Source organism: Amyelois transitella, chromosome 16 (assembly GCF_032362555.1).
Source record: "Amyelois transitella isolate CPQ chromosome 16, ilAmyTran1.1, whole genome shotgun sequence".
In the NCBI taxonomy this organism is placed as follows: Eukaryota; Metazoa; Arthropoda; class Insecta; order Lepidoptera; family Pyralidae; genus Amyelois; species Amyelois transitella.
The window spans coordinates 8,834,223-9,122,580 of NC_083519.1; the positions used below are offsets into that span (position 1 = coordinate 8,834,223).

At 35.8% G+C, this 288,358-nt stretch overlaps 15 protein-coding genes and 1 non-coding gene across 44 annotated transcripts; 6 read left to right on the forward strand and 10 right to left on the reverse strand.

Moving 5' to 3' along the window:
* Positions 1-15,120: 15,120 nt before the first annotated feature.
* On the forward strand, positions 15,121-15,192 carry Trnaa-cgc (transfer RNA alanine (anticodon CGC)). The gene has a single exon. It is a non-coding gene; the product is annotated as a tRNA-Ala (tRNA).
* A 34,578-nt stretch (positions 15,193-49,770) lies between these two features.
* LOC106129763 (beta-ureidopropionase-like) lies at positions 49,771-51,078 on the reverse strand. The gene has a single exon (XM_060948487.1). The coding sequence runs from the start codon at positions 51,016-51,018 to the stop codon at positions 49,843-49,845; it is 1,176 nt and encodes a 391-aa protein (XP_060804470.1). The 5' UTR covers positions 51,019-51,078; the 3' UTR covers positions 49,771-49,842.
* Positions 51,079-52,990: 1,912 nt separating this feature from the next.
* On the forward strand, positions 52,991-54,322 carry LOC106129762 (beta-ureidopropionase-like). Its single transcript, XM_060948488.1, has one exon. The coding sequence runs from the start codon at positions 53,173-53,175 to the stop codon at positions 54,292-54,294; it is 1,122 nt and encodes a 373-aa protein (XP_060804471.1). The 5' UTR covers positions 52,991-53,172; the 3' UTR covers positions 54,295-54,322.
* A 430-nt stretch (positions 54,323-54,752) lies between these two features.
* On the forward strand, positions 54,753-57,112 carry LOC106129621 (proteasome subunit beta type-3). The gene is made up of 5 exons (XM_013328223.2): positions 54,753-54,892; positions 55,153-55,358; positions 55,577-55,745; positions 56,155-56,283; positions 56,960-57,112. Exons 1-5 carry the CDS (start codon positions 54,890-54,892, stop codon positions 57,068-57,070), a joined length of 618 nt encoding a protein of 205 aa, XP_013183677.1. The 5' UTR covers positions 54,753-54,889; the 3' UTR covers positions 57,071-57,112.
* A 347-nt stretch (positions 57,113-57,459) lies between these two features.
* On the reverse strand, positions 57,460-77,761 carry LOC106129713 (phosphatidylinositol 5-phosphate 4-kinase type-2 alpha). 3 transcript variants are annotated; one of them, XM_060948416.1, is made up of 10 exons: positions 77,425-77,761; positions 75,668-75,765; positions 72,329-72,439; positions 69,764-69,902; positions 68,856-68,986; positions 68,264-68,432; positions 67,598-67,764; positions 66,128-66,311; positions 65,218-65,332; positions 57,460-60,050 (listed from the first exon to the last, which is right to left on the reverse strand). In XM_060948416.1, exons 1-10 carry the CDS (start codon positions 77,551-77,553, stop codon positions 60,031-60,033), a joined length of 1,263 nt encoding a protein of 420 aa, XP_060804399.1. In that variant the 5' UTR covers positions 77,554-77,761; the 3' UTR covers positions 57,460-60,030. The 3 variants fall into 3 exon arrangements, with proteins under 3 accessions (XP_060804399.1, XP_060804398.1, XP_060804400.1); XM_060948415.1 differs by having other exon boundaries at positions 66,128-66,314; XM_060948417.1 differs by lacking the exon at positions 57,460-60,050 and having other exon boundaries at positions 64,969-65,332; positions 66,128-66,314.
* A 690-nt stretch (positions 77,762-78,451) lies between these two features.
* LOC106139382 (very-long-chain (3R)-3-hydroxyacyl-CoA dehydratase) lies at positions 78,452-94,787 on the forward strand. 2 transcript variants are annotated; one of them, XM_060948473.1, is made up of 6 exons: positions 78,452-78,860; positions 80,291-80,419; positions 83,496-83,619; positions 84,621-84,826; positions 85,788-85,927; positions 87,100-88,097. In XM_060948473.1, the coding sequence occupies exons 1-6, from the start codon at positions 78,666-78,668 to the stop codon at positions 87,416-87,418; spliced, it is 1,113 nt and encodes a 370-aa protein (XP_060804456.1). In that variant the 5' UTR covers positions 78,452-78,665; the 3' UTR covers positions 87,419-88,097. The 2 variants fall into 2 exon arrangements, with proteins under 2 accessions (XP_060804456.1, XP_060804455.1); XM_060948472.1 differs by lacking the exon at positions 87,100-88,097 and adding an exon at positions 92,835-94,787 and having other exon boundaries at positions 78,453-78,860.
* Positions 94,788-95,405: 618 nt separating this feature from the next.
* LOC106140500 (NADH dehydrogenase [ubiquinone] 1 alpha subcomplex subunit 13) lies at positions 95,406-96,808 on the reverse strand. Its single transcript, XM_060948476.1, has 3 exons — positions 96,645-96,808; positions 96,192-96,412; positions 95,406-95,867 (listed from the first exon to the last, which is right to left on the reverse strand). Exons 1-3 carry the CDS (start codon positions 96,745-96,747, stop codon positions 95,730-95,732), a joined length of 462 nt encoding a protein of 153 aa, XP_060804459.1. The 5' UTR covers positions 96,748-96,808; the 3' UTR covers positions 95,406-95,729.
* A 93-nt stretch (positions 96,809-96,901) lies between these two features.
* On the forward strand, positions 96,902-97,998 carry LOC106140501 (uncharacterized). Its single transcript, XM_013342098.2, has 4 exons — positions 96,902-97,242; positions 97,328-97,497; positions 97,581-97,661; positions 97,884-97,998. The coding sequence occupies exons 1-4, from the start codon at positions 96,990-96,992 to the stop codon at positions 97,965-97,967; spliced, it is 588 nt and encodes a 195-aa protein (XP_013197552.2). The 5' UTR covers positions 96,902-96,989; the 3' UTR covers positions 97,968-97,998.
* A 541-nt stretch (positions 97,999-98,539) lies between these two features.
* Positions 98,540-100,414, reverse strand: LOC106140497 (V-type proton ATPase subunit D-like). The gene is made up of 5 exons (XM_060948682.1): positions 100,130-100,414; positions 99,758-99,996; positions 99,509-99,590; positions 99,150-99,271; positions 98,540-98,711 (listed from the first exon to the last, which is right to left on the reverse strand). The coding sequence occupies exons 1-5, from the start codon at positions 100,394-100,396 to the stop codon at positions 98,540-98,542; spliced, it is 882 nt and encodes a 293-aa protein (XP_060804665.1). The 5' UTR covers positions 100,397-100,414.
* Positions 100,415-100,694: 280 nt separating this feature from the next.
* On the reverse strand, positions 100,695-109,664 carry LOC106140502 (protein lingerer-like). 2 transcript variants are annotated; one of them, XM_060948512.1, is made up of 8 exons: positions 109,475-109,664; positions 108,464-109,396; positions 108,063-108,164; positions 107,273-107,344; positions 106,698-106,807; positions 106,096-106,151; positions 102,588-102,663; positions 100,695-102,266 (listed from the first exon to the last, which is right to left on the reverse strand). In XM_060948512.1, the coding sequence occupies exons 1-8, from the start codon at positions 109,565-109,567 to the stop codon at positions 100,865-100,867; spliced, it is 2,844 nt and encodes a 947-aa protein (XP_060804495.1). In that variant the 5' UTR covers positions 109,568-109,664; the 3' UTR covers positions 100,695-100,864. The 2 variants fall into 2 exon arrangements, with proteins under 2 accessions (XP_060804495.1, XP_060804496.1); XM_060948513.1 differs by lacking the exon at positions 107,273-107,344.
* A 7,712-nt stretch (positions 109,665-117,376) lies between these two features.
* Positions 117,377-139,632, reverse strand: LOC106141145 (OTU domain-containing protein 7B). Of its 2 annotated transcripts, XM_060948558.1 has the most exons (10): positions 139,467-139,632; positions 131,983-132,036; positions 125,857-125,985; positions 124,627-124,777; positions 121,272-121,522; positions 120,817-121,061; positions 120,298-120,503; positions 119,445-119,690; positions 118,996-119,193; positions 117,377-118,378 (listed from the first exon to the last, which is right to left on the reverse strand). In XM_060948558.1, exons 2-10 carry the CDS (start codon positions 132,023-132,025, stop codon positions 118,087-118,089), a joined length of 1,761 nt encoding a protein of 586 aa, XP_060804541.1. In that variant the 5' UTR covers positions 132,026-132,036; positions 139,467-139,632; the 3' UTR covers positions 117,377-118,086. The 2 variants fall into 2 exon arrangements, with proteins under 2 accessions (XP_060804541.1, XP_060804542.1); XM_060948559.1 differs by lacking the exon at positions 131,983-132,036.
* A 1,208-nt stretch (positions 139,633-140,840) lies between these two features.
* On the forward strand, positions 140,841-188,377 carry LOC106129107 (tumor necrosis factor, alpha-induced protein 8-like protein 2 A). Its single transcript, XM_060948549.1, has 6 exons — positions 140,841-141,140; positions 153,347-153,413; positions 180,518-180,651; positions 181,233-181,391; positions 182,048-182,145; positions 182,417-188,377. The coding sequence occupies exons 2-6, from the start codon at positions 153,401-153,403 to the stop codon at positions 182,586-182,588; spliced, it is 576 nt and encodes a 191-aa protein (XP_060804532.1). The 5' UTR covers positions 140,841-141,140; positions 153,347-153,400; the 3' UTR covers positions 182,589-188,377.
* A 4,850-nt stretch (positions 188,378-193,227) lies between these two features.
* LOC106129079 (synaptotagmin-4) lies at positions 193,228-227,081 on the reverse strand. The gene is made up of 10 exons (XM_060948474.1): positions 226,899-227,081; positions 213,531-213,656; positions 210,539-210,708; positions 209,749-209,903; positions 202,840-202,974; positions 202,309-202,422; positions 201,786-201,897; positions 198,198-198,325; positions 194,316-194,508; positions 193,228-193,344 (listed from the first exon to the last, which is right to left on the reverse strand). The coding sequence occupies exons 1-10, from the start codon at positions 226,948-226,950 to the stop codon at positions 193,228-193,230; spliced, it is 1,302 nt and encodes a 433-aa protein (XP_060804457.1). The 5' UTR covers positions 226,951-227,081.
* Positions 227,082-228,148: 1,067 nt separating this feature from the next.
* Positions 228,149-240,216, reverse strand: LOC106129102 (tropomyosin-1). Its single transcript, XM_013327567.2, has 7 exons — positions 240,071-240,216; positions 234,156-234,321; positions 233,136-233,395; positions 232,615-232,732; positions 231,855-231,956; positions 231,530-231,707; positions 228,149-228,721 (listed from the first exon to the last, which is right to left on the reverse strand). The coding sequence occupies exons 2-7, from the start codon at positions 234,267-234,269 to the stop codon at positions 228,639-228,641; spliced, it is 855 nt and encodes a 284-aa protein (XP_013183021.1). The 5' UTR covers positions 234,270-234,321; positions 240,071-240,216; the 3' UTR covers positions 228,149-228,638.
* Positions 240,217-244,473: 4,257 nt separating this feature from the next.
* Positions 244,474-275,006, reverse strand: LOC106129084 (tropomyosin-2). 24 transcript variants are annotated; one of them, XM_013327537.2, is made up of 10 exons: positions 274,906-275,006; positions 268,784-268,933; positions 266,915-267,040; positions 258,076-258,209; positions 255,459-255,576; positions 254,667-254,737; positions 252,113-252,188; positions 251,732-251,794; positions 249,589-249,658; positions 244,474-244,774 (listed from the first exon to the last, which is right to left on the reverse strand). In XM_013327537.2, the coding sequence occupies exons 2-10, from the start codon at positions 268,895-268,897 to the stop codon at positions 244,689-244,691; spliced, it is 858 nt and encodes a 285-aa protein (XP_013182991.1). In that variant the 5' UTR covers positions 268,898-268,933; positions 274,906-275,006; the 3' UTR covers positions 244,474-244,688. The 24 variants fall into 24 exon arrangements, with proteins under 24 accessions (XP_013182991.1, XP_060804505.1, XP_013182990.1 ...); XM_060948522.1 differs by lacking the exons at positions 251,732-251,794; positions 254,667-254,737; positions 255,459-255,576 and adding exons at positions 251,234-251,296; positions 253,402-253,472; positions 256,810-256,927; XM_013327536.2 differs by lacking the exons at positions 254,667-254,737; positions 255,459-255,576 and adding exons at positions 253,402-253,472; positions 256,810-256,927.
* A 6,968-nt stretch (positions 275,007-281,974) lies between these two features.
* On the reverse strand, positions 281,975-286,449 carry LOC106129083 (mortality factor 4-like protein 1). Its single transcript, XM_013327526.2, has 6 exons — positions 286,354-286,449; positions 286,128-286,245; positions 285,699-285,811; positions 285,120-285,200; positions 284,141-284,231; positions 281,975-283,087 (listed from the first exon to the last, which is right to left on the reverse strand). The coding sequence occupies exons 1-6, from the start codon at positions 286,379-286,381 to the stop codon at positions 282,514-282,516; spliced, it is 1,005 nt and encodes a 334-aa protein (XP_013182980.1). The 5' UTR covers positions 286,382-286,449; the 3' UTR covers positions 281,975-282,513.
* Between the last annotated feature and the right edge of the window lie 1,909 nt (positions 286,450-288,358).

Here is a 288,358-nt window from a genome sequence, read left to right on the forward strand (position 1 = left end):
GGCCAAGAGTATCCGAAAGCGAAGATTTATGAATGTTGATGAAGCGAAAGAAGTATGCAGGGATCGTGGCAAATGGAAAAATTTAGTCTCTGCCTAACACTCCGGGAAAGGCGTTATTTACGTAAGTATGTTACATATATACGCTACCGGGGAGCGAGTGATATTGTGTAAAAAAAGAGTGACAAAAAATGCCCGTAACGGTTCCAACCCTTAAAAATCCACCAAGTTAGTCCGTTGACAACATCCATCTCAATCAATTCTCGCCTCCCTGAGGAGCAACCCTTTCGTCCCCGGAGGTCCAACCCTCCCTTAACCCAATTAATAAGAGGGTAGTATTACTCATGCCCGTATGAACCGCAAAAATGTAGATTGAAATGGTAATTCTGATTCAATAATAAAAACTTGACGAATATACATATTTATTACCACAGGGCGAAGAGCCCGGATTCCAGAGGGCGTGATCTGAAAACTCTTATTATTTTATTGTGACTTTATCTATATGTAAAACTTAGGCTTCCGATGAAGCCTAGTGTTTATGTTATGGTACGAGGCAAGGCTAATGTGTCCGTGCATCTTCAGCACAAAGCTATATGCTATATTCCCATTTTTGATTACCTTTTTACTTTTTGACTTACTTTTTACAGACCTGATTCCATCAAAATCACCTCAACAATAATGGTAGGTTATCGATCAAAATAGTCTGTTCTTAAGACAACAGATAGACAAAAAATAATCCAATGTTACAACACCCCTCTTTTAGCGCTCCGGTTGTTAAAACAGTCGCGTTCATTTAAAAACGGGCATAATTCAAAAATACAAGCAAAATATGCTAATAAACTTTTGCATTTCTGAAATCTCAATGAGACCCAATTAAACCATATTTCGGATAGACAACCTTATCTTTTGAACTTACCTGCTTTTCATGGATTTCCCTCAAACTTCACACAAAAACCGTTACGCGAACCTTTTGAAAATGAACTCTATTTTAGTGTTATAACGTCGAAAATGTTAATTTGTAATACAGATGTAAGGTACTGAATTTCCATGTCAGCGAACCCTCCTTGGGCTATATTAATAAGGAGTATTAAGATTAAAATGATATTAAATTTTGATATTGTGTTGTGTTGGGATTATTCTCAAGGAAATTTTAATATAGGCTTCTTTTGCTTTTGAGTTAGGCGCTTTATACCCGGCGGCCGGGGTGGTTATGCTTATACCAAGATTATATACTATAGTATACTTTTTAGTAGGTATACTATATGATAGAATCCTATTATTAAGCCTAACAGCTGAACGTGACATGTCAGTCTTTCAAGACTGCTGGCCTTGTCTACCCCGCAAGGGATGTAGACGTGATTATATGGATGAATGTATACTACATGATATTGATTGACAAACTTTGGTACCTATTAAATGATTCAGAAAATCATTTTAGGGCGTCGGTGGCTGAACGCTTAAAGTAACCAAATAAACCGCAAAGCAAGCAGCCATATATTAGCAGGTAACTGAAAGTTTCATTGTTCTTCTTCCTCCTGGCTTTAGTCCCTGTTGCATCCTCACCACTCTGGCGAGGAGCCTGGGGTATGCCTTTGACCATAGATCCTCGATTGGGTTAGTCACCGTAAGAGCACCGGTTAGTATTCAAAGTAATGTATGTATAAAAGTTTGAATACTAACCGGTGCTTTTATTTATATATTTAATTTTATTAGTTTGAATTTAAGCTTGAAATTTCCCCAGAAAACCCCCTTTTCAACGTTTCAAACAGAAAGTTTCCGAGACTAGCCATACATACAAACAGAGCAAAATAGGGGGGACTTTATCACATGTAATCATTTCATCTAAAGTCGATATATTTATAAAAAATATAACACGGCAGTTTTGACGCTGAGAGTAAAATTGAAAATTAACTTTTGCTCTTACAATATCAAAATTCCTCTCACAAAATGTGGTCCGGTCTCACAAACAGCGGATAACAAGCTGAAACTCTTGGCTGCATACTTTGAATAATTAATTCGAAGGGTCACTGTCCCTCAATCATCAGTAATCAAGTCCTATTGAGACGCTTTTTATCGTTTCACGCTTGACTCTTGCAGTCGGTTTAGACAGTAGGGAAATATATTTAATGTGATTTTTGTCATACAGTTTTAGATTTACCTTAGTATAGTAATTGTGGAAGCTACTTTGATAGCAAAGAAAAAACATAGTAAGTGCCAGTTCTACTTACCTTACTACCTCCTTCTTGATTAAGACAATGAAGGAAAGGTTTCTAAACTTTGACGGCCTCTGTGGCGCAGCGGTAGTACGCTTGTCTGTGACACCGGAGGTCCCGGGTTCGAATCCCGGCCAGGGCATGATGAGAAAAGAACTTTTTCTGATTGGCCTGGGTCTTGGATGATTATCTGTATAAGTATTTATTATAAAATATAGTATCGTTGAGTTAGTATCTCGTAACACAAGTCTCGAACTTACTTCGAGGCTAACTCAATCTGTGTAATTTGTCCCGTATATATTTAAAAATAAATTAAACTATATAAACATTTCTTACGTTTGTAACATTTTCAAAGAAATAGTAGAATAAAAAATATCATTGTTATCATTTTGTAATCATATTTTTTCTATAAGTAGTTTTAGTTTGTAATCATTAGGTTATTAAGATATTGTATCACTTTTAGGTTATGAATTATTGGTCTCCTAAAAAATATGATTGTAAATGTCAATTAAGGAAAATGCTTTTAAACTTAAGAGGTTTCTTCTTTTAGACGACTGTCTTGTAAATATTTGACAACTTTTAAAATGTCCGATATCCGAATCCCATTAAGTCATCCGATTTATTAAACTTGGCCTTCGGATCTTATGACTATTATCTCTGTCTACCCTTTTCCACCTGCCTACCTCTACATCACCATAACAAAATCGCATTGTGTTAAAACTAGTATAAGACTCAGTTATCACACTTACGACATTACTCTTTTTCGAATTCAAAACCTGGGACCTCTAACTGACAAGTCCGACAGTTAACAACTTATCCACAATGGTTCTAGACTTGTCCATCCCTCATGACCAGAAATAGGTACGGGAACTGTGCGTTAATTAAAACAGAAAAAGCAATTTGATGGATCGCGGTACTAATTGATGGGTTTTGTATGTCCAAATATTTAATTACGTTAACTTTTTGTCCTTCCCACTTAATTGATATATGGGCCCTTGGATACACGCCACGGTTTTGTCCCTCACGGGGCAGACAGAGCTGCAGAGCTAACAGTGGTCACAAACTTAAGGAACCCGTGGATCGTTTGTGCAAGTATATACTTATAACTCCTTAACAATTTTATTATTTTCTCTCCTCTTAAATTTTCCTACCAAGTTTGAATAGTAAAGTTTTTGATCTCTGAGTCGCACCACAAGAAAGATAAATGATTCTTAAGAGATGACATACATACACATATGTCATCTCTTTAGTCATCACGTCCCTATAACTTGCGGGGTAGACAGAGCCAATAGTGAAAAGGCTGATAGGCCATGTTCAACTGTTTGGCTTTATGATAGAATTGATATTCAAAGAGATGACACGGCACATAAATACCTCAACCATAATTATTAGCTTAATTAATCTTCTTTTAAATATATTTATAGTATCACTACCTAAATCCCAATTCCATCATTAAGCCAGTCAGCAAGGCTTTTGAGATTTTTTGGTCAATTCTGTCGTCTACTTAATTTATTATTTTTTAGGCGATGGGCTAGCAACCTGTCACTATTTGAATCTCAATTCTATCAATAAGCCAAATAGCTGAACGTGGCCATTCAGTCCTTTCAGGACTGTTGGCTCTGTCTACCCCGCAAGGGATATAGACGTGAACATATGTATGTATGTATGTACTTTATTTATTGCTATGAATATTTTATAAAAGCCAATAAATCAATATAGGCCAATGAAATCTCCCCCTTCATCCATCTGTGGTCTGATTGAAGGTGGTTTGTCATTAAGAGCCCATCGGAGCACAATGGCGCTACAAACTCACACTTTGAACTCTAATCGCGGGGAAAACTTTTTTCGCGAGCACTCCCGTTAAGGACACCAGTTTAGATGCTATATCTATCACAGAAAATAAATATAAAACACTTGGAAATATAAATAAAAAAAACTTTTGGAAATGGATATTACTTGGGTCAGCTCATGAAATAATAATACTTGCTGCGTTGTTCCCAGCACCAATAAAAAGATCATTCTCTTTCCCATGGATGTCGTAAAAGGCAACTAAGGGGAGGCTTATAAACTTGAGATTCTTCTTTTAGGCAATGGGCTACAAACCTGTCAATATTTGAATCTCAATTCTATCATCAAGCCGAAAAGCTGAACGTGGCTTATCAGTCTCTTCAAATCTGTTGGCTCTGTCTACCCCGTAAGGGATATAAACGTGACTATATGTATGTATGTAGTACTTTCCTTAAAAAATATTTAATTAAGAGGAATCTTATAAGGTAAAACGTCTTCGTGCTATACTAAGTGATTTTTTATCGTGTGTGTGTCTGGTCACTTTGCCAACACTGGTGTCAGATTTATCAGGCCGCCAAATGCATACAACATGGCGTTATGTCTGCAAACAACTGATATCAGCCAGGATCTTCCGCAGCTCTATGAGTGACGTTATGGTAACATATTCTATCAACGAACAGCCAAATGTGCCGTGTGGTTTCCTGCACCAATAGTATGCCGTGTGGTTCCCGGCGCCAATAGAAAAAGAAGAAAGAATAGGACCACTCCATCTCTTTCCCCGTGGATATCGTAAAAAGCGACTAAGGGATAGGCTACCAACCTGTCACTATTTGAATCTCAATTCTATCATTAAGCCAAACAGCTGCGGGTGGCCTATCTTTTTTTAAGACTGTTGGCTCTGTCTACCCCACAAGGGATATAGACGTGATTATATGAATGTATGTATGTTACAGCCAAATCTGTGTAATCCACTGAAAGTATTTTGGCAAAAAATATTTTTTTTATGCGAGTATTGTTACTATTTTTGATAAGGCACCTTCATCAATCAGATAATTAAAATTACTTAAAGCTATCTTCATTTAAAAAAAAAAACATTTATACAAGATGTTCTTAATCACTATCATCATCACTGCTCTTTTCATAAAGCCCCCTTATTTTTTCTGTTTGTATGTATGTGCTAATCTCAGAGAGTTATGGACATATTTTGTTCTTGTTTGAAATTTAAGAAAGAGGGTTTTCTGAAAAAGGTGTGTTTCTACAAATGCTACCCGTGCGAAGCCGAGACGAATCGCTAGTGCTACTATAAATTGCAACCGAATTTACAAAAAAAAAAAGTTAATTTGTAAGTCAGTCTATTAGAGACTGTTGGCTCTGTCTACCCCGCAAGGGATATAGACGTGACCATATGTATGTAATTTGAAAAGCTTGACTACGTTTAGTACGTATTTTTTTATTAAATACTGATACCATTTTCCTTACCGCGACTACCCCAATTGCGCGGTGGTTAAAACAAAGGGCCCGATGTTTTTGTTCGACAAGACGTGTTTCGCGGAGGGTAATGAAAAACACGCGACGCCACTCAATACTCCTCTTATTGTTTCGATATGAATTTAAATTGCTGGTTTGGAAGAAAACAAACAAAAAAAATTCCAGCTATATAGTCTCAATAGACGTCCGCGGCTCCGCCCAGGTATGACAAAAAAATCGCCGTAATTCCCGTTCCCGCGGGAATTTCAGAAAATCCTCTCTTAGTACACCACTAGACTACATAAAGTGCCTACTCGCCAAATTTCAAGTTTCTAGAGCCAGCGGTTTAAGCTGCGCTTTGCTATGTCAGCCAGTAATTCACTTTCTTCTTTTTTTTAAGAAGATTTCAACAGCCAGCATCCACGGCAATTTAAGTCTAAAACAAGGAATAATCACAACTATGACCGCCCTTAACTTTAGAGGAGGAGTAGGCAAAGAATATTTACCACAAACCCTGCTTACTCCTTTTGCTTTTTCTATATTCATCTATCATTAGTCATTACAAAACCGTTGCTTTAGGGTACTCTTGACCTGACCTGTACCAGGTTAGCCTGAATATTAAATAAAATCTTCTTCTTCTTGCTTCTAGCGGTACCATACCGGTTACATCTTCATCTCTCTAGAGAAGAGCCCAGGGTGCGCATATTTCACCATGATCTAGGCTTGGGTGAGTCAGGTAATCAAAAAAATGTTTTACGCAATAAAGGCTAGATTTTACTTAATCGTTAAGGGCACTCTTGACCAGACCTTTGGTGAAATGATTTTTGTCCAGGTTAGAAGTAACGGTTGAACCAAACCCCGAAGACAATGCCAGCATCACTTTGGACAATGAACGCGATGTTGCTGTATATCACAATATCGCAGCAATGTTGGGAACAATGGAGCAGCCGGCCGGCGCTTGCGCAGAACTCTCACCAAACAATCTTGGTACGTGGCTGTATTACAATTTGATGAAATTTTTGCAAATCCGTTAGTTTCTTATAAACGGATATACATACATACATTCATACATACGGTCACGTCTATATCCCTTGTGGTGTAGACAGAGCCAACAGTCTTGAAAAGACTAATAGACCACGTTTAGCTATTCGGCTTAGTGATAGAATTGTGATTCAAATAGTGACAGGTTGCTAGCCCATCGCCTAAAAAAGAATCCCGAGTTTGTAAGCCTATCCCTTAGTCGCCTTTTACGACATCCATGGGAAAGAGATGGAGTGGTCTTATTCTTTTTTGTATTGGTTCCGGGAACCACACCGCCATTCAGTCTTTTCAAGACTGTTGGCTCTGTCTACCCCGCAAGGGATTTAGGCGTGACCATATGTATGTATGTATGTTCATCTTGTTCATCGCTATATAATAAAACTACATGTTGGTAAAATTACCTAAATTTTTACACCTTATCAAGTATCTAGAATAGTTAAGCCTCTACACGTTGCAAACTCTTAAATACCAAGTTATAATGTAACTTACAATGTACTGTGGTCAATATTAACTGTTTCAAAAGGACAACATACCACCTCCAACATTCAAATTCCCACGACCCTGGACAATTGAAAGACACAAAAATCTCCAAAATATTGCCGAATCTACCACACAAACATGCTATAGCAGAACTTATCAATATATCTTATCACTAGAGTATTAAGACTCAAAATTTAATGCCAGAGCGTTTAACAGCTTTCTTGTAAGATTGTCAAATACAAAAGCCTTTTGAAAACCCGGTAGTCTAAACACATGCTTAGTATCTTTTATTTCAAAGTCGGGGGTCAATCTTTTGGTTCGCCGCAAGATTTATAGATATTGTTTTGGGTGAATGAATTGTATTGATTCCATGTTAGCTAAATACTTTTAAAGTACCTACCGTGAGAATTATGTAAACTGGTTTTGATCCTGCAAAGGTGCTTTTGCTAAAATGATTTTGGAATGCCAATAAAATTGGTGGAGTACAAAGGTAAAATATTTAATCTTTATATTTGAGGTCAAATTCATATAAGTATACAGATAATCACGTCTTTATCACTTACGAGGTAGACAGATACAACAGTCTCGCAAAGACTGAAAGGCAACGTTTAATTGTATGGCTTAGTTACAGCTTGTTAGCCGCCTAAAAGAAAATCCTAAGATCAAATTCAATCTAATAATAGATAGAAGTGCTCTTTAATGAAAGGGTTAAACAAAATGTACTGTAATTAAAAAAATAGCAGGTTTTTGTATAACCATAGGCGGTCTGAAGAACCAACACACATGTAGGTACATTATTTTTTTTTAATTTAGCTTTCTCTCAGGATTGTCATCGATCATATTTACACAAAATGAAAAAAAAAAAAACAAATGATGAACCCTGAAACAAGGTGAACTACCCAACAAAGCACTCCAACCTCCTGTCTTTAAGCCTCACTCCTCTCCATCTCAGTTAGGTTTCGCACGAAGTGACTTCCTTCTACTCGTAAAATACCTTACCCATATTGGTACAGATACATGTTTCATTGCTATAAACACGCTATATGTGTATGTTACATTTTTTTTTTTTTTATAAATGACATATTACGTGTGTAAGTACATTAAAAGTAACAAAACGAGCAACACATCTCTCCGCTAGTCTATAACTGCAATACGTTATGCATATGAGATGCAATCTGAATGTATGAATAATTCAGTGATTCGAATCACACGCCACAATTAAACAGGGCCAAACAGGAATCAATTGGAGACGGGCATCGATGTATTTACATATAGGGGAGACAGTAATAGGAATTAACTAGCCATATAGTGTCATAGTACTCCGTATCTTTCACACGGATGTCGTGGAAGACGACTAAGGTTAACGGCTACAAAACTTGGGATTCGTCTTGTAGGCGATGGGGCAGCAACCTATTTGAATTTCAATTCATTCATTTAGCTGAACGTGGCTTTTCTGTCTTTTCAAGAATGTTAGCTCTGTCTACCCCGCAAGAAATAAAGGCGTATGTATGTATGTTTATCAAGCAAACATTAACTTCTTACATTTACTCTTCATCTCGAAAAATTGAACCCGTTTTATGTTATAACCTAACAAAATTAAGATACCACCAGAATCCACAAAGTATTATTGTCAAAATCACAACGCGGAAGAGTTTTATCAGGCAAATGCAAATCGTGTCTTTCCCTTTGAGAATTGTCGACCCCATTGTTTATTTTCTTAGTAGATTAGGCCGCTACAAAAGATACTGAGAGCCATTTGTATTGAAAATGATATACTACTCATCCGTGCGTAAGAGTACACGTATGCATTTTTCCATAACATTCCTGACGTAGAAAGTTACAAAACATGTCTTATTTTCACAAAAATAGATCAGATTTTCCTATAAAAATTGTTACTATGATGGAAATTTGACTGGTGAATAGAAAACGAAGCCACAAACGACTAAAAGAGAATAATATATCGCGGAAAAGTGGACCCGGGGTGCAATAAAATATCAATTCTTCAACCCCGCATAGTTTTACAAATGTCACCGTTATGGCGTTCGCGATTCAAGGGGCTGCTTTAGCGTTTTTTAAGTCGCCCAACTGATTTCTTGTTATTTTTGCAAATGTTCAGTTTTACCCTACTACGCTGAAAGAGTTGTTTAATACAAAATTTTCGATGATTTTTCGGTTTTAACAGCGGTTTTGTTGGAAACAATTGTTTGGTTTGTAGGATACAAATAATAAATTGGCGAACGATTAAGTCAAAAGTTACCTTAAACTTACTTACCTTAAACCATCGAGCTTGCATAAAGGGACATTAAAATTTTCATATCTTGATATACTTATGTTTGTTTTATTTTGTAATCATTGTTCAGTGTGATGCACCACCAAAAAATTGGGTTCTTACATACTTTACATAAAATATAAATAATTTATCTATCAATGCGCAGTCAATGTGCAGTTTTCGCTGCCTAACGCGCAGTTAAATTCCCGCATCCAAATGTAATAACATAAGCAAATAAGCATTCGCCAAGCTTTTAATCTATCTATCATGACAGCAAATATTTACTAATATTTTAGGTTTGAAGAACAGATCTTGCTCATAAAACGATCCACTGGAACTCAAAACAATTAACAATCTTGTAAGAAATGGTATTTCCCATCGGTCACCCGATCACGGCCAATAAAATTGGACTCGAACCCACGACTGCTATAAATCAAGTCGGCCACGCTAATGCCGTGGTTACAGCGAATTTCACGGTTCAAATACATGGTTAATTCGCCCGAAATTGCTTCTTGGGTGTCGGAAATAATATTTTAAAATCGTAACTAGTATATTTATGGTAGCAAGCATATAAATTCTATACCTACATACAATATTCCTCTTTCTACTTGCCACGATCTCTGCATACTTCCTTTACATAGTAGGAATATTACATACATACATACATATGGTCACGTCTATATCCCTTGCGGGGTAGACAGAGCCAACAGTCTTGAAATGACTGATAGGCCACGTTCAGCTGTTTGGCTTTATGATGGAATTGAGATTCAAATAGTGACAGGTTGCTAGCCCATCGCCTAAAAGAAGAATCCCAAGTAATTATATAAGCCTATCCCTTAGTCGCCTTTTACGACAACCATGGGAACGAGATGGAGTGGTCCTGTTCTTTGTTTTTATTTGTGCCGGGAACCACACGGCACTTTATTGTTTACTTTCAATGGGAACCAAATCATAGCCAACTAAGCCGCGGAACCTGTACCTTAACATTTCACCCGAGAGCATTCACCCTTGACCCCTAACTGCTGTTGGTCATCTCGAGACGTCTTCCGTCTTCCTCGCACTCGTTGTAAACCGTATAAGTGAATACTCTTCTGCTAGCGGTGCACGATCCCATCGGGCGTGTGGATCCGGGTGTCCTCAGAATTGCACTCGGCTGCTCGGTTCGAAAATAGAGGATATTTTTTTTTAAATAAGATTTTATGTTGAAATTCTAATTGGATAATATTTGTTTAAGATTCTTAAAATAAATAAGTAGGTAGTCCAATCAAAAGATTTAATCATATTTTTCCAATAAATTATTTAATAGCTTTATTTTCTGAAATATCCATGTATAATTTTTCTATAATGTTCCAATAACCCTACTATTAAAAAAACCGTGCGTGTTTTGTTACCGTCTCAGTTTAAATACTCCGTCCGTGGTTATAAAATTACCCATCAATAAAACACTTTAATTCCTAAAATTAAAACGAAAGAATAAAAGCGCTAGAAATAAATCATCATGAATAAAATACCCTTTACTTTCTTGCACATAAAATTAAAACATTAACTTATCCTAAACTTATGCTAAAGCGGACTTAGCGCATCACGCAATCTCTTCAACCTCATATTACCTAACAGACAAAATCACCCACACGCAACTTCCTAAATCCTTTAAGTATAAGTACTTTTTTTTATTCACTCAGATTGCAAGAAAGTGAGAGTTTTTTTTTAATATTTTTTTTTCTTACTCCCCGACTTTTGTACCGGGTTATAATCGAAACTGGAAGACTGCGGGCATTACTGGCCGCAGCACACGGCACATAGACGAGTTTATTTTTACATGCGCGTTCAGGAAATAAAGGAAGCATCCATACTTACTACCTCTAGAATATTATACATACATAAATATAATCACGTCTATTACCCTTGCGGGGTAGACAGAGCCAACAGTCTTGAAAAGACTGATAGGCCACGTTCAGCTATTTGGCTTTAAGATACTACTCTGTCAAGAAAGTAGCAGGAAATGATCATTATAATACACAAACTGTTTGTTATTCATCCAAATTTATTTTATCACCTTCAAAATATGCTCCTTTAGAAACGATACACTTACGCCAACGAATAATCCAATCATCAAAACATTTTTTAAACGCTGTTTCCGGAATTGAGGTCAGTTCTCGCCGCGAATTCTCTTTTATGTCTTCTACCGATTGAAAACGGGTGCCACGAAGTGGTAATTTGAGTTTAGGAAAAAGAAAAAAGTCGGCTGGAGCCATATCTGGTGAATATGGTGGTTGCTCGATGGTATTTGTTGAGTGTTTGGTTAAAAATTCGTTCACAATGATGGCCTTGTGCGAAGGTGCATTATCATGGTGCAAAATCCAAGAATTTTCTTTCCACAAATCTGGCCTTTTTCGTCGGATTTGCTCTCTTAAACGCCGCATAACACTCAAATAATATTCCTTATTTACGGTTTGACCTTCCGGCAAGAATTCCGAGTGCACAACACCGCGATAGTCAAAGAAAACAGTCAACATGACTTTGACTTTTGAACGACTTTGGCGTGGTTTTTTCGGTTTCGGTTCAGTTGGAAGGCGCCACTCCGAAGCTTGTTGACTAGTTTGCATGTCAAACTCGTAAACCCACGTCTCGTCACCAGTAACAATGCGTTTCATGAATGTTGGGTCGGAATTGACTCGTTCTAGCATGTCCTCAGCGACTCTCATGCGATTGAGTTTTTGAAAAAAATTCAGGTCTTTTGGGACTAGCCGAGCGGCAACATGTTTCATACCCAAATTATTAGTTAAAATGGTACGGATCGACTCGTGAGATACAGAAAGTTCGGTGGCTATCTCTCTCAAAGTTGAATGAGGATTTTCAGTCACTATTTCCTTCACTTTTGCGATGTTAACTTCAGTTGCAGACGTTGATGGCCTACCAGAGCGAGGCAAATCTTCCATCACATCTCGACCGCTTTTGAACGCTTTGTACCACTCATAAGCACGAGTTTTTGATAAAGTCGATTCACCGTAAGCCTTCTGTAACATTTTCAGTGACTCCGAACACGATATTCCATTGGCAATGCAAAATTTAAGACAAACTCTTTGTTCGATGTTTTTATCCATTATGAAATTAGCAATACACACTAGATATGATATAACTAAAAATAGCACTGTATTTAATGTAAACAACAGATGCAACTCAAACTCCGCGCCAAAATGGAAAACAGTTGTGCCAATCTAACAACAACAAAAAAAACAAAAATTTGAATTTGGAACCATAAATAAATAATCCATTCCCGATACTTTTCTGACTGAATGTAGAATTAAGGTTCAAATAGTGACAGGTTGCTAGCCCATCGCCTAAAAGAAGAATCCCAAGTTTATAAGCCTATCCCTTAGTTGCCTATTACGACATCCATGGGAGAGAGATGGAGTGGTCTTATTCTTTTTTCTATTGGTGCCGGGAACCACACGACATATGATATTATCTATCTATCTATCTGTATATATTATAAATGCGAAAGTTTGTGAGTATGTCAGTATGGATGTTTGTTACTCTTTCACGCAAAATCTACTGAACCAATTACAGTGAAATTTAGTATGTAGGTAGCTGAAGACCCAGAATAACACATAGGCATTTTTATACCGGAGTTCCCGCGGGATTGATTGTTACGTTATGATAGGGTTTTAAAGCGGACGAAGTCACGGGCGGCCTCTAGTTATATACATACATATGTATATTCATACATATTAGTCTTCTTCCTCCTGGCTTTAGTCCCGGTTGCATCCTCACCACTCTGGAGAGGAGCAAGGGATATGTATGTATTTGACCTTGGATCGTAGATTGGGTGAGTTAGGTCTTTACACAAAGCGACTCCCATCAGACCTTTGTGACCTTGCAGGGGAACCTAACCCGTATTGGAAAGTAAAACATAAGCCAATTAGTTTGAATTGTATCAAATTGCAAACAAGCTAGAAAGCTAAAGAAAGACTTGAAATATATGTGACAAAATATACCGATAGATAAAACATAAAATTAATTTAAAAAAAACCGTATTGGATCGTTCATGCTTACACATCTAGTTGCTTAAATTTTTTGTTTTGGTGCCGGCACCAATACAAAAAAGAAAAGAACCCAACTCTTTTCCATGGATGTCATAAAAGGCGACTAAAGGATAAACTTACAAACTTGGGATTCTTTTTTAGGCGATGGGCTAGCAACCTGTCACTATTTGAATCTCAATTCTATCATAGAGTCTCACAGCTAAACGTGGCCAGTCAGTCTTTTAAGATTGCTGGCTCTGCCTACCACGCATGGGATAAAGACATGATCTTATGACAGAATGAAAATTACAAATAAAGTGACCACATTGCGTGGGCCGGTGGGACATCGCAATTATAGTATTACAGCGCGTCTGCAAGGGTTGGCGAGGGTGCGCGGCTGACAAAGGGGGTGTAATGATTTTTATGTGATTTTTACGCAACACCGCGCGACGCAAGGAAGTGCTTATTACGCCGCCAATGTAATTACGGTGGTTTTTTTTTAAACATTTATTATTCGTTTTGTGCGACGATTGAGGTTTTCATTTGTGAGAAATTTTTGTTTGTTTTAGATATAAGGTTAGGTTTGAAGTGATAGTAATTAGAGGTTGTTCCTGGCACCATTGAAAAAAGAATAGGACCACTCCATCTCCCATCGATGTCGTAAAAGGCGACTGAGGGTTAGGCTTACAGGCTTGGGATTCTTCTTGTAGGCGATGGGTGTCACTATTTGAATCTCAATTCTATCATTAAGCCGTGTAGCTGAACGTGGCCTATCAGACTTTTTATGATTGTTGGCCCTGTTTTACCCCTCAAGGGATGTGGTTATGATTATATGTATGTATTGAAGTGATTATAAAGTATATTTATAAGAAAGACAGAAGGACGGTCTGTTTGGCATAGTTGACATTTGCACAGTTCCCGAATGTCTGAATGGTCTTTGCTTCACTCTGATTCTATGTAATCTTAAAGGTTATGTCTGACTCTGTGGACAAAATCGGTGCAGCAGAATTTGAGTTGAATACAAAAAAAAATCTCTCCTCTTCTTTATTGAAGAATCGAATAATTCCGTTTCAATAGATAAACCAGCAAATTTGGATATCTGTTGAAATTTTAAGGAAAGTATCAATTTCTTTCTCTTCATAAATATCCAAATAATCGGTCCTAAAACGGTTCTACAACATTCCAATCATTATAATGACTCAATTGAGCAATAATGAATAAATTAGCCTATCACCCACGCAATATTTAACTTAAATATTTACGCACAAGTCAATAGTTTCAAACAACGCACAGATTAATATTTTCACTAGTTAATTAAAACTGAACAACTGACAAAACATACGCCACTGATAACACAGTTAAATCTGTTTTTAATAAAACCCTATTGATGTCGCGGTTCGTTACAACGCCATCTATCGGATTACATTGGCACTATGAAAAGTTGTCGCGTCCGAATAATAACAACTTTATTGACACTCTCTTATTTTAAACAATATGAACGTATTTTTTTAAGTTACAGTTCTTAGAGAATTATTTTTTAAAATGCTTAAAATATTCAACAAAAATTGTTTTATTAATGACAAAAAATCTGCACTAATTAATTAAAATTAACTAAGTGTAGGAAATTAATAGTTTTTTTTTTTCAAGAATCGGATATGTATTTAAATTACATACATATTTACTTATAATTTTTTTTCAATATTAAAAAAAGTAATTAAATAAATTGATAATTACCTAAGTCTAAAAAATCTTAATTTTTTTTTATTTCATTCTTACATTATGTTACATCATAAATATTAATATGCGAAATAGTCTCAATAATTTCGCCAGACTCGCCACCGGGGGTATAACTCAGTGGTAGAGTGTCTGCTTCGCATGCTGAAAGTCCTGGGTTCAAATCCCAGTACCTCCACGTTCTATAACTCTTTTTGATTCCAATGCTAATTATTATTTAATTGCGATCACCAACCAACTAATTTTTAATAGAACAAATTGAATATGGATTTCTAGTTCACACATTTTTCACTACAAATATGTATAGGTATTATTATCAATATAAAATCAGGTATTATTGCTATTATCTTTATTAATACCTACCAAATTAATAATTATTTTTAATGAGTTATACCTAAAATGAAAAAATCAGATAAGAAAAATAAAAGGCTTTATATTCAGAAATTTCCTTTTTTAAATAATAGTTGATTATTTGAGTTGTATACAAAGCACGGAATGACGCACCGGTAACGGTAAACAGCCGGGCGCGCTTCACTGCTCTGTGATTTACGCTAATATCATTGTTATAACAATAAATAATCAGCAGACCGTATTATCAGTAACAGTGGCACGTGGCACTAAATAAAATATTACATTTTAATTTTGAAATTATTCTTTTTCCTCAGTTAAGACTGGCCGTCCACCTGGTTAGTTTAAGCGTTAGTTAATAAAATATTTTGAAGAATCGTCATGTCCGCTGATGTGTTCGTCTGTCTGTCCGGATCATAAATTTAGATACACCATTAAATATTGACATGAATATAGGTATCAACATAAAAAAAATCAGAAAAAATATTTTCATGACGATGAATTTTTTACTAACTAATCCGAAAATATGGAGTTAGCCGTTCCGCCGCCGTCTAAAGGGCTTTGAAAATTTTCGTGAGTAGTAATAGACGGATTTATATAGGTGTGTATATAGGTGGTCGTTTGAGCTATTAAAAAAAAGAAAATACAAAAAAAAACCGAGAAATAAAATAAACAGCATGCAGCATGTTAATAGCTGAAAACTTCCTAAGCATACCAAAACTAGTATATGTATATGGAAAAAGCTTTCATTAACCTTTCCCAAATGGAATCACGATCAATAGGCTCAAACGACTCAGTCCATAGTCCAAAGGGCGCACAGTCTGCGTATTTCGGTCGCGATGAAGACCTGATTTGTTATTCCATTTGGACTGGCATTTCGGTGGCCACGGCTATGAACTATGCATTTGCTGTGGCTATACGACATAGATATATAAACTACAGAAGGACATTATTACATTTTAAGTATATGTACTCCTCCGAAACAGCTTGACCGATTCTCATGAAATTTTGTGAGCAAAATCGGCCAAGATCTATTTTTCATACCCACAAAATGCAAAACAACGTTTTCCGGGACAGCTAGTATACCTATAAAATAGTACTTCTGTGGAGAAAAAGGAAATAAATTTTCTAATTGTATAAAAAAAATAATATGATTATTTGAAGTCTTTAATGGTTGTCGGCCAATAGCCAATTTCAGTTGACAAAATTCAGGGGTCCTATGTGATTTCATAACTTGAGTAAAATGAAATATGATTTATAAAGGTGGACACATAATTGAAGAAAAACGTATGTATGTGCGTAAAGAAATAAATATACTGTCCTAACTCAGGGGCACATGAGATTATATGCAATGCAATTTTTAGAACTCTTATGTAAGCCGATTTCATTTATACTTGTTTCTTTTTTTTTTTTCTTTTATTTATTCAAAGTTAGATTCCAAAAATCCTTAATGTAGAAATATCTATATTTATTTATTAATTCCGCAGCGAAATGCGTTACATTGTGGATATGCCTTACCATTTCTCAGTTAATAAATTCTATGTTACAATTACCGTCATGTTTTAAATGTAATATTTAGAGAAATGAGTTGAGGTTTTTATTTTAGTAGTTCCGTTCTAAGGAAGTTTGGTAAAAACTGACATGACGGTTTGAACATTTCTAGCTGAGATACTCCTTCTACAACGAAGTCCTTTAACTCTATGGCACCCTAATAGGGTTTACCTTTACAACCACCTGCCAAAGATTCTCGACCTTTAGAATATTTGAGGTATCAATTAATTGTTTCGTTAGAATTTTTTACTTTTTCCACTGACGTTGCGTTGATATTTACTGCTGTGAAAATTTCGAGTAAAAATGTACATATATGCTATTCTATAAGCTTTTGTTATTCAAGAAAGTTAGTCTATCACTGTGCAAACTTAAAACAGTTTTTAAGTTTATTCATTACAAGTAAAGAAAAAAGTACAAATCTTTTCTCTCATCATCAATGGATAAGTAAGACTACATTAGGAGAATAACACGAGTCGTAAGTATTTGTAACTTTTCTGTGAAGAGATCCTGAAATGAACAGGTAATTAAGTCAAGTTTTGGTTTTTACACGGAAACTATTCCTGTGTGATTTTGGCAATGTAAGCGGTAGTCTACAACGGATCATGGTTACACATCAAGCCTAAAATCAATAATAATCAGTAACGTGACTTATAACAAAGTTTAATGCGATTACTAATATAAATATAATCCTTTCTTTAATTTTTAATAAGAGTGTGATCAGACAAGGGACTATTCATTTCTTCAATATTTTTTTCACTGTACTATAAAGGTGTGTTCACACTTGACAGCATCGCACGACGCCTCGGTCGGGTTCGGAAATTGCGCGCCGAGTCAATTTCCATCGCGCAATCCGTGCGGAAATCTCGCTCCTATCTGCGCGCACCTTTCGTCTTTTGTGTGGACGCTCGAACGCCTCGCCACAAAATGGAATTCTTTTTTTGAATTTCCGTAGGTATATTTCAAAAAATGAATTTATTAAAATCCATTGGTTAATATATTAACTCCCGACGAAAAAGAGGCGTGTTGTTAACTCTGTATTTCTTCCTACGGTACGTATGAACTTAAATAGGTATTTGCCATATTAGAACTGAACTTCATTAGGTGGTTGGTTCAGAAATTTCTAAGATATGAGGAGATAAATTTACAGAGCAAATTTACTTACTTAGGTAAAATGGAAGATTAATAAAATATTTTTTTAAATTTAAAACTAGCGAGGCGATCTAAGTTCTTATATATATTGTTGTTTGTCCTTAGAATGTTTTTCTTATAAGTATAAATTGTTTTAGTTAATATAATAATTAAATAGCGGAAATACATCTGAATGTGATTTATCTCGAAAAGTTAATGCGAATGTCGGTCTTAAGCCTTATAAACGTCATTATTAAGACATTCAAGATTATTTCTTCGTCATCCTAAATAAAAAAAAAAGATGAAAAACAGTGCGAAACGTCACCGAGGCTGTCACTATTTCGCTCCTTAGACTATTTCGATAGCTGTCAATGAGTCTATATGGAGGGGACAAATTGCGGGGGCCCGGGGGAAATCTCGGCTTATTAGCTGTCAATCATACCGGTCCCACGTGATTTTCGTTATTTTTAACCCCCAAAGTCAAAAGTGGTACTATGTTGGCGGTTATAGAGGAGAGCCTCAGTAATCGAACTGTTAAAGTTACGTCTATATCCCTTGCGGGGTAGACAGAGCCAGCAGTCTTGAAGTGACTGATAGGCCACGTACAGCTGTTTGGCTTCATTTTGAGATTGAAGTAGAGACTGGTAGCTAACCCATCGCTTAAAAGAAGAATCCCAAGTTTATAAGGCTATCCCTTAGCCGCCTTTTACGACGGTGGAGTGGTCCTATTCTATTTTCTATTAGTGCGTTAGGCGTTTAATTGAATACCGAAATACTTTATATCCAAACGAGGCGATTTAACATTTTGTACTACAATATTGTTAAGGAGCGTGTTCACAGACGGACAATTTCAAACTTTGAAAAATAAATTTAAAAAAAAAAAAATTTATTATTTTTGAAAGATTTAAATTTGGAATGTGGGTTCCACAATAATAATTGATCTGAGTATTTACTGATAAAGGATTTTCAGAAATGTAAGAGTTTGTAAGGATGTGTGTTTGTTACACTTACATGCATAAACTTCTGAACGGATTTTCATGAAACTCGCAGTAAATTAGCTTAGTATAAGTTAAAAATAATAGAGATTTAAGGCGGACAAAGTCGCAGGTGACAGCTAATATAGATAAGTTTAAAACACGTTGTAGATTCATAGCCTAGCTCTAAGTAAGATCCGTTATGAACAAAGCAACAAACGCGAGGTGACTCCGACGAGTTTATAAATATAAACGAATAGCGGTTATCTGCCGCGTAAAATATTAATGATCATCCCCATTAGTTGGAGAGCTTTTTACATTGACTACGGATGAGCAAAGATTGGTAGGTACTGGATGTGGCATGTAAAGTAATAAAACGAAAATATAAACATTGTTAATATATACATACATACATACATATAGTCACGTCTATATCCCTTGCGGGGTAGACAGAGCCAACAGTCTTGAAAAGACTGAATGGCCACGTTCAGCTATTTGGCTAAATGAAAGAATAGAATTGAGATTCAAATAGTGACAGGTTGCTAGCCCATCGCTTAAAAAAGAATCCCAAGTTTGTAAGCCTATCCCTTAGTCGCCTTTTATGACTTCCATGGGAAAAAGATGGAGTGGTTCTATTCTTTTTTGTATTGGTGCCAGGAACCACACGGCACAATGTTGTTTATATATTATAATTTTAAAATGCAATAGCTACATCGTTGCACTAAATCCCGTATCGACCTCTCGGTCAAGAAGTTTAAATGCTCCCAGAGCCATATTATTATCCGATGAGTCGCTTGGAAAAGGTAATACATTTATAGCTTGTTTTGGAGACGAGAATTACATTCGTATGAGGCGCGACAGACTAAATAATCTAATATAATTGTAATATTCATTTTGTTTAAAACGTAAAATATTTTTAATATTGGCATGATAATAACTTATGTATTAACTTAAGACAAATCAATAAGAAATCCTTTAAGAAGAGACTAAATAGATTAACCGACTCGGTATTAAATGGATCTCACAACTTTTTACGGTAGAAAAATTGAGCTACGAGACTTGGTTTTTTTTACAGGATGTTTTTGATGGCAAAACTACTACCGTTTCCAAAGGGCATGTGTAGAAGAAGCGGCGGAACAAACTAAACTGCAGCATTTTCACCGGACGTCAAATTAGGTATTGTCTTAAACGTCAGTTATTCGTTTGACTTTTTACTTTGTTTTTTTAATTTTTTATAATATCTGACATATAAATGCAGCGTTACATCCGTGTTTGCTATCTTCTTAACACTAATCATAAGGCAGGCGATTGGGTAAAAGGCAATAAATCTACTGGGCCTCCACAATAACTTATTGCGCACTTCAGTGTATAAGCACCCTAATTAGGGGTGCACAAAAATTAACCATAGCATAGCTGTAGCAAGTAGTGAATGTTCAATTTTAAGAAATTACTGGTTAAAGTGTAAGATATTTAATGAGATAAAAGATAAGTTTAAAAAAATCAAGTTTTAGGTTGAGAATGAAGATCTATGTATAATTAATAGAATTTTAGTCTGCGCCGCGTGATTCACGACACAAATTTAAAAAAAAATTATGGGACCACTCCTTCTCTTTCCCGTGGATGTCGTGAAAGGCGACTAGGGGATGGGCTTATAAACTTGGGATTCTTCTTTTAAGCGATGGCCTGGCAACCTGTCACTGTTTGAATCTCAATTCTATCATCAAGTCAAAAAGCTGAGCGTGGTCAATCAGTCTTTTCAAGTCAGTTGGCTCTGTCTAGCCCGTGACTATACGACTATACGAAACGTTCAAGACTTATTTAGTTCATCAATAAGGATTTCCTGGAGCAGTATCATATACTTGTCGTAATTATGATTTTTCCACCTGACATTAATATTAAGGTTATATCCTCACCTCTCTGGAGAGAAACCAGGATTAAGCAAATCTTGCCCAAGTCGACTCCCGTCTGAACTCCATCACTTTTACGAGAGAACCTAATGCGTTTAGGATCACGGTGTAAGACTATACGAATGTACCTTTTCCCTGAGTCTTCTTTTACAAAATCCATGGCATGTCCAATTTGCACTCCATCGAGTGATCCTATTCTAAAGCTAGGATGAGGGAGAAGGTACTAAATACTGCTAATTTAGCGAAGAAGGTTTTCGTTGTTCAAGTTGCCATTTCCAATAATAATGACAATGAAAATTCTATCAAATGTCTAATGTCATTTTGTGCCGAATGTATTTGAGTATTTTATATACGTTTATTTTGTAAACTATATACTATTGAAATGTAATGAAACTGGTCACTTTATTAATATTATTCGTGCATAAAATATATGCTGATGACGAAGAGAACATTAATGTCGGTACAGTGTTGTTCACGCCAGATGACCTCAAAAAAGACGGTTGGAGTGTAACTAATGTAGAACTATTGAGAGCTAGAAGGTATTTCCAATATGTTTTGCCTCCCCCTTCTTTAATAGACCCTTCAATAGATGAATTCGCTGATGCAATACTTAATTATTTTACCGAAGCCGTTGATAACGTCTCAAAAGAAAATTTGGACCCATTATCAACAGGAATCTTAACTGCAGCGATATCCGATGTCATCGGAGGCTACATGAAAGCATTTGTCATTCCAGTCGCCAAATATGGTTACTACGGTGGAACGGTAACTAAAGACGATGCTCAAAAGATTTACCAGTTTTACGATGATGTCAAAGAGTTTTTAAAAACTGATGGAGCCACATGGAGAAACTTTGATGGAAATTTTCAGAAACCTTTAAAGATTATTGGCCAACCACCAACTGACAGGGTTAGAGCCGCAAGGGATTCTTGCAGCCAATTAACTTTTTACGAGGAAACTCCTTCAGGGTACACAATACCATTACCGACGATAAACTTCGATAGACAACCTCCCCTCATGTTTGTGCCTGTGAAAGGTAATTCAATAGTAAGTCTCAACTCGCCTAGCTCAGCAAATACCTTACTTGATTATTATCAATCCGCAAAAGAATGTCTCAAAAGTAAGAGTCCGAGAAACGAAGAAGAGTTCGACAATAGATTTCGACGTTGGTTAACTAATGAGGTCTTGACTCATCTGGATAATGACGGTCAGTTGTTTTATGCCTTGGGTGGTATATTATCATTAGCCAATAGTTACAAGGATTTGAACCAAGTACTAACTTTTCCTATACAGACTCACTATGTTACACATAAACCTTACCTTCACATAATATTTGGATCTAAAAAGATAATGGTTTTAACTATTATACTTTTTCTGGAAATGATTTGGTGTATACCAGCATTATGTTACATGTGCTATTCAAGAAGAAGAAAGAACAAGAAGTCTAATGAGGTGGTTTTTGTTGTTGACCCTAGAAAAGCAAACCATAAAAAATTTTCAAGCAGTTCTACCAATAAATCTCCAAGTACCTTATCAACATCAGGGACAAGCTTTTATATGGACGTTTATAAGAAAAGGTATAAAAACAAAAAAGGACATCAAAGTTTAAATCTAATCACCAAAAATGATATAGCGCAAACGACAGACATACCAAAATGTTCTAGAGCTACCGCAAATGCAAATTTTTATTCCAAATCGTGTTCAACGGAATCATTTGCTACGAGCAATAAATTTACAATAGCACCGAAACGGTCCTCTTTGAAAAATACTACAACACAAATTTTTGTTTCTAATTCTTCACATCAAAATAATGCTAAAGTGAATATTAACCAAGATATAAGTAATTCGAATAATTTACAACATGTCACTAGTCCTGTGACACCAGAACTATCCACAAATGAATTAATGTGTAAACCTAATGATGATGTGAAATTTGTAAGTAAATCTGCTGATGTTACAAAAATACAGATAGAATCTGATTTTAAACATGTGAGAAGTAATAGAAATAGAAGAAAATCTTCCAATAATATGGCAACCAATTCTATTCAATGTAAATCCAACAATATACAACGAGAGTCTAGAAATCGAGAAGAAATTATAAATAAGCTTTCTGAACAGGATCATTGTATTATAAATATTCAAAATGAAGAGGGATTAGATTCAAAACCCAATATTAAAGAAAATTATACCCGTCAGAGAGACCAGACAACGATACCTGACAATAATTTACAAAGATATTACGACGACCCTATGAACTTGCCCAAATGTTCACCAAATTCGAGGATAATTTGTGAATGTAGTCTATTTCACCAGGGAAAATTAAAACAAGGTCCGATAATTCATAACATATTCAAAGATACAGATAATATAACAACACAATATAAGTCTGATAATGAAGAACAAATATTCAAAAATGACGTACCCATTATACAACAACAAAATTCAGTGGATATCTCTGCGATTACCTTTAAATCTAATGATGCGTCAATGATTATTTCCAAACTTGACTCCAAATCAAAAACTCTTCAAAAAGATACAAACGAATTGGTTCAATTAATAAAAAGGACCCATTTATCAAAACTATCTACTGTAACGCCTAATAATGAAAAATGTCAATGCCTTCCCTGTATGAATTTATCAGAAGAAGAGACTTGTGCAACGATTACTTTGATAGCAAGCGATGACGCAAACAGAAAAAATAGACAAATTGAAAACCTAGGCACCGAGATTCGACCAGCATTCAAAGCATCTAACAAACTAACAAAGACTCATTTGACACGTCATGTCCCACTATCGTCATTTACTGGGAACGATAAGAAAATATTGAAGAAAGACACAAAAAAACTAAAAGGCAAAACGGATCCAAATAAAAAGCCTTTAAAAAATGACAAACCTATTATAGGTGTTACAATTGAAAAGCCACATACAGCTATATCCATAGATATATCAACAGGTAAGCATAAAGCAAGTAGAATACCTACAAGAATCGTAGGCAATATAGAAAGATTTAATCAAAATGTTAGAGAATTCAATCTACGAACATTTGAAGCTCCTATTGGAAGCAAAATTCCTTTGCCGGTAAGAAAGACAACAGATGATATTGTTTTTAGAAATACTAGAAACAAGACCACGACGCCAGATCCTAGATTAAATGTATCTTTATAGTGTAGTTGTGTAGATTATTGATAATATATGTTCTAAGTTCTAAATTATCTGCTTATTTATAGTTTATTTTCTTGATTGCTAAGTTTACGAGGTCTACATCTTATGCTTTTCTGCCTCGCCTTAAGAAGGACTTTGAAAATCTCAGCGCTACGCCGTTATTTTTTCACTAAATATCTATTTTTTTTTTTTTTTGTTATGTTAAATGGAATTATTAAATACAAAAATTACACAGATTGAGCTAACTCTAAAGTAAACTCGCGACTTGCATTAGAAATACGAAACTCAACTTATCGTAATAAACAATAAATACGTACTTATATTAAACACTGACCGAAACTCGAACCCAAAGCATGGATTAACTAAAAAAGCGCTATACCTACCTAATGAAATATCATCCAAATAACTCAAAACCTTGCGGCGACCGCTTGACAAAGCCCAAAATACAGGCACTCAATTTGCTAAGTGCGCGTAATGACAGATTACCAGACCAGCACCTGAGCTAGCCAGGGCCGGACCGAAATATATGGTCCGGGACAGGGGCGGACTATAAATTCGTCAGGGCGATTAAGGGGGTTGCTTTTCGTGGATTATTTATTTATGTACTAAAGGAAGCCCGCAGCGAATCTCACGTTAAACTGAAATTTAATTATAGTTCTTATAGCAATTAAAAGTAGCCTATGTCCTTTTCCAAGGTCTAAACTTTATTGTATCAAGTTTTATCCCACACTTGGTAAACTGTGGAGAAAAAGCAAACAAACTCACTGTTGCATTTATAATACAAGAATGTATATGGATACTACTTTGATGCTACTTTCAAACGCTTTTCACTTGACTAAATGATCTGTTTTAATTACTCACTAATTCATTTAGAAATGATATTTCAATAATAAACAAATAGTTTATTTGAGTGCCACAGGTTCAAATCCTACCTAGGCCTATGTACCAACGACTCGAGTTATGTACATTAGTGTTAATGCTAACCGATGCTCTTACGGTGAGGGAACACAACGTGAAGGAACCCGCACATTCGGGCAAGTGAATGTATAAATGAGTAAAGTTTCCCTGCAATGATTGCGGAGATCAGACGGGAATCGCGTCGTGTAAAAAGCTGACTCACCCAATCCGAGGTCATGGTTGTAAAGACTCCTCTTTAAAAGGCCAAAAAGAAGAAGAACTCGACTCCTGTATAACAACCTGACATGATCACCACTAGTCCAAAGGGCCCTATTTTATGAGAGGTACTTTCTCAATCTGCAAGGGCTGTCTAAATCTATTATAGCCAATTATAGTGGCTAACTTTAGGCAAGAATAATGGTGAGGGGCAACCGTCCAGCAATAAATACCGAATGTTGCGGGATTACACCCAATTGGGAGGGATAATCCTCTATTGACACCGGATTAAAGAGAAAATTAGCTGTTTGGTGAATTTCGGTGAGATTGAAGACGTGTGGCATTTATGGGTGATGAGTAGTTATGGTATTTATCATTTAAGATATAATTAAAAAGTCAGATCTAATACTTATAAATGTCAATATGCATTCAATAAGTATAAAATTGTACTGCGTTGTTAAATCCTTGCAGGATACAAGCCTTTTACATTAAAATGTCATGTTTACTAATGCCTTTATGATTTTTTAAACTAAGTATGAGATCATAGTGTTTGAAGGGCATTAACTATTACAGCGGGACTTTTTTTAGGTAACGTTGTACTGAAGAATAGTGTTATCATAACAGTATCTTAAATAATCTTACACAATAGTATTGAAATTGTTGCTGGTATTGAAAGATAACAAAACTCTGTCTATCCCGTATAGCACTTGGACATGATGTGTATAGCAGTGTATTTGAGAGAATTATCGCAACAACGTTCTTTTGAAATAAGCAGAACTTAAGTAATTTTGTTTCTTGTGTTTATCATTCTCGATGTTTTTTGTGTAAGTACATAAATAAGTAAATAAATAAAGAAACGTTCTCATATAAAGTACAAAATCCCAAAATTAACTTCCTCAAATTAAATCAACATAAATAAAGTACAATACTTCAGCTCAGATTTATGGGGTAACTCTCTGGCTTGGACATCCCGGGATTAGCCCCTAATCCCTCGAATCCCGCCAATGAATGGGACAACTGGACACGAACGTTTCAGCATATGTTGTAATTTTCCCGACCGACCTCTGAATTAGGTGGGGTTCGAAAAATAGGTCTTAGGTCATTGCATACAATTGGATTCAATCCATGCATAGTATATATATTTCCTTTAATGCATCGTTAAAGAAGTTTTTTCAGCCTCATTATCATTTATGCCTAAAACAAAAAAAAATCCAAGAATCTTATAGCGCGAACTTCATTCTAAAAATTAAGTCATCATTTTAATTTCATCATTATCTTCCTAAAGTTTCAGTGAGAGAGAAGTGGACTCTGGGTAGTAACCTTTTACCAGGATCTAAACAACGTAAAAGTCGATTAAATACACGTAACAACTCGTCAGTCGTCTGTCAACAGGAGAATCCCACCCAGACTACAATCATTTGGCAGTTTCAATAAATCAAAGTGCCTCTTAGAATAGAATATAGTTAGTGCCGTGTGGTTCCCGACACCAATACAAAAAAAAAATAGGACCACTCCATCTATTTCACATGGATGTCGTAAAAGGCGATTAAGGGATAGGGTTACAAACTTGGGATTCTTTTTTAGGCGATGGGCTAGCAACCTGTCACTATTTGAATCTGTCTATCCCGCAAGGGATATAGAGGTGACCATATGTATGTAGAATAGAGTTATTTTTAAAATTGGATACAAGGTATCACTTATTGACGTCACATCACTTAAATCAAATTATAACTACTACCGCTTCCAAAGCGCATGTGTAAAAGAAGCGGCGGAACAAACTACACTGCAGCAACAACTACCTCTATCCTAATTCTAAAAGAAGAAGTGTAAAGTGTCCATGAACCACACGGCAATCATTCCACGATTCGAGTTCTTAACTCTTCTTTTGCAGATAACAAAATGAATTTATGAAGTCGCTATCTGAAAGCAAGAAAAACTTAATAAAGTTGTCGACAAGCCGGCGACTTGTAAACGTATAATTTAAACAATCTCCCAAACCCCTGTTTGCGAAACCAAGATTTTCCTGATATCCATTTGTAACCCCTTATCTCGGTAACAAGGGTGCTCAAACTGTAAAGCGTGGAAATGAAATGGTTTTAGAAAATAGCAATGTTTGAATTAAATGTTTTGCATAAGTGATCTAATGATAAAATAAATACAAAAAAAAAATAAGTAAAATTTTTGGATTGTACACCAAATAATGAGCTATTTTTTGTTGTTGTTAATTTTGCAGCATGAGTAAACTACATACATACATAAAATCACGTCTATGTCCCTGGCGGGGTAGACAGAGCCAATGGTCTTGGAAAGACTGATAGGTCACGTCCCGTTTCCGCAATTTTATGGTTCAAAGCCCATCATAAAACTGATGTTCATTCAATCTTTCGTATAATGACGTTTATATCCCTGGCGGGGTAGATAGAGTCCGCAGTCTTGAAAGACTGATAGGCAACTTTCAGCTGTTAAGCTTAATGATAGAATTGAGATTCAAATAGTGACAGGTTGTTTCCATTTTTATAATGCTTTAAAACGCTGAATTATTAACAAAAAATCTAAGTAAAATACTAATTAAAATACTAAACGCAGTTCATAACCAATGCAAGTATTTTATAAAACTGTATCATAAAATGACAAATCTCAATTCTATCATTGTGCCATGTAGCTGAGCGTGGCCTATCAGTCTATTTGAAACTGTTGGCTCTGTCTACACATATATAGATAGACAAGATTATACCTATGTATATATGTAAAATGCCAAAGTTTGAGAACCAGTGGACGACAAGCCAAGACAACGCCATAAAACTTACAGCGACAAGGTGGGAATCGGGGGTGAGAGTCCCACAATTCCCTAATTGAGCCAGATAGGTGAGTTTGTAATTAAAGGAGAGTAACGAGGTCCCGCGGGACGCCGACAGATGGCGTTGTACGGAGATAACTTTAAATTTGTGCGGAAACTCTTCGCTTCCGTTGAATGGGAAATTTTATCCATTTGTTACATTTTGGTATAAATCGCCGAAACTCGCGACGTGCTGTGATGGATTCGTTTTAGGTATTTAGAAATACATATGTGGCAATTCTATCTTAAAGCCAAATAGCTGAACGTGGCCTATCAGTCTTTTCAAGACTGTTGGCTCTGTCTACCCCGTAAGGGATATAGACGTGATTATATGAATGAATGAATGAATGAATGTGGCGACGTCACTAATGTCACACACCAATTGTCAGTAGTCGCGAAGAAATTGACGCGCTCAGCCAATAGCAGCGTAGAATCTAAATCGCGATAACAAAGATTTCATTGATTGGAACATAAATAACAACTTCAGGCACAACATCGTCGGAACCGCGGCATAACACCTAGCCTGGCGGAAGATTTTATAAACTATCATAACAGTAGTAAAAGTTTGAAATTGGAATAACATTAAATAGTATGTTAAGTACAAGTGTACTTAACAGTAAACTATTGCATAATCAGATATCCCTATATAACTAAACGTTATTGAATTTAGGCAAACATCGCACCCGAAACGTAATAAGAAGGCAAACATCTTACCACAGACTAAATAATCACAATACGCAAACACGCCCGATCTTATTCAATCATTGGACGATGTCAACCAACTAAATACAGAGTTTTACTAACAACTCCACTATACGTTGACCCCTGTAATAATATTAACTCCCAAGAGGGCAGGGCTCTCGTTAAACTTGGCGATGACAAATTACACATAGGGTTTAAACAAATTAATCATGGCTCCAATTTCGGGAAACAATGCGGGGTGAGGCGCCGCGGAATGATAGGATTTCGTTATTGCCTCCGTGAAATGTTGTTATTAATTGTATGTTTGTTTTGTAGTGTAAACAAGTAATTCGTAGTAGGAATAAACGTATCGCGTCTTCACGCCTTATGGGGAAGACAGAGTCAACAGTCACAAAACTAATGTCAAGTAAAGCTAAATGGCGTATAGAATTGAGATTTTAGGGATATTGACAGGTCGGCGGGATCCACCTAAAAAGATTTTATTTAAACTTCAAAAAAAAAGGATTTATCCATAATTTCCCATGAATATCGTAAAAGCCAACTTAGGGAATAGGCACATACAACTAGAGCAGTTTTCACCATGAGCCAATATGGGTTAGATCCCCCGGTTTATGTATGTATGTTATGCGGTTTATGTAAAGACCCGATTTAGTTTAAATTAGATTGAGGAGTTCAGGCAGGACTTACTTCGTGTGAAAACCTGAATCGCCTTAATCCAAGATCATTGACCATGCTCAATAAGCGAACCCAGGGCTCTTAAGTATTAACGCATAGAGGGCCATAAGATTCTTATGGTCAGATACCTAAGGATTTTTGAAAACTCTTATACATACGAATTAGGGTCAAAATCTAGTTCATATTCCTCTATTTGAATCTCAATTTCATCATTAAGCCATACAAGTGAACGAAGATTTTCAGTCGAGATAGTTGGCTATGTCTACCCCGTTAGGGGTAAAGATGTAATTCCAATCAAATTCCGGCCAGTTGGCTAGTCTCGTATAATAAAAATGTTACTCAACAATTTGTCTTATTCCCAACGACACACTTATTATTGCTACATCCGCTGTTTGTCACGCACTGTTATAATAATCAACTTATTTGTTTGTCGTTCTGTCGTCCAGGTATATTATCTTTTAGGCGTGAATCCCGGTTGCATCCTCACCTCTCTGGAGAGGAGCAAAAGGTGCACCTTTACTACCAAGGTCTTGGATTGGATGAGTCAGATTTTTTAAATTATTAGGTAGGTATATAAAAATAAAAAATTTGCATACGTATCCGAGCACCTTAACCGTAGGACCGACGACGCTCACAAACTTACATATACATTCACATTATTACGTCTATATCCCTTGCGGGGTAGACAGAGTCAACAGTCTCGACAGTAACGTACCTACAGTTTTTTGGCTTAATGATATAGGATTGAAATTCAAAAAGTTGCTAGCCTATCGCCTAAAAGAAGAATCCCAAATTCATAAGCATATCCCTTAGTCGCCTTTTACGACATATATACATATGGTCACGTATATATCCCTTGCGGGGTAGACAGAGCCAACAGTCTTGAAAAGACTGAATGGCCTTATTCAGCTATTTGGCTTAATGATAGAATTGAGATTCAAATAGTGACAGGTTGCTAGCCCATCGCCTAAAAGAAGAATCCAAAGCCTTTTACGACATCCATCGGAGAGGGATGAAGTGGTCCTATTCTATTAAAGTGCTTTTAACTTCATTATTTAGTATCTTAACTGTCTTTCACTAATTTGTAGTTTACACTTGTCAAAGGAAACTCATATTAATATGAGTGTGTCAGCTATCGCCTATCACATAGCGTCTCAGGATGTGCCTCATTGAGAAGACAGATGTTTGTTCAGACATATCTTGAGGCTAAATGATTCATAGAATACAATACATGTAACAACACTCGTTTAGATCACTTGGCTGTCTAACTTTTATTATGAAACTGATTCGTTATGATCTTTGCATAATGTATATATTATATAACAATAATTAAAAAAATCGTTTTGTATTGATGCATCATGTAAGTGATATACCAACGTATAACCTGCTTGATCTGTCACTATCTGACTATTTTATCATGAAGACAGCCAGCTAAAATTAATAAATAATTACTATATACGGAACAAATTACACAGATTGAGTTAGCCTCGAAGTTCGAGACTTGTGTAAAGAGTAAAGATACTAACTCAATGGTACTATATTTTATAATAAATACTTATATATATAAACATCCAAGACCAAAGCCAATCAGAAAAATGTTCTTTTCTCATCATGCCCTGTCCGGGATTCGAACCCGGGACCTCAGGTGTCACAGACAAGCGTAATACCGCTGCGCCACAGAGGCCGTCAAAAAAGAAAGTGGCCTTACAGTCTTTTCGATACTGTTCCTATAGGAGTAAAACCCTGAATTATAAATAGTTTTGAAGAAAGCGCTCAAGCTGAATAAAACAAAAACGGACTTTGATTTGTTTGTGTGTTGTGTTGTAAATTGTAAATTTACGCAAAATCAATATTTTATTCAGAAAAAAGGCCATCGGGGGCATTTTTTACGTTTTTTTTTACATTTCAATAAATTAAATTTAAATGTACTATTTTAATATTTGTCACAAAAGCTGCAAGCTACTTACTTAGTACATTAGATTTTTATTTGTAATACTTATATCTTTTTATCTTTCTTTTAACTTGGTACATTGTTTTCACTGCTGGTTAACTATTATTTCCCTCTACTCGTCTAATACTATCTCAGAAACCATTCTCTCACAATTTTCCGTCCATTATTTTGTTATTTCCCTAGTTTTAAGGATAACTGTACAAATTGTGAGAGATAAATAAACGTTTTATTATTATTTAGTACATAAGCACAATACTCCCTTGAGGCTAGCGTCCCTTTCAATGAACGGAACGGGTCGTTCTACAAAACATGCAGTTTGAATTAGCCCCAAAGTATGTACTTGTGTTGTGGGATCCTAAATCATATATATACCCTTGCACATAGGGTTATACTTCCACATAACCAGGTGGGAGGGTCAGAGGTGACCGCCCAATGGCGGCCGGAAGCCAGCGGAGCGGAAACTACTTCCGGTCTACTTTTAATTATGGAACACCCCCGAACGTGCCTTCCGCCAGGTGCGCAAACGCCCTAAATCGAAGGGTGCTCGTGATTTTTGTATGAATATTGGAAAGGGAAAATCGTGTTGTTTATATAATAATTGGAACTTCGTACGCAAATGAATAACAAAAAGTCCCATAATTTACTACTAAGGAAAAGGACTAAGGCATAGACTTAGTATATATTTTAACTTGGAATATAGGATACTTTTTCCCGAAACTTCTACGGTTGCGAAACCCAGGGGCACATCTAGTATTTAGAATAGTTTTATTTTCTTAATTTTTGTTTTTAAATCTGGCTACTACTATGCTGTTGTTAATTGTTTAACTTTTTTTTATTTTTCTTCGGTTTTCTTTTTGTATTTTTTTAAGTCATACACACATACATATAATCACGTCTATATCCCTTGCGGGGTAGACAAAGCCAACGGTCTTGAAAAGACTGATAGGCCACGTTCAGCTGTTTGGCTTAATGATGGCTTTTTAAATCATAGTTGTGGGTACCTTCCTAATAGCCAGAATTAATGCCTCTTACTTTTTTAGGTAATCGTATATGTATATCCGCCTACAATTAGTACAAATCTCCGTTTCCCCACAAAGATTTATTACTTAAAACGATAAAAACAAACAGAGACCGCTTTATAAGTTCAAAGCAACCGAAACGAGTGGCCGTGCATCATACTGATAACAAATTAGTACTGATAAGACAATGAACTTACTGTAGATAGTATTACTTTGAACTAAATATAAATGTCTTAATTATGAAAATGCATTTCGTAATAGGTTTTCAGCGAGTAAATAAATTAATTCAAGTGTTTTGTTTTTACTCAAGTACTCATTGTTTGTTTGGAATCTTCCTAAATACCTTTTAAATGATGGCGACTACTATGTATTGAAAATAATATATAGATATTTCATATACCTTCCAGCAATAATTTTACATTTTTATATAAGTACTTGAATTAAATCCGGGAGAGTGCCAACCCAACCTCTGAAGACTTAACGTGTCTGCATTCCAGAAACCTCTTGGTCTTTTTCTAGAGCAGGCAACCCCATTTCCAGCCCGAAGTACTTCACCACCAAGAAAGTATTTCACTAAAAGTACGTATTTGTTATACCTCCGTTATTTTTACTTAAATATTCATTGAATGAATGATTTATTATGCAATGAATGAGTCATAATACAGTTAGTTGTTACATTTGTTTTAAGCACTAAACATTCAGCCGTAGTTGGCATGCAAAAATATAGTCTTATATCTTATTTATTTTAATATTATTTAAATACAACGTGTGGTTCCCGGCACCAGTACAAAAAAGAATAGGACCAAACCATGTCTATCCCATGGATGTCGCAAAAAGCGACTAAGGGATAGGCTTTCAAACTTGGAATCCTTTTTTTAGGCGATGGTTTAGCAACCTGTCACTATTTGAATCTCAATTCTAACATTAAGCCAAACAGCTGATCGTGGCCTATCAGTCTTTTCAAGTCTGTTGGCTCTGTCTACCCCGCAAGGGATATAGACGTGACCATATGTATGTATGTATATTATTTAAATGTATAGGTATTTCTCTTTATATTTAGAAATAAAATAATAACTTATATTTAATTCTGTTTCTGTCTTGCTGTAACATAATATATCTGGCTATTAAACACTACGCCATGAAACCATTCCTTGCACTCACCGCATATTTCAAACAATTACGCTTTCAATCGCGGCCAATTTGGGCCGGCTACGGCAAGTCGCGGGAAATTATCAAAAATTTACCATTTTTGAAACGCCCAAAACTAAACGCCCAAAAAAATTGACCCGCCTCTGCAAATACACATTTCAACTGCTGACGTTAAAATCAGAACATTTTTCAGTAATTTGTTGACATGATTCGGTACTTTATTGTTACGTTAAGGTTGTGGTAAGGAAAACATCATGAATAATCCTACACATTAAACCTTAACAAGTTTAACTCTGTGCTATTTTTCAATCGAGATTGGTCCAGTCAGTTTTACGAGACTTTTGAAATTAATATACGTGGACGAATTACAAAAAGCTTACTTCAAAATGCGATACTTGTGTTACGAGAAGCTTACATACATACATACATAAAATCACGCCTCTTTCCCGGAGGGGTAGGCAGAGACTACCTCTTTCCACTTGCCACGATCACTGCATACTTCTTTCGCTTCGTCCACATTCATAACTCTCTTCATGCAAGCTCGACGGTTTCGGGTACTTTTGACCTGACCCTTTACCAGGACGTCCTGACGTCAAGTTTACGAGAAGCTTACTCAAAATATATTCAAAAATAAAAACTCAGGCCAGTCAGAAAAAGTTTATTTTCATTAAGCACTCTCTGAGACTGCACTGTGCCGTAGAAAATGATGATTTACCTATTATTCCTTTCAAACAAAAACGCAATTTTTTAATTTTTATGGTATGTAAGTACAGATTTATAAGTTTCAATTTTTCAGTCATACATACATATAATCACGTCTATATCCCTTGCGAGGTAGACAGAGCCAACAGTCTTGTAAAGACTGATAGGCCACGTTAAGCTGTTTGGCTTTAAGATAGAATTGAGATTCAAATAGTGCCAGGTTGCTAGCCCATCGCCTAAAAAAAAGGATCGCAATTTTATAAGCCTATCCCTTAGTCGTCTTTTACGACACCCATGGGAAAGAGATGGCGTGGTCCTATTCTTTTTTGTAATGGTGCCGGGAACCAACAAATTTATAAATTTAAATTTTTCACATGAGAAATATTGCCTAATTTCCCCACTTAGCTGCCACATCTATTCCGCCGACAGCGGTCACAGTCATAACTCAATGGACAATAGTCCGGCATTCTAATCCGGCCCCGGTCGCCTAATGAAATTCCGGGGTAGACAATGTGAACTAACAATTAGCCGCCGGACAACAGACAGATTGGCCGAAACGGCATGTAACTATTAATATGCTGCATGTAAACATGTTTGACGGCCTCTGTGCTGCAGTGATAATGTAGAATAGAATAGATTTATTTTCAAAATTGGATACAAGGTATCACTTATTGACGTCACATAACTTAAATCTAATTATAACTACTACCGCTGCCAAAGCGCATGTGTAGAGAAGCGGCGGAACAAACTACACTGCAGCATTTTCATCGGACCCAGTTCGAACCCGGGTCAGGTCTTGGATGAAAAACTCTTAAGCTTAGATTTTGTAGGCCGTCTTAAATGCCAACATCATTGGTTAAAAAACACCGTGAAATAAAATAAACCTTGAACTTCTCTCAATCTGTGTAATGTCTTCTTATTATTTAAGTACATTAAAAAAAAAACAAAATCTTACAGTCGCTGTTTTGTTTTTTTTTTGGCCAGGCATATGACTATATGCCTGGTTAAATACCACTAGCAATGATACTCTGCGTAAAAATTACTCCATTCTCCATTTTGCCAATTAAAATAAATTTTATTGTTACTGCTCAAATGAAATTGTCAACATTATCACATCTAACTGATTTTATTAATACGTAAAAATATGCAAGAGTGTGCATATTTTTATCTAGTAATAATCTTTCTTCCTCCTGGCTTTTTTAAATTTTCTTTACAGTCTTTAAAATTTAATTTTAACCTCTTCGTAAATCTTAAAGGTTAATTTATGTACAACTAACTCGCATAAAATGAGGGAAACTAATCAACCGAAATAAACATACCTATACGTTGTTATTTATATTTAAATACTTACTTAATGTTCCTACAATTACACAAACCGGAGACTTTGCTTATAAAGTTGCATGCATACCATTCACTAATTCACACTCCATAATATTACCTCATGAATTTTGAAGACGCACAATAAAATTGTTGTGATTGCTGTCGCTAATTTTCCTATTCGCCGTCTCTCTTCTACCTTCAAATATTACAAGGGAAGAGTGAGACAGTGGTAATTGCTTATTCACATTGAATCGTTTTGAGAGATTTATACACTCATTTGTAAATAATAAAGGCGCCACTCATTGTGATAGAAGTCCCATTGATAGCGACCTAACCATACCCCTGATCTGAGTAGGGCTGTTGCAATCTTTATTAACAAATTATAAATAGTATAAAATTACTTTTACATACTGTCAAGTGAGTGATTGTAGAGAACATGGTCAATGCAGCGTTGCATACCTTTCTGAGCAAATGTTGTCCAAAAAAGTTACGTCTGGTGGTGAGTGTTGGGCGTCAGTTAAGACAGGTTAATAATGAATGCATTCGCATTAAAAATATAAGTATGCATTAAAATTTTCATAAAGCCACACCCCTACACCAAGGCCAATTACTTAAGCTGCGACTACACCTGCCATTGTCCGGAACGAGCGCTAATTCTCGGCGCCCGCGATTCGAAATGAGCCTAGATGGCGCTGTATTAGCATATAATTTCTTTTGTCAACGTGGAGATGACTGTATTTAGGGCGATCCGTATGATGTTTTATTGTTACTGTTTATAATGTATTTTCCGGAATACTAACATACATTAAATACATATAAAATTACACCTTCCCGGAGAAGAAGACAGAGGTTTTATCTGTCTTCTTGCCACGATCTCTGCATACTTCTTTCGCTTTATTCACAATCATCAATTTCTGAATGAAACGTTGTTGGTACAGGGTAATCTTGACTTGATTTTTGCTAAACTGGACTTCAACAGTATACTAACTTGCATAATAGAAAATTCAATTTTAGACTACTAGTTTTTTTTTTTATATTAACGCGATAGAATGCTAAAAGCCTAGTTTCAGGCAGATTCAGTTATTGTTTTTAAACCTTTTTTATTTGGATATAGGTATGTACATACCTATATCCAAATAAAAAAGGTTTATTAACATAAAAATACTAACGCGCAAAACCCTATGTTACTTTTAATAATTCTATAATAAAACATACTAGCTGCGATACGCAAAATACTTTTTTTAAAACCAGCCAATTAAAGATATCGTCGTAACCATCAAAGCTAAGGCGCTATCCTTTGCTAACCGTTTATTAGCCAAGATAAAAAAAAAAAACTCCCCAAAAAATGTAATACGAATGCGGTAGTAAAGTCAACAGCGTCTTAAAGCGATTACTGAAGGTGTGAAGGGGAGAGTACACGTAAATCGCATTAGATATGTTAAATCTCGGCCCACGAGGGGTTTTCTGCGGTATTTTTATGCGTATCGCTTACTTTCATGATTATTGTTCGGCAGCCATTTGCATTGCACGTGGGGAGTATACTGTCGATGAAAAGTCTTGAGTCAAGATATTTTTCATTAGATTTTCACAAAAGTTTCTAAATTAGATGAGATTAATAGAAATTCTATCACACAGATTAACTGAATGTTATTATATTTATATAAAGTACTTTTAGCTGTACTTTACTTTTGCTAATTATGAAAGATGCAATGTCTTCGGAAATTCAAAAATAAAGTTCTTTTTTTAATTTAAGATATTTGGTTGAATAAAGATTGCAATGTGAAGAGCAGAAAGGTCTAAAAAAATAAAGAAACCCAAATTCACAACCAATATGTACATAAATTATAAAAGTACTCAAACTATTTTATGAATTAAAAGCAAAACAAGAAGTCCGAAAGAATTAAAAAAAAAAAGTAAAATAAGACCCACGTAAAAATAAAATCCATAAAATATCAAACAATGTCGCTCACGCTCTTCAGGTGACATTTCCATGAATTTTCCCGCCAAAAAAACTCGTCGCGGCAAGTCAACGACGCCTTACGAATGTCATCGGGTTTATTCTGTTAGTACTTGTCACTCTTCATTGTATTTCTTATTTCTTTTACTTACAACTGTCTCTTCTTTGTGATTCAGGAAATTCAAGATGTCAGGGGAGTTCTTTTATTGTGCTCTTTTCCTTATCTTAATTTGTGAAAGAATTTAAAAGCAATTTAAATTCTGAATATTCCGAAGTTAAAGGTATTGATTTAAGAGTACAATAAAATACAAATATTAATTCCATGAGCGTTACTTATTAACTAATTTATTTTGTGATTTATTTTGTGATTCTGAAAAATGTCTTAATTAAAAATTATTTACTTATGTCATACTCTTTTTATAGTCATTACCTGAAAATGTATTGCTAAAATTGAGCCAGTCAAACCAGCCCCAATCAAAGTTTCTTTTCAATGTGACTCATGCTATCTGTCCAAATAAATTTTGTATAAATAAAAAGGGAAACCATTGAACTATTTTCCATAATTCCATGTAAATTTTCAATTCCAATTTCAATTACAAATATTGTTTATTTTTTATTCTTAAAATTTTAACTGTAGGTCAATACAGGTTTATGCGTACTTTTATCAACAACAAGTCTCTTTTTACACCCCCTTCGAAGGAATCACATGGAATTTTCCTGTACAACCACCGCGATATTCACAGTCGAATGATCAATTTGTTGCTACTTCGCTACCCCATTGCGACAGACGAAAAGAAACTAGTAATAATTATCGTAAGAAACGCGATGCTAACTACACTTGTAGTAGTAGTTAACTGTACTCTTTTAGTGAACAAATAAATAAATTTAATTGCTACTTGGTCACTTCACTACATAGTACCTATAAAGCAAACTCAGTTTCCGCGTCTGTCCCTATCGTCTGTTGGTATGTATGCTTAGATCTTTAAAACTACACGAAGGTTTTTGATGCCTTTGTTTTTTAATATAATGATTCTTATAAGAGGAAGGCTTATGTGTATAAATGCCACCCGTGCGAAACCGGAGCGGGTCACTAGTAAAATGTACTATAAATCTTATTTGTAGACCTAGTGAACTGAGCCTATCCCAGTGAAGGAATTTCTTAAAATAAAAAATCGCCTACGAAAATAGCCATCGTAGCACCGCAACGTAGCGGTTCGTAGCAGTCGTAGCTGTTGCTACGCCGCCGCTCATTGACTACTGCTCATACATATAACTTGCATTTTTTTGAGTCAACAATTTACATAGTAAATATTCAATTTAATTATTGTAGGTATTATGTAGACGTACGTCATTCTCTAAGCATCAAAACTTACTAGCAGTTTAACTTCTTACTTTAATTTCACACGAAACGAAAAATTTAGTTCTTTGTTTTTTGTTGTAGCCAATAATTTTGATTCGTTATAAAGCATTATTTTGAAAACATTACTTTTTATATCAGTCGGATAAATTAAACCGCATATCCCAAATAAATTATTTAGACGAATCCATACACGTTCCCTATTTCTTGATTTTGTCGCAGGTGCATATAATTATCCCTTTGTAAAACCAACAAAGGGTTCTTTACTGGCGAAAGAGTTACTTAAACTCAAATAACTCACATTAAACCTTATGCCTTTTGACATAAAAGTTATTCTAGATTGTAATTTGAATAGACCAAACACCGCTGATTTCCAAAAACCATTAAATGAAGATCTATCGAGTCTAAAGGAATAGAAACAACACTATAAGGTGGTGATAGGTCAAGTTATGTTGGTGTTCTTTTACAGCGTTCTTAATTCAAATTTTAAGTTAATGACTGGAAGCGATGGGTCTGGCAATAATAAGATCGCGATTTATGAAGATAATCCCGCTTTGTACAAATGTTGCGACTATTAACAGCAAAATGGCAGTTTTAAGATGCGCCATTGACAACCTCGTAGTAATAATTTGAAGAGAAATAATATTCTTCCTCTTCTTCTAAATATTTAAAAAGAGGTCGACTGAACAACTGCCGTGTGGTCCCCGACACCAATCAAAGAAAAGGACCACTCCATCTCTATCCCATGGATGTCGTAAAATAAGACTAAGAGATACCTACATTTTATTCATTAATGTGATGGCGATTTCTAAATTCATTCTTAAATATAGACCTCTTTTTCTGATAACCTTGTGTCCAACTCACCCAGTCTTTTTCCTATATCATCCACATATATCCATATTCTAAAGTGCTGGAAACCACACGGCAGTTCAGTTGACCTCCATATTCTAACCCCCCAAAGCTAATTGCGCCAAAATGCCGCCAAGTCAATGCGACCACACATTTTTACTATTTTATGGAATCACGACCTTTGCGGAGTCGCTGGCGTGTCGTTTGCAAAGGTCGCGACCCTTGCAAAATGTCGTGACCTTTGGCCCAGCCCCAGGGAGAGTTAATATCATTAATGATAAGTTTATGAACAAAAGGTGTGTCTCGAAAAAACCTGAGGTACTAACTGACAAAGATTTTCCAAACGATTTTTCATATTAAGAACTATTTTTGTCCAAGGTTCTGCTGCCCTGTACTAATGCTATACCTAAAGGTCTTTGTTAGAAATTTTATTGAAACTTACCAGCAATCATTTCTATGGTTTAAAAAAATCTTAATGACATAAAATGTGTAACCTTATGTAAGTGCCGTGTGGTTGCCGGCACCAATACAAAAAAGAATAGGACCACTCCATCTCTTTCCCATGGATGTCGTAAAAGGCGACTAAGGGATAGGCTTGCAAACTTGGGATTCTTTTTCAGGCGATGGGCTAGCAACCTGTCACTATTTGAATCTCAATTCTATCATTAAGCCAAATAGCTGAACGTGGCCATTCAGTCTTTTCAAGACTGTTGGCTCTGTCTACCCCGCAAGGGATATAGACGTGACCATATGTATGTATGTATGTACCTTATGTAAATCAGTTTTATAAGAAGAAAAAACAGCCAGCGTCGGTAAAATTATAAAAAAAAAATTATAAATCATCATAATCTCAATTCTTGTAATGTTTGTAATTTCTGAAGCTAATGAATGCCCTTAGTATGTAACGTAGGTAGGTACTTGCTTGCCAACATCAAAATGTTGTTGTAAATAGATCGCAGTTCTAAATTCAAACTGTCTGTGTTTCCCGCCCTCAGATGACGTATGGCACCCATGAGGGTGATCAACCAAACACGTTCCTACCCACGCCAATATTCATTACAATTATTGCAAAACCTACTTTATCGACGTACATGTTAAGGTCTGACAATGTGTATTCACACATTTGTATCTTGACATTATGACGAATTTGCGCTGTCAAGTAGCTGCAATTATAAACGAGTGGATTCAATGGAATGAAACAATAATTTCGGTCGATTAAAGCGTGCAACCGCATCTAATGCTAAGTGATTTACGCGCGTAATGAATTATGCGTGTATGAATATAAGGTTATGTTAGAACAAAGTATAAGTATATAGTTACCAAATTCCCCATCATCTTTTTGACGTCTGTCGCGTTCCGAAGCCTGCATATGATCACAATTCATAAACTGATAAATTAGTAAATTGTTAGAAAGCAAGTCTAACCTCCCAACATCACCCTGTCATCATCATTCCTAGTTACATCGGCACCTCTTTGGCGAATGACGACAATCCCAGGTTCTTGACCTCCGGCTTGGAACATGACTTTTACTCTGGGTCAAAATGACTTACTCTTCATCGTCACATCTGACATTCACGGAATTGAAGTGGAGTGGTCCTATTTAAAATGCCGGTAAACATACGGCATTCAACACTAATTAACACCTCATTTATTAAAATCAGATGACTAGCCGACAATAGGGGAAACATAGACAATTTAAAATAAAACACTAATTTTTTAAACAAACAGAGCTTATACGAAAAAGGATGTGTTACGCTATATGATAACAATTAATTTATCAAACAATTCAAGCATCTAGATCTATGTAAGGAGTGGTAAAATACATCCTCGTAATTATTGATAAAAATTTTGAACTTAGGTAGGTAGGTATACGTTACTAAAACTTTTTTAATATTATGCAATAAGTACAAGTGCCGTGTGGTTCCCGGCACCAATACAAAAAAGAAAAGGACCACTCCATCTCTTTCCCATGGATTATATTCAAGGTTATTTAATTTTACTTTCTAATAATTCTGTATACTTACATCTGCTCTTTAGACTAATAAAAATACCCCTAGATCTTATATCCACCTTTTTGTAATATTAATTAAAAGTAAGTGAAGTTTTTTTTTAAGATAGCAAAAAATCGCACTATGGCGACTGCTTTCGACGGTTTGTGTAAAGAGGTACCTATAGTTTGAAATTTTCAATATTTTTCTTTAATAAAAAAAACAGAATTTCTAGACAACGAAAATACAAAAGAGACAATAACGATGATCGCTGTGTCATTGACCCTTGGTCGGAGAGATCCGCATCCATCATACCACATTATTGAATTACTCTCCCTAGACACGACGACACCCACCCAATTACTGGAGGCCTAATTATTGCACTTGCCCGCGAATTGAGTTTTTTAATATTTTGAAGTGTGACCAAAGTCATCAATAATAGGTATATGTACTTTTACTAATTTTATCTTTTGTAGCACAAAATATACTTAGTTGTAACAACAAACAAAAAATCAAAGAGAAAACTAGATATTTCTCGTGCTTTATATATGTATTTACACTAAAACTTAATTAAACTGCAATAAATATATTTAACAGAGGAAACTGACTGACTGTTTTTCCGCCTCAGCCCAAGCCATTTGGGTTAGATTTGAATTTGGAACATACATAGGTAGATTCCATACGTAGTCTAGGGTTGCACTAAGAGAGGATTTGCCGTAATTCACGCGGAAATAAACTTCATTTGAAGAGGCAAATATTTTCGCATCGAGTTATTTTCCATTTCGAAACTACGAATATATCACAATAGGCTGCGTACATAGTGTTTCCGTGGCTTCAATTTTTAAAACGATAAAACGTCCCTGTCGCGTGGGGTAGGTGCCATTGTGCGGCCTTCACATGGCACTAAAGGGGTTTTTCGAGTGTGCTTTTTCAATTTGCCGACGGGTAACACAGAGAAATAAGTGGACTGGGTTCGATTTAAATTTTCATATTTTTACACGTTTATTTTAAACATAATTTTAGTATAATTACGACTAAAGCTATAAATCAATTTTATCATAAAAGACTTTAAGCTAGTCAATAAAATGTAACTGACATACCAATAAGAACATAAAAACCACAGAACGTATTCTGATGAAATTTTGCATGTGCATACTTTTTATCATGATGATGATAATGTTTTTAATTTCCTTCAGAAACGAATCCTCAGAAAAAAATCTATTGCAATCTGACCAGATTTACGTACCGATATAATGTGTAACTTAGGGAGTAATAAAATATTTTTTAACAATAAGTAGTCATACATACATTATATAAATTACCGCGTACTATAAGTATATTTTGTTTTTTTTTACATGATTAATAAATGTTACGCTTTAATGTAAATATCATTGATTCTCCACTCATCTTTCTGTTCTTGGTCAAATCAAGTTCGTGTAATAGTTAAACTTTTTTGCAATGGTCTGAAAAACCACGGACAGAGTGCAGCGGAAATGAAATGGAGCATGTGTCGATGAAATCGGCTCCCAAACTATTGTCGGCAGCCCTACCGAAATCGAATGGTGGAACGGAACGACGGTTGTCAAACGTGGCGGGAATTTAGAAAAATGCCCGCCAAATTGAAAGGAACGCACCTGCGTGTCTCAAAATTAAATTTCGAACGAATTTATGTGGTAAAGAAACTGAATAGAGACAAAGTGAATGAATGTAGGTCTGAATATCAACAGATAAATTATTTCGACAGGGTTACGTAGAGATACCTAGAACTATTATGCGCTGGGCTTAAATTAGAAATTGGGGAATAATCTTATTTTGATAATATTGAGAAACTGTAAAATAATTGAAAATGCTGCAGTGCAGTTAGTTACCGCTTCTTCTGCACTGACGCTTTGGAAGCGGCAGTAAACTTAGTTTTAAATAAATTGATTTGACGTCAACCAATGTTGTCAAACCAAAGGTTATGCAATTATTAAGCGATATTAAAATACTTATCCCGTAATAGATAAAAATTTTGAATTTGAATTTGAAATACTTACTCCGATAAATCGTTTCATGATTAACATATTTTAAAAATATTTTACGGCCAAGCTGAAATTCATATAATTCAGGTCAATTTTGTAGCACGATGCTCAGTCGTTTTATCATAAACTGTTTTAAATAAGCATACTACGAGAAAAAAATATTTGTAGACCTCCTTCATACCTATCATTTTATTCCAAAATAACGGTATAATTCGATTTGTCGGTCATAAATATTTTGCATTTGTTTTCCACCACGGGTAATTAAGGCCATTACGTTTTCTTGCGAAACATGGCCGCGTTTCCGTTTCCGCTGGAGTTTTTTAATTTTTCGTTTACGGTTGGCAGTTTCATTTTTTCCTGTAATTTCTCATTAAACTTAGCTGTACGTTTGCCCCAGGGGCTGTTTTTAATTTAAATTAGTGGAAAAATGTAGACAATTATCATCATGTTGATTTATGTTTCGATCTCGCGGATTTCTAGATAAGTTTTAATTAAATTATGAATGCGAATAATTATTTCTACAAATTGCGTAGTTAAATAAGCAACAAAAATTTTTACACATACACACATATTGTCACGTCTATACCTCTTGCGGGGTAGACAGAGCCAAAAGTCTTGAAGTGACTGAAAGGCCACTTTCGGCTGTATACGGCTTTATGATGAGTACTGACATACTATTGGCAGACCAGAAATAAGTTTGTTGAAAATACTAAGTGTTTAGGAATTATAATAGATGCAAAAATACAGTTGGGTGCTCTTATTTTGATTATGATCCTACAATTGACAGATGTAGCTACAGCTAGGCTTGTTTATATCAGCTATTTTCATAGCTTGTTATCTTATGGTTTACTTTTATGGTGTAACGCGGCTGATTATAAACTATTTTTATTTTTCAGAAAAGGACGCAGGTTTAGGTCCAACAGACTCGTTAAAACAACTCTGAAAGGTAATAAATATACCTACAGTAGCGTCCCAGTAAATTTTTGATATCTATTATAATTTATGTAAGGAAATATACCCCTTTTTCCCAAAAAGTTAGTGTCACAACTGATAGAAATTTATGTATTAAACATAAATTAGTCATGCCGTATCATAGGCTTAGCAAAGTCAGTAAATCATTTATGGGGAACTGTATATCAGCGCTGGGTGGATAATATAGGATAAAGACTGGGTGAGTTGGACACAAGATTATCAGCAAAAGAGGTCTTTAATTAAAAATGGACTTGCCATCACGATAATGGAAGTGTATAAATTTTATGAAATAACTATGTAAAATATCAAAAAAATATATACATCTTCATTTATACTCCCCACATGACCATACCAATCATTCCCATTTTCTACATTTCTTTTTCTTCCACACTATTCCCGTGGAATAAAAAATGATTTTTAATGTCATTTCATATTTCGATTCCCATCTCGACACTTACGATGTGCCGCTGTGTCTACAGGGTGCTTGTGACTTCCGTCTCCCGGTGACACTTCACGCAACCCAGTTACGAAATAGGGTTGTCAACGATGCTTTTATAAACTTGAAAGTATAAGAATTTTCTTTAAAACCAACTGCATCAAAAAGCAGATTTTAAAGTACATCTTATTGTTTTAAAACAAAAATTTACGGTTAAGGAAAACATTATTTAGTCACATGTAATGTGTAAAGTAATTATGTAACCTATTTTAAAGATAATTGGGATCTCTCTTGTAGGCGATGGGCTAGCAATTTGTCACTGTTTCAATCTCAATTCATCTTAAGCCAAACAGCTGAACATGGCCTTTCTGACATTCTTTTCAAGTCTATTGACTCGTAAGGGTATAGACGTGATTATATGTCTATAGGTATACTGATTTCATTTCAATTACCTGAAATGCGAATTCTTTTAGAATAAGTAATTTTCCCAAAGGAATTCTGGGAACCGACTACACAAGAAACATGCCAAACTTCAAACCTCTCAACCAGCGGTTTGGATTATACGTTGAATATGTCAGACTGGTCTGCTTCCGCAAAATACCTACTGCTAATTGCTTTAAACTTAAAACAAAATAATATTCTAGAAAATTTTACATGTCAACCCTAAAACAAAGATATCATTATCGTAATGGATGTCACGGGCTGCACCTCAAGTGCTCTAGAAAGTAGTATACAGATACACTTCCCCTGCAACCCGATGCCTTTAAAACCACCCTTATAACCGAGTGCTAAGGCCTATACTGTCCTAGTTTGCGACACTACCGCTAGATGGAGCGACTGCCGCGAGAGCAACACATTAGCGACATCTTACGACGAAGTGAGAAAATTACACAGGAATTATAAACACTTGAGTGTCGTCGGCTTTCAACGCTCTTTCAGTTGTCCAGGCTGGATCCCTTATTTTAGTGTCTGTAGCATGACACATGCGACGCCGTTTATATCGCGCGAAAAACTATTGCTTGCTATATAATAAAAAGCGAAATAGCGATAGTTCTTCGCGCGATAAAGCGGTGTCGCGCGTGCTATTCTACGGGGCTGGTCTGAGCATACAAGTCGGAATAATATAGTACAGAGTTTTTTTTAATTTCCATACGTTTCATTAAATGCATTTGACAGATAACTAGAGGCCGCCCGCGACTTCGTCCGCGTGGTATCAATCCCGCGGGAACTCCGGGATATAAAGTAGCCTACCTATATGTTATTCTGGGTCTTCAGCTACCTACATACCAAATTTCATCGTAATCGGCTCAGTAGTTTTTGCGTGAAAAAGTAACAAACAAAAATACTGACATATCACAAACTTTCGAATTAATAATATTATTTTATTTATAGATAATAAACGAAAACATAGTGAATAAAAATAGCACTTCAATGTAACAAAATATCTATTGTATAATTTAAACTCGACTCCAGAATGGTTTATCTGGAATGCATACTTTCATCACGCCTGTCTTTCATTGAGGTAGGCAGAGACTGGATTTCCACTTACTACGATCCTTACAGTCCTCTCCCGCTTCCTCCACACTCATTACTCTTTTCATACATATTCTACGAATCTGCATGCATATCTGGAATAAACGTCAGAATGATTATCTATGAAAATATTTTAATTATTACTCGTGTCAAATACGTGAAAATATAATTATATAGACAATAATAAAAAAAAGGGTATCCTGCCTTCTCGCCGAAAATTGTTTAGCGGATTATCACTTGCCAACCAACGGTTCGCCTGATTTTCACTTTGACAACTAACGATTGTCAAATTTTTGTATGATAACGTTTCATTTGGTAGAATTATTGTTAAGCTCATTATTATAATGACAGAACACGTTTCGGGCACTTATCATTTATCAAATCCTTCACTAGGCCAGACAACTTTTAGACGAATAACGTTTCGTCTGTATAACAGTACCTTTTTCGTACATTTATATTATGATATAAAATAAACAAATTTCGACGTGCAATTTTTATTAAAGAATTACAAAAAAAAAATTAACCCTTTAAATTAGCAGCAATGCACATTAATAATTTTCATGTGAATATGAAGATTTGTGTTCAAGAATTCTGTTGATTCTTTCGTCTTTGTCTAAGTATTTTTTTTTCTTAGGTTCTTGTGGGGCACCTGTTAATATATTTTCTATTTCCCCCTCGTTGGCAACGGTTTCCTTTATTAACGTAGTTGAGGTGAAATCGAAAGAAATCGGTTAGGTTAGGTTAGAACTGCGAACCGAATCGCTTTTGTTTCACTACACAAGGCACTTGAATATTAGCTACAGTAGAAAAATAATTATGGAAAAAAAAAACAATAATATATTATTTGGTAAACAATACATTAAATTAAATGAATATTACTCTAACTGAAACGTTCGCTACTTGAAAGTTGGCCTTGTGAAAAGTGTCATTATAAAAGCCAGACCAAACGTACAGTTGGCAATAGTTAAGTTGGGAAATGAAACAAAATTAAGTGATATAGTTGGCAAATGATTATTCCGCGAAATAAAATTCTGCGAAACGTTGATTGGCAAGTGATGATCTGCCAAACGATTTTCGCCGAAAAGGCAGAGAACCAAAAAAAAGATATCTCGTGGAGAAGAGTACCTCTGCAGCATATCTGGAATAAACGTCAGAATGATTATCTATGAAAATATTTTAATTATTACTCGTGTCAAATACGTGAAAATATAATTATATAGACAATAATAAAAAAAAGATATCTCGTGGAGAAGAGTACCTACTTACAATAAAACGAAAACTTATTTACGCATACCTTATCAATTTAAAAATACTTTAAGTAACAATGTAAATTAATTTTTGTCCACTGAGGTCAGCATTGTTCGGACTTCACTATCTAAATAGTTTTGTTTTTAACAACATAACGAATTACAACATCCTTCTACAAAAATATCTTAAAATGTATTTGCCTCAGCTTTTTAATCTGATATGGTGACCCTCCAACACATTATTGTATTTATATCATTTTCTTTTATTTTTAAATTACCATGCAAAGAGATTTTTTCTATTAATTTCTCCCGTTTAATTAACACCATTTTACATAAGTGTAACAAATCTATACATACATACATATGGTCACGTCTATATCCCATGTAGGGTAGACAGAGTCAACAGTCTTGAAAAGGTACCTACCGAACACAAAAAATGTAGGTACGTGCCGTTTCAGAAACAAAACGCCGTTCCGAAACAGTGATAGTTTCACATTCATATGGTCATATATCCCTTGCGAGGTAGACAGAGCCAACAGTCTTGAAAAGACTGATCGGCCACGTTTAGTTTTTTGGCTTAATGATAGAATTGAAAGTCAAGAGTTTAACCGACAACATTCTAAATGTGGATATACCAAAAGATGAAAAAACGCTTGCCCTACTTACTGAACAGTTTGCCCGCAGACATTAGATCTGTATGTGGGACCAACGCATCAATTAAAAAAACTCTAAAAAAAATAACTTCTCAATTTCTATAGAAGTATGTAAGCTTAAAACTAAATTGTTACCTACACGTTATAGATATATAGTTTTATTTGTTGTGTTAAATTAGTAACTTTGAATGAGACTGACCGCAGTCGAACTGTGAAAACAGTTTTGCGGAATATTGTTTTAAGTTCATAATGAATATTGTGTAATAAATAAATAAAAAAAAACAAAGCCTCTGCCTACCCTATTAGGAAAGAATCATTATTATTATGTATGTGATGAAATGCTCGTGGCTGTACGTGCGACTTCTGATAAAGCTTAATTAACCGACATTTTCAAAACAATAGTTAATGAGATTCGTTTGTTCATTATCCCCTTACTGATAACACTTGATAACGATGATAACACCTCTTATGTGGTCTTATTTACGTAAACATAGAGTGCATCCGACTATTAATAGATACGTAACGATAAACTTTAATTAGATTACAGAAATCTGAAATCTTTATCTTTACCCCGCAAGGGATATAGACGTGACCATATGTATGTATGTATGTAAATCTTTATTTTTTGTTAAAGGTTATGTGATATGAGCCCTCGTGATCGTGATGACAAAAGCAATAGCAATATATACCTATGTCTACGAAATTTAAAAATCTTCATTATTATTTGACATTTCAATATATTAAATATCATATCTTTTGGTTTCACAACATTGGTTGACATCAAATAAATTACTTAAAACTAAGATTACTGTCGCTTCCAAAGCGTCAGTGCAGGAGAAGCGGTCTCCTTCTGAAATCCAAAGTATCGAAACGTCTATTGTTTTATTCAATTTTGAAGATATTGGCAAAAGCGTCGTCATATTGTACCTATAAACTTTTTAATGGCCTTTTACGTTAGATACATGTTAAAGGACTAAGACTCATGTAAGTATCTTATACCTAATGAATTAAAGAGGTACTCATTCGAAAGTTGTGAGCTGATAAAATTAATTAAATTATCGTTTGAACAACAATATGATTGCAACACAATAGATTTTTTTTTTTTTTTTTCAATGAATACACTTCTTAAATAAAGAAGTGCATTCATTGAAAAAAAAAAAAAAAAAAGCAAATGCTGAATATGAGAACAGAATAAAACCAAAAAAATAACTTCAAATAAACATTTTATTGCATTGTTACAAACATAACCATTTCTTACACTAACTTCAGTCAATTATTTCACTTCTCGCTCTCGTGCTCCCTTATTACCTGCGGCTTGTAATCCAGCTCCAAGACTTTGCTCAGACTGTTCACATACATGTCCAGACGCTGGGTCATATAGTAGCAACGGCGGTCTCTTATCTGTCTGTTCATATTCAAATCCAAAACGCCAATCAAAAGACCATCTCTCGTGCGCGACAATCCCGGACACCTTACCCCATCCGGACCACAGATGTAACTCGAACCGTAAAACAATCCCAAATCATTATGCGCCGGCTTTCCATCAGCAGACGTAAACTCATTAGGGAAATGCTCGTAACCAACCCTGTTGATGGCGGCTGTGAAGTAACAGTTGGTAATGGCAGCGTTCCTAGCCTCAATGTCCCACATGTACTCACTGCCAGCTTCTGCGGCGACGGTCGCTGACGGGTTAAAGACGATGTCTGCCCCGTTAAGGCCGAACATCAACCAATTCAAAACGTGATGGCGATCAAAGCAAATACTCACTCCGATTTTACCAAAACGCGTCTCGAAAACTGGATGACCAGTGTTCCCTTCCATATAATAGTTGGACTCGTTGAAATCACCCACTCTAGGGATATGGTTCTTCCTGTGCTTGCCGATTACGTTACCAGAGTCGCTTATAACCACAGTAGTGTTCCATAGTATCTCTGAATGCTTCTCGTCTCTCTCCAAGATGGATGAGACAATGACCATGCCGTATTTAGCAGCAAGTTCACTCAAGAACCTTGTAGTTTCGCCATTTTCGGCTGATTCGGCGAATTCGCACCACGGTTGCTTCTCCCGCGTGCAGAAGGCGAAGGGCATGTTCCATAGCTCTTGGAAACAAATGACGTTCACTCCCTCTTGGCCGGCCACATCTACGATCTTCTTGACTTTGTCTAGGATGGCTCTTTTTTGCTCATTGACTGGGCGGTCGGTGGGGATAGCAATAGAATGTTGAATGACGCCAACTTTGACGATGCGCGGTGGTCTCGTTTGCTCCGGCTTGGCTGGGAATTCGTAAGCGAGGATATCAAAGTTGGCGTCTTTGGCAGCTGCTAGAGAAGCCGGCTTCAGGGTAACTTCGCGGTGATTCTTCCTGCCATAGTAGATCCTGTTGAATTCCTCGAGGTCTCGCCCGCTAAGATTGTTGTTGATGATGGCTTCGAGGCTTTGTGTTTCGTTGTCCATGTTAAGTAACTTGCTGTTTGGCGTACGGTGAGCGACTGGTCCTCGCCCGGCGTCCGCGCCTTTAAATAGGTGTTTTATTAATGCAGCAAACGCCTGTTTATCTGTGCGGTCCGATCCTGATGACCTTCGGCCGTCGATAGCGTTTGAGACAATATGTATCTGAGAAAGAAAATATTTGAGTATTATTTATAGCACGTGAATTACGTGACAAACATAATGTACATAAGAACCCGCAGCGTTTCTGGAAACATTTCATTTGAAAATGTTATTACCGTAAATTTTATGGCTATAGTAGTTAATTGCATTTAACATGCAATTATATTATAGCCATGAAATAACGATTTGAATTTTACAGGGTCTAACGTATCGATCAATAATAAAACATACATAAAATCACACCTCTTTCCCAGAGGGATAGGCAGAGACTTCATCTTTCCACTTGCCACAACCCCTGCATCCATCTTTCTCTAATTCTAATCTTCATTCAAGCTCGTCTTTTTCGGGTACTCTTGACCTGACCTTTCGAAATGATTTCATCAAGGTACGTTCGGCTAGGCCTTACCCTACATATATTTACTTTGTCAATCTGATAAAAAAAGAAATGGTTTTTATTATGACAGACAGATCAACGTTATAACTGCATACGTCTTTCGCTTCATCCACATTGATCACATCATAATAATCCTAAATAGCCTACGGCCCTGCAAACAATTTGCCATATATACATAGGTACCTAATTACATGGACGCTATATACTCGTACTTAAATTAACATTGTTATTGATCAGCAAAGATATAATAATGTCACTTGAATATTAAACTTAATCTCAAACTATATCGTTTACATATTAATAAAACAGCAGTATTAAGATGATGTATTCAATCCAGACGGTAATGCAATTGGTTAGGTATATATATAATTTACATATTGGTTACCTTTATCAAGTTAGTACTAAACCTATATACCTCTCACCTATTTATGACCTTCTTAATAATATCTACCACGAATTAAATTATTTTTTAAAATCATTTAATCATAATTATATAATAATTTTTTAATTTTTTATTAAGTTTGATTAATTACAAATTTTACCTTCACAAAGATTTTTCGTTTCTCGTCTTACACATAGCACATTGTCTAATTCCTTCTATCTAAAAACTCAATACTTTTTTACAATTTTATTGGGGGGTAGGCAGGTATTATCTAAACATCCAAACTGAGTCAAACGAGTTATACAAGACTGTTGCCTTAACTGCGGACAACATAAAGGGCCGTTATACATGAACCTACCTTACATAGGTATACGAGTAAGCCCTGCATAATCTATCTCGTATTAAGTACTTAACTTTGATTATGCGGCTAGTAATCCTACGAGTTATTCACGGCGCCAAGATGTACAGCGGACTACACATCAACAGCATCAAAGGTTTTTACGTTAAGAATATATTTTTTAAAAAATCAACATTTCCAGTGTTTATATTGAAAATGTTGTTAATGTTGGTAATACTCTAAGTTTTAACCCTTTACGGAGTAGACAGATCCAATAGTCACACCTTGGCTTGGCTTGTATTCTTAGTTTATACGAATATATAAGATTCAATGAAAAGGTCTAATAAAAAAAACCTCGCCAAAAAAAAAACAAACAAACGTAGGTATTACCTTCCCTTTAGAACACTGCACTTAACGATTTTGAAATAATTAAGAAATATCGCGGGCAATCTTAGTACAAGTTGTTTGTTACTCGTAGGTATGTAAATGTAGATAATGTGTAAATGAACGCGTATGCGCATGTAAATAACTGGTTTCTTATTTACTTGATCAATGCATACAGACCCATAATTGCGTAATATTTCTATGTATGTAGGTAGACTTACTCGTAAGTATTTGATTGTCTTACAAGAAAATATTAGTTATAAATTACCTTAACCCTCGTGTTCTTTGTTTTTATTTCTTATTTTGAATAGTATTTGGTATATACATTTAACACATCTTTATCCCTTACGGGGTGGACAGAGACAATCTCAATTGATTAAGTATATTTGAAATATATAACTCATCAACATAATTTCGTATCTTTATTGATAACATGTTGTGTGTATTGGCTGTAACACCACTTGATATTAATATCAAGTTTTATCACTAACAGTAAACAAAATGGATCCAAACGGAGATGTCTGCTTTGACGAAATAATTAAGCAAAATTTAGGCCCTGATCAATTGAAACAGTTCAATAAAATTCATTACGGACGCGAAGACCATTGTGAACTGAAGTTGCAGGAAACAACAGTTAGTGCCAGTGATAAATATAACTTCCAAGTAGAAGGGTATTCTTTTGAAGCTGCTAAAGAGGAAATTAGGAGACCAAGGGTTGTAAAGATTGGCTTAATTCAACATTCAATTGTTTTACCCACGGATAAACCTCCGAGAGAACAACGGGAAGCTGTTTTTGATAAAATGAGAAGAATTGTAGAAATCGCCGGTACGGAGGGCGTACAAATTCTCTGCCTGGCCGAAGCATGGTCGTGTCCATTCTTTCTTTGCACTCGGGAGAAGGAACAGTGGGCTGAATTCATAGAATCACCTGAAAGCGGACCAAGCATACAGTTCTTAGCTCCTTTGGCAAAGAAATATGGTATGGTGATAATATCCCCGATATTTGAACGTGATGTCGACGGAAAAATGTGGAATACTGCCGTTGTCATTGATGTTGATGACTGTGGACAATATTTGGGTAAACATCGTAAGAATCATCTACCAAGCGTTGGTAGTTTCAGCGAAATTAACTACTACGACCCTGGCAACACCGGCCATCCGGTTTTTGAGACCAAGTACGGTAAAATTGCTATAAATATATGTTACGGGCGACACCAAGGGCTTAACTGGTTAATGTTTGGTTTGAATGGGGCTGAAATAGTTTTTAACCCTGCGGCGACTATCGCGGAATTTGGGGAGTCGTTCTGGGGCATAGAAGCTCGGAATGCGGCTGTCGCTAATTCTTATTTTACGGCTAGCATCAACAGGGTTGGGACTGAAACTTTCAAAGTACTGAAAGTTGGGGAAGAAAAGGGAGTTTCAAGAACCTATTATGGATCCAGCTACGTCACTGCACCTAACGGGTGTAGGACTCCAGGACTTTCACGGAATAAGGATGGGTTGCTAATGGCAGAGTTGGATTTAAACTTATGTCGGCAAATCAGAGATCACTGGGGGTTCGCTATGACCGCGAGACTAACCATTTATGCTAAAGAATTGAAAGAAAAAGTTGGCACGACATAATTTCTGGTGATTGGAAATAAAATGCAATTTAGACGAAGCGTGCTTTTTTATTTTAATTATCTAACATTCACCCGCGCCTTTGCCTCTGTTAAAAATACCTTATATCCTATTTTGTACTCCACACTGTAGTTATATGCAATTCAATTTCATGCAGATCGGTTCAATTGTTAAACTGTGAAGTGGTAAGTAGGTAGGTAACAAACAAACTTAATAATATAATGATGCACGTGGCACCGTGATTTTACCCTAAGGTTGCATTCGACGAAGTAGAGCATTCCATCTACATATTTCCAATTAAGCCGAAGCCCAAAAGACAAAAAGAAGCCTTTTAAAGACTTTCTACCCTTGGTAGTTTTACGGCTAGCATCAACACAGTTCTTGGGCCTTGGCCCAAGAACGTAGAAATTTAAAAATATAATTATTCTTGTGATATTTATATTATGCACTGTCATTGTCAACGTCCAGTCGGTACACCATCTGTCAAATAAACATTGCCGGATGATAGGTCATTTTTCCGTTTTCGATTTTTGCAGTGGTTTTTCAACTTAATTACAGTGATTAATTAGTCCGAAAGAATTATAATTATTATTTAATAATGGTATGATTACTCCAGTATTATTTATTGTTAAATTCATATTATTTTTATACAGTTTTGTGCTACAAGTTGGAAAGCGTCACAAACATTACAAAGCAGATTTTCTACTTTACATAAATGTTTCACTACTATACAGACACACACTAGTTTTGAAACATTTGAATAAATAGAATTATCAACTAAATTGGAAAATGCAACTTTAAGAATTTAAGACGTGTCGTATTATAAATATTAGGTATCTTCATAACCTTTTTCATTTCCAGTCTATCTTAGCGTACAATGGAGGTGCGGTGGTAGCGATGAGAGGTCAGGACTGCGTCGCCATCGCCACGGACAAGCGGTACGGTATCCAAGCCCAGACGGTGTCGACCAACTTTCCCAAGGTGTACCAGATGGGCCCTACACTGTATGTAGGACTCCCGGGCCTTGCTACAGACACCCAAACAGTATTCCAGAGATTAAAGTTCAGGTATCTACTTGCAAATTTTGTACTTATAAATTTATTTCATTATATATTGATTGATTACACTGTAAACTTTCACTATCACTGCAACATCCGAAAGAGTAAATATGAAGATCTGGTATACACATAAATTTAAGACCTTGTTGTACTCATATTATGCAAATAAAAATTTGAATTTGATCTATTGCCCAATGTAAGCTTAACTATTTCTTCTTTTAATCCAGAATGAACTTGTACGAACTGAGAGAGAACAGAGCGATGAGACCGAAAACATTCTCGGCAATGTTGTCAAACTTGCTCTATGAAAAGCGTTTCGGCCCCTACTTCATCGAGCCTGTCATTGCTGGCTTAGATCCTTATGACAACCAACCCTATGTGTGCAATATGGACCTGGTAAGTGTTGGAGTTGAAAAGGTATCTAAAGACTTAGGATCTCTCCATTACATCTTAAATTTTGGAATTCCTCTCACAAATGGTTACCTGAATACTTGCTAAATTCCAGATTTTTACAAAAAAAATTCTGAAAGAACATCTCTTGCCATCAAAAAATTAACTTAATATTATATACTGATTATTTAAAAAGAAAAAAAAGAACTTGTATTAAATTTATAAATGTAGTCCCTGTAATCAACCTTTCTACAATGAAAAGTTTTCCTATTTAAATGGTTTTTCTGTTCTAGTCTAGGCATAGATAGCATTACTAGAAAAACAGTAAGATGAAATAAAATTATTGGAATCCAATTATCATTACAGTTTTTATGAAATTTTTTTTATAACATTTAATTTTTTTTATCAATGACAGATTGGTTGCCCAAATGAGCCAGAAGACTTTGTCGTATCCGGCACCTGCTCAGAACAGCTGTATGGTATGTGTGAGGCGCTGTGGGAGCCCAACCTGAAGCCAGATGATCTGTTCGAGACCATTTCACAGGTTTACATATAACTTACTAGATTTCTCTTTAGAATGAGTATTGCGTTTGTGTGACAAATTTGTAATGTTGGATAATTTCTCTCTTTAGTTAATTTCTTTCCTCCTGGTGTTGGTTTGGGTAACATACCTTACACCTTTGAATATAATCCTGGATTGGCCTCCTTTGTACAAGAGAACTTTTGAAGGCAGGTCACAGTGACATGAACTGACTGTAACATCTTTTCTTCCTGGGTTTCCGCTATAAAGTGATTTGTATTTTAACCTACTCCATATTGAATGTGTTTTACGAAGTTTTCGCTCACCACACGAGTATCAGTTAGCAATAAAATGTACAGTACTGCTGTTCTTTAAAAGGGACGTTAGCTTCAAGGGGGTTAAGTGATTTGTAGCTTGTAGCTATATAACCAAAATACGGTAAATAATAAAGTTAAATTTATTTTATTGAAATGATTCAAGTCATTTTACATTTCAATAAAATAAATTTAACTTTATTATTGCCTAAGCCTTCACAGGCATTTATTCAAGTCATTTTAAAGTGCCTGCGAAGGCTATTTACTTGACAGCAATTTTTGACCTCAATATCTCTAAAAAATTCTATTCTCTCACAAATAAAAATAGAGTACCTAGCTTTATAGACTGTCAGCAACCATACAGCTAAATGCATTTATGTGTTCAGGCGCTAGTGAATGCGGCGGACCGCGACGCCATCTCGGGGTGGGGCGCGGTGGTCTACATCATCGAGAAAGACAAGATTACTGAGAAACACGTCAAGACGAGGATGGATTAGGTAATTGGTATCAAGTTTCATAATAAAATTTTAATAACCCACCCTTTTGTGTTTTCTTTAACCCCTTTTTTTGTTATTCCGGGATGAGTTGCGCCCTCTAAATTCTGGACATCACTCGATATATATACCTATGACCATGATCAAAAATTAAGAAGTTATAAAAAGTCGAAAAAACAGAGTCAGTCTTCCGTGACCCTCTCGGTTATTTCCTCTAATTTTTTTAAATTCATAAAAAGAATATCTGCTTATTCTTAATACTCACTGGACTACATAACTTTTTTTTTATGAAGCATCTAATTTTCTATTTGTGTAATTCCACAACAGTGTCCCAGTCAGATTGTGGAAATAAACTTAATAAGTTTATAAGGTTAACAAAAAAAACACAAGAATTAATGCAGAAACTTTATAAACCGAATATTAAAAAATTAAGTTTCAATTTTAATACACATTTTTGTCTTTACAAGATTAGGAGACTAGAGAATTAACATTTCAATCGTGTTGCTTACATTCCGAACGTCTTATATAGAATCGAAGCTATCATATTACAATAAATATATGCCCAGGGGGGCACGTGGCTTCAACCGTCACCGTTAACAAATTAATAAAACCTATTTTAACAACTACAAAATAATTATCGACCTAAACAATGGCAACACATATGACATATAATCATTTCCATGACTAACACATTGTTCAGGAATATAAGATGTGGGAAAAGAAGGTTTTAGTAGACTACGCAAGATTTTTGGTTTTACCAACACTATTTCTTGGAAATTCGTATGCTATGCGAAATCCAGATTTAGCATAATGAATTTCGGTAAATAATTACATAGTAGGTTAGGTACTTTCTTATACAACATTCTTTCCGCATTCTACAACGTGGCCTCATCACTCAAACTTTATTACTTCATTTGATGTAAAATTTTGTCTTAAACATTATTCAATACTGTCCCTTAAGAGATAGAAAGACATTTTATCACATCTGCCCTCTCTCTTACACTGCGGTTAACGTAGAGAATATAGAAAGAGAAGGAACTAAGTCTCACCTTGTCGACGTTAGTGAAACTTCATCCATGCGTTATCGTCACTCCGCCATTAGTAACGCAAGTTTTGTATGCATGTATTGACAGTTAAATCTTGCAAGTAGTCTAATAAAACAGTAGCCTTAACCCTAGCAATCCAGAGTAATGTTAGCTGTATGCAAATGACAATACATTTGAAACATTTCAATTGTAAGTCGGACAAGAAACACATTTCATTATATACCAAAGTAAAATCGATTAAATCGGACCGATAGTCTTTCACAATAGTTCTAAAAGTAAAATTAACATCTAAAAAGTATAAACAATATCTATCACAAAATCTATTCTTTCCACAAACGTTCAACATGATGGGATTGAGGGGGGGAGACCCGAAATACTGATTTTAGGGATTTTGTTTTGGGAAAACCATTAAAAATGTATGCTATTAAAAAAAATAACACGCAGATCGGACTATAAGAATATTTCTTTATAATAAATTATAATAGTGATTTCATCACTTAATATCGATGTTAAAAATTTTTTGTGTTTCACAAACTTTCCAAAATCTGGTGTATGACTGTGTATGTTTTCAATAAAGTGATGAAATCCAGCGTTGATATAATAAATATACATTAATTTCACATAATAAATCACAAGACTCCCATAACAATCCAAGTCTTAGCGGGGCTCGTCCCTGCCATAACGCACTAGATGGCGTTAGTGTTCTAGAAATCATATTTTAACCGATGTTTTCCAATCAAAAATACATAACTAAGGCTTATTAAAATCGGGCCCATATTGGGCCTCATAAAATTTTGAGACATCATTTTGCATAACTTTTTTTTGACAGTCACAGTTTCTCATACATTGACGTCCTTATGCGAAACGATGATTATGCCGACAAACGTTATGCGAAATAAAGGTTAGACTTAATGCGACCCAATATGGATGTATTTCAATCCAGTTGTATGTCGATAAATTTATCTTTGCCGATGACATTGCCTACATACAAAATTATATGAAAATGAATAAAACACGAACGCCATCTAGTAACAAACCCCTTAATTCGAAGTAGAACAATAAATAACAAAATCTTACACCGTTAGGTACTATTTTCTACGCTAGACAGAAACTAAGCGAACTAGATATAGGATATATTGGCAAAATTTATCATTTATATGGGCCGAACATCGCCCTGTACTCAACCGATTGCCCGCTTGGTTGTAAAATACTTTAACATGTAGTCGCAAATGGACCAATTCGCAAAATGTCACAAATAGTGAAATCTGCGGTAATTTAATAAATACTTAAACCAAACAAACTTCTCTTTTAACTTCTTAAGACATTCATATTTAAAAAAGAACGCCATATAAATGATTTAGTATCGCTATAGGTGAAAACTGATCTATAATTATTTGGTGATCGTTTAAAAATTAATACTTATAGAATTACCTACAAGTATTTTTTACAACCAAGCGGACTTACTGACATTATAAACATTATATTAGCATGTTATATATCAACACAGCGTCAGTCTAAAGCTATATCCACACCAAAGTCACCATTCCTGATTGAAATGGACCATTAGATATTTTTTGTACCAATTTCATATTATTTAGTAATGGATCAAAAAACATATCTGCATTTGGTGTGGACACAGCTCAAAGCCTGTTTCACAGCGCGTTCAAATATTGTACTATCAGAACTAAGTATCTGATACGAAAGGCCTGTGAAACAAGGATTTGCATGCATAAAGCTTAATATGCAATATGTCAGAAAAGGTTATAAACTTAATTAATAGAAAAAAAAATATGGAAATTACAGTCAAGATTTTTCTGTGTAAGTAGATTTTTTTTTCTTTGTCGAACATTTTGCGCATCTGACGTTTCGCGTATCGGACGTTATGCGTGCAAACCGTGAAACAAGCCGCAACAGCCATTATACAGCTTCCGCGCCACCTATCCCCACGAGATTAACATAAATATTCGTCCAATTTAACACATGAACATTCTTATTTAATGATATTCAACATTTCTTAATTTTTTTTTTGTTCCACGCTACAATTGCGGAACATTATAAAAGCTAATAACGAGTTATGAAAATTATTGCAAAGTGTGTGCTCTTAAGAGATTTTATTTATATCAGTTCATTATAATGTGACTCGATTGCGTCGACGTTACGCACAGACAAACATTCGAATAGATCGCGCTCAAGACGAAAAGAACTTCGCTGTTTGTCAAGGTATTCTTGAAAAGATATTCTAGACCACGTATCTATCAGCATGTATGTCTGTGACGGCACGCTGTGTGTAACCTGTCGCCAACTGCCCGCTACATTAAAATAATTGACACGCCTTCATAAGAATCTAAGCAAACGTACACATATGCCTGCACAAGGAGATAAAGTATAATTGAAATCAAAAACTCAGTGTGTCATTTGTATCGATTCCTTCGATCGATTCGATTGTATAGAAAACAAAGTGTATACGTTTGCGTCATTCACTTGAATTTTACAAAATCTACACAAAAAGAAAAAAAATATATACGAAAATTTCGAGACTATCGTTTGTACAAACCATTCAATTTACATGGCAATTTTCTAAATACTGTTTCGTAGTCTATATTTACAAAATGTCGTTGTAAAATAACCTTCGATTCGGTGCAGTTGGCGCAAAATCAGGCTTAAAACATTCGTCAGTGTGGGATTCGCGAGCGAAGCGACAAAAAATTACAGTATCACTACTTTTATAAGTTTCACCGACGTACCTGCATGCGCAGACGCATAACTTTTGTATGGCGCGAAAATATTTCAACCAATCAGAGCGCGCCATTTGAACACGCGAACTGAACTGTCCGCTATTATGAGCGAGATGGCAGAAGTCATTTCGTTTTTGGATTTAAGTTTAATGCACTTGTAATATGGTCTTTATTTTATTGAGTTTTCATTCGATTCGCTATTCTGCACCGTCGAATGCGACTTATAAAAATGATGGTAGTACTGTACAGTGGAATTTTTAATAACTAGCATCGCACCGTCTCCGACCTCGCAAACTTGGGTAAAATTATTACGCAACGCCGTATATTGCGTTAAAATCGACTTAATCCTACCATAATCATGGCGTTTCATATTGCCATAGATATTTTGTATTTCACGTGTGGAAAATTATCAAGAATTTATTAAAAGGTGAAAGGGAAACAAACAAACACACATTCCCATTTTTAGTACTTAAAAATTGGGATGAATAGATTTGTTTAGTATGGAAGTGTGGATTTTTTAAAGTACAAATCACACATACATATATTCCTCCAAGAACTAAGTTAGAGAACAAGACTTAAGGATAATACTTACTTTTAGGCGTAAAAAGACAAATTCTGGACCAACATTCAAATCCCAGGCCAATTATAAAATCCCACACATCTAAATAGTCCAAAATATCTACGACATATCACTTTTTTTACAATAACAACAACATTACTCGTTTCTCTTAGCCGCTTACGAGGGTTAAAACAAACCTAACGAACATACGGTTAAATCTACTACACCCTGTAAATTCCGTTTGTCTGTCTGTCACCCGGCAAGGTCTAAACATAATATTACTAATGAGTCTAGCAAAAACTAAAATGTTACAATTTATGGTATTTTTTGCAAACTCTCAATTTTTATACTCATTTTGTAGAAGAGGAAAATTATTGGCTGTTTTGAGACAAAAAATTAAATATGTATGTAAAAAAATATGATATACGAATATGTTTTTGTATTATTTGTTTACTTTTAGTGTAACTATAATAAATTTAGGAGCATTTTTTTATAAAATGATCCAAAATGTAATAAGGTAAGATACTTAAAAAGGTTACTTAATACCAAATAATTTGTTTGGTTAAAGTTTAACGTAAGAAACAGTTATGAGAAAGATGCAATGATTGAATATTAATTAACACGCATAAAATTTAAGAAATTTGCTTTTGTACAAGTTTTGGATCTAAAATCAGGTAGGTTGAAAAAATGGAAATTCAATTTTGAGGTCAAAGACCAGCAATGGTATTTCTTAAAAATAAATTGCAAACAGATTCCAGTTGCAACTGGAGCCAATTCGGATTATGTATTTTAGACCTCTTCTACAAAAATCATATTCCTCTTTTTCTTTCTTTCTTTTCTATATTATGGCTTCCACCGGACTTTCGGTGATATCATATTCCTCACTCTCTATGGGTAAATTTCAACTCTACACTCAAAATGTCTACATTATCTAGCAATTTACCTTTTATTTCCAAATTACAAATTGTGAATCGATACAGAACAAATACACTACGAATACGAAATAGTTCCCCCCAAAAACACGGCTCTCGCAGGAGCTGTCATAAAACAATGAAAAAAAAGATGAAGACGATTTATTTTTAAAAAATAACAACAGAATATAACTATGCCTTAACTTCCAGTGATTTTGCCTTTTTATTAACTTACAAAGAAAAAATACTTCTAAACGCGATTTTTAATCACTCTCATCGCCACGTGGTACGCCGGCCACCCACAAAACTTCGAGTGCAGCCGGCCATTGTAGTATTTTGATTTTGTTCGGGCAAGCCATGTGGGCGGCCGGCGCCCCACAACTTTCTCGCCAAATCACAGCCGAATTGTCTAAGAACTATTATTTTTATTACTTATTATGCACGCCATCAGTGTAATTAGGTCAGTTGGCCGCGCGCCGCCCACGTAGCCTGCAGGAAGAGAATTTCGCGCGCTTTTTTACCCCGCGCGCCGCGTTTTCAAAATGTCGGACTCGGAAAGTGATCCAGACTATCAACCATCGTATTCTTCGCAATCTGCATCATCTAGCGATGAAAGTTCGTCACATAGTGAAGAAGATGGGCGTCCAATTCAGCCGAGGGCTCCGACGCCGACGTCAAATTGGTATCAATCTGATGGATCTCGACAGAAGCAGTTCCCACTGGACATTCAACCAGGTATCAATGTTCCGAACGATTGTGATTCAGAATTGAGTATATACCGACTGTTTCTTACTGAAGACGTGATGGACCTCATGGTGAATATGACTAATTGTTATGCTAATAAAACTTTAACACTTAATCGTGTCACACGCAATATGAGGCTATCAAAATGGACAGACTGTACTCCAGAAGAAATGCTGAAATTCCTCGGCCTTCTGATTTACATGGGACTAAAGAAATTACCTAGAATTAGTGACTATTGGAGTAAAAACATTCTTTACGAAAGCAAAGTATGTCGCCAGGTGATGAGCAGAAATAGATTCGAGTTGTTGCTCAGGTGTTGGCACTTCGAAGACACCATTTTCCTTGGACCTAGTCATGCTGATCGCCTCATAAGGATAAGGCGGTTTCTGGAGCTGCTTACAAAAAATTTTCATAATGTGAAAACACCGGGTGAATATGTTACCATAGACGAAAGCATGGTAGCTTTTAGAGGACGTATATCATTTATGCAATACATTCCTGGCAAACGCCACAAATACGGAATAAAACTTTTTAAGCTGTGTGACGATGATGGTTATGCGCTCGACATCATTGTGTACGAAGGAAAAACGGCAAATAGACAGGACAGTGTAGCCACAGACGTAGTGATGAAGCTATGCCAACCTTATTTGGGAGTTGGCAGAAGTGTGGTCACAGATAACTTTTACACCAGCGTTGATCTAGCAAAAAAGCTTTTGGATAACAATACTCATCTGATTGGCACTCTTCGCAAGAATAGGAAAGGGTTGCCGAAGAAAGTTATTCAGGAAAAGTTGAAGAAGGGTGAAATGATTGCAATGGAAAATAGTGACGGAATTCTCGTTATCAAATGGAAAGACAAACGTGAAGTTTTTGCTTTGTCGACGAAGCACTCCATTGGCTTTGTTAGTTGCAAAAGCAAGAGGAATCCCAACAAGACAGTGTTGAAACCTTCCACAATTGCTGACTATAATAAACACAAGTGTTCCATCGATTTATCTGATCAATTGGCGAGTTACTCTAGTCCAGCTAGAAGAAATATTCGTTGGTTTCAGAAACTTGCTGTTGATCTACTGTTTTCTACTGCTGTCACAAATGCTTACATCACCTATAAAAAACACAAGAATCTGCACAGCAAGACTTATACCATTACAAAATTTAGGGAGAACCTCTGTCTACAGATGCTGGGAATAAAGGACTCTAATCCAGCAGAGAGCTCACTTCGGCAGCCAGAACATAAGTTCAGCAAGTCACTGCTCACAGACCACAGAAGCAGATTAGTTCGTCGTCGGTGCATTCATTGCTATGAAAAGCATAGATCCGCTGGTTTCTCAGCACTAGAAGCTAGGAATAAAACAAAAAAAGTAAACACTGTCTGTCTTAAGTGTCCGTCCCAGCCAAGCGTTTGCGCTGAATGCTATGGAGAAATTCATACGCAAATTACGAAAAGAATGTAATTTTTAGAATAAGTAACTTTTTTCATAATTTCATAACAATTTCATTACAAATTTCCATTGATATGTGCTAAAATATATAAATATGTTTTTTGATTTGCACTTAATCTTGTTTCATTTCAAGTCTTTTAGTTTTCGTAAATAAAGCTCAAATTTCGCGGTTTTTTTTTTACTCATAAGTAATTAATCGATTTTCTTGAAAAAAACACTTTGGAGATCCTTATCACGCAAGCCAAAGGCAAAAAAAATATATGAAATCGTAGGGTCGCAGCGGACCACACGGCCTGTTGGTAAAGTTTATACCGTGTCCCGCCGGCGTACCACGTGGCGTGCCTCAAAAGATGCTTAAGATAGACCATGGCTTGGAGTATAAGACAGGACGTGGGGCGCGAGCAGCCCACGTGGCCAGGTAAAGTGGAAAAATTGTTTGTTTGGTGGCGATGAGAGTGTTAAGAACCCCGTGTACTTACAGTGCGGTGCAAAAACAAAATGTTGCTGGCCGTTTAACTTGTAAATTTCAATAGTAGAATATCATAAGAAAATGTCACTGGCCGCTATCAGTACATAAACCATAAGCATAACTTTTTTCAGCCAGTACACTTGTATTTGCTGCGGCACCACACAATCGTTCCAAATTCGAATTTCCCTAGCGGCCAGCTCTCGTAAGCGCTAAGAGAAACGTCAACATTTCGACGCCTAGTTACCTTCAATGGCTTTGGCCACAAACTCTATGAACCTCTTCCCGTATTGCTCGGGATCGCATGTCGATATGCCGTCGACGTTGCTCCCGTATTTAACTGTCTTCGCCGCTTTAGCCGCCTGAAAAAAAAAGTCGAAGTAAATATGAATAGATTCTTTTCACTTTTATGTTGCTTAAAACTCTATGTATCATGGAGTTGATAAAATACGATATCTGTATTCAAAAGATGTAGACTTCAATGCCCCCAGACAAAGATTGCATTCTGCTAAACACTTACGAGAAGATTTGCAAATTTTATTCTAACAGAAACATATCAAACGGATTTTTGCCTAGAACTTCACTGTCGAGGTAAATCACTGAATACATTTCGGTAAAATAATAATTCTTACAGCTACATAATTACATTAACAAATACACCCGATAAAAAAGAAAACATTTTCAAAAATTCCGACAAATTCTGCGAGCAAGGGAAACCTACTCCTAATTTACCAATTTTTTTTTAAATATAAATAAATACAAATATTAACGGGACAAATTAAAAAAAAATTAACATAACCCCACCTGTTTCTGTTAATTACATTAACAAATACACCCGATAAAAAAGAAAACATTTTCAAAAATTTCGACAAATTCTGCAAGCAAAGGCAACCTACTCCTAATTTACCAATTTTTTTAAAATATAAATAAATACAAACAAATACGGAACAAATAAAAAAAAAAATTAACATAACCCCACCTGTTTCTGTTAATTACATTAACAAATACACCCATTGATAAAAAAGAAAACATTTCCGAAAATTCCGACAAATTCTGCAAGCAAGGTCAACCTACCTCCTCATTTACCATTTATTATAAAAAAATATATAAATACCAAACAAATACGTGACAAATTAAAAAAAAAAACACAACCCCACCTGTTTCTTAACGCCGTAATGCGTCAACACATCAATCAAGGCGACGAAGTATATCTCCCTGCGCGCGGCGCCGTCCTGGCTGGGCACGGCGTAGATGTCGAGCTCGGGCACGATGCCCGCGTAGCGCGGCGGCGAGCGGCGCGCCGGCGCGCGCGGGCTGTCCGGCGGCGTGTTGTAGCCCCATCTGCTGGGGCACATACATACATACATCCTACTTACTATTATAAAGGCGAAAGTTTGTATGGATGTTTGTTACTCTTTCACGCAAAAACTACTGAACCGATTACCATGAAATTTGGTATGTAGGTAGCTGAAGACCCAGAATAACACATAGGCTACTTTTTATCCCAGAGTTCCCGCGGGATTGATAGGGTTTCCATGCGGACGAAGTCGCGGGCGGCCTCTAGTATAAATATACTAGCGACCCGCCCCGCCTTCGCACGTCAACATCAAAATCAACAAATTTAGAAACCCTGAAAATAACACTATTTCTCCATTATTTAATAGATGTTATAATACATAAAAACCTTCCTCTTGAATCACTCTAGCTGTTACAAAAAACCGCATCAAAATCCGTTGCGTAATTTTAAAGATTTAAGCATACAGACAAACAGACTAAAATAGCGACTTTGTTTTATACTATGTAGTGATACGGTACCAATTACACTGATTGAGTTAGCCTCGAAGTAAGTTCGGAACTTGTGTTACGTGATACTGACTCAACGATACTATATTTTATTAATATAGAATCGTTGTGTAAACGTACATAAATATGTATTCAGAGTATAGGGAGGGTTTGTAGAGTTGAATAAACATACATACATATGGTCACGTATATATCGTTTGCGGGGTAGATCAGAAACAACACACTTGAAAACACTGAATGGCCACGTTCAGCTATTTGGCTTAATGATAGAATTGAGATTCAAATAGTGACAGGTTGCTTAGGGTATCTGGTGGGGGTAATATACATACAAACATACTTACATCTTCTTCTTCGTCGTTACCTTTCCCCACTTTCTACGTGGGGTCGGCACAGTATGTTAGTTTTTTCCAATTACTATGGTCACGTATATATCGTTTGCGGGGTAGACAGAGACGTACATACATAAAATCACGCCTCTTTCCCGGAGGGGTAGGCAGAGACTAGCTCTTTCCACTTGCCACGATCTCTGCATAGACAGAGACAACAGTCTTGAAAAGACTGAATGGCCACGTTCAGCTATTTGGCTTAATGATAGAATTGAGGTTTAAATAGTGACAGGTTGCTAGCCCATCGCCTAAAAGAGAAATCCCAAGTTTATAAGCCTATCCCTTAATCGCCTTTAACAACATCCGTGGGAAAGAGATGGAGTGGTCCTATTATTTTTTGTAATGGTGCCGGGAACAACACGTTTAAAAAAAAAAAAAAAAAAACAAAAAAAATTTTTACATATCTATGTATGTATACAGCCTGCGTGTCGGTGTTACCTGTCGGGCTGGTGCCGGTTGTCGGTGTCGGTGTCGCTGTCGGTGTCGTTGTCGGTGTCGCGCTCGGCGTCGCGCTGCCGGGCCGCCTCCGCCTCCAATTCGCCGCGGCCGCACTCGTGAACGCCAAGCAATAGCGAATAATCCATCAGGTGGAGTTTTGTTAGGAACTGTGGACAATTGAAGTGGATTAATTCATACTTTTAAATGTTCATGTGGCATTATTATCATGTAAATGCAAACGAGAACATACCGTATTTTTTTTGGCGTTTCGAAAAAAACACATTAATAGAGATTTTTTTTGAAAGACTCTCAAGACACTAAAGTGCTATTGTCCTATCCTCGCTTCACTCCTTCTTTCCACACTTTCCTTCATTTTCACTTCAATCGCTTCAAATCACTTCCAATTCCTGATGATTGTAGATTAAAGTTAGCCGAAAAAAGTCTAAAACCTTCGATACGCGTTTAGTATATTGCTATCCCACTCTCACACGTGCGTCAGATATGAGTGAGAGCGGAATAGCAATATCTGTATCATTATTCACGACTAGTTGGCAGAGTTTCGCAAATATATACATTAATTTCATACAGGGTAATATAACCTACCTTTGTCACGCCTCAAGGAGAGAATTTTCAAGAATATTCTAGAACAAATTCTACACAACTCACGTCCACATCAGCCGTGAGAGTCTCCAATAGTTTCTCCTTGGCCGCCTCGCCGATATCTATGCGGACGCCCTGTTTGATGAAGTCGTTGTCTTTGAGGGTAGGCAGTTCCTTCTCCAATTCCTTCTCCGACGCCTCGCGGTCCACCGTCGATCCTTTCAAGTCGTACTTCCTGGAAAAATAACGGTTTTAGTAAAAAAAAAATATATATTTACGGCGAAATAACATAGGTAGGCCGATTCAAAAACAAGTTCGAGAATTGTGTTAGGGAAGGCCAGATAATTTACATACATACACATAATCACGTCTAAAACTCTTGAGGGGTAGACAGAGCTAAACTGTAAGACTGCGTTCGGCTATACGGCTCAATGATGGAATCGTGATTCTATTAATGACAGCTTGCTAGCCCATCGCCCGAAATAGAATCCCAAGTTAATAAATACCCTTAGTCACCTTTTACGAAATCCATGGGAAAATATGGAGTGGTACAATTCTAAAGTAACTAGTTAAGTTTCATGGCGGACTTAAACATGTTTCTGATCACAACATGCCGACATACTGTTACATGCTCTTTTACATGCTGTATACAACCAACCTGTGTATGTTGAGGTGGTCTGAGAACACATTCCTGGTCGCCACAAGGTAGTGTTCAATACCGTCCACGGTCAACCGGTACATGCCGAGATATTGAGGCAGTAGTGTCTTTCCATGCCGCTCCACTATGTACTGTAACAAGATAAAATTATTAGATTTATGGGGTGGGAAGGCCTAGACGAACGTATCTTGATCAAATCAAGGACGTCCTGTCAAAGGGTCAGGTCGAGAGTACCCGAAACCGCCGAGCTTGCATGAATGTGGACGAAGCGAAGGAAGTATGCAAGTGGATAAATGTAGTCTCTGCCTACCCCTCCGGGAAAAAGACGTGATTTAATGTTATGTTATGTTATGTATGTAGGTGTGCAGCGAGAGAGAGTGAGGATTTCCATTAATTCCCGCGGGAATGTCAATAATTTCCATTCATTCACTTCACACAATGATATCTTGATAACTATTTACTGGACACACATATAACATATAACATCTCAGCTGTACATCAATGTTAAAACAAGATAAGATAGCACGTGTCAACACTGCCAGTTTATATCGAAATGGATTAGTTATCAATGAAACTGTTTATTGATTATGTAGATTGCGAATTATATCGTGATGTAAGTAGGTGTTATATTATGTGCACCTGGTGCATTCTTAATCTGACTGAAGTAATCCCAACTTGTAAATACGAAACGTGGTATCCTCATTGTATACTTTATGTAGTTACTAAAACAATATTTAAAACTAGCTGTGCCCGCGACTTCGTCAGCGTGGAAAAGTTATTTTGGGCATCATTGAAGCCCTCAAGGATGGATAATTTTCCCCGTTTTTTTGTTCACATTTTCCATTATTTCTTGACTGACTTGACTTTATAATACTCGTATTAAGTGATAAAGTGATAAATAACCTTACCGGATGGTAATGTTTGAGGAATGAATGCATCCTCTCCACCTCCTCGGAAGTCAGGGTCTTGAGGATGAACAGCCGGTCGTAGCTCTGGTAGAATTTGGCGCCGGATTTGCCGGATGATTCGTCTGGCGTCGGTTGAGATCTACGACAAAGACAGATGAATATTTATTTTATTTAAAAATGATCTACGAACACACATACCATGTAATAAAAAAATATATAATAAAATAAATATATAAGGGACAAATTACACAGATTGAGCTAGCCTCAAAGTAAGTTCGAGACTTGTGTTACGATGTACTAACTCAACGATTCATACTATATTTTATAATAAATACATATATGTATAGATAAACAACCAAGATCCAGGCCAATCAGAAAAAGTTCTTTTCTCCCTGGTGGTACCATCATACTCTGCTAGAAACTACAAGGCTCTTTTCTTAGTTATTGGTAGGTCAATGTCTGATATTAAATTTATTATCAGGCACCTGCTGTTATTAAAATAAAATCTTTGTTTATTATGTATGACTCACGGAACTTATTCACTTTACATAGAATCGACCGTGCAGATAGCATTCTAGATAAAATATTTCCTTGATAGGTGCATGTAAATAAAACTGTAACATATTTGCAGGTAAAATAAATATTTTACTTACTAAGTCCTTATAGTGAATTACATCATACATTTTATTTTACACTAGTTTTTAACCGCTGCTACGCCTCGTGCATTTATACCGCGTATTTTCGAAATACAAGTTTTCCAAAATTCCTACAGGAATTTTAGTTTTAATCTGAATGAAAAGTACCATTTGACCTTTTCCAAACTCAAAGTTATAAACGCAAAATTTTAAGAAGATTGGTTTAGTTGATAACGCGTAAAGTGACAACAAAGAAACTTTCTTAGCATTTATAATATTAGTAAGGCTTGGGATGTCACTTTTCCATAACTAGTGGATATTATTACGAAATACCATTAATGGCCTAAGGGATACAGAGCCAACAGTCTTGAAAAGACTAATAAGCCACGCTCAGCTATATGACTTAATGATAGAATTGAGATTCAAAAAGTGACAGATTGCTAGCCCATCGCCTAAAAAAAATTATTGATTCTTCTTGCTCTATGTCGTGACCTGACCCCGTAGCATGACACGCGCGACGCCATTTTAACCGCGCAAAAAGCAGTCGGTGTTTCGCTTTTACTTATGACGTGTACGTAACAGGATAGCTTATCGCGCGATAAAAATGACGTCGCGCGTGTCTTGCTAGGAGGGCTGAATGATCAGACTCAGACTGATGTGAAATACAAGGGTCTTATATCAAAGATCATAGATAATGTCGATACAGACAATTTTTAGTCTACCCAATTTGAATTGAATTGGTATTAAAGATATCTTAAGCACCATAATCAGTTCCAAAACCTTCTGAAGAGTGATTTTTTAAGACTAGGTACACAAAATGTGTTTAATATTTACTTATACCTATACTTGATACTACTTACCATAGATTGTGTTCAGTGATAAAGGTGCAAATGTCATGAGTGGCTGCTCGAAGTGCAGTCGTGTTAGTGTCATTTGATTCGGATAAATACAAATTGTCACATCATTTTACACTGATAAAAACGAGCATTGGAATTTAGAGAGGGGTGGAACTCCGACAGTAAAAAACGGATGGGAAATGGTTAAAAATACTAGTAATTTTTCCATTCTTAACCTGTTATTGTCAACTCTATAATTGGAAGGGATAAAATCCATAACAGCCAACATAAACTTATCAGTTCACAATTGGTACCTATGACATCGCATTAACATAACACACACCTATCGGTATCCGGATTTATAAGATTCATAGGGTACATTTCAAAACTCAACATAGACAAAATCCACACACACACAAAAAACCATATCTTGCACATTTCAAATCACGTCCTATAGAGTGACTAAAGCAAACGAGGGAATGGCGGCCATTAACAGCGGTGTTCGATGATGATTGCCGTGTCAGTACGAAAGGCACAACACTACATACTGTTATTCGAAAATTAAAAAAAAAAATCGTACAGCGCGTAGAAAAACTCCGCTGACCTCAACCGCTTTATAGTCAGGCCTCTTTTGACGAATTCGCTCGCGTCGTGGAATATGCTCTCTTGATGATCATTTTTCATGTTGGCAACACCAGATGGCGCTGTGGCCGATCTCCGTAGCATTCCCAATCTCTTTGTAGCCCTTGAGGATAGGTAGTTAGCCGGCTTTCTAAATCTAGGACCGGGACGGGAGGGTACCGTAGACCAATAGTGTGGGAATAAAAGTAAATATAAATAAATATATAATCATAAATAAGAAAAATACATTTCGCCTTTGGAACTAGACTCAACATTAATATACAATGAGGGGCAAAAGTTTAACTCGTGTGAGTTTGGCAAGATTTTTATAATTTTCAGTGTACACAATGTGAATCGAGTTCCACAGACAATATAGGGACCAACATAATTTGATCTGATCTCGTAGGCTACTCAGCTTTAACATAAGGGCCCTGGCATTAAAAAAAAAATTGAGTTTAAAAAAAAAAGCATACCTCGTAAGTGACTCCTTGTAATCGATGTCATCAATTCCGAACCTCTCGCGCAGGTTCCTGAAGACTAATGGACAATACTCCTTGATCTTGAAATGTGATGGCATATTTTCTCTGAAAAAAAAAGAAATGAGATTTATCGTTCAATCATTAGGTGATCGTCGATCATCGTGGAGCCGCCATCGTTCTCCAGGCTCCATCCTACCCCGGTTTTGAATTCCCTGGAGAAGAGCTTGGGGTCCACCAGACCGCGTGGTCATTGGTCAAAATCTAACCTGTAGGTATTCTGTACAAGTTTTGCCCACAGCTCCGTCTGCGTTAAACTAAAATTCCCATTATAACCCCTTATGAACGGGCCGAGGGTCTTTTGGTCTTGTCAGAATAAAAACAGAATTTTGCCTGTTCAAGATGTCTTATTGTCGTCTTGTCTTAGTGTCGATTGTCCTTTTTTCATAAGTCAGTCAGTCGGTTTTAGTCACCTAAATTGTCAAGTCAAAAAGTCTGTTTATCCATGGAGGCTGAACGGCCGCTACACCTTACCTTGGTTACTTTAAAAAGAAATGCCATAGCCATAAATTCTTCAAAATCGGTACATCGGTTTAGACGTGAAAGAATAACATTGTTTCGCATTCGTTACATAAATATTGATTTCGACCCATAATATAGTACATATAAGTTTAGGTGTCTTAAACTAAACATGTCTCATTCTTCAAGATACGAGTTTCAATTCCGCATAGCAACCGTACTACGACGCAGAGAAGGATCGCTTGATAAGGACCAATTTATCATATGATAATTTAATTGCCATTGATGCTGGCATGACTCAACAATTGCCTGACCACTGCCAAATGATTGAATGTACACTAAAGTAGAATTGCTATTAATGCTACGGAATGGACAATTTTCATCAAACTTAAATGCCCCTGTTTAGTCGCCATGGGAACGAGATGGAGTGGTCCAATTCTTTTTTATTTTGGTGCCGGGAACCACACGGGTCTAATATAAAAAAAGAATAGGATAGTTTTTCGCGCGATAAAAATGGCGTCGCACGCACGTGCCATGCTACGGACCCTGGAAGTTCTAACCCATGGGAAATTCCAGAAATAAATGTTGCTTAAATATATATTTTTCTATTTAAAGAATGAATGGAAACTATGGAAGAGAACGGCCTATACCAACGAACATTGGTAACATCGGGAATCCTGGTGAAAGGTCAGGTCACAAGAGTACCTACCCTAAACTGTATACTATCATAGACAAGACTGGATGAAGCGAAAGATGTTTCGATGTACGTACGGTGGTAAGTATAAAGATGTCTCTGCCTACCCCTCTGGAAAAAGGCCTGATTTGTCGTATTATTTGTTACAACCAAAAAATAGAAATCACGACTCTTTAATTTTGAATAATCTAATTTGTTTTTTTCTATTTAAATATTTTATACATATGAATTGAAAATACCTGCCTACCTAGTTCGTGGTATCATTTCGCTACATGCAAATTTAAAAAAAATGAAAGTAGCCACTCAAACCTGCCAAATTACCATAAATTAGTATTATTTAATTAAGGATTAAAGTAGACATTATGATTTTGCTGTAGATTTAAATTGAGAACTTTATTTCAGATTTTAAACTAAAACATAGATAATATTGCATGTATAATTAAAAAAATATACCTATAAACCTAGCTAGCACTCAATAGTAAACTAATTAAGTGTTAAGACTAGATTATTCGTAATTATTATAGCTTTGACGTCGATCCATTGTCATACTTATGCGAAGTAATTTCATTGGCTCAATAATTACAACATTTCACATATGTATACATCACGTCTTTATCCCTTACAGGGTAGACAAAGGTCAACAGTCTCGAAGGCTACTTTCAGTGGAGTGATTTATGTACTGTGGCAGGTTGCTAGCCCATTGTCTTAAAAATAAAACTCAAATGTACGGAATAGTATGTTTGGATTTACATGAAGATATATTAGTGTCAATCAATCCAGGATCCATGGTCGAGGGCGTATCCCGCGATCCTCTCCGGAATGGTGAGAATGTAACCAGGAGGAAGAAGACATGAAGATGTAGTAGAGATCCCAGATTGGTCTTATTTCATGAAGACCACACGGACGAAGCCGAGGGCACCAGCTAGTTGTCTTATAAGAATAACGATTCCTTAAAGGCTTGCATGTTGTGCTGTTAATTCAGATTAGCATCCTTGATCATTATAAACATACAGAGACCGTGAGGCTAAACAATCATTTTTATATTATGCTGATTTCTGTTTGAGTACCTACAAACATTATGCACGCAATCTTATTTTCATGATTCCATTAAATTACAATAATTTAAACTCTGTTTTATTGTTAAACTTACTGAGAAAGAGAACAATTCTTAATGAATCACTAGTGTAATTACCCATAAAATCCATACAAGGTATGATGGATACAAAGTTAATAACTACAATGGAGTTTCCATTCAGGTGAGCATTAGCTCACTTGACTTGAGTCAGAAAAGGATAAAGTTAATCCGACTCCTATTCTGCAAGAAGCCATGCCAGCATTTAAATTCGGCTGGTTGATGATACTGTCCATTTTGTGATGTCATACAACATTGTGTTCCAACTCAATCTGTGTAATTTGTCCCGTATATATTTATATATTTATATTTATATATTTATATTTATTTATATATATTTATATTGCAAACAATTGCGCTAAGGAGATGTAAGTCTACATTCATACATACAGTCAAGCCTATGTTCTCGCGGGGTAACAGAGCCGAAAGACTTGGAAAGCCCACATTCAGCTGTTCAAATAGTAACAGGTTGTTAGCCCATCGCCTTCTAGTAGAATCCCAAGTTTATTAGCCTTTCCCATAGTTGACTTTTACAACATACATGCTGCTGTCCTCAAGCTTAAAAGCAGCTACGTTAGGGCTATATAGGTAGGTTAGCCGCCTTATTGTTTACGGATGGCATCATGGGACCCCACAAATACATAAATATAATCACTCTTTATTCCCGTAGCAGAAGTCAGGTATCTTTCACTTGCTCATTACCCCTGAAAATCTAGGGGCACGGTAGTGCCCCGTCAAGTAGAGCAAAAAAAAGCGACATGGCCGTACCGTACCATTCTCCTCTCGAAGCAATTCAGGCTATTTTCGACCTTTCTTTTACTCCTTCCACATCCATCAGGGTGGAGAAACAGATCCATGGGAACTCATATTAAAAAATTCATAATTAAATGCACACCCAATTGACGGAATACCTACCGCATCTAGATTTATTTAACTGACGGTTATTTATTCAGTAATCATTACATCTAAGGTTATTGTCATAAAATCTTACTTGTTAAACAAATGATTGTCCACTTTGACCTTTGAGTAAGCTCTGAAGTCATCAGGCAGCAGCATAACTGGTATCGAGACATGACTTAGCTCATTTATCTGAAAAGTATAAAAAAGTTATTACAATTTTCTTTCTCGTTATCTTTCAAACCAGCAGCTAGTGGATTTTTAACAAAATCCTTAATTTTGGAGATAAAAACACTTTTGTATCATTTTTTTTTTCTTAGACTCACTGTGTTTTCATAGAATAAAACATTCAGGAAATTAAAAAAATAATAAAAATATTATTTATTTCCTCAGTTTACAAGTACTCAGCTAAGTTGGCATGTTACATCAATCCTTGAGGAGAGGCTAGTTCCTGAAATAGGGTCTTGCGAACCTGTGCTACAGGTAGCTAGGTTTCCCCTTGGATATAAGTTTATGCTAGAAGGAGTAGTGTCTTAAACCTAGGGAGAATTAACTAAATAGGTACCTACGTACTAAGTAAATTAGTAGGTATGTTAACTAAATATGTTAAAGTTAGCCCTCTTAGATTTTTTTATATGTATGCATGTTATACATGTTTACAGATTCTGTCTTTGATTTAGTAAAAAAAACACTCTTGACGCCTGTATTGTGGAACTCATCACACAAATTATAGGCTACCTTTAACATCCGCTAACATTAAATAACAAAGCAAGTAGCTACTTAGTTTCAAACTGCCAACTTTGTTTTTTATTTACTGCAATGTCATGGTAAATGATTGTCACTTGATATGAGTCTTTATTTTATTACTTACTTAGCAATTTATGTAAAGGCTGCTTATGGAGTGGTTAAGGTATAGAACTACTAAATGAAAAGTCTTCTTCTTCAGCATACATATTCACCCACTACTGGGCATATGACTCTCCAAAATCTTTTGACCTAGCTCATTTAAAGATTTTCAGGCCCAGGTTTTCCCAGCACGGTTTCTTGTCATCAGAACAGATGCAGTTATCAGAAAAGTGTTTGTTACACTAAGGTTTTATAAATTGAACAGACTTTTGAAAAGGAGAATATTGATATGAAGTGGTTCTCTTTTTAAAAAAGTCATTTTAATATAAAATGAACTGTTCTAGCTATATGCACATGCTCATTGTGTAATTTAATTATTGATTGTTTTGTTTTTTATTTTTTAATTAATTTCTTTTATATTGTTTTTATAAATATTAGCTTGTTCTGTGTCTTAAATTTATTTTCATGTTAGTATAAAAGGTGCACCATAAAGCTAAAAATATAGCCAATTTTTATCATATAGCATCAATGAATAATGTAGATTATGCTTCCAGTATTACACCAATTGTGCTATACATGTGTATTTTGTGCAATGAAGTTTAAATAAATAAATAAATAATTAATTATACCCTAGATTTACTTTTTTTTTAATTTTATAGCTATTTTAGCATGAAAGCATGCATGGTTTACATAAATAATAACAATTTTACGGTCTAGCTGAGTGACTAAAATGTAAATAACAGCCTACTATTTTGAAGTCAGAGCCAACATAAAAACAATAATAAATTGATAATGTGCCAACCAACCAATCCACCTCGTAACTACGGATTATTATCGAGGTAAACACAGGTAAAGCATAACAAACTAGTAACAAAGCAAATGACATAATGCGATTGCGAGAGCCCAATAATTAACGGCTCAAATCATCTCAAATCCTATTATTGCCTATTGCACCCGACTTAAGTCACCACAATTAGAATTACAAAAGTTTAAATAAATTATTACCGTATGATTTACACCCCACATAAAAACAGACAACAGAGGTTCATTTGCACGAAACAATTTCACTTTCTGATGTTTCACACGAATATGTTTCTTCTTCAATTTACTGAGACCAGTGCTAGGAACGGACATTTTGGATTTATTTACAACTTTGCCAGACACAGAACTGAATCACTAGAAATTAGTAAGCACGAATAAAAATTTAAACCATTTTTAATGCGAAGAATTCTAATTAAATCACACTAAACAAAAGAATATATTGAATTTTTTGTAGAAATTCGACACCCATCAACAGAAGAAACGACTTCTTGACAGATGAGAGATGAGACAGATCCATAGACGATATAGTTGGTGGATGTCAAAGACAATATCTCGATGTTGATGTAGAGTGCAAAGCATTTGGCTAAGACATTGTACTTATACTTCGTAGAGTGTGGAGGTGTGTAGTTATGATGAATGCAACAAGACGAGAAAAGAGCGAATCAAGCGAATAGGTGATCTATATCTCTCGTCTAGAGATAATACAGATGACCGAGTAGCGCTGATTTAGAATAGTCAGGGCTGGCGATAAATCTATAGAATAATTGAGTTTAAGAAAACATTGGAGGCTCAAAACGCACAAAAGTTATTATAGAATATATTGATGAGGTTGATATGAAGCTAAAAAGAATAGAAAAAAATTCTTTTACATATTATAATATATACATATAAACTATTGAACTGTAAACTTTGGTTCTTCATTTGCAATCATTTCTTTGCACTCCGTGTAACAAAAGCCGCCAAATCAAACACGTGTTTACTGTATAATGTCATACGGATTTATCCTGGGTCCAATGGATTCTTTTATATCATATTCGCCCTATCTAATCAAACGCTGGATTTTACGCTAGACTGGAATAACGTAAACAGTCATCAGTCCTGAGCAATTAAAAAAGTCCATGGCACTTAAAAAAACTTACTACTTATTGCCCATCACTGTCATAACATCACAACGTATTGCCTGTCATAACTGATAAACCTGTCAAGTCAACTGCAGTTAGACTAGTAGACTATAAATTTATATCTGTGTTTATTTTTGAACCTGCCTGAGCACCCAAAGAAAACCAAACAAACTTGCAAAAAAATCGACCGGCTGTCGATATAGGTTAAAGGGAAAATTCTTATTGCTGTTACATTACTAGTACGCTATATAACTGATTTGTGTTATATATTCGTTTGAATGTACCTAATACTATTTTAATACAATGGTTGTCCCAAGTCCATTCGTCTATTGGGCGCAAACTGAGGACGCAGTTTCATTGAAAATTGACTTGAAAAATGTCGATCAGCCTAATGTGAAAGTTCTCGACAGTAAAGTTATATTTTCCGCGCAAGGCATAGGAGCCAGGGGTCAAAGTCAGTATGAGTTTGCACTAGACCTGTATTCACCAGTTAAACCGGTAAGTGTTGCTTTTGTAAATTCTGTCTTGTTCTGTGCTAATCGTGAACTCGCACGTCTGCTGCAGAGGCAAACATGAATGTTATGATGATATGTTATCAAACATGAAATTGCCTATGAGTAGATGCAGATTCAATAATGGCTTTATTCTTTTGCACTCATTGACACTCTCCATTTCCCTTTTAAGTTGCTTCCGAGGTTTGTGTGTAGCTTATGCATTAAAAACATAATGTAACTGATTAATATTTGCAAATACATAAGGTACTTATAGCAGCTTCTAAATACTATGGGGCAGATTGTATAACTTGTGTCAATGTAGCATACAATGGTGGACAAAATAAGTAAATAAATGTACCCACTCAGATAACAATATCTGACATGTGCAATAGCAATGTAAAAAATAGTTGAACCACTTCATCCCATGGATGTCATAAAAGGCGACTAAGGGATAGGCTTAAAAACTTGAGATTTCTCTCTTATGAGATGAGCTAGCAAACTCACTATTTTAATCTCAATTCTATTCTCTATTAAGCCTAACATCTGAATCTGGCCTATCAGTTTTTCAAGATTGTTAGCTCTGTCTACCCTGCAAGGGATATAGAGGTAATAGTATGAATACTGAATGAATAAAATGTGCAAAGGAACAAATGATTCATCAGCATATATCATTTTAAATAAAGACAGTTTTGTGACACTCATATTCATGAATTTTAATGTTCCTTTGTTTAGCATCTTTGACCCCAACAATAATATACAGTACAGAGAAGTCTTGACGTAAACAGATCTATAAAGAGTAGGAAGGTCAAAACTATACTACTAACTTATTTTGTATAACTACTAGATATTGTCTATGCTGGAGGAACTTCCCTCTTATATGCTGCAGTGCAGTTTGTTACGGCTTCTTCTGCACTGACCGTTTGGAAGCGGCAGTAAACTTAGTTTTAAGTAATTTATTTGACATCAACCAATGTTGTGAAAAAAAAGATGACAATTATTAAGCGATATGAAGTGACCCATAATGATGAATAAAAATTTTGAATATTTATTCAACATTTTACATGGGAAAATTATTTTGGGTGATGATAATATAGAAATGATGAATTTTCCTAAATGTGGGACTCAGTTCCATTGATTTTTTTTTGTCATATGTGCACATGTTATTTATTTTTTATTTCTTTTTATATTTAAGGTAAAATCAACAGGTGACAATTGATAACATTGTCCAAATTTATATAAACTTAACACTATGATGTGGCCTGGAATCCAAAAACTTGCACACAAAGCATTATTATTGTAAACATTAAAATACACAAAATAAAAAAAATAACAAAATCTAGTGTTACCAAAACTATACTAACTACTTAGTTAAATTATTATGTATAAATGTAATTCACATATCAAAAATTTCATATTGTCACACTTAAATTTCAGAATGATGGTGATAATCAGCCGGTGGTGATGAGAGTGTTTGACAACCGCGTGGAGCTGTCGCTACAGAAGTCGAGTGGTGCGTGGTGGCCGCGACTCACTGCGCAGCCGCAGAAGCCGGCCTGGTTGAAGGTAAGCGATTAGAAGATGATTAGAGCAGTTCACATCGAGAACATGATAATTACAGAATGGTGCTGATAATCAGGATGATGGTGATGATCAGAATGATGATGATAATTTATTTATTTATTTAGGGACAGCAACAGTTTACATGATTACATTCTGAAAAATACACTTACAAAATTAAATTCAAGCATGCAACACAATTACTCGTATAGGAGAGCACAACTTTTTTAAAAATTAATTAGCAATTACCCAGTTACAACATGTGAAAAAAAAAGTACAACAAACAAAAAAAAATTATAAAATTTATGTATCATAATCAGAATGATAGTGACAATCAGTCGGCGCGACTAACTGCTCAGCCACAAAAGTCGGCTTGGTTAGAGGTAAGGTACTAAATGGTTAAAAAGCGTCATAATTGTTTTACTGACCCATAGGAGTCCGTTGTAAATAAAATTGTAAAAAAAATCCTGTTAAGTAGTGATGGAAATTCGTGTTTCTATAATAGGGATGTGGACTATTTTTGGGAAAGTGTTTAAAATCATGCATAAGTACCAAATATAACCCAAACTATTTATTATTATTTTTTTATTTTAAGTAATACCTTTAAAATAATTTATTTAAAATTCCATTTTAAATTTCGCGCTAAAACGCGGATACCTGTCAAACGGCCGCTCTGACGTCACGCGTTATAAAATATTGTCGAAGTTGTATGTAATGAATAGTTATTTCATAGTTGTGTGATAATAATACGAATTCAAAATTTTATAAATATTGTGCGGTGCCGCAGTGTAAAAGTACAACTATTAAAACACCTGAAAAACTGTTTATTCACGTTCCACGTACAAAAACGATGCTGAAAAATTGGCTTCAATTAGCCCGTCGGGATCCGGCACTTGTTACACAAAGTAAAATGTATATCTGTGAGGATCATTTTGATGTAAGTTTGATAATATTTGTTGTTACATTTACTTGTATTAAAATAATTTAACTCTTCAAGTTTTCAAAGACGAAAAAATTTCGAATTTTTAGGTTAGAAATAAAGTAAACAATGTTTCGTACTTTCATTATAGTTGCCAATGATATGGAGAATTATCCGGAATATCATTTGATGGGCACAGTATCCCAGATCAGACGGAGACGAACCGAAAACATAACAACTCGACTATTAGCAGTTAAAAGGCAAAGATTGGAATCAATAGCGGATTGTGAAAGAGAAAAAGAACAGACTCATTCTACACAAAGTATTTTCGTGGCTAAGATAATCGGACGGTAATCACGGTAATCATATGATCCAAATATCAACAAACACCATAGTATTTGACAGCGAAAATTCTTGTATTGCAACGCGTGACATCACGCATTTTGATTGGTGTTCATTGTCACGTGACTTGAGGGCGAAATATTTAATTACATTTTATTAAATAAAAAAATAATCCCTTGTTTATTGAGGAAAATATTGTGTTTTTTATTATTTTTACTATAGAAACTACCTTTTCGTGGTAAAATTTTATACTTATTTGAGTACAGTCCACATCCCTATTGAAACACGAATGAAATATAAACTTATTCAATGCCTAGTCCATTGCATACACACAGTTAAAATAACTGTTTAGTATAATTTTATTTATTACATCAATTATGATTAATAGAATAGATGCCGTGCATGCGTTACTTAGTTGCATAATAACTGAACTTGTAAAACACTATGTTAATGAGGTTGAATTACGCGTATATACTCATGAAGTGATATTTGAACATGTGTCTATTATTGAGTTGTAAAATTACATATTACGAAATATTCCTCTCTTTTTCAAATTGTTTTGGTATTAGAAACAAAGAAATTTTGTAATTGTTTTTTGTTTCGGCATATCTCCACTTTATTTATACCTCCGGGCGTTAGTCCTGGTTACATCGCCACCTTTTATGTACTGTATACTGAGATACAAGCTCTGCTCAGTTTAGGCACTAGTCTCACACAATCTTAAATATAATTTGCAACATATTGTTTACTTTGTTAATGTACATATTTATAGATTGTGGAGAAAAATAAAGATTTTATTTTTAAGAGAAACTTGGGTTGCGCCTTTACGGCCATGGTCTAGGATTAGGTGAATCAGGTTTTCACACGAAGCGAACCTAACTCGTATAAGAACGTGCTAACACATTTGTTGACAACTGAATTGTTGCCTAATTGAGCAGGTTTCCTCTCGATGTTTTCACTCACCGTAAGTATTCAAACTAATGTATGTAACATCGAAAATAGCCCTGCAGGTTGCTGAACACAAAAGCCGTAATTAAATTTTCGAGTTTGTCTGTAAATTACCTCTTAAATATATGTTTTTTAGCGGTGTATTATTTGTATTCGAACTTTGAAACTCATTTAGACTACATACTTTTTCAATTACAATTCATTTACTATCGAGACTGTCCGCATGTCTTTAAAAAATTGAGAACCATTTTAAAATAAGTATTTAATTTGCAATGAAAAAATGTGGGTGTATGTAATGGATTAAAATAATCTGTGCTTTAACATTGTGAATATGATAATGTTCTAGATAAATAATAAGTCGAAACATAACATATTGGTAAGACTCTATTTAAGGTATATTTTTAATAATATTATATAAAAGAAAACACTGACTGACTGACATCAAATCAGAAATAAATGGAATTAGCAACTTAAATTAACTGGATTATAAATGCAATTTACGGCTTAACTTTTGTACCAATTTCGATCGAATGTATAAATGTACCTAATTATATATAGCCCCCAATGGATTTCTGATCTTTAAAAAAAAATCTTACTCTTGTACTGTTAAAAGCACATATTTTTCTGTGTGTTTGTATTTTTAAACGAAACAAAGCTTCGCTAGCGCGCTATTTATGCACTCTTAACTAAATTGCAGAAAGCAAAAATATATTTTTTCTGTTCGCTCTGTGAATTAACAAAAGTTGCTTTGTATAATATTTTTGTAATACCTATATAATTTTGAAATTGTCTTTTCTATTGTCTTGTACTGTAAAAGAATAAGTTACGAAGAAAAAAAAATATGTAAGTATAGTATTAATTCTAATATTCCAGATAAACTTCGACCTTTGGAAGTCTGAGGACATGCAGGACAGCGACGAGGAGACGCGCGACATCATGAAGGATTACCCCGGCATGTACGACCAGCTCCACAAGGAGGAGCTGGGTTACAGGAGAGGTTAGCTTTTTCAGTATTACCAGCTGTACTTCTTCTTCTTCTTCTTCTTCTTCTTCTTCTTCAGCCCATATTCATCCACTGCTGGATGTAGGCCTCTAGTAATGCACGCCATTCTCCACGGTTTTGTGCTTTTCTCATCCACCTCCTTCCAGCAATCTTGACCAGATCGTCCGTACGTTTAGCTGTACTTGTGCATACATTAATAGTCACGTCTATATCCCTTACGGGGTAGACAGAGCCAACAGTCTCGAAAAGGTTGGGACTGTGACATATTCAGCTGTGTATGGCTTTATGTTGGAATTGAGATTCAAATAGTGACAGGTTGCTGACCCGTTGTCTACAAGAGGAATTCCAAGTTTATGAGCCTATCCCTTAGTCGCCTTTTACGATATACATGGGAGTGGTTATGGAGTGTTTCTATTCTAAAGTGAAGGAAACCACACAGCACACTATTAATGTACCCTGCAAAGTATTATGGTGTTACGCTTTTTCATGCTTGGTCTGCCCCTTGGTCTGCCTATGACCAGCGCCAATAAAAGAGTGGGTGAGTCAAGTAAAAATATTACATAGAGCGCTTCACCTTTACTTGTATCTTATTATCCAAATTATTTATTTGTTTATTACAGAGGAATTCAGGAAGGTTTACCTAATAGTATACAACCTGTTCCAACCGATTGGCTTTGTCTATTCACTAAGCGTGAAGGCAGTCCTTAAATTATTCTCTATGGTTATTCTAGGATACGACTCTGTCATAAACCTACCTTATCATCGTTTCGCATTCTATTTTTAAAATATATTTTTTTTCTTAATTGCAGAGGAATTCAAGAAGGTTTACCTAATACTTTACAACCATGTTCCAAACCATTGGCTTCGTCTATACACTAAGCGTGTAGGCAGTCCCTAAATTATTCTCTATGGCTACTGGGATACAACTCTGTCATAAACTTACCTTATCATCGTTTCGCATTCTATTTTTAAAATATTTTTTTTCTTAATTGCAGAGGAATTCAAGAAGGTTTACCTAATACTATACAACCTGTTCCAAACTATTGGTTTCGTGTACGTACTAAGCGTAATGTCCGTGCGTTATTCTAAACTCGGATACGACTCTGTCATAGACACGTACGAACATGTCGGCTCGGCGATGAAGTTCTTGCATCTAATGCAGATATTGGAGATTTTGCATCCGATCTTTGGGTATACGAAGGTGAGATTTTTATTTTCAAGTTAGCGACCATTATATTTTAAATTAATTATACCTGCCTGTAGGTATGTATATAATCATATTAATAAAGTTATATAGTAACACAATTTCTCTCTCTTTCTGACTCATTAAAAATCCATAGAAATAAGCTATATCTATTACCTATATTAGAGCATGAAATCCACTCTTGTAAAAAACATATAAGTGATACATGCTTCGAAATTGGTTTCCCAAATATTTTTTGCTGTGAGTAATATTATTTGTGAAGGCCACGGCTCAGCGGTAGTGCGCTTGTCTATGACACATTTCACACAGTAGGTCCCGGGTTCGAATCCCAGCCAAAGCATGATGAGAAACGTACTTTTTGCGTTTGGATCTTGGATATTTAAGATAAGTATTTAATATAGTATTGTTGAGTTAATATCTCTTAACTCAAATCTCGAACTTCAATCTGTGTTATTAGTCCCGTAGATATATTTATATTTTCATTTTGGTCTTATACACTTTGTATTTGTCTTTTTGGATGCCTTAATAGAAATACTACCGTTCAATTCTATCAAATTAAAAAGTCCCATTCCATCTCCAAAATTTTGAATTTTTATTCATTATTATGGAACATACATACATACAAACATAAAATCACGCCTCTTTCCCGGAGGGGTAGGCAGAGACTACCTCTTTCCACTTGCCACGATCTTTGCATATTTCCTTCGCTTCATCTACATTCATAACTCTCTTCATGCAAGCTCGGCGGTTTCGGGTACTTTTGACCTGACCCTTTGCCAGGACGTCCTTAATTTGATCAAGATACGTTCGTCTAGGTCTTCCCACTCCGACCGTTATCTATATAAGTATTTATTATTAAATATAGTATAGTTGAGCTAGTTCGAGCTTACTTCGAGGCTAACTAAATCTGTTTAATTTGTCCAAAATAAAAAAAATAAAAAAAAAACAATATTCGCAGGGCGGTCCGTTCGTCCCGTTCGCACAGCTGATCGGGCGGATATTCGTGCTGTTCGTGATGATAGAGTGCGAGCCTCGGATGCAGGCGAAACCTGTCGTCTTTTATCTGTTCGTGGTGTGGAGCACCATAGAAATTGTCAGGTAACACGAATTAAATGTTTTATTGTGGTACACATTATATTATAGTTCTAAAGTATCTAAATTTTTATATAATAGTATATAATTTTTCTTCATCTTTTATTAGTCTCTGCCTACCCCTCCGGGAAAGGGGCGTGATTTTATATATGTATATGTCTTTGAAACCATGTTTTACGAATATATGACCGGTTTTTTTTTTAAAGAATAACTAACGTGAGATTGTTTTAAACTTTGTGAGCCCATTTAATTCTTTTTCACTTGTCATAATATCATTCATTTATATATATACTATTATATATAATCTAATACATATATTCCATTTACTTTTTGTTGGTGATGGTCATTTCCTTCGAGGTAACTCTGATTAATGAATACTCATTGGATACGGAAAAACATTATTTGTATCACGGTAAGTACCTCATTTTTTTCCTCTTTTCTATACTAATATTATAAAACTAAAGAGTTTGTTTGTTTGTTTGAACGCGCTAATCTCAGGAACTTCTGGATCAAATTGAAAAATTATTTTTGCTTTGAATTGACCATTTATCGAGGAAGGATTTAGGCTATATAACATCACGCTGCAACTATAAGGAGCAAAGAAATAATGGAAAATGTGAAAAAAATAACGGGGAAAATTATTCATTCTTGAGGGCTTCAATGATGCCCATAATAACTATTCCACGCGGACGAAGTCGCGGACACAGCTAGTATTTAATAACTTAGTTTATTAACTCAGGTTAGTTAGTTTGTTACTTCAATCACTCCTTTTTTCTATTGAAGTAAGCGGAGATTATAAATTTTACAATTAATCAATTCAACAATATCAACTTTTTATCAACAACAGTCTCTTCATAAACTGTTTATGATTTTTATGTATTCATGTTACTCTAATGTTTCAGAAAATCGTTTATTATTGTACCTATATAGTATTGAACGAAAGATAAGGAGCTTATATGAAAAAGATAAAACATACGTTAAAAGTGACTTAGTAATTAATTTTTTCTCTTAGTACCTACCTATGATAATGTTTTGTGTAGTAGTCGTTAGTATGTTGTTTATAATATGTCATTTTCTCTGGGGTAATGAAGTAAAATTATGTATGTAATTAATTGCTAAAGAAACAGAAAATGTTCATTATTTTATCCAGCTAACATTTTACCAACTCCTAATTCCAGACATTTGTTCTACTTTACGCAACTTTTAAACAAAGAGTACCCACTTCTGACCTGGATCCGGTACACGGCCTGGATTCCCCTATACCCCATGGGGATCAGTGGAGAAGCTTACGTCATGATAACAAACATACAGCACTTTCAGGAGACGCAGATTTTCAATGTCTCAATGCCTAATGACTGGAATTTCATTTACAATATGCCCACGCATTTAAGGATACATTCATCGATTTTGGTCGGCCCTGGACTTTTGTTCCTGATGACTCACATGTATAAGATGATGAGGAAAAGGCAGAGAACGGAAGCTGCCAAGTTGAAGTGATGATTACGATGGAATGATTAATGGACTGATGAGAATTGTGTAAATGTGTAATGCTGCCCCCGTACTATGGCACGCGCGACGCCGTTTTTATCGCGCGAAAAACTAACGCTGTTTATTAATACGTGAAGTGGTACAGCGATAGCTTATACCGCGATAAAAACGGCGTCGCGCGTGCTATACTACGGCGGCAGGTGACGAAAATTATGTAGGTACAGTCAATTCTTTAAGATAATGAAATATTGGTTAGGAATATATCTTTTTGTTGATATAATTGCAAAATTAATTTATAGCTATGAAAAGCATTAAGCAAAGTGGAATAACTGATGTTATAATGAATTTCTTTTTCGCTATTAACAATAATTATTATAGAACATAATGTGTATTTTTTCAACAAAAAGACGAGTGAAGATAGATTACCATTATTTAAGTTTCTAAAAAAATTTATAAAGAAACATTACCCCAATTTTCATTCAAACCAAAACCATTGGATAACCCTCTGCAGTTGACCGCATTCATACTTTTTCATAAAAGTTAAAAAGATCTGGTATGTACTTAATTTCAGTACGTCTTTTAAGAATTGAGTTATTGTTATTTTTGTTTTGTGCAATTGATTCAAAAGCCATTAATTAAGTTGTACAATTTAATAAAGAATCTCAAAAGTGCCTTTTTATTCCATTACCAATTTCTTGGGAATGTTTGAAGCTAGTTACGTATTCGAATCAATGGAAATAGAAAAAGATTTATATTCATAATAGGATACAAGGTATCGCGGTATATTGATGATAACATAAGTATAATATAGCTTGATCTCTGTGACAGCAGGGTGAAACAAAAAAGATAGAACATTAATGTATGCATTTAACATGAAATTAAGGTACATTTATTTTTATAAGTATAAAGACTGGCGACGATGTAGTATTGCAACAATAAAAATGTAATTAGTGTGAAAAAAAAAGCAATTTACTCCTTATTGGCCTTTTTCCATCCTCCTCTTTCTAATTGTACAACAATTAGAATGAGAAGAAAAATACATAGGAAAACGGTAAACATTTTTGTCTGTTTCTAATTAATTTGAATATATAAAAAAATAATGCGGCGATGGTGTCCGCACCCCATCACGTCTCGTTCCCGGCGGGAGCGGTATGCGGTCTGCTGAAAGCCGCTTTGCGACGATGAATGTAAGAGGAGGAATGAAGGATAAGATTGAGGAAGTATGCCAGATGATGGATGAAAGACGTTTGGATGTGTTGTGCGTGAATGAAACGAAGCGGAAAGGATGCGACGCGACGCAGCACGGCCCTTACACGGCGTATTGGTCTGGAATTTCCAGTACCAGCCGAGGCTGTCAAGGGGTCGGTCTAATTCTTTCTGCACGAATGGCTGAGTGCGTGAATGAGTATGAGTGTGTCAGCCCTCGTCTTCTATGGATTAGGCTGAAAGTTGGAATCACTCGGATCTTCGTTCTAGGTGTTTATGCACCTTGGGATGTGGGTTCGAGGGGTACAACATCAGCAAAAAGCGAAAACGAGGAGTTCTGGAATAGTGTAAGAGAAGTATTGAAAGTTACCAAGCCAAATGAGAAGATTATTATGTTAGGTGATTTTAATGGATGGGTGGGTGTAAAGCGTGATGGATATGAAAAGGTGCTTGGTGCGTTTGGTGACGAAAAGGTGAATGATAATGGAAGAAGTGTATTAGAAATTTGTCTAGAGTGGGATCTTTTTGTGTCGAACTCAATGTTTCAACATAAAGAGATCCACACCTACACAAGAGTGGAAGGTATTTTAAAAAGTATGATAGACTTTGTGATTGTAGATGAAAGATTGAAGAACAAAGTGCTGGATACCCGTGCATATCGCGGTGCTGGCATTGACTCGGACCATTTACTGGTGATATCCCGGATAAGGGGTATCTTCAATCGCTGGCGGCACAGGGTAAGGGAGCAAACCAGCGCTTTGGAAAGAGTAAAAGTAGAAAATTTGCAAGATATGGATGTAGGTAAGAAGTATATTAATAGACTGAAGGATGAATTTGAAGATTTAGATGAAATGAGCGATATTGAAGATGGATGGAAGGAATTTAAAGAAAGAATTGTGAAAGTAGCTGTTGAAGTGTGTGGTGTAAGTAGAAGAAGGAAAGGAAAAAATCACAAAAATGCGTGGATGAGTAAAGATGTGCAAGAATTTGTGCGATTAAAGAAGAAAGCATGGCTGGATTTGTTAGCAGCAAAAGCTAACTTAAGAATGCAAGAGGTTATAGATGAAGATGTGAATGAAGCACGTAAGGAATATAAGAAAATGAAAGATTTGGTTAAGAAAGCTGTGATTAGAAAGAAAGAAGAGTATAAAGAGGATTTTGATAAAAGGCTATCAGAAGACTTTCAGTCAAATCTGAAAGTATTCTGGAAATCCGTAAGGTCAGCCCGAGGAAATACTATAACCAGAGAGCTGACTAGGATCAGATGCCAGGATGGTAGCGTTGTGAAAGGAGAAGAATGTGTACTAAAGATATGGAAGGACTATTTTGAAAGTTTATTTGAAAAAAAGGAAGGAAATAAGAAAGATTTCTGCTATAGCGAAGAAAAAGAGAATGAGATGGAAGGCGAAATTGAAATGTTCGAAATTGTGGAAGCACTTAAGAGTATGAAAGCGGGAAAGGCTGCTGGGTGTGATAGAGTGTCGGTCGAGATGCTTAAAGCAGGAAAAGGCGTAGTAGCTAGTCAGTTGTACTGCCTTTTCAATTTGTGTTGGAGAAGCGGCCGAGTACCAAAAGATTGGTGTAAGGCTGTTATCGTGCCACTTTACAAAGGAAAAGGGTCACAGCTGGACTGCAAAAATTATCGTGGTATAAGCCTGCTTAGCGTCGTCGGCAAATTGTATGCTAAGGTATTGATTAATAGAGTCAGGAATGAAACTGATGACAAAATATGGGATGCTCAAGCGGGATTTCGAAAGGGAATGGGATGTACTGATCAGGTCTTTTCCTTGCGGTGCATAGCCGAAAAGTTTTTGGCCAAGAGTCAAAAAGTCTATTGCACATTCGTAGATCTGGAAAAGGCCTATGACAGAGTTGAGAGGAATGAATTGTGGTCAGCACTTTCTATGCATGGGGTGAGCAGTCTCTTAATACGAGCACTGAAATCCTTATATGAGGATTCGAGTGCTTGTGTCAGGATAAACGGAGCGCACACTGAGTGGTTTAAGATTGAGAAAGGCGTTAGGCAAGGATGTGTTGCGTCACCGTGGCTGTTCAACCTATTTATGGATAGCTGTTTGACAGATTTGAAAGAGTCTAAAAGTGGATTAAGGATGAATGAGTTACTCGTCAAATGTCTGCTCTATGCCGACGATCAGGTTATACTGGCGTCATCAGCGGAGGAGTTACAGGAGATGGTAAACTGTATGCATGAAACTTTAAAAGAGAAAGGAATGAAAGTGAACGTAAGTAAAACTAAAACACTGGTTTTTGAAATGGAGAAAGAAATGACAGCATGTAATATTTTGATTGGAGGAGAAAAAGTGGAGCAAGTGAAAGAGTTTGTATATCTAGGATCAAAGTTTACATCAGATGGCAAGTATGATAGTGATATTGAAAGGAGAGTGAACGCGGGGAACATGGTGAATGGAGCTTTGCATGCCTTTATGAGCAGTCAGAAACTATCCAAAAAGGCTCGACTGGCTGTGCACAGGGGCGTGTTGGTCCCGACATTAATGTATGGGAGTGAAAGTTGGGTATGGCAAAAGAAGCATGAAAGCAGAATAAATGCAGTGGAAATGAGAGCGTTAAGGAGTATGATGGGTGTGAAATTGAGTGACAGGATAAGGAACAGCGTGATAAGGGAATGTTGTGATGTGAAAGAAGATGTAGTTACAGGAATAGAAAAGGGTATGTTAAGATGGTTCGGTCATGTGGAGAGGATGAATGAAAGCAGGTTGACTAAGCAGATATACAAGGAGAGTGTGGAGGGAAAGGTCGGAGTGGGAAGACCTAGACGAACGTATCTTGATCAAATTAAGGACGTCCTGGTAAAGGGTCGGGTCAAAAGTACCCGAAACCGCCGAGCTTGTATGAAGAGAGTTATGAATGTGGACGAAGCGAAAGAAGTATGCAGAGATCGTGGCAAGTGGAAAGAGGTAGTCTCTGCCTACCCCTCCGGGAAAGAGGCGTGATTTTATGTATGTATGTATGTATGTATAAAAAAATAAAGAAATTAGAGGTCATTTTTTCAATCAGTCAGTTTTCCAAACCCTCCTTATTCACGCAAGTAAACAAGGCGGATGTCTTATCAGCTTTTCTTTCTATAATTTCGAATAATCAATGAGATAGACAGAGATGTTAGATGAGACATGCTTCGTCAAGCTCGTGAATAAACCCCCATATTATATTTTCATGATAAACGCTTACGATGAAGATGTCGCTACTTTGACTAGTATTGCCACTTATAAAATTGTTGGAGATCAGTTTATCTTGTATTTACTAAATACGAGTAGGTAGTGTATGTATGTACCTTTGTAGAGTGCATGCACAATTCCATCAATTATAGTGTATTTATCCAACAAATATCAAAAATAAGCTTTTCATCACTGGTAACACCAGATTATTGTTCTGGCAACACAAGGATATTATTCCGGTGTTGCCAGTAATATAAAAAGCTTTCCAACAACGACCTCGAAACAACGGAACATCTCTTTTGTTTTATTTATTCATTCATAGCTAAATATGATACAAAACTGATACTATTGTACTCGTAGTACTAACGTCGTAACATGATGTAATGACGTAAATCTGCTAATTCAAATTACATGTACCTAATGCTATGTTCATGTTTTTTAATGGTAGTCGTCGCAAATCCTACTAATATTATAAATGCGAAAGTTTGTGAGTATGTCAGTATGGATTTTTGTTACTCTTTCACGCAAAAACTACTAAACCGATAACGATGAAATGTAGGTAGCTGAAGACTCTGAAGAATAACATATAGGCTTCTTTTTATACCGGAGTTCCCGCGGAATTGATTGTTAAGTTATGATAGGGTTTTCACGCGGACGAAGTCGTGGGCGGCCTCTAGTAATTCATGTACATAATAATAAAATAATAACTTACCGACGTTTGTACTTGAAAAATATTAAACGCAAATTTACTCCAATATCGTCTCTATTACCACGTCATAGAGTTCTTTGCAGTAACTTCATATTCTGTACAATATTGTTTTTTAATAAAACTCCCTTCGGATAGGTAATTGCAGCCTTAATGCCTTTTCTGGTGATGAGTACATTAATAAAATAACGCCTCTTTTCAATAGGTGTAGGCAGAGACTTTTCATTTGCCACGATTCCTGCACATTTCTTTCGCATCATCCACATTCATAACTCCTCTCATCATTCATAATAATAATCTTATTCAAATTTTCTTCCAGATACCCATACTATATATCGCAACTATACAAGAAAGAGATCTACTTGCTGACTTGGCTGCGTTACACTCTGTGGATCCCTTTGTACCCCCTGGGAATTCTGTGCGAATCTGTCATCATACTACGTAACATACCATACTTCGAGGAAACCTCCCGATTCACCATATCCTTGCCTAACGCCTGGAACTTCACATTCCATCTACCCACATATATGAGAATCCACCTTTTGTTCCTGACAATGCCGGGAATTTACTTGGTCATGAGCCACATGTACAAATTGAGAGTGAAGAAGTTGAAACCAAAGATTGTTATAAGGAAGTCAAAATAACTGTTGTGTTTAAGTTAGTAAGGATTGTCTACTAAACTGGGCTGAGTATATAACAAAATTTTTATAGGTTTCAACTCGTAAATTCTGTCTTGTTGAATGAAGTTCCGACCTAAAATTATACCAACGATCTAATGCGGTAGATGGTTACAAATGACTCATGGAAAAAAGATTTAAAGTGACTGACGCTAGCCTAATGCTTAAAAGAAGAATCCCAAGTTTACAAATTGCGCGGGAAGATTGAGGTTGATAGGTTAGGTTAGCTGCCCCAAGTCAATATAGCTGTCAGGATTCATTGCTAATATAAAATAAACTAATTAAATAAACTTAACTATTGTACAGTTGCATTTGGCCTATCAGTCTTTTCAAGATTGTCGGTTCTGTCTGTCCCGCAAAGGATATAGACGTGTATATATGTATGTAAGTATGTATTATTGTAAAAAAAAGCGTAGTAAAAAGATAATTGATATTGACATAATGTAATAAACGCATTACCAAAGTTGTTAAAACTAAATTTCTGTAAATCAAGAACATACAGACCTCAACCCCGCAAGGGATATAGACGTGACTATATGTATGTATGCAAGAATATACCAAATATTTTGACAAAAGATTTGAGAGGCTCACGCTTTTTTTTGTAAATATGTTACTGCATGCTTTTAAATGACTACTCGTACATATACACAGTAAATATACACAGTCCGGTTTAGCAGGAATTAATGTATAGATAGGTACCTAACCTATAAAAAGTTTTTAGTGTTTTTTTTTTCGGCAAATTATTGAAAAGGCAAATTGGTTGCGGGATAGTTATGGTATTGATGTCCTTATGTCCATGACACTGATAATAATTAAATTACTGTCCTTAAAAATGTTTTTGTGATAAAAATTTACGAAACCAGTGAATATCACCTCTTGTAACACATAAACCATGTATTTCTTAATTTATCATGCTGGTTTGTAAAATGACTTTAAATTTACCAATTTTATTAAGAAATTCCAAAAAAAAAAGATGATGGATATTTGATATATTTGTCAAGGCAAAATTATACCAACATTGACATAATAGGTTTGTTTGGCTCGGCTATTATTTTCATAGTAACTTAACTATTATATTTAAGGTTTTACTATTGAGTCTGATTGACCATTTCTTTTTGTAAACGGGATTAGTGGTGCAAGAAGCTATCGTTAATTTATTTTTAAGATTGTATTGAGAGGCTCAAAAATAATAAGTACAGTCAACAGTATATAATCCTACCCAAATTTACTGCAAATACGCTTCTATTACCGCGTCAGAGTTCCATGCAGGTAAGTTAATATGCGGTTGACTGTATATTCGTTGTTTTTTTCGTGTGCATTTTTTTATATTTTTGTGCATATTTTCTTTTTTTGAGACTAAATCTTTGTTCAACTTTTACCAAATATTCATATCATTTTGATATTAAAACACTTGAGCGATTTTTGAATTTGGTTCACCCATGTTTTGGTAAAATTACACATACTAATCGAATCGTATTTATGTAGAAAAATTGTGATATAATTTAATTTTTGTTATCGGCACTGAAGCAGGACTACAAAATTACTCATTTATTCTGTGGTGGAAAGTAATTCAGAAATAAAGAACTTACAATACCCTTGTTGTTTTACTAAACAAATCCACAAAACTCCATAATAAAAAAAATTGAAAATAATATACTTATTATAGATTTAAATTCAACTCTAATCAAATAAATTTCTACTGTTTAGTGAAAAAAGATGTACTACATTTACATACATACTGCTGTTTACTCCTGCAAAAAGCTTGACTGTATATATCTTTTTGTTGAAATAATTGCAAAATTAATTTATAGCTATGAAAAGCATTAAGCAAACTGGAATAACTGATGTTATGATGAATTTCTTTTTCGCTATTAACAATAATTATTATAGAACATAATGTGTATTTTTTCAACAAAGAGACGAGTGAAGATAGTTTACTACATTCATACTTTTTCATAAGTTGAGATAAAAAAATCTGATATGTACTTAATTTCAGTAGGTACGTCTTTTAAGTTTTAAAGACTGTTTAAAAAATGTGTGTATAATAAAATAAAAATTATTTATTTCCTATTATTACTAGAACCATAGTAGAGCCAAATACAGGTCTCAGATCTCAGAAGAGCTTTTATGATAGAAAAAATACTATTGTAATTTTCGGTACAACTGTTTATTCATTAGAATGGATATTTAAGGTATCCAATTAAAACGAAAAATAATAAATGTAATTGTATATTTTTATTAACTACATAAATAAGCGGGATACAACATTCTAACACCTCAAGTGACAGCAGAAATATCTTGAATACACTAGAAACTGAATTTCGCTATTAGCCCTGACACCCTGACCTTTTAATAATTTTTTCTTCTGACTACCCACAATTTTAGGTACAGGTTTATTTTAAAAAAAATATGCCTGATTTCTTGCATTTTTGCAGTTCAATAGCTTTCATTCCAGCTGTATAGAATGATGGGTAGTTAATAACAGGCACATATCACATGAGTCTTCCAGAGGGTAATCAGGATACAAAAAGAGTAATTTAAGACCACATCTTAATATCAGTCCTCTTGAACCACTCTTTGGGGTCGCTGTGAGCGTAGTACTCATGGAAGATGGGTTCCACCAGCTTATCTCTGGGGACCAGCTTGTAAACAGGTTCTCCATACCAGGTGCCCACCTGAAAGCAACATTACATATACATATGGTCACGTCTATATCCCTTGTTGGGTAGACAGAGCCAACAGTGGTTCAATGATAGAATTGAGATTCAAATAGTGACAGGTTGCTAGCCCATCGCCTAAAAAAAGAATCCCAAGTTTGTAAGCCTATTCCTTAGTCGCCTTTTACGACATCCATAAAGAGATGGAGTGGTCCTATTCTTTTTTGAACTGGTGCCGGGGACCACACGGCACGCAAAAGCAACATTAAATATTTATTCTATTGCAGAAATATTATTTTATATAATTGTTGTGACAGATGCTTGTCAAAGTTGGTATGTTACCTCCCATCCGGGAACATCCCGCATGAGTTCAGCCTCGGCATCTCTGTTCCTGCGGAGTTGCTTCAGGTATTCCCGATCTCTCTCGGCCAGGAGCATCGGGTATATAGCCATCTTGGCCGACCGCATCTCAATCTCATCGCGCTTGATTTGCTTATAGTTCAAACTGTATAAGTACAGACTGCCAAAGGTCATGCCAAGGTAGCCCGCAAACATAAAATATCCTGGAAAAAGAGATATTGAAAATTATAACATATTTTTATACCATAGGCATTTTAAGGCATGACGATTTACCACAGCATTTTATGATTATAATTACGCACTATGGCTAATAAAAAAAGCTTGAAAATAAGAACTATATATTCTTACCATCAGGAATTTATAAACAAAAGTGCAACCTAACCTTTATGGTTACATAATTAGACGTGAATTTATCGAGACCGACAATATACTTACCACTAAAGTATTTTTTTGCGGGTATTCTTTTGTAAGGAATTGGTGCATAGCCCCCCGGAGGGGGCAAGTCTTGGGTTCGCGCGACCTGGCAAACACCAGACATTTTCTCTATTTTTCGGATCTGATTGATTGACTGACACAAGATTATTTTTATATTTTGTCAATAATATTTTGACATTGACATTTTGCGTTTTGTTACATCTTTCGTTTAAGTTGAAACAAGATGTTTTTCGTTTCCATATCAACAACAAAATTGTTGTAACAACCGTTGTATAAGTAAATCAAGGTCCATGACCTGCTTTTACTATTTAGGGAAAGTTCACAAACTATTTTTATAAAAGTAAAATGGAATCCGACAAGATCGATGAAGAAGCCCAAGCAGATATACCAGAGCCTGACGATGAAGAAGAAACTCTCAAGATCCGACCATTGGAGCGAATCAAACTTCACCCAAAAGTTCCCGTAGAGCCCTCTGCATACGGTAAAGGGAAGAACTTCAGCAGACCTTGGATACTACAAGATGGCCGCGGGATTCCTGGACAAGGAAGTGAAATGCGGGACCAATACAAGATTCCTAAAAAGGCAAAACATGGCGAAGGTCCACAGAAACGTTCTAATGACTATTTATAGACCAATTATTTTTTATATACCATTTTTTGAACTCTGACTGAATGAATTCACAGGTATTCGCAAGCGCATGCTGACAAACTTCTTCTGGGAACAAATGCTGAACGAGGTGATGGAGGAGCTGGCTACTACCAAGCCGGAGGTAGACTACTGCACTGAACAGAAGGCTAACTACGTGAAGGAGAACTTCCAGCCACGAGACCTGGCTGTGACTGCTGATAAAAACGTATCTACCATATACTACCCTACCTACTTACACACCATTTTCCAACCACACGGTACCTAAAATAAAAGGCCTTCTCTTTCCAGTTGCATCTGAAATATCCTCTTTACGGTACGGGGTCCAGTGCCATCACATACTACAGTCAGACTATCCAAAAGATTGGTCCTGTAAGTATATTTCAATTTACTTAGTAAATACCAAAATAATAAACTCTTCACTTTATTCCAACTCACGCCATTTACAAATGGCTTTTAGTTAAATCTGGATGCGGAATGGATTATATAGAAATCCATTCCTAAATCTGATCTTAAAAGGACTCATTTTTAAGCGACTTTTTATCTTTTATAAAAAAAGTCTGTTTATCCACTAATTTAAGATTTTATCGGCAGGGTGAAATATTGGAGAAGTTCCGTAGATGTCAATACTTCACTAAACCGATGGAAGAAAGAATGGACGATGGTTGGGTTTTATAAAAAATATCTTTTATCTTATTTAGTGATTGTCGTAAAATAAAATTTCATTTTCAATAAATAAACTTTTATTACGGAATATGAAATAATACATTATTATATTAACCACATAGTCTGAAGGTCAAAGGCGCTCCGGACTCCTCTCCAGAGAAGTGGATTTAACTGGGACTCAAGCCAGGAGGAAAATGCAAGTCTGTAGCATTGTAAGAATAGGTACAAAAAAATTAAAAATTCAAAATTTTTTATTCATTATTATAGGATATTATTATATCGCTTAATAATTGTCGTATGGTTTAACAACTCGGTTGACGTCAAATGAATTACTTAAAAACTAAGTTTACTGCCGCTTCCAAGGCGTCAGTGCAGAAGAAGCGGTAACAAACTGCACTGCAGCATTTTCTTCAACACGTTTCTTCACGGGTACCTAGGTGAGATAGGTATTCTGTGGGGGTAGATCGGCGTGGTGCTAATCTACCAGCAAGATTATTCAGACTGACTCCCCTGCGGATGCCATAACTCATCAGTTCTAACCATAAAGAGCTATAATTACACGTAACGTGACGTCACAAGTCAAATTAAAACAGCAAATCGTCGTCGTCCCAGTTGTGGGGGTAGCAGAACGGTTGGTAATCGCCGGCTGAATCCGCGCTGGTGGACTGGGCTTCGAGACGGGCCAGCATGATGGTGGCCGGGCAAAGAGACGTCTTTCGCGATGATGATGCTGGAACAATATTAATTGAGGTGATGCTTTCCGTGGAGTCTACTCAGGTTAACTTGGAAAGAAGGTAGATGGACACTTACCGAAAATCCTTTATCGATTTGGTTAAACTTTAGTATTTAAGTATATACCTAAAGTTAGATAATTTTATTAGCCACCGTGCCGGGAGTGTGCACATGCTGTTGGCACCGTGTGGTTTTGGTGGGTTCGAAACCATGATAAACATCCGGCTTCCAGTCGGCAACAATCCGGGTAACAAATAAATCTATTAAGTGTAAAGGGGCTAAAACAGCCTACATGCATAGAAAATTCCGTCTAGATATTTAATATTTTTACAGTTTGCTGCACGTTCCTCGATAATCCTGAGTGAATCCTTGATGAAATAGCTTGTCTTCTCATTGGATTGTAACGATGCCACAGAAATACTTACCCACATAACGTAAAAATACTTAACCTGGATTTAAAACAGACCTGTGGAATCCCCAGATTCGCCTGTGTCCCGTTCCATTTGGCGCCGGAGTTTATTCAGGTATTGCGAGCGATTTTTCTTCGCTTTCACCATCTTCAGACGATGGAACTCTTCTCTCTCCTGAAGCATAAATAGTTAATTATAGATCTATAATTAATATATATATCTTGTAGTATCCAAGGTCTGCTGAAGTTCTTCTCTTTATTGCACCATAGTAAAACATCATATGTTTCCCTCAAAATTTAACTCTGCCACTGCCTAAGAACACTTTAGCTACCTATGTTGCGGAATAGGAAAGATTTTTCTGCAATTCGAAACCACTAGTCTAATCGGATGATTTTGTGCATCGTAACTTACCCTTTCATCCATTTCCACTCTGATATAACTCTCAGTGTTGCGTAACTTCGGCATAATAACCTTCTCTATGCCATTAAGCTTTCTGAAAATAAATCACGTTTATATATTTTTTAATAGGAGGAATTTTTGTTTTTGCAGATTGTAAGATATATACTTTCGTACATGGTAGGTACTTACATTCACATTCGATTTCAACCACGGCAATGTCCTGGTTAGAGAAAACTATAAAAAACTAAAGGCATCGCTTACCTAAGCGTAGATCTAAGGGACTCATCAAGCAGAATGCAAGTATTCCTCAAAGATGCAAACTTGACAAGGATCTTCAGGACTTGTCTAAAAGCTTTCTTGGCCTCGGCGGTGCGGTGACCTCCCGAAGCCAGGCCGGAGTACCTCGACGCGTCACTGAGAGTCAAATCCTCGACCGGGTAGAGAGAGACTGTTGACACCCCGGATATGTTTTCTGGGACGCGCTTGACGCGAAGATTAGCCTGGGACCATTAGGGAGAACTTATTTTGTGGAAGGTCAGATCATTTCTTTCTCATAAAAATGATGCGTTTTTTTTGTGTAAAAATCTACGGATTCTTCATAATGTACCTACTGCAATAAGCCCGTTTACATACCTGCCCTACATTCTCCAGCACCATAGCATTCGAGTCTCCATTGGTAAACTTCACAGCGGCTAGAGTCATAAAAGCTTCCTTCAGTGCATGGCCTATTAGGACCTGCGTTTTGACCATTTCGGAGGCAGCTTGCCGCCCTCGGATTCTTAGGGCTTCTGCCTTCCGCTTCAGGAGTTGGTACCCCCTGGTCACGTGCTCTTGACGGCGTTTGATCTCTCCCAACATAAAAAGGGAAGCGTTCACGGGATAGCGGTTTTCAGCATTCATTTTTGATGATTTGATTATGTTAATTTCTAGATGAGATTATTTGTATTGTGTCAGTCACTTTGATAGACGTAGATCAATGAAATAAATGGAACCTCAGAATAAAATGAAAGAGAAAGTTAAACTAGGATCTAAAGCTTTCAATCTTAATAGTATCTACGCTACTTAATTTAAATGGTTTCAAAAGTTTTAAGCGTTTTTTACAATAAATCATTATCGTAAAATATTTTCGGGAATCTTTGAGTTTATACATGCATGATCTGTACGGAAAATGTTGTGTGATTATCAATAATAAAAGACATCAATATAGAAGAATTTATTCTTATATTTAATATTATTTTTTTTACATTTTATAAATGTACTATTTAATTAAAGCAGTCTCTTCTATAACTTAATCTATATATAGTTATCACTATACTTCACACTTGGTTCATGTCACTGAATCGGGTTTATGTCAATACAGTCCATGTCTCAGCTGTCCTGCCAGTAGTTGTAGTTGCCCATTGGGGGCATGGGGGGTCCGGCCCCAGAGCTGTAAGGGGAACCCTGTGGCGACCCATATCTGGGTCTAAACCAAGGTCTACTCGTGTACTGGTACTGATTGTTGGCATACGCTGCCAAATTTTGCCCAGTCGCATTTGGGTACGGGTTTTGTGGGTTCTGACTGGGCGGGTAAGCCACATTGGGCATATTTGGGAGATTCGTTGGGTAATTCTGATTGGGTGCCGGTGTCGTTGAGGGCGAAAAATTGGATTGTGAAGCGTTCTGTGTATTCGGAGCTGGGGGGGTCCCATAGTTTTGGTTGTTTGATTGATTTGAACCATTAGTCGGGTTAGGGTTGTACGTGGCAGCTGGTTGGCTGGTAGGCGTTTGATTCACGTTGTACGCTGATTGGTTGTTTCCGTTCGATGGATAATTCTGGCTGGTCTGATTGGAAGAGGTGAATCCTGGCGCTTGCGCGGTGGCGCCATCAGCCGGAAAGTTTTGCTGCGGAGGATTTTGCACTGAAGTCGTCCCGTAGTTTTCTTGGGATGAAGTTATATAGTTAGTTTGATTGGTGGTGCCGTTAGTGTCGGTCTGCTCGGTCGTATTCGTCTGACCGTTGCCGTTATTTGGTGGAGGATTATTGCTCTGATTAGCAGGAAGGCTGTATTGGACGTTCGGGTTATTAGCTGGTACTGATAAAGTTCCAGAGTTGGGTTGCATCATGTACTGCGGAGGCATTCCCGTGTATTGGGAGGTCGGCGTTCCGAAGGAGTTTTGGACAATTTGGTGCACAGGGGGAGTTCCAGGCAATGTTTGCGTCGGGTTGGTCATAGGAGACGAAGGCGGGGCTTGTACTATCGGGATCGTGCCAGATACTGCTAAATTCTGATTAAGTTGTTGTCCAGCCAATGCGGCATTTAACTGTTGAGCCGACAACTGAGTATTCAGATTGATACCCTGCATGTACTGTGAATTCGCTGGCATGTTCACTGGCATCAAAGGAACGTTGTACTGGACTCCCCCCGGCATCCCTAATTGGTTAGGCTGCATGACGGTAACGTTTTGACCTGGTTGCAAGACTTGTTGGCCGATCAATCCGGGTGGTAATCCACTTTGGACTAAATTCGGGTGGTTTGCTGGTATCATGTAGACTTGGCTGTTTGGCTGCCCGATGACTGTTGGCATTTGGCTTATATTTAATGGGTTCTGTAGCACAGTCATGCCCTGCGGAACGGTGATCATTTGAAGGTTTTGCGCGGCGCCCTGCATCTTGTTAGTGGTGATGTCTGGTTTCTGTCCGTCTTTGGATTGGATTTGTATCGCGTTTCTATCAATCTGCCTGATGTACATTCCCGTGCCGTCTTGGGTTATACCAGATGCAGATACACTAGAACAAATAAAAAGGTGTAAGATTTTTACTCATACCTGTTTCTCTTATCGTAACGTTTTATACTATACGTATTAAGGTCGGTTTTTAAACACCTACGAATACATTGATTTAACAGGAAGAGATGAAAAGTCCAATTTTATAAATCGTCAAATAAAAATTCATAAAAATGTGAAATCAGGTCATCTGTTTAATTATGAAAATGCGGTTCATATGTTACTTCTTAAATGAAACTTACTACTGAAGGTCTAGCCTATGGCTTTACCAAAATTAAACAAAGGTAAGATATTTACTTCTTAAAGATACATTTTTTTATCTTACTTAGTCTGTTGTCCAGAAGACACGTGTATGATGGTCCCGTGAGCCGGATTGATCTTCATGCCTCCCGCGTCTCTAGCTGCAACCCAAACAATTATGTCAACTAATATTCTTTGCGTTGACAGTGGTTCTACGCGATATGCTCACTACGCGTTTGCTAGTCTACGCTCATCGCTCGGCCTCGTATTCAATAAGATATTTAATAAAAAGTTAAAAAAACTTAATAAAAAAATCATCTTTTTACACTCTTCATTGGTTTGATTAGAAAAACTATACCACTACTATTAAACTAAAAGTTCTATGGAAATGATAACAGATTGCAGATAAAGTACATTATAAAAACTATGAAGCGAAAAATGGCTTTTATGCTTGCTTTATTAATTCATCACAGTGAATACGAGACCTTATAATCGCATTTTGCACTTGATCAACGTGTCGGCATATTTCAGCTAAAATTTCAGTTTCAGATTCTGTAATAAAAGTTTAATTTATTTAGGCATGCATAATGGAAATCTGGATCTAAATTATCACATATAATGATTTTCTGTAATTTTTGAGGTGAACTGCTGAGAAGTTATGATTATACCTAGACGTGAATAAGTAGATTGTAAAAGAAAAAGTTTAGATGTCACGGAGTCTGCCTTTCTAAAATTTTAACGCCGATGCAAATCCTGACAACCTAATGGAGAAACATAAAATTAACAGATTTCTTCGCCACCTCCGCTTGAAGCTCACTTATCGCAGCAGATAACTTACAAGAAAAATTAAGAGATCCGGCAAAAAGCAGCTACGTGTAAAACAAATCCCCACTCCCAGCATCCTAGGAAACTGTACCCAGGTCTCCAACAGGTCCTCCTACAAAATGCTTTTAAAACTAATTAAGTTTAAAGTTGCTTTTCCTTGAATCGTCGAAACACCTCATCTGCCCGAACACCGCTCATTCTTCATGTCTTGTAGACCATTCGATACATTAAAAATAGTTATGTTGAATTAAATTAATTAAAATTGATGGCAGCATCAGTCAACTCCAATTTTTCTGAAACGCTAAACTTACATGCTGATGTTAAAACTCGATCAGGAACTTATGAAGGTGTTGATGACCTAAATAAATGATCTAAGATTCCAAACTATGAAAAAAGGAATATAGAGTAGGAATATCTCATTCCTCGCCCCTTGTGGATCAAGATTGCTTAACTAAACTAATTGAATTGCCAAAATATCTAATCTTAAAATTATGATCGGCACGACGTCGGACGTAGAGACTTCTCTTGTTGATTCTTGTATAGATATGTTTTGGATACTTGAAATATCTAAAAGGAGAATTAAGAAAGGAAAAAAAATATTACGCATACATTAATCTACATAATGGCTGGATGGATGGATGACTGACTGGCGAGAGCTGGATAAAGAATGCAAGAAATGGCTTCAACAATCTTCACATGCTAAGATCTAGTTCAGGTCGCTGCGTTGGTAGTAAACATTTCACAAGGTTGGTAGAGGAATGTGCAAAAGTGCAAGTATTTTTCAGAAACATTGTTCATCAAAAGCAAGATTTTTTTTTAAAGATATTGAAGGTTTTGCTAACTAACTGAAAAAAATTAACCGAGCATTAAAATATTATGACATATTGAAAACTATAAAAAACGTACGTCCTTTGGTTAAGAAAGTAAGTAATAACTGCTGATCAGTCTGTTGACGCAGATACTACTTCAGCCAAAGAGATTTTGAGACAAACAAAAGAAAAACCGCCCACATCTGCTTTGGATGAAGAATGTTTCTGTAATCTGTAAAGACACCCCGAAAAGATAAACTGTCGTGTGTTATCAAATCTGGTGTGTTAGATACCGCTGCAGCCAAGGATTTCAGAAGAACTTCGGAGCTGAAGACTGGCGGGAACTGGTAGAAGATCACAATGGCGCCATCTAGGGTAGAAACCTAAGATACGTTGTGGGTCGCAGTAGCTCGCATTATAATAGATATTTGTTTTCGCAAGTTTTATTTGCAAGTTGCTTTATACGCTAAAAACTTGGTAATATTGTTTTCATCAAAATTGTGCAAAAAATTGTTCGCCGCAGCCCATAGAAATCGAAATAATATAGATATAAAATATATCGTAAAAATATATCTGGCTCAAAAATAATCTATTATATATCTGCTCGTACGTACACCCCTACACACGTACCGATATAGAATATAATACTTACGAAATAATAAACACGCGTGCTCTAGAATATAATACGAAATAATAAGCACGCACACGCTCGAATTCTGACGATAGGGTAGGGTTAGCATCAGGGTCACTAGGGTGTGGGAAGTGTTAGTTGTTTTCGATATAAAGATGACCGTACTAATGAACATAACTCATTCATGTACGCAGGATATTGCTACGAAATTTACTTGATTTGCTTGTACCTTACAGATTTGAAATTTTTAGTACATTACAGATTTGAAATTTTTAATCCATTTACGCGTTGCGCCAAATTCAAAGTGAATTTGAAACGATTGAAAGAGGTACGCATAAACAAAATCAAATTAATTTTCTATTTAAAAAAATTTAGTATTTCTGGTGGTAAATCAATAATAGATGCTTTTCAGGCTCTTCGAATTTTGATGAAGAACATCGATCCAATCGAGAAGATCTGCATCTGTTATAAATAACATAATATGATCTGGAGAAAGCGTTTGACCGCGCACCTAGAAAGCTGTAAATCATAGTTAATCTGATTGCCTCAAATCCCATGGTTTTGCGTCGGAAGACTGTAAAAAACATGCAAATTAAATAATGGATTACGCTCAACATTCTCACTCGACGCCAAATATAAATAATTAATGATTGTTTTGTTATAACTGTCAAAAAGGCGAAACTTTAGTCAATTTATCTTAGTAATTCATACAATTTTACACATTTTGTTAAAGCGCATATTGTTTTAAAAATTGATTTTTGCATATTTAAAGTATTAAAAAGCTGGAAACAATATTTTTTCTTACTAATACTTCAAAACTACATTTACTACTAGAATTAGGCTACGCTTTGCGAATTTAAAATCTGGATCAGGTTATTGGGATCCATAAAAGTAATTCGAAAATATACCTTAGAATTAGTTTCAATAAAGCTATTTACAATACTAGTGTTTGGCTATAGGACCGAAGGTAAATAAACTAATTAAAAATGAAGTCGGTGTCTTTAAAGAACGAATTCCAAAATGATTCTAGATCAAAAATATTTTTTTTGTGTTAACAATTCTGTGTGCGTAAATCGCTTTACATCGACCTTCTTAGGTTTGTGCTGTATATGTGGCTGACTTCACATTTTTAAATACAGTATTGAATGAAAAATAGTGATGTTTGTAGAACACTGAAATAAATAACCGCTTTGAATTCTATTTACGGTACAAAACCTAAGTGGGAGCAAATATATCAGGCCGTTATGTTAGGCCGAAAAAAAAAACAATTTTAAAAATGGAATCATAAGCCACACATTCAGCCGCAGCCGCCCGCTCCGTGCCTGTACCTGTTGAGCTCCACGCCCTGCCGTCGCGCGCCGCCTTCTCCTGGCTAACATGCGACCTGCGGCATCACACGGTTTAAATAACACCTCGACGTCATGCAATAGGCGACTTTATCTGCCAAGCCTGTAGGCTTCAATTAGGCTAAACACGTTTTCGAACATTTTATATCCATTTATTTTTATTTGAAAAGTGTTTTGGCCAGTATTTTTACGTGACGATAGAGTAAATGTCTGTAGAATACTTGTATTTCAATGGTTATAAAATGTTTACATAAAAAATAGTAAATAATATTTTTGCTTTAAAAATAAGTTATTGGTCCATCATCTTCTTCAATTTAATGGTCAAACTTCGGCCAGGCTCCCGTTATCCCGGAAAATTGATTTAAGCTTCTTTTCCTGTTTGACTTTTCTTCATTAGGCTATGTTGCCCATAGTAAAGTTTGCACAAAAAAGAGTTTATTTAAACGCCAATTGCTGTAAATCAATATTTTTAGTTCATTCTGATTTGAGCAAACTTTTAATTAAAAAAGGGGAACTGCTGAGCTGTAAAAAAAAGTTTTATCATTATTGTCTTATAACTAAAGAAAATTAAAACTAAATCTTACCCGGCCGGTGCTATTGGTCGAAGTTGCAGCTGATTTGGAGTGCCGTCTGAAAGTCTTTTTTGACCTCTTTGCTCGTGACCAGTCACATTTTTAGTGGCTGTTGATGAACTCTGAAATGGAAGAACATCACAACTTTTGTTTAATATTTATGTTATATATTTGGAGGTAGAAAATTTTTCTTGATTGCATATTTATTTTTTTATATTGCGAAGCTTTCAATCGAAAATGAGAAAGCTATGTTATTTTCTTTCGATATAACAAAGAATGAACAAAATCTCTCTCAAGACATGTGATTAACATCAAGGGACATTATCTACAACATAAATATCACAATAACAATTAATTGAATGGTTAGGCAAAAGATTAACAGCATTAAAATTATAAATCATGATAAAATAATGAACGTGATGGCAACAGAATTAGCCGAATAGTAGAAAAAATGCAATAAGTGATGTGGAAAAAAAAATTGGCAAAAGACCGCAACCAACTTAAAATTCAGTTAAAGAAGCTAAATAATGCATCTAAAAAACTATGACATATATTAGTGTATGACATATTTCTTTTATAATGCTCACGGATATAATATGTGGCGAAGATGCTTGACCCGTTGATATTATATTTATCAAAGACCCACTGCTCACTATGGGCTGAGGAATTTCAATATGAATTAGAAACTTACTAGGCTAATTAAAAAAAAATTGTTTTTCTTTTCTTAGCCCTGGCTAACATGCCAGTGAAAAAAAAATATTCTACAGATAGGTTACTTAATTATTAATTCTGGCCAGTGTTAATTATTAAAAAAAATCCTACCCTCATATAAAATACTGGGCAAAAATAAGTCTTAAATTAATTATACTATATTTTTAATTTTATTCTTCACTGCTTCTTCATCCTCCTGTGTGGTTACTTCATGAACATAAGGCACAGAATATCCTATTAAGAGTGAATAGCTTTTATCAGAATTGCATCCTCTTTAGAGAGAAGCCCAGTGTCTGCTTTTGACCACAGTTTCCCCAATTAACAGGGGAACCTAACATGAATCAAAGTTGTTGCCTCCCTTAAAATTCATTATTCCTTTTTTGTCTTCAGAATAAAAATGGAGTGATCCTAAAGTTTTGAGAATTTAATAATCTTGATAAAAATCATCTGTGTTGTTATATTAATTTTACCTATTGACTATACAAACATAAAATAACACTCTTTCACACAGGCAGATTCATCTTTCCACTTATCTTGTGTAGAATTCATTAGACTCTCTTTATGCAGATTGTCAGTTCACTACACTTAAGCTGATCTTTCACCAGGACATCCTATATTTGATTGTGATACCTATGGACCGAGCACAGATATAATGTAATTAGTTACCTTCTGATTGAGCTGCATTATAGTGCCAGATGCCTGAAGCTGTTGGAATTGCGCGGCTGACAGCGGCAAAGATGTTTGTGGCAGGCCACCTGCTGGCGCTATCTGAAAAATGTCACGCAATGACAAATTATTAGTTTCAATAATATGTACAACAACTTGACTTAATGTTTATTAACTGTGGTGTATTTTTTATTTTCACATACTTTCTGCAATGTATTAAGTTAAGCTAAATATCAGAGGTTAATTTTAGTTGTACCACTAAAATAATTTACCAATAATCTCTCCATAGAAGATGTCTTAATCATTTTTATTATGTGTATGTTTTATGTTCCTTTCTGAAAACAGATATCCACCTAAAACTGTATTGAAAATCATTGTCATAGAATATTTACAATACTTACTGAAACAAACTGCTGAGGTTGCAAATTAGCCAGACCAGTCTGATTGGAAGTAAGGTCTTGTAACTGTTGGTACGGTATCAACATAGTCTGGGAGCCAGGCATGGTCCACTGCACTGTGTCGGCTCCTTGGATATACTTTATTTCTTTATCCCCTTTATCTGTACTGTACAAAATCTTTTGAGAGGCATTTGTACTTTGCGCAGCACAAACAACCGGAGTTGACGTTGCAGAACTCACTGTAGTCGTGTCCGCAGATCCTAAGCTAGCTTGCGGCAACGTAAAACCATTAGGCAATATCATAGACATAGAAGACGGCACACCACTCAATCGCAATTGGGTTACATTCACAGGCTGCATACTGGATAAATCAACTAATTGTGTCCCAAAATTCGGTTGCTGTATGCCCAATGACTGACCAAGCGGTAAAGAAGTAAAATTTGTGTTTGAAACTTGCACTCCAGGTTGTACAATTGGAATAAGCTGACCATTCTCTTGGTTTAAAACGTATTGTTGTTGCGGCAAAAGTTGTAAGACTGTTGGTTGACGGACAGTCATCAAAGGTGTGCTTGCTGGAGCTACACTGACCACAGGTGGAACAACAGATTGGGGTGTCGTCATAGTTGACTGTGGGGTTGACATTGATACTGTAGCTGCGGGCGGCGGGACAGGCAGAGGCGCCGACGCAGCCGATGTAGTTGTTAACGTAGGAGGCGGCACATTCATCGCCGGCGGGGGTCCACCGGCTTGCGCAGCAGTCCATTGCGCCAATTCAGCACGAATAGTCTCTATCAGGTTCTGCGCCAAGGAACGAGCAGCAGACAAAGCCTCAGATCTCGTATGATGCAACGCCAAATGCAAAGGTTCGAATTTATCACTTTTTAACACAGCTACCACACCAGTCTCTGACCGGATATATTCTAAATTTGTGCCATTCTGAAACATGAAGATATATGATTAATTTGTGTTAGATCTTAATAGAAATTTCGTCAAAAATCGTCGAAGAAAACTCACTGGGCCTAGAATTCGTCCTTTTATATCAAAGGCGGCTGGTGCATTATCCAAACCCAAACCTATATAAACTTTATCGATGAGACCCCCCGACATTATTTGAAGATTTATATTTATGTAAACATTAATAGATGCAACCAATTTACAAAATGCATCTTTTTTACTTTTTTTGTAACAACGCGCGTTGACATTTGTGTTTGCGTTCAGAAATTAGACGTAGGTACAATATACAAAGTATACAAAATACATGTAAAGGGTTTTTAAACGAATTAGTCTAATGGGTCTTCCTTTTCACGAACGTTGATGGCGTCTTTTTCTTCTATATATCGTTTCTTTCTGTATAATGTGCCGTGTGGTTCCCGGCACTAATATAAAAAAGGACCATTCCATCTCTTTCCCATGGATGTTGTAAAAGGCGACTAAGGGATGGGCTTATAAACTTGGGATTCTTCTTTTAGGTGACGGGCTAGCTACCTGTACACAGGGTGACATTTAAAACAACTAAACATAGACTATACCCATGCTTCTGAGCCGTTTGAGCCTTTCTTTATTTAAATTAAACGTCATCATTTTCACATTTAAAAAACTCTCAAAAACTACGTCACACGCTTTATTAAAGACCAATACTACAAAAAGAAATTAAAACTAAACATGTAAATAAATGTCTGAAAAATAAATTATTTTTCTAGTATCAAGATCAAGTAAAGTACAGAGTTGTCGAGATCGCTCAGCTGAATGAATTGTGTCGTTGACCTCTGAATCTTACGCGTCGCTTTTCCGCCGGCCGGGGTGATATGACGTATTTAGGATCGTGGATTTTGATACTTTTATTTTTTTCGTACTTTACATATTTCATATGAGCCGATATTTTTCTTTTAACGTTTTTAAATATCCTTTAGATGAGTACACTTAACAGTTAAATTTATGCAGTTGAATTAAAAGTTACCCTGTATATAAACTATATCTGAATCTCAATTCAGTCATTAAGCCAAACAGCTGAACGTGGCCTATCAGTATTTTCAAAACTGTTGGCTCTGTCTACTTCGCAAGGGATAAAGACATGATTTTATGTATTCTGTATAATCCCAAGGATAAAAAGAGTACAAGCACAATGTTATGGGTGATATTAAAAAAAAAGCTTTTAATAAAATAGGATTTAGACAATTTTTGTGAATGACCTTGCAGCAAATTAAAATACCTAAATAGGTGTTGCAGCAACTTCATGTTCTATGGTGTTGGGTTATCACTAGCGTTGAAAATTCCGAAAGAAACAAATTCCGTTTTATTAATAAAAAACATGAAATATTTCATTCTTATCTTTCTTGAAACTTTCGTAAAAAACTTTATAAATACGAGGGAATTTGAAAAAAACCGGAAAATTTCCCGCTTTTTTTAACCCTATAGTTGCTCTAGAGAACAGGATGGGTATTTTTTTTAAATGTAATATAAGGTCACCACAGTTTGCAACACCAAACAATTTCCATGATACTCTAAAGAATATGCCACAAAATAAAAATAAAACTATTTCACGCATTGCGTTTTTGTCTGTTATATTCCAAATATAAAGTTTAGGCATGCATTGACAGCTGTGCAAGTTGGTACCACAATTTATGGTTAGATTGGTACCACAATAATCTATACTAATATAATAAAGCTGAAGAGTTTGTTTGTTTGAAGGCGCTAATCTCAGGAACTACTGGTTCTATTTGCGTTGAATAGACAATTTATCGATATCGGCTTCAATGATGCCCAAAATAACTATTCCACGCGGGCACAGTTAGTTATTTATAAAAGACACTTACCACGTCTCATTATTGCGTCCATAACTTTGTATTAAAAAAAGCACATTTAAAAAAAGGTTTTTACAGCTATAGCATAGAATACTTATAATAGTAGGTACTATACGTATGTAGTTTTATTCATACGACCGATTCCCAATGCAGGAAATTTCAGGTAGGTATTTCTTTTTAATTAAAACACTCATTCTTTATAACCACATATATATTCTACAAAACGTGATATGCTGTTTCTATGAATTGTTTATAAGTTTACATATGAAAAATATAATATTCTCCATCAGTTCACACTATTAAATATTTATTTTTATAAGCAATAAGTACAAACATACATGCAGAGTAATATAGATTTAACACTTCAATTTGTCATAAAATTAACTGAAATGTAAATTTTTTTTACAAATCACTTCTACTGTTTGTAGACAGGGGAAAATATAGTGACAGTTATGTAATAATAAATTAAAAATTATTTAAAGTGGGAACTATTTAGATATAACTATATAAGTTCACATATTTGGAAAGTCTAAGTGTTCCCTAGTTTTCAGTTAATTCTCTGACAATTATTAATATTTGTCATGGTACCATGTTTGTTATTTCACAGATCTATTAAGGCTTTGTATGAATAGAGTTCGCACAAACTAAGTACCGATATTTATGGTTAGATTGGAGAATATTGAACAACATCCTAACATGATTTTATTTTATCATATCATTAAATAAATGTACTCAATTTGTGCTCTAATATACTAAGCTCATTAGTAACATCCGTAGAATTTAACTTTATAACAATACCTTATTTACATGAATTTATTAGTTAAACAAAATGTAGTAGTGATTATTTAATTAAAAAAAAATTGGTGGCGGATTAGTATTCTGTGGATAAAAATTAAAAACTATTTTTTACAAACTTAATACTTATAAAACCTTACTCTAAATCACTCGTATGCTAAATTATAGGACTAGAAGATCAAAAATATGATGTTTAGTATTTATAACGAGCAAAAAAGGACGGAGGTACTCTCCAAGCTCAAATTATCAACTTACAATAATGCAGGGCGTTATGTCTGCAAAAATACATGTACTAATACAATTTAGAACATGTTTACCAAATGTCAAAAACTATTTAGAAATTTTACATCGAAGTTTGTTTGTAGGTACACGAGATTAAAATATATTTTCTTTATAGACTCAAAGGCCAGATTGATGACGCGAAGGAATACTAAATATAACACTAGAAGAATATAGTTAAAAGTGAATTTTAAAATCACCCTGAATTCTGACATTTAATAATGATTGATGATTATTATCTAACCAGGAAGTAATTTATTAATTTTACATATTATTTTATACCTTACATTTAATTTTACTTTTATATGGTAATAATTTTTTATAAGTACACTGTAATGATGAGGTAGAGTGATGGAAAAATTAATTATTCTCTCCCATTTGATCTATAACAGCCTCATTACATTAAACAGAAAAAGATAATGGTTATACCAGTAAAAAAAATCACGAACAATAATTAAATTGTGTATTTTGTGAGGGTACATACATTTATATATATAATCACGTCTTTATCCCTTGCGGGGTAGACAGATCCAATAGTCTTGAAAAGACTGATAGGACACTTTCAGCTGTTTGGCTTAATGATGGAATTGAGATTCAAATAGTGACAGGCTGCTAGCCCATCGCCTAATAGAAGAATCCAAAGTTTTTGCTTTTAACGACATCTGTGGTAAAGAGATACAGTGTGGAGTAGCCTACAAATGGGAGAAAAGTTTGCTTACAATTTGGAAAGAAATATGCATAAATTAAAAAAATAAGAAAGATCCCAATATTAATCAACAAAAACTTTCTTAATTATAGTCATTTACGCACTATAATTTGTTACAAAAATAGGGTAAATGTTACAACGCTTACATTTCAACCCCTAGAAGTAGGTATATTTATTAAGGCGAAACCATCAACAGGACTCCCAAATTGGCTTTTGCCAAAAATTATTCCTTAGGGCCAGTTCGCGACACAAAATTAACTTTATTTTTGTATTAAGTGTTATTATAATTTATATAGCTCTATTATAATATCGCATGTGAACTGACCCGAATATCCACATCATCAATATAAATCGAATAAGAAGTTGCAGTAAAATCCGTTCAGTGGTTTTGGCTGTTGGATATCTCACAGGAATCTTTTCCATCATTTGTAACATTATAGTAAACTCGTATTGTCCAAATATTACCCCTTAGACCTGGCACTCAAGAACACATTAGTTTTATACCCTCTGAAGCAATCTTATACCTCAAAATATGCTTACGCCCTAATATTCAAATGCAAAACGCTTACAATTTTATCTCAGTAGTTTAAGGGATCTCATTCAAAGTGTTTGCAATATAATGTCTACTAGAGCCCGCCCGCGACTTCGTCCGCATGGAAATCAATCCCGCGGGAAATCCGGGATAAAAAGCCTATACATATGTTATTCTGGGTCTTCAGCTACCTACATACCAAACTTACCTACCTACAAATTTTCGCATTTATAATATTAGCAGGATTCACTTCATGAAACTCAGTTCGCTGGCATAAAATGCTTTTGAATACGAAGGCGTTAGAAGCAACTTTTGGCACTTGGTACGATAAACGTCGAAGACTTAACCGACTTATAATGCGGGCAAAATTAGTGATTGTTATGTTGCTACAATTATTACGAGTTAAATGGTTGGCAAAGGGTCGAATTGAAGGAGTTATATCTACTTAGTAAAAAAAAAGTAATAGACAGTCCCTATTTATCTAATAGTACTTCATATGATGGCTTACAATTTACAAATATTTAAGAATCGTCCCAACTTTTTTATAAAAGACTTTATAACAACGATTTTAAGCTCTAATGCTTGTCATGTTCTTAAATACAAAATTATCCATGGAAATACAAATCTTTACCCGCAATGAGAATCAAACCTAGAATCAGCCGGTGTGGCGATCAGACTTGGTAACCACTACGCCAAGAAGGTTATTATTGGAGAGTAATATTTATTATATTCCTATGGAGTTATTTTGAGAAGTTAAAAGTGAAGAGATACGTGTTAGACTATAAAATATATAACATTTGTTACATCACCATTTACTTACACTAATTCTTACATAAATATTATTTTTTCTTGAGAAAATAGCTCTTTGTAAAAATATATTATTAAGTTTCGTTATATTCGGAGTTAAGGATATCGTTATGCATTTTTAACTTAATTTTATTTATATATGGTCTTAAATATAAAAAAATAGTACGTTTCTTGTAAGTATTAACAGTTTAAATTGCCTCGTCATAAAGTTAAAATGTTAAACGTAATAATCTTGTTCAAATCGTTTCGATCTTCAATCGCTGGCGGCACAGGGTAAGGGAGCAAACCAGCGCTTTGGAAAGAGTAAAAGTAGAAAATTTGCAAGATATGGATGTAGGTAAGAAGTATATTAATAGACTGAAGGATGAATTTGAAGATTTAGAGGAAATGAGCGATATTGAAGATGGATGGAAGGAATTTAAAGAAAGAATTGTGAAAGTAGCTGTTGAAGTGTGTGGTGTAAGTAGAAGAAGGAAAGGAAAAAATCACAAAAATGCGTGGATGAGTAAAGATGTGCAAGAACTTGTGCGATTAAAGAAGAAAGCATGGCTGGATTTGTTAGCAGCAAAAGCTAACTTAAGAATGCAAGAGGTTATAGATGAAGATGTGAATGAAGCACGTAAGGAATATAAGAAAATGAAAGATTTGGTTAAGAAAGCTGTGATTAGAAAGAAAGAAGAGTATAAAGAGGATTTTGATAAAAGGCTATCAGAAGACTTTCAGTCAAATCTGAAAGTATTCTGGAAATCCGTAAGGTCAGCCCGAGGAAATACTATAACCAGAGAGCTGACTAGGATCAGATGCCAGGATGGTAGCGTTGTGAAAGGAGAAGAATGTGTACTAAAGATATGGAAGGACTATTTTGAAAGTTTATTTGAAAAAAAGGAAGGAAATAAGAAAGATTTCTGCTATAGCGAAGAAAAAGAGAATGAGATGGAAGGCGAAATTGAAATGTTCGAAATTGTGGAAGCACTTAAGAGTATGAAAGCGGGAAAGGCTGCTGGGTGTGATAGAGTGTCGGTCGAGATGCTTAAAGCAGGAAAAGGCGTAGTAGCTAGTCAGTTGTACTGCCTTTTCAATTTGTGTTGGAGAAGCGGCCGAGTACCAAAAGATTGGTGTAAGGCTGTTATCGTGCCACTTTACAAAGGAAAAGGGTCACAGCTGGACTGCAAAAATTATCGTGGTATAAGCCTGCTTAGCGTCGTCGGCAAATTGTATGCTAAGGTATTGATTAATAGAGTCAGGAATGAAACTGATGACAAAATATGGGATGCTCAAGCGGGATTTCGAAAGGGAATGGGATGTACTGATCAGGTCTTTTCCTTGCGGTGCATAGCCGAAAAGTTTTTGGCCAAGAGTCAAAAAGTCTATTGCACATTCGTAGATCTGGAAAAGGCCTATGACAGAGTTGAGAGGAATGAATTGTGGTCAGCACTTTCTATGCATGGGGTGAGCAGTCTCTTAATACGAGCACTGAAATCCTTATATGAGGATTCGAGTGCTTGTGTCAGGATAAACGGAGCGCACACTGAGTGGTTTAAGATTGAGAAAGGCGTTAGGCAAGGATGTGTTGCGTCACCGTGGCTGTTCAACCTATTTATGGATAGCTGTTTGACAGATTTGAAAGAGTCTAAAAGTGGATTAAGGATGAATGAGTTACTCGTCAAATGTCTGCTCTATGCCGACGATCAGGTTATACTGGCGTCATCAGCGGAGGAGTTACAGGAGATGGTAAACTGTATGCATGAAGCTTTAAAAGAGAAAGGAATGAAAGTGAACGTAAGTAAAACTAAAACACTGGTTTTTGAAATGGAGAAAGAAATGACAGCATGTAATATTTTGATTGGAGGAGAAAAAGTGGAGCAAGGGAAAGAGTTTGTATATCTAGGATCAAAGTTTACATCAGATGGCAAGTATGATAGTGATATTGAAAGGAGAGTGAACGCGGGGAACATGGTGAATGGAGCTTTGCATGCCTTTATGAGCAGTCAGAAACTATCCAAAAAGGCTCGACTGGCTGTGCACAGGGGCGTGTTGGTCCCGACATTAATGTATGGGAGTGAAAGTTGGGTATGGCAAAAGAAGCATGAAAGCAGAATAAATGCAGTGGAAATGAGAGCGTTAAGGAGTATGATGGGTGTGAAATTGAGTGACAGGATAAGGAACAGCGTGATAAGGGAATGTTGTGATGTGAAAGAAGATGTAGTTACAGGAATAGAAAAGGGTATGTTAAGATGGTTCGGTCATGTGGAGAGGATGAATGAAAGCAGGTTGACTAAGCAGATATACAAGGAGAGTGTGGAGGGAAAGGTCGGAGTGGGAAGACCTAGACGAACGTATCTTGATCAAATTAAGGACGTCCTGGTAAAGGGTCAGGTCAAAAGTACCCGAAACCGCCGAGCTTGTATGAAGAGAGTTATGAATGTGGACGAAGCGAAAGAAGTATGCAGAGATCGTGGCAAGTGGAAAGAGGTAGTCTCTGCCTACCCCTCCGGGAAAGAGGCGTGATTTTATGTATGTATGTATGTATGTATCGTTTCGAAAACATTGGGCATATAACTATACACAAGTACAGGCTATTTATAAATACAAATCTATTATCTTGTCATTGCTAAGTAATTTATTACAATTAATTATATTTCAATCAGCTCATGTATATTTCAAAAGATATAAATTACTTATAAAAATGATCTATAGTATAGTTTATTAATACTTACCATTTATTTTTATTTTTTTATTTATTTTATTTTTCTACTATTGTTACTTGTGATGCATGTAAATGTAAGTGCGCGAACATCCTAATGTTTTGTTCTTGCGTTTGTGTTTAGTAGGTTAGCAGCGAGCGGCTTTATACGCAACTACCGACTTATTTTTATTTTATTGAAAATATGTATTTGAATGCTCACACCAACAAATGTACATATTTACTTTAAATGTTTTCTCTGTAAGTGAAATGTAAATTTCTTTGAGAAATAAAGTTCTTTAACCACAAATAAAATTATCAAAATCCAATAATGTAATCAGATCTAACAAAACATTGTTAAGAAATTCTTAAAAAACTTAATAAAACAATAATAACAAAATAACTTACACCACACATTAGTTATGCATTAACTTTAACATACCTTAAAAACATTGGTCTTATTGACAGACATTTTAAAATTTTTTAATTAAAAAACCATCAACGTTTAGCGAGTATTTGACTTGTTTTACTTTATTAAAAAGACTATTAATATGATGCATTAACTTTTATAAAATTCGACAAAGAATAATATCTTAATTCGCGCGCATTTGTAACGGAGTGTTCATACTTTAAAGATTATTCTTAACAATTCAATGCATGAATTGTAGGAAAAAAATCTTAACATCCACCTATGAAATTCATCAACTGATAATATTTTCCAGCGGATATAGTTCGAACTTAATAATATTTATAACCTTTAACATAATAATATCTTAGATATATAAAAAACCATTTGGAAGCACTCACGCGCTATTGCCGACCGTGAACAAAGGTATAAGTTGATGCCGCGTACCGCATATTTTATTTGAAGTCTGGGTTTCTTTATTGTAACATATAAAGACACATTTTAACAAAACACTTGAGTAAGTTGGAAAGTCTGTTTCTTTTGCGTTACTAGGTTTTACAACAAAATTAAAACAAAATTTTAACAAAACACTGTTAGCTTTAAAATATGACAAAAACTTATTGTAACCTAGCGCATCTCGAACAATAATCATTATTAGCCGCGCTACCGTAATACATACACAATGGCGCCCTACAAGGTTTGGGTTCTGGCGGACGATCGTCATAGAACGTAGACTTGCTGAGGTATAGAGTGCGGTCTGCGACTCGTCCTGTGGTGGAATTCGAACCCCGGACTGCCTCGTGCGCGGATCCGCCCGCGTCTAAGTAGAACTGAGAGCGACCGGTGCCGTAACGGGGTTGGGTAGGTTGGGAGGTCTGGGATTCTTTGCGGTTCTTCTCTGCTAAGTACCTGGGGAAAATGGTTTTTTGTTTAATTATGTGACCTTTAAATTTTTATTCGAAAATCACAGACATTTTTCTCTCTTTTTTACATGTTTCCAGATGAGACTTGTACCGAGTTACTTTGTTATTCAGAGACTCTTTGAATTTGCTAAAATAAATAGTGAATTTGGAAAAGCAAATTAGGGTGTTTATTTCGGAGAAGAGCTTGACAAATTCTGAAAGGGGTTGCTTGAGTACACTGAGCTTTAGACACTTTCCGTGTTAAATATATCTTTATATACACTTCTAAAGATCCATTCCCTAGGCGTTTTTTTATCCAGGTTACATCCTCCCGGAGAAAGAGTGTTCACTTTTGTAACCCGGTATGGCTTCCATCGAACATCAAGACCATATGACCATGTTGACTTCAATGACCATCACGACTTCGTTGACCTCCGTGACTTCGCTGACTTTGTCATTTTTGAACTCAATGATCTTACCGACCATCATATCTTTGGCCTCCGTTACTTCGCTGACCTTGTAATATTTGAACTCAATGATCTTACCGACCACCACATCTTTGACCTCCGTGACCTCGTTGACCCTCATGTTTTTTCCCTAACCAACATAAATTACAAGCCTTACCCATTATAAGCCTCGTTGAGGTAATTCCTGACCATCTCCTCCTGCACCGGCGCCCGCGCCGCCAGCACTCTGCAGCACAGCACCTCAGTCGTGCTCTGGCGGAGAACCGAACCCTCTTCGGGGTTACTCTGACTGCCACTACTCTTGTGGAGCTTAGCCATTGAGCCGAAGTTCTTCTTTATTTTGCTGCTCATCGATCTGGAAACGAAACGTTTCATTACTGAACAAAGGTTTTGTTAAATCTAACGTTGTAAGTTTCCATGCTGGTGTGGTGATAAAGTAGTAACAGCGTGTCATCTCTTTCACTAACAGTGCTAATTGTAAATTAAAGTCAATGCTTAAAAAATAGAGATTTTTCTCTTAGTCTGACATTAGAAGTCTGTCACACATGACAGACACTGGCAGTTGTCTATGGCGGTCGAATGGTAAAACGAATCATTCACATTTACCTGCCAATACTCCCAAACTGTTTCGCCACAGAATTCATTTGTTTGGAACTTTTCGTTGATAACGCATCTAGTGACCGTCTCAATTCCTCCGGAGGCTGATTCTGTGACAAGCATTCAACCCGTTCCAGATCTAAATACGCGGCCAACATTGTTGATCTTTGAAATTCATCCGGAAGTAGGTTGTTTATGGTCTTCTGGTCGGGTTCGACGTCCCAGCGGAAGTCTTCGCCGGGGTCTACGTTGAATCTACAAAAATTAAGTGCGTATGTTTATCATTAATTAATTGATTATTGTAAGGCATCTCAAATGCTTTTAATGTGGGCGTGCGCTGCCTCTTTATTTTTGTTTTTATTTTGGTTGACTGGAAGAAGTCCGGATTGGGATCAGATCATTGGATTTAGAAGAATATGTACAATGGCGTGTACATATTCTTCTAAATCCAATGACTGTTTTATATTTAGTTACATTTATTTTTATGTGCAATAAAGGGTTTACAAACAAACAAACAAATTAAGAATGTTTTTGATGCATTAAATCAATATTATCGTTTCATAAGATGTGCACAAAGGCAGTGTACTTGGACATTTGGCACGGCAGCAGTACAATTTTCGCGACAAAAGTACTAGAAACCCGACTATCCAATAGTGCATAAGTTTCTTTTATAATAATGAGTACCAGTCGGGCATTTAATTGGCGGCTTGGTCTTCTAGTGACATTTGCGCGCAATGCTGCTTCGTTTCGACAAGTTCAAAAAGGAGGAACTCCACCAAATGAGAAGCTTGTTCTAGAAAAGTTAAAGCAAATCTGTCTTAAAGCGAACAAATGGTGTAATAAACTAGTATTGTGTACCGACCTGATAGGCATATGATTAGCCGTGTGGTCTTCCAATGGAACTCTAGCGCCATCTGTGGGCAGAGGCTCCGTAGGCACTAATGCCGAGAAGTGTCCAGCATCATAGGCGAGCAGGATGGGCGCCTTGCTGCACAGTTCCGGGGCGAGTTCCAGCGGTAGGTAGATACCGCCGAAAGGAATCGGCGCTATGGGGTCGCCGCGGAAGTCCTGACAATAATGTACTCATTTTAAATAGCATGAAAGAAGTCGTTATTGGTAACAGTGAAAAACCTGCACAACTAGATAATGCTTCTCATATTTCTGTATAACCAATTTTAGATACATAATGACCAGAGAAGAAAATCACCAAAGGAAACAATTAGAGTTGCATAAGCCACAACAAGTCTTGGTATCAAATCTCATTATTTTCATACATACATATTATCACGTCTTCAACCCTTGCCTGTTCCAGATAAGGAGAAGAAATCTTATCATTTAATTACCATTGACAAAAGATATAGAAGAAAGTTATCAAACTTACCCTAAGCGCTCGATCAGCAAAAACGATAACTGGCCTTCTCATTACATGTGCTAACGCGAACACGTGTAACTGTTCCAGACCAGCGTAATGCGGCGCCGCCGTGGGCTGGTGTCTCGGCCTGGGCTCGGCGGAGGCGGCTGCGACCGCATCTTGCCACTCCCTCTCCCACTCCGCTTCGGAGGGAGTGAGCCCGGCGCTCCGCAGGGAGAAACTCTCGGACCACCGCCAGCGGCGTTTGATTGCATCTTTGAAAGGGAATTTGAAATATTTTAAAGCTTCAATTCTTTAATGGAGAAACACTTGGACCACCGCCAACAAGATTTTACAGCATCTTGAATAAATGTACATTTTAAATAGAATTTCAGACCTTGGTCAAGGTGTAAAAGAGGTAGCCACGTCCTGCCACACACACATTAAACTGTACGAGTTTCAAAAAACTTAAGTCGACTACTTACTTGTAAGTTTATCTCCGCCTTCTCCCGACAAAAGCGCCTGAACCTTGGTCCTCAAAGCCAGCAATCTGTCGTGAAACCCATAGGCCGCCAAAGAAGCGGCGTGTGGAAGACAGTTTCCGTCGCCAGATGTCGCTAGAGGCAACAGTCTGGGAGCCCCGGGCACGCGCCCGTGACGCCACCAATTCAATATCCCGGCCGATTCTAGAGTTACCAATGTGGCTGTTTCTAGCAGATCTTTCTCGATGAATGTTCTGGAAACAAATACAGGATTATGACCAATATTTTGACATTATTTTTCTTTTCAGATGATCAGGTAATTAGAGCCTTATATAACTTTATTTTACTGAAAACAACAAAATGTAAATAAGCCACGTTAATATTAACGTAGCTTATTTACATTAACGTAGCTTATTTACGTTTATATGTATTTATTTTGGTATGTCTAATTAATGAAACAGCAACCTAAATTATACATTCCACTATTGTATTCTTCCACCTTTCCTCTGATTGGGTTTGGATTATGGTCCCCCAGAGACGTCACAGATATAAAACCCGGAAAAAATCCAGAACGTAAGTTACCAAAAGAATTCCCTTGCGGGTCGTGAAACCGCCGCAATAAAGAATTCAGCGCTTACAAACAAAGGGTGAACGCGGTGTGCATACTTATTGTGTTGGTTGTAGAGAGCGCGTATCAAATATTACGTCTTTATTTATCCCTTACGAGTTAGACAGGGCCAGTCACAAGACTCGCGACCGAGACGTGAATCCGTCGTTATAAAGAATTCAGCGTCTCCGTCGTTATAAAGAATTCAGCTTCACTGTCTTTTTTTAAAAATCTTGAGCGTAATCTAAATTAGATACTATATTACTATATATAAAATGTCTAAAATCGTATACATCATAAGGAGATAACAGATAAATTCCTTGTTTTATCAGTGTTACAACCGCTATATGGTAAGTGCATGAAGACATTTTTTTCTGTTGCTGCGTCAATACATCATTTTAAGATCGTATATTTTCTTTCATGATTCAACTTCTCTGATTCAATAGGTATTAAAATTTACTCTTCTTCCGCTTTAAGTCAACTTCCATCTCTTGCGCGCGCTCTAATACATATATACACGAACTCTAAGGTGCTGTGTGGTTCCCGGCACCAATACAAAAAAGAATAGGACCACTCCATCTCTTTCCCATGGATGTCGTAAAAGGCGACTAAGGGATAGGCTTACAAACTTGGGACTCTTTTTAGACGATGGATTAGCAACCTGTCACTATTTCAAATTAAATTCTATCATTAAGCCAAATAGCTGAACGTGGCCATTCAGTCTTTTCAAGACTGTTGGCTCTGTATACCCCGCAAGGGATATAGACATGACCATATGTATGTATGTATATGCGAACTCTAAAGCCGTTCCGTTTCGTGTGTAAAAAACGTAAAGGTGCAATTGACGGTGAACAAAAACCGTGGGTGTAGCGGGTTCAAAGGCGGTCGTTGCGTGCGCATTGCTAGCCTGGCTTCTAGCCAACATAGATCCAAATTATATAGATACAGTGCATGACAGATAGCGTGAATGCATGGAATAGAGTTGGATACTTGTTTGGCTTTGTGCAGCGGTGGCAATTTTCCTGTCTTTGAACCTTATGTGTCTGTAATAACGGTATACCTACAAATACATAGAATCCCGCCTGTTTCCCGGAGGAGTAGGCAGAAATCTACTTGCCATCACTACATCTTTGGATGGGTTTACTACATTTTGGGTCTTGGATGTTTATCTATATAAATATTTATTATAAAATATATTATCGTTGAGTTAGTATCTCGTAACACAAGTTTCGAACTTACTTCGAGGCTGACTCAATTAGTGTAATTTGTCCCGTATATATTTATTTTTATTATTTACTTTCCACTTGCCACGACCCCTCCATACTTCTTTTGTGTCGTCCACATTCGATTCACTGTTCATGTAAGTTCGCCGGTAGGATAGGTAGGTACTCTTGACCTGATCTTTCGCCAGGACGTTCTCGATTTGATTATAAGGTATCTTTTTAACGTACCACTGCACGATATGAATATTTTTTTATTTATAAATTTAAGTAAGACAGATGATTACCCAAGATGTGGTAAAATAACAGTTGATCATTTATTTTGAGACAATGCAAAAAAATCTACCCCAAAAGTAGCGTTTAACAGAAGAATTATACATACATACATATATAACAAATTTGTTGACTTACAATAGAACATAGCGCCCTCGAGTACCTATTTGCAATTATAGATAAGAAACGCCGCGATAACATTGAATCATTTGGGCATGAATCATTGTTGTATTCTTGTATGTAGGCGATGCTACATTGTATTTTATTTAGGCCAGATTATCCATTATTAGTTATTGCGTTCAGTTTTCCGAGGAAATCTTGAGATTTAGTTAAGGCGGATGCTCAAGTATATTATTTCAAAGCAGTGTTTTAATTTAATTTGATTTATGCTCTGATGTACTGTACATCAGCAGAAGAACCATCCCAAACACCAAAATAAAAATAAAACATGGCGAACAAAGTTACGGTTTAAGTCCGTAACTTTGTAACAGCTTAAACTTAAACAACAATATTTTTTTTATGCCGAAACAAACACAATACAATATTTTTTGGAATACTGAAAGTTTTGCAACTTGTGACAAACATGTTAGGACTTAGCACTGCCGCAGTGCGTCACTTGTTTTTATTTTACACCACAGAATTATATTTGGCACGGCAAATAATTTCAGGTGCCGTCAACAGACTGTTGCGTTGGAGTGTACACCACACGTGTATTTTTCAGATATTTAAGTACACATTTAAATTATTGCCAAAAGAGAGAGTTCAGAGAGAGAAAGATTGAATCACTAGGCGCCAAAAATATACTAAAAAAATATATGACACGTTAAGGGGGTTTTAATATTTGTTTCCTAACGACTGTGCCAAAAAACTGTATTTAAGTCCAAGGCCGGAACAAATGCGTATCTACAATATTTGATTCCGTAAAGGTTTACTGTTTTAGGTACTTTTTTCAAATTCAAATTCAAAATTTTTATTCATAATTATAGGATACTTCATATCGCTTAATAATTGTCAAAACGTATGGTTTAATAATATTGGTTGACGTCAAATTAATTACTTAAAACTAAGTTTACTGCCGCTTCCAAGGCGTCAGTGCAGAAGAAGCGGTAACAAAATGCATAATACAAGGAAAAATAAATCTCAATAATGCATTTCAAACATTACATTTATGCATTGCAACAGTTACAGTTATTGTTCGGTATGCTAAAAAACAGTCCCTAACGGCTGCGCCAAGAATGCGATATAAAATAACATTTACCTGAAATCCGGAGGATAGACGGTTATATCCGGTAAAAGTAGTATGTGATCTGAACTCAGAGTGTTGAGGTCAGGTTCTGTGTTGCTTCTGAGGGCCCAGACTAGACCCTCGTTGTCTGTGGCGCGGGATATACCGCGAGAGAGCTTGCGACCTGGAACAATGTTCTGGTTAGTGGTATCTTAAATGTATAAAAGAGGACACTGACTGATTCATACACACATGAAAAAAATAACTCACACTCAAATTTCTGTCTATTGTTAAAAGCCCAAAATATATTTCTTTTCTAACAGGCCGAAAAAAAAAGAACAAAATTTCAAAGGGATTCTAAACTCAAATAAAATTATTTATTCTTTGCGTCAAAACAAATCGTCGAAGGCAGACTCTATTGTACAAAAGTGAAACTAATGCGTCCTAGAAGGGTTAACGTCTGGCCTTGTAGTAGCAGGTGACATGTCAAAAACTGAAAGAGTTTCATTGTTAAAAAAAACAACTAGAACCTTAAACATTTTATATTCAACTTTATGTCAAAGGCGTTAGATCTGAAAAAGTATTTGACACTGACGCAAAAAACCGAGTGCGTTGACCAATAGCGTGATTAAATTTGTTTGTTTGTAATTATCGTTTCGTCTGAACGTGTTTTATCGTTAAAAGTGTAAATTTTGTTTAATTAGACAAATAAAAACTAATTTTGCTTCTTTAGTATGTAATTAACATGATTTTTATCCTGTAGGTATGTAAGCTTTCAAAGAACTGGTGTCTCCCTTGATGGGTACAGTTGTGGTTTTTATGAGGTATGGTATGGTCTCATTAATTAACATACTTGTGAGATATTTCAAGAATCGTAGCTTTATTTATGGTAATTTTTCGATACAAGAGAAGAGATGCGAATGGTTACATACATACATATATTCACGTCAATATCCCTTGCGAGGTAGACAGCGCCGATAGTCTTGAAAAGACTGATTGGCCACGTTCAGCTTTTTGGTTTAATGGTAGAATTGAGATTCAAATAGTTGACAGGTTGCTAGTTCATCGCTTAAAAGAAGAAGCCTAATGCGAATGGTTCTTTGCCGGCTTTCTTTTTTTTGCCTTTTCGGTATAGCGTATGATAATCATAGAAGACTCTCAGAATAAATGCAAATTACTTTCTCATACCATCACTCCTATGATATCAGTCCTTGTACATCCTAATATCGACGACCTTAATACATATAATAACCCTAGACTTACATTCTGGCGCCGGGGTGAGCACCAAATTCGAAGGAGCGGAGTACTGCATATTTAGGTCCAGACTGCTAACAGACGTAACTGCTATGACGTCACCGCCAGCGCGAGGCCTCAGCGGTGCACTATGTCGATCTAAAAAAAAAGAAAAATATTAAAAAAAGAACTACCTATTTAAAAACCACCTACGTCATTGCGCTTTTGGGATCAGGCCATCGAAAATGACGTGGCCAAATGACAAACACAGATTATAAATGTAAAAACAGCTCGCGATGCATCGACTGTTTTTATTTTTACAGCCACTGAATCATGAATTATTTTCATATGTTTTTAAATACATACGTTCTCCGTTTGTCTTTTGTTTTCATTTCAGTAACGGCGAGTTGAAAGTCTGGCTTCAAATAGCGTATCGAATTATAATGTACTGTTTAATTATGTACATGTTATGTTGTTTTTCGTAATTTAATGATATGTTTGGAGATAACTAGTCCGCCAGCGCAGTTAATTACCGTATCGAGAATTGGACTACCTTAATTGTGTCAGTGGTTGACGAATTACTTGGTTATTGAAAAGATATAAGTGAACTTATGTATCACTAGAGACCGCCCGCCCGCCGCGGGAACTCCGGGATAAAAAGTAGCCTATATGTTATATACATACCGATATTCATCGAAATCGGTTCAGTAGTTTTTACGTGAAAGAGTAACAAACATCCATACTGACATCCTGACATACTCACAAAATTTCGCATTTATAATATTAGTAGGATATTAAAACATGGTTTTGAAATTTGGCTTTCACACGATACCTTTGTCCTAACTATTTTATCAATGACCCTGGCTGCAATTCTAGACCTTGACAAAGATCGATACGTACAAAGTCAAGGGTTGCGATCTCATTCGAGTATTCCCACAAAAGCGGAGACGTGCAAAAATAGACCAATTAGACTGCGTCAACAAAGAACGGAACGCTTTGAATGTGTGACGAAATTCACTTATTTAACACAGCAGAAACTTTTAAAGTATTATCTCATAAAGACTCAACTAGGTAAGTAAGAATATGAAACAAATTTATTTTTTGTTTATTACTTTTTATTCAAATGAAGATTCTGAAGTTTACAAAACAATAAAAAATAATATACCTTTTAGAACTATACCTAATGCGATTGCTTTTGTAGCGTTTGGTTAAAAAACGAAGATACATAGGCTTCAATGAAAAAAAAATCTACCCTTGTATTTAAGGTTGAACGGGAACCTACGACAGAAGATTGAATCGCAATCAAACCACAGTCATTCCAAAATTGAATTTGATTTCTAACGTTATTAAATAGCGTTATTGCCCTGCTGTTCTCAAAATTGTTGCAATTAGAAACTTCTGCATCGATAAATTAACGTAAATTCTATGTTTCATTCATGAAATACGCTTTCGCAGAAAATTAGTCTGTTCCAAAAAGCAATTTAAGGGCATTGCTCCTAGTCTAATCAGTAGACCATTTGTTTTCTACGTTGTTAGTACAAAAGAGCATTAACTTATTGTAAGATTAAATTCATATAAGATTGTAATATGCATCTGCTTTAACACAACTATTATTTCATTTAAACTGTAAACATCACGTTTTAATTATCAATTTTCATATAATTTTGTTTTTCCTGTTTGGTCCTTTGATTTGTACCAGTTTAAAAAATTTAAAGTGCTGTTAAGTTGATTTTCGTATTTTAAAAGATAAAGATGACTGAAATATCAGTCAACTTGTAGCCAAGGAAGGATTATTGGAATTTCCCAGAGAAGTGTATCCCCGAGTGAAAGCTAGTCAACACATTACAGGCTTATAGTTCCGCTCAACAACTACGAAGGTAGATAATGTCACGCGTGATTCCGCACGAACAATTCGGCGCGACCTTGTTCCTTGAAGGCATTAGGCCTTAGAACAACTACTCATCATTAGTTTGTAAGTGGTAGCTTAGTGAATGCAATTTGAATATAATCCGGCGGAGCGAGGAACGTAGGCTCGGTTCATCTATTTGGAAACAAGATGGAACTAAATCGATTGAGACACATTACACGAATGCAGAGTTAAGTTATTTGGTATTTGATTTCCCAGAGGCAAATTATTAAATGATAATGAAAAAGTTTAATTAAAATTTAGCATTTATGTGTATACCCTAATACCCAGACCTTATACGGTAAAAGTTTTTTTTTAAACCATTTGGGAGACAGAAATATTCACAAAATCTGGCACATTTTTTTTTCATTGATACTCAAACATGCTCGTTTCAATTCAATTTTATTACGTAAAGTAACGATAATGACCACTTAAGATTGAGATAATGGAGATTAACATTCATAATGCAGATGCAACATACATCTGAGGTACACGGAAACCAGCAAACAATAGGCTTAGTGAAGTAACAGAGCATGTTTCAAAGATTCGTTGGATCATTGATGAAATACAGTTTTATAAGTTAGTTTTATAGGATAGTTTGCAAAAAATATAAAAAAAAATAAGAAATATATTGAATCCAAGTTGTAAGAACATTATGCAGTTGATAAATTGTCTAATGGTTGTACTTAATGTTGACAGCACAAAACAATCCCCAAAAAAGATATTCATTGTTTAGAACCAAATGCCTCTACACCGCAGTCTGCAAAAGATAGCAAGCAAGATAATCTCTTATGTAGATAAAGAAATGATTGGCTAATTGAAGTGTGTGATACATAAGTAGTGTGCTTGCAAGCATTGATGTATATGACAATATCTTTGTACCTACATGTATCAATTTCTGGAATGTCTGAGTGAGGAAAAGTTCATATGCATCTCTAAAGCTGTAAATTCAAACTAGTCTCTCTCCACAGTTATTCTCTCAGTAATGGTGGGCGTGATGACATATACTTTAGGATGATCTGACAATGCAATGCCATATACGACCCTGCCTTTGCCCCAGGGTATAATAAATACGTGATTCCGTATTCAATTGAATAAACTCTAAACACGGATTAGCAATACAGATACTGAAACAAACAATGGGTGCGGTGAAGCAAAGCGCTGAATACGATTGACAATAGCACGCGATGGCGATACGGAATAATGTGGACTTATTGTGCACAATAATGTTTCGACATTGGGTCGGAATTGGGAAGGTCAGAACGGAAATACAGATTTAATTTTTAAAGACCAAATAACAGCGATATAGCGTGCAGTTTACAAAAAGACTAAGGATAGGCTTATCTTTTGGGCTTTGGCCGTGAGGCAGGAATCTGATGGAATATGACGTTAATATAGCATAGAAAGACGATCCTCTCTGCAGGGTAGAGTCAGATTTACAACTAATTAGAGCTATTTTCTTCATGTCAAACCACCAAAATGTGGTTTAAGATAAGATTGCTAATCTTCTACGCGTGTCGATTCTGTATTTAATTGTGTAATTTATTTGTCCGTCCACACGGAGCACTTTTTTGCAGTAATCTGTCTTAAATTGGGTAAAATAACAAATATACTACCCAGTATCATGTAACAAGTTCTCCGAAAAGCCAGGAAAATTCTAGATGTCGGTAGTTTGGCACCGCTGGATTATTAGATCATACGACGTTAGCTATTTCTAGACGGGATCCCGATTAACACCAAGCAAATTGATGTAGCTACCAAATTATCGTCATCATATTTTTAGTAAGTTAAAGCTCTTAAACTACCTTTACTGTAGATTTATTAATCTATTTTGTAAATTAACATTTATTAATGTAAAGTTTGGTTTTATGTAAAGGTTGATTAGTGCTGTGTGGTTCCTGGCACTTTAGAATAGGACCACTCCTTCTCTTTCCCATGGATGCCAAAAAAGACGACTAAAGGATAGGCAAAAAAGCTTTAGGCGATGGTCTAGCAACCTGTCACAGCAGAATATGACCTTTCATTAGTGAGACTGTTGGCTGTACCGTGATTTTATGTACGTGTGTTAAGTTTAACGGACTACCTGGCTGAAATTAATTTATTACATAGTCATCGTCGGTCATGCATTTAAGTTAATTAAGAATTTAAGTTTTAAGTTACGCGTAATGACTTCATATCTACTATAGTCAGGAAATAGGGAAATCCAACTAATTAATCGGAAGGATTTGCTCAAGGCTAGTTTAGTTTTCGACGGCTACGGATAGGCTGACCCCGGGCTCCGAAACACTTCTGTGGAGGGTGCAACCAAGAATACGCAGACATGAGACAGAGTTTAACTTTCGACGATATTGGCCTATTGGTAAGTACATCTTCTCTCCATTCAACATTACACTATCGAAGATTTTGTAAAACTGACAATACTCATAATATCCAGAACACATTACAATTCCTCCTTATTTCCAGTTTTACTTAAGCATGAAGATTTTTATTTTTAAAGTTTGCCACCTGTACCTATAACTTTATAACCACCTGTCGTAAAGAAACAAAACGCGCATTTGATATTTATAGAACGTATCATACGTCTAGAAAAAATAGGTCGACGATACAGAGAACCGTTTGTGCGGCACTCCCGCGCAGAATTTATTTGCGATTGCCATCATATGGTTGACGAAAGCGTAAAAAAGAATGCTTATTTTTGAACAACGCCTACTGAGACTGTTTTGTCTTATTTAAATTTGGATAAGTCAGTAAGCCCTGAACAAAAACAAATAGAATTAAATTAGTCATGTAAGTATTGAGTCCAATATTAAAGTTTGGCTCATCGACACGACGAATATCATTCTGGTGAATTTTGCCTGGATATATTAATAAATATACCATCTTGACTATCCAAAGAAACTTTGCTACAATTAAATGAAATAGCAATCTTGACTATATTGGACGCACATCGAGAGATCCAGAAATGCCAGGAAGAAGAATATTCAGTCATGGTTTCACAACGCAGAATTTGCAGAAAGCACGCTCTTATCGTGCAGTAGAAAAAAAATTCACGATAGAAACAATAAATGCAATATAAGTGCGACCACGCATAGCGCCGGTAAAAATTTGAATCATCGATACGAGAAAGAAGACAACGTGTCTAAATCTGATTTAATATCATCGAATAAAATCTGGGCTGTAAGCCAAATAGCCTTGATATTGATCTTTAGCCCTTATTCGAATTCCAATACGATTATCATGCAAGATACTCCTGTCGAATAGAATCACAATGAACGTAATTTTGGGCGCCTGCTGGGTGAATTTGGGACTATTTTACATTTCAAATAATTCACTGCGCATTTTATCGTCTCTTACAGATTTGTGTGGGATGAGCAATGATGAGAAATGCAAGGATATTATTATCGTTTCGTGCGATGGGAGTACATTTGCAAAGTCAATTGAAAGGAGGTTGTGTATGTCGTGCTAAGAAGCATGATTTATTTAGTCATTGTCTGAGGATTTGCTGACAAATTTCGCAAAATCCTTCCTCAGCAATTATACTTTCTCTATAATTAATACATTTATCATTATGAGTATCTTCCGTTTATTAAACTTCCTCATGACTGATAAAAATAGGTTTGTCAAAGTCCAGCAAACATATTTTCAGTGGCATCCAATCCACTGCACGTTCAGGCAACTGAATGTGTAACCATGATCCTATATGAGTAAGATTCCCCTGCAAAGGTTGCGAAGACCGACAGGCTACGTACCTCTGAAGCTAATATTTGGCTTGTTGATGAGTGATTTTCCTTAGTAAGTTTTGAGAATCAATAAAAGAGGACATACTAAAATTTCCTCGAGAATTAAGGTTTTTGAGCCGCGGGCATAATCTTGTTAATCAATGTAATAATAGGTCTAATGTGCTAGTTATCGTATCAGTCTTGGCCAAGTAGGACACGTAAATGCCATAAGCCAGTTATAACGGTTGTCAACAAACGTTTGATCGCTTGCAGTCTGATTACGAAGATCAAATAGATGCTATGTTTGTTTTTTTTAAAATATAGGTATGCAAAATGAGATTTTAGACCTCATAAATACTCATTCATTATTTTTAAGGAAGCATGGAGCGGTAATTTCTTTTCATATTTCATAGTTACTTGCAATTGTATACATAAAATTTTGATAAGCCAAGTAATAGAAGGGTCTTGAAAAAATTAACAAATAAAATTTTACAGAACTAAATAATAACAGCCAATGAAAAAACAAATTACCATCTGTATGCTTCCCAGCAATGGGGTCCGCTTCCATCACCATTTCAAACTAATCTGTAATTAAAAAAAATGCGAAATAAAATTAGTGATTTTGTCATCCCTCAGTCAGACTTGCCAACTGCGTATTCGTTGTCACGTGACAATGCATTTTCATGGCGTAGTGCTAAAGTTATTGGCACTTATTCTGCGTTTAAATTTAAACTAATTAAGGTGTTTGATGTAGTAAAATTTAAAACATAACGCTTTATTTATCAACAAAATTGTAATTAAAGTTACTACCACAGAAGAAGCAGCGGAATACAACACTGCAGCATTTTCATCAGCGACGTTATTTACAAATATGTACTTTATGATCTATTTGGATATATCTGACTGTGGCACAGATCTTATACAAATCATGTGCACGAGAAACATAATATTGAGCCAATAAATAAATAAATATATACGGGACTAATTACACAGATTGAGTTAACCTCGAAATAAGTCCCAGACATGTGTTACGAGATACTAACCCAACAATACTATATATTATAATAAATACTTATATAGATAAACAACCAAGAACCAGGCCAATCAGAAAAAGTTCTTTACTCATCATGCCCTGGCCGAGATTCGAACCCAGGACCTCCGGTGTCACAGACAAGCGTACTACCGCTGCGCCACAGAGGCCGTCTAGCGCATAATTAATGCTGTGCGGATTTTCTGATGAGGCTTCAACCTACTAAACTATTTGATCTTTTTTTAGACAGGCTAGCAACCTGTCACCTGAATTCTGAATCACAATTCCATCATTAAGCCATCCAGCTAACCATAGCCTGTCTTTTTGTGACTACCCTGTATTATACAGACGATTTATTCCAACAATACAGTTATGACGTAATCACAATCGAATGCGAGTAAAATGTATGCAAATTGCAAATTCAATCGATAAGGTGTGAGTGTGACTGAATTTGATTCTAATTATCGATGCATTGGCATGAGATATTTACATACATACATAGAATCACGCCTTTTTCCCAAAGGGCTAGGCAGAGACTACATCTTTCCACTTGCCACGATCTCTGCATACTTCCTTCGCTTCATCCACATTCATACATAACATGAGATATTTCTCGTATCGATAACGGTGATGCATGTTTAACACTAGTGATATCTCACCGATTGTGACGTTGAATTGTTTATTTACGTCTAATTATGTATACTTACTATACCTAAGTAACTTAGTAATTTCTTAGGTATCGTAATTAAGTTTTACGGAGAGCAAAATATATAATAAAAAATACAAAATAATGAAAAAAATACAAACTTTAAAAATCTCCAAGCATCAAAATTCACACGCATCAGCTTAATGAGCTGTTAGTGTGTTTAAAGTATATAATAATAATAAAATAATGAAAGGTTCAGCTCCATTTAGCTAACAAGAGTAGACTTCTCCGCGAGCTGATTTGTAGTCAGTCAGTCAGGTCAGATTTTAAACTACTTAATTTGACGGGGTCGGCTTACCGAAATTTTTCTGCAATCTAAATATTTGTAGCTAGTCGAACGGGTATTGTAACTCTAACTGACGATGTAGAGGCTTTTAGTGGGAAATGACATTTCATTTCGACTAATGAAATGGACTGCCTATCATCCGCTTAATTTTGCGATTGGGCCTTGAGCTGTGAGCAGTGACGTGCATTCCATGGAGACAAAAAGATAATATCCACCACGTAATAAAAAAAAAAAGTTAAAAAAATTAGGTACAAGGCGTTTAGTGTGCCGTGTGGTTCCCGGCACCAGTACAAAAAAGAATAGGACCACTCCATCTCTTTCCCATGGATGTCGTAAAATGCGACTAAGGGATAGGTTTACAAACTTGGGATTCTTTTTTAGGCGATGGGCTAGCAACCTGACACTATTTGAATCTTAATTCTATCATTACACCAAATAGCTGAGCGTGGCCTATCAGTCTTTTCAAGACTGTTGGCTCTGTCTACCCCACAAGGGATATAGACGTGACCATATGTATGTATATATGTATTATTTTTTTCCCCGAATGATAACTGTTTCAAAGGCAATATGTGTTTTATATTGTAATAACAGTAATATTTCTGGTAAATTTAAATAAGCCGGGCGGGTAATGAATTGGAATAAACAAAGAACTCAAATATCGATGATGCACATTACAAAAGCGCCTTTTACTTAAAATCCAACAAGTTGATTATCACAACGTTTAAGTTCTCAATGTTGATATAAATCATTGCTCATGGCCGAATAACAGATAAGGAAACAGAGACAGACAGTCTCCAGTCTACAAGACAGTAAAACATAGACAGTACAGAAAAGACACATCATGCAAAATGCGTTCGAGCATTTTCGTTTACACAATGTCTTTTATATATTGTTGTGTTTATACCATGAACGTGGCCTATCAGTCTTTACAAGACTGTTAGCTCTGTCTACCCCGCAAGGGATATAGACGTGATTATATGTATGTATGTTTATACCATGGCTTTTTGTAAGTATTATTCAATAAAAAAACTTTACATTTAATTTTTTTATGTAAAAGCACGCAGAAACCAGGCAGCACAAATCAGGTCTACCAGAAGTATTTGTGAAAGGAAAATATCACTTTTTCGGTTTTAATTTAATATACTGTTTAAAAGAAATTATAAACATAAAGTCACGTCTATATCCCAATGTTGCATACATACATACGGTCACGTCTATATCCCTTGCGGGGTAGACAGAGCCAACAGTATTGAAAAGACTGATAGGCCACGTTCAGTTTTTTGGCTTGATGATAAAATTGAGATTCAAATAGAGACAGGTTGCTAACCCATCGCCTAATTCTTTTAGGCGATAGGTTAGCAACCTCCCAAGTTTATAATCCTATCTCTTAGTCGCCTGTTACTTTGGGAACGAGATGGAGTGGTCCTATTCTTTTTTTTTTAATTGGTGCCGGGAATCACAATGCACTCTAAACCAACTTTTATGGTTTAAATTAAATTTACTGTTTTAAAGAAATTACAAACATACAGCCACGTCCCAATATATCCCAATGTTGCCTTCATGTTAATTACACGACTTATGCTTCTATGCCCACACTAATTTGCCATGCGTGAGTCACCATTCACCATCAATGGCATTCGCGAGGATCTTGCAACTGAGCTATCCCACACAGACTATACAACGCCTTATACAGGTCAGAATATCCTCAGCTATTTGTTAACCAAACATGGTATGAACCGTAGTCTCGACGTAAATAGAATTAGAAATCTCAGTGGGTTTGAATTGGTACATACATACATAAAATCACGCCTCTTTCCCGGAGGGGTAGGCAGAGACTACCTCTTTCCACTTGCCACGATCTCTGCATACTTCCTTCGCTTCATCCACATTCATAATTCTCTTCATAATTGTTTTGTAGTTGGATAGCATTATTGACCTTTAGTAGTAAGTAAATTTTTGAAGAAAATAAAGGCGGCTTCACCCATGCTTTTCATTACAAAGGGAGAAACTACGGAATAGCTCAGTTATATCATAACAAAATACATGAAAAATGCCATTTAGCATTATTAGTTTAACCTTGAGAAAATACATATGAATAATTCACACATTGTGGTGTGATGTAGTCTACATATTCATGACATAACACCGAGGGGCCATTTAAATTATAAATGTAAGCTAAAACATTTGGAATTTGAAAATGGCGACAAAAACCTATCAAGGAATAGAAACATAGTGAGAAGAATAGACTATAGTATAGGCGTTGCGTTTTAATAGTAATAAGTAGAAATTGAGCTTATAAATGCACGCGGGCTTGACTAAAGATAGTGGTTTTTCCACACATACTTCTAAAATGCGGTGAAGTCTGCCTGGTTTAACAAAATATCTAGCCTTACTTGCGTGTGTTTCGACAGTATTTAACATAATTCTGTCTTTGAAAGAATATGCAAATCTTGCATGTAGCGCGACTAAAATATGCGATTTGTTTCAAAACACTTTGAAAATATCGCGTTCTGTACGTAAATGTGTTTTAAAATTATTTGAAACTACTTAACTGATACTATAAATGTGACGAGAAAGTTTAATTCATAATATTGCGCATAGTACACACTGTAAACAATTTTTTTAATAATTGTATACAATGACTTCACATGTACATTATTCGTCTTCAATATATCATAGAGAATATATTATTAACCACTAGTAATAATTGGTCGTAATTAAAATCATAATATGCAGAAATAGAGCGCCATGTTTTATCACACTATGGAGCGTAGTTTTAAAATAAGTAGGTATATATCAAAGTATGCTTTTTACTTAATTTTTACATATATTATTATGCTTTCATATCATATCATAAATAGATATATATTGTTTCATTTCAGTTCCTTAAATTTATGGACGTCTCAATGAAATAAATAAACTCTATTACAAAAGGTGTTTAGATAGTGATATACTATCAATTAGTTACGCACGCACGCATTCTAGTTCATTGAAGTTTACAATAAAACAAAGACTGTGATAATTTCGCACGAAGAGTTATTGAAAAATTGAAACTATCGACAATAATCTTACATTTAAAGGCAAAGAACTAGAGATTCACAAATACATAAACACATAAAATCACGCCTCTTTTAGGCAGAGACTACATCTTTCGCTTCTTCCACATTTGTATCTCTCTTTATGCAAAGTCGTCGGTTTCGGGTATTCTTGACCTGACTTCTCGCCAGGACGTCCCTAATTTGATCGAGGTGCGTTCGTCTAAGTCTTTCCACTCCACAGTTCTCATTCTCACTCTCCTTGTATATTTGCTTAATCAACCTGCTTTCGTTCACACATGATCAAACAATACAAGTACCTATGCGTCTAAAAAACAAACACACATTAACGTTCAAAGGAACTTTTAAAAAAATCAAATAATTAACTGTACCAGCTAAACTGATTGCTGTCCCCGAAGCATGGCACGCGCCAAGTCTTTTTATCGCGCAAAAACCTATCGTTGTTTCGCTTTTTATTATGAAGTGAAAACGGGACAGAGGTAGACGTCGCGCGTGCTATGCTACGAGGGCTGGAGTGGATTTGTATCTTACATGCCGAAAATCTGCAATTTTTTAAACCGACAGGATGTACCGTCAACCAAGAAGAAAGTAGAAAAATCCTTAGGAAATTCAAAGATTACCACTTCACTATTTTTGTTAGGTTAGTTAGGTAGTTACGGCAAAATTTTATGAGCTTTAAAATGCCTATTCTGCTATGTGAGATACACTTCTGTTCTCTCCTTATTTGTATTTGCGATCAATCATTTGTATGCTGATCGTGTCACAGAGGGAAAGTTGAGTGCCACCTGTTTTTATTGGGCTAGAAACAGTATCATGCGATTGTCTATTAAATTATAATAGTCACCTGACTATTATAATTTATTGAGTATAAGTAAAAGTCAAAGAACTGAAGACTTCAGTTGAGCATGTAGTCCATCCCAGACAAGATTCCACGTGTAGGCGATAGCAACCTGTCACTGTTTGAATTTCAATTTCATCATAAAGCCAAACAGCTGAACATGGCCTTTCAGTCTCTTCAAGACAAGAGTTGAAGTTTATTAGTCGCCTTTTACGAAATCCATAAGAAAGAAAGAAATGAAGGAAATAAATGGGGTGTTTCTACTCTTAAAGTGCCAGAAACCACACGGCACTAGTGAGTAGAAACGAAAAAAAAATATTATTGAACATTTTTTCTTGGTGTGTGTATCTGCCATTTGTACCCATAGTAATAATATTAACCAAATAAATGCTCCTGTCTCTTAGAGATTTCTGCTAAATCTCACCAAAATCAAAGGCTTTGAAGTATAATCCATATACTAAAGCAGTAAATCGTCAAGCAATTTAGGGTGCCGCTAGTATACAGTCCGCAAAATGACAGTAATATATCCAACATAAGTAGGTCTTGCTGTTCTCATTCCTCAATAGCTTTGTGCGGGCAGCTTATACTGGTGGTTTTAATTTATTTAGGGCACACACATACAACATGAATTCAATTTGGGCCTGCTCTAATCTTAGGGTAATGAAGCTGGTACACATGTTGACCCAATTTTATGGATTTGCGCCCATAATGATTTTTCAGTTACAGTTTTTCATTTCAAAATTATAAAAATACTTTGATTTGTTCTAAAAAGCCAAGTTTTTAAATTTTGTGAAATAGGTTCCATCTAGTGTGCAGAAATAAGTAAATAAATAAGAAAAGTTTTAAATCTTTAAACTTTGTTCACAACAATAGCAATACCTTAATTCAATGAATCATAATTCTTAAGCCATTACAATTTCTTATCAGATTTGCTTATCACTGAGTAAATACAACAAAGTGTGAGTACAATGTGTTAAAGATAAGTGACACAACAGGAAATAAACTTAATAAATGAGAAATGTGGCAGTTAGGTTACAAATAACTCTTCACATCTTCTCAACCAAAGATATCAATAGTTTTGTTTATTTTTTATTCACTGCATTTGCTTGGCCTTGGCCTATAGTTTTTGTGCAAGGGCAGATTAATGAAGTGCATAAACAATTTTATTATCATACAAAACTAGTAAGAAGAAAAGAGAAGGGTATAGGTACATAAAAATCATCTTTATCCCTTACCATTGCCAAAGATTTAAAAACACACATAGGCACCTATTGTACGCTTACGCCTTTGTGTGTTTTTAAATCTTTCTAGATGGGACTGAGAATTACAGTAAACTTGGAAATAATGGCACAGTAAACGCTAGAAGGGAATAAGATAATAAAAATAGTGCAATGCAAATGTGAAACCGCATGGCTCACATGTCTGATATCATGTTACTGAGGGCTGGGAGGGCTTTGTCTCCCAAGTAGGTATCATGTGTAAACTGGTTTGAAAGGCATCATATATCTTTTTTATAACAACAATGGTAAGTAATTATAAAAATGTTTTGTCATTTCAGAAATGTGAAAATAATTTGTTTTGAGTATTAGTAGAAAAAAGTTTTGTGATATAATGCAACATGCAATTGGAATATTTAATATTTTTTCTTCTATTATCATCTATAAATTTAATATTGAAGGTGTGGTTAATAGAGTTGTTGTAATTACAGATTTAGGTTTTGCTAATAGCACATTGATCTGCCAATAATTAGGATAAATGTAAATTTTGCATAAATATAAGCTAAATATATGCTTTGGGTTCCAATGTAACTGATGTTACGCGTATTATTACGATAACAAGGACCACGTAAGTACAATTTGTACACCCACAGTAGAATCTGTCATTTTATTTAGGCGATGACACTGCTACGTTTTACTCAAGGTTGGATAGAAATAACGCAGTAGTCCAAATATAGGTACCAAAAGCGACATCCAACATCAGCACAGAATTGATCAAATACAAACAATTTTAAAATGGCCTTGCAGACTACCTATGTGAAATAAATTTTTGATACGGGACAGGTGTTCACAATAAATGTATTAAAACGAAAAATAAATCACCTTCACGTTATCCGGATATCCACAAACACTGTACAGGATCCATAAAAATATGCACTATTTTCAAAACACACAAAATAGTCTGCAATAAACATAAACACTGATGTTATTGACAACTTTATTTACAAATACACCACTTTCTACTGTGCGGAGCAAAAGCAGCTGCGAAATAAACGCATAGACAAGAGATGAAACGTACTCAGATGTGACAGTGACATTTCTTCTAGTGTAGCCCTGACTACACACTCTATCGATATCGATCTTACTATATCGATGTAGGCTATATTTTTATCCTGGAATTCCCACGGGATTCCAGGTGGAAAAATTCACGGGTGGCCTCTAGTGGTAAAATAAACCAAAGTTAAGCATACAGCACGATAAGCTTTGAACATGTCAAATTTTACTTCATTATCATGTGAACTTTAAAATTCACTTTAGTGATCTAAAAATTAAAGTCAAGAAGTTTTCTTTCCATTAATGTTACAACATTAAATAAATCTTGCGTAATGATGTGTTTCTTAAAAACATCAATATAATTCTTTCCTTAGTGCCCTGTTGTTCCTTCCGTTCTATTACATCACCAAAAAATAGTTCCACTTCATCTGTTTTCCACGAATTCCGTTAATGGCGACTAAGGTATAGGCTAATAAACTTGGAATTCTTCTTGTAGGCGATGGGCTATCAACCTGTCACTATTTGAATCTCAATTCCATTATAAAGTGATACAGCTGAACGTAGCCTCCCGTTTTTACAAGACTTTTGGCTCTGCCTACCCTGCAATGAATATAGACGTGATAATATGCATGTATGCTTTTTAAAACTACTTATCGATACCGAATTTAACTAAGCGATTAATGCGCACAGCCCTAAATAAAGTCTATGGTTAACATATCTTATTGCCATATCAAAAATTTTCCGAAAGTGTATGCTAAATTAAAATAGTGCTATTTTCTTTTATTTAAATGGGTATCCCAACTAACAATAAAACATGCGAAAGTATGTTCGTCAGTTTGTTTTCCTTTCACGCGTTATATAAATAAGTCTAAATATTCTTGAAGTTTCGCGTTATATACGCTATTTAGAGTCTGGAGATGGACATAGGGTAAAAACTATAGTTCCAATGGGATTTGCAAAATAGGTGGAGCTAAATTGTTCACTTTTTGTTATTATCAGAAAAGTTGTGCACATTTGCAAAACACGGACGTCCTTTCAGTGTAAATAACTACTACCTGCCACCGCTTTGCCAAGAGCGTACCGACAGAAAATAAATTATTAGGGTAAAAAATAATACGATATGGCAACATACACACTTCCGGTTCCTACCGTCGGGCGGGCCGAAATGCCGTGCAACACCAATCAAATCATTTAGATCGTGAATGTGTGTGGGTGACATCGAAACATTTCGTGCATTTTGCTTTATCCGCGTAATAAATTATTATTTGAATTAAATGAATTCTGACTGAAAATTAATGGCTTACATCGTCCATAAGTTGAATTTAATGTGCGCGTGAAATAAAGCACTGTACAGTAGTATTATCATTGATTTATCATACAAGACTTTATTGACTGGTGTGAAATAAATATATTTTTGTGTAAAAATGACCGCGTCTACGATGATCGAGTTGGAGTCCTGGATAATCTACCAATGTGTCCTAAATGAATGCCATGTGTCCAGTTGTGAGTATTTGTTAAGTCTGCTATTTACTAAATTATTTGTATGAATGTACCCATTAAATAAAAATATTGTAAACTAATAATTTGCACCAATCAAAACGATGATATTATTAATTTATTTAATAGCAATACGTTCCTCATGTGTATTAAAAAGTAACACGGTACATTATTATCTGTACGAGTACTTAAACCTAACTTTGTTGACAAAAATGAGCAAGTAATAAATATTTTTCATTAAAGGTATCGTGTACGGGTTAATAAAATGTGCTATTATATATAATTATTTTATAATTTATTTCATATTTCGTTAGGACTAAGCTGAACACTACCACATAGTAGGTAATAGCTACATACTCGTAAGTGAGTAGTTATCTAGATGTTATTTTGTTGTTTTTATTTGGTAGTACCTACTTACGTAGTTACAGGTACATCTTTTTGTAAATTATCCCTACCATATTACGCAGGCTAGGTAGGTACCTATCCACCACAGAAAAAATTGCACCTATATGATAGGTATTATAAATATGATTTTTTAATTACCTATTAATATTTTTAAAAATGTGGTAATTATTAGGTATACCTACCTGCCTAGTATCTTGTAAGGCTAATCATTATCAACGAAAAGAAAAATATCTACCACCTTATTGCGTTAGTACGTAGCCTACTTTATATTTGTAAATAACAATACTATGGAGTCTTACTGTCTTGTGTAAGTACATATACGATAATAACTAACAACTAGGTACCTACCATACGTATAACTAAAAAAAAACAACCAAAACAAATGAACCAATCAAGTGCATGGCATCTGCCTCTATCTCCGGCGGCGTCTCAATTAATATGAATTGCATCTGATCTCATAAACACGTGCTTCATGTGGGTTATTTTAAGAAGGGAAAAATATTTGTATTGTTACCGTGTGGTTTCCGGCACCAATAGAAAAATTATAGGACCACTCCATCACTCTCCCATGGATGTCGTCAAAGGCGACTAAGGGGTAGGCTTATAAACTTGGGATTCTTCTTTTAGGGGATGGGCTAGTAACCCGTCACTATTTGAATCTATCTATCTTAAAGCCAAATAAATAGCAGAACGTGGCCTATCAGCCTTTACAAGTCTGTTGGCTCTGTCTACCCCGCAAGGGATATAAACGTGATTATATGTATGTATAAGAAAAAAATTACTATAACGAAAGATTCCAAGTTTTTAAACCTTTCCCTTAATTGTCTTCTACAGTCGATTCCGTCGTTACGTAGAGCTGAAGGGTGCGACCTTGTAGGCGAGCCCCATACAAGGTCGCCCTAATAACTATATTATTAACTTGAAAATTAGGTGTGCGTTTACTTGTTCAACAGCTTAAAAATAACTGAAATCGATATTTTAAATATTTGATGACCAATCATATTGGATTCTGGTAGGTATCGATTCTGAATTTAAATAATTGATGCTCTTGAATATCGGGAAAAGTGGCTTGTAACATTCTTCTTGTTTCTTCCTATCAGCTACATTCAGTCGGTGTGTACGCGTATTCGCTCATTATACTGCCTTTATTTTCTACAAAGGGGTAATCTTTTTTACTGACTGCCTCCCGGCTCTTCACAGTAACAATTTAGTATTATGATACGATCAATTTGTGGAGTTAAATTATTTGTCCTACAAATACCATCACTACAATAATAAGATTTCAAATTTGCTGAAACTATGAATGAAGAGCGGAATGTACCATCCTAAGCAAGGTCGTTCAAACCTCCCCCATTCGCCCGTTTGCGTGGGCCCTAACACATCCTTGCATTCTTGAACGTGTGATGCCAGCTTTATGACCGTTCCCAGTAATGAAGGGACGGGGCTGTGGCGTCTTTATTTATTTATTTCTATTTTTTTTAATTTAATTTAATTATTAATAAATCTGTAAACATATTTTTAAATGTTAACTTGTGGTTACCGGCATCAATATAAAAAAAATTAATAGGACCACTCTATTTTTTTCCCATGGATGTTGTAAAAGGCGACTAAGGGAGAAGCTTATAAACTTGGGATTCTTCTTTTAGGCGGTGGGCTGCATCCTGTCACTATTTGAATCTCAATTCTATCATCAAGCCAAACAGCTTGAACGTTGCCTATCAGTCTTTCAAGACTGCTTGCTCTGTTAACCTCGCAAAGGATACAGACGTAGTTATATGAATGAATATTTATAAATAACTTTGTTTATTGCACGGCTCTGTCTATCCTGTAAGGCATGAAGATGTGATTATGTGCAGATATAAATAATTTTAATCAAGCGGTTTACTGCTTTTTACTTGATTAAATAATTGCGCTACAGGTAAAAAATACTCATTCTACTGGTCGTTAGTAAGAATATGAAATTTTACATTTAGGATGATTATATTCTGCGCTTTTGTGGAAAAGTCTTACCAATATAAAATCCCCTTTTTCTCTTACTTATTTACCATTTCAAGCAGTCTTTTTATAATCAATCTTTCTCTCGTGATTAAATTACAAAGGAATGATAGAATGAATTTTAATAATTGAATCTCTTTACAGTGCAGATATTATCTGTCAGATAATAAATACAGTTAAAGCGAAGATACCAAAACAAGTAAAAAAGTTAAGTAAATAAGATCAAAAAAGTACAAAATATAAGGCATATTCACTGTGTACGAAATTTTATGAATAATAACAGTGAACTCCTTACAATATTTCTTGCCATTAAAAAAAGTCTTGGCATACCCGTCGCAGGCGCAGGAAGGCAGGTGTGCAACCAGCTGTTTCAACGGTCGCGTGTGCCCCTACGATATCCTAAACAAACCAAAAAACACCCTTATGATCATCAAAATACAGATCAATTTCAAGAAAAATATAACTTGCATTATCCTTTGTACTTACAACCTCGCTTATATACCAAAATAGTCCTTATGTTGCTTGAAATACAGATGAAATGTATGATGAAATTTGGCAAGGTACTGATAATTTTTCGACGTTCCGCTTACATACAAACTATTACAAACAGACTTTGCATCGGAATAAGGCCTGTTAATTGTTGTTAACCTTTAGAGCCTTCACCTGCTTAAGTTCTTATTATAGTGTTAAGTGCAAGTTAGAAACATAATTATTATGTTGATATTGTCCATGTTACGCTTAAGCTAGCACAAGTGACTGACTGACTGACACCAAAGAGACACTCTTTTGGCAATATTGATCAACAAAAAAAAAACAAGTAGCTAAAACAAACATTGTAATTTGTCTGATCTAGATCATTAGAGATATAACAGAAGATCTAGATATTCTATTGAAGATCTTCTAAAAAAATTGCTGGCTAAATGACAATATAAGTTTTGTCCAAAGGAAATAAAAAATCTCCATCCTATCATCAGGCCATACATGAAGTTGAATGTGGTCTTTCAGTCTTCAAGTCTGTTGGCTCTGTCTACCCCTAAGTGATAAGGAAATTGTTGTATAAGACAAAATTAAACAAAAGAAGCATGTCGTTGCAAAATATATTCTTTAACAATCAGACCAGTTATTCATATCGCTCATGCATAATATCAAGTGGTTTTATCAACTTCGACATCGAATGCGTTCTTTGTATTACAATTATAATAAACTCATTGTCACGCGCCGTATAATTCCTAATGAATGATTAATTATACATATTTCATTACGTACAAATGACAGGACTGTACTCAAATGATATTAAACCAAATTAAAATTTCATTTAACAATTGCATTTATCATAAACTCAAAATAACATACATATTAACTTATTATCACGTCTATATTTTTTGCGGGGTAGACATCGCCAACTATAGAATTGAGATTCAAATAGTAACAGTTTCCCAAGTTTATAGTATAAATATGAAAATAACGTGTCTACAGAATAGGCCATTAAACTCCACTCCACATATCACCATACTTAATTGTAGACCTCAAAATTAATATTACCTAACAACCTGTAACGCCACTTAATTACCCTAGCATAAATCTTATTTTGATTCCGATGGATATTTCCGACTTGAGGGCTTTAAGGACGCCAAAAAAAAATTCCACGCGGACGAAGTCGCGGTCACAGCTAGTATAATGTAAAACCGCCTAAATCTAATTTAAAATTCATAAGAGTTCATTGTATTTATTAATCCCACTCATTCATCTCAGCTGCTGAATATTGGTTTATTTATAATGCCGATTTATATTACAAATTAAATCAACTAATAAACACTATAACCAGAAGTGGAAACGCCTTCAATTTAGAGAATTAATTGTCCTTATTGCATGAATTAGCAACTGCTGACTGAGTCATACCTATTCTATCATCACATGAGCTTGCAAGCTATTTATATTGCAATATCGGGAACGACATGTTATTTACTGAAATAAAGCCATTATTGTCATCAATATTTTAGTACAGACAGTATATTTAGAAGTATCTTATCTATAAATTTTGTTAAATTGAAACGGCAAATCTTCTTGAACTTCTTTTTTCAATAAGGTGCACGTTTTTGGGTTCAGTCCAGATCATAGGGTTAAGTTACTAACACATACAAATTGGTTCATTTTAATACTACTGAAGTTGGTTAATAGCGATGTCTAATGAATTAATAAAAAAAAATAGAAAATAGCTAATAACGGTTTCATAATTCTCATAAGAATATAAAAACATCAGGTTAATAGCAAAATATCGAAGAAAAAAATTAAAATAACCTCATTAGCTCTAAAATTCTGGCTTCAAGAATACAAAAAAAATCTGTTTTAAATTCACATTCGCTATGAACAAGATTTTTGTAACAGTAATAATAACGGTCCTTAGTTTTTGGTTGGTACTGTGACTGGACTGCGTCTGCGCCGGTTTTGTTAATTGCTCATTCTGATGGCGATTCCACGAAATTGAACCGGGCGATGAGCCATATTTGTCATGTCATATAACGTTGTTTGGTAAAACTCCTGATGAAATTCAGCATTTTTGTAGTTATGAAGGAATGGTTGAGATATTTTTTTTTATATCTCATGACATTTTTAAGTGTGCATCGAACTTATTCAGCCATATTAAAATACTGATATTATAAATGCAAAAGTGTTATTATTTGTCTGTCTTTTATGTCAAAACCACTGAAACGATCTCCAATGAAATTTTGCATATCTATAGTGTGGAGTACGGAGCTATAGCAAATTATAAAAATTTTGAGATAGGTCCTTATTAGTGAGCAAGATTACCTTCAGAAGAGCAATATCCTGTTTGGTTGTAGGTCGAGAGCTAAATATTTAATTCATTTTTAATATGAACGTTTCGTATTTACGTAATATTATTCCAAATTTCCCAAAAGATCAGTTAATTGCTAACGCACTAAATAATTTCGTATCACTTTGGTTAATAGTAGTCTAACGATGTTCATAGGAATTAGCCGCGACTTTGTTTACGAAAATACTTTTGCTGTTTATATTTTTCTATTTTCTTATTGGTGCACTAAAGTGTTTTACTTACATATAGATTACTTACCTTGATCCATACATAAAAATTTAATAGTGCCCACCCAGACAAAAGATTTATATTTCCTTTCCAGACATAACCTTGAATAATGCTGAATCATAGGTAGATCTGAGTGAAAGAACCAGTGTTGCCAACCTTAAACTGTAGAAAAGTGTAGTCTTATTTGAAAGCTGTACCACTGTTTTCCAGACGTTGGGGTCTATTTTTTATGTCTTCCTTTTGTCGTTTTAATGTTCAAACTGAAAACTGATTTAGCATCGGAAAAAACTGTAGATATACCTACCAGATTAAAACGTGGAGTTGGCTATGAGAAGTGTCACGCAAGTACCCGCATTCGCAAGCTCCTGTGTCTTGTCACTTTACATAAGCAACCTGATATCGTATGGTCACCACAACGACCTTTGCAATATGTCAAGATCGAATTACCATCCTCATAATGACGTACATATTGGTTCCGCAATGCATCCCAACAAATAGTATAAATGCGAAAGTGAGTTTGTTTGTTTGTTTGTTACTTCTTCACGGGTTATTTTCTAAACCAGTCTTCTTTATAAAATAATATAATAAAATTAAGAGTTTGGAGAAGGACGGATATACCTACGGGTACCTTTCATCCTCTTGGGATTTGCAAATTGTATTCTTAGCCGCGACGCAAAATCGTTGTGTCGCCTTTTGTAAATGTCGTTAAATTCGTCGTTTTTTGTAAATTTAATTTGCGCCAAACTCACGCGGGTTATGCTGCGGATAAAGTCTAATTTCATAATAAATTAATAATGTAAGATAATCAGAAGAGAGGTAAGAGATTCAGAAGTATATAACATATATTTATGAATATATTTTCATTTCGTAATGATTTTATATACCTTCGTTTCACTGCAAAAGAGTCACTATAACATCAACATCCCTGAAGCTTAACAGGCGCGTGTCAAAGTAAATATACTGAAGAACTTAATAAACATTTCCTCGCATGCAGTCAGGTAAAGAATTTCGAAAATAAATTCACGTGGGAGTAGCAAGTTATTGTATTGATCTCTAATTGGTTATTTGACCTTTTGAATAAGAAATCAACGGCGTTCTAAAAGTAATGATGACGTACAAAGTTCTGTAATAAAATTTTATAAGTGCGTTTATTTTCTTAATCAAATTATATTTTCTGAATATTTCTTGGAAAAGAATTATTCAAACTCAATTTCGTTTTGTCGGTTTTAGATTTCATATTTTTTTTAATATTGATATTTCGTTCCAGACTTGGAAATAGTTGTGCAAATTATTGGGTTCATTATATTATAGGAAATGAATTAACTTTTTTACACCTGGCAAAATGTGTAGAAGGTATATAGGTCTGAGAAAATAGGAAGACTGCAATTCATATAAGTAATGCAAAGCAAAGAATGCACCTATTGTAGTTTTGTGCTTAATTTTAAAATTTTAAAATGCTAAGTTTTTATTTTCCTTAATGATTTTTAAAGGTTTAATGATTTTTAATGTTTTTATCAGTTTTACATATCGCACCCCTGGTGCGACACTGTCACTTATGCAAAAACACAATTCAGGAGAAGCATTTAAAACTTTAACATCCCATAACATTGTCATATTTGAAGATTTTTACAAGATGAATAGCTTATACTGCGCGGTAACTATGTGTACTACAAAAGTAACGTTATCGCACCAAGTTAAGGGAAGCATTAGGAGAGTTATATGTAACTCATTTTTGCAATTTTTGCATAAGTGACAGTGTCGCACCGGAGGTGCGATATTTATTTATCTTTAAAAAAGTATAAGAAAATTTGTTAAAGTTTTTTTTTTCACGATTTGTCTCCACAAGAGTTAGTTTTATTTTTAGAATAGGAAGGAAATGATCCAGTTTCCTGTGGTCACGATCCTGAGTATTAGTCAAAGTTATTATAACATGACGTGTTTACTTTGAGTAACCTTTTGTCAACAATACATCCGTTTGTAGGTGTCGAGTCATTTATATGGTGGACTCAGTAAGTACCTTAGTGTGAATAAACTGAATTTTTAAATTCATGATTTAAATTTTTTTTTGTTGTTTTTTATATGACATCACGAACATAATAATTGTCTTAACTTTATACTTTAAAATACCTACATATGTTGTCTGCAAATTATTTTTTTGATTTGGTTCATTACTCTTACTCAACACATTATTTACTCTCTTCGCATCATTGTCAATTTGTCCCGTATACATTTATATTTATATCATTTAAATTGTCCCGCCATTGTGATGCGTTTTGTTTTATGGCTATTTCTATTAGTTTTTTTGAGCATTTACTGATTTAGAGTCGGACAATGGAACAATGTATTTTCCATTAACTTACTTAAAATATGGTATCGTTGGGTTTGCTCTCCTTTGTAGCTTACTAAATCTGTATGAATTGTCCCGTACTTATTTATTTATTACAACTAAAGTTGCATCATACGAAACAAAAGTTATATGAACATTGAACAATATAAGTTATGCTAACTTATGATGTAGTTTCGTTCATCAGATAAGTCGCTCAAGCCTCAACTTGCCATTGTCTAGCTTCTCCCACGGTTTTACTCGTCTCTCGAAAGTGGAGAGATTATTTTTATAAGTAATATTTACTTGTCTCTGGGACAAGTGAAATCTATTGGAGTAGATTAAATAATCACATTTTGATATATTCGTAATAAATAAAATTGAAAGACATCATCATTTAAATTACTAGTATAATTTAGTATGTTAATTGTTAGCTAAAATTTATGATAGTGTGGTTACTATCATAATTTTTCAATTTAAATGTTTGTCATAAACTACTTACAATACTAAAATTCACTTTTCTACTACTGGTTCTTCGCAAATCCCTCGGGAAATATAGATTTTACTGGGATGAAAGGTAATGTCCTTCCCCAGACTCTTATTTATGTACATGAAGATTGGTTCCGTAGATACGCCTGAAGATGTAACGAACAAACTTCCTCTCTCATTTATAATTATAGTTGGTATTATATACTAATAAATAAATTTTTTTTTAAGTCCAAATTTAGCGATCGCTAAATGAAAAAAAAAATTTATCTAACTAGCTGTGCCCGCGACTTCGTCCGCGTGGAATAGTTATTTTGGGCATCATTGATCATAGTTCAGGAACAATCTCAGGAGATTAGCGCGTTCAAACAAACAAACTCTTCAGTTTTATAATATTAGTATACCTAGATTAAGTAATCAATGAACGAAAGTGTCGCCCGTTAACTACAGGATTATATTTCCCACGAAGGAAGCGGTTGAAAAAAAAGCTAAAAGATTTCTTCTTTTATTGTACTTAACGTAAGGAAGACAGCTTTTGTTCCTGGAAGACAAACTCGGCGGATAAAGAACTGGGAAGTGGGATGAAAGTCTTAGTAACTGTTCCCTGATGCATTGTGAGAGGGTAAAAATCATCTAACTTGTGCAATTAAGCCGCAGAGAACTTTCTTTATTGTGATAAAGTTTACTTTTTTAGTTTGTAATGTATTTGTGATTTTATTGGAAAATATTTTTATACATTAGTATAATTAACATATTCAGTACATACACATACATACATACATACACGTTTGGGTAATGGGGAATTTTTATTTTTTAATCTCTCGGGAAATAATGCAAAGAATAAAATTATTCTGATTTTAAAACTAAAATCTGTTTCGTTTCATTGCACTGGAAAAATTGAGTTATTTGGCGATGGCTTCAAACCCAATGTCAGTTGTATTCATATGGTTTGGTTTCGTATATCTCCGCCTGGAGCCTAGGGTCACCCTTGAGAGTGTCAGCTACTTACGAGTAACTACACGGGTTGACTATCTCGTCTTTCATGGCCTTGTTTAAAGGGAACAAACTAGGTTAAAAAAACTAGTTATTTCAACGATCCGGCTTGATTACTGTTATTGTGTTTTTGTCCGTCGGCATCCCGGGAACCGGAACGGCATCGGCAAATCGAATATTCTCACGCATCCGGTTTTGTCTGCACAATACGGCGGAAACGATCGAACGCCTTTTGTCGAGCTACATGTTATTGGAAATATTTTGTGGAAAACGGGTAGAATCATACATACATATATACATATAACCCCTTACGGGGACGACATAGCCAACAGTCTTGAAAAGACTGATATGCCACGTTCAGCTGTTGGGCTTAATGATAGTATTGAGATTCAAATAGTGACATCTAGCCCATCGCCTAAAAGAAGAATCCCAAGTTTATAATCCCTTAGTCGCCTTTTACGACATCCGTGGGAAAGAGATGGAGTGATCCTATTCTTTTTTCAATTGGTGCCGGAAACCACACGGCACGGGCAAAATAATATTTTTTTATTTACGTATCGTCATATTTTATCGTCGTCAATATCAAAAGAAAGGAAAACGTGCGAGATTGGACTAAAATGAAAGTGAAGGCCTCTTCAGTTTAATTTTAGTCCAATTTTTAAGAATTGCATTATTGTGATTTTTAAATTTTTCTACAGATTCAAGTACATATATGTGTATGACTTACTCTAAGCGGAATAACCGTTTGCGGAGTTAGATATGTATCTAACTCCTGCGTGACCTCTCGTGACTTGAATTATAGAATTTGATTTTCAACATTAACGGAAATAATGATTTTCTTATATACCGTCCGCTAATTGTAATGGAAACAATTTCCACGTGAATCGATGTGTTCACGCGTTACTAAACACTGATCAAAGGAATTAATCGCATTAGTTCATTATATGGGAACCATTCCCTGTTAGGATTCATTTGTCCTTTTTCTAATTGACTGGATATCCTGGACCTCCTACATCATCACAGTAATCAGGAAAGCTCATAAAAATTCATAATAAACACATTTAACATCATAAACGGGAACGTTTGTTTGTTTGTTACCTATTCATGCTTTATCTACTTGATTTCATGTATATTTTCATGAATAGATTGTATACATTTCAACTTGAGAGCACTGAGAAGGACATAGGTTACTTTTCATACCAGACAAAAGTCATATTCCCGTAGAATTTAGGTACGCAAGCAGAGCCGCGCGCAATGGCTAGTTATTTATAATTTTTCGTGTAATTCAAAACATTAATGTAATCAAACCGCATTCGATGAATAAACAAGGCGCAAACGGTGTAGTGTTACAAAACATTTTTTCCACTGTGACTCACAAAGTTACCAAAGTCAATAATTGAATTTTCACTCTGCAAGGAGTCGATTACATTCCCAAAAAACATTTAATATGATGCTACGCGAAATTAAGAACTTATTGGTCAAAACTAAATAATTGCTTCAGTTAAATAAAGCTTAATGATTTCGTTTTGGCATAAGCACATTTGGCAGCTATTGACTGGCATCTCTGAATACAGTCGCTATTTAAAGAAAACACACGTATTATCGCTTATTCCTTCATACTAATACACTCACTAGTAAGCTGTAATTTTACTAATATGTAACATGATAACTAAACTGCGATTAGGTCATTGATGACTCAAACTTAAGGTATTGTATTTTTTAAATGGCCGTTGGCGTGTGCGCCTTGTTGTGTTGGCAATGCTGTGCTGACGTTACAAAATGAGAGCATGAACCGGTTTCTAAATTCAAATATTTTTATAAAAATAAACGCCTGCGACACGTTTTTCTGAGTATTTTACCATGGCTGCATGGGCTTTAATTCCTTTTGCCTTTTCTCTCGAGTAACCGCTTTTAAAAAACCATTGTCACTGTAACCTATCAGTATTGCGAGAAAAATTACTTACAGCATGCATGAACTTGTATGCATATGAAGTGGTATTAAAATTGTACTAAACTAATATTTTTTTCTAAAAAAAACAGAATCTTAAAGACAATAAAAACTTAATTACTTTCCATAATTGCTGTCTAATAAACACACGGCATTTTTAGTAATTATCTACTACTTCAGTAAACTACCGAGTATAATTAATTTTATTTATAAAAATAAATTTAATTACGATTTCACCAAACAATATATAAATTTTGTTTTCCTTGATAACGTCGATATTTTTCAATTGTATTCAAATAATGTATGTCTTAATCGCATAATCATAAAAATCTGAAATTTGTCTTAATACTCCATCTCGATTCGTTTAAATATATTTATACTTATAATATAAATCTTTGCGTTAATTATAAACAACAAATGAAGAGAAAAATTAAAAGTTTTACAGCATATTGCACGAAGCGGCTGCAAGCGGTGTCACATCTGGCTGTAAGCCGCAGGGCGTATTTTCTTTTTTTTTTTCTTTTTTATTCCACAATGGCCACAGTATCCGCTCCAGCACGGAGCAGATAAAAGGATTTTATATATAGAACGAGGAAAACGGATAACCGCATCGTTCTAGCTAACTTGTGGTTACGCGTTGGAGTGGTGTAAACAAAGCAGTTTTTTTGTGATATAGTTAATGGACTATACTGTTTTGACTAGTCGCGTTGCTCTTTAATGTATTTTTAAAAATTAACTAGCTATGAGTGTGTTACGGACTAACAAGAACATGCGTTGCGTATTATCTATTGCCTAGCAGTGTTAATTTTCTTTTTCAAATACTCCATCTTTTTGTATGAAGGTACATAACAGGATTTTTTTTATATTTAAAAGTTTTGAAAACAAACAACAAATAATATACTAATTACAATTTATAGTTTCTTTTTGAGTTTATTGTTTTTGCCTACATTTCGTTCAGGTTTTATTTTTATTTTATTTATGATTTACGTTTTTTTTTACAGGAGCGGCAGATATAACGAGTTTACATATTTCCCGAGTTCCTTTGAGTTTCCTCCATGGTATCCACTTGTAAGTTTTTTTTTATTTTTTTTAATTTATTTGTTTTTATTTCTTTCTTATGTTTTATTTATCCAATATATCCGACCCTTATAATTTTTAAACCATCCCAGGCGCTAAAGATTATAAAACAGCCAAACACCAAGTTCAAACTTGTACAAAGTTCTCGGTTTCATTATCGAAAATTGATATTCAAGGTGGGAATTTGTCTTCCGAACTGAAGAGAGGATCGATTGACTGGACGTCTTCACAATTGATATTTTAATGCGAACACTTCTCCACATGATCATTATTTCAATTTAAAATAATAACATGAACAATGCGATTTTTACAGAATAAGAGAGATTCTTTCCTGTCCAAAACCATTCAAATATTTCCAACAATTTCTGGCTCTTAAAGTGTCTCTTTTCACACTTCAATCTCCATAATTTTTGGACAATGTTCCCAGTAAATCGTTTTCATCTGACCATGATTAAAAGTATAATAAACCTCATTAAAAAAAAACATATCACAAGCCGCCATGAGTGAAGAATCGTTTACTAAAGATGGCACTGGCTTTATCGAGCGATGCCTCCCTTTAAGGACATATTGCGCGGTAGTCGCCAAGGTAACCCGGTTCCTTGCGGAAGAGACAAGGTCTCTGTATGCACTACTAATGTGAGGATTTGTAATTAGTGTGCAATATGTGACATTCATCATCTGAGCGACTTTAATGGCGAGGAGTTATTGATGCCAATGGAAATGTTATTAATTATTTTTATGTATTTAATAAGGGTGATCTTTTAATTTATTTATTAAGTAGGTAATCAACAGCATTTGAAACATTACAATAGAATATTATTAATCAAAATCATAAATCGAAATTTGATGTATTGAGTTTCTTCCATTAAAGTACCTACCTTGTGGTGCACGGCACTTTAATAGAATAGGACCACTCATTCCCATAGTATTGTAAAAGGCAATTAATTAATGGCTCATAAACTAATTTCAATATTGAAATCAAACGTTGACATATTTTTTATAGCTGAATGTTTGGTTTCTTTCCCCCAGCCTCCCCGTCGTTACAAACACCCTGGCCTCATTACAATCTCGTTTTACACCCGTGGCGTTTAGTTCCCAATTCCCGGAGTTACACAACTCTAGGGTTGAGCCTTTAAAATAATTTTGTAAGCAATTCAAGTTTAGAAAAATAAACCATTTTGAGATTGTTCGTTGTTATTTAGATAATAAAACTAATTTAAATCCAATTTGGACGAATGAAATAATGATTCAACAACCTCAACCAATCACAGTTATGTGTAATATCGCAGGGTCAATTTGTACACTCACAAAAATTCAACACTAGGCAGTCGTACAAACATGCACAAAATAATTGGGATACGAATTAAATAATTAAAAAAACCTTTACGCAGCTGATATGTTCATCTATCTCTATGCCAAACTTCATCAATCTCCTGAAGTTTGTTTTCGAATTAATAACAAACAAAATAAAAACAAATCACAAGTATAGGAAATTTTCGACTGTAATTATTATGATGCCAACCCTAGATAGGTTCGCAATCGCAACCCGAAACTTACGCGTATTCTAATATCGAAATATCAAAGAAAATGGGAGCAATCCGGTGCGAAGGCCGTTGACACCAGCCCGGGAATACTCTGTACGGTATCGATGTATTATGACTCGATACATCGATCAGATTCACAACATCGATCAGTGACAGGTGAGTGCGTGAGTGATCGCTCTTGGTTACGCGATTTTGGAATGATAAAGACATTTACGTGTGTTACATGCTGTTGTGGTGTGGGAACATCGTGAAGAAACCTGTACGTTCAGGCATTCCCCTGAAAAGCTTGAGGAGGTCAGACGGGAGTCGCTTCGGACTAAACTAACTTGTTCAATCTAAGATGGAGGTCAAAGGTTTCATTCCAGAGAGGTTAAGATCAAATCAGCACTAACACGAAGAGGAACATGATGATGTTTACAATTTACTCGGTTCGCTTAGAAATTCGCCAAAACCAAAATTAATTCTATCACCCAAGCTGTTTATTATTCTACATGATTCGCAAGGGTTGTAAATCCTGTTCTGATTGGCATCCACGTGTAACGTAACAGGAATAGACACGGTAAGCGAAACACGTCCTGGACACAGGTGGAACTATTGTCTTCGGTTAAACATTTAAAACATAACTAAGTATTCGTTTTTAGGGCTCGTACATACATACATATGGTCACGTCTATATCCCTTGTGGGGTAGACAGAGCCAACAGTCTTTAAAAGACTGATAGGCCACGCTCAGCTATTGTAGCAAAGCTAATTATCCCAAGAATAAGACTCAGTCACATTGGGCTGTATGATTTTAAATATTAGTTAAGGAATTGTGATTCAAAGTTAGTAACAGATCGCTATCCCATCGCTTAAAGAAGAATCCAAACGAAACAAACATAAGGGAACTCAGAGAAATGATGACGCGACATACATCTTTTTCGGAGGCAGACATTACTTAGTTCAACTTGCCACGATCCATGCATGCTTCTTTAGCTTCATAACTATTTATCAATCTTTTATGCGATCCATCAGTTTAAGGTTCTTCTGGCCTGATCTTTCAATAGATCCCCCATTTGATCAAGGTACATTCGTTTTGGCCGTCCCTATTTCTAACTATTCCATTAACCTGCTTTCATTCATCTCTTCCATATGAATAAACCATCTTAACATTCCCTTGATGACACATGACACGAAAAAGGGAATGCGCCCGCCTTAATTCTATAGTCTTCATCGTTTGAGCCTTAGTACCATCATTTTGGACATGAATTGACGTAAAAATGATAAGAATTTAATATTCCTATCATACAATTTACAGCATTTCCATACCTAGCTGCGTTAATTTATGTTCGGTTTCGGCTGTGCATATTAATTAGTTGTGTATGGAAAATATTGAATTATTTATCAATATGAAAACACGACCCATAGATAAGGATTGATCCTTATAGGAAACAGTCGTAAAATAGTTCTGAAAAGGATATGAGGTGTGTGTTTGAACTCGGAAAATGTAATTCCATTTCCATTCAGGAAGCTGATTGTGCCTTTAGTTAAACACATCTAAAAGCTAAGATACATAGATATAATTATAATTAATAAATTTAATTTGATTTTATATTGTAAAATATAATTTAGGCTTAACATGTAATATACATAGGTATATATATTGTAACGGATTTTCCGACCAATATTAATTGCAATATTATCTTATACCTACGTGTTTTAGTGTATTAGCAGCAAAAAAAAAATAATAAGGAAGAAAAACCCCTATAAAAATGTAATATACCAGATTAGACTGGTTACTGAAAGGGCCAATTTCCTAATGTATAAAAGTTTTGGGTCACGCCGTCCCCGTTCTCCCGCCGAGGTTCTTGACCTTATAATTCCCCTTGACCTTTCAAATGTTTATATTTATGTATACATTGACCTCTGTACTATCCTTATGCCGATTTTACCTTTGTTCTCTTCAATTTGTGTTTGTGTTCATTCAAACTAAAATAAAAGCTATAATATGATTTCTGAGAGTCTGATCAATGTCGCTCTTGTATTTTTAACTTAGCACATAATATGTGCCAGTGATACTAGCAGTTTTTCTTTTTACTCCTAACTAGTGAGATTTCAATAATATTACATACTATACAAACATAAAATCACGCCTCTTTCCCGGAGGGGTAGGCAGAGACTACCTCTTTCCACTTGCCACGATCTCTGCATACTTCCTTTGCTTCATCCACATTCATAACTCTCTTCATGCAAGCTCGGCGGTTTCGGGTACTCTTGACCTGACCCTTAACCAGGACGTCCTTAATTTGATCAAGATACATAATAATAATTATAAGTAGCAATCTGTTATTATCCTTCATTCCGTAATTTATCCATCTACTCGTATATATGCTAAACTTTGCTTTGTACGTGATGTGTCGAGTAGATAAGGCAAGGAACAGGTAACTAACTATTTACTAGTTAGTATTAGTACTATTATAAGTATTACTTTAATTAGTTTTTTATTTATGTTAAACTAGCTGTGCCCGCTATTTCGTCCGCGTGGAATAGTTATTTTGGTTATCATTGAAGCCCTCAAGGATTAATAAATTTCCCTGTATTTTTCACATTTTCCATTATTTCTTCGCTCCTAATAGTTGCAGCGTGATGTTATATAGCCTAAAGCCTTTTTCGATAAATGGTCTATTCAAAACAAAAATAATTTTTCAATTTGAACCAGTAATTCCTGAGATTAGCGCGTTCAAACAAACAAACAAACAAACTCTTCAGATTTATAATATTAGTATAGATTATTCTGCTTGGTTCACTGGATCTAGGCTTAAATTACCCTAGACTTAAAACACGCAGATTACATAGGTATATTATTATAAAGTTAATTATCTTAATTCATTTTATGTTACTAATTTACTTAATGAAGATTCATCTTTAGCTTAAAACAAACTAAGCGAACTATTTACTCGTCATTATTGGCATTCCTTTCGAAAATCAACATAACTATGAAATTCATGTAATGTAATTATTCTTGTTGTAAAATTCACATGTTGCATGTTGAGAATTCCAAGCCAAACAAGCCAACCACTGAATAAATGGGAACATTTAACGTTGCACGGCACTGCACTCCAAACATTTGTTCAGAACAGAATATTAAGTGCGTCTGCGATATAAATGCAGAGGGAAACGGAACGACCACTGCAATATACATTGCTTGTATTTTTTATGAAACTACTTACAATGGTTGTACATTATCTTCGATTTGAAGGTTCAAATCCTACCACGGACATTTTGGTATGTGCCGATAATTCTTCGCCGAGTTATGTCCACTAAGTAGGTACATATAGGTATGTTATTGATACTTAATCGATTAGTTTAAGCTGAGGAAAACCATAGTGATGGAGTCGTAGTGGTGAGGTCGTAACTATGATTAAAGCCCCGCAGCGTGGCACGCGCGACGCCGTTTCTATCGCGCGAAAATCTATCGCTGTTTCCCTGGGCTAGAATCTTAATGGTTTTATACATATCATTTTCAAATATTTGGTTTAAAACTGAATATAAACAAAACTTATTTCATGAAATGGATTTTTGCGTAGGAAAGTTAGCAGCCTGTCACTATTTGAATCTCAATTCTATCATTAAGCCAAACAGCTGAAGGTGGCCGATCAGTCTTTGCATACCAAGGGATACATACATACATACATAAAATCACGCCTCTTTCCCGGAGAGGTAGGCAGAGACTACCTCTTTCCACTTGCCACGATCTCTGCATATTTCCTTCGCTTCATCCACATTCATAACTCTCTTCATGCAGGCTCGGCAAAATACCAAGGGATATAGACTCAATTATATGTATGTATGTAAAGTTAGCAGATGCAGCTACTTAATTATGTTCTTATCTTCATCTGGTTATTCGAGCGATGACACGGCCTAGAGCTGATCACTTATACAGCAAATGTAAGCGTAATGAGATTGCGCGGTGCGAATAACGGGTCACCCACAGGCTGATGTCAAGGAAATAGCCGCGCTCCGGTTATTACAGCCTTGGTTGTAAGGACCGGCCGATATTAGATTAAACACATACATAATGCCGTGTGGTTCCAAGCACCAATACAAAAAGAATAGGACCACTCCATCTTTTTCCCGTGGATGTCGTAAAAGACGACTAAGGGATAGGCTTACAAACTTGGGATTCTTTTTTAGGCGATGGGCTAGCAACCTGTCACTATTTGAATCTCAATTCTATGGTTAAGCCAAATAGCTGAACGTGGCCATTCAGTCTTTTCAAGACTGTTGTATGTAATGACTGTTGGCTCTGTCTACCCCGCAAGGGATATAGACGTGACCATATGTATGTATGTATGTATGTACATACATAAAATCACGCCTCTTTCCCAGAGAAGTAGGTAAGTATTATATCTTTCCACGATAACTGCAGATTTATTTCGCTTCACCCACATTCGTAACGCTCTTCATGCAAGCTCGTCGGTTTCGGGTACTCTTGACCTGACCTTTTGCAAGGATGTCCCTGATGTAATCAAGGTACAACAAGGTCTTCTCACTCCACGGTTCTTATTCACACTCTCCTTGTAAGTTTTTAAAATTTATGTTCGAGGTAGGGTACCATAATTATAATTTTCACTTATAGGCTGATTTCATGAAAAAAGCGGTGTTGTTGAAGCCTTGGTCGCAAGGACCGGCCGATATTAGATTTCTTGCATACAGGGACGGTGCTGAATACTTTGTTGGGAATTCGCTTATGATGTTTATTGAAGGATGTTTCTAAGTGCAGTGCTCTTATAGTTCATGTCGTGGTATATTTTTTCGTTCAGTACCATAAAAATAGGAACAATAATATAATATGAAGGTACTTCATATAGTTTTTAGCGACAGTGCAAGAAGCCAGGAGATTTTGGCGTAAAAAGCAATTGGCACCTTTTGTAATATTTTTATATATATATATATATATATATATATAACCGCCCATTCGACCTAATATCAAAGTGTACTTACACTAAAAGTATAATAACATTTGGTCAGACACCAATCATTCCGGAGATTACCGTAACGAACAACAAACAAACGCACATTTCTTAATATATATATTGAGCCAGAAATCTGGCGACGAGGATCGTTCACCCGAGCCATAAATAAATATTGGGATAAGAGCGACTATTTAAACGTTTGGCGACTGACAAACATGTCCCAAATCCTTTCTTAAGGGTTACTCTTTGGAAGATTCTAGAATTAACTTAATTAAGAAGGAAATAGGCGCACATTTATCAAGTGAATGCTATCACGCTGGTCTGATAGCGACGTAGATACATAGTGAGTGCCAGCTGCTTCTCTTCCCGTTCAAATTGTAAAAAAAAACAAATAAAGATGTGTGAACTTAGGATTCTTCTCCCAGGCGATGGGCTAGCAACCTGTCACTATTTGAATCTCAATTATTTAGGCCATAGGGTTGATGAACGTGGCCTTCCAGTATTATCGAGATTGTTGACTCTGCCTACCTCGTAAGGGATACAGACGTGATTATATGTATGTACGTAGATTCTAGAATTCTAAGGTTCGAGTCGTCCTTGGTGAACGAAGGCGAGTAATGATTGCGAACAAACAAAATAAACATCAGTTAATTGCATATTGGTTAACTTGCAAATTGATCGATTTCTTTAACGGCGCTCACTGCATTTCTCAGTTCATTATGATGGTGATTTAAATACTAAACTAACAAACGAATTACGTATTTTTTGTCTGTCTAGAGCTTTCTGCAATGTGTGAAATTCGGAAAGAATTTCAGAAGAAATTCTGAATGTAATGTAGGTATAACGAGGAGATATAATATAGAGATTATCAGTAGAATGTCATAATTAATAATAGTACTAGCTAGTTAAGTTATTCGTAGGCATGCAACATGTGAAAAGAAAAGAAAGAGGAAAAAAGAAAGAAAATCTCCGGGAAAGAGGCGTGATTTTATGTATGTATGTACCTATGTAACATGTCTTACGTCACTACATCTTTTTATATATAAAAGCAAAAAAAAACTTACTACTTTTCACACACCTCCCTACCACTCACACATCCCTGAACAAAAAAATCTCAAAAACTTCTGAGCTAATAATAAATATAAAATTTGGCAGGAAGAATGATTTTAACTGGGAGACGTCCGGTATGTAAAGGGTATTTTCGTTTAACGCAGGCGGAGCCGCGGGCACTCTCTAGTACATATACTTATTACACTACAAAACATGTAACAAAAAGTTTTAGGCAGGTTATTACACTGTTTGGAGGCTGTTTCTAAATTACGTTTAGCAAAAATTTTGTACTGCAATCTTATCAACCTTGTTTCTTATTTCAAAGTGTTAATTTGGAGCTGACTTATCAATGACAAAAAAAGGTGTTCTGTAAGGGTTACTTCATGTCAGCCAAGAATTCTCTTATTTCCACTTTGTCTGAAGCGGCTTGGCTATGAACCGGGTCGGTTGTTAGCAAATGTCAAGCGTCTTGTTATGAGCGCCGTAATGAGATACGTCAGCTGTTGCTGCCTAGTTTCTGAGATTCTATATCTTATTTTGTATTTTGAATTGAAAATTATGAGGGATGAATCCTTTTCACTCTTTAAAAATGCTTCTTTGTCAAAATGGTACTTGGTTGCTAAAAGACTTACGTCTTGTCTGATACTAAAGTCTATGAGTTTACTGCAACGAAAAGGTTCGGTTAGCTAAATAAATTGATATTATTTATCATAGAAGCCTAGAATCCCAATCTCAACTATGCCAAAGAATATTATAAATGCGCAAGTAAGTTTGGATGTTACCTCTTTACGCTTTAACTAACTACTAAACCAATCTTCTTGACATTTCGCATATATGATTTAAGAGTCTGAAGAAGGACACAGGTACCTTTTATCCCGGGAAAAACTTCAGTTTTCACAGGATTTGCGAAAAACCTGTAGTCTTTTGTAGGTGACGGTAAATTCGCGCAGGCGAAGTAGCGGATAAAAATAAATGACGTTGTAAGCCTAGAAATTTGTTGGCGAAAGTATTGCGAGTCGCGGGAAAAATAATTCTGGGATCTAATAGATAAAGATAAGTTATCTGAAGTTGCGACAGAAATGGAAATTAAGATTAACGGCAACAAGTTCGTGCCATCTGTATCGGCAGAATTGGTTCTGAAGCTGAAGCAACCCAGAATGAAATAACGAGGCTACAGAGCTAGCCCGTATTTTAATGCTTACATTATGAGAAGAAAGGCCAGAAAATGTTTAGTGTTAGCGCAGCTCATTCCCTCGTGATAATGATGGAAATATATTTGCAGTATGCGCTACATCATATTAAGTTATCAACTTAAGTTTTGAACTTATTTTAAGTAGATACTCTGAACAAATGTTATATTGATGTAAGACTTTCGACGATGTTTAAATAAAAAAGAAACTATAAATACGAGAAGTATAAACAAAGTAATTTTTTGTTACCATTTGTATTTTGTTTGAAGTAATTTTTCTGTACTAGTAAAATTTGTGATAAATCCCAACGTGGTTAAATTGGACAAGTCCGTTTGATTCAAACTTGTATATCAAAGTTACCTCCACAGGGACAGCTTTATTGGATTATCTGTTTCTGAACGCACGGAATAGGTTCTGAGGTTTTCTAAATGAGATTTTTTATACAGTGGATCGAATTAAACTAGTGGGCTAAAAGTCGCGACCAGACTTTTTATAATCGACTCTTTAAATCGTGATTTACTTTTATGCCTCTTGATTCCAGAATTAAAATCAACAAAAGTAGGTTAAAGTTATTAAACTCTCGTAAATACAGAATTCCAACGCAGTACTAACTGTTCATATTAAATTTTAAAGGTTCGTTCCTCAAAAACTGTAAACGTAACTCGAACTCTATACCTACTTAATCCCTCTAATCTATCTGTTTGAAAAATACAAAAGAGCATATTACCCCAAATTGTTATCGAGATAAAAACGTAGACCAATTCGTTATTCATTGTATACTTTCACTAATGAATGTAGCTTCCAGCCTATTACAGCTGTGATCCGGCTCGATTACACTCATTACATAAAGTACGGTATTGTAATACGTCCACGGGGACTCTGTAATATTGCCGCGTAACCGTGAGATTGCTAGGCGTCGTAGATCGCTGAGGTAGAATACTAATAGACACGAAATGTAGTTTGTATACTTATTCTTTTGACTATAAGGTTAGGTTTTTTATGTTATCGTAGTTTTAGAACGATCAAAAGAATAAGATAATGTCGCATGTTTAGTTTTGAATCCCTTTAATGCGGAAGACAATTTTTGCGTTCCTCCTGACGACAACAAGCAAAGAACGTAGGTACGAGAAAAGCTAAAGAAATCCCCATTTTAAACTAAGTAGCCTACTTTTAAATAAGGCCGAATTTGACTATCTAACTTGTGCTATAAAGTCCAGACGCGGTGGAACTGTAAACATTGGCGTCGCCACAGCAAACATGACCTTTATTGTTCACTGCACCTGCATAACAGGGGTTTGTGGAATACTTTGATGGCTAAGATGCAATTTTACTGCATTCTCACTTCGACTTTATATTTTTGATTGTCTTTTATAAGAACCCCAAATCTCATAAGTCGAAAAATCTGAAAACAGAGAGTACCTTTACAAGCTATTGTTACATGATCGCATTATGTATAATTATATTTTTTTAGTTCGACCCCACATAAAGTTCTTTGTCAGAACTAATGATCGATTGGTAGATAATGCTTCTAGCATTAAGTCCGTAAATTGTGCTATAGATACATTTGTATTTTGTGCAATGAAATTGAAATTAATAAATAAGTAATTTGTGTAACCCTCATATTTTTTTATCAAAAATGAAAATGTCAGAAAATGTTACTCGTATCACATGGTCTTCAAAGATAATACTGAGGATTTTACTCTGGAAATGTAGGTCGTCTTTGACGTCGTACTGTCTGGTACATCATAAGGGTCGGGTGATATTGACGGGTAAATCGGATACTCCTTACGAGTATTACGGTATATTTCAAACCCTTATTTATCCTTTAGCATCATATTTCTTATATACTGCGCAGTAACAGTGTTTGGTTAATAAACGGATAAATATTCCTTTATCTTTTCATGACTTTAAGAATATTAATAAAGATTGTTGCCGTGTGGTTCCAAGCTCTCTAGAATAGGACCACTCCTTATCTTTCCCATGGATGAAGTCCCTTGTGGGCGATGGGCTAGCAGCCTGTCAATATTCGAATTCTCATCAATTCTCAGTATTTCACCTCGGTCATTAACCAATGACTCTTTTTCCGAGTTATGTTCATAAACTTAAGTGCTTACTGATGCTCTTACGGTGAAGGAGTACATCGTGAGGAAACCTGTTCATTCAGCTAACTAAATGTGTAACCACAATTCAATATGTGGTTACACAGTTGGCTTCCCTAGCGAAGGTCAGATGGGTGTTGCTTCATGTAAAAACCTGAGTCACCCAATTCTGGAACACGGTCAAAAGGGCGCACCCTGGGCTTCAGAAAGGTGAGGATGTAACTGGGACTTGCATCAGGAGGAAGGAGATCCAGGGTCCAGATGTTTCTTTGTGTTGGTCTATTTTAAAGCGTATTTATCAGGGTGTACGCGATCGATATGCTAGCGTGTGACACGCGAGGCCGGCTGTGTCAAGTAAATATGGTAAGCTATAGATATCGTGTGTGTAATAACAGAAGGACAACTTCGGATATTGCCAATGCTATTCTAAAACTATTGGATTTTGGATGATAAGTTCCAGATAAATCTTTCAGGATTTATCTGGAACTTATCATCCAAAATTTTAAAGCTGGGGTTTTCCAGAAATAAAGAAACCTATGTTACTTTTGACGTTTTGCCTGCGTCTAAGCGAAACATTATAAAAATCGGTTCATTCGTTTTGAGTTTACTCATAAGAAATAAATAATTTCTCTTTATAATTATGCGTATGGAATTGTAAATATAAAGAAAAAAAATCTTTGAAAAACTTGATGATAATTGACTGTCCTTCAAAATGAAAAATATACAGTCTTTTTAATATGAAAAAAATAATCGCAATCGCATACCTATAAGAGACTAGGATTTTTTTGTCTGTGGAAAGTAAAAGTTATCTTTTGCGACATTACCATTACCTACGAGACTATGACGCCAAAATGGTAACCTTCTGATTCACTTATTCTGTGGCACTCTTTCAAACTTGTTCTGCTAGCAGGGATGCGTGTGACGAGACAGTTTACGCTGTTTATTGCTATATGGGGACTTTAAACGGGCCAAAATATAACATTACTGTATTATTCGTCTGGTAGCATGACTCGCTGTAATGATTTTGGAATAAAAACCTTAAAAATTGTTATAGCAAAGTTTTAAAATTATTTTGTGGGGTATCCAACTTCTATGTTCACGCGATGCTTTCTTTATTGCACTTTTATGATAGGTCGTGTGTATGATATTTAAGTGGTTCTGCCCGCAATTCCATTTTTTATAAATTAACTTATAAAATATGCAATTTTCTATAAGAAGGTATCTTGCAATTATCACACGATACACAAGCAAAATGTATTATGTTAAGAAAGGCACAGGTTCGAATCCCACCTCGGCCATTTGCCAATGACTATTTTCAAAGTTATGTATATTAGTTTGAATAGTAACCGATGCTCTTACGGTGATATGATCGATCTGATATAAGTCAAGGTTTACCTGCAAAGGTTGTGGAGGTCATCTGACCTCCGCTGAAAACGCTCTGAAATCGTTTCGTGTAACAACAACCTGATTCACTCGATCCAGGATCCATGATCAAAAGAATACCCCAGGGTCCTCTCCAGAGAGGTGAGAAAGAAGACACAAGCAAAATACATTCCTTTCGCATCTTGTCTGCAATATTTACCTATATCTTAAAAATTAGTGGACAGAAATTATTGTTTTTCGATGTAGCCCAATTACTTCCCATAAAAAATGTAATAAATACATGAATAACGCGATAAAAGTCACTTATGGTATGTCGGTCAATCTAGCGCAACTCATAATACCATCAGATTAGTGTCAATCAATCTAAGGCATCAGGTTAAGTGTATCGTCACGGCGCACGCTCAAATTCACCATGTCGGTTCACAGAGCACTGCACAGGGCGCTTGCTCTGTGTGTCGGCTATCAGACATCGCAGCAATAAACTAAATAACCCTGTTATGGGTTAATTTGTTCTAGTTTTGTAACTGTTCAATGAGAATTAATTCAAACTAGCCCTTACTCCTGGCTTCGAGACAATTGGTTGGCTTAAAAATGAAATTTTGTATCAGGTCGTTTGCCATCACAAAAAAATTGTTCCAAGTTTCCCAGCCTTTCTTTTAATCTACTCATTGAAGCAGATGACACACATGTTTTTTTCCTCGCTACAGACCAGCATGGAAACAATCCTAGTTACTTAAATATCATAAAAATGGATCATGATATAATATGGATCGTTTTCTTGTATAAGACCTATTAAGGCGATACATCATAGATTTTGGGTCATTTTCACTTGGTTTTTTCTCATAAAATATAACTTGCATCGTTTCAATATTTTTGGATATGAAAGTAAATATATTCAATTATATTTGTGGAAGATGAAAACACGATTGGAACAAAAATACTCGATCAAAAAAATTCAGGAACACAAGTCTAGATTTCGATTATTTATCTCAAACTATAAGGATTTAAAATTTGAATTTTGTACCAAATTGAAGATCATTAAAAAATAATAACTTCTGGAAGATGAAATTTCGATTGGATGTTTTGTTTAGACGTAATTAAACTAAATAGATGAAAACAGGAATTAAAATTGTTGCGACAATAGTACTGGACAGTAGAGTGTTGACACTTTATCTCTGTCTCATTCCTACACGACCGGGTGGGATAAAGCGCTATCCTTTGTAAGCGTGCCTTCACTCCGCGGATCACATTCTCCGACGCAGGACCTGTGCCAATCGCTCCGAGCGTCGTTGAAAAATATTCTGCGAAGTATTTAATTTCCCACATTCATTTTGTTTGAATTTATTTCTGTACATAATTGTCAGCTCAGCTTATTGAATTGTGTCGTTGATCTCTGAATCTTACGCGTCGCTTTTCCGCCGGACGGGGTGATATTACGTAGGTATTTAGGATCGTGGATTTTGATACTTTTTTTGTTTTTTGGTACTTTCTGAAATATACCTATTATAGATAGTTTAGGTTAGTTTTTAATACAGTTTTTTTGTTTCGTTTAGTGTAAATAGGTGTATAATTTTACGTCATGATAGCATGTTAAATGTTAGCATGTTAAAAAAAAACCTTGAAAGAGCTTCCCATATGGGACAATTAAGATGGTGGGTACTAATTACACTTACTAATAGATAGACATATAGATGCCTACTGAGATTTTCTCCGCAAACACTGAAGGTGAAAAATATTTCATTTGATACCGGCTTGTGGCGGGGCGGCAGTAGGTAGATAGATAGATAAAACAACAACAAACAACAGCTCCGCCGCCGTCGGTTATACTGTCACTAGTTGTTGCCCTGGTCTTTGCCTACGGAAACAGTACTTTTTACTGGATGATTGTTCTGTCTTTTTCTATAGGTACTTACTCCTAGGTAACTGTATTATTCAGGGTACCTCCTCAGCTGCAAGACGTCGCAGGGTTTATTTTTCTTCGCTTTTTTCATTTGGCACGATCACAGTCATTATCCCATTACTTGATTGTTATTAATTTTTAGGAAAAATAAATTGTCTCCGATATCGTCGTTGACAATGTCCGAACAGAGAAGTGCGGATGGTGTGGAGTCGACAGTTGATATTATGGACTTAGATAGTCATGGCATTATTCCGACGCCGACATCAACGACAACCCAAGATAGAAAACCATATATAGAAAACCATAGGTTCCGTAGCCATTTGGCTACGGAACCCTAAAAATATATGATATACATTACTATGTAAATTACCTTTGATTGAACGAAATCGAATAAGTAATTACGAGTAGTTTTTTTAAAACCATTACAAACTTATTCATTTTATACAAAATTTTTGCATACATCCGCAACTATATCATTGCTTATAATGTAATTTAATAATATATGTATGTTTTTTTGTAAAATTATTTTATTGTATCAAAAACAATAAAATATTCTGATGCGGACTCCACAAACTTTATTCGGGTTACGTGAGGTCACGCGCCAGCGGCTACGGTGCGGCGGCGATCTAGCGGGGTAAGCTGGTCGGGGGTGAGCCCCGCGCGGGGTGAGCCTCTCGCCCGCATCGAGGTACATGTAATCTGAATGTAGCGCCTTAAACGAGAATTCTGTTCCTTCATTTTCAGAACAAGGCAATAAAAGAGCACTCATCATTTTTATTATTTTGTATCTTTTATTACAAATTAAACTGTACTGAAATGCGGCCCCAATTTTACTGCTAAAGAAGTCCTTCAAGCCGGATTTTCTACTTAATGATCAAAGGACGACATTAATATAAAATGTGCGTAAAAAAGATTTGCTGTTTGTTATTGACCGACCCTTCCCAAATAATGACTGTTTAATGGAAGTGTAATATGAAATACGAGATTACGCCCACGACTCCGCCCGCATCAAGTGAAAAAATCCTTTAAATTTTAAGATGCGACCGGGACAATTGCTAGGAGAATGGAAAGTAGACGGCCAAAGTTATATATATTGTTTTTTAAGTTCTTGTTCAGTTTCAATATATTTTTACAACAAGTAACGTTAAGTTGTAGTCTATCTAAAAAACGTATAATTTTGCCTAACTAAGGACAATGTGTCCATCCGATGTATTAATATATACTGATTTTTCACATAGACTTGACCCAGCATAAACACTTAAACCCGCTCAGATTTGTAATACTTAAAAATCTATTAAATCAATGTTCTTAAACTTTTAAGTGAAAACATTCTACTGTTTTAATTAAAACTTTTGTTGAAACATTTCCCTTTTAAGTAGATATTAATTAAGCAACTCATTAGCATCTCATCGGGTGTACACAAAACACAATACTTATCAAGTTACTCAATTTCATTATAAAATGTTAGAGATTAATTTTTAAACCACTTCAAACGAAAAAAGGTTCTCGATAGACGTAAAGGTTTTTGAGTGCTTTAGTAGTTTGTAGCTTTTTGACAAATATTCTTAAATTAAATATATTTAACTTAAACTAAATTTATTGAAATTTAAAATGACGTGTAAAAGTGACCTGCAAAGGCCTATTTTCTGAATAAAATATGGATTTAGATTTTTTGATTGATTCCACTTTAACTTTTGAAGTGTATTTTAAAATGCTATTGTTTTGTCATGACATCACTAAATTTATCTATAAGTGATGTCATGAAGTAGTTCTAAGATTTAAGATAAGTATCTTATATTTCTTGGATATGTATTCGTTCGCCTTGTTTAGTGAGACCTCACAGTGTCCTCTGTTACTCCAACAAAAGATTGCTTTAATTGCTTCCTACGAGTATGAGCCGGTCGGTGACCCCCGACAATTGTCATATTGTTGAAGATCTCTCCCATCCAGACGAATCTATTTAATTGGACCTTTTGTATGAAGGAGTATAATATTTGAGGGAAAAAACGTTCCTTTATGACAATATTCAAAATGCGTTATCCACAGCTATACTATACTAATATTATAAAGCTGAAAAGTTTGTTGTTTGTTTGAACGCGCTAATCTCAGGAACTAATGGTTCGAATTGAAAAATTCTTTTTGTGTTGAATAGACCATTTATCGAGGAAGGCTTAAGGGTATATAACATCACGCTGCAACAAATTGGGAGTGAAGAAATAATGGAAAATGTGAAAAAACGGGGAAAGTTATTCACCCTTGAGGGCTTCAATGATGCCCAAAATAACTATTCCACGCGGACGAAGTCGCGGGCACAGCTAGTAAAACATAAAATCCCCGCCTCTTTCCCGGAGCAGTAGGCAGAGATTACATTAATATTACTTCTTGAAGAGAGTGATAAATGTCGATGTAGCTAATAAATTATGCAGGAGTTGTGGAAAGAAGTAGCTTTATTCAAAAATATATATATATTTGAAATTTAATTAAACATTGAACAAGTTAGGTGAATGTCTTAATCCCTTAGGGGGTAGGCAGATAACTGTTACTAAAAACTGACCGCCACGTTCAGCTGTATGGTGTTAGGTGAATTAGGGGATACAAGCGATCTTTAATTAACTATTTGCATCTCATTCATACAGCTGAACTTGTTTAAATAACAAACCTAAAGGCAAAAATGTATAACTAAATAAGTCTCATTAGGTTAGGCCGGTGGCACCCCATTGTAGGGTTAACGATGGCCTCGGGGTACAATTTCCCGAGCCGCGAACCTCTAATGGCCACCTCGAACCTTCACCGCGAATATGACGTCAGGATCCGCTGAAAAGGTTAACTGGTGCTAGTCATTACTAATGCTTTTATTCTTAAGTTTAGCGTGGAGGTTTATAAGGGTTACTTATATATCTATGAAATGTAAGTAAGAAAGTTTGACCCTAAAGTTCTCTGTCAGACCCAATGGTTGACTGGTAGATAATGCTTCCAGCAATTGTGCTATACATTTGTATTTTGTGCAATGAAGTTTAAATTAATAAATAAATGTATGTATCAGAATTTTGAATATAAAAAGGACACTGACTGACTGATCTACTGGCATATCTAAGAACTATCATATCTGAGAAAGACTTGAGATTTAGAGCACTAGGAAAGGTTTGCCTAAAATTCTCGCGGGAGCCTAAATTAGCGAATTTTTTGATTTAATACACCTCGTGCTTTTGCCGATGAAGGCGCACATATCCCTCATATTTCAAGCTGTTAACACGACAGTGTTACACATTGAGTTACACATATCATTGACGCGACTATTTTATAGACTTAAATGTATTTCCATAATAAAATTTGTCCGTGGAAAAGCATCTTATGTACGTTGGCTCACTTCTTTTCCCACGGCCCGAATAAATTTCTCGAAGAGTCGATTTAAATAATTGCTTTCAAAGAGGAATTTCAAACCAACCGAGATGAGATTCACAGGATTTCGCGCGGATTTCCAATTTCTGAGAATGCCGTCGTGGGTGCTGTAAATGTTATAATGTTTATGTTCTGGGCTATAAATAATAATTACCGATATTTAAGACAAGAATAGTGCAGGTAGTCGTTAAAGTTTATTATTTTCCGGCGACTCGGTTTAAGAATGTTAGAATTTATAGTAAATCATAAACTTCTTTATCCTGGGTTTAGTCCCGGTTGCATACTCTTCACTCCGGAGAGGAGCCCGGGTCCTGATTGGATAGTAAGATATTTACACGACATATTACCGATTCGACCGACGACGCTCTCATAGAAAATCATAAACTATGAGATGACTATGAGATAATTACTTGTATGTAACATTTAAAGGTTTTGTTGAGTTTAATTTATGGCGCTGTAAATTAAGCAACTATTGTCTTTATTCCAATGAATTTATTAACAGAACATTGGCGTTGTGTGTTGAATTTCATAAATATGTAATTTGTAATATTTTGTACAATTATCTGCTTGCATTTCGTTCTTGTGTACGGCTTTGTTCAAAACTTATTTAACTCAGTGTTCTGAATACAACGATTATAGCAAAAGTTTGAGCTATTAACCTACCAGATGAACATACAGGTGTAAATCACATTTATAACTTCTGCGTATATCAATTCCAATTTGTGGTTTATCTCTTGGTGTTGTGTGAGGGCTGTTCATGTTTTATAAGCATCTTCTACAGGTACACTACCTCTCAGTTTGCCATGTCTAAGTAAGACTTGCAAATTCGCCATAGAAATTAAAAATTCGACCCTCTTTCTCTCCTTAACTTTGCTTCCAGTTGTCCCGCTTCGTGGTCAGGTTTCGATCAGACTGCGATTCGACTACGAAATCGAAAGGAAGACCTTTCGATTTCCTTCCTTCGATTTCAGACATTTTTGTTTTTCAGTCTTCACACTCCCAACTAATATTATAAATGCGAAAGTAAGTTTGGTTGTTACCTTACGCTTTATCAACTGAACCAAACTTTCTCACAATTAAAAGTCTAGAAAAAGACATGCGTTACTTTTTAGCCCGGTAAAAACTATGCTTCCCTTCGGATTTGCGAAAAACCTCTCATCAGAGTATACTATAGCTCCGAGAATACGTTTTGAACACGAAAAACCAAGACCTCGACCCAGAAGAACCCTGATCTAAGAAACATCGGGCCCTCAACTTGACTTTGCCTGGTCGCCCCGTCAAGGTCTCCGCGGCACGCGATATGGTAATGTGGCCCCTTATCTAGTTCCGGCCAAACCTTACGTTTGCTGAAAATTGCCATGATGAGTCATACCATCGTGCATTATGCGGTATTTACTGCAACATGTTCGAGACAAGCTTTTTAAATAATTACATAGTTAAAAAAAAGTCTTTATGGGCAACCCTGGTTTTATACGAATGTTGTTAATGCATGTGCTTACTTCTCTCTTACTCTATTTTTGAGGTTCACCGCTTGGTGGGAGAAAGAGGGACAATAGATATATGGCCTATCAATTTTCTTGAATCAATACTCTAATAGACACCAAGGTGCACGATAGTTGAGAAGGAATCATTTCTTTAATCGCAGTTTTATAGTGTTAACTTAATTAGTGTTAAGTTACTAACATTGTATTTATTTGTTTATTGTTTAAACTGTAAAACAGAACTATTAATTAAATAATACGTGGACCAAAAATATTAACATCGGCCTCGATTATCGCATCATTTCCGGATGAGCGCAAAATTGACGAATCAATCACAGTAAAGTGGTCTGAGTCAGCTTAAAATTTGAATAAATCCAATCATAAAATATAATGCTTATCATACAAATCTCGTACAAAGTTAACGTTATATAAATCTCGTAAAAAATTAGCGCACATTTTGATTAAATACCAACAACTTGTTCTGTGTTTTTTTTTATATCAGAGACTTTCTTTCTACTCTTTGAGCAAAATAGAATGTAAAAAAAAACTAGATACATTTTTTACTCCATCTTTCATATGGAATAGAAACCTAAACCCCATTATAAAAAATCTCCAGTATCCCTTTGTAACTGGACAACCTTGATCTAAACCTTCGTATATGGTTTATGGTAGTTCATTATTATTTTACGCAGCGCTGCGGCAAAACCATAAATAAAAAACCTTAAACCGCTCGCACCCTAATCGCCCTTCTAGGATCGATACTCAACAAGTTTATGTACCCCTGAACTGTTCTCCGACCTTGGATCCAGCCCTGGACTAAGCCTTTCAGGGTTTACGATTGACGGTGACTCGCTAGAAACGAACAATCGTCTGAACCAACCACTTATTTATAAGAAAGGCGTTGAAGGTATGTATTGTTACAATTTTGCTGACGTTCTAAACGTTGCCAAATATTTTTATAGTAAATTGTTTTGATTTCAAGTATATTGTTCACTCTCTATAATGATTCTCATGTATTAAAGGCACACATACATAAGCTAAATAAAGCTAATAAGAAAATTTAACACATGGATGAACTTATTGTAGTTCTTAAGTTAAGATAATAAAAGACATTAGTCGCATTAATGTGACACATTCTTCTTCTTATAAATCTATACAGAAATCTCTAAAGGAAATTCACTGAAATTATAAACGATATATTTTTCTTTCAAGCGCCGTAGCAAAATCTAGAAACTTACACCAATATACGTTCGGATTCGTGAAAAAGTGTTCAATTTCAAACATGAGAGGTTCTTATCCCTTCGTTCAATAGAGTAAGCAAATATCAGTAGTTTTTCTAGTGCCCTTAACCTTTCCCTTATTGCCCCTTGCGCCAATAAAAGTTTCAGTTACCTGTATAAACGAGTGTAACACGTGACCTCCTTCTATTCTGACGGCTATTCCAATATAGCCGTCAGAACAAATAGAAGAATCAATCCACTATTCCTTCGACTCAGTAGTTCTTCGCAAGTCTATGTTTGACTCGGTGAAGTGAAAGGATTGTTTTGAAAAAATAATTATTAATTTGAATTCGATAAAAAAAATATAAGTGTGTAACTAATAAATTGAAAACTATGAAATTAATTGACGTTGTTATTTGACGATTAATGAAATGCTACTAACTGTTATCGGTTACTCTGCCATCAGTTTAGTTATGTATTGTATACAGATATAGATATTATGTATGTATATATTTTACGAACATGAGACATATTGTACAAACAATGTTTACTACTTTTAAAGATTTAAGCGAGGCCACTTTTGATCACTTTTGATAACATCATTTCAAAGTTGAAGCAAGCCAGTAAATAAAATTACGTAAACAAAATGACTCCGTCAAACCCCCGGGGGGTGAACTTTGTACATTTACATGACGGACGAAAGCCTGAAATACGAATTACGGGAATCGCCTTTGAATATAAAATATTCATCCCGCTTTGTGGCGTAATCCCGGTACAATTTATTTTGTAATGAGCAGTCTGACGTCTGACAAACATACATATAGTCACGTCTATATCCCTTGCGGCCAACAGTCCTGAAGAGACTGACGGGCCACGTTCAGCTGTTTGGCTTTATGATAGAATTGAGATTCAAATAGTGACAGATTGCTAGAACCATCGCCTAAGAGTCCCAAGTTTAAAAGCCTATTCCTTAGTCGCCTCTTACGACATCCACGGGAAATGAGATGGAGTTTTCCTATTCTTTTTTATATTGGTGCCGGGAACCACACGGCACTTCACACACTTGACGTCTGACACAGTAGTTATATGAAATTTCCTTTGATTTCATATTCGTCATAAACTAATAGCAGCGTGCGCAAAACTGTTGTGACTACTTACAGATGAAGTTGTTATTCCATATGAAACATGAAGATAAATTTGACTTTGGCTTTACAAAATCAATCACAACTTGTGCGTAGTACACTTTACCTAAACAAAAAACCCAACATACTACTGGCGATATTGCCTTGCCTCCAAAATAAATATAAAATAAAAAACTCTGCAACCTTCGATAGTACTTTCTCACTTTATTGTATCTCTTCCCTTGGATGGTTTAAAAGGCGACTGAGGGATAAGCAAATAAACGGATTCTTCTTTAAGGCGATGGGCTAGCAACCTGTCACTATTTGAATCTCGATTCCGTCGTTAGAGCTGAACGTGGCCTTCGAAACTGTGGCTCCGTCTACCCAATAACGTATAAAGACGTGACTACATGTTTGCAGTACGATAAACACGTTTTACCCCATCAGGGTAGATTGCTTTCCCTGCTTTATCTAGAATCTATTATCGTCCACGTGCGAGAGGTCGGCTCCGTGAAGGCAACCGGTATATTTATTGTTTTGATTTGTAGTAAATGAAATACACTACGGACAGTCTTTGCAAGACTGTTGGCTCTGTTTACCCCGCAATGATCAAATACACTGCGGACGAATCACAATCATAACAATTGAAATAACCAACCCCAAAATTGAGTTAGATAGTTATGTAATTCGATCTATTATCGATAGTTATATCTATACCTACTAATACAATGAAATTATATTTTATACAAACATAAAATCACGCCTCTCCCGGAGGGGTAGGCAGAGACTACCTCTTTCCACTTGCCACGATCTCTGCATATTTCCTTCGCTTCATCCACGGTTTCGGGTATTTTTGACCTGACCCTTTACCAGGACGTCCTTAATTTGATCAAGATATGTTCGTCTAGGTCTTCCCACTCCGACCTTTCCCTCCACACTCTCCATGTATATCTGCTTAGTCAACCTGTTTTCATTCATCTTAAATTATATTTTATGTCTATACATTAGCTAAGAATCAATCAGAAATAAATTAATATGAATCTTAGCGAGTTATATTATTAATAAGACGAGTCCGTCAACTGGGATCGCTTAACTAGTGTCTAGCTTCGTCCACGAAAATTTTGCGCCTCATACAAATATAGTGATAGATGTATACCGGGATGAAAGGTACCCTATGTCCTTCTCCATACATACATATAATCACGTCTATATCCCTTGCGGGGTAGACAGAGCCAACAGTCTTGTGAAGACTGATAGGCCACGTTCAGCTGTTTGGCCTTAAGATAGAATTGAGATTCAAATAGTGACAGGTTGCTAGCCCATCGCCTAAAAGAAGAATCCCAAGTTTATAAGCCTACCTTTTAGTCGCCTTTTACGACATCCATGGGAAAGAGATGGAATCGAAATGTAGTTTGTTCCGCCGCTTCTTCTACACATGCGCTTTGGAAGCGGTAGTAGTTATAATTAGATTTAAGTTATGTGACGTCAATAAGTGATACCTTGTATCCAATTTTGAAAATAAATCTATTCTATTCTAATAGTCCTATTCTTTTATCTATTGGCGCCGGGAACCACATGGCAACCTATGTCCTTCTCTAGACTCTTAATTATATTAAACGTGATATTTCGAGAAGATTCATTCAGTAGGTAGCCCGTGAAGAGGTAACAAACAAACAAATAAACATACTTTCGCATTTATAATACTCGCACAGCAAAAACTTGAAAGTTATAATAGTATATGTTTAGACAAATGTCGCCGAATACGTAATCCCTTGTTACCCGAAGAGCAAACACAACCCTTAAGGAAGATTTAACAATTTCTTTCCAAATTCTGGAAGATCTAACGATATGGCAACACTAAGCCTATCAGGTACCGTAGAGCTTATAAACCGACAGCAAATTAACAGCACAAAAGGTTTTCTTAGGGTATTTTCCTTATGAGACACACGTCTTTAACCCTTATAGGTAGAAAGAGCTAATTGCCCAATTGGCGATAGTAACGCATCGTTCAGCTGGTGACTTAATGCTGGAATTGAGATTCAGAGAAGGTAACAGGTTTTTAGGCTACCGTCTAAACGATTGCCGTGATTGAGTGCCGTGTGGTTCCCGGCACCAGTACAAAAAAGAATAGGACCACTCCATCTCTTTCCCATGGATCGTAAAAGGCGACTAAGGAATGCGCTTACAAACTTGGGATTCTTTTTTTAGGCGATGGGCTAGCAACCTGTCACTATTTGAATCTCAATTCTATCATAAAACTAAATAGCTGAGAGTGGCCTATCAGTTTTTTCAAGACTGTTGGCTCTGTCTACCCCACAAGGGATATAGACGTGACCATATGTATGTATGTATGTCTAAACGATAAATCCTTAGTTTTTAAGCCTTTTATCTTGATTAACTTAAACAATATGCGTAGGAAGAGAAGCAGACGGGGGCACACTTTACAAAAGCATCACAAAATCTTGAGATTCCCGTGAGAATTTACAAAAATCTTGAGATTCCCGTGAGAATTTACAAAAATCTCCCATGGCTGTTGCCTCCGTTATGTCACACCTACACCATCGTATTTTTGTGACAAATTCCAACGAAATCCGTCGAGCTGTTTCGTTAATAGATATGTCAGTCAAATTATCCTTTTAGATTTATAACTGAAAGGTTATTCCCTGGACTACATTCGTGACAAATTTGGGCATAAAATGAAATCCTCGAAAATTGTTAAATCAGAGTCTGTATTAAATAGGAAATTTCTTGATGGGTTTTGAATACACGCGCGTATTACGTCCCTTCCGGCTAGAGGCTGGACAGAGTCAACATTCATAAGACCACGTCAATGATGAAATTGAATGTAGATCGTAGAATATCTGATTTAACATATAAAATATGATTTTTATTATGAATCTTAAGACGACAGCTGCTTGCTCCTTTATTGGAACTATGTGTTAAAAAGTTTAAATAATGAAATTCTCATCATTTATGTACTGAATCATTTAAGAAAGCAATAAATATGTGACTATGTGTAAATAGAACGTTAAAAGGGAAAGTTCAAGACGAACGTATCTTTAACTTTAAGATATCGGGGTTGTTCTGACATAAGGACAGGTCGAGAGTACGCTTGAAAAAATTATGAATGGATCGTGGCAATTGAAAATATAAGTAACTAGCTGTGCCCGCGACTTCGTCCGCGTGGAATAGTTATTTTGGGCATCATTGAAGCCCTCAAGAATGAATAATTTTCCCCGTTTTCTTCACATTTTCTATTATTTCTTCGCTCCTAACAGTTGCAGTGTGATGTTATATAGCCTAAAGCCTTCCTCGATAAATGGTCTATTCAACACAAAAAGAATTTTTCAATTCGAACCAGTAGTTCATGAGATTAGCGCGGTCAAACAAACAAACTCTTTAGCTTTATAATATTAGTATAGATGTGAATATGTTATGATGTTTTGAAGCTACAAGTGAAACTAAACAGTGTAGATTGCAACTGGATCAAACAAGTCTCACTGCCTCACGATTGTTGTAAACACGCCTTCACGAGACTCCTGTCCTAGTTCTGATTCAATTGAGCCGCAATTGTCCATTGTCATCGAATTGAATTGAAACATACTGCACGGCGTCAACATCGCCAATTGAATGTGATTGATTACTGAGCCTAAGTAATAATAGACAGAAGTTTGTTTTGGCAAAACGATACTGGTCTTTCATTCAAGTGTTTTAATGACTCTTATCTATACAATGTGCATTCATACACGGTTAAGATTAAAGATCTACATATAATTGTAAATTGACGTCCGGTGAAAATGCTACAGTGTAGTTTGTTCTACCGCTTCACACAAACGTACACATGCGCTTCGGAAGCGATAGTATTTATACTGGATGTCATTAAGCGTTATCTTGCGTCCTATATTTTGAAAATAAATCTATTTGTATTTCTAATGATTGCTTTAATAAGCTGTTAATAAATGGCAAAAGATATATTCAGACGGCTGCGACTTTTTTGTCAAATAATACTAATCTTTAATATTCATAAGATTAATTGAATCAAATTGAGATTAACAGAAGCAAGGTAATACTTTACCTTTAGTACAAAATTATTATTTTTTTGGAAAATATTTTCGTGGTTGGCAGAAAAACTTTCGGATTCCATCTAAAAATCCACATTAAGTCAGGAAATTTTCTGCTAAATACTGGCTAATGATAATAGCGCACATTAAAAAAACATGTGTTTTCTTTGAGATTTAACGCCAGCCATGTAATGAGAGATTGTATGCGTAATCAGTCGGAACGGGATGCTCCAATAACACTATGGTATTGCAATTGCACGATAACTTAAAGTTGACACAGAGATAGGCACTTTGAGAATTGTCGATTTTCATACAATCGACTTACCGCTTAAGGTGAGTGAAAAAACATCGCGAGGAAACCTTCACATTCAGGCAACTGGATGTGTAACCATGATCGATACAATACGGGTTAGGTTCTCAAACAAACGTTGCGGAAGTCAGATGGGAGTCGCTTCGTGTAAAAACCTGTTTCACTCAGTCCAGGATCCAGGGTCAAAGGCATACCCCACGGGCTACTCTCCAGAGTGGTGAAGATGCAACCTACTACCAACCAAACCAAAGAGGACTAAGGCCATGTTTTTCTTCTGTATTCTAGTCAATTTGTAAGAAGCGATTGTTGCTATAAGCGTATTATTAGATGATGCAAACTCTCTTATTCCGAGAAATACTGAAACTTTAATATAATAATCTGCCGCTGTTTCATTGTTCTGTTGTGATTTATTTTGTAATTATTTATAACGAATCAAAATCAACTGATTTTGATGAAAATTAACACAGACTAAATCCTCAGAACTTCCATTTAACTTCTGGGAATTCTCACGGGAGTCCTGGGCAAAATGACACATACAATTGTCAGATTTATCAGGCCACGACTGTATCTTTTTAATACCTATAAATCTAGTTTAACAACAAAATCGCGGATCTATATAAATATTTTCTTTTCACTAGAGCACAAATGAGAGTAGAGGAAAAACAACAAAAAAATGACATAACATTTACTTTTTCAGTGTCCATTACTTTTTAATTTGTTTCCTAATCGTAATTTGCGTTATTTAAACCATATTTACGTACCTTACCAAATGCTAAGCGATGTTTATTTGGTTCAAGCCTGTTATAAATAAAACAGTTATAAAATTATCCTGACTTAATCACCCGTTCTTCATTACGATGGATAAATAAATCGTGGAATGTCGCGATGTTTACTTTTCCTTATACGTGAATATTACATTCCTTTATGTCCTGAAAACCAATCTTCATTTGATGATATGTATGACTTCTGACTAGATACACGAGAATTATAATGCGTCCTTACATGATGATGATATACTGGTACTATGTTTAAACACAAAATTTTACCTACATATAAAATTAACTTGTTGTAAATTTCTATTTAATCAAATAATAAATAAAATTGGGATTCTTCTTGTAGGCGACGGGCTAGCAACCTATTTGAAACTTAAGCTGCGTGCAAATGCATGTGGCCCTTCAGTCTTTTCAAGACTAAGCCCTGTCAACCCTGCTAAGGTTATAGACAGGATTACCTATATGTATGTATAATCAAATACAGTATGAATATGACCAGAAAACAAGAAATGTGCTGAATAAAAACCAAAAACGGAGTTATAGAAATCACACCATCGTTAGTCAATTTTTATGCAAGAAATGGATATTTTATAAAAGTGTTTATTTTCAGCGATGGAAGGTGGCGCGTGGTGCGCCCGCGACATTTCGCTGCGCGCGCAAAAGAAGTTCCTCTCGCGCGTCGGCGGCGCGGCCAGCGCGCGCGCACTCGTGTTGGACGAACACGCCGCCAAGTTGCTTGACCAGGTTTGTTTTATATTAATAACAGACCATACATAGGTTATGTGTAAGGGGCTCCTTTCCAGAAAAGTGAGAATGTAACCGGGAGGAAGGAGATATATATCTACGCTACATAGGTATTTAATGTTTACTTCAAATTTCTATGGCATTTCTATTTACGTCATGGACGTTTGATTGGCATCTTCAATTTGGAAGCAAATCTGGTGAATAAAGGCTGAGGTTTCCTTAATCTGAATACGACTAAAAGCAGCAGTCTGATAACTTATCAAAAATTAATATTTAACGGAAATTTTCCGCCCATACCACTAACCTAGAGAGGGTAAATAAAGTAAAGAAGCTGCTTCTGTTTGACCTCCCCAACACTGCAAGAAAATCTAATCCAGGATGAAACAAGCAACCGTAATCTAAGAAAAGTGATTACACATCCAGATATCTAATGTATTAAATTTCCTTATGATGTCGTCCCACAATCTTCATTCATTGAGTATCTTTACGTAAAAAACGCAAATGACTCAATGACAAAATATCAAAATATTCACTCGACACCACAAATCGTTCAGTATATTCTTTGTATTGTTCTTCCGCAGTTCCTCACAGTCCTCCGAGAGCGAGTTGAGAAGCGGGAAGCGGAGAAGTTGGTGAAGCACGTAATCAAAGCGGCCGTGAAGCTGGGAGTGCTGCGGAGGCACGGCCAACTGTCCGCGGCGGACGACAGGGCGCTAGCGGCGTTTAGAGCCAAATTCCACGTGAGTTCTTTACTGATACATATATATATATATATATAATCACGTCTATATTCTTTGCGGGGTAGACAGAGACAATAATCTTGTAAAGACTGATAGGCCACGTTCAGCTATTTCATTACTGATTTACAAAGAATTTACTTTAAAATAGTGGGAATTAGGATTGGCTTTAATGAAGTAGAAGTGAAGCTCAGTGGGAGTGTTAAATTTGCTTTAAAAAAGTGAGAATTAAGACAGAGTGCGTAAGGTAAGTTTAGGCATACCTCCGAAACACATAGTTGGCTACAGCCAACTGTCGGTGGCAGATAACAGGATTAGACTAAACTGTAGATGCCGAAGATCAAGCAAATAAACAGACAAATGTCAGGCGGAGACATTCTGGCAAAAGGTCAGGTCAAGAGTGCCTACCCGAAACCGACTAGCTTGCATGAAAGATGTGGTCTCTGCCTGTCCCTCCAGGAAAGAGGCGTGATTTGTGTATGTAATTGTCAGAAAGCATGCTTTGAACGGGCTCTAAAACCTGAAAATCTAAACTACGGGCTATAAGTGCACACTCAAAGATCATAGACAAAGGTTAACAATATAGCATAATATTTGATATATTTCTTGTCTTCTTATTAATTACGAAGTTTTTATAGAATAATTTGTTCTATTTCCAGACGGTTTTGATGGCGGTGGTATCATTCTGCGAGGTGGATTTCTCATACGACCGCGGATTCCTGCAAGACGCTCTGCGGGACTCTCATCAATCACTCAAGTGCGTATTAAATATTTCTTCATATTGAAATTATATTGAAATCAAGGCATTCGTATTTCCTAGGAGCATTGGTGTCAAAGAACCGATAATAATTTCAAGTTAGAAGACCTAAAGTTATGATGCAAATAACCAAAAATTTATGATCGAGAGAGGAATGGGCTGCGATGTAAATCCAATGGTATAACTAAGCAGTGAAAACTTTTCATAACTTTTATCATCTACTACTGTTCAAGTAAGAATATTCTAATATCAAGTTTTTCTACTATTTCAGATCAGTGGTAGAACGCCACCTTTCCGACAAATCGGTGTCTCGTCTCGCCGGCGTGTTTTCCTTAGCCTCCCGAGGGGATCTCCTCGACTCCTTATTCGCTGGGGAAGTGGACGAAAATGTCCTCAAACTAGCCCGAATGCTCCGCAAAGAACTCGACCGCGGATTACTATAATCCGGTCGAATGCAGTCGCATGCGCCGCCAGCCGTCCCACTACCAAAGGTGAACCATCTCAATTAGGAGGTTTATAATGAACGATTCTTCATTGAATCATATTAATGTTATCTCCATAAATGGAGATTCTTGAATGTTTCTCAGGGTCTTCACAGGTTTGACTCGAATGTGGGGTTAACGTCATTTTGATGTGGATATTTCTGGACAAATAATCGGATAAATCTAAAATAGTACTCTAATTGGAGTCTTGAACCACAGTAATAATCTGAATGCTAAGACAATATTCAGATTCGAGCGTTCTTATTATTAATATTATTATAACATAAATTATCGTGGATCTGAAAGATCTTTACCTGTTATCAAAAGATGACAGAGGCTAAGCATTTCAAAATAGGTATATTAATTAAGATTCAAGTTTGTAAAAAGAATGCCTAATTAAATCAAGACTATTTTTGTATGTCCAGATTTAAGAAGAAACATCCGAATTTTTGCTTGAAACTGTGTCGTAATTTCACACGTAGTGCTTAGAGCAAAGTGGAGATTGCAATGTTACTACTCTCTAAGTACCTAGTAGTATTTTTAAATTTGGTAGAGGTTAATTTAGTTGCCACTTTAATTTGGACGTAAGAAACTTTGTATGTATTGTAAGTGACACGAGACAATGTTGACTTAAACTTCAATTTAAAAAAAAAATATGGGAATGACATTAAAAAAATAAAATTTTCTTAGTTGCACTAATTTATAAGTGCTAAGAAGTTGTGACGTCTTACTTCGTTAAATGCCATATCCTGATGAGAGAAAAGTTATTATACTTAAAATTATATAAGAGCATTTGTAAAATTTATTTTGCCATGCATTTAAGCAATTCTGGGATTATAATCTTATCTTTTACTTATTTATTTACTTAGCTCTATTTGGTTAGCTCTCTCGTTATTTAATTTTATGTTTATAAATTACTGCCATCCTGATAATTTAATTTTCCATCTTTGATATAAAATTTTGCATTTGACATTTTATATTTTGCCTAGATGGCGCTAAATATTTAAGTTAAAAAAAAAAAAAAAATCAAAAATATTTTTATTTTCTCTCAAATATCAAGTAGTAAATGCAATAGGTAAGAATATGAATATGAGAGACTGGTGTCTGAACTAGGCAGATGCCTGTATCTCAGAAAACCAGCCTCCCCCCACTTGTGGTTAACATAAGTCATGATATCTCATGCACAATCTCATATGAAAACAAAAAGTATTTATTTAACTAAACATATGTAGACTATTACTGGAGTAACTATATTATACATATATTGAGACAAATGTGTATATAAATAAACATTAGTATATCTACATATATGTATTCCACATTAAAATACAAAAATACATAGATAAATAATTATCCCGAGAGGGAAATAAGCTGACATCATGATTTAATTAACTACATTTAGCAAGTCTTCAGTTTGGTCATAGTTTAAGCCCTGTAAGTAATTTGAGACAATCTTAGAACAACTATATTTAAGTAGGCAGTACAAGTGAAATTGGCGATTTAATTTATTATATAAATATGGTCCCAGAAAACAGAAAAAGCGGTGTGAGAAAGCTGTATTAAAAGAGAGGGATGGAATAAAAGGAGGTCTTCGAACTGATCGGGATGGGACAGTAGTGACCTTGTGTTGTTTCATTATAGTATTTAGTATAAATAATTGTCTTACAGTAAGCACTTGACATTCCTGATATAAAGTAAAAGTTGAGTACAGAAAGGGTTTGAATTACAAGTTACATTTTATTCAACTGCAGTTTTGAAATTAAATCTCTGTAATGTAGACAAAGACCAAAAGCGAGAAAAGAACATTAGAAACGTTTTAAAAAAGGATTTAACACATGGATTTATTTAATGTTGATCACTGCGGATTAAGATCATTAGCGCCATCTTGGTTCGAACTTCCAAAATTACACTGTACGTTATGTTTCTCACATAGATCATCACTTAGGCCTAAGTACCAGTTTTATATTCATCTTTAATAATAAAGTGAAGTTAAAGTTGTAAAATCATTTAAAATTATATCATATCAATATTCCGAAATAAACAAAAGACTAAGTGAGGAATACTCAGCAAGGAAATATTTGATAATATTATTAAATTACTAAAATTTCTCTTATAAGTGAGAATGTGTGAAGTTTTATAAAGTGAAATGTGTTAACGATTTATCATTAAATTATTTTTATTTCAGGATATTTTATTGTTACGTTCAACGGTTGAAATTTGGGTTGATAAGTAAAAGTTTTATAGTGTCACCTATTCTTAGGAAACTGTGTTTTTATTTTCGTTTTTTTGTATCGTTAATTAAAGCTGCTTTTTGTTTGAGCATGTTAAAATAAAAATCTCATTAAAATGACAGAAGACCTCACAACTGTCGCGTAAGAAAAGTTTCCCTAAAAGCTTTATTTTACACAAGTAAGTAATATACTATTTAGTAATATATAGATACTATTACAGCACTTATCCTTTTACATATTTATGAAACTGTCTGATTTTTTTTAGATATAGTATTATTCAAAAACCAATATTTGAGAAATTGAATAAAAAGACAAGTCAATCTCATCTGTAATTGTGTGTAAACTCACGTAGTAATAAAAAAAAAATTAAACTGCCCGGTATTTTAATTCAAAAAGGCATAAGAGCAATGAAACCAATGTATTGGGAATATTTATTGAAGCAAGCGAAATTTGGGAAAAAAATCATTTTTACATTTGGATATAAGAAAAATATGAGTACAACAAATAATATCAGTATAGGTTGAAATTTAGGTTCAGTTTTTACATCACTTTATAAAATGGATGAAAAAATGAACTTAGCTATTTACGAAAGCGGGAAGAAAGATACTTACACTTATATATATATATTATATACTTACACATCAAATCTGTAAAATTAATTGCAATATGCCCTAATTTATTGCCAGTATTTTAGATTTTTATTCAAATTAAAAATACTCAATTGTACTCAATTCAGACTATGTCGTTACACGCGTCTTGCCTTGTATGTTATTTAGTTACTGAAAGGAAATGCGCATTTAGTAGCTGTAAATATGATAGTATTATAGAATTTGTAAATTTAGTAATCCGTGAATTCATGGATTTGTATGTAATAATTGTATAATCATAATATAATGAGGGGATGATAATTGAAATATTACCAAATCACAATTTCATATTCACAGTCCAATAAATGTAAAATAAATAATTAACAATTAATTTTTCCGTGAAGTATTTGGTGCAAAGATTTTTAATACATTGACAGCATTGTCACGTTGAATTGCTATGGCAATCCTGCGCACCAGATAAGCCTGTGAGCGCGGTTCCCCACTTGTTTTGAATTTAAGGTACCAAGAAGAAATTTAGAAGATAAAATTATTTCATAAGGATGTGTTAAGGACCATGTGTATTCATGTAATTTTATATCGATTTGAAACAACACCAGTGATAAGATGATAAATCTTAGCAGTCACCAGGCTTGTTCAATACCAATGATTTTATTCATATCGATTAGCAACAGCCATACGGTTAAAAATTGAAATGAAAATGTGACTCTATGTTATCGCTTTATACATACCTACATACCGTCACGTCTATATGCCTTGCGGGGTAGACAGAGCCAACGGTCTTGAAAAGACTGAATGGCCACGTTCAGCTATTTGGCTTAACGATAGAATTATCGCTTTATCCCATAAATTATCTGTGTGGTTTATTGTTTGTACTTGTAGATATTCTGCAGTTACCAATGTATTTAACTCGTTCATTACGAAACAAGAGCTAAGTTAGTATAAGAATTTAACATAATGTTAATCTTTAATTTGTTAATTCAACGTTTTCAAATTATAAGTTACGAACTAATTTAAGACTGCTTTTTATATTTGTGCGATGATTTTTAGGTTTGTAGGATCATGAAAATAATCATTTTTACAATATTTCGAAGACAAATATTAATCGAATTTTTTTTTTCTAACTCTAAACTTTGTAACTATATTATATCGTAAAATTTTAAAATTGTCTCAATAACATCTTGTATTTTCTATAATCGACATATATTTCGGACCAATATCTCTTAACAATAACAGAGTTGAAACATATCTGAGCGAAATTCATATCTGTATCTAGCAATAACTTGTCTGTTTGTTTGTACTGTTTAGCTCGTATGAACTATATCTTGCCTAATATCACTGTTAAGCGTTAATTGTAACTTTGACGTTTGGCTAAAACTTGTATGATTGCGGGTAACACGGATTTCTGAAGGAATAACTGCACCTTAATGTTTTTGTAGATTTATTTATTTACTTATTTATGTACATCAAGTAAAAAAATAAGAATGGAACTTATTTCTAGAGAAGTTCTCTTTAGTATATGTATTTTTTTAATTTGTTACTTTTATAAAGAGACTTGATTTTTACGAATTAAGAAAGTTGTTTGCTTAATTTGAAACACCTTTTTTCATATATGTAAACAGAAATATTATAAACTATTGAACTGAACTTTTCAATCGTCAGTCAAAGAGTACTTTTTCAATTCAATTTGAAATAAGTGATGGGCTTACAACCTATTACTCTTATTTCCCTTTTTTCAACATCTTACAACCGAATTCTAGAGACAGAGACTTTAAAGCACACAAAAAAATGTTGTGAAAATTATTTTTTATCCAAGTGTTGTTATTCCTATCAATTTGTTGATATGGCATCGTTATCAGAGAATACAGAAATGTGATCTCTGTATTTTGTGATCAGTATAAATGCTTACGGACTAGACGAAATCTAAGAAACGTCCACATAGATTGTATAACTAGACGATATGTTACTGTTCACTTATCACATATAGTAAAATGGCACGATTTGGAATGTTATCTGTATTAGCAATGCTCGGAATTATGGCATTATCTGTGGAAATATTCTGCTTTCTTTGCGAAAGTTTTAGTAACCACAATGACCACATGCAGGCTCTGGCTTATTCTCTAGGAAAAAAGAAAATGGAACGAATGCCAGTGGGGCTGATCAGGAACGTTGATAAAGCATATGTCCTTATCTTGCCGCTATTTCTATTTCTTCGGTTAACCTTAGAGCAGTAATAGAAAAAATGAGACATAGGTACGCCTTGTCGACGTTCATGAATAAGCCATTAAGAGGGTGATGATGATTGGGTATAAGGTTGGAGACTCTCAGGCTAGCTGAGTTAAGGTCAACGCTCACTTACGTCTAAGCGTCTGCTGAATCATTATCTTCTCTAGGGGAATGAAAAAATAATTGTTTAACAAAAAAACTTCATCAAAAGCATTTGGTGTAGGAATGCATACCTACAGTTAACCCTTTGCAAATTTGTGCAAAACAATAAAGTTTTTGAAATATGAGCTTGTAGACAATTATACACAAGCTTATGTATATTGTATACAATCTCACATTTCAAAAAAAAATATTATAACACACGCGTTTCATACGTGAACGGTGACGCATAAGTCGGCTGCGTCCTTAAAAAAATACATCTTAGAATTGTATTCACTGCTAATAAATCTCGGGCGATATCGAAAATAGACACATCAAAATCGCTACAAATGGTCTTTACGAAAATATTACATTAGTATGTGATAGAAGTGTTTGTAAATAAATGCATTTCTAGCCTGTTACGAAGTAAATAAGCACTATATCATGACATTTTGCATGTAGATAGGGGGAGGTAGCCCTCCCTTGCTAGTATAAGCAACGAGGGTGGGCATTCCCGCTGTAATGTATGTATATTTTAATATTTGTTAAGCTGTGGTATATATGTAATAAGATTTGATATCAAATATACAATTGATAAGAAATAGTTTTTTGTTTCTCTTAAAGAAAAATCCGATTCATTGCAAATGTATTTCACTCAAATAAGTTTAATTTTGAGTGACATTATATTTGCATCGATTAGGCGCCATTGACCCTAACCAATGTTTAAAAATGATCGCTATAACCTGTCCAAAGTCGTAGCGAATTACTGCAAAAAGAAATCCTTTATTTTTATTTCATTGGAGGCATAGTGAAAGTCGACATTCTCAGTTCTTACTGAGAATTTTTTTTAAGTGTCCTGCAAAGGCTCCGGAGGCCAGATGGATGTGACTTACCCAATTCAAATTCTTGGGCATAAGGTGCAGCCCGGGCTTCTCTCCAGAGAGGTGAGGATCAAACTGGGATTAACCCCAGGTAAAAAGTGGGGGTAAATCAAACGAACGATTTTATGTGAAAGCACCAGTCAATAATTTATTCACTAAAATTTCCTTAGTATACAATCTGATTGTGAAGGTGTGTTCCATCTACGAGTGCGGGATCGACATATTTTTGATGTTATACGCAGACGAGATAAATTTTATGATATATTTATTCATAGTATTTTTGGCAAGAACTCTGCGACCCACAGCGAATTAGTATAGCAAATTTTGGATCTCCTGTAAACGAAGACAATTGCGAACTGTTTACGTATTTAAGTGTATAATAAAAAGTTTTCGCTCATTCTTTCAATATCCTTTCTATTTCTATCAGAATGATACGATGATAGCCTTCATTCGACCCTTTTTGAATAATAAAGTAAGAATAAAAAATAATGCTGAGAATGCAATGGGAAATATACTATATGCAGGATATCTTTCTCAATTTTAAATGCTACCTGTGGCTTGACTAACATTTGTTCCCAATGTCTTCTCATTTCTACCAAGCGTCTCCGTATCACATCAAAAACTGTTTCATCATAGCTTACATTAAGTGGTTTAGAGTAGAGTTGTCCTACAACACTCATAAACATCGATCAAATACAAAAACATTGACTTTTAGAAACAAACGGAGAATATGTGTTACTTCTAGAATATTCTTAACATTAACAATAAGATGAGAAGCGATGACTTATTTACATTTACGTACATTGGAATGTTGAAGTATGGAGCTCAGAGTTTGATACAATTTGTTTATCTTACTAAATGATCGTTGATTTTAGGAATACGGTACCTAGTTGTTTAATTTGTCGTAAGCAAGCGATAGTTAATCATAAAATTATATTGTTCTTTCAAGAAATAATACCCGTGATACATGTAACTATGCAGATATACTTATAAGAGTGACATCGCAAATACATAAACTTAATAAAATATCAAACATAATGTATCCAATACCTTATTTGGAAATTAACGATTACCAAAATAAGTTACGAAGTTATCATTTAGCACGACTGAATAAATTAAGTTGTTATTGTCTTTGCAAATAACAAATATAAAAACAAGTTATAAAAACGGAAGAAATGTTAAGTAAAAAATAATGGAAAGCTCTGTCCGGATTGAGATCACTGTTATTTATTGAGAAGCTTTTATCGTGAGCCATACGAAGAAGGTACAGGTGACTACAAGCTCAAAGCTTCGTCTTATGAGCTTTAAGCCATATCCACGCCAAACGTATAAATCAACCGCTACATTTTTTACTCTCTACATGAAGAGGTGTTCTTGATAATAACTTCGTCTTGTTGATTATTATAAACAAGTAACCTATTACTTATAGGAATCAATATCGGCATCTTTCAACCAAAGAAATGTATAATATACCCTAGATATTACCCTTAATTAAATTCGGGACTGCTGTCTAGTTTTAAGAACTTTTATCTCTTTTGTTCTCATGTAAGTGGATTTTGTAATCTTTATTGAGAATAAATTCTTTAAACCTAAACCTAATTATATTTAAAGCGTTAAAATCGCTTACAATATTCATTCTTTTGGATACAGTGATCAAGTTATGCGTTTGACGAGTAGGCGGGCTTACATCTACGGTCAAGGTAACACTACCTAATTTAGTATAAAATAGATTTATTTCTCTATCCTAATACTATACAATTACGAGCTAACAATTATAATGAGTATTTGACTGAATTAAAGATGTTTTTGGAAAAAAAATCAGTAGTAGGTAACAAAATATTTCCCCACGGTTTCTTGCACCTCTACCAGCGAAAAAGGTTTCTTTAATGATTCTAGTAAAATCAAACATGATCAACTTTGTTCAAATTTGGGAAATGATCTGATAGTTTATTCAAATTATTTCTCAAAATTGTACAAAATTTGCGGACTTTTTACGGAGAAGATATTATGTTTTAACTTTACCAATTTACAATAGTAAATGACGATTTGTCATATAATTTCGTAAACAGCTACCCTTATTCTAAATATATATATGTTCCGGTCAACTTGCAGTCGTATAGTAAACAAAACGTGGATTTTGGAAACTTAATTTCAAAATTGATTTAAAAATTAAATTAATGTTATTATTTAGGTATTGAAAATTACCAATTTTTAGGTAAATGAACAGTTTAAATTCAGAGCAACAGAAATTTTATGTGAAATATGTGCTACGAAATTACCGTAGCGAGTTCTACGAGTTTGCTACGAGCTCGCTACGAGAACTCGCAAGTTGCCGGCTGCATTTTTTTTCAATTTCATTAATTTACATAATCATTATATTTTTAATAATGGCCTTTGATCGACAGAGTATCGATTAAATCACATCGATTGTATCGGCAACATGTTATTATTACGTCTGTTTAAAATATTTAATTTATGTGTTTCTGGCTCAGTGCGTCAAGAATGAGCCTACAAAATGTGAGTTCTGTGGAAACACGATTTCAAAATTTATTATTGTCCCGTTGAATTTATTTCGATGAACTTTGCAAAATAATTTAAGAAATGCTTTTACACTCAAAAACAATGTTTATTGAAAACTACAAAGATGTGTTGCTGAAATAAATTATTAAAACTGCATTGCAAAAATTTTATAATCTCATAAATTACAGAATTAACAAGAATCGTAGTTGAAGTCATTTTTTTTTTCAAAAGACTAATAATCATCAAAAGTCTTTGAAATCAAAACATTTGAACCAACACGTTTCACATACAGGATTCAAGTTCGATTACTATACATCGAATGTTTACACGTAGATATGTAGAGTAATAAGATAAAACAGAGACAGGCGGCGCCTTGTTCTCCAACATTAATCTACATTAACATGACTTTGTGTTAAACATTCACTAGACATACCTACTATTATCATAAGTACCATGAATTTCAGTGATTTATTTGTATGGAATTAAGCATGACGCTCCTGGAATAGTTGGGATTTTTACATATTATTTATTTATTTATGAGTCCAACTAATGGTGTAAACGAGTATAGATCAAAAGAACAAAGAAATCTTAAACAGGCGCTTGTGAAAGCCAAAATATTGCTAAAAAAACGGGAGCATTCCTATTTCCATATAAACAATTCACTACACTCGCTTGTAATTGAAGTGAGCGAGCGAAACTCATTGTAGATTTAAAGGAGAGGGAATTAGGGATTGCGTACACTGTGCGTATTACGAATTAGGCAAAGGACACATAAATGATCTACCTTTTGTATTCCGGGAAATTTACCACCTTAACTCGACTTTTACACTGACTATTGTGTAATCAAAATATAGAGATAAATTTTTCTACCTAAATACCGAATATTACTTTACAAATTTATGTCTAAATCAAATCATTCGTAATTGGACTTCGAGCAATCAAACCTCGTAAAATAGTAGTAAATAGATAGTTTGACGGCCTCTGTGGCTCAGCGGTAGTACGCTTGTCTGTGACACCGGAGGTCCCGGGTTCGAATCCCGGTCAAGGCATGATGAGAAAAGAACTTTTTCTTTTTCTGTCCTGGGTCTTGGATGTTTATCTATATAAGTATTTATTATAAAATATAGTATCGTTGAGTTAGTATCTCGTAACACAAGTTTCGAACTTACTTCGAGGCTAACTCAATCAGTGTAATTTGTCCCGTATAAAAAAAAAAAAAAAAAAAAAAAAATCAATCAGTAAATTTATATGACTATCATCATCCAAAAATAAACCTTGTCATATTGTGCAAATTATAGATAACCAAAATGGTATTAGGACAAAAATGAAACATGATAAAAAATTATATTGGATAAATTATACCTATTTTAGGGTAATACACGTAGATTGAGCGGGATATGACATGCTAATGAAGCTATAGTAGGGTTCCCTTTTCAAAAATAGGAACCAATTTAAACAGAATATTGATTACGTATTCTTTTATAGGACTTTTACGGTTCTGCAACGTTCTCAAATATACCTACTCGTATCGCACGCAGTAATTTGCGGTTCGTAGGTAGTAGGCAAGTGGATGAATTGATAGTCTTTTAGGTAGTGGAAAGTCGATAGTAAGAGTTATAAGGGTTATAAGAGAGCTTTAATTAGTTTGTTTTCAAATAAGTAATTGAAATTCTTTGTTTGAAAATATTTAGTGCCGGTCTTAACGGCAGATAGGACAGCGAGGGCTAGGTTGGTAATGGGGATAGCGTGATGTTCACTCCTCGAGTTTGTAACTAGACATGATAATCCATTTTTTAAATTTTCATTTCCAAATTTGAAAGTCATCAGCGCGGTTAATGTCACGACCGGATTCAGCTGCGGCTGAAGTTTAAAGTGCTGAATCACCGAAATTTTCTTTTTTTTTTTTGAATTGCTACAATTCCATTTTCAAATTGTAATCATGGGCGGGGGGACAGCGGCGGGAGGCGGGAGGCGGGTGGCGGAGACATATATAACGCGCTCACTCCTTGAGCTTGTGCCAGTCGGCGATCTGCCGGCGCGGCGCCGCCTGCACCTCGCGCCAGTGGTGGCGCGCGCTGCCCGCGCCCTCCGCGCCCAGCTCCAGGCGCCCGATCACCTGCAGGCGCAGCTCATTGTACTGACACAGGCAGTTTCGACGAACGTTGTTGTGCCATTTAAAGTATTTCATTTTAAGTACATACATATATATGGTCACGTCTATATCCCTTGCGGGGTAGACAGAGCCAACAGTCTTGAAAAGACTGAATGGCCGCGTTCAGCTATTTGGCTTAATCTTTTCTATTAGTACATACATACATATGGTCACGTCTATATCCCTTGCGGGGTAGACAGAGCCAACAGTCTCGAAAAGGCTGAATGGCCACGTTCAGCTATTTGGCTTAATCTTTCCTATCAATTTTTAAGTAATTTCTTTTAAAAAGAAATGTTAAGGGTGTACAACCCTTATTATTAAGGGGTATTAAATATGGTTGTTGGCAGATTCTCAGACCTGCTCAATATGCTCACAATTTCATGAGAATCGGTCAAGCCGTTTCGAAGGAGTACGGGAACGAACATTATTATACATACATATGGTCACGTCTATATCCCTTGCGGGGTAGACAGAGCCAACAGTCTTGAAAATACTGATAGGCCACGCTCAGCTATTTCACTTAATGGTAGTTTTGAGATACAAATAGTGACAGGTTGCTAGCCCATCGCCTAAAAAAAGAATCCCAAGTTTGTAAGCCTATCCCTTAGTCGCCTTTTACGACATCCATGGGAAAGAGATGGAGTGGTCCTATTCTTTTTTGTACGGGAACCACACGGCACAAACATAAATCAGTACATATATATTTAATTTAATCCTACTACTATTATAAAGGCGAAAGTTTGTATGGATGTATGGATGTTTGTTACTCTTTCACGCAAAAACTACTGAACCGATTACCATGAAATTTGGTATGTAGGTAGCTGAAGACCCAGAATAACACATAGGCTACTTTTTATCCCAGAGTTCCCGCGGGATTGATAGGGTTTCCATGCGGACGAAGTCGCGGGCGGCCTCTAGTATTTAATGAAAGTTACCTCATTCTTGGTGACACGATCCCAATCTAACACGAGTAGCTCCAAGGAGACGTGGTCCAGCGTGGCGTTGGGGGCGGCCGGCACTTCGAACACGAACGACTCGTTGAAGACGGGGTTCAGGGTTCTCTTCTTCACGTGCGTCTTCTTCTTGGCGATGCGCTGCCCGTTGTATAGCAGGTACATTTTCACGTAGCTGAAATTTAAGAAGGAAGTTTAAGAAGGAATAGTTTAGTTTAAGAAGCTGTTTGGTTAGAAATCGTGAAGGTAGAGAGTTTAGTACACTGGATTATGTGACCTATAATTCGAAGAAAGTACTAAAGATAATATAGAAAAAGGTACAATGTAGTAATACATTCATAACTGTTACACGGCCCTCCTTTTTAGAACTAGGATTTGGACAAATTTAGAAATTAGCTGTGCCCGCGAGTTCGTCCGCGTGGAATAGTTATTTTGGACATCATTGATAGGATGTTTTTTTCACATATTCTTTTATTTATTTTCTCCTTATAGTTGCAGCGTGATGTTATATAGCCTAAAGCCTTCCTCGATAAATGGTCTATTCAACGCAAAAAGAATTTTTCAATTCGAACCTGTAGTTCCTGAGATTAGCGCGTTCAAACAAACAAACTCTTCAGCTTTATAATATTAGTATAGATATACTATATATATATATATATATATACATATATATTAGTATAGACTAGCTTTCCCCCGCGACTCCGTCCGCGCGGATGTCGGTCTTCGCGTAGATGGTTTATTTCTCCATTTTATTTTCAGTCCGGTCAATTTAGACCAAAAAATAGGAATGAAGCTACATTAATTCCCATCAAGCTGAAAATGAGTATAATTGTTTAAAACACAATCAAAAGCATTATTTCAGAATTCCCCATGATTCCGGTTTAAGGAAAAAAATTACCCAAGGTCAAAGGTAAGAAAATGGGATTTTCACGATTTTCTTCAAAACGGTAAGTTTTATCGGAAAATTACCTCAGACATAGATTGTAGATCATAAAGTTATCTATAAAAAGAAATCAATAATTTTTTTCAATAAAGCTACCGTTTCTGAGATATAACGATGCAAAAAGTTGCAAGCGTCATAATATGCATAAGCACGTCTCGTATATACTCTGTGTAGCAGTAATATAAGTAAAAATATTGTTCTGTCGGTAATTTTAACTTGAATTAAAAATATAAAATATACATAAGTATAATGAAACCCAGTCTCTTCATTTATACTGTAGTGAAACCTTGAGACAACATCTGTCTCTCTGTTTAATTGTGTACGTGGCTAGGGTAGTATACCTGCTTTATCTCAGAATGCTCAACACATGAAATACCGTTAGTCTTTAATAATAGTTGTCCTTGCGGGGATACCGTTGTCGGCTATGGACACCACGGCCTCTCATGCCCTAGGAGTGCCGGCCGTTTAGGGCGCCATGCCGCCCTAAGTGATATAATCCTCCATGCTCTTACCACCATCCATGTTCCAGCCGTTCTAGAACCAAACGGTCTGGCTCGGGATGATGCCAAGAGACCGGATGGTATGATTTTGGTACCCTGGAGATTGGGGCGGCCTTTGATGCTACTTGTGTCGACACACTTGCGCCGTCTCATCTTCAGGTTACTAAATCTAAGGCCGTTCTGCTTCAAATGAGACAAAAAACCTCAAAAGGCGCAAATATGTAGTTATCGGGATCAAAGTTTACATCAGATGGCAAGTGTGATAGTGATATTGAAAGGAGAGTGAACGCGGGGAACATGGTGAATGGAGCTTTGCATGCCTTTATGAGCAGTCAGAAACTATCCAAAAAGGCTCGACTGGCTGTGCACAGGGGCGTGTTGGTCCCGACATTAATGTATGGGAGTGAAAGTTGGGTATGGCAAAAGAAGCACGAAAGCAGAATAAATGCAGTGGAAATGAGAGCGTTAAGGAGTATGTTGGATGTGAAATTGAGTGACCGGATAAGGAACAGTGTGATAAGGGAATGTTGTGATGTGAAAGAAGATGTAGTTACAGGAATAAAAAACGGTATGTTGAGATGGTTCGGTCATGTGGAGAGGATGAATGAAAACAGGTTGACTAAGCAGATATAGGTACATGGAGAGTGTGGAGGGAAAGGTCGGGGTGGGAAGACCAAGACGAACATATCTTGATCAAATTAAGGACGTCCTGGTAAAGGGTCAGGTCAAAAGCTTGCATGAAGAGAGTTATGAATGTAGATGAAGCAAAGGAAGTATGCAGGGATCGTGGCAAGTGGAAAGAGGTAGTCTCTGCCTACCCCTCCGGGAAAGAGGCGTGACTTTATGTATGTATGTATGTATGTAGTTATCGGTAATATCTATACTTTTGAACCTTTTGGGGTAGAAACTCTGGGACCGGGGGGCCTATCTGCCCATCAGCTTTTCCGACAATTGTCGAAAAAGCTGATTGAGGTATCTCTTCAGCCCTCCGGCTGGAAATTATCTGGCCATTCGAATTGGCAATGCTGCCAGCCTTCTGGGCACATTCCCGCATGTTGATGCTATGCAAGGACTGTACAATTTATAAATTAAATTTTAGTTTGTAGTCATCTTTTTTCTTTCTTTTTATAAGTAGCTTTAGTTTTAATTTGATTATTGCATTGAATTTGATAATTGTAATCTCTATTATTGTCCTAAGATGATTTTCTTCACTTAGGATTATTCTATTTTTTTTTAAATAATAAATGCGAAAGTTAGTCTTGAGTGCCACTGCGTAGTGAAAACACGTGTTTATTCTAACCTATTTCAGACTTTTTCAAGTATAATAATAAAAATGTTAAAAAAAAACGCGCTAATAGTACACTACCTCAGAGGTGGCAAGGAAACGGATGCATATTATTACGCTTGCAACTTTTTGCATCGTTATATCTCAGAAACGGTAGCTTTGTTGAAAAAAATATTGATACCTTTTTTATAGATAACTTTATGATCTACAATTTATGTCTGAGGTAATTTTCCGATTTGAAAAACTTACCGTTTTAAAGAAAATTGCGATACACCTATTTTTTACCTTTGACCGTGAGTATTTTTTTTTCCTTAAGCCGGAATCATGGGGAATTTTGAAATAATGCTTTTGATTGTGTTTTAAATAATTATACTCATTTTCAGCTTGATGGGAATTAATGTAGCTATGTAGTATTTTTTTCATAGTAATTAGTAGCGGCCCGCTTGTGCAGCAAACGGTTCAAGCCAAAGCCGACTTTAGGCGCTACAGGTTACGGCTAAATCCACTGCGGGTAACGCAACGTGTGTTCGCGGTTCTACAGAACAACGTCTATGGATAAACTGAAAAATTAAGATTTTTTTTTCTTCGTATTTTTTCGGGATAAAAAGTATCCTATTTTACGCCCAGGATAATAAGGTATAATTATACCAAGTTTCATCAAAATCGAACCGTTAGTTTTCACGTGATGCCTGAACATACAGACAGACAGACAAAAAATTTTTAAATCACATTTTTGTGTTTGGTATCGATCCAGTAACACCCCCTGCTATTTATTTTTTCAATATTTTCAATGTACAGAATTGACCTTTCTACAGATTTATTATATGTATAGATAAAAGTTTTAACACTGGATTTACTGTCTTTTTGTCTGATGTCGTTTCAAAAAGTCAAAAAATAAAATGCATCCATAGATATTAGGTACACATTGTCGAATAATATTTTATGATGAGGACAATTATCTTATCATTAAACTTAACAGCTGAACGTGGCCTTTCAGTTTTTTCAAGACTGTTGCTTCTGCCTATTCTGCAAAGAATATAGACATGACTATATGTATTACAGACATCACAATTACACCTCGTCCAATTGAATTCTAGTCTAGTTAATCTTGTAGTTAACTGATAATGAACACGTACGGGTCTGCGAGGCCGGTGACGTCCATCTTGGGCAGGTTCCTGGCCTTCAGCAGCACCACGGTGAGGCGCGCCGCCGCCGGCTGCCAGCACAGCGACACCAGCACCTCGCCGCGGCCCACGCTGCGCATCTGTTGTGCAACACCGCTTTTTTAGTGTAGGTTAAAATCTGATCGGTCAGGTTGACTAAGCAGATATACAAGGAGAGTGTGGACGGAAAGGTCGGAGTGGGAAGACCTAGACGAACGTATCTTGATCAAATTGAGGACGTCCTGGTGAAGGGTCAGGTCAAAAGTGCCCGAAACCGAGTTATGAATGTGGATGAAGCGAAGGAAGTATGCAGAGATCGTGGCAAGTGGAAAGAGGTAGTCTCTGCCTACCCCTCCAGGAAAGAGGCGTGATTTTATGTATGTATGTATGTATGTGTGTAAAAGTCTGAAGCTGAAGTGCCTTGTTTGGCATTAAACTGCACTACACCGCAAGGGATATAGACGTGACTATATGTAACCATTTTTTTAGTGTAGGTTCTAAATAAACGTGAAGCTGAAAGCGGCCTTTTTGGCGCTGTCTACCCCGCAAGGGACGTGTCCTTGTATGTAAAAATTTAAGACACTGTGGCGAAATCTATACGCCTCAAGTTACAAAAATAAAATAACATCACATGACGCTATCAGTCAAAAACAGCGAAAAACCTAAATCGCACAAGCAAAGATTTCACGGATTGGAGCTATATGTACAATCTCCGACAAAACATCGTCTGTCGCGCGGTTCCCCAGGCGTCACACCAGCCTGGCGGAAGATCTTCCCTTTGGTGGCGGTCGAGCCGAATCATCGCTCCCGCTACAACACCATCAAGACGTTGTAGGGAGTCAAAAGGGTGCGCTTTTAGAGAACAAACGCGAGATCAGCGCACTCCGTAAATGATTCGACAGTGATAACAGGAAGTTTGGTAGAGCCGTGGGATAGTAGGTAAAAATCTACTAAAATGGTACAAAAATCTCCACAACGTATACGATATCGCATACCTACCTATAATACGTTTATTACCTGTAATAAAAATGTAAAAAGAAATTAACGCTGTGGCAGGTATTCGTTCTACAGGTACATACATATATACAACACTACTTATTATTTCCTTATATATTTTTTACAATGAATTATGCAACTTTATAACCTTTGTTGCAGATAAGGTAATGTTTATACGCACGTCGTCTGCGGAAAGTGTGACCCCGTGAGTTCTACTATGTAAAAAATAAACGTTTTGTCACTCAGTAGTTTGTTCCATGGTGAATGAAATCAAAATATCGATAACTACTCCACTCTAAGCTCTATCGCCACCCTCATGGTGACATTTATTTTTCAAGGCTTTACCCCCTCTTCATACAAATCAAAATCAAAGGGGGATGAAGTTTTACTGAAGGACTGTACATCTGTATAAATCACGATTCCTTCGCCAGAGGAATAGGCAGAGACTACAAGTCTACACTTGAATGCTCCCTGCAAAATTCTCTCGCAGAATCCACATTCATCACTTTCTTGTTTTTTTTTTGTTGTACGATACATTATTAATTGTTTGTATTGTACAATAGTACGATAAGAAACAAAAATGTCACGTATATATAAGAAAATTAAAAAAATTAACACTAGACAAATTGAGATGTGAGTTAGCCTCGAAGAAAGTTCGAAACTTGTGTTACGAGATGCTAACTCAACGATACTATATTTTTTAATAAATACTTGTATCAATTAACATCCAAGACCCAAGCCAATCAGATAAAGTTCGTTTCTCATCAATTCCCTGACTGGGCATTAAAACATTATAACTATATCTACCAATTACGTTTGTTTTGACGTTTGAATGTTTTATGATTTCTGGGTGTTCTAATGCACATTTAAAAATGTTTTCTAAGTTTAAATAAAATATTCGATATATTATTTTTATAAATATAATAAAAAAAACTCTATATATACCTAACTGCACAAATACGATGAACATAATACGAGTATAACATCACACGAAAGTACTACTACAGATTCATGTACAAAGGGGTTTAAAAGTATTATACATTAAGATATAAATACAATGTATTATATGTATATGCTTGTGGCAAAATGCCGAATATTCACTAAAACCTAGATGTATAAAGAAATTAATATAAAAATTAAATCGCTTTGATAAATATTTTGCTTATGAGGAGGAAGTTACAACATCATGAATATTTTTGTGTTTTCTGATTGATCAGTTTACAAAATATACATTTATACTCTGTTGATGAACTGTGTTTATGTGGTATGTCCGTTCCCATTAGCATATAATAATCAAAGCTTAATATTTGCATGTATGTATATATATTATACAACAGCTACATCACAAGACGACTAATATGAGTGGTATTTATACGGTTAAGATACAATAAAGTGAATTTAAATACATGACAATAAGTAGATACCGTTATAACTCGGGAACTACTCACCCAATGTAAGTCAAAACCTGCCCAGAGAAATTACCTATGGAAGAACGAAAACTGTATGACAATTTGGATTAGTGGTTCCCCAGTTTTGAACGGACAGAGTTGGCGAAAAGTGTGTTTATAAAGAAATTAGTGGCTAAAGTTATCGCATACCTAAAATAAGTAAGTAGAAATATGAAGTGGAATGGTAAGGAAATAGTTGTGTGTTTAATTTAAATATTTGGATTACGATAAGCCATAGTTTCACATTTGTTTTATCTGATCATTACGCATGTGATTATAATAGGTTTGTCAGTTACCCAAATATTCAACGGTTTACGGAAACTCTGTGTGCCTTAATTGCGTATAAAAGACAGAGATTTATAATTTAAAAAATCTTAGAGGCCTCATACAATTGTGGATTTATAAGTATTGATACCAACATAAGAATCTATTACCCGCTTTTAAAGTCCGACTCAAAAAGGTGACTCTCTCTCTCTCAGTACAGCGTGTTCCCAGAATAATTCTAAACTTTTACCTTCACACATTAGACCAGCTAAATACGGTCCGGTCGTTGGAGATCTTTGAAGGAGACCTAAGACTATTGGTAGACTCGGCGATAATAACAATCAGATCTCTGCATAGCACCAACCCTCATAAGAACGATCCAATCTGTACCAAGTACAGTCAGTGGTAGATAAACTTGCCCTTCTTCTTGAACTTATTTATAAGAGGGATCAGGTCTTAACTTTTTCTTCTACTAAGCAACTACGGCCTTGGTCTGGTCAAACAAATTCTTCTCGCCACCTTTATCATTGGTGCATAATGCATTAGCATCTGTGGTTTTGGTCTACAAGGGCCCTTGGAATTAAGGAGTGGCGTATCATCTCGTACTCCACCTAAGTTTTGATGCATCAGGGAGTACCGTTCTTCAGCTCTGCCATTAAAGAGTTGCTAAGGTCTTGTGTCCTCTAAACATTCTACATTATTTTATTCATTATCATCAGTATTTATAACATGACCAGCCCATTGGAGGCGACCCACTTTTATGATCCTCACACGATTTTTGTGGTTGTATCTCGCAATCTTATAATATATTTCTCCCCAAACCATATTAAAGTTACGCAGTAGTAAGATATACCTTCAGGCTGCGAGGCTGGATCTCCCGGCACAGCGCCATGGCCTCTCCGCTTTGCAGCTGAAGCCCACACAGAGGAGCTATCACCTCGCCGATGATCTCGTCGCGGGAATATCTGGAAAAGGAGGATAGACTATTTATGTCAAGAACTCCTTGGTCTAATAAAGAGGCTACGGAATCAAAAAGAAAAGAATTTCATACACAACGTTCTATAAAACTTACAATATACAATGACTGATGGACACAAATATAACATTAGCGCAACACACTCAGAATTGGGGATGAATCTGCGTAAGCGAAACCTAAATATTGTCAGCCTGAGAATAAAGCTGTCGTGACCACTGCGCCAAAAAATACTTCAAATTCCGAGAAATATTTTAAACCATAGGAAGGTCTCAGACGATCCATCTCAGACCCTTCAAGAATCAAAGCCCTATGTTTAAAAGCCTACTTTTATGTCCTAAGTTTTTCCAAGAATTTGCTTGACCCATGCCTCATGATGAAGATGGTCCAGTAAGAAACCTACCTGTCAAAGCTCAGGACGACGAAGTGCAGAGTGATCTCAGCAAGCTGGTTGGGCCCCAGTCCGTAGAATGTGAAGTCTTCGTCATACACTGGGCACCGAGTCTTGCGGACCACTCTGCAAGTCAACAATAATTCACGTATAATAATGGAGTATTAAAATAAAAACAAAACTCACAAAACTGGCACGTAACCAAATACTTTTTATTGTTCACCTTTAATTTGATTTTCTCTCTCTTTAAGTAGACCTTATCACACCATTATCATTTGGCGAAAATATCAACATTCTACGACGCAAGAAATCCGAGCATTTCAAACACATATTCATAAAAGTCCTACCTATATCTATATGTTGCTTTTGGTGGAATCTACGGTCGACAATTCGCATTTTACGCCCCTAAACACCGGACGACATCAAATCAAATATTTTAATTTTCTCTCAAATATCAAGTAGTATAAATACATAACATAGGTAATCTTATTTATTATCAGTTTCATAAATACATCAGAAATGCAGTCAAATCTTGTCAATTACCTGGTTTTGACTTTATGCTGCTTATCAGGCAACAGCTGCAGCTTGACGTAGGGGTCTGGTCCAGCTGGCTCGCGGCCCGGCAGACCCTGGCAGGAGACCACGGACACCACCAGAGCATTCCTCTCGTTTTCATATCTGTGGACAACTTGGAGGTTATTTCTTGTAATCAGAGTTGGAACCAGCTAGTTATGTATGTGGATGAAGCGAAAGAAGTATGCCCTGATCGTGGCAAGTGGAAATATGTAGTCTTAGTCTACCCCACCGGGAAAGGGGCGTGATTTTATATGTATATATATATGCAATATATGTTTCAAGTATTTCATCTTTTAGGCGACAGACTGTAAACTGTTATGTTCTATATGAATCTCAATTCTATCATTAAGTCATTCATGCGCGGCTAGCAAACTGCCACTAATATCAATTCCATCATTAAGTTATCAACATCACCTTTCAGCCATTTGAAGACTGTTGGTTCTGTCTACCAAGTCCTTTAAGGACCAAAGCCTGATATAAACTCAAAATAATAAGTAGTTTACTATCCCGCTGTTATTATTGAAGGATCACTTAATCCTGTCTGGCTAAGATTTATGATTATCTGGAGCGACGGCCACCTCCCGCGGAGAAATAGCCTAGATCCACAATACCAGCTGTGCTGATATGTTTTTTTGCACATTTCCATAATTGTACTTGTTGTTTTCGTTACATATTTAATCGAGGCGAAAATGGTTAAATATGTCGAGTCGAGTCCCAACTCCCACGTCAGATGAAATTGTGGAATTTTACTTATAAAGTGTAGAAGAGAATGACAACAATAAATGAATTTATCCTTATTTCCAGGTAATATTATAAGGAAAAATAAAATAAGTTGAGTGAATTTCCTTAGAGTAAATAGTACCTTTGCATTACTTCTTGTGGGACTTGGGAAGCAGCCGTCTTTCAAACGGCCACCAATATTTCAACCTTTAAATTTAAAAAGTATTTGGAAAGTATTTTTTGCATTTATAATTAATTAAAAAAAAAGCTTTTTTTTTAGTCTTGCCCATTTCTGTTGTTCTCAAACGAGTGGAGGCAATTTGTTCACTATTTACGGTCATATTACCTTTTTATTGATAACGCGCGCGTTGATAACATTTTACGGTCGCCAGCCGACGCCGTAAAAGCCGTATTACAACTTTATGGCGAGACGTGAGGGTGTATTAAAAACGTATGACAGAGTTTAAACCTTGAATGAAGACGAGAAAAGGGCATTTACTTATGTACTTAGACTTGTTAATAAAATACAATATGTTTAAATCAATACGGGACAAATTACACAGATTGAGTTAGCCTCGAAGTAAGTTCGAGACTTATGTTACGAGATACTATCTCAATGATACTATAAAATCAAATCAAATCAAATCAAATCTCTTTATTGCGGAAACACAGGTAGAAAAGATGATACAAAACAGTTCGTGTCACTGTGATCTGTCTTCACAAGACGTACAATAATTCAGTCAGATAATTTTTTTTCATTTTGAATTTAAAATCATTCAATAATAAATTAAAAATCAAAATTTCGCCTTAATTTATACTTAATTAAAAATAATATATATTTAGCAATAATGTCATCAATTAATATTTAATAAAAATAAAATATAATAATTATGTCACAATATCTTTTAAAAAGTCATTGACGCTATAATAGCACTTATCAGTTAGTAATAATTTTATTTCCTTTTTAAATGTTACTATGTCCATTTTTTTAGATAATCCGGTAATTTGTTAAAAATAATAGGAGCCATACCAATCACACTCTTGCCAAGCATAGCAGTCTTATGACCTCCAGTTGCCAGTTTTAGTTGATATTGGGATCTCAAATTATTTGGTCTCTTTCTAGTGTCTATTAATTTTTGAAATAAGTGCGGATTAGATTTAACAAAAATACATATTTCCATTATATAAACACAGGGTAGTGTTAAAAGTTTAAGTGTTTTAAAAATAGGTACACAACTTTCCATTGACTTTAGTCCACACATTGATCTGAGACATCTTTTTTGAGCTTTAAATACTTTGTCATTTTCACGTGAGTTACCCCAAAATATTACACCATAACTTAAATGTGGCGTTACCAGACCGTGGTAAGCTACAAGTGTAACATCCAATTTGACTTTTTTGGATAATCTGAATAATGCATAAGCTGATTTATGTAACTTTTTACATATTGATTCAATGTGAGAATCCCATGTTAATTTGCTATCAACTTTAAGTCCTAAAAATCTAGTTTCTTGCACTTCTTCTATGTTCAGATTATTGTATTTCACACAAATATTTAAAGGTAGTTTTTTGTTGTAAAAATGCATTAGTTTTGTTTTTTGCAAATTGATTTTCAAATTAATTATGTCTAACCATTTAATTATATCATTTAATGTATTATTTACGTCCAATTCATAACAATTCGGGTCAACGCATTTTATCACAGCAGTACTGTCATCAGCGAATAAAACCATATTTTGCTTAATGTTCAAAGGCAAATCATTTATATAAATCAATCAATCATATACTTTATAGCAAACAAAGCAATCAATTATATACTTTATAATAAATACTTATATAGATAAACATCCAATCAGAAAAAGGTCTTTTGATCTTTTCTCATCATGCCCTGACCGGGATTCGAACCCAGGACCTCCGGTTTCACAAACAAGCGTAGGTACTACCGCTGCGCCACAGAGGCCGTCAAAAACATGTTTGAAAAATGTAAAAGATTGAATGGAGTTGCAATTAGTGTGTTTAAAATAGTAAGCCATCTAAGAGGCTTTCCATAGATCGATGTGTCTATCAAACCAGTTTTAGCAAAATTCATACCCAAAAATTTTGCAAACATTAATTAAAGCACTTTAATCAAAAGAAATGTCAAATAATTTATTTTCAAGGATGCTTTCGTATAGCTCCGTTTTCGGTAAATAATTTTAATAAAGAGCACATAGATGTTGTTAATAAACGGATCTCAAAGTATAGCGACGAATATTCCAACAAGGTAACACGCAAAAGTTTGGAGAGATATTTAAAAATACCTAATTAATGAATTAATAACCGAACAGAAATGAAATGAATTATGAACAGAGAAAACAAAAAACATTTTCGTAGCTGGTTATGGTAAATGGTTACAATAACGACAAGTAAATTCCATTACGAAACTATTTATCAAACAAGAAAAAATCCATGTCCGTATATGGTTCGCAAAGATCAGCCCAGCTACGAACGTTATCAAAGGATTTGAAATGTTACTAATATTTATGCACGTAAAAAAATTTACAACAGGTGGACTTAATGCCACAAGCATTCTCTGCCATAGACTGGCAGAGACCTTTGGACCAAACTGATAATAATATATAATATTAAGCGAAGACCTTAAAACGTAATTATAAATATTTATGTGAACAAATTCACTTTGTTCACCGCAAATGCTCCACCAATTTGCGAGAATTTACCTGCCCACTGTTTGCAGGGAGTATTTTCGTCTGTTTGTAGTACGCCAATTGCCCGCATTGCTCAATTTGAGACGCCATCAATGGCTTAATCAGTTTCATGAGCAGGTGGTGCTTTAGCGTGTTAAGAGTTCTGCACTATCTGGGTCCTCCATTCCAGGCTTTCCTGTGACGGATTTCACCACCCGCTCATTAAAAAGAATGACGAATTCGATGCACAAAAATGACCCTAGAGTCGTATTGAGAATTCCTCATTTTTTTAAGTCTGTTGAAAACAAAAGCAATTTGTTTATAGAACGTCAACAAATAGTATTTTGGTGTGTTTTTTCTAATTGTACGGTGGACAATTAGAAAATTGTTTTCGTTTCGTATTGTTTTACCCTATATTTTAAAGCCCTTTGAAACAAAATTATTTGTTCATGAAATTTGTTCATTGAACCGCATATTAATTACCTTGCATGGAACATTATGACGCCGTAATAGAAGCGAATTTTTTCAGTAAATTTGCATAGGTTGATGTGCTGTTGACTGTACATCCACCACGAAAATTGCGAGTGAATTAGCCTGTTTGTTTGCAGGCAGTATTTCCGTCTGTTTGTTTGGGGCCGTCGATTGACCGCTATTCGGGACGCCATCAATGGTCAAATCGATGCACCAAAATGGTTCTCGTTAGCGAGGACTTTTGTGTGTCGTTCGCGGACTTGGTTAGTCTAGCCAGACATTATAGATATAATAGTCTAGACATGTTTGTGTGTTTTGTTTGTAAATACTTTGTTTTACTGAACAGAAAAGCAAATTATGACAAGAACAATAATGCACAACGCAAATATGATAAGTCCTTTTGTATAAAGTTTACAGATTTTTATCTATTTTTATATAAAAAAGAAACAATGTTTAAGTATTTCACTGTCAGTGTACTTGTGAACAGAGAAAATGGAAAATTACCCAACTCTATTGCTAAATGACGTTTTACGTTGATACATAACTCTGGGGGAGGTTACCTCATTAAAAAAGAGTTTTGGTGAAATTTTTTATTAGACTTGCAAATGTAAGTTATAAATATTTAACTCAATTTATTGATTTGCTGCACTCCTTTTGCAACCTGACCTGACAGCCTGCAGTTTGACCCGAATAATGATACAGTAAGTAATATGTAGGTACTTTTAGTACAATGCGCATATATTAAAACTATCTTATATATAAAACTAGCTGACCCGGCAAATTTCTAATTTAAAAAAATAGGTATGTAAAATAGATGTTGGCCGATTCTCAGACCTACACAATATGCTCACAAAATTTCATGATAATCGGTCAAGCCGTTTCGGAGAAGTACCTACGATAACGAACATTGTGACACGAGAATTTTATATATAAGAGCAGTTATCATAATAAAATATGAAAATTCCTTCCACTATAACCCCCCACACACGAGTACACCCTATACCCCTATAGTCACCCTGTCATTTATTAAAGCTTCAGCGACGTACGCGATGTAATTGAAGCCCGAACACAAAGCCCTGGTATTGATTTTACCGTGTTTTCCGCTTACATTGTCATTTTCAGCTCCACACGACACCCGACGAACATTGTTATACAAAATTAACAATATTACCTGCCGACTAAATATGTATATAGGTGTGAGTATAATAAAGTACAATGTGTGAAGAACCCATTTCAATCTGTGAATGGGCATCAAAGGACCAATTTACTTATTTATACCTACATATAGTCACGTCTTTATCCCCTGCGGGGCAGACAAAGCCAACAGTCTTGAAGAGACTGATAGGCCACATTTAGCTGTTTGGCTTAATGGTATAATTGAGATTCAAATAGTGACAGGTTGCTAGCCCATCGCCCAAATAAAGTTTACCAAGTTTATAAGCCTATCCCTTAGTCGCCTTTTACGACATCCATGAGAACGAGATGGAGTGGTCCTATTCTTTTTTGTATTGGTGCCGGGAGCCACACGGCACTTATTTATTAAATTCATATTTATTCGGAAATAATGCATAAAAATTAAAAAAAACATGCGACTTTAAAATCTGTTTGAAATCATTTCAACGCCTACAAAAAAGTAACCAAGAGACAATAAATCAAATTGTTGTTTTATGATTAAGGTAACATAAAACGAGAATTTATTATATACGTTGTTGAAACATAATATAAATAAAATGTACTTTATATAGACTATTTTAACAGGAAATTCTTCGTATTGACTCGCAACCTAACCAGTAGTTACTGAGTTATGTAATGGTTGTAATAATACAGGACTTCATAGTAATTGGGCTCACGAGTTGCTCCGAATGTTTAAAAATTAATAACTAACTACTGACGTTGGAATATCGGTTTTTATTGAACCGGAATAAAACTTTTCTTACCGTTATAATGAATCATCGGCACTCATGATGACTTAACTTCTTTTTTGATATATTTTCTGTTTCGTATTTCAACTTAGTCATAACGCCAGGTCAAGAGTACCCGAAACTGACGAGCTTTCATGAAGGGAGTTATTAATGTGGATGAAGCGAAAGAAGTGTGCAGTGATCGTGGCAAGTGGAAAGAAGTGGTATCTGCCCACCCCTAGGAGACGTACCCAAAGAGGCGTGTTTATATACCTGAGTTTGAATATATGTAAGTTTCGAGAACTAACCTTTAAGAACTACCTAAAAAATCTTCTAATGGATAGTGTATTTACTGCGTATTCCTCGTAGGCATCATACTTCACTCGCCTATACAACGTCACGAATTGTGGTAGGTATTTGTGGTTAGTTCCATTTAACCTTTTAGACCCTTTTAGGGCTTCCAGGATTTGGTTTCTCGGCAAACAATTGCCTTCCAACGATTATTACAGCGTTGTTGATCGAATCGGCGGGTAATAAGGCGCGTGAAGCGCAGAAAGGCAGAGGTTTGAATACCACCTCAGCTATGACTATTTTCGAAAGTTATGTATATTATTTTAAATACTAACCGATGTTCTTACGATGATGAAAAAACATCGTGAGGCAACCTGCACATTCAGGCAATTGCATGTGTTACCATGATCGATCCAATGCGGGTAAGGTTTATCTTCAAAGGTTTTGGATGTCAGATGAGAGTCGCTTCGTGTAAAAACCTGACTCACCCAATCCATGGTCCATGGTCAACGGCGTATACCGGGCTCCTCTCCAGAGTGGTGAGAATGAAACCGGGACTTAAAGCCAGGAGGAAGACTGTGTACTATCATTATTATAGTGTGTTGTTTGCTTCTTATTTACCGGTATGTTTGTTCGTTTCCTTTATGTTTTTTTTTCAAAATATTTCTATAAATATACGAGTATATACTAGAGGTGTATTAAGATACTCCTCCCACTCCCACTCCCTCCCACGGGAGCGTGCATTATGGTTTACGCAAGCGGAGCCGCGTTCGCCCTCTACTCTTACTACTTAAAGCTCTAAAAAATACCTGAGTTTGAAGTGGAGATCACCGAGCCTGCCGTCGTTGGTGTCCGGCTCAGTTGGCTTGACCTTCTCCGTGGCGTTGGCGTCAGCTAACTCCTTGCTGAGGGGAGCTGGCTCGGCGGGTGCGGTCGGAGAGTGGGGACTGTTGTGACCCGAGCCCTGGTGGGGAATGACTTGTTTGTTTGTATGTTTGTTTGTTTGTTTGTAAACTCTCTTTCCCATGGATGTCGTGAAAGGCGACTAAGGGATGGCTTACGAACTAAGGATTCGTTTTTAGGCGATGGGCCAGCAACCTGTCACTGTTTCAATCTCAATTATATCATTAAGCCAAATAGCTGAACGTGGCCCTATCAGTCTATTCAAGACTGGTGGCTCTGTCTACCCCACAAGGGATATAAACGTGACCATATGTATGTATGTATTTGTAAACTCTTTATTGCACATAAAAAAAATATAACAAATTACAAAACAGTCATTGGATTTAGAAGTTTATGTACAATGGCAGACTTATCCCATTGGGATTTCATCCAGTGAACCAAACCAACTCAAAAGTATTGAGGATGCATTATTAAACTTAATAAAAAACTTCGTTAGATTTTGATTACCTACAAGGGGATACAAGGATCTAAGGGAGTTTACAACGGGTTTCTTCTCTAAAGTGATGGGCTAGCAACCTGTAACTATTTGAATGTCTATTCCGTAATAACGCCATACACACAAATGTCGGCTCTGTCTACCCCGTAAGGGATAAAGACCTGATTATATATATGTATATTTATTTCTTTCTCACATACCGGGTTCTGCGGCGGGGGCTGCGGTTGCGGCGGGGAGGCCGAGGGCGGCGCCGGGGCGGTCGGCGACGGGGACTTGCGGAGGTAGTGCGTGGCGGAGCCCGGGGACCGTACCGCGGTGGCCCGCCGGGGGGGCTGGAACACCAGCGCCTTGTCGGGACCTCGTTTGCCTCCTGTAGGTACATAGGAAAACATGTAAAATAGGATCACAAATTTAAACAATTGAATGATGCCTAAGATTAAAGGAGATTGGACGAGAGAGATTAGAATGGTAGATAAATAAATATATACGGGAGAAATTACACAGATTGAGTTAGCTTCGAAGTAAGTGCGAGACTTGAGTTACGAGATACTAACTCAACGATACAAAATTTTGTAATAAATACTTATCCACACTAATAATAAAGAGGAAAGATTTTTATTTTTGTATGTTTGTGTGGAATAAACTCAAAAACTACTGGTCCGATTTTGATAAAATTTGGCACAGATATAGAATAGACCTTCAAAAGTGACATAGGCATAAATTTGTTTTTACTCTTTGTTTATTTCAAAATATAAAACACAAAAATATGTCCACCCGTGCGAAGCCGGGACGGGCCGCTAGTATAGATATAAACGTCCAAGACCCAGGCCAATCAGAAAAAGTTATTTTCTCATCATGCCTTGGCCGGGATTCGAACCCGGGACCTCCGGTGTCACAGACAAGCGTACTACCGCTGCGCCACAGAGGCCGTTAGATAGATAGCGGATAGAGTTTAAGACGCAAATAGCGTGTGTAAAGAATTTGTAAATAAAATAACAAATAGAAAAAGTGAAGACTATTTTAATTTGTCCGACCATCTTACATATACTTACCTAAATTGACCCAAATATTTGCACAGCGTTGAACCTTGAAAGATGTTAAAGCGATGACTACAAAAAAAAAATAAGGTAGTCATCTTATCGTGGCCGGTGTAGTGAACAGAGAGGTTCCTGATTCAAATCCAACTATTTGGATGCTAAATTAGAATAAGTAAAACATACTGAAGACATAATGGGTGTGACATCGCACTTCAATCAACCACATTATAACTATTTTTATTATTACTAAGCTCTCCCTGAGAGGTGACCTTTGCGATTCAATATTTATCTAGTAATATCGCATATGGCATCATAAATCATTGTCAGTAAGAATCACAGACATAGATCTAGCTAGACCTCGCAAGTGTATGTCTGTCTTTTGAGTAACAAATCGCAGGATAAAATTAACCGAATTTGAAATGAATTTATTAGATATTTGTTGGTCATTATTGGTATATTAAATTACATGAATATAAAATAAGAAAAAGTTGATCGAAACAAATAAATCTACAACACCTAATTTCCTATCTGTTTGACATTTTCTTAAGGTTTAAAATGCTTTTAGCATTGTAACTTAATGCTTTAAGGCTCAATATAAGTTTTGAATAAATCTATCCTTTATTCTATTCTGTTGACATTACAGTCAGCAGGAAAACTTAGCACGTTTAGATTACGTATAGATCAATACGAAAACATAGTTATTGCTTTCGTCCATTAAATGGCGAAGCGGCGGTATCTAGCTAGATGTATGTCTATGGTGGGTATTATATACGTAGGCTGTCATATTGCGTTGTGTAACGAGATTAATTTAATATCGGTAATTAATTGTCACGTAACATCTGTGCAGGCTCGGGTTTAAGATGAGGTCAATAAACTGTTCACCTACATTGTTAAGTTAATAAGTAGGTTAATTGATTACGTGTCCCACTTATAAAAAATATTCCACGGAAAATTAAATTAATTAAAATTCCAATAGGGAAACATTAAAAAGTTTTATAATATGTGATACCAATTTAGAAATTATATTATATCCGTAATGAAGAACCGTATATTTACCCAAAAACTAAAAATTTTACTTGAATAACATCGTACCTATTGCTATTGACGCAGATCTATAGTTAAACTGAAACAATATGTAAGTATTCCTAAAATGCCCATTTACAGTTAAACAGGACTCGTAAAACCACATCAATTCGACGCGGCTGCGTGGCTAATGGCATTCCCGTTACATTTCATTAAGTGGTGACGTTCCGTCTGAAAATTGATTCTGAATTCCCTGTTTTAGGGTAGAATATAAATGTACTGCGTAAAGCATTTTCTTTAAAGAAAATTGCAAAGGGTTTTTTGAAAGTTTAATTTTGTTCAAGTATCTTAAAGTATTCAACAAAACAATTTGTACATACATACATACATACATATGATCACGTCTATATCCCTAGCGGGGTAGACAGAGCCACCAGTCTTGAAAAGACTTATAGGCCACGCTCAGCTGTTTGGCTTAGTGATGGAATTGAGGTTCAAATAGTGACAGGTTGCTAGCCTATCGCTTAAAAGAAGAATCCCATGTTTATAAGCCTATCCCTTAGTCGCCTTTTACGACATCCGTGGGAAAGAGATGAAGTGGTCCTATTATTTTTTCTAATGGTACCGGGAACCAAACGGCACAAAGCCATTTGTGATGAAAAAAATTGAAATAATGGAGTACAATTCACACATGCGCTTCGGGTTCAGCCAGATGATGATACTGCCCGTGTAGTGCATTCACCCAGCTTGTGCGCGAGCGAGCTGCGGCGCCTCGCGAGCCAGCACGCGGCCGCGCCCAGCACCGCCAGCAGCAGCCCCCGGCGCCCGCCACTACCAGCCAGCTTATGATGCTGCCCGTGCAGTGCACTCACCCAGCTTGTGCGCGAGCGAGCTGCGGCGCCCCGCGAGCCAGCACGCGGCCGCGCCCAGCACCGCCAGCAGCAGCCCCCGGCGCCCGCCACTATCAGCCAGCTGATGATGCTGCCCGTGCAGTGCACTCACCCAGCTTGTGCGCGAGCGAGCTGCGGCGCCCCGCGAGCCAGCACGCGGCCGCGCCCAGCACCGCCAGCAGCAGCCCCCGGCGCCCGCCACTATCAGCCAGCTGATGATGCTGCCCGTGCAGTGCACTCACCCAGCTTGTGCGCGAGCGAGCTGCGGCGCCTCGCGAGCCAGCACGCGGCCGCGCCCAGCCCCGCCAGCAGCAGCCCCCCGGCGCCCACCACTATCAGCCAGATCGTCGCGGTGTGCCATTCGCCGGCTGTAACAAAACGATTTTTTTTTTAATTAAGAAAACCAACAGCGTAACAGTATTTTTTTACAATGATCGTAGTTATATCTTAAAGCCAATAATAGGTTTTCCTTTCTATAACAATAGCAAGTGTAACATACTAATAATCGACATACTTATAGTTATTAGTTTTGGTTATACATAAAAAAGAAATAACAAAATCCCATTGAAGAGATATTGATTGCTCTCATTGTAAGTAAAAAAAAAAACGTGTTATTCATATTAAGCACTTGCATTCACATTACCTCTGCAGAACCACAACAGCAAAACAGCAAAAAGGATTTATATTTTCTACGGTTTTAAGCTGCAGCCATCTCACTTTAGAACAAAGGGCCTCTTCATGTTGGCTTCGGCCCCATGAACGCCTCCCAAATGACCGGGTCCCTATGGGCCCGTGCACATTTTACATGTATAAATGATATATATGGGACAGATTACACAGATTGAGTTAGCCTCGAAGTAAGTTCGAGACTTTTGTTACGAGATACTAACTCAACGATACAATATTTTATAATAAATACTTATATACATAGATAAACATCCATGACCCAGGCCAATGAGAAAAAGCTTGTTTTTCATCATGTCCTGGCCGGGATTTGAACGGGACCTCCGGTTGACGCAGACAATCGCACTACCGTTGAGCCACAGAGATCGAAATTTGTTGTTGTTTGTTTCATTGATTAGTGGAAAAATATTATGGAAGATTTATTATGTATGATAAGTATTAGTATCTTACGTAGCTTACTCTTTCGAAAAAAGGCGTGATTAGAAGTATGCTTCTCAACTACGTTTCTAGTATTGATTGTTGTTATTTGTTTGTAAGACTTCGAAAATTTATTTCTTTCTTTTAAACAGATACATTATCTGTTAAAAGCTATGTATGTATCTGTCACGGACCGTGGTACAAACATAGCCTAGTTGTCAACTTTAATGATCAAGTTTTTTAAGTAACGTCACGACTAAGATGTAGCACCATCTTAGTTTGAAAGATTTGTCAATTTATTTACTGCTTTATACACCTCCTAGGCAAAAGAAACCCGACTTACAATAGTGAGCAAATTGAAAGAAAATGATAATTAAATAAAATTAACGAAGTAAATCTTATTAATTTTATGAATGTGAAAAAATGGGATTCATTTGCCTACTATTCAATGCTATTTATATAAATAATCTTTAAAATTTTCTACATTGTAATAAAATTATTTTAAAGCAGACATATTTTTAGATATGTGAAACCATACTCTCTAACTAATATTATAAACGAAGCAATATATATTATGCTCATATGCCCATGGACCAATTTTTATGTATAATTTGGGGGTTTATCATAAATTACTCTATCCATTTATGAGAGCAAAACCGCTAGTTTGCACCATACTAAATGGTTAGTTGTTTTCATAGGCAAGATTCTACAATAAAGAACGTAACTTATTTATGACGTCAACAAAACTAAAAGCTTTTAATACATTTGATAAGATGAAATTCAAAATACTTAACAAAGACCTCAAAGCAATGATATTAATGTGTCTCTCTTATCTGTGTCATTTATACAACAATTACCAAGAGACGGAGCGGAAAATGGCGAAATTACGTACATATTTCCAAGTCTTCATCCATGTTTAATGTTATAGGGCAAACACGTTTAGCTTTATGTGGCCTGATATATGGTAAAAGTTGAAATTGTAATATCCACGCGGGTATAAAAGCAGCTTTGTTTATGATATTTTTATACCTACCAATCTATACTTATAAAATGATATAAAGTTTGTACATTTGATTGTTTGTCTGTAAGAGCTTATGTTTGTTTGTTAAATCTTTATTTCGCAAAAAAAAACACGTAAAACTTTTAATATAATACAATAAGCTAATCTTAGAGAAGTGACCTGATTGCGACTTTGATCATGATCCTAAATTGGGTAAGTCAGTTTTAAACGTGAAGCGACCTCAGACAGAACTTTGGCAGAGACTAAAGAGAAAGAACCCTTATTAGATCATGTTTACATATCTAGTTGCCTGAATATGAAGATATTCTCTCAGCGCACATAATGGAACCCTTTAAACTAACAATCCACGCAAATTGGTTGCATCTCATTGGTCAAGTTAAGAGCTTCAACGGGGAAATTAATAGGGTATTTGTGGAATTTGCCGCAGCCTCCGGATTCCCTGATCGATCACGTTTCTCTTCGCCCACGTGTTACCAGATGTTTATGGGTAATCGTGACATGCTCACGTAAACTATGTACCTTATATCCAGTTCTTCCGGAGTAAAAGGAAACATTGCATCAGCTAGAAACAATGCTTGTTTCAATGCTTATCTATAAATAACTTAGATATTATAAACAAGCACTAATCATTTACCTAGAGAGTAATTTGAGTGAGGTCTCTATTTCGAATAAAGCAGAGACCTCAGGGAAAATGTACAAAAAATATTTGATTACTAACATTTTTTGTGTGGTAAGCATGTTAGTATATTTGTATAGCTTTTAAAGAAATCACTGGATTTCTCTCTAGAAAGATAAGAACGAGACGGGTCTAACGCTACGACGATGATACTCTTTATGGAAATTTCGCAGGATTTCTTAGAACCATTTTAGTAATTAAATACTTAACAACAACAGCTCATATATTATCTTTTCCTTATTTTATTTATTTTTGTTTCCCTTGTCTTTCATAATCCTGTGACAAGTATGTTAGTTACATCATTCATTACGTGGTCGATACCTGCACACGTGATATGTAACATCAAGTCTATTTAAAAACACTCTATTTTTAGTGGAGACATTTAATGCATCGTTTACGGATCAGTCAGTTGACATCACTCGGAAATATCCACGACATAACGAACGACATCCTAATCTTACAAATGCGAAAGTATACGTAAGGATGTACGGATGTGTATTTCTTATATTTTCAAGATATAATTTATACACAGGAAGAATATAACCTGGAATAGCATATAGATAGATAAAACTATAAGAGCAAAACATAGGTACAAAACAGCACAAAACAGACAGCGATGGTCAAACGCGGACTTATCGCTAAAGCAAACTTTACCAGTCAACCTTTGGGATTTTTCAGCCCGAAATTCCCACGGGAGCAATGCCGTGGGGCGCAGCTAATGATAAAGTTTGTCTGCCTATGGTCGATTAACTTCATATGATTGTCATCACACAAAGTACTTTGAGAACTTGAGAAGTAGTATCTTGAGAACGTTCGAGTTGTTTGAGTGTATATCTTTATTGGTGAAGTTGTAGTAAACTGCTTTTAAGTAGGGAAAAGAAATAATAAAATTGGCTTCTTAAAAGATTTATATTTCTTCCGAAGTTTCAAAAGTGAATAGGTGAATGTGGCCTTCAGTCTTTCAAAACTGCCCGCTCTGTCTACCCGGCATGGGATATAGACGTAATTATATGGATGGATGGTTTCATAAGTGAAGTGAATAAATTATTGCCGGCGGATTTAATTTGAAGAGATAGAATTAATAAAGTTAATCGCATCACTTTAAATAATTTGACACAAGATAGGTCAAAGGTTAAAATTTACTTCTTAATAACAGTCTGTTATTTCGGCATGACCTTTAAGAAGCTCTTTAATTTTATAAAACGAAACTATAGGTATTGTAATAAGCAGATAAAAGATTAAAAAATTTTTGCTAATTATATTGATTTAGAAACTCATTTTTATATACATACAGGCTATACGAGCAACATTTCTTTTAATTTTTTCACATTTTAATTAATTAAATACTTTGCGTTTTTAAAGTGAAATATTTTTTGAAATATAATGAATTTAAGAGCCCAAATTGAATGAGACGTTAGCACGTGGTATCAGGGGAGTCGTCCCTCGGTAGTAAATCTCGGGGCATCGTTAAAGGCGCCCTTGGCCTTCGCCCCCGCGCCCCCGCGCCCCCGCGCCCCCGCGCCCCCGCCCTCAGAGCTCTCATCACCACACCTCTCACGTGGCCACATAAACACCCTTTTTGTCTTGACTGTACAGACAGAAAGTGTGAAATATTTATGAGTACTTTAAGAAGTAATATGTTTGAAACTACTAACTAAAAAAGAGAACTAGAAAAAACTAACTGTCTAACCAAATCATCAACCTCCGAAGTCGAACACAAAATCAACGTTTCTAAAAATTAAAGGACCTAATTTTAATTTGTAATTAATAATATTTGTAATAAGTGTACGCACCTAATTGATATTTTATTACCTCTCGGCAGAATATTCATTTTCTTACTTACCTATACGTAATCTCTAGGTAGAGATTTGAGGTCCGAAGTGTTATACATAATGCTTTCAATGTAGTGTAGCCAACCCCATAGTTTTAATAAATAGTTCCCAATTTTATCGTTCAAATCTACGATATTTTATTGTATTGATACGTAAAAAAGCGTATTCGGTTCAAACATTTCTTGTAACAGACGACCAAAAACCCATCATTGATTAAGACTCTCAAAAAAGAATTTTACAATGTTTTCAAAGGACATATTTAAGTACAGTTTTTTTAAAGTTAACTTACAGTTTTCCCCTACATTGGCTACACAACCTCAATTTGCCATCTAAATTCTGGCAATAAGCCGCCTTGGAACAAGTTTGTAGCCGCAATAAATTCTCGTACATCTCCGCTGCGACCCTCGGAAGACGGGTGAGGGGCCCGAAGGCTTCGCCAATAAAACCCGGGAAATGTTGCTCATCAGACCGGCTCCTACCTGTGTAGTTTCAATGTAAACAACGTACAGATTCCAAGATATTTATTATTAGGATTTCGCCCTAGGTTATATAAAATTTTTTCTGAAAATTTTGTCAATCCATCAAAGTTAACATATTTTGATGGATGACTTGTAATTTTTACTTTATGTATAATTTAAATAGTTTATGTATAATAAATACTTAACAAACTGTAATTTAAATAGTTTGGCTGTGTAATAATCATACAGTAACAAACAAAATTAATAGTAATAGTTGTAAAATTTAAATAAACACACAATGTCACAAGTAAATTTAAAAAAATCTACTAAAAAATATACTATTTTAAATAAAATATAAAGTGGACCTACTCCTTTCTTTGTAACACTAGTTTAAGGACTACTTAAAGACTATATCTATGTGACATCCACACAATAAATAAAAAATAAATAATGAAAAAGGCGAAATTCGACATGATACCTACCTACTCCTAATATAGCCACAATTCTAGTTAATTAAGTAATCTTATGTAGAGGCGCTCCGTTCTCTTAAATGATTGTCTGGGCTCATCCCACGTACGTTGATTTAAAAGCAATTGTTTTAATTAATACCCGTAATGGCCTTGGCAACTTCAATTTTAAGGTCAATAAAAAGTTAACAGCTAAAAATGAATATATCTCCAACAATTAAAACCATTACAAACAGGTTCTTTATAAAAATATGCACATCAATTTGACGGCCTCTGTGGCGCAGTGATAGTACGCTTGTATGTGACACCGGAGGTCCCGGGTTCGAATCCCGGCCAGGGCATGATGAGAAAAGAACTTTTTCTGATTGGCCTGGGTCTTGGATGTTTATCTATATAAGTATTTATTATAAAATATAGTAGTCGTTGAGTTAGTATCTCGTAACACAAGTCACAAACTTATTTCGAGACTCAATCTGTGTAATTTTTCCCGTACATATTTATTTATTTATTATAAACGGACTAAATACTAAGAGTATTATCTACCAGTTAATCACTGGGTCAAATACTTAGTAGTAGGTATCTACTGAGATGGCAATGATAAGATAAAATGGAAATCAACGTCGATACAGACTTGCAAAGGATGTAGTGTGGGCGGAAACAGGTAACGAAAAAGAGGTAAATTTATATTTGGAATCTTTCAATACAGTTTATATTATGTTTTTTCCTTTACGAGGTAGACAAACTGTATTGATGTATAGAGGTTCTGAAAGACTTATAGATCACGTCAAGTGGGATGGCAAATCTATACCGATATTATAAAGCTGAAGAGTTTGTTTGTTTGAACGCGCTAATCTCAGGAACTACTAGTTCGAATTGAAAAATTATTTTTGTGTTGAATAGACCATTTATCGAGGAAGGCTATAGGCTACAAAACATCACGCTGCAACTATAAGGAGCGAGGAAATAATTGAAAATGTAAAAAAAACGGTGAAAATTATTCACCCTTAATGGGCTTCAATGATGTCTAAAATAATTATTCCACGCGGACGAAGTCGCAGGCACAGCTAGTGGTAGAATAAAGATTGAGATAGTTTCAGGATGAAAAACTTCTTTTAATTGTCAATTTTTTTTAATAAAAATAAAAAAAATATTACTATAATTCCAAAGACCTAATACAAGTACAAGTATTCGATACTTTAATCTATTAAGTATGACGCAAATGAATTTCGTCATTCCTACACTCCGTGACTGTGACTACGTAATTCGTAGCTCGTAGCAGCTACGTCGTAGACACGTAGCTTTGTAGCTCGTAGACCTTGCTACGGGTCGGTCGAGGGATCTCGAGTGATGGATGTATTTTTCTTTTGTTTTTAATTAAGGCGATGTCAAACGCGTTATGAATTAGTTCTAGTTTCAGTTTATATAAACATAGAATATCTATGATTAATCGTACTACACATACGAATATAGAAAATATATGTATCTTAGTATTGTCTCGATTACTCGCATTAGCTCTAAAAGAATAAAACTAATATCATAACTTACCTTTCTCTGAATGGGTAGGCAGAAACTACAACAATCTTAAATACATACTTGCTCTTATTACACCTACGAATCTACCTTTTATATAAAAAAATTAGAACAATATATTTATCGCTATGAATTCTCAAGAAAAAGCGTATATATCAATAGAACAAACCAAAATAATTGTTATTATTCAAATAAAGTCGTGTCACTAAGCTAGTGTACATCATTTTGATAATGCAGTAAGCGTCCATCTAATAATAAATACGTGGCACGTGTATACTCGTGTCAATACACGTGTAGGTAGGATTTGACACGAAAATATCCCCCGATCCCATCACACGCAGCCTCTCATCTTGTTACACAATGAAGGTAAATAACAAATAACGTGTCACATTATATTCAGTTTTAAGAATATTTTTTTACTTTGTTTAATATTTAACAAGAATTATCCCGACTAAAGCCAAACAGCTGAACGTGGCCTATTAGTCTTTACAAGACTGTTGGCTCTGTCTACCTCGCAAGGGATATAGACGTGATTATATGTATATGTAAAGCGACCGGAGCGAAGGCGGACCCAGGGCCCCGAAACACTTCTGTGGAGGGTGCGACCGGGAGCACGCAGAGATGAGTGAGACTCCCGGGTAAAGCGATTAATCCCGTTAATTACGAGTACTTTTCCGGTGGGAATAACTCTGTTAGCGCATCCCTAGGCTACAAAAGGAACTCACATGCCTAATTTAATAAATTAATATAGATGGGTAGCAACCTGTCACCATTATAATCACAATAGAAGTCTTTTTATCAATAAGCCAAATAGCTGAGTGTGGCATTTCAGTCTTTTAAAGGCTGTTGGCTCTGTCTACCCCGCAAGGGATATAGACGTGATTATATGTATGTATGTATGTTAGAAGTTTTTTAAAGACTATTGGTTCTGTCTACGCCGTTAGGGATAAAGATGTGATTATATGTACTTTACCTTAATGTCAGTTAGTGTCCTCTTTTACATCGATATCGAAAGAAAACTGTCCCGATTCCCACTAAATCGATTGATTAAGATACAAACTAAGCCCAACTAAGTAAAGTCTTGGATACAGCTAAATTAGTTAACTTGTTTATCCAGGGTCCGGCCAATTCGATTAGCTTGATCCTGTTTTATGTCATGGCGTGCCGACCACCAAATGCAATCAAATATTCATTGCAGTGCCAAGAAGGTTCTTAACTAAGTTTCATAGAGATTATTTATTTATATATTTATGTACAACAAGAAAAATAAGCAAAAAAAAAAACTTAAAATAAAGAGAAATTCAGTACAAGGGCACTACTTATTTCTAGAGAAATTTCTTCCAGCAGGCCCACGACAGATAAGAGAGATAAGTTAGTGTTATCTTAGTATTTTGGAAAACATAATTGTTTTAGCCCTTTTACCTTTTATTATATTTTTCTGTAAACAACGTTTTTGCAATATAATCTTATAAATGTTTTAGCCCTTTTACCTTCTATAGTATTTTTCTCCCCAACAATAATAATATACAGACATGTAATAGTAATTTTGGATAAAACAACTTTCACTGTACAAAAATTAAAAACTAATTTTTTTGTAATTAAGTTTTGTTTCTAAGATTTAAACAATTTTGTTATCTATGGAACATGTTGCTCAAATTTCACTTGTTAATTCTTATCTATAATATGGATACATAAATACAAATATATGTACATAAATCACGCCTCTTTCCCGGTGGGGTAGGCAGAGACCACATCATTCCACTTGACACGATTGTGATTGTGATTCTTTCGCTTCATCCACATTCATAACTCTCTTCATGCAAGTTCGTTGGTTTAAAGTACTTTTGACCTGACCTTTTGCCAAAACGTCTCCAATTTGATCAAGGTAAATATAAAATCAAATAATTTTACATATTTAGATGCAAGTCAAATGGCGTGCTCTATTCACCCACGTTATATCAGAAAGCCTACGATATTTTGTGAAAAAGTTAATGTAAGTCCAATATGAAAGGTAAACCTGCTTGCTGGCAATCCACATCAATGACCCGGGATCGCAGTATTTCATATACCTCTTAAATATAGCACGAGAAACGATAAATTTATCGTCCTTTCAACTTAAGTACCTAGGTATAAATATTATAGTATATACAAATTAAGTAGAAACAAATATTTATGATAGCTTTCCTACTGCTATGTTTAATTATCCAACTACGAGTTACACTAATACTGTTTTGACTTTATTGTTTTGCCCTTAGTTGTCTCGTACGACATTCAGAGAAAGAATTTTCATCAATATCTCAAACTCAATTCCATCATTTAATAATAGAGTTTAACTTGGACTTTCAGTCTTTTCAAGTCTGTGTCTACCTCGTTAGGAGAAAAAGATGTGACAATATGTATGTATGTATCATTCTAATAAAGTATTTTATCAATAACCGGAGTACAATAAAGCCTGCAGAGATAACATATAAATCTTCGAATGTCATATTTCCATCAAATCACAAATTCGTTGAAATGAAAGGAAACCTTTGGGAAATCCTCGGCAACAGAAAATATTCCGGAGCTGATATAATATTTTGTACATTTTTTCTTTTGGCCTACTTAGTTCTAGCGAATTGTATTGTTCAGTCTCGTTTATTAAGATCAAGAAACGTCTGGAAAAGCCGGCGTGACATGAAAAGATACTATTCAGTATGCTATCTGAATAATGTCTGCTTTATTATTTACATTATCTATGCCATTTTCATTTCTTTATTTTTTGGTAATAAAAATTCCTTCTTTTTTTATTATATTTTAAATAGGTAATAATTACTAAGAGATTGGTGAATGAGGATTTCGCAGAAGTAGCAAGATTTAGTCTGTGCCTATACCTCCGGGAAAGAGCAGTGAACATACGCTCTTAACTAGTATTTTATATATGTATATAAAATACTAGTTAAGAGCCTCTATTTTTCACATGGAGAACATATTTCACGCAATGAATAATTAAAAAATAAATAAATTCTATAATGAAAGTACTGACCTACAACACTGTTAAAAATAATTTATGAACCTACAGCCACACACATAAACAACGATATTAAAAAAAATTAACAAAAGATTTATTCCAACAGAATTATCGCATCTGCCGTAATATTTAGCATGGAAATTACATGATAATAAAGTTTATAATGGAAATGTGTCGTCAAGACTTGCTTAAATTTATTCTGCCTATCGTGAAGGTCGTCGGCAGGTAACCAGACGCATACTTATTGGAAATTTAGGTTGTGTTTGGAATACGTAATTCCAACATATAAATAGATTTCTTGGAAATTGTCATTTTACTGGTATTAGGCCCGTTTGTCTTCCTGTGTTTTGGTGTTCTAGTGGCTTCGGTTAGTGAGTACAAAAACATGGTCTAACCGTCATCTGATCTCTGGGACATTATAGAGATTTTTTAAGGAATGAAGAAAGGGTGCGCTGTTTGAGAACGTGAGAGCAGCGCACTATGATTCGGCTCGTATAATTGGAAGGTTCTAGAGCTATGGGTCGTGGTGGGATAGTGATATCTGAGACCTTATAAACAGGGAAACCTTGCCCTGCTTAAATCACAAATGGAACTAACTACTGTATGATACAATAGTTCCATTTGTGATTTAAGCAGTGATTGTGATTGATACAATTTGTATCAAAGGATTCTATGTCCTGCCTCCCTATTGGTTGTAACAAAAGTAAAATCGGCTTCTTTCTTGTCCCGAAATTCTAACTGGAATTACAATAACGAATCGTTTGGCGGGAGAACGAGGTCTGCCTGTAAGTGTGATTCCTGATCGCGCATGTCTGTAATTACTTTTATCAATGTCCATCTTATAATTAATCATATTAACAGAGGATTCCGACCCAGCTTCAATTACAATCGCACTATATCACATCGAAGAATAAAATAAAAAATTTTAAACCTATGTGTGGTTCAAATTACACACGTAACTAAACCTGTCTACATACATACATACATAAACTCACGCCTTTTAAGTAGGCAGAGACTACATTTTTCCACTTGCCACGATCTGTGCATACTTCCTTCGCTTTATCCATATTCATAACTCTCTTCATGCAAGCTCGGCGGTTTCGGTTACTCTTGACCTGTCCCTTTGCCAGACTAAACCTGTCTATTGTCCTAAAATTCTTTCTTGAAATTTTACTAACAATCATTAGTACGCGAGCGAAGTCGCGAGCAAACTACGGTAAATTATACAAATCCCTAGATTAAAATAGAGGGGATTAAAATCGTGATCTCATTTGTACGGTAAGCCCTCAGTCGGCTGCGGAAATGGCGGATATCCGTATCCGGCTGGGTGCGGCGGGTTTAGTGATAGACAGACTGACAAATTAAATAAGTAGTACTTCTATATATACTGCATCTCTTTACATCACTCGCTCGCTTAACAGGCAGGAAAACCCCTAGACTTTAAGCCTTTTTGAAATTAAATTAATAAATATAGTTCACTATTTTGATCCACTATTAACTAAGCCATCCACCATCCAGATAAATGTAACTTTTGGTCGTAATGTGGCTATCAGCTGTATCTACCTCGTAAGGTATATAGAGTGATATGTGTGTGTTTGCACATATAAAAAAGGCACGTTAGTATATTTGTAACTAGCTTTAGCGCGGGGCTTCGCTCCCTTGGGAATTTCCAGAAAAAATGCCTATCTAACCTTGCCTATGTCAACCCCGACAGTCTGTTCTATATCTGTGCCAAATTTCGTGAAAACCAGTCCAGTAGTTTTGAGTTTATTCGTAACAAACGTGTAAAAATACAAATCTTTTCTCTTTTTTTTAGAGTGGATAATGTACGTAAGTATTTAGTAGTTTAGAAAAGGGTCTATTAGGAATCTTTTCCGTAAAAATTCACTAAGGAATGAGCACATTCACTAAGTGCAACAACTATCATTCAATTTATGTCAACTTCCCTTGTGAACAGTGTTACGGAGGTCAGATTCGATGTCCTGACCTTATTCAAAGCCCCCGAGCTTATCCCCTAGACAAAACGCAATTGCAAAACAGCAACCAAGAACATCGGTTAGTATTAATACTAATGTACATAACTTTTAAAATAGTAATTGAACCAATGCCCATACGCATTCCGCATTTTAACCGGACACCTTAATACTTTACCGAGCAATTTAGCATCAAATATTGGAAAGCAATTAATTTTACTCAAGAATATAATACGAAATGAACAGCAAATAATGAGTGCTTCCACTCAGTGGCTATCTAGAGAGATATCTACTCGTATATGAGATAGCAACTGATACTGCGATCATTTTCATTGTTCTACAGCTTATGAACCATTTAACTTTGAGGACCGCTAAGTAATTGATTTTCAGTAAAGTATAATGCTGAAGCGATACTTTCTTTATTATGTATCTATCACTACATACTAAGTAAAGTCGCTTCCCGCGTCTGTCCGTATGTCTGTATGTCCGTATGTCTGTATGTATGTATGCTTAGATATTTAAAACTACACAACGAATTTTGATGTAGTTTTTAATAAATAGAGTGTTTAAAGAGAAATGTATAAATATGCTACCCGTGCGAAGCCCGGGTGGGTCGCTAGTTTGCTATAAAGATTGAGCTCTTAAACTTTTGGAGTACAAAAATGATGCAATTACAACTAATAAATACCATCATGACACGACAAGAGATACTTTTGTATCAATTAAAAAAAGCTTAAAAAATAATAGAAAGTTATTTTAAACCCAAAAAAAAATTCGGCCCTTCTAGTGTGGAAGGTACACTGAATGAGTATATTTTTTCCTGTTTATTATCTCAAATTTTATACTGAAACACCCCACACCCCAGCGTCACTTTTTTGGAAAGCATGTAGGCAAGCGATACATGCCGTAGATTGATTTGAAAAGATTTTACAGCAGCCTTACATCATCTCTATGAATTTTTCTTATAAACTCTAAATGCGTTTGTCCTTTAAACAGCTTTACCGACTTCACTGGGAAATGATAAAATGGTTCTAAGTGGTTCACACGTCATCACAGGTATTCTTTTTTTCATATACCTTTATCTTACTTGCTCTACTGACTTGTTCCAAGTATTCAAAGAGTTGTTGATTCAGAAGTCGTCGACATCATTACTGACTTGTTTCTTTACATATACGTTATTGTTACTCGTAGTTTGGATAAATATTTGGAATCAAAAAAAATATTTATTTAATAAAATCAATATTGTATAATATGAAGCAATTTTAATATTAGATTTCTCAAGGGAAAATTAACTATTGCCAAATTAATTCACATCGCCTTAAAGTATCTAATAAATACTCATTAAGCTTTCAGATCTAAAAAAGACATTTCTTTCAGTTGCGATTGCGACGTAAGTCCACTATTATTATCTTACAATAAAAATCAAACATTAATTTATCTTATGACGTTATGATCATAAAAACTTTTGAGTTTAAGTGCAGTATGATCTCCTAATGAACTGAAAAATAAGGACAATGCATTAAAAATACATATGTTGATACTTACAAGAGTCGACGGGCGCAATATCAGGCCCGTCGTGCGGTGCCAGCATCTTCATCGTTATGGCCCCGGGCAGAACGCTGCTCGACACCGACACCTTGGCAGCTTTTTCTCACAAATACACCGAAAAATGTCCAACACAATCCCAGTATTTGGCAAATAACAGCGGTTGTCGAGAGCCCAACAGGCTGTGTTGCAATATCGATTAGAATCACGTATTTGGAAACTCGCGCATGCGTGCAAAAAGTTTTTCAACGCACGCGCGAATTTTTGCGCCGCCGCCATTTTGAATAGGAAAGACGTCATTTGACAGTTATGTAGGACCACGGAAGTTGGAGCAAACTGGAGAAACTAGGTAGGTACATCCTCAAAATAAAAAATAAACCAACATGTTTTTTTTTCTTGTCATCTCCTTCAAATGGGGCCAATTAGAAAGAGACAAATTTTATATCTTCTCTATATACCGCTAATTTTAAAAGGACACAGGTAGAGCGCAAAACTTTTTAGCTGCAAACTTGCTTTAGTGAGTGTCTTTTCCATGTTGGTTATACCTCCATGGTTTGCTTGTGACAGATTGATTCCGAATTTTCAATTTTCGTTTACGTCACGTCCTATTTATTATTTGGCAGGATGAAATTGAATCTTCTTGGATTAATTACTTTTGAGAGGAGATATCTTAATGAAGTGTTGTTTGTACTCTGAAGTTAATTTTACGTTATGAGAAATACGATCGGTTTTATGAAACTGACAAACAAGTAAATTTGCGGCTACGAAGCAAGTCTATTTTTAGACTTTGGATCTGAAATCTGAGCCGATTTTCTTTATCAGATATTTTTTTAAACCCAATGTATATATTGCTTGCCATCGTGGTAGTACCTACTACAGGTTGTTCTGCTAATTTCCCCCATACATAAATGGCAAATCATCAAATGTAGTTTTTAACCATTTCGACAATTGCGATCATCAATATTAGCTAATTATTATCATCTTGTCTCAGACATCTACACAGATGGACAAAGCTTTAAACACCTCTCTTCTGATCGGAGACAAAACAATATAACATTCAAACATTTTACCATTAGCTTTAATAAGTGGATGCCAGGTCAAACTTCTGTACACCCTGGTGTGGAGTTTTACGTTTTTAGTAATTACACTACCTAGTTCTTTAAAGCCTGCAAAGCCTAAGGATAAGGTTTTGGAAATCACGATGTGACTCAACACAAGGCCACAATAAATAACTCAATGAAATAGTCAAAGATGTTATAAATTAATTTTATTGAAAATCGTAAATAAATTTACATAAAATATTAATAAATATCATTACATCACGTGTACTAAGGTTTTTGTGTCTCTGTAGAGTGTCACTGCGTTGGTGTTTGTGGTATTCGATGTTTGTGTGAATGTATGTGTGTGAATGTGTATAGGTCCATACAGACATACATCTAGCTAGACCTCGTCACAAATGTACCTCTTTACGAAACTGTTTCATTTTACAATGAGCTGTATAGAGCTGTGTCCGTACTTCTACCAAAAAAAAATTGGTCATTGTAAGAGAAACGGCCTTTTGATTTTAAGCGAAAAAACTTGTCACCTATCGTGACTTAGTCTCTGGATCTTCTCTGTTCCCACCGAAAGCGGTACAGGGGAGGTTACTCATAGCTGAGTAGCCCTTTTCGGCGCATGGCTACAAGCTTTACGGTATCTAGCTAGACCTATGTCAGTGGTTTTAGACTACGGAGTTGAGGTTTAATATCCAGCCAGCTCAGCGAAGGTGGAGTCCATCTCGTCAGCCAAGCTCTTGTACCGGTCCTTATTGATGCCCAGCTCATCTATAACACCAGAAACATCATTATAAAACTTATTTCAAGAATACTACGTAAATTCTGCCTTATTAATGTAACATGTTCTTTTATAAATATTGAAAAATGTTAGCTTTACGTTATAAAGGCGATATAAGTATAAACCGAAATCTTGCAGTTCTCAAGTATAATGCGCAGAATTTTGTGCATTGTCATTATCGTCACGCTGTGTTTTTGTCTGATTTTGTCTCATGGTATAATTTATTTATTTAACAGACATTTTAAATTTGACGATAGGTTAGCGACATGCTTCTTGATAATTACTTATATGTCTCTCCATCTATATAATCTGCCAGGAGAATACTCGTAAGTTCTATGTAAAGAAGATCTACAGACAGATTGGTTTCCTTTAGGCATAAAAATACTTTTATTGTTGCGAAACCCTGTTACATAAGTTGATATGTTATGATTAAACTAGAATTACACATTTATTTAACGTATGATTTTATAGCATAAGCGGATTGCTTTAACAGAAATGTTTAAATTATTATAATTAGAAAATAGAATACCTTGAAAGCATTGGTCCTCGGTGATTGCAGCAAGCATAAGACGGGTTAGTTACAACACAGAAAGCGGGGCTTAAATCTAAAGGATCTCTTAAAGGATTGCCAGCCACGCTACGTGAGTGAGAACGTCTACTCGCGACAATCCCCTAAACATCCGAAAGGTTAAGGTACGTTAAAAAGAATTCGAAATTTAACATCGAAATTGTTAATTCATCTGTGCAGAATTAACAATGTTCGGGTACTCGGGTGATGCTCGGGGCCATTGTCGATCTAAAAAGGACTTTAAGGGTGAGTGTTTTGGACGGTATTGTCTTAAACTAAGTGCTGCTAGGGCCGGTTAGTATCCTGTCAGCTCGGCGAATGTGCCGTCCAGGTCATCGCAAATGGCCTTGTATTTCTCTTTCTCGTTGAACAACGCGTCTGGAAAATTGTGTCATTTGATAAAAGATGATTTTATGCTAAGCGAAAAATACACAAGTGATTAAAAATCAAAAACAATGTGGTTTCCTACCAGCCTGATGTGTGGCGATAGGAATTTCTATCGTTTTACATCAGATTGGTATTGCATGGATATTAAATTGATACAAATATTAAAAAGCTTCACTGGAGAAGTCATATTGTTCTCTTTGCGCTCCTTGTTAGATTTTTGCAATGTTTTTCACATTACTGCCAATCATTTTTTTATTTTTATGACTTTTTGGTATACTTCCTTCAGGGCGTTTTACAGAGCGAGATTAATATGAATCTATTATCGTATTACAGCTCCGCTCACTGATATATTATTTTTAAAATTCATTTTTACCAATAAGGTGCGCAAAACAAATCGCCCTAATAAGAATTTTAAGCCACAAATTGCAACAACATCCTTTGTACAAATAGCATAATAGAAATCCGACCTAGGGATGTGACATTGCTGATAAAAAATCGATTTTTATATAATCGATTTATTTTTTAAGTATGAAAAATCGATTAACAAATAATCGATTTTTCTTAAGAAAATAATCGATTTTATTATATTGATAGATTTTTTCCAAATTTTTCAATTTATGTCAAAATAAACGCCATTTACATTATATCAATAGATTTATTCATTAAAAATAAACAATAGAATCAGTAAGTTCTTATACAGGGTGACATTTAATTCAACTGCATAAATTTAACTGTTAAGTTTACTCATCTAAAGGATATTTAAAAACGGAAAAAGAAAAAAATACCGGTTCATATTTCAGAAAGTACGAAAAAAATAAAAGTATCAAAATCCACGATCCTAAATACGTAATATCACCCCGGCCAGCGGAAAAGCGACGCGTAAGATTCAGAGGTCAACGACACAATGCATTCAGCTGAGCGATCTCGACAACTCTGTACTTTACTTGATCTTAATACTAGAAAAATAATTTATTTTTCAGACATTTATTTACATGTTTAGTTTTAAATTATTTTTGTTGGTCTTAATAAAGCGTGTGACGTAGTTTTTAAGGGTTTTTTAAATGTGAAAATGATGAAGTTTAATTTAAATAAAAATAGGCTCAAACGGCTCAGAAGCATGGGTATAGTCTATGTTTAAAAGGATGCAGTTGTTTTAAATGTCACCCTGTATAATCAACACAAATTAAAGTTTTTAACAATCAAGTTTGAAAAATGAAGTTTCAGCAACGAATAATGAATAAAATATCAACCGAATGTCGATAAAATACTGTTCATCGACTAATTCCATCTAGAGAATGTTTGATTAAATTAATCATCTAAACTGTTTTAAGAGCACAGAAAGAATGCACAGGTGGCGTTAATGTAATATTATAGAGCTATGATAGTATTCTTTGGCAGTTCGCGTTCCAGGCTCAAAGCCAGAAGACAAAAACATAATTTCGGAGTGCATTTATTGGATGATTATAAAAATCGATTTTTAATCGATTATTAATTTAAAAAAAATCAAGTATAAAAATCGATTTTTACTTTAAAAAAATCGATTTTTAATCGATTTTTTCCATAATCGATTTTTTTTTCACATTCCTAATCCGACCTGAGTGAATAATTGCCAACTGTGAATCAAATTTCTACTACATGAATTAAAATTTTGAATTTTTTTTTTTTACTATGCACAGTCGCCTGCCGAAAAACGTGGACCTTATTCATATAAAAAAAAACCATTACAGAGACCAGTTTCACAACAGGCGACCTAATTCACTCGTACAGCGGATTGGAGAAGATTGAAGCTTACACCAGAATGATCGAAGATACATGTGTGTAAATTGACTGATGGAAGCTTTACCTTCAAGCCTGTCGACCTCCTTTTGCAGTTTCTTGACAGTCTTCTCAGCGAACTCAGCACGGGCCTCGGCCTCCTTCAGCTTGCTAGTGAGGGTCTTCAGCTGCTTCTTGAACTCCTCCACGCGCTGGTTCGCCTTCTCCTCGGACACCTCCAGGGATTTTAACGAGTTTCCTACGACCTGTGAGCCACAATTAACAGTTTAGAAAGTTATATATAAAATTGGTCAATTAGAGTGTTTGTTTTCCTTAGATGGTGAAGTATTCTATTACAAGATATGTTTTGAAAAAGTAGCTTAGTTGAATGCTTCACCAGTATTAAGTCTCACCTTTAATTCTTCTTCAAGTTCTGAGATCTTGGCGTCTCCAGACTTGACTCGGTCCTCAGCTACTTCCAACTCGTCTTCAACGAAGGCCAGCTTGCGTGATACCTGGACAACAGAAACAGAAGTGTTTTAGGTTTATGGAGGCATATCTTCACTTTCCTCTCACTCTTTCTTCTGCGGCTAACCGCAGAGTAAGGAACAAGAAGAAGGTAAATCAGTACAAAAGAGAAAAAACTGAATTGAGTCAGCTGGTCCATACGCTCCTCATCTTGTAGGGATCTGTTCTCAAATAATTTGAATATTTGAAAACCTACAATACCCTTATGTGTGTCGTGTGGTTCCCGGCACCTAAAAAATAGGGGCCACTCCATCACTTTCCCATGGATGTCGTAAAAGGCGACTGAGGGATGTGCTTATATACTTTTGATTCTTCTTTTAGGCGATAGCAGCTAGGCTAGGCTAGCAACCTGTCACTATTTGAATCTCAATTGTATCTTAAAGCCAAATAGCTGAACGTGGCCTATCAGTCTTTTCAAGAATGTTGGCTCTACCCCGCAAGGGATATAGACGTGATTATATGGATGAATGAACAATACACTTATTCCCCCTGCAAAGGATGCAAAGGTCAAACGGGAGTTGCTTCGCTCGAGGTGTACCTTGTTACCATGAATGGATTATGTAAGTCAGTTATTTACATAATCCAGGTTCATGGCTAACATTTCTATGGGTAACACTGATATTTGTGTGGGCCGTTGAGTATTACCTCGTCAGACTTGCCGTCGGCGTCTTCAGCGAGCAGACGCGCCTCCTTCAGCTGGTTGGTGAGCTGGTCCATACGCTCCTCATCTTGCTGGGCTCTGTTCTCCAATACTTTGCACATACTGGAAACACGTACATTCCTCTTTATTGTATGCTTAAATAAGTATATCAACACAATACTATTGGGGATGGACGTTCCTGATTTTATCAAAAGGCAAGAGTACCTGAAACCTACGAGTTAGCATGAAATGAAAAGAGGTTTAAATGTGGATAAAGCGAAAGAAGTATGCAGGAATTGTGGCGTGACAAGTGGAAAGATGTAGTCTTTGCCTGCCTGCCTACCACTCCGAAAAAGAGGCTGACTTTTTTTTTCGTAAGTATGTGACACCGCCTTTGCAATAAACATGTAATTATTCCAATAAATGCAACACCGAAATTCTATTTTTGAAATGTACAGTATAATACCGACCTTGGTTACAACTTACTGAAAAAGATTATTATGAATGCCATTATTTAAAAACTTACCGGTTGTTTTCATCAGCGGACTGCTGCGCCTCGAGCAGTTTCTGCTGGGCCGTGCCGGACCTCTCCTCCGACTTCTCCAGGTCTTCCTCAATCTGCTGTACCTTCCTGTTGAGGGCGGCGACCTCCGCCTCTGTGGAGGCCAACAACTTCTCCTTCTCTTCCAGGTCCTTGTTGGCCTGTTCCAGCTTGTTCTTGTTGAGTGTGAGGTCCTCTTCCACCTGGGCCAGCTTCTTCTGGAGTTCGCGGACTTCCTCGTTGACCTGGGATGGTGAAGAATGTTTAGGAAAAATTGTTTTGATGTGAGGTATGAAGTCGTAAATCTTGCTACGAGATCGTAGCCGCTTAGCAAGTTTTTAACGTGATTTTTTTATACAATTATACAAATTGGAACTCTGATAACAAAGTACAGGCATACATTGATTTTAGAAAATGGCATAAACCACTGATATCCTTGCAAACAATTAATGCGCTACATATGCGAAAACATTGATCTAACTATAATGTGGCATATTAAATTAGAAAATCTTTTTCTTATCCAGAATAAAGTAACGCATCTTCGCAGCCGTTTGCCTCTTTAACATTCATAAATTTGCAAGCAACATTTTACACGGATTAAATAAGACAAAATATTTGATTGCGTGTATATATACAGCCCTACACAGTCAACCCCACCACTATAAGTTCTACTCGTCTCTCAACCCTAGCTCGCAATAAAAAAAGGCTAATTTATGTTGAAAGATATAATTTATCTTGTGCCGTGTGGTTCCCGGCACATATAGAAAAAAAGAATAGGACCACTCCCATCTCTCTCCCATGGATGACGTAAAAGGCGACTAAGGGCTAGGCTTACACACTTGGGATTCTTCTTTTAGGCGATGGGCTGGCAACCTGTCACTATTTGAATCTCAATTCTATCTTAAAGCCAAATAGCTGAACGTGGCCAATCAGTCTTTACAAGACTGTTGGCTCTGTCTTCCCCGCAAGGGATATAGACGTGATAATAAGTATGTATGTATGTACCTTTTCGGCGCGGAGGTTGGCGTCCCGGGCCTGCTGCTCGCAGGTGTCGGCCTTGTCCATGGCGTTGTCCTTCTCCAGCTTCATCGCCTGCATCTTCTTCTTGATCGCGTCCATGGTGGCGGTTTTGTGTCTTTACGGTCCGGTCAAAAATACGCCAGTTACTGGCCTGCGGAGAACAATAAAAGTCGGTTGTATATCAATGTTATTAAGTAGGTGTAGCGGCCGTTCAGCCTCCATGGACAAACAGACTCTTTGAATTGACATTTTAGATGACCAAAACCGACTTATGAAAAAAAGGACAATCGGAACTAAGACAAGACGACAATAAGACGATACCTTAAACAGCCTAAATTCTGTTTTATTCAGACACGATCTAACAGACCCTCGGCCCGTTCAGTAGGGTTTACAATTTTTTTCGGTTGTAAACTCATCGAAATCCGTAAATAAATATGTATTATACTCGTATACCATTTGTGCCTTTAAAACAAAACCACTACCCTACTAGTTTGAGTTATATCAAATAGCAAACAAACTAGAAAGCTACAGAAAATACAAAACTGCGACATAAAAACCGGTTCCCAAATTGTTTTGGGAACCGGTTTTTATATAATAATTATGATATAATTATATATATAAATATAATAATTAAAAAAATTGTATGAATATAAAATTCGCGAATTAAAATAGTCAAGTTTCTGACCATTTAAGAGTTAATGCAAATTGTGATGCTGATTTTCTTGTAATCCAAATTTGTATTGTCATGGTTGCAAATTACATATAAAAATAGATACATCAAATACTTTTAATAAAAGTATATCAACAATACAAAGTCCACTTAACATTGTATTTAACATTATTTATCTTTAATAGTGAGCTGCTCGCAATTTTGGCGCTCATACCAACGCAACATAGTTTATGGCGGTACCAACCTTATAATAAGAATTTTCAACATCTATCTGAAATAGCATTTCTTTATCAAATTACTAGCAACCCGCCTTGGCTTTGAACGGTTAGTATTTCTTCATATAAACCTTCCTCCGAAAACCCTCTTTCCAACATTTCAAACAGGAAAGAAATATATCCGAAACTTTCCGAGATTAACACAGACATAAAGACAGAGAAAAAAGGAGACTACTTTATATTATGTAGTGATTTACCACAACAACTCTATGATATTAAATCTGAATCGCGATGAAAACGGGAACTCATCCCATAACTCTATATTTAGCTTCTCACTTTAATATGTCATAAATCTCTATCCTCTTAACCATAAATATCACATTTTAACCAAGAGACAGGGTTTATTACACTTACATAGTTACATCGTTTTAAGGTATCGATTGAAAGATAAGGCAATATAAAGTTTATATTCGTCTGGTTATAATAATTTTACGGTATGAAAGTAGTATTGAGTAGAAGATAAAAAAATAATAATAACGTTTGTGTGCCATGCTTCTTCGATTTTAATTTTTTTTTAGGTTACTTACAAAGAGGGAAACAAAAGCAAGGCTATATGAGTTATGACCAAAGAATTGACATCCAAATACATAATTCTATTTACATAATCATAATCTTTTATTCCTTGAATATGGTTACAGTAGGTCTTAATTATCTAGGTAGGTATTGTTTTTGTGCACACATATTCTAACTCTCAAGGCGTCGGAATCTATACTAATATTATAAAGCTGAAGAGTTTGTTTGTTTGAAAGCACTAATCTCATGAACTACTGGTTCGAATTGAAAAATTATTTTTGCGTCGAATAGACCATTTATCGGGAAATGCTTTAGGCTATATAACAACACGCTGCAACTATAAGGAGCAAAGAAATAATGGAAAATGGGGAAAATTATTCATCCTTGAGGGCTTCAAGGATGCCCATAATAACTATTCCACGCAGACGAAGTCGCGATAATATAAGATACAGTCTTGCTGATAAGTAATGATGTACATGAACTTATTTTCGAGTACATTGAACTTTATTAATTCAAACTTGAGTTTCGTGTATTCATTCTGTATAGGAACGTGTTTAGAATTCTGGATCCAAGCCCTAAAGTTATATCCTCTGGGAATGTTTGTGATTCTGCATAACTTTAATCTGACTTCTCAGGAGTTTCAGAACTTTGTCCCTTACGCCTTAAAATGTAGGGATTTTCTTGAATGTTAACAAATATTTTTATTAGTATTTATTTTTAATATGAGTTTTAGCTTAGGGAGTTACAAAAATTGCAATTTATTTCAAAGCAATTAAAGAAAAATATTCTTTTAGTAGTAATTAAGTGTTTATATTCAGTTTTATCAAACCTTTTTAATAAGTTACAAAAATTTTCTAAAATTGCCAATCACTCACTATCTTTGTAAAATTGCCATCCAAATATTGGATAGAATAAGTACACAAATGTAACCAGACCCAAGTATTTAGGTGTCGAGAAGCTGGCAGCTGGCCAGCGCAAACGTGAACCAGCATTATTGCCCCGAGTTATTGTAAAATTACGCCAAGTCCCAGCATTAAAGATCTATTTGACTTAAATCGCTTCTTCTTCCGTGCAGATTGTAAGTTTATGAAGGCTTATCCCTCGTGAGGTAGACAGAGCCAACAGTCTTGAAAAGACCACGTTTAACTGTATGGCCTAATGATGAAATCCATCCCTATAAGAATCCAATTTTTTTTAAACCTATCCCTTAGTCACCTTATACGACATCGCTAGGAAAGAAATTGTATGGTTCTATTCTACAGTGCCGGAAACCTAAAATGACGCCTCTACACAGACTTTATCATTCCATTTGCCACGATTCATGCATATAGTTAAAAAAATATATATGCTTGTTTGAAGGTTTTATGACAAGGACAGCTAGTAGTAATAGAATAAGTGTGCACAAAAACTAGACCTAGATAATTAAAACCTAGGGATTTTAGGATGAACATAACATCGACTGATTGTTTCATGCGAAATAATGACATATGGGAGCTAGGCGTGGGCGTTTGTTTACGAAGCGAGTAACGTAACGATGACCCAAAATAACGAGTTATTTTCACATATGAGATAACTAGGACGATATTAATAATTTAATTATAATCTGTTAGATAATGGTAGGGAGATATAGATATATTTATGATCAACGATGAACAATCAAAGTTATAAGACTTCACCTCTTTATAATATTAATATCTAGACATTCCATCCTACCTAATATTTAAAATGAGAAAGTTTTTAATATAAGGTAGTATGGGTGACCTTGGGACCGTAAACTTATTTTGATCAAACTTTGTAGGTACTGATTAGGTATAAGTAGGTAAGTTATCAAGATGTAGAAAAAGATCATACATTTTCAGTTGCAGTATTTTATGTAAGTAAATAGCTCAATATAAATATCTACTTTGGTTGTCAGTTGGTTATAGAATACTTAAAAAATTATCTACATATTTGGACATTGTTTAAGAAAGTACCTACTTATAATCTTAGTGCACGAACAAGGTTATTCTCTCGAATCTGTATCTGTATCGAATAGAAACTAAGTTTTTTTTATAGTTAGCTAGTGTCCGCTATTTCATATATATGTGGTATAGGTATATATAGAACGATATATATTTTTTTTTAAATTTCCGTTGCTACCTTTTCAGATATTATTCTATGAGCACATAAACTTCATGAAGACTTTCATGTGCCGTATTTTTATTAAAACAAGCTATACTTACGTTTGTAAAATAAACAAAAACCTCAGTTAACGTGAACTATAAAACTGAAAGTATCGTGAAAACAGTCGCTTGGCGATGCGAAAATACCACATGACGTCCAGACTATTCCCGGCACTGGCAGGTTAGCAGAAATAAACGCTCGGCGAACAGCTGTTGTTCGAATTTTAAAAAGAAATGTTCCATACATTCCTTTTACTTTGAAAAAAATTAGTGTAGTATTGCCAGATAGATACTTATATGAATAAAAAATGAATCTATAATGTTCATTTTGTTGATTTGCTTTTTAGTTTTATGTCAATGTTAAACTGATATTACTTTTTATTTTAGTTTATTTTTTGTAGATTGATTTATTGAGATTTAATAATAAATTTCCACCATTATCTTTATAAACACACCATCATCAAAGTATAATTACAATAAGCAACTTTGGTATACATTAAGCTAAACTTATTTATCAAGATGTAGACATTTTTGTACCATTTATACGTTAAAAAAGCTGTATTTATCTAAAGACTTGTTTGTCGTCTTGAAATTAGTTCATTATTTTCAAACCCAAAGCAAATCATTTGTTTTCTGACTTCACCTTGACACGATATTTAGAACATGTAATTTGAAGCTTGAAAAATGTATTCAGATGTTCATATTTTTGGGAGTTGCATGAATGATCCGCCCTTGAGCCAGAAAACATTTAAAAGATAAGAAATATTTCTTCGGTTGTAGGTACTTATAAAAAATGTTAATAGTAAATGTAATTGTGTGACCAAATGAACAGTATTCCTTTCTTTGTTAAATATCATGGATTCAATAGTCACTTCTTTACAGGATAAAATAGAAAAATCCATCTCTTACTGTCAATCTTATAGCTTGTAATTTTTCACAGATTTGATTGATATAAATTAATATAGGTACCTAAAACTTATAATATGAATTATCATTTCTTGGCAAGCGACCCTAAATCTTTGCTAATTATTTTTACAACATTTAAGTATAGTGTGTAAGTCTGTATGTTTTCATGAGCATATCCCGAAATTTGTAGCCAAAAATAATTAATTTGATAAAAATGATGATAATGATAATAATGATAATTAATTGTAAGCATATCCAGCTTATTTTCATATTGTACGAGTATGCCACGAAAAACAGATGTGTGCATAATAAAAACGTGTGGATATATACTGAAAAATTAAAAAAAAAAATTGCATTTATCAGTTAACTGGTTTAGAATCAAATTGTTAAGTTCATTTAAATTTCTGAACCTTTCACTCAAGCTATGAGTCCTGTGACGTCACGACGTCCTGAATATCTCTCCGACAGGCAATCAGCTTTGAACTGCTGCCAACATTCCAGCCACGCGTCTAGCCTGCGCAGTGTCATACCAACTACCGCTTTTCATCCTTATCTCTTTTTATTTCGATCAGATTGGTCCATAAGATTAATGATTTCAAAGGCAAACAAATTATTAAAATTGTCCAACTAGGTGGAATTATCGAGGTGTAAACTAATAAAAACTTATTCTTAAAAATTACATTAATTTCGAGACCGTAAATTATGAAGATTTCGTGTCTTTAAACTAAATCTTTATTTTAAACATCAAAACCTTCGAAGAGTGAAATAAGAAACTAATACATCCATAAGAATGCGTTCGTGTCCGGTGTCCTAATTACATGATATATGGGGCAACTGTGCGCCCAAATAAAATGTGAGACGGGTTTCCTCATCTCGCTAAATAAATACTGAAGTCGGCACTCGAGCTCGCCGCAATAGGCTTGGCGAGAGTGCGCGTGGGCGGCGCGCGCGCAGTCGGGCGGGACAACGCTATTTTCAGCGAGGCCGCGCCAGCGCTGAAACCCGAGTCACTTACGCGGGAAATGCTCACCGAAATGGACACTTTTATATATTTTTACTCAATATCAACAAGCTACATAATCAAGATCACAAATTGCTTACTTGCTCTTAAAAATATATTATGTTAAACCCATCACGAAACGAGCCCAAACGCAAACGAAATTATCCATGTTTAAAGCACACCAACAAATCAGCTGAAGAAACCACCTTCCAGTAGCTTGGATACTCCACACTTCACGCCACTAGTCACTTATCACAAGCACTATGAGTTGGCGACGTCCTGGAAGTCCTGTCGAGTATCCAAACTGCTGGGGCGCGCAGGGGGCTCCCGGGGTTCGGAGAGCCCAGGGCTCCATAGCTCTGGATCTCACTCACCTCACGAGCGAGCTGTTCACACGGCGGAGCGACACGCACTGCGCCGCGGCCGCCCTCGCTGTTCCGCCGCGCGCCCGCGCAACTATTTTCGGTGCCAAAAATCCAGGATTCCGATCCGCCATCGCGATCAAGACGAACGCCACAACCGCCACCCGTCACGCTCCCACGCGCCACTTTATTAAATGATCCTTGGATAAGAGCAGAACCTAAATCGATAGATCGATGCTCCCTGTGTCAATGCCGCCTATGTCAGCACAACGCCGTCTCATTCCCGCACCGTGAATCATAAACATTGCGGATTTAAGGAATTCTTTCCGTAGCCCGTCCGGTAGACTACAACCCGATCCTAGCTAAAATTAGGATTATATTCCGACCATTGAGCTAACATTCAGCTGTCATCGGCTTCACTCGATAAAACACGCAAAATAGCAGCAAGCGCAGCTGGGTTAACTTAACAATATTTAACAAGGACTAGCTTCTTATTCCGGTTTTTGTTCATCGTTTCTTTTCAGCGTACGTAGGTGACAAATCAGGGTCGACTTATTAGTTAACCCAGAGAAGCTTACATCCATGAAAATAATGAACGGTTTTGAATTAAAAATTGTAATTCATATTTTCACGCCAATTCCCTATCAGGTAGGCAGAAACTACATTTTCCAATGCCTAAGTACATCTTTTCTACATGTCTCCCCACGTAATTATAGGTATAAATGACTCGCTTTCTTTAAAGTTGCTTTGTTTTTACTAAATGACAACTGTAACATGTGTGCCACATATTGGAAACAAGAAAAATGCGGAATCTAAATAGACAAAAGCTACTGACTTGTTATTAATCTCTTACATTCATCAATTATAATAGTTGAAATCTCGTTCTCGCCTTGAGCTCTTAATCCGTGTTGAGTAATAGCCTATATTCAGAAAATTTCGGATCTAAATCTGAAAAGGTAATTCGGCAAAAAATATGATTCCGTGATTCCAAAAGAATAAGTTGAGCTCAAACCCAATTCAGGCAGGAGACCCCGGTCTTCTCTGAAGATGACGCAATGAGCATTAAAGACAAGAGTACTGGCTACCTAGACAATGCCGTACTGGGTCCAAAAATGAAACTCGGAAATACGAAGAAATCTATATTAAAGACTGTACATATATAAATTGTCAAACACTACCTATACAAAAAACCATAAAAATAACTAAAGCGCGTTCTAATACGGCAGCACGCCATCTGTTGTGAAAAATAGGAAAACTAATCGGACATCCCGCCCGCCAAGAACTCTGTTCTTCTCTTCTACCTTTCCTTTTGGTTAGGTTCACCATCTTGGTGTGTATTCTATACTTGAGGTAACAAGTACCTATGATGAGATGGGGCCGGATTATGAAAACATGTAGTTTTGTAAGTAGCTTCTTATTCAAATTTCGTCGCTTTTCTTTTTTACCTAACTAGCTGAGTATATTTTCATGTGACAGTTAACTGTAAGTAGGCAACTCTTTCTTGGACAGTTTTGTTGAGCAGAAATACAAGCAATCCTACATCGAAGTCGAATTTAATTTTTATTTAAGAAAGAAGTATCTTTTAACTTATGTTTTATCATCTTTAACTTATGTTTAAATTCTACGTTCATTGTTTTTATGTTTAAGATTCAAAAATTAAACACAGTTTGTTACAAATAAGGATTTTATTTTATAATGAACAGTCACTTAAAGCGCTGAAAAGTACACTTCATTAGAGGAAGCTAGCCTAGGAATTAAGCAGTCGTAGTTAAGGTCTACCGCGGTGGAACCAGATCCTTAAACAGTAAAAATATCAATACATATATGGCACCAATAATTAACAATTACCGGTAATAAAAGCTTATTATTGTAATATTACTCTTTAAAGTGACCCCAAAACCATACAGTATTGTGTCGTGGGTTTGCTTCACATAAATCTGATATTAAACGTTCCTTCACTTACTAATGGACCGATTCTTTTTACTAGCGTCCTAATTCTACTAAACGTTCCATTTCTACCATATTCATAAAACTAGAAACTTGGACAGGGAATTGCAACTGTTAATTATTGATACCATGCATGTTAACTGCGTATAAATTAAGTACAAATATCTTAAGAGAAAATTCAATTAATCCAGGATTATGTTTTGGAAGCGCATCTAGAGAGGTGATGATGAAATTGGAATTAACGTCGGTCGGTAAGCAAAATTCAGTAGATTAATCAAACTCCGTCAATACTTATTTGTAGATACTATCTTATAAGTATTTGTACTTTATTTGTACGTAGCTTTTACGATACAAATTTAATCGGTTTTTATAAAAAACTATGCTAAACAAGTACAAAAACTATCGTAATAGTGCCTTAAAACACAAATCGTTACAGAATTTCATAAGATAATGTCGTTTTGCAATAAAATAATTTATTAAAATACAAAAGGCGGCTTAATAAAGTTTCGGCAGTGCAACGTTTGTCATATACATACGTATCATATAATGTGATCAGTACCTTCAATTTATTTTTTTCTATAATTGCAAAGGAAAGTATGATATAAGTATTATTTTACCACACCTTATTACACTTTTGATTAGAACTATACCTATTCAAGGTATAATTTAGGGATCTGCATATTTTATACGTAGGTACTTATGTATTAATGATTTATTTGTAAACAAATCTTGAAAAAATCTATATAAGTAATTAAATGCTAATTTTGAAGCCCGCTTACTTGGGTGAAAATCAGTTTATGAATTAAACTGTAGAACATAGGCTGATATTTTATTTAAATAGGACATAAGTATTAATGCTAATTAACAAATAGTGTCTTTTCTTTTGCTATATTATTTGGTAATGCAATCGTCAATGCCTATAGTATTTTTTTTATTCTCAAATATTAGTTGGTAGATAATTTAACATCATCATGCATCATGGCATTCAATTTGATATTTCAATATTTGTATAACTTTCAAAAATTACATATCTTGATTTTTTAAACCTTAACAATGGTATTTTTGATCAACAAACAACAGGCTTACTGGACAATTATTTTGCACTTTCATATTTTATCACCAAAACGCCTATATAAAAATTAAAGCATGTCTAGACAAAACGCTGACTACGCGGAGAAGTATTTCATGTGATTAGGCAATTGGAAGAATCATACATCGTTTAAAGCAGTTAATTACTTACTCGATCTTTGCGAGTTATCAAAACACTTCCTTCCAAAAGTAACTTCTTCTTTATTATGGTTTATCATTCGTTCTTGTGATACTTCAAAAGTGTTACGGTAAATACAAAAATTTAATGCTTAATTTATACAATCTTTGAGTGCCTCGCAAAATATAGTCCACAAGCAATGAACACCCGTCGTTTCCCGCCGTCTTTACGTTACCGCCTTCCCGCCATTTTGTGAAAATGGCCGTCTTCAAAATGGAGTCCGCCTAATACCCCGACAGGTCAGCCAGCGTCTGGTCCATTTCTTCTGCTATCGCCTGGTATTTACAGCGCTCTTCTTTTAGCTCGTCTGTTGTAAGGTTAGTATCTTGTTAGTAGGATAGAAATTAGTAAGCATTGTGGAAAAGGGGATAAGGGAAAGGCAGTTTAATTGTGTTTTCTAGTGTAGAATATTAAAAGGTTTGAACAAAGATTTGAGTAAACATAAGTTACTTCCAAGGTCCATTCTATATCTGTGTCAAATTATAACAGCATCGGTTAAGTTGTTTTTAAATTTATTTCGAACAAAAAATAATCTAAACAAGTTGTATCTCAATTCTTATAGAAGATGTATACTTACTGCTTAAAATAAAAATAAGCATTTCAGGAAATTAATATTTCTTAGGAGCTAAGCCGCAAGCTACGAAAGTGTATCCCTGTTTATTTTTAATGTGTATACTTATGTGGTGTGCAAACACTCTCTGACAGTATGGCATTTTTAACAATTCACTAATTAAAAATATAATCTCATAAAATCTTTAAACACAAGAGTATTTCTCTCATTTTCTCCCTGTTGTAAGTAATATAGACATATTGCCATCATCCCGGAAAGTTGCAAGCGGCGCTTCGCAAAAAAAAAACTAAGCATTGTGGAAATCTAAGCATTGTAACTAAGTATACTACATCAAGCTACTCCTATACACTACAAAGCTCTGAAGATGCTAACTACTGAATCTAAAAAACTAATCTACTGAAATAATTATGAGAAATACCAAAAATTTTTTTGGATCTAAGTATTGGAGACTGTTTTTAAGAATCATTTAATATGGGCTTTTTACGTTAGTTTAAATTAATATAATCTAAATGCACACTTCTTTTGTTTTATCTTATCTTATTCTTGGTATATTTTAATTAAATTTTATAATAAAACCATGGAATTTAATTTGTTTTCAATGATCATAGGTAGAAAATAAATAACACACCATTTAAATAAGTAATAAATTATTTATTATATTACTCGAAAATAAATACCGCCGTAACACTATGGATTTTAATACTTTAAATCAGGAGTATAAAATAAAGATAGAATACGTCTGTACAGAATGAATCGCGGGCGGTCGCAGCCGCGTCTTGGAATGACCCCAGCGTGGGACAGCTCCCAGTCTGGGCAGCCCCCAGGAGGTGACCCACTGTGGGACCTTATTCCTTGAGGATGAGCTCCACGAAAGCGGTGTCCAGGTCGTCTCCGATGTCCTTGTACTTCTCCTTCTCAGCCACAAGTTCATCTGTACATTTTTATATGTTACAGTGTATCAGGTCAAGGGTGGCATGTCATGAAAACAGGAGATTATCTGAACTCATAAAAGCTGAAGTTTCTATATTTGATAATATGATAAAAATGTAAACTATAGGTAGACATGGGTTGACAGCAGAGAATATGTTTTTCCGTTTAAATATCGGTATTGGTTTCTAGGTCGAAAAAACCAAAATGAAAACGTGTGATAAAAAGTTTTATCACAGTTTGTACTCATCTTCGTGTTAGTTACCATAAATGCTCATAGTTCAGTTAGATAACCTCTTGTTTTCATAAATATCGACATTATGTGAACAACTAAGTAATTCCATTAGAACCCTGAATCCACCGCTCAGCGCGACCGAGGTGGGGGAAAATCCAGTAAAGCAGAGCATCTGACCTTCATATTTTCCCTCACCTTAAGAACATCAGTCGGAGTTTAACTTTAGCACGTAACTAAAAAAGTCATTGCAACATGATCGCAGCGGGATTCGAACCCAGTCCCCTCGTTTCACTTTCACTTTCTGAGGGTAAAACAATATACATTCATAGTTTATGATATTGTCTTTAAATAACTACTTATTCCCCCCGTTTAAGATAACTCCTTCAAGTCAAGTTTCGAAGCAATTAGTTTAGCATAATGAAAGCGCATACGCACGAGATAATCGACATGTGATTACATCATCAACGTCCCGTGTTTCAGCGCTTGTAGAATATTAAATTAATAATGAAAATGCTTACATGTCGCGATCCTGTTATTCCGAAGCCATGCGCGTCTCTGTTACTGTAAGCTTTAGTTTTATAGACACTACATGCATTCATTTGAACAGAGTGCAGTATCAGTTCACCTGACACCCGCTCGACAAAAGAAAGAATTTGAAGAGTATGTTCGAAAGAGTTTACTGTTTAAATGCACATGAAAAGCGAGGGGGGGTGGGGGGGGTTATATTCAGTGGCAGCATGTGCAGCGCTCGCAGGCGCGCGAGGCCGGCGTCGCCGACGAGTGCAGGCCCAGGTCCTTGAACGCGCAGTCCAGTTCCCCGCCGATCTCGTGGAACATCTCTTTGCCGGCGATCAGATCGTCTGCGGACACCACCACTCTCAGTCTCCACGTGTTCACCTCCCTCGCTAACGGCAGGCGCATGCACACGTCCGCACTCCCGGGGGGCTACTCACTACGTATCGCGGCGCATTGAAAAACTATTCCATCAGCTATATTGTTCTTATTTATTTACAACATAAAAAATAAACTCTCGATATAAATATTTTTGTCCCCGATGGGAGGTTCCGTCGTCTTTGCCTGGTCGCAGAATAAAATCTTGATTCCTTTTAATCGAATGCTAGGTTCTTCAAGATAGAAACAAACTACACGGGAATTCTTTTTCAGCTGAACAGTTTTCCCGATTGTTACAACGATGAAAAATTATTCAATGCTAAGTAGGTTATACAAATGCCCTCGTAATTTGTTTCTAAGTCGGTAATGTTGTCATTTTACGAAGGCGGGGCCGCTTCCGCGGGGGCGGGGGCAGGAGCGGGAGCCGCTTCGGGAGCAGGCGCAGGAGCTGCTTCGGCAGCGGGAGCGGGGGCGGGGGCAGCTTCGGCGGCCGGCGCTGCAGCCGGCGCGGCCTCGGCCGCCGGGGCTGCTGGAGCCGCCGCAGCGTCGGCCGGCGCGGGCGGAGCGCCTTCAGCCGGGACGGCAGCGGAAGCGGGAGCGGGAGCTCCCTCGTCTGGGGCGGCGGCGGGAGCACCTTCAGCGGGAGCGGCCGGAGCGGCCGGCGCACCCTCGGCCGGGGGAGCAGCGGGGGCACCCTCGACAGGAGCAGCGGGAGCGGCGGGGGCGGCGCCCTCGGCAGGTGGTGCTGCGCCTTCGGCCGGAGGAACGGCACCCTCCGCGGGTGGCGCGGCACCCTCCGCAGGGGGAACGGCGGGGGCTCCCTCTGCCGGAGGAACGGCACCCTCCACGGGGGGAACCGTCCCATCGGCCGCGGGCACCGCGCCTTCTGCCGGGGGAGCGGCCCCATCGACGGGCGGGACGGCTCCTTCAACTGGAGGTACGACTCCGTCGGCAGGAGGTACGGCCCCGTCGGCGGGGGGAGCGGCCCCGTCTGCGGGCGGCGCGGCCCCGTCTGCGGGCGGCGCGACTTCCACGGGCACGGGCTCGGGTTCGGGCGCGGGCGGAGGCGTGGGCTCCTTGGGTGGCGGCGTGGGCTCCTTGGGCTTGGGATGCAGCCGCTCGTACTCCTTGCGCGCCGCCTCGGCCTGGCGCGCCGTGGGGTCGACGCCGGGGATGAGCTCCACGAACGAGTCGTCGATGCCGTCGCCGATGTCGTTGAACTTCTCGGTCTCGTTGATGAGATCATCTGAGCAGACGGCGGCGGTGAGTGTCCGGCGAGTCGTCGCGGGGGCATGCGTTACCACGCGCCATGCTGCTAGCTACGGGCTACGAGTGCGGGATCTCCATGCCGTGCCGGTGCACGATGGTTATGTACAATGCGACGATGCCCCGCGATCTCCCGATCCTGCGACTTCTCTATTCGTACGTCTTTCGACTCTTGTTCGGCCCCAGATATATTCGTGTTTGATGGCGAATATTATGACGGGTAGCATTCGATGCCGATGATAATGATTTTATTTATAGCTGATAGAATCGATATTGATAGGATTAGTAAGATGGAAGGGAAATGTAAGGGTCACACGGATTAGTAAAAAAACACAACGAAATAAAAATAATAATATATATTTATAAACACTTGTGTTAGAATACTCTTAAAACCATTAATTTATTTTCACGATCTTATCTATCAATTCATAAATCGATAACATTAAAAGACGGATTTCTCTCGATTAAACGAACTCGTCGGATTGCCAGCTGCGCAGGCGGCGAGCGCCTTATAGAGGTGGAGGAAGTGTGTTCATTTGCAGCGGAACAGTCGTCATTTATTCTTTGATTAATTTAAATAAATAACAACAAACTCAAAATTATGACACAAGAATAATTCATACTCGAAACAAAATAGAATATTCAATACTTCATAGCAAAGTATATGCTTATAAATATCAATATTTTACGGGTTACCATCACTCATTAAATAAAAATATCTAATCTCTTTTCTATCATTAAGTAAATAAGAAGTTCATAATAAATTGCAAACGGTGCTAATTGCAATCACAATATAAATAAATATGCACTACAAACATGAAGTGATCTCTGACAGCATTCGAAATGGAAATTATGAAGAGTTTGTTCAAGACGCGAATATATGTAGGTAGCACTTGTTGCGACTTTACGTCGGAAACAGTGCGATGATCAATGCTGTGTAGTGCATTTGGTCCCGGTTGGAATGTCCACGATTCTCTTACACCTAAATCGAAGCTCAATTCTGCATTCATAGCGAGAACATTACAGACACGCCTAACAAAGACTAAACATGATATACAAAATTTATAAGATATTAGTAAAATTGTGTACCAAAACAAAATTGCACATGGCAGTGGTGACGTAGCGAACCGAAGTCGACGTTACATTATAAAAAAGCGGCTGGCAATTACTCTAATCATAACATCTATCCCGCCCCTCTCGCTTGTCTAGCTAAACTAATATCAGTGCCTAATCATCGGCAACGTTCGAGGAATAAATTATTTTATTTTTTTTAATTTTCCGGCCATGGACTCCGGTGAATAAATGGCGCGAGTAAGCGCGGGGGGCGGGCGCGCGCGGTGCGTTCACATGTTCTGGATGTCGTGTAGAGTGGCCTCCATTTCCTCCTGCAGGATTTTGCTCTTTTCCCGCTCGGCCACCAGGTCGTCTGCAAGCCGGACGTGGCCAAGGGTCAGTCCACACACAACAACATGTTATTGGCTCAAACGTTCACTTTACATATTAATTCTTCTGTCTATACACCGTCATAGATTCAAGTAGGTAATGAAAATGTTCTTTGCAATTTCTACTTCCTTTCTAAAATCTTAGTTTTCTTTTTGAATTTTAAAATTGTTCCTTCTAATATACATTTTATTTGAAATTTTACTAAAAATCGATGATAAGAAATTCCACGAATGGGGATAATTAAAGTAAAATGAACATTTGAGCCACGAAACACAGGCAAAACAACATCAATAAAAACCATGCTAAAATCACGGAAAACAAAAATTACATTGAAGGTTCGAGCATCTAGTATAGGACACATACATGCTCACAAAATAACGAAATCGAAATATAACGCAGAATTGACATTCAGATTCAGATATTCTTTTTTTTAAACAACAATAATGTAACATCTTTAATAAAAAAAATGGAACTCTAAAGGTCAATTCTGCCCTTGAGCAAATAAAAATTGAATAGAAAAAAAGAACTAAAACTGTTACTATGAAATTATAAGTTAAGCTTGTAATTATAGCGAAAATGATAGAAAAAATAAGCTTTTCTATTGTACAGCATTGATATAGAAGCTCACTAGATGACTGAAAAGTGAGTATGTAGAAAGCTAGGTTATTGTCAAACATGTTATCATCAACTTGACTTCAGAGATCAGACTTAACCAACTGCTGTACTTGTACTGTGATATTATCTGGAGAACCTTGAAAACTTGCATCAAAAATACATAATTTATCATTTTAAATTCTAAATTAATTAAAAATAAATATTCAGTGCAGTTTTAGCGTCTCAATTTTTTATTTATATGATTTATTTTGTCTTTTAGATAGAAACGCTCTAGATCCTACACATTTTATGACCTATACAAGATATATAAATTTCTGAATAATAAATATTTTTTTTTATGAAATCTATAGTAAATAAGATAATATTACCTTCGAGCCTGTCGACCTCCTTCTGCAGTTTCTGAACGGAACGCTCAGCGAACTCGGCGCGAGCTTCAGCCTGGAAATTTTAATCAAAAAATTATTACACGTCCTTTATGGTTCAGCCTATTTTCTGTTGACTTTTTTCTTGAAATTTATTTTAAAGAATAGGAGAAACTACAATTTATTCTTAAATTCTTTTACTATTGATAGTTGTAATAAACTATGTGAAAACCGTAAAAAAGTTAAAATAATATTTGAACATATTTCAGAAAATAGACTGAATAAATATAAATCATGCAAGTTAGATCTCAAGAACTCTTTACATTATTTAAATGTCTTTTTCAAAAACGTACAAAATCTAAAGCAGTTATTAGAAAAAAAAAAAAAAGTTAGACAACATAAGCTTCACCAGCATGCTAATTACCTTTACCAAAGCTGAGAATGGCGCGATGCCTATAACTAAATTATAATATACCATTACCCATTGTATTACAACTACTGTATATGAATGTGAACATAAACATATGGACGGCATTCTAGTCGCTGACGAGAGGAAATGTTCTATAGTATAAGAATTACGTGATATGTATTTTGTGTGTGTAAAATAATTGTTTAATTCAAATTTGTTTTATTAATATACTAATCAGAAGAAGTAAATCCAAAACAGAGTTGAATTTCATCTCTTACTTAATTTAGTTAAAATAAATCTTTAAAATGAGGTATTTAGGGAAAGATAAACAAATTAAAAAGTAAGAAACTAATCGTTTAGCCTAAAATACTTTTCGTAGAAAGAAATAAGTTTGGTAATTTAATAATTTGGGCAAATCAAGGATATACAATTAATACCGCTAAATAAAATATATATTGATGATAGAATAAATAACTCATCAGCGACCAGGACATTTACTGTGAGCACAACTTACTTGCGACAGTTTCACCGAGAGACTGTGGATCTTATCCTCGACGTGTTCGCGGGACGCCATCGCCTAGCCACATAGGATGATTAGATGGCAAGCACCGACATGCCGGGCCGTGTTGGGATTGTACGCTGTTCCAATTGTACTGGCCTCAAAGTTGGTCAATAAAAGATAGGGGTCCAATATTACAACCCTGTGGGGCTCCAGGATAAAGTAAATGTATGAAAAGGATATAAGGAATGGGCATAAGTAATGGCAAGGAGCGTGAAAGTATGGACATAGGATTTTCAAATTAATGGTAGTTGTGAAATATCTCTGGTTCGGTATTTTAGGACGAATACGACCTTTATGATGAATCATAAAGTTTATATTTAGTAAGAGGTTGGAATAAAAAACAAAATTAATGAAAATAAATAACTCGGCCACCAAATGTAAGCGTACAATCACAACACAGTGAAAAGGTACATACATAATACATGGAAACAATTAATACACAGATAAAGGAGAGAAGATAGATCTCATACAGATACATAGATGAAGCACCAACCGCCGACCTCGTCTACATGGACCTACACCAACGAATAGCCAGAGCTGCCTACAGTGAAGTTACAGATGCACATACAGAGCAAATAGACCACGGTCGACCCCAAACATAGGATGGTGATGAGCATGACGCGTCTACAACCGTTACCAACTCTATCTACGAGTTCCTTCCGCTTCTGCTGTCATTTTACCTCTTTTAGTTGGGCGTCGAGCAGTTTGACCTGGCCTTCATATGTCTCTTCTCTTTGCGTCGCCTGCGATTATTTTTTGTTAACGAAAAAACACAAAACAGCGAAAACGGAAAACCATGCAGCATCTAACAGCGTTTACTAATTTACAGTGAGAAACGCCGAGAGATACTCATATACGGCTAAAGTATAGGCTAAGTTATTTTGACACTAACATTAAGATAAACATTTACAGTAACAGCAGCCAAAAATAAAGAAAGGGCGAGTAAGTTGTGGAGAAAATGAAACGCAAGAAGACGCACTAAGTTCTGTGTCCTCATTACTTAAAAGACTATTTTTTCTTTCCTTTTGAATAAAAACTTTCATTCTGATGAAAAATTTACTGTTAATGTATATAGTTTCGTAGAGAGTAACTCGGACACAGACGCTACACTAGAGGGTGTGTGCATCAGAGTTAGCAAGCGCACAAAACACTCGCGTTCGAGCCTCGCTCATTCACACCTCCTTTAGGCGGGTGGTGAGGGTTTTGATCTGATTTTTGTACTCCTCCTCACGTTGGTTGGCCTGCGTGGAACGTTACATACATCATTATTTCTTTTTAAACTTGATCGAATTCGTAATTTTTTGTTCTGCGTCGTTTGTTATACCTAATTAACACAGCCTGGGAACAATGCCTTCCTATTATTTTTAAGGCCTCGACCATATTGGTCAAGGCTGAAAAATTGTAATATACAATCTAATGTGATTGGTTGGTGCATCATTCACTGGGATAATTATATCATCAACATTAAAAAAAATTACATCAAATTGTTCATAGCTTGAGTGAGCTTTGTCTTTGTCTAGCAAAGAATAATTTATGTTAGTAAAATGAAGACAACATACCTTCTCCTCAGAGACTTCCAGGGACTTCAGGTTGTTACCAACCACGCGCAGTTCTTCTTCAAGCTCGACGATTTTACTGGAAAATTTAAAAGGAAACAATCAACTCTCACCATTCATTAAATATAATAATGTTGTAATATTTTTAAATTTTGTGCAATTGTTTGCTAATCAAGTTCATTATCTTTCTCAAATAAAAAGTCGGTTACTTTATCGTTATTACCATCAATATTACTGAATAATAAGTTCTTATTGTTTAATCTTCTGAATCTCTAAAATTTCATTCATTTCTATGACCTAAATACCTCAATTGTCACTAAAGACTATGGTGCAATGTTTAATAAATGAAGCGGCGTGCCTGTTACAGATATTATAATGGGTTATTTGAATATTCTCGTTGATAGTTGCTCCAACGGCTTCGAAGAAGAAATTTGCATTTGCATAAATTCTATTCATTATGAAAATGTTGTGCAACATTCAACGTCATGCAATTCATTCCTTATGACAAAAATATACTCATTTATGTAATAATATCTAAATGCAGTTTACTGTTCACAAGGTGACTTTATTATTATAAAGCATTTTTTGTCACAATGACTAACTTATCTATGTGAAAATGACTCGAGATAAGATTAGCAATTATTTCATTTCGAATATTATTTTTATTCTGTTTGCAATACTTTGCAGTTTTAAATCTAGAATCATATTCATCTTGTTAAAATTAATTCTGTTGAATCGTAATATTACTGGCAACTTTTCCGTCTAGAAATAAAGACATCGGTGTTCTAACATGGTATCAATTTGTATTCTGGCCGAGTGGACAAGTACAGTTTCCTTATTTCTAGTTTACATCAAGTACTTCCGTCCCACTCTAAAGCACGTGTAGAGTAGGATGGAAATATTTAACATTGGAACTGCGTTTCTTAACCACATCTTTAATTTAAAAGGAAAAATAAAATCTTTTGGTAGGTATGTCTATATAATTTTTATAACACTATTTTCTCCTGTTTTAAGAGTTTATTAAAATTACCTACGTTGACAAAATAAACGATTTACATAAACCAAATTATAATCACTAGGACAAATTTCTGTCGATACTAAATATTACTGGCCATCAAAGTTGTCATGGTGAAAAAACGCCATATATTGAAACTTTCATCTGAAAAATCTGGAATATTTATAAAAAAAAATACTTCAGTTGATTTTTTTTAATTTCCTTCCCCAAAAGTCAAAATTTTAAATATTCGAACTGTAAACATTCCAGATTTAAATAGGTTAGGGCTGTCACTCACCAGTCGCTCTGCTCGGCGCGCTCCTCCGCCCGCTCGAGGTCCTGCTCCATCAGCACGAGCTTGCGCGCCACCTACCGCCGGCCGAGCGTTAGTACACGCCCACACGCACACACACAACACACACTACGCTACGCTGCCGCCGCTCTCCACGACCGAGGTGCAGTGCTTGCTAAAACAACGCCTGGACGCTTCTGTTACCCTAGTACTTTAAGTGCGGGAGTGTAGGGAATTCAAGGGGATTAGGAAAATTTGGATACTACTTTTTTTTTAATTGTTAACAATTAAGTTTGATAAAACGACCAGTAACAAACTGAAATCGCTGCTCGTCCAGGCGTTTTCCTGCTAAAATACAAAACGGAAGCAAAGCAGAGGAATCAAAACACAACTCGAGGGGGGTCACACAAGCGGGAGTCGAGAGCGGCGTCAGTACTCATATTAATTAAATTATAAACGAGGGTTGTCCCAAAACATTTAGCTCTAAAATTTTAATTTTCAAAATATTAAAAAAATATATATTTATGTGCTATCTAGTGCATTATCGTAATCGTTATGTGATGTGTGCGCTTGCATATGTGCGGCACGCATACGGCCAGTAATTCTGGTGTAATGCGGTGCATATCTGAAAACGAAAATTGCCCTATACCACACATATTTCCTGACGATCTAACCTATGCCCACGTTTAGGAGATATACACACACGGAAGACGGAAGTTTAGACACATGGACGTGATAGTTAACATTTGCTTAAGAAATATCCATGAAATGGGGCAACCCTTGTTTTAGTACGTAACGAGCCGATGGCGCTTCCAGCCGCCAAGTCTGGAAGCGGCATCGACCGGTTAGTCCTTAAAATTAATCAGTGTTACCGACCCGAAACATCGGACCGGGAACACTTTCTAAAATAATGTTATGATAGATGAAAAAAAATAAAAAAAAATGTAATCAGCCGATCAGCTACCATCTCGAAGACGACCTAGAATCGGACATGCAATAAAAAATAACAGCGAGAGCCAATGTTAGAAATACCAATGTAGGTAAATCGGGTTACGGTGCAGCGATGTTAAGAATGCAAATGAAACAACCATGCAGAACGGTGGCGAGAACTGGCAAAACGGGCCTTCGGACCGCCGCGTACCGCTCACTATCGCCTGACGCCGGAATAAAAGGATTTTGCTTTCACGTAACCGGTATTTACGCTTATTCCGGCGATGAGGACAATTTTGAGGGTGGCGGGCGGCCCTCGGGTGGTACAAAATGGAACCTACGATTCGCCGGCTTCGGCGCGCTCCTCGGCGCGCTCCAGATCAGCCTCGACCATGGCCAGCTTACGAGCAACCTGAACATACCACACTCGTTAGCCGCAATCTTGTAAATGTAAAAGAAAAATAAACAACGTAATAAAGTGGCGAGCCTTGAGCAATTCGTATCGCGTATATGGAAGTAATGCTTATGTAAGAACATATGCGACGAAGGAGACTTGCGCGCCCTTATATGGCAACCCAGCCAAGATCAGGCGCGATACGGCTCCATGTTGGGCAGTGACTTTTACGGCTGCCTTCACCAGGCAGGGTCATATGTCAGGGGAATTAGGACATTTGTACGCGTGGCCATCTGGCGAGCACACGGCTCGAGTGCACCGTCGCTCAGCAAAGACGGATAACTGATGACAGCGCTCATTAAGATAAGATAAAAACTCACGAAAAAAACAATCACACAAAATCTTTCACTGGTTCAAGCTCAAACTGTTAAGATTGCTAGGAATCGTTAGTTTCTTTGGTATTTTGACTAAAGATAATAGAATGAATTAGATTAGTAGACAATAGACAAAGGGATTGTAAAGTTTATTAGAAGACTTGTAAGTTAATTATGTCAGTAAGGAATCGAACTCATTTATCAGTCGAACACCGCAATTATCAACCTTTGCAGTAAGGACGGGTGATAACAGACACACAGCAAACGTTTAATAATAGGAACTGATTAGTTAATCAATCATACAATAATGTATGTAGGCTGGGGCATGTCAAGCCAAACAAAACGACATCGAAACTCCTTGTAACCTCATCGTATTTCTTGTCGGCTTCTTCAGCGAGGAACCTGGCTTCCTTCAGCTGGTTCTCGAGGGCGTCCATGCGCTCTTCATCGGCCAACGACCTGTTTTCGAGGACCTTGCGAGCGCTGTATGTACCACAAAACGACCATCAGTACATTGGAATGAAATTCGACCTTCAAGGCCCACAAGGGTGACCCATACACAGAAATCGGATGATTCCTAATTTCCATGGAAGTTAGAATCATGCAATGACGAGCACACAGTTGCAGAGAACACAAAAAGCTGAAGATATCCCCAAGCCGGAACGAATGCTGTGGAGGAAATGTCAGAACAAGTATCGTGTACCTAATATTTTAAAACGATCAACAAAGCTAGATATGGTAACTGTTTACTTATATTTTATAAAAAAAATAACCCAAATACTATTTATAAACATAGTATAAAAGTTATTTTTAAATTAACAGATCAGATCAGCAGAAATTCATTAAATTTTTCTAGTGTCAAAAATTTTGTTGTATAGAATACCTACGATTAAAATTAATGTTGTCAACTCTTTGTACTCATACTAAGCTTTGTTGATAGCTGCATTAATCGATACTCGTTCAATTTACGCCTAATCCCTATTCAAAAACAAATCAGCATCGTTGACACTGCATTTGCATTTAAATGAAGGGATAATTAAGATAACAAGAATTACGAACATTGCATTTCGTAACATACTTAAATGGATAAATTTTATTGCACAAGTAACCAAGTGTCAAGTAATTAATTAAGTGTACTTTTATGGCCTAATATCATTTCGATACATACTAAAAATACTTTATAAAAATCAGTATAAACACATTACAAAATATTTTTACATCATCTAAATACGATACCGATATGCAATGTCTCGATTTTTGAAACATAATCCACCAGTATAATGTCACTTGGTCGAATAAAAAAGTTTTTAAATACAAAAACTAGGACTGGACAATCAAGTTTCCGGGTTTCAAATCGACCGCGGTGCATAAATTAAAACTATAACAACGCACTTTGTAACTTATAGACCGGACGACCGCACAAAATCGATAGAACATAACAACTGGTAGCTACGATATAATAGTATTAAAAAATTTGGTTGTACGTTGGAACAGTTTCACTTACACACGATATTAGTAGAATTCATAGTGTAAAATACATTAATTATTTTTTTGTATTTATATATAAGCAAAGGGAACTATATTTTCAAGTAGGTACATATATATTACCTGATTTCGTGACTCATACTTTTAGACAGAGACAGTTAGTGTCAAATCAAACATTTACAATATGAACTCTGATCAGAATCTGCTAGTAAGACACAGTTAAGCATTCACCTCCTCGTATTTCTTGTCTGACTCCTCCGCGATCCTCTTGGCCTGCACTAGTTGCGCCTCCAGTATCGCCACGCGGTCGTCCTCCATATTGGTCCGGTTCTCCAGCGCCTTGCGTATTCTAATTAGTGCGCCAAACACATGCATGTTATAACATCGATTTTGTTAAGTGGAATGTCTAGGAGTGTTTAACTCTATGGTAGTGATGAACGGGCCTATATTTACAGTTTGGGCCGAAAATATGAGACGTTATAAATAGTTCTAGGGAAGAAGGCACCAAAAAATATGGTGGTTAGGGGCAAATTAAATCAATAACACACATGCACACATCTAAGTATGTTTCACTCTCGTAGTTATAATAAAAGTAATCCGCTATTAGCCCAGATTTTTAGAAGCCATATTGTAACCAAACTTCTATTGATATTTTCAGTGTTAACAGTTTAAAGTATTCTAATACAGAACATCTCTCCATTTTAAATTAAATTGAATTAATAACGACATATATACGACTTCTAAAAATGGGAATAAATACACTTTACAGTTAAACACGGATTTTTTCAACTTCATGAAATATCGAAATCAGATCATTAGAGCTATTCACGATCTTTGATATGCCATAATGTGTTATATTCTCCGGCGAAGGTAAGATATATGGCTTATCAAACTTCGTGAATAGTCGCCCAGGTGACGCTTTTCACTATTCTCCACGAAGTCGTGATAAGATAAATTCGAGATAAAATTAATTTCACCGGGAAACGGCGAACAGTTGCTTGAGCAACACAAAAGTTAAACTTTTTCTGTGTAGATCTTTGTTATCAGTTATCATAACAAAACTGTGACGAAACTTGTATTTATTTGGCCTACAATATATAGGTAGGTAGGTATCATCAATGTCAAAGCAAAAGTCAACTTGGTACCTAGTACTAAGATACCTCTCATCAAACCATACTTTTTTAAATTAGGTAAGTACCAATTTAAATTTTGTATCATTTCTTTTTTAATTTTCGAATGGCAATATTTATGGCCATCCTTTTTTTTTATTATTGGAATATCTTCAAGTTCCACTTGTGTTTTCTTTTCAATTTCTTTTTTATCATATAAAGGCAAAGAGTTCAATTGTAGATAGGTACTTATTAGAAAAATATTTCAAAGAATTTTAAACTGTTTGAACATTAGACTAAATATCCATTTAGTTTTAACATTAGATAGATTTTTTTTTTATTTTAATTAGTTTTACGAAAACTCATCATTAAACTGGCAAGAACTCACCGTTCGGACTCATCGGCGGCCTGGCTGGCCTCGGCCAACTTGGCTGTGGCGGTGGCGAGACGCTCCTCCGACCTCTCCAGGTCTTCCTCCAGCAGTTGGATGCGTCGGTTGAGGGCAGCGACTTCGGACTCGGCCTGGAGAAAACAGTTCCAGATTAGATCTATCTTTATTTTAATTTAAAGTTGGATTTCACTTCCAGAGAAATTTCGAGAAATAAATGTAAAGTCCGATGTAGGTAGTAAAGGTGAGTTTGTTAGATACAAATATTTTCTCTTTATAACTAGAAGTATAAAGTATTATTCCATATATGTAAATAGGAAATATATGGTATATATCACTACATAGTATAAAGCAAAGTCGATTCCCGCGTCTGCTCCTATGTGTGTATGTATGTATGCTTAGATTTTTAAAACTACACAACGGATTTTGATGCAGTTTTTTACAAGGATTATATGTATAAATGCTACCCGTCCAAAGCCGAGGTAGATGGGTTGGTAATCAATATTTTAAACGTCAACGTGTTCCTAGATTTATTTCTGCTGTTATGAACCTTGTTTAATACGGAAAATTTAATTTTTAATGTTATGTTAAAATGGCATTCCACGGGATGTATATTACAGTTTGTATATTACCTACGGGTTGATTTAATCTATTTGCTTCATAATCATTCGAATATGATAAATAAAATATCTCGACAACACTAGTTGCCAAAATCCAAACCAGTGAGGCGACGCATTCCCAGACTTTTATCGACAAATTTGAAAAATCGAACACAGCAATTCAAATTATTTCTTATTGACACGAGAAAAGGCGTTGTTTAATGTTGAAACAATATACGTGCTATGAATTAGCCGGCGGCGGCTGGAATTTCGCGCTACTTTATTTATATTCACCGCACTACACATGCTCATGACATCACACGTCCTTGTCGCGAGGAAGCGCAAACGAGTCCCACTTCTCCTCCTTTTATTTATCCTGTGTCGTCATTAATGCGTGGATGCTAATAATAGTCATGACGGGACTTGCTGATTTGCTATCGTAATAACTTCTTTATACAGCATTAACGGCAATTCAGAAGCCAAGCATGTACGTGCTACTATTTGTACACGACAAAAAGCTGACTCCGCATAATCTGACGAGATACATTATTCACTATCTTCTGAAGTGATAATTGAAAAATCACTTAACATTCCGTGTTGTGGCATTATTGTTGAACCATAAATAACAATTTTACAACAGGCAAATTACGAATTAGTACGTCGAATCAATCACCTTGAACTTGCGTTCAAATTAAATAGATGCAAGAGGCTATTATGTATTTCGGTAAGCTTGTTCATAAAGGTCAAAGACCTGCATTTCGATGACTAAGTTAACAAAAATAAGTGTCGAATATTTCCATTGTAGGGACAAACAATTGAAAACAGTTACAGTCCATTGCATAATTTGGGGCATTTCATGGACGGTCAAAACTATGAATGAAAATATAGTAGGATCGGTTAGGGCCGGAGCCATTGTGACTATTGAAATGGTCCCGTACAATAGCCACACCAATCAATTGGAATGCAACACGGTCACGTAAAGGGTCATTAGTGCCATGGAACATGAAATTCCGATTCGAGAGTTATCTTCTACAATAAACTAAACTTTGAGTTGTAATTTCGACTATTACTTCTTTCTGTAATCTCCTTTATTTTATCTCGAGTTATTGAAACTATTATTGAAATAATTTCATATTTAATCTCATGTGTGGTGGTGTTAGTCGTTCTAGCAACTAGATACAATATATGCTTATCGTAAACATTCAACCGTTTGTTACATTGGCTCCTCTAAACAGGTTTAGTATTATTAATTCGTTAAAAGGCATGTTAAATTCCTTACTTTTATTAGAACCATCTGTAATATGATGGTTCCTATTACTCTGTCAATTTCTAACATTTATTTGACCTCAATAATCATATTTTAGGAGCGTCATGCTTATGTCTGATTAAATGTTTGTACACGCCCACGACACATCTCAAAAAGTTACTAATATTTGACACAGAAAATGAAGTCGTTTTAGATGAATCATTTGTAGAATTATTATTAAATTGTGTGTCACCCAGGACCAGGTAACTCAGTACTATCTTGAACTTCATTCCATTTACTTCTTATCATTCCACGTAAGCCGATAAGACGCTGGCATTCACGAAGAAACAAGTACTTTTTTTGAACAGATTGTAAAAAAAAACATAAATATTGAATTGGAATCTTAGGGAGCAATTCTTCAAAAAAGGAAGCAAGTCGATCAATTACAATCGGTATGAGCTATGCTGCCGTATTGAGTTACGTCATGTGACGATAAAGGCGAGGGGCACGGACACGCCTTCACGGCGCCAGAAGTCCTTCGAGGACGTCCGAGCAACAGGAATGCCTCAAAGGGTGCTAGGCCTCCACTACTTTAGTCGGCTTGCTCTACATGTGCTACAATAGACCGGTATACGACCTCCAACGCAACCAAACCTGTTACGTGTAACAGAAACCACCACTCTACCAAATAACGATAAACTCATGGAAAAATACATTCCCCATAATATGTCCACTATCGATAAATTTATCAAATCCTTGAAATTCCTAAATTTTTGTAGCGACACTAAATTTCATCTATCGAATCAAGTACTTGATGAAAAGAATTATTCGCTATCTCTTTCTGAATGATAATGTTGAGATGAATCTGAAAGAGAGGCGAATATGCGTACGTTGCTCATGCTCGCACACCTAAGTATGGCCGGACATTACTCACTACACTATAGGTACTAAACCACTGATAACTCGCATGTTTAAACCGAATAAAATATAACACATTTACACAATTTTGGATAACACAGAACTAAAATCACATTTGCTTACTTCTTCTCTCCGCATTATTTCAACTTGTAATCGTTTCTGATGCTCCTCGCATTCATCCTTATATTTCTCCATTTCTTCTTTTGTCTGACGCATTTTCTTCTTCAAAACGTCTAAAATCGTTCCTTGCGCTGTTGTCGTCATTTTTATGCACTTTTTTTGTATAAATCGATTGCCTAAAAGCTAAAAACTAAAGACACCTCCGCTGTACTCGCGAAAATGCCAACTGACTGCTGCCTCCGTATCGCAGTAATGGGCTCGGCACGAATGAACACAGCCGGCAATAAAATGGCCGCCACAAAACCTAGACGCTACAACTTTATCGTCACTTAACTAATGACGTTCACTTTTGAGAATTTTTTGAATTCAATTCAATTAACAACAAGTTTATCGATTAATTAATTGAAATAAAAGCAATATTCTACACAATTGCACATTCTCGGAATGACTTTGACAGCGAAATGGGCTAGTGACACAGCGATGTCAGTGATCGACTAAATGACACGTAGCTCCACCTGTTAGTGCACAACCAAAACTGTTTCCTGAGAGCCCAGGGACCGAGAAGCCAAATTACGGGCTGGGTGTAATGGTTCAACAATTTTACACATAATGGTTTTACGGAAGTAGAGGAGTTTTTAATGCATGAGAGAGCAGTAGACAACAAAAATTAGGGAGATTTGTATATGCACTTGCACCTTCTGATCAAAAAATATTCATATTATATGACTTGCAAAATAACAAAATAATTTGTTATTAATATAGGTTTATATTCTCAGAAAATTCTTGTAATTCTTCTCACAATGTATTTTCGGTAGTTTTAAATACTTTGGAAACTATCGTATGTAATCCAAATCATATTTTACAATAAGGTTTATATAAAGCGCCATCTAGTTACACCATTTATAACTACATCCCAATAGTGGGAAAGAGACGTAATATACTGACATTAGCAACAAAAATTCTCGTAACGAGGCAAACTTCAGGCACAGCCGAAATTTAAATGACGTCATTTGGAAAGTATGCGACTGTTTGAAATTCCGTTATGTGAACAAGTTGTTGAGCAAGGAATCAGGTGTAGGTAAAACAGATATTTCATGAGAATGAAATAAGTGTTCTCATAAAATATCTGTTTTACTTTGTTTCCAAATTCTAAAAATACTGATATTCATACAGTTTGGCAGTAGGCAATGCTAGCATATATGTTATGATTTCTTAATAAGAACACAAAATATATTGTAAAGGCAGTGACAACCTATTTGCATTTGCAACTATATTTATTTATTGACCTTTATACCTATATAATTTAACGTTAACGCCAGGATTGCTTTTCCAAATTAACAAATATGTATTTGCTATTTCCATATCTAATGGTAATTTTGAAATTGCTAGAAAAATTCCCAGATCACTTGGTTTCACAACATTTAATTTTACTTCAGAAAAGGTAATGTCATTGTTAAGAACTAAAGTGGGTCAGCTGTCCATCATCTATGTGATATATGGTCACATGCAATATATCAAGTGTCAAAAATGAATCGGATCCAAAAGATGGCCATGATTCAGCCATGTTCGATGGTACAATTATTCAAATGGCACGTACATAGAGATGGAATGCGTCGGAACTGCATAATTAGGTCACTAATGAACTATTTGTTATGACATTATAACACAAACAGCATTTTCTACTACTCGTAGGTACAACATTACTAATAGAATAACAATTTACGGAATACATTTAGTCATATTATTATAGTATCAGCACGACTAGTACTTAGTAAATAAACTGCTTTCTTTCTTTCTTAATCAAAAAACACCTCACGCAGACTACTATCTCGTTTTTCCCTGTTAATTCCCTGCAAATTAAATTTATTTAAAAATAAAAATCAAAAACTTTGCCATCTTGTGTTAATTTTTTTTAAATCAGATAACAAAGATGAAGTATACGAAGCCACGAAGGCTATGACAAAGAAAACGTGTAACAATAGGTTCAGTTAACAAAGGATTCGTGATCTTGTCCGGCACCCATTCAATTAGGCGCTACTGTGGGCTGTTATCAGAATTGAATAGTAAATATGTTCTAGATTGAGTTATTGGCTAAGCGGGTCCAGTTTTTGAACATTTAAACAAAGTTGAGTAAATATTCCCAAATCATATTAGTTGTGGAGTGTCGAAATTAATAAAATCAGCTGGGGAGGGAAAGGATATTAAATTCCAACCAGTGACGTGAAAGAGTGGAATACCCCAATTTTCTAGATTTAATTTCTTTTTTCAAATTTAAATTCCACCAGCTGAACATTAAAAACACATTTACAAATCACGTTACTTCTTGGAAACTTAAAATTAACGCAATCGTTACATTACATTCCTAATCATCCGCATCATACCAACTGCTTATTAGAGAATTACTGATTTATTGTGCATTACTAAAAGCAATGATAAAGCAGGTTCAAACGTTTAAATGAAAGGAACACTGCATCAGACATTGATATCAATATAATGGAATGAATCTATTATGGAAAACGCGGACATGCAAATTAAATGCTTACGAAGTAATGTATTTTGCCTTGTGTAGGTAACTGCTGCAACTAGATTTTTTAAATTAAATAATAAGTTCTTAAATAACACAACTGATGTTAGTACAAAGAGTTCACCTTGCCCATTCATTTAGTCGGAATCCAAATTGATATATTCCGTTTTCGTTCGGACATTACCCTATTACCTAACTCTGATAATTTTCCAATACTAGTCATATAATATTATCATAATGGCTATTAAATACAACAGCTAGCTATGTTATCATCTGTGGAACTGAGTCAGTAACGCTAAACGACCAATCATCTCTAGGAAAACAATCGATAATTAAACTATCGTTTTCAGTTGCGCATCACTATCATTCTCATGAATAATTTAGAAAGTGGTACGTACAGACGAGTGCCAGTATGTAGGCGTCTGGAAATTTAATTGAGTAAATTTCATTACTTGGTACATGTATACGTCACGGCCTACATCTACTTATTTGATAACATCATAACCTCGATCGTCTGTGTGCATGTCATCTCCAGTGTTCATCTTATCATTATCTTGGTTGAGAACACTTGAGATAATCTGCTTTGGCATTCTCTGTTTGAATGTTCAACTATTATTTGAATGTTGCACTATTTTGAATATGCTTTTCCAAATGTTATCATCTTCATAATCATCAATAATAAATAGAACTAGATTTAAATTGACAAAAATTAAACTATAAAGGCAAAGGACGTAAAAAGAGATAACTGAAATAACGACATCTAGCGCCGTTAAATGCAACCGAGCAAGTAAACATGTCAAACGAAATGTCAATGGCTCAGCTGATCGCCACGCGCGTAGGGCCGCCTCGCACCGCGGATCACCATCAAGACGTCTCCCGCGATTAAAAATAGTTCAGTGCGCATTTGGCCTACGCCTACCAATGTTTAAAACACACAACACAACTGTGACTCAAATAATGTAGGACATTACCCTTTTCAAAGCAGTGTTCTTGATGTTCTGCAGTTCATTTTTGATGATGGAAAATTTCATCATTGTGTCAGAGGAAAATATGGAGCTGCCAAAAGCAAGGCCGGGATAATCCGCACACCTCCTCCTCCGCCGGCTCTCTCTCTCGGCCAGAACCTCCGTGCATTCGCTTGTACATCTTAGTTTTGCTAATTCTGCTGTTTCAGGGTCATCATCTGAAATGTCAGAGGCTATAGGTGCCGCCTCGGCGCCGTCTCCAGCCGAACGCTCTTCTTTAAACGAAAAATCATCGTCAGAACTGTCTCGAGATTCCGCCTCCGTATTTCTTACATCGTCAAATTCGATTTCATCGTCATCATTCGTCAAGTCCTCGACTATATTTCGATTGGAAAGTGCATCGTCACTATTCGTCCTTGTCACTCGAGATTCACTAACACTATTGACACAAGGCACAACATCGTCTGTTTGATTGTCTAAGGTCACTTGTTTGGACGGTTCTGTGTTTTGTGTCGTGCTGGGGGCGGGTGCGCGGTCGCCCCGCAGCCGCGGGTGGTGTTGGTGCCCCCTGCGCCGCACGGGGGTGCGCCCGTGGGCGTGGGGCGCGGATGCAGACATCACTGCTTACGGCGCGAACCGGCCGACCGCGCAGCGGGGCCCGCCATGTTGACTGACGATCGTCTCTAACTTCTACTTGGGGGCGCTAGCAGCGAACATTTGTCGGCCATCTTTATTTTCAATGGACTGTTTTATCAACAAAACAACGAATCACTAGCGCCACCACTAAACGCGGGAAATTTCAAACTTTATCCACGTTTAGGAAAGCCGGCACTTTTCGTAACAAAATTTTTAATTACTAATTTGTTTAATTTAATCCTTTTATTCACGTTAAACAAGATTCATAGATAGTTTATCTTATATTTTTAGAATAATGATTCTTGTTAAGGAAAAATCTAGAGTATCATTAAAATATTATTAAAGTACACGTGTATCGTGATGTTAGCCGCGTCGTCCGCAGCACACGCTGGGTTTATTTTTACCGAACATCAGGCATCGGGGCCATATTAGGTGTCGGGTGCCGAAAATAGCCCAACGCGGCTCGCTGCCCCCCCACAGCGCAGGATTCCCGAGAACTAAGGAAAGGAACGAATTGCAATCTACTACACTACACCAAGTCTGTTTAACAAAAAAAAATATTTCGATGAACAAAATATTTTATAAATAGAATACTACGTAATGGATACGTTCCAAAAGCTATGATACGATGAATTTATATGTAACAGAATACAGTTAATATAAGAGAAGAAAAAAAAACATATTTTAATTTCACATCGTAACAAGCTCATAAACCATGTCTTTGAAATTAAATTAAAAAAATATTTTTTGTTTTTTTATAAACCACGTCTACGAAATTAATTTCAAACATTGTTTATTTAACTATGACAAAATATTTCGTAAATTTTAGTTAAATTAAAATTCTGTTCAAACGCACGTTTAGCAACAGGAAAAAAATATTTGTTTTACTTTCATAACTGTGTATTACAGTTTTTTTTTATTCATGAAAGGTGTCACCAATATTTAGCCAATTTTAATTTCGATGAAGTATTTGTAATTCAGCAATATCCATTTATTGATACAGCTGCCATTCAATTGCTGTGTCCCCGAGCCTTCCGGAACAATTAAATAAAACCTATTTGCACTGCACACGTTTATTGTGACCGAATTTTCAGTTTTTAAATTAAATCCTATTGAAAAACGCACTCTTACATGAAAGAGGTAAAAAGGAAGGAAGGAAACATCTAATAATCATATTATTTATTAGCTGTGCCCGCGACTTCGTCCGCGTGGAATAGTTGTTTTGGGCATCATTGAAGCCCTCAAATATGAATAATTATGCCCGTTTTTTCACATTTTCCATTATTTATTCGCTCCTTATAGTTGCGGCGTGATGTTATATAGCCAAAAGCCTTACTCGATAAATAGTCTATTCAACACAAAAATATTTTTTCAATTCGAATCTGTAGTTCCTGAGTTTACCGCGTTCAAACAAACTCTTCAGCTTTATAATATTAGTATAGATGGATACATCATCAAGGATGCGATAATGCTGCATATAAAAACGCATCTCCTGAAATCTAGCTTATATAAAAATACATTTTTAACAAGAAAACCGCAGAGGATAACTGACAGAAGTAATGTCAGCAAGTAGGTCTTGGTAGTTGGCCTTGTAAATACTTTTGACGACAAATTTACATACATACATACATAAAACCACGCCTATTTCCCGGAGGGGTAGGCAGAGACTACCTCTTTCCACTTGCCACGATCTCTGCATACTTCCTTCGCTTCATCCACGTTCATAACTCTCTTCATGCAAGCTCGGCGGTTTCGGGTACTTTTGACCTGACAACAAATTTCATTGCAATTAAGCAACTTCTAGTAATTATATAAGAAGATAATAACTCACGTTCTGCAGAGCCTTCTCCTTCTCTTCGAGCTTAGCGTTGACCTGCATGAGGGCCTCCTGCGTCTGATCCAGGTCATTCTCAATGGTCTGGATCTTCTTTTGCAGCTGTCTGGCTTCCTCTTCAGCCTGTCCAAAAAAAACAATCGTTTTTAACTTGATTAGAGGGAGTTAAGACTACAATTTCTTGTGTGTATGAGACTATTTGTATGTAACAATTACTCATATGTATATGATTATGTGCCGTGTGGTTCCCGACACCAATACAAAAAAAATAGGACCACTTCATCCTTTTCCCATGGACGTCGTAACGGATAGGCTTATAAACTTGAGATTCTTTTAGGCGATGGGCTAGTAACTATCACTATTTTAATCTCACTTTTTGACTGTCGGCTCTGTCTAACCCGCAAGGGATTTAAACGTTATAAGATTATTTCGCAAGATACGTACGTAACATAAACAACGTCGAATATTATTTCCCGTTTTGTTAATTTATACCAACAAGGGATCAGACTTATCTCTTTTGACTGTACATTAGTTTGAATGTCAATGTGTGTGAAAATCATGCTCTTAAGGTGAAAGAAAAAAACATTTTATTTTTTTATCCTTCAAAATATTACAAACTATACGAGTCAACCTGGTCCCACAGACAACTAAATATATGACCATGATCCATGATGGTTCCTCTAAAAGAGGGTTACGTCTAATCACAACAGTAGTCACCCCATTTAATAACCTGACTTATCAATTCCTGGATGGTAGCTTAAAGTATTAGAACCTCCTTAATGTGGACGCACCAAGTTCAGTTTATAAATTAGGCTAAACAGTATTATATTTTCATACGTCATATCATATATTTCATTACAACTTGTGACCTCGATCTACACCGTGAAATGTATGTGTAAATTATCATATTTAATTCGGATAATTAACGCTATAATAATAGAAACATCACGTACATTTCGAACGGTAATTCTTTAAAAATAATTTTATCGGTTCAAAAATAATTTTATTTATAAGGGTTTAGCTTGCCCTTTCAAAGACTTATTAAATTTATTAGGTACATTTCCCTAAAATTAATTTAGTTTTGATAAACTCACAGCATTTTTTTCCTATTTTTCATTATATGTACAAATGATATAAACGTGTTTAGAAACAATCAAACACGTTTATGTCTTTTGCATGAACGGAATTTCATGTAATACTGATAGCAAATAAAATATTTAAAGTCAGAAGAAAGTGAGATATGCTACTCGAAGTTGAAGAATTTCATTGTCCAGTTTATATATATTTTATTTCAAAGCGATAGGTGCTTATCAAATATCACTAACAGTTACCTGGTCGAAAGCAAGAAGATTAATTCGGTATAAGATTATAGGTTATAAGTCTAATAATAAATAATAAGTCTCCTGAATGTATAAGGGTCTACATTCAGGAGGCCATTAAAAACCCTTATATTACAATCTAAAATGATGATAGAATCAGCCGTCTACCAATAAGCGTCCAGTTCTCTTTCATTCTTTTGGTTTTTTAGATATACATACATATGATCTCGTCTAAATCCCTTGCGGGGTAGACAGAGCCAACAGGCTTGAAAAGACTGAGTGGCCACGTTCAGCTATTTGGCTTGATGATAGAATTGAGATTCAAATAGTGACAGGTTGCTAGCCCATCGCCTAACTAAGAATCCCAAGTTTGTAAGCCTATCCCTTAGTCGCCTTTTATCCATGGGAAAGACATGGAGTGGTCCTATTCTTTTTTGTATTGGTGCCGGGAACTACACGGCACTGCCGGGAACTACACGGCACGTTTTTTAGATATGTATGATAGATATGAGAAAATAAACTTTATCCCTTAAGAAATAAGACCGACCTTCTCGGCGCGCAGGTTGGCGTCCTTGGCCTGCTGCTCGCACATGGCCGCGCGGTCCAGCGCGTTGTCCTTCTCCAGCTTCATCGCCTGCATCTTCTTCTTGATCGCGTCCATGGTGGCGGTTGTGTGGCTACTGTCCTATGTCAAAAGCTGAAAACAAAATTTCGGTGAATAAAACATTGTCAAAAGTACCCGAAACCGCCGAGCTTGCATGAAGAGAGTTATGAATGTGGATGAAGCGAAGGAAATATGCAGAGATCGTGGCAAGTGGAAAGAGGTAGTCTCTGCCTACCCCTCCGGGAAAGAGGCGTGATTTTATGTATGTATGTATTATCTTAAACGGTTTAATGTAAGGTGTTATAACAAAAATTTAAATTTTCATAATAAAATATTGAAAACCACATGAAAATTACAGGCGAAAGAGCCTTTAATTGTAACGATTAATATACTGTGTTGCAACGCTTCAGTTAAACGATTAAGTTAATATTAAACTAAAAGAATTATAACACCAAAATCGGAAAAGTATTTGAGCGTTAAATAATGAAACTGTCGTTACTCCTTAATAGTAATTTCAGTATATTATAATATATTTTTGTCATTATACTAAGCCTTGAGTCAAATGAATGCAAAACCCCTATTACGCCTAAGGCAGTGTCATTTATTATACTTAGTGCATTGATCTTAAACAGAGTGAGGCCAAAGAATAATAAACACTTGTTATTCAGGGGAAAATCGGCAGATAAGTACAAAATTTGCATACAAAGAGAAACTAGTGGAATTTTCCAAAATTGCAATAGTAAGAAATTATCAATTCGTCGTTACTTGAAATAAAAACGAACTATTTTTATATCTTACATATTTTTTGGCAATTTCCTGGGTTCCATCAAGGCTCTTCCCCCATTAAGGGTTTATACATATAAAATGACGTCTTTAATGCTTACGGGGTAGTAAGAGCTTATAGACGAGACAATATATGTATGTATGTAAGTTGTATTATGATGATCCAATATGGGTTAGATTCTCCTACAAAGGTTCTGGGGGTTAGACAGGCGTCAAACATTGGAAAGGTACTAGAAAGAAACGAATATTTAGGCGCCACACGCAGTCTGCGTAGCACGTTTACTCTACGACTAAGAGTACCGACATCCAACACCAATTTTTACTCCCACTCTTTTACTGTACAAGCTGTCCGTCTATGGAATGCTCTCCCTGTCGATATCAGGAAAGCCCAGACTATTGATAGTTTCAAAAATCTCGTTAGGTCTCATTATCTTTCTACTCTTTCCTAAGTATATGTTATTTTTATGTATTTATCTGTATTTATGAGTATTTGTATGTATTATATATAGATATATATTATGTATGTATTTTATTATGTTCAAACATTTATTTTTCTTGCTCTGCGCCAACGCCAATCTCCTGTTTGATTTCCTTCCACCCAAAGGTTGACTGGAAGAGATTGCTTTAGCGATAAGTCCGCCTTTGTACCATATAAGTATGTCTGCTTTGTGTTGTTTTGTATGTTTTACTCTTATGGTGCAATAAAGAGTTTTATCTATCTATCTATCTATCTATATTTACTCGTTTAAGTCTTTTGTTCAAAGACTATTAAATTATTTTTTTTTGCCTTCATTTCAAGGGTTTAAAAAACTCGGAGCTTATCACTATATAGACATTTGTCATATTAACGGTAACAGATCTGAAACAGCTTTCGTAATAACTTAACAATTACTCAATAAGGAGCCCGGAATGACTAAACCTTTTCTAATAAAGCCGAGGTTAAAAACCTTAAGCCATAGTTTTCTGGTCAATCAGCGGAACGGAAATGCTTCACGGTAGTTTAAGAAGCCATGATTGAGTGCAGTGTGAACTATTGGTTATAATAACCAGTTCTAAACACTGATTACTAATTGCAAATCCATATAAGAAAAACAAATCGAATTTTGTTCTTCATTAATCACTAGCGACCCGCCCCGGTTTCGCACGGGTGCAAAATTATATAAACTATAAACATAAAAACCTTCCTCTTGAATCACTCTACCTGTTACAAAAAACCGCATCAAAATCCGTTGCGTAATTTTAAAGATTTAAGCATACAGACAAACATACTAAAACTAGCGACTTTGTTTTATACTATGTAGTGATAAATTATTTCTTTCTTTCAAACTTTTGGCGTAAAGTCCAAGTTGCATCCTGCTCTGAGAAGGACGGCCTCTGTGGCGCAGCGGTAGTGCGCTCGCCTGTGACACCGGAGGTCCCGGGTTCGAATCCCGACCAGGGCATGATGAGAAACAAACTTTCTCTGATTGGCCTGGGTCTTGGATGTTTATCTATATAAGTACCTATTTATTATAATATATAGTATCGTTGAGTTAGTATCTCGTAACACAAGTGTCGAACTTACTATGAGGCTAACTCAATCTGTGTTATTTGTCCCGTATAAATATTAAAGAACCAAGAGGTCGTATGAGGGTCCTGGAGTGGGCGAGTTACTTTTTAAAAGTGATCTGGGGCGTACATAGAATCTACGGGTTTCAACGCGAAGCTTCTACCATCCCGCAGTATAACCGTAATTATTATTTTTGTATTCCCTCTCTTTTTATCATTTAAGTAATTCAGTCTTAGAGTTTGACAATCCAATCCAGTTTCCTGAAAGTGCATGTTTCTTCACGATTCAGTTTTCCACGTCTTAAGACAATCGGTTAGCGTTCAGACGAATGTAATTGACTGCTACGAGTATGAATCTGGACGAGAAATGTACATGTTTTAAGACTGCTATGGGCTTTTGATAAATAAAACAGTTGTGACTCTGTAATAATGTAAAAAAAGTAATAAAATTGGAATTTAAAAATAAGTTGACCTTCGCGGCGTAAGACACAGATTGCAGCGTGATAAGACCTCCTGTTATATTTTCTTTTTTAAAATATCTGTGTCTTTTGTGAGGCGATAAAAAATAAACTTCCATCAATAAATTACAACCAGTGGTCAGGGATCGATTTTTATATTCACTTGTATTCGGCCTTTTTTTTCTTTTTGATACTGTAATTTCTGTCTACCCCATATGGAATAAACACGTGATCAAATATATGTATGTTTTGTATTCTGAACTGAAGCGAGACTACAGACAAATTTAAAATTATTTTTTTTAGGATTCCATATCCAAAAAAAAACTATTGAAAAGGATCTTGACTCTGCTATCCTTCTCTCTCACACAAAAATGTAATAGTCGTAATAGGGCTCAGTTATATGGCTCCTTTATTTAAAAAGATAAATTATTAAATAAATATATCAACAACAAACATACCATACAACAGACACGACTTTTACCGTTTTTATTGAAAATAAATGGAACAACACACTGCGAGACAATATAGGCTGGTTTTAATTACATTTGTTTTATTAAAAAAAAGAGTATACTGATTTACAAACTCTTTGATCAAGGGTCGATTTAAATTCCTCAGATCGCGCGGTCCACTGACCTAGCACTGCAATTTGCATTCGTAGCAGCTATACTACGAGTATACCCAGGACACTAGTGTTGTTTGTCGTTTATACCTACATATATGTACACACGATTGACCTTAAAAATTTCGATTATTCCGGAGAGAGCCTAGGATTGATGGAATACCAAATAGATAGAAGTGTGTTGTTTTAGACATTTCAATGAAGAAATTTCACTGCAATCTTATCACTTTTGTGTAGGTAATAGAAAAAAATTAAAGTAAAGTTGAGTTAGTATCCTAGATATTCGGACTTTTTTCGGACTAACTTAATCTGTATAATTTGTCACGCTAAGGTAGGTATTTATATTGTCTTTGGGTTCGCGACCAAATTAAACGAAAAATATTAAACTTTACTGATTCATAAATTATAGGTATTATTTGTAAAAGTCAAGGAAAAGGTTTATAAACTCTTGATTTCTTAGTTTAGGCGATGGGTTAACAACGAAGCAACCTGTCACTCCATTCCGTCATTAAGAATACAATATAGTAAGTATGTATAGTATACCTATATGGAAATTTAAGAATTTGTTATTTAGAAGTAAAATCATATAAGGTAAGGTAGGTAACAAACAAGGTATCATCTTAAATCGTGAATCAGGTGTAAATAAAATATACGGAAAGGATCACGGGGGTGTAAATTAATATTTAGCAAGTCTGCCAGTGAAATGAGAGTGAGTCGCGACTCTCGCGTGACTCAAAATAATGGCATTCCTGACTGACTCACAAAGGGTCGAGGTCATCGCTCGGACAAGACGCATAAGGAATTTACTGAGAATGCGCGTCCTTGGACCAGGTATGTCAAAAAACACAAAAAGTAGCCATCGCAAGGAGTTCAATTTAATTATTGATCTTCAGACAAAAACAAATGATTTAATACCTACTACGTAAGTAGGTGACCTACATTTTTAAGAAGGCTTTCTATTCTGCTACAATAAAGTTGTAAAGTTCATAACGCTATTAAATTTTAACTAAAATTACACGTTAATTAATTAATTTCATTCGAACTCTCCGGAAATTAACTCGGACCTAAGTGAGTCAAAACGAATTTTCACTGCGCCAGAAGGCTGACACGGATGAAAAGATCTTTCGCAAAAATTACCAAATGGATTTTTATGAAATTATTCAGTAGGTATAGCTTTACATACATACATATAATCAGGTCATATCCCTTGCGGGGTAGACAGAGCCAACAGTCTTTAAAAGACTAATTGGCCACGTTCAGCTTGATAGAATTGGGATTCAAATAATGATAGGTTGCTAACCCATCGCCTAAAAGAAGAATACCAAATTTATAAGCCTATCCCGTGTTGTTCCCGTTACCAATTAATAAAAAGACTTAGAATTACTCCGTCTCATTCCCATATAGCTCCTAACATTGAAATACCATAAGTGTAGAATAGAGATAAAAGGCGGATGAAGTCGCGGGAAACAGCTAGTTTTTAAGTGCGCATTGTACACTAGTCTTATTATAATTAGGCCATAATATTAAACAATTGTTTATCAAGTAAGGCAGTGTGACATCAGACGCTACTCCTCAATTCTGGCGTCCGTCCAAGGACAACCGTCTAAATCCAAGTGTAATTTATTCTAAGTGTTACATGCCAATGGTTTATATGAATTTAAAATTAGGTCAATGTATATGCTGTTTATGGGTAGTTCAATTAAGTAATTGATTGGAATTTCATGTATTAATTTCTTTTTACTCTTGTGTTTCAATCATTTAAGTTAACACAAAAAATGGAGACTTGGCGGCCCTCTCCTTGAATTCAAAGTACCTATATGAGGAAGATAATTATTTTTAAATAAAAGACTCTCTAACAGATAAATATTCTTGCAGGCATAATTCGTTACGAGGAAAATATGTTTGTTCTGCTAGATTTACGATCAATCTCGTCGATTAAAAGTTTAAGCAGATCCGGTTTAGTCCAAAAATAAATTTGAGCAGTAACATGAAACACCAGCTGGCCAGTAATTTATGTTTCGTCTAAAAATACCGGTCCTGAAAAAAGTAAAGTTTGAATGCGGTTCTCAACAGGCGCATGCGCGTAAGCCGCCTTCGCTTCCCGCGCTCTAACGCCATTGGTCATGGGCTGGCAACTTGCCAAAAGCGCGGGAGAACTTCGGCATAGATCCGCTCCTATTGGACGACGAAATGAAATCGAGCACCGCGATATTCAAAAATAGAAATGGAACACCGTTACAAAATGCTGGCGATCAACTCTCCCGGGAGGAATTTGTTGAAGGCCGATCGATGAAAGAACTAGTATTATTTATAGTAAACAAAATAAATTAAGATAAAAAAGCATTGAGAACTAGCGCTTATTACCAAAATTTCGATTTTATACACAAAAGTAATATTTATTTTATTTAGTCGTAATTAATGCACATAATTAAAGTGAAAACCAAGGTCTATTATCACTTTAGTGAATGTCTATTTACTGAAAACCTAATTACCGATTTTCCAACTTTAATCCACCGTGAGATTGCACTGCACTATATACCTACTTACCGGTTATAAGGCCGTCAGGCTTAAGATCAATGCACTATAATTAAAAAAAAACACAATATTTTTTTAATCACTGATACACTATGAAGCACTGACAGAGAGCTGCTACTTACATGTCGAGTCGACGCGTGCTGTGGTGCGACTGGCGAGAGCCGCGCTTGTTCCCTCGGTGTCGCCTTACCGCCGCGAAAGGAGATGAGGCCGACGTAGTCGCACCCCGCTCCGAGAATATAGCACACCAGTTCATGGGGAAAGCCTTCGAAATCCGAATTCTCGGATGAGTTCTCGGACCTGTAAGACTACGCAACTCATCAACGAGTTGAGAAATAATTTCTTTTTTGAGAGACTGAAGCGTTGAAGCAGTAGCACCATTGTGGAACCCTATTCAGTTCAGTGCAATGACATTTTGCATATGACTCTTAATTTCAGCTGGTATTAATTACTTAGAAACCAAAACTAGGTTTCAGTTCGTATTGCAATATCAGTTGATGTGACAACCTCGTGCTAAAAGACAATGAAAGGAAAAGCCGCATTGCATTCACCGTCTGCTAGATTCCTCCTCCACATAAATGCTCATTAAGGAACTGTGCTCGCTATTAAAGATATAGTTTAGTTAGAACATTGAAATAAGTAGGTACTCCTCCGAAGTAATTTTGTGGTGTCTACGGTCAGAGCCAGCTTGTGGAACTGAAAAAAAAATAACGTAGAATGTAAATACACTTATCCTCACTAGTAATTGAACTACAGCTGGAACGGCCCTTACTTAATTTAAGCAACTTGAAGTTAAATAATGGCGCGAATTAAGTATGGTACGAGTAGTTTACAAAAAAAAAGCACATACAGGTCACCAAATGTATGTAACCAAACCTAAACATGATCCTAGCTGGGACTCATTAACGTTATTGAGACTGAGGACTGAGACTCTCGTAACTGAGACTCTCATCTGACGTCTAAATGGGTAACGTTATGGATGAGAGTCTCAGTTATATGCCTAACTAATGTGGTAAACTTGGCGCCTCTCAGCACGATACCTGCAATGGTCTTGGATGGTGCTCAAAGACGGAACTAGTCACAGACGCATCTAGGACTTCTTCCTATAAAGAACGCTGCCGAACTAAATACCAAGAGGGATGAATTAAGAAGGTTAAGATGACTGAATGTGACAACTTAGCTTCTGCATACACGTTCATATCAATCAAGACTTATGAAACGACACAATGAGTTGATTCCACTTTGTACCCCTTATTTCTTACTCTTTTCGTCCCACTTTTTCTCTCGCATTAACTTAACTTTTTAACATATTACGTTATCAAACTGAATTATATTTATTTAAAAAGTGCAAAAGGCGAAATAATTGTCTTTTTGGCTTTCTATAGCGGACAACGAAAAGACCAACCACAGAAGCATTTTTATGAACATATTCTAGATTCTATAATTCTAGGTGCCGTGTGGTTCCCGGCACCAATACAAAAAAGGATAGGATCACTCCATCACTTTCCCATGGATGTCGTAAAAGGCGACTAAGGGATAGGCTTACATACTCGCGATTCTTTTTAGGCGATTGGTTAGCAACCTGTCACTATTTGAATCTCAATTCTATCATTAAGCCAAATAGCTGAACGTGGCCATTCAGTCTTTTCAAGACTGTTGGCTCTGTCTACCCCGCAAGGTATATAGACGTGACCATATGTATGTATGTATGTATTCTAGATTCTGTGACCTAGAAAATCATTATGTCCAGTCGTAAGCAGTTCTATTTTTACTGTTCATTCTTCATTCATCATGTTCATCATTGGTTATTTACGCAACCGATTTTCCTTAAAAACTAATTAAACAAGAATACTCATTAATTCTGTTAACTTGAGTGCATTGGTTTTCGACATAACGTGTGTGCGACATGACTCAGCCGCGTGTGTTGTTAAGTAAACATCTGACCCAGATGATACTTGTAAGGATTGGCCGAGCCACATCAACTTTGGCTAAAAATAATTCCACTGTTTCTTTTTTATGGCCCCACCCGATATCGTTTGGATCTCGTAGAAGGCGATCGAAACGAACAGATATTTAAAGGTGATGTGCTTAAAGACATCCTTTTTCATAGTTTCTTAAAGGCTAACTCAATCTGTGTAATTTGTCCCGTTTATACTTGTATTAAATAATAATAAATTTTGGTGCCGTGTGGTTCCCGGCACCAACACAAAAAAGAATAGAACCACTCCATCTATTTCCCATGGATCTCGTAAAAGGCGACTAAGGGATAGGCTTACAAACTTGGGATTCTTTTTTAGGCGATGGGCTAGCAACCTGTCACTATTTGAATCTCAATTCTATCATTAAGCCATATTTGGCTTAATGATAGAATTGAGCTGATCGTGGTCATTCAGTCTTTTCAAGACTCTTGGCTCTGTCTACCCCGCATGGGATATAAACGTGACCATTATGTATGTATGAATAATTTTACGTGGTGGACTTTATCGGTCTCTAAGATCAGCTGATAATGCAACAGGGATGCGTGTAATGAATTACCACAATTCCTCGGGGATTTCAACCTATAACCGCTTTCGACACGAGGCAAAACTCGATGATAACATATCATGCACACATACGGGTATGCGACACACGTGTCATTGGATTAAATAAAACTGTTCCTACGTGATGTTTCCTCAAACTGAAGAATGTGTGACTGATAGGCATACTTCAGTGTTAATCATTTTTTCCCTTGACGAAGTAATTAATTTTTACATGTACACATACATTTCACGCCTTTATCCCTTACGGGGTAGACAGAGCCCACAATCTCGAAAAGACTGGAAGGCCACGTTCAACTGTATGCCTTGATGATAGAATTAAAATTCAGATAGTAAGGGGTTGCTAGCCACATCGCTTAAGAGGAGAATCCCAAGTTTCTAGTCTTTCTTAGTCGCTTTTTACGACATCCTTGGAAACGAGATGGAGTGGTCCTATTCTAAAGTACCTACCGGGACCCACGCGACACAATTTTTTTATATTAAATAAAGAAGACGCTGACAGTTCTAGCTGCTGGGTCTAGAGATATAATAGGATCCTTATGTAGTCTAGATGTGCACTTAGAGAGGAATTCCCTGAATTCCCACGGGAAGAAGAATTAACGCTACACGCGGATGAAGCCACAACGTGCTCTAGTAACAAATTCTATCGATTGTAAAAGAAAATGAACATTTTGAGTGCACATGTTCAGAACATTATCTATTTTAGATCGGCCTGAAATAACTGCGGTGTCGTCATAACGGAGAGGAATTCACGGATGAAAGTATTTTCAGTTAGACGCCGTATACTAAATCTAAGGAATAATTATACACCTAGATATATTCTATTAAAACTTAAAGCTGAATTAGGCCGACGCTTCCCATGTCATACCAAAATGGTCCATACATAAATATAGTCACGTCTATAGACCTTGCGGGGTAGACAAAGCCAACAGTCTTGAAAAGACTGACAGGCCACGTTCAGCTTTTTGGCTGGATGATAGAATTGAGATTCAAATAGTGACAGGTTGCTAGCCCATCGCCTAAAAGAAAAATCCCAAGTTTATAAGCCTATCCCTTAGTCGCTTTTTACAACATCCATGGGAACGAGATGGAGTGGTCCTATTCTTTTTTTTATATTGGTGCCGGCAACCACACGGAAAATGGTCCATGGAGGATTACATACTTTTGTATTTTTAAGTTGTCACTTAGATTTGACAAATAAGTTATAATGTGTATCCTTTAGGAAAACGAGATCCCAAAATTAATCACCGCCTTGAGATAGGTATCATCAGGTATAAGGTACAGTCAACCGCATATCAAGCTACCCTGCGTGTAACTCAATGACTCGGTAGTAGACGCGAATTTGCAATTAATAAGAGTAAATTTAAAATGTCTTATAATGATACAGTGGTATGTAATCCGCCCTCAATACCACACCTCGATGCTACCTGCGAACGTACATATTTATTTTACCTTATAGGTAGATCCAAGTTAAACTAAGTATCGATGAGTCAACCTCCTTTTGTGAAGTTCAATAATCGCTCATAATAATAACAGACCTCTTTTCCACGGCTACCGGTTCACCTTTTAATTACGTACTACAGTCCAGTCCAGGGTGCTTACTTCAAAGTTGTAAACGACAATCGATCGAAAGCTATTCTATAAATTCTAACTATTCTATTATATAAATTCAATTTCAAAGTTTAAGAGGTAAGCATCGAATTGACTGTGCTAAAAAAGACTTTAATAATGTAAGTTAGATTTTTAATTACAATTATCTAATTACAACATGCATCATACTTATACGAGTATCACGTCTGTTTCCCATAAGTTTAAACTCAAGATTTCCACTTGCTCCGATCCTAGCAGATCTTTCGACGATAAATCTACGCAAATCGATCGTGACAAAATCACCTCATAGACCTCAAGACTATGAGGTATTTTTTGTTAATGTGTTGAGACACCACCTGTCGTTTTACTCTTCCGTTAGTACAGCCCCAGCCTCGTAACAGCACGGCACTAGCGCCGACCAGGCGACCTCTCACTTGCGAATTCCGCCCTTATAAGGCTCTAGTGGACCCTGATTACGTTTTCACAAGTCCTCACGTAATTAAAAGATTAAGACTGCGCAAGGTTAACCTTGATATTTTAATTGTTAGGTGGCTAATCTATGGATTAGCCATTTACATAAGTACGTCCCACTTTGACTTTTCACCAGAGCAATCTTTTCAAGAAGCTGTCTATCGGTCTAAACATCTGTAAATTTATCACATAAAAGTGACTTTATTTCCCTCAACTTGCATGTATAATGCAACATTTAAAAATTAAAGATGAAGAATTTAACGCTTATAAAATTCGCGAAGAAGTTAACCTATACGTTTTCATATTATGAAATTTTCTTATGAAACTAAAATTCCTCAACGAATCCCCTAAAATAATGACGGTCAATTACCGCTTTTCATTTAATAAACTTGCCGTTTTTGTTCTTCGAATCAGTTAATTATTTCCCGGCGTAGCGCCTTTAATTTTTACCACTCATACTCGCAACGATTCATGTCATTACTGGGTATTCTTTCCCGCTATAACACTGCAATATCCAATGATATTGACGCCATATGCCACCGGGCCTTGTCACCGTTTCTATGAGCAGATGTTATATTTCAATTGTATTATGTTGCAAGAAATATGACTGTCCGTAACCGCATACCTAAAACGGTACATAAAAGTCATCATTAAGGCGAAAATGGACTCAAATAACATTAAAAAAAATATTGTATAAAATATTATTTGAGAGATGGTTATGATTATAGGTTCATCATGTGCTGTCCATTAATTTGTTCTACTTTGGACCGTTATTATTACTTTAAATTCAGATCGAGCTGATCAAAATTAAATTGAAATTATTTATTTAGAAAAAAATTAACATAAAGGAGACAAAATTTTGTCAATACTAGCAGTTACAATAACTCATTAGTCAAAAAAGGAATGTCCGAAGCGCATGCGATGATTTCAAAATTAACCAAGTAGCCTTACATATTTGTTTACGTTTTTCTGGCAATTTCTCGTCTGAACGCCGCAGGGCCGGACTTGGCTGCGTATTAATTAAATGTCAGCGAAGCCGGCCCTGTGCCTGATGACCGCGATACGGATGACTCATTGCATATATGTAGTATGCTATATGTCCTGCATTTCTTTTATTCCAATGACTAGAGTGCGCTTGCGCATACCTTAGAATCTAGATGTAAACGTAAAAAAGTGGATGTAACATATACTCTTTCATTTTAAAAATTAAAATAAGACAGATATTTTTAAAATTACAAGATAAGTACATACCTATGTAGAATTAGAAATCATAATAAAGCTCTCCTCTCTCTTAACAACGTAGGTATCTTGAATTCTAGTCTCAGGCTTCAAAGCTAGAAATCCACTAATGATAATGAAACTTATTCTTTGTATACTGTGAAAAAGTTCGGCCGTTTTAAACGATGCGGCCTGATTACAGAGCTATGGAATGTTTGGACTTTTGGACGCGCAAATTTATTTGGTTTTCAGTGTTTGTTTTTTTTTTGTAATACCTTATTGCACAGAGTTTTACACAGTTACAAGAAATATTATAAAGTTATAAAATAAATAAACTTATACTTGCAATGACTTTACTGTACTTTTACTTAAGACTTTAGTACGCATTCTATAGTACCTATTTTGTACTTTGTCTCCATACACACGCGTGCAAGAACTTGTTTGGCTAACTTTGGTCGTTAATCGAATATGGCGAGAGGCGACCTTTGTGGGTTATCATTAAATCGCGCGTATTACCGCAGAATTAAATCATCTTAACGTCTAGAACACATGCTCTTTGAAGATTGGTTGCCTGTGTGAATAGTTACGGAGGTCTGACCGCAGTCGCTCCATATTTATGTTTATACTATATTATTTTACCTCCCAACTCTTAGAACGTGGTCACAAGCGGATCTTGAGACAGCAATACGCATCCTGGTTAATTCATTATTGAACTGGCAACATTGCTTATTAAGCAACCAGCCATAATTATTTGCATCAAAATATTGGTTCAATGAAAATTATTAATTTACTTGGGTATTACTTCCACACAGGTGTCACTGATGGAATTGAGTTTTAGAAAGAGTGACTAGTTGCTAGACTATTAGTATGTTAAACCAAAAGCCGCTCCCTTGATTGACTTTTACAATCTAGCATAATCTAGGAAACAAGGTAGATATAACTACATGAAAAAAAATCTATATTTACCAACTACCCAGTCCTGGTAACGTAAACGTTGGAAATAGGTACACATACATACTAGTCTACATACATAAATCTACACTAAGGTATCTATCAAACTACTTTGATACTTCCGAGTTTTAAAACAGCTATACCAAATTTTCTTTAGTTATTTAATACTACATAATACCTACATACTTTTACGGAAAGTTTAAAATTTACTATTAGCAACGTCTTTGCTTTCAAATGAAAAACAGAGCAAATTCTGAAATACTTTTGTAACAGTAGCGCCATCTATGAGGATAAGATTATATCTAACAGTTTTAAATACTCTTCGTCGAAATTTTATTTATTACTTCTGGTAAACAGAAGCCGATATAATATAGTTTCGAAGTCACAATAGGTTGAATATTAACAATGAAGAATAAAACAAATGTTAAAAAGAGACAGTCATACTTTACTCAGTTTATCAAACTTTAAAACTTACACCACAGCCGAAACTTTATGAAACATCTAATATAAGCATTTTTACTGCCTTTTCTAACTGATATAATTTATAATTATAAAAAATATATTAAGCCTTCACTCACATGAATCAAATTGTTGTTACAAAGTTTGTAAAAGCTCCTAAATTGTTTCAATTTTCTTGGTACATAAATTGCTTTAGTGATAAAATCGTGAAAAGATCAAAAACAAACACAAATCTTTTCCACAACGTTTAAATAATTCCCCAAAACTTTTGTTTCGTACGGAGTGACCATAAGTGACCATCTATCATGCACGACCAAAACATAAAAAATAATAAAATTTGGCACGTATTTCCTTTGATAGGGCCAATTACCGAACTTCTGACAACGAGAAAAAGCGAATTCATGTGTATAAAGTCGCGAGCAAAAACTAGTAGTATATCAAATACAGCAGTAACGCTTACATTAAACAATTCATAAAGTTTAAGCACAATAACACTACACAAAACTACTGCACTTTCCTGTGATACTCCGGCGTCGCATTCCCATAATCCTGCAGGTTGAAAAGCGTCGATCTATTTGTAACCATATACTTTAAAAAGTCCTGTATATGAGTCAGTACATGCTGCAATGACTTCTCGTCTAAAGCCGTATAAGCTAACATGGGTCCCATTTTGGAAAACAGTCTCAATAAATGTATAGAGCCGTATATCTTAGCCATCGGTGTGTCCGGGTATTCTTGTAAAATTTCGCTATACTGTGGCCGTTCAAATTTGTACAACAGCTGTGATCCCAATGTTGCATTGAAGTATTCTTTGATTCCTTCAGTTATGTCTACTAAAACGGATTCTTTTGCTTGGTTGTGAGACTTGCTCGACTTCTTAAACGCTAGGTAGTTATCGACAATTTGTTCTACTGTGAGTTTAGCGGGCAGCATGGCTAGTTTCTGCTGTCTTGTGATGACGTCCCAGTCGTCCACGAGCCACACTTTCAGTTCTTCGGGTATTTTGATCTTGACCTCGACCTTGGCGAGGTATTGCTCTTCGGATTCTATGGACAAGTCCAGGCGCCCGCGCTTTTTCCTGTAATTTTGGAATTAACATTGAATGTGTGTAAATAAAAACATGACGAAGCCTGAGGCAGGACAATATGGAGATAGATAATATGTTAAATAAATAATAAACAAGTCCTTCCTTCATAACTAATTAGTCTACAAGAGTAGACATGAAAGATCTCATTAAAGCTAACAGATAAATAACAGATAAATCTATTCTATTCTATTCTATTCTGTTGCTTGGTTAAAATAGTCATGGAGATGTTTTTTATAATTTCTTGATTTACCTACCCCTGAATAGGTGGAACTCAATACTTCCCCAAGGAGGATGCAACCGGGACAAAACACCAGGAAAAATTATTTCTTCCTCTATAGCTATAGTGCGGTTACATCCTCATCACTCAGCAGAGGTGTCTGTCGGTTCTGACCTCTGCAACCTTTGGAATGCCGAATTGAACGCCATGGAACCTAAGCTTATATTGGATTATGGTTACACATCCAGTTGCCTGAATGTGCTGTGCTGTTTGTGTTCTGAGTTTTATTCTTAGTTTGATGGTAAATGGCTGAGCGTTGGACCCGCTTAGAAAATGTATTAACACCTTTTATATGAATGATGTATGTGCGGAGATAGTGGCAAGTGGAAAGAGGTAGTCTCTGCCTACCCCTCCGGGAAAGAGGCGTGATTTTATGTTTGTATGTATGTACATAATATGTTGTAGAAATGAGTCAATAAAACACCTTTTTTTTTTAGTTCTCCCTTACCTTTAGAGCAAATAACACTATGTAACTGATACTGTGCCGTGTGGTTCCCGGCACAAATACAAAAAAGAATAGGACCACTCCATCTCTTTCCCATGGATGTCGTAAAAGGCGACTAAGGGATAAGCTTACAAACTTGGGATTCTTTTTAGGTGATGGGCTAGCAACCTGTCACTATTTCAATCTCAATTCTATCACTAAGCCAAATAGCTGAACGTGGCCATTCAGTCTTTTCAAGACTGTAGGCTCTGTCTACCCCGCAAGGGATATAAACGTGACCATATGTATGTATGTAACTGATAATAACGACAAAAAGACTCACTTAGGCTGGTCAGAGCCCGAGTCGGGCGGCGCGTCCTTGCTGTGCGCCTTGGCGGCCTTGGCGGGCGCGGGCGCCGCCTCCGCCTCCTTGCCTGCGAACGACAAGCGGCCGTGCTTCAACACCTTCATTGCACCTCGATACATTCGCTTTCACCAAATTTATTTCAGAATTTTAATACCGCTTCCTTTGGTAAAATTCGCAAATTTTTTGCTTGACATCCAAATCCAATTCAGGATGGGCATGAATTGACGTTAAAAGTGACAAAAATGACAAATAAGCATAGATTTTGAGTAATTAATTCTTTATCAAGTTGAGGCAAATAATAAAATTGAAAAAAAAAAAATTTTCATGAAAAATAAAAAATGAAGTTATGAATTTTTCTTATCAATTGTCGAGAGCTGTTTACTACAAAAAATATGGTACAAAAGACATTTTACACCACATTACCTTTCTGACCTCCTTCACCAAGTAGAAGACTATTTTAAAATTTATCTTTGTCTACTGCTATAAAGGTTTTATTTGGCTACTGAGAAGTGCATGTAAAATTTTCCAAGCTGTAAAATAAGATGGAGAATCACAAAATATAATTTGTTTGCTCTATCTTACCTATTTTTTTTTTATCCTACTGGTTGAGAAGACCTTTTAAACAAATTTTGATAAAAAAATTGCTTTTCATTTGAACTGAATTTGTAATACTACTTTTTTCATAATAGTAAAAGGTACATGTATTTATAATAACATTTTCTTTATGTCGTATAGCTGTTAACAGCTGCTCTGCCTGCTTTAAAGTTTGCATATGTTACTCCTAATTTAGGAGTAACATACATACACATAAACATACATAACATTTGGCACAGAGATACTTTAGGAGTCCTAAAGTATCTCTGTGCCAAATATCATGAACATCAGTCCAGTAAATTTTATGTTTATTGGTAACAAACAAGGAATTTCTTATAAAAATATTATATATTATTAGTACCTGCTGGAGTAGGAGCCCTAGATTCCTCCCTAGCCGGGGTGGTGTTTGCAGCAGCTTCTGACTTGCGGCCCTTGGCTGGAGCTGTAACACAAGTATTGCTAGTTATTCATCAGCTTCTCCCATGGATGTCATAACTCTTTTCATGTAAGCTCATCGGTTTTAACCGGACCTTGACATTTCTGAGTGATATAAGTACATTATTTTTGATTGCTAACCAATGCCTTAGTGGAGGAGTAATACATCAGGAGAAACCTGCACATTCATGCAAGTTGGTTCTATGGCAAATTTGATAATCTGAGACAATGATAGGTTGCTAACCCCTTTTTCTATATTTTAAAATAATCCCAAAATATTTTATTTCCTTAACAGAGAAGTTCAAAGAAATGATGTTTGTAATTAAGAGGATAAATAATTTTACACAGCTTCTTCAATAATTAAAGATAATTTGGCAGAGAAAGAAATAAGGCATTCAGCCCACCCATTCTACATTTATGTGCAAAAGTTTTAATAGAAATTGAGAATTTTATCCAACCTGAGACATATTACAATGAAATTATTTTAAATTTTATTTGTCCTTACTTTTTTTAGTTTTAGCAGGCTGTGCAGAGTGAGCTCTTTGCACTTCTTTCTGTCGCTGTACGTTAGCCTCGTTGTACTTCAGCACTCTGCTCTCAGGGACCCATTCGTCCCAACTGGAAATATTAGAATAAACGAAAACTTAATGTAAATTTCAAAAATATTGTTAATAGACTTAATCAAAGGAAGTATAGTATAGTATGTAGTGAAGGAAGAATGCAGAGATCGTGGCAAGTGGAAAGAGGTAGTCACTGCCTACCCCTCCGGGAAAGAGGCGTGATTTTATGTATGTAGACTAAATCAGAAAAGTCACCAACTTCACTGTTATATGCTTCGTCTTAGTTAATAAGTTAAAAAGTGAAAGATTGTTAGATAACCTACATTCAAAATTTAACATGGAATATTACCAAATTTATGATTAAATATACTTGCTTTTTATTCCATCCTGCGTAATGTATCAGGTATCGAACGTGTTTATCCTTTGTAACTGAACTTTTTAAACATTTTGCTTCGTAAATTAAAGGTCCATGAAAACATAACACTTTTTCACCTGAAACGAAAATATTATGTGTTACACATTGGTATATGAATAATAAATAATAAGTCTGCTGTTAAATAAACTGGGTATAGGTATAAAATTTCTCAAATTATCATTTACCTTCGGCAAACTTTAGTTTCGGTGCCATTGTAAATAAAATAAAATCATATATTTATTTACAAATGGCGGCTTCACGGTGCGTCACTTTGATTTATTTGCTGTACTGACAGATTTCACTGTCAATGTCAAGTCAACTTTTATATGGAAACATTGCAAATACCATACATGCAAAACAGCCACATGATCAGTACAGACTTAAAAAATAATGTGTACATTCGACCCACGTTTTAACCCGCGTACATACATACAGCGGGCCACATACAAAAACATGTCGCCTTTTAGTAAGCCGTCTTTTCTTTCAAACTTCCTTTTTCACGTGACCCACTGTACTTTTAATTATTTCATCATATTTCTAATTTTATGGAAAACATTTAATCTTTTTTTGTTAAAGACCTGCTTTTTTTAAGGCCTCTGTGGCGCAGCGGTACTACCCTTGTCTGTGACACCGGAGGTCCCGGGTTCGAATCCCGGTCAGGGCATGATGAGAAACGAGCTTTATCTGATTGGTCATGGTCTTGGATGTTTATCTATCTAAGTATTTATTATAAAATATAGTATATAACTCAATCTGTGTAATTTGTTCCGAATATATAGGTATATTTCTTTATCAACGTATAGGTAGGTAGGTACATTATATAAAAGATTATACACACAGTAAGGATCGGATGTTATAGATGTGTAACCATGACCCCGTACGAGATTCCTCTGCAAAGTTGTAGTCAGACGAGAATCATTTGTGTGTAAAAGAGGGGTGTGGTGAAGAATTGAGGATGTAGACTCTGAGACTAACACCAGGACAAATAAGCTTACATCTAAATAATTCCCTTTATGTCTTTTCAAGACTGTCTGATAAAGACTTCTTTTAGTTTATGAAAATAATACTTGAACAAAAGAAAACTTAACATCCCTTCGCGAATGATATTAAGCAAACTGGTGGACTCAAACAGAGATTCGAAGACAAGACAAAATGGAAAGCGAAATTTCCGAAAGTGGATTCCGTGCTTGAGTAAATTAGTGTGTTTTAAAAACTTGAGTAAAATAGCAATTTAGTGCTGGTGGAAAGACGCAAAGATAAGAGATTTATAAGCATTAAAAAATATACCAGCATGTAAAGTCGTGAGAACTGTACCCTATCAGACGTACACGTCTACACTGGTACAGAAAATAAAAAAAACAACTCCTATCATAATGATAAGCAATAGTCTAAGGGCTAGGTATTATTTGTAACATTTTATTAAAAAGTCAAGCTCTGATTAATAAAAGAATCACAAACCCACATCCTTATATGTGCATAAATGTTATATTAATAGAATGTTTTTTAATAATTAGTTATTTTCATTACACAAACTTTTGCCCGCAGATCAGCCCGTTTAACTAAAATTATAACCTTTCCCGATCTTGCGGAACATTTGAATAGAAGTATTTCTATGTTTAAAATTTCAATAAAATTCGTCCAGCATTTAAAAAGTTACAGACAGGCTTTCGAATTAATAATATTTGGTTCTTGAACCGTTCCAGAATGGATTCAGCTTGCTGTCAGTGAAATTAATTGATTGAACAAGTTGAGAACTCGTAAACGGTATTTAGGCTTAAACCATACCTCACATCCATGACTATAATGTGACCACCAATTATTTGTATGTAAATAAAATAAGATAAAATCTGTCTAATTTCTATCACGCGGCCAGCACATAATTACATCTTATGAGGTAGTGTTGTAGATGATAAAAAGTCACTTTGTTGATAAAAGGTTTATTTGGTACACTACACAGAATATATATATAAAAACTATTTTAATGAGAACAAGGGTTGAGTTCTTAAAATTAATTAGCCCTGACTAAGGTATTTAACAAAACAGTGTTAGGAGAGACGCGCACGCGGTGACTTACCAAAAGAGAAGAAAGGAAAGGAAGGGCGGAAGAGAGTCATAAACATGGCGGACGGACGCGGTGGGAACTCGTAGTGGTGGCGTGTGCGTCGTGGCCTATGATTGGACGGCGATGTC

Excerpts from the sequence above, each read along its gene's own strand:
- LOC106140502 (XM_060948512.1), bottom strand. The coding sequence starts at position 109,567 with ATGTCGGGGGGTCTCATCGATAAAGTTTATATAGGTTTGGGTTTGGAT. Across the intron at positions 109,397-109,474 it reads AAGGACGAATTCTAGGCCCA|AATGGCACAAATTTAGAATA; the intron begins GTGAGTTTTCTT and ends TTCATGTTTCAG. Across the intron at positions 108,165-108,463 it reads AACCTCAGCAGTTTGTTTCA|ATAGCGCCAGCAGGTGGCCT; the intron begins GTAAGTATTGTA and ends GACATTTTTCAG.
- LOC106129102 (XM_013327567.2), bottom strand. The coding sequence starts at position 234,269 with ATGGACGCGATCAAGAAGAAGATGCAGGCGATGAAGCTGGAGAAGGAC. Across the intron at positions 231,708-231,854 it reads AACTTGAAGAAGAATTAAAG|GTCGTAGGAAACTCGTTAAA; the intron begins GTGAGACTTAAT and ends TGTGGCTCACAG. Across the intron at positions 228,722-231,529 it reads GGAGGTCGACAGGCTTGAAG|ATGAGCTGGGCATCAATAAG; the intron begins GTAAAGCTTCCA and ends CTGGTGTTATAG.
- LOC106139382 (XM_060948472.1), top strand. The coding sequence starts at position 78,666 with ATGGTTGTCCCAAGTCCATTCGTCTATTGGGCGCAAACTGAGGACGCA. Across the intron at positions 78,861-80,290 it reads TGTATTCACCAGTTAAACCG|AATGATGGTGATAATCAGCC; the intron begins GTAAGTGTTGCT and ends CTTAAATTTCAG. Across the intron at positions 80,420-83,495 it reads AGAAGCCGGCCTGGTTGAAG|ATAAACTTCGACCTTTGGAA; the intron begins GTAAGCGATTAG and ends CTAATATTCCAG.
- LOC106140500 (XM_060948476.1), bottom strand. The coding sequence starts at position 96,747 with ATGTCTGGTGTTTGCCAGGTCGCGCGAACCCAAGACTTGCCCCCTCCG. Across the intron at positions 96,413-96,644 it reads CGCAAAAAAATACTTTAGTG|GATATTTTATGTTTGCGGGC; the intron begins GTAAGTATATTG and ends CTCTTTTTCCAG. Across the intron at positions 95,868-96,191 it reads GGGATGTTCCCGGATGGGAG|GTGGGCACCTGGTATGGAGA; the intron begins GTAACATACCAA and ends TGTTGCTTTCAG.
- LOC106141145 (XM_060948558.1), bottom strand. The coding sequence starts at position 132,025 with ATGGTGATGGAAGCGGACCCCATTGCTGGGAAGCATACAGATG. Across the intron at positions 120,504-120,816 it reads TTGCTGATCGAGCGCTTAGG|GACTTCCGCGGCGACCCCAT; the intron begins GTAAGTTTGATA and ends CATTATTGTCAG. Across the intron at positions 119,194-119,444 it reads CAGTTTGGGAGTATTGGCAG|ATCGATGAGCAGCAAAATAA; the intron begins GTAAATGTGAAT and ends TTTCGTTTCCAG.
- LOC106140497 (XM_060948682.1), bottom strand. The coding sequence starts at position 100,396 with ATGAATGCTGAAAACCGCTATCCCGTGAACGCTTCCCTTTTTATGTTG. Across the intron at positions 99,997-100,129 it reads TGCTGGAGAATGTAGGGCAG|GCTAATCTTCGCGTCAAGCG; the intron begins GTATGTAAACGG and ends TAATGGTCCCAG. Across the intron at positions 99,272-99,508 it reads GAGTGGAAATGGATGAAAGG|GAGAGAGAAGAGTTCCATCG; the intron begins GTAAGTTACGAT and ends TTTATGCTTCAG.
- LOC106129621 (XM_013328223.2), top strand. Across the intron at positions 55,359-55,576 it reads TTCCAGAGATTAAAGTTCAG|AATGAACTTGTACGAACTGA; the intron begins GTATCTACTTGC and ends CTTTTAATCCAG. Across the intron at positions 55,746-56,154 it reads ATGTGTGCAATATGGACCTG|ATTGGTTGCCCAAATGAGCC; the intron begins GTAAGTGTTGGA and ends TATCAATGACAG.
- LOC106129084 (XM_060948519.1), bottom strand. The coding sequence starts at position 265,065 with ATGTCTGCATCCGCGCCCCACGCCCACGGGCGCACCCCCGTGCGGCGC. Across the intron at positions 250,569-252,112 it reads TGGAAGTCTCTGAGGAGAAG|GCGATGGCGTCCCGCGAACA; the intron begins GTATGTTGTCTT and ends CTATGTGGCTAG. Across the intron at positions 249,659-250,505 it reads TCTCGGTGAAACTGTCGCAA|GCTGAAGCTCGCGCCGAGTT; the intron begins GTAAGTTGTGCT and ends TAAAATTTCCAG.
- LOC106129083 (XM_013327526.2), bottom strand. The coding sequence starts at position 286,381 with ATGGCACCGAAACTAAAGTTTGCCGAAG. Across the intron at positions 285,812-286,127 it reads TACGCAGGATGGAATAAAAA|TTGGGACGAATGGGTCCCTG; the intron begins GCAAGTATATTT and ends TAATATTTCCAG. Across the intron at positions 285,201-285,698 it reads GCCTGCTAAAACTAAAAAAA|CTCCAGCCAAGGGCCGCAAG; the intron begins GTAAGGACAAAT and ends CTTGTGTTACAG.
- LOC106129713 (XM_060948415.1), bottom strand. The coding sequence starts at position 77,553 with ATGTCCGTTCCTAGCACTGGTCTCAGTAAATTGAAGAAGAAACATATT. Across the intron at positions 68,987-69,763 it reads TCCTCAAACATTACCATCCG|TACATAGTGGAGCGGCATGG; the intron begins GTAAGGTTATTT and ends ATCTTGTTACAG. Across the intron at positions 60,051-65,217 it reads TGTGGCCAAAGCCATTGAAG|GTGGCGCGGAAGCTGTATAA; the intron begins GTAACTAGGCGT and ends TCGTGGGGATAG.
- LOC106129762 (XM_060948488.1), top strand. The coding sequence starts at position 53,173 with ATGGATCCAAACGGAGATGTCTGCTTTGACGAAATAATTAAGCAAAAT.
- LOC106129107 (XM_060948549.1), top strand. Across the intron at positions 180,652-181,232 it reads CCGCCAAGTTGCTTGACCAG|TTCCTCACAGTCCTCCGAGA; the intron begins GTTTGTTTTATA and ends GTTCTTCCGCAG. Across the intron at positions 182,146-182,416 it reads GACTCTCATCAATCACTCAA|ATCAGTGGTAGAACGCCACC; the intron begins GTGCGTATTAAA and ends CTACTATTTCAG.
- LOC106140501 (XM_013342098.2), top strand. The coding sequence starts at position 96,990 with ATGGAATCCGACAAGATCGATGAAGAAGCCCAAGCAGATATACCAGAG. Across the intron at positions 97,243-97,327 it reads AAAGGCAAAACATGGCGAAG|GTATTCGCAAGCGCATGCTG; the intron begins GTCCACAGAAAC and ends ATGAATTCACAG. Across the intron at positions 97,498-97,580 it reads CTGTGACTGCTGATAAAAAC|TTGCATCTGAAATATCCTCT; the intron begins GTATCTACCATA and ends TTCTCTTTCCAG.
- LOC106129079 (XM_060948474.1), bottom strand. The coding sequence starts at position 226,950 with ATGAAGATGCTGGCACCGCACGACGGGCCTGATATTGCGCCCGTCGAC. Across the intron at positions 210,709-213,530 it reads CTCGCTCGCGCACAAGCTGG|GAGGCAAACGAGGTCCCGAC; the intron begins GTGAGTGCACTG and ends ATGTACCTACAG. Across the intron at positions 198,326-201,785 it reads TCCAGCCTCGCAGCCTGAAG|ATGCGCAGCGTGGGCCGCGG; the intron begins GTATATCTTACT and ends GTTGCACAACAG.
- LOC106129763 (XM_060948487.1), bottom strand. The coding sequence starts at position 51,018 with ATGGACAACGAAACACAAAGCCTCGAAGCCATCATCAACAACAATCTT.